The sequence below is a fragment of the Apteryx mantelli genome, chromosome 5 (assembly GCF_036417845.1).
Source record: "Apteryx mantelli isolate bAptMan1 chromosome 5, bAptMan1.hap1, whole genome shotgun sequence".
Classification (NCBI taxonomy): Eukaryota; Metazoa; Chordata; class Aves; order Apterygiformes; family Apterygidae; genus Apteryx; species Apteryx mantelli.
The window spans coordinates 58,361,888-58,650,245 of NC_089982.1; the positions used below are offsets into that span (position 1 = coordinate 58,361,888).

At 38.7% G+C, this 288,358-nt stretch overlaps 5 protein-coding genes and 1 long non-coding RNA gene across 6 annotated transcripts in view; 5 read left to right on the plus strand and 1 right to left on the minus strand.

The window, feature by feature from the left end:
• CNGA1 (cyclic nucleotide gated channel subunit alpha 1) overlaps window positions 1-4,073 on the plus strand; it is a 5,356-nt gene extending 1,283 nt beyond the window's left edge. The window contains 3 exon segments of the mRNA XM_067297157.1: window positions 947-1,054; window positions 1,705-1,811; window positions 2,656-4,073. Coding sequence (XP_067153258.1) covers window positions 947-1,054; window positions 1,705-1,811; window positions 2,656-4,073 — 1,633 coding nt within the window.
• Window positions 4,074-8,038: 3,965 nt separating this feature from the next.
• On the plus strand, window positions 8,039-61,452 carry NFXL1 (nuclear transcription factor, X-box binding like 1). Its single transcript, XM_067298090.1, has 22 exons — window positions 8,039-8,198; window positions 9,689-9,859; window positions 10,219-10,328; window positions 12,431-12,564; window positions 14,233-14,411; window positions 14,579-14,740; window positions 14,876-14,976; window positions 15,639-15,753; window positions 16,177-16,301; window positions 17,495-17,617; window positions 19,408-19,498; window positions 22,519-22,639; window positions 23,246-23,402; window positions 24,121-24,212; window positions 28,428-28,449; window positions 34,337-34,477; window positions 37,036-37,202; window positions 38,048-38,117; window positions 46,234-46,338; window positions 49,471-49,557; window positions 53,195-53,248; window positions 58,180-61,452. The coding sequence occupies exons 1-22, from the start codon at window positions 8,039-8,041 to the stop codon at window positions 58,351-58,353; spliced, it is 2,661 nt and encodes an 886-aa protein (XP_067154191.1). The 3' UTR covers window positions 58,354-61,452.
• Window positions 61,453-65,171: 3,719 nt separating this feature from the next.
• On the plus strand, window positions 65,172-214,408 carry CORIN (corin, serine peptidase). The gene is made up of 22 exons (XM_067297158.1): window positions 65,172-65,246; window positions 81,387-81,531; window positions 94,059-94,511; window positions 115,953-116,163; window positions 139,747-139,928; window positions 157,296-157,409; window positions 165,891-165,998; window positions 168,324-168,434; window positions 169,339-169,455; window positions 172,556-172,654; window positions 175,301-175,532; window positions 179,293-179,438; window positions 181,963-182,070; window positions 187,132-187,245; window positions 189,900-190,010; window positions 191,639-191,768; window positions 203,682-203,804; window positions 206,567-206,616; window positions 208,244-208,418; window positions 211,631-211,902; window positions 213,632-213,765; window positions 214,226-214,408. The coding sequence occupies exons 1-22, from the start codon at window positions 65,172-65,174 to the stop codon at window positions 214,406-214,408; spliced, it is 3,393 nt and encodes a 1,130-aa protein (XP_067153259.1).
• A 3,334-nt stretch (window positions 214,409-217,742) lies between these two features.
• Window positions 217,743-274,031, minus strand: ATP10D (ATPase phospholipid transporting 10D (putative)). The gene is made up of 23 exons (XM_067298091.1): window positions 273,991-274,031; window positions 262,838-263,146; window positions 261,863-262,057; window positions 256,125-256,329; window positions 253,143-253,228; window positions 251,893-251,999; window positions 251,010-251,141; window positions 249,866-249,993; window positions 249,467-249,719; window positions 244,588-244,823; window positions 241,842-242,030; window positions 238,680-239,295; window positions 237,081-237,181; window positions 236,031-236,157; window positions 232,503-232,687; window positions 230,532-230,841; window positions 229,805-229,881; window positions 229,151-229,276; window positions 228,445-228,645; window positions 225,794-225,874; window positions 225,444-225,548; window positions 223,883-224,070; window positions 217,743-222,533 (listed from the first exon to the last, which is right to left on the minus strand). The coding sequence occupies exons 2-23, from the start codon at window positions 263,104-263,106 to the stop codon at window positions 222,014-222,016; spliced, it is 4,437 nt and encodes a 1,478-aa protein (XP_067154192.1). The 5' UTR covers window positions 263,107-263,146; window positions 273,991-274,031; the 3' UTR covers window positions 217,743-222,013.
• A 354-nt stretch (window positions 274,032-274,385) lies between these two features.
• Window positions 274,386-277,178, plus strand: LOC106490179 (uncharacterized). Its single transcript, XR_001293560.2, has 3 exons — window positions 274,386-274,899; window positions 275,590-275,708; window positions 276,209-277,178. It is a non-coding gene; the product is annotated as an uncharacterized lncRNA (long non-coding RNA).
• A 10,152-nt stretch (window positions 277,179-287,330) lies between these two features.
• Window positions 287,331-288,358, plus strand: part of COMMD8 (COMM domain containing 8) — a 6,337-nt gene continuing 5,309 nt past the window's right edge. Inside the window, exons 1-2 of the mRNA XM_067298092.1 lie at window positions 287,331-287,406; window positions 288,330-288,358. The exon at window positions 288,330-288,358 is cut by the window's right edge and continues 127 nt beyond it. Of these exons, the coding sequence (XP_067154193.1) occupies window positions 287,362-287,406; window positions 288,330-288,358 (74 nt within the window). The 5' untranslated portion in view covers window positions 287,331-287,361. The remainder of the gene's footprint in view (window positions 287,407-288,329) is intronic.

Here is a 288,358-nt window from a genome sequence, read left to right on the forward strand (position 1 = left end):
AACCCATATGACAATAGAATGAGAATATGCATGCATGGAATTGATCTGAAAAAAATAATCAGAAAAAAATCTCCTATGGATTCTGAATAAGATCCTTGACAATTTTGAGACACATAATATAATAACCTAAAAATTCACTTTATCAGCACACTGTAAACTCTGCAGCCCTTACTCTTTCACCAGCTTTCTCAGTGGCTTCACATATATACTTAGAAATAGGGATAACAGGACAGAGCATACAAAAGTTCATAAAAGTGCAGAAGGAACAGTTTGCTGATTCTTTTTTCTCTTTTTTTGATAATGCTGTGCAGCAAAAGATGGGCCACTGTAGAGCAATCTCTTCTACAAATTATGGCACCTACAAGCCAGTAAACTCGTACTGTCATCTAAAAGCTCTTGCTCTACCTTTTGCATTTAGCTTGGTAATTTCATAACTTTTTGGCCCAGAAAGAGAAACTTAAAATAGTGCACTTAGGACTAGTGTTCTTTGATTGCATGTTCTTTGGTTTCCCTGTTGGTTCCTCTATGTAAACTATGCCAGTGTTTCTTCCTTTTTCAGTCTTAGACTTTTCCCAGTAAGGAAGGCATTGTGTGTCTCACATTAACATTGATATTCACATAATCATTCTGTTTTTGGAAAGATGATCAAATCAATTATCAGACAAGACCATTACTTTGGAAGGAAACAAATTATTTTAAAAGGGTTGAACTGCCAAGTTGATTTTCCTTAGCAAAATCTAGACTCTGAAGTTTAGGACCGTAGTCATATGTGACAATTAGTTTCATGCTCTCCATGTATTCAAGCAAGGAAGCGTAACTTGAAGAACGTGTTTCTTTTTTTTTTTTTTTAATAATAACAATTTCCGGAATGCTTTGTTCCCCCAAATTTGTTATGCATATTTTAAGTCTCTCATTAAATCTCTTTTTTTTCCTGCCTATCACTCAGGAAGAAGAAAGAAATTTTTGTTATTGATCCAGCAGGAAATGTGTATTACAACTGGTTGTTTTGCATCACAATGCCTGTCATGTACAACTGGACCATGATTATTGCTAGGTGATGTAAATAATAATGTACTCTCTTATTTCTCATAAAGTAATTATAGTGCTGTACTTCTTTGTCATATTAAAAGCTTCCTGATTATCAGACAGAGTAGATATAAATAAAACAGGTAAAATAAATAAAACAGAAATCACACGCATCTTTAAAATCCCTACCACTCTTGCCAGCTGGATTTCTGCATCTTCAGCAGATTCACTTCACAGAATCTGACATTTCATTATTTTTTTCCATTTCTATGAATCCAGTGAATAAAAAGCATAGCCATTAACAGAAGATTGGGAAAGTTTCATAAATAACATAAAACCTTGGTCTCATAAGAGAAATTATTAGGCAGCATTCCCAGCTAGCATAAGTATTAGTTCTCCATATAACTACACAAGGCATTGATTACTTGCAAATATTCTGTAGTCCAAATTGTAAACATTTGCTAGAAGCAGAAAGGTAAACAAGATATGCAGAAGCACTGTAAAATGGCTACATTTTTCAAAGTGTGGCTGATATTGCAGAGATCCTTTAACGAGTATATAAAATTTCTGACAAATTGTGAAGTCTCTAAATAGATAATTTACTTTATTCATCATTGATCTCATGCAACTATTTCATTTCCATTTCATGACAATTTACTTTTTTCTTTTCCTATTCAGAGCCTGTTTTGATGAACTTCAGCATGACTACTTAACAGTATGGTTCGTTGCTGATTATGTTTCTGATATCATCTATGTTGCTGACATGTTTGTACGGACAAGAACAGGTAAGTTTACCCAATGATTAATGATTCTTATTCATATATTTGTATCAGGCAGTTTAAAATATTCAGAAGAGTGCTACTTTTATCATTTGGGTACTCTTGATGGGGAACAAGAGTAAAAAAGACATCAAATTACATCTCCAAAAAACCTGTAAAAGATCTGTAGATCTGTGACCTGTAAAAACACAAAAAACTCTTGGACATCTTACTGAAGGCATACACAAAGCCCCTGGCATGAGGTAAGCTAGACACAAGCTGCTCTGCCTGGAACTGTGTACAAGGCAAATCAACCCACAATATCGGCAAATGAGGATCGGGGATTCTAAAAAGTTAGTGCCTGAAGCTGGACTCTGTATTTAAGGCACTTCAAATACTTGCATGATTTTCAGGACCACTGAGCAATCAAGACATCCAATCAGCTTCAGCTGCAACTGTTTCTTTTAAAATCTTATCTTACATCTGGAGCTATTGAGTAGCTACACTCAATATGGGACTGAAATTCCTGTGCTTACACTCTTTGCCCTCGTTTTAACCACCCTTCCTATAGCTTGCAATGTTTTTCTTTTTTCCCCCTAGATGTTCACCAGGTAGTAGAATGGTGGAGGGAAGACCATTAGAGCCAGAAATGTATAATTTTAAAAGCTGTACAGTTTAGCTGGAGCTGAACCATATGGCCTTAAGTAGAATATTTGGAAGTAAGCAGTTGCTTATAAAAAAATAAGAAAATTATGTAGTATCTGGAACTTCTAGCCAAAATATTGTTCAGGATAGATTTGGACTGATGCTAAACAGAATGCAGTGAAAGTTGAAGTCAAAACACTTTTCAATATTTAAAATTTGATTTTAGGTTACCTGGAGCAAGGTCTTCTGGTCAAAGAAGAAGAAAAACTTAGAGAGAAATACAAGACATCTTTTCAATTCAAATTAGATTTTTTGTCTATCATACCAACTGATCTCTTATACTTTAAGGTAGGACTGAGTTACCCAGAATTAAGAATAAACAGATTATTTAGAGTAGCTCGTATGTTTGAATTCTTCCAGCGAACAGAAACAAGGACAAACTACCCAAATATCTTCAGGATCTCTAACCTTGTCATGTACATTGTGATTATTATTCACTGGAATGCCTGTGTGTACTACTCAATCTCCAAAGCTATTGGATTTGGGGCTGACACATGGGTCTATCCCAACACATCCCATCCTGAATTTGCCCGTCTGATTAGAAAGTATGTCTATAGTCTCTACTGGTCAACACTGACCCTGACTACTATTGGTGAAACACCCCCTCCTGTAAGGGATTCCGAGTATTTCTTTGTAGTTGTTGACTTCTTGGTTGGAGTATTGATTTTTGCTACCATTGTTGGTAATGTGGGTTCTATGATCTCCAATATGAATGCTGCCAGAGCAGAGTTTCAAGCAAGGATTGATGCTATCAAGCAGTATATGCACTTTCGGAATGTAAGTAAAGACATGGAAAAAAGAGTTATAAAGTGGTTTGACTATTTGTGGACAAATAAGAAGGCAGTGGATGAAAGGGAAGTCTTGAGGTATCTGCCAGATAAACTAAGAGCAGAGATTGCAATCAACGTTCATCTGGAAACACTGAAAAAAGTTCGGATTTTTGCAGACTGTGAAGCTGGGCTGTTGGTTGAACTTGTCTTGAAACTCCGGCCACAAGTATATAGTCCTGGAGATTATATTTGCCGAAAGGGAGATATTGGACGAGAGATGTACATTATCAAAGAAGGCAAACTTGCAGTAGTTGCTGATGATGGAATTACGCAATTTGTGGTCTTAAGTGATGGTAGCTACTTTGGAGAGATTAGCATTCTTAATATCAAAGGTAGCAAAGCTGGCAACCGAAGAACAGCCAATATTAGAAGTATTGGTTACTCGGACTTGTTTTGTCTATCTAAAGATGATCTCATGGAGGCTTTAACAGAGTATCCAGATGCAAAGGCTATGCTGGAAGAGAAAGGAAAGCAAATCTTAATGAAAGATGGACTGCTGGACATTGAAGTTGCAAATTTAGGAAGTGATCCTAAAGATATAGAAGAAAAGATCAGTTACATGGAAAGAGCAATGGACAGATTACAAACAAGGTTTGCCAGGTTGTTGGCCGAGTATGATGCTGCACAACAGAAACTGAAAAAAAGACTTACACAAATTGAGAAAATATTGAAGCCAGTTACAGAGCATGAATTCTCAGACTTAGAAGAATTAGATCCATCCACAGACAAACCTGGAGTGTCAAAAGCAGAATAAAAAACTAGAGTTTGCCTATAAGACTTAGGGTCAATTCTTGCATGGGGCTGAATACTTTCATTTCCCATCTTTGTAGGACCTGACTATTAATTATGAAAAATTATTTGGTCAGATAATGTCACTAATTTCCTACAAGCAACACATATTTGGCAGGTTTAGGAAAGAATATGAAGAATCAAGAACGAGGATAGAACATAATGCCTTGCTCTGGCACAAACAAACAGTATTATCTGCTACACAAACAAACAGTATTATCTGCTAATGTGTTTAGTATTCTTTATGTAACACCACTGTACAGCAAATGTAGTTAAACTATATACTATCACATACTGGTAAGCACTGAAAGTTTTACTGAGTATTTTAAAATAATTTCTTCATGTCTACTTATGGAAAGAAGGAATATTTGGTAAACAATTGTATTAATTATTTGAAGTAAATATAGGCATGAATCATGATAATAAATTTGTGTATAAACAAACACATTAATATCTTGAATAATGCAAGATTAATTAATTATGGAACATTACATAAAACTAGCTGTATCTACAATGAAGATGTAAATACTGATGATTGTAAGATCTGGAAAATACTATGACTTCATTGGGTCCATCTTATCTGACCTCTTGAAACTTGAGTGAACAGTTTTATAACAGTGCTTTTTTCAGGATATTACATGCAAAGACTGGAATATGGAGGGGGAAAATCTGACCTTTTGTGAGCATCTGTATGAGAAATCTGGATGGTTTATAGTCTATCTGATCTTTCCACAATAATAATAAATACATAATACTGAAGACTATTCTGCTCCATGTAATCATATGGCGGCTGAACATGGACTATCATGTTTTTAAGATCTGGGCTTAAAAATTTGTCTTGTGTCCCCACTATAACCACTGAGCATACAGGCAGACAGCAAGGGGAGGAGACAATAGAAAGTAGCCAAACTCTTGTGATAGCCTCTTCTGTAGCTGCTATTCAGGAAAGACTACAGGGCCTAGATAAGGTATTTTATTCAATGATAGGATATTTCTTTCTGCCATTCTTAACTACTAATAAGGTGGTAAAATCTACTGCTTCATATGTCAGATAAATTTTCAACTGGTTTAAGGGGTATTTTCTTCTTGGATTTTCCCCTAAATTATGTTGTTTTTTTTTTCCATTGGCAAAGCTGTTTTTATTAACTGTGGTTCCAGACTTGGCTAAGCATTTTCACTAGATTCTGATCATAGCCACTTAATGTTGGAAAAGTTTGATGGCAAGGAGTAGAGAAAAGGACTGCAAGAGAATGCGTACTTCTGTAGTTAGGACACTTGAATACCCTGGGCAACTGGACTGTATGTCTGCATGAAAATTAGTGTCACTTGATAATATCTCTGTACTTCCATTCCTCTCCTTAATAAAATGAAGATATTATATATGGGATCTTTTACAGAAGTAGGTAAAATAGGTCTTTTGTAAAGTACATTCATTTCTGATTGTTTTGATTTTTGTATTGTTCATGAGTCTCCAGAATGGGAGAGATCTACAGATAACTCCCGATTTCACTGCAAGGATTAAATGTTATGAAGTAAATAATGCATAGAATATGTAATGAACAACACTGTTGATCTTGTGCTTTGAATGACAAACGGCATGATGTGCTGGTGACGGGAAAGTGTACACAATCATTTAATAAAACACTATCAGTGCTTACAAAAACAAGCATTATTCTGGCATTTACTGTATTTTGAATGCCAGGTTTTGCAATCAGCATTCTTACAATGCAGATTTTGAACATAATTTGCAATTTATATTGCAGCAACATCTACAGGCCTGCGTCATATTTTACTAGGCACTTAGAAAGCACTTTTCACCTTTGTTGAAGTGTTTAAGACTTTATTAGAGAAATGTGTGATATGGTGCTTAACAGAATTACTAATATTATACTAATGAGTTTTAACTAATAAAGGCGGAGAGCTACCGTTCGCACTTTTTTTCTGTTTTACTGATCCTTCAGTCTATGATATGAATTACAGTCACTAGCTGCAAGTACAGTCACTAGGGACTTTTTGGAGAATAAAAATTTTTCGATTTAAAACATTTCAAAATAAAACAGAAAAACATAATTGACGTCCAGTAGTTTAGTTAACATATTCAGGAGCTTTGTGATCTAAAATCTTGAATTATTTAACTTTTATAAGCATGTATTTGCTCAAAAAATACTAAGTGTAAAGTCTCCTCCTGACACAACAAGATCAAATACAGGTGTCATGAAAAAATGCCAAACAAATTAAAATTATTTCAAATTGCATTTATTTGTCAGAATATTTCTGGATTGTCACGTCCCACCTCCGAAAAGCGGTGGGGGGGAGTGACTCAGATTCGCAAATCCCCTTTGGTGTGGACTAAGGCGAGATAACACTCGAGGTCCTTACATAAGCATCAACTTTAATGGAACAAATATCCTGCAAACATTGGCCCTCTCACAGTTATATCTAAACCAAGGTAGGCTTTGCATTACTTAACAACTTTAAGAGAAGAAAGAAAGAAATAAAGAGATAGGAAGATCACCAGTCCTGACCCAGCGTTGGACCTGCCAACGGGGGCGTTCGGTCTAGATACGCCCTTATTTATTGCCCCAGTTCCTGGACTTCCAGAACCGTCTCTCGCCCCAGTTCCAGGAGTGGTTGAGACACCAGTCAGTCAAGAGAAGTGACACCAGGCCCCCTCCTCACGACCTTCTGGGGCTTTCTCCCGTTTCAGGGACCTTCTTTCAGGGCACTGTTCAGGCTCATAGCACAGCCATTTGGGTCTCGTCCCTTACATGGATGTATGGAGTTTCTTCATTATGGATTTTTGCAGTAAAATCTAGTGAATATTACTTCAGTGAAGTTGCTAAACATGCTTAATGGCTTTTTTTTTTAAATCTAACATATTCTCAAAGAGAGGAGCTGGAAGGAAAATGAGGTTAACAGTCTCACACTACATAAAAGGTTGCCAGAAAGGGAGCCGAAGCCAATTGTTTCTACAGCCAGACTGGCAGGCAAGAAGAAATTCACCTATTAAATAACAGAAATCCTTATTTGGATATTAGAAAAAAAAATTCTGACTATTAACAGTATAATCTACTGGAACAGGTTTCATATGGATACCATGGACCTTCTCAATGGATAATTTCAAGAAGGGCTATGCCAAGCACAGGCTACCTTAGCACACTTCAGCTTTCCAGGGCAGGTGAGAACAACTAGCTTTGGGAGCCATGCTCTCAGCAATGGCACCACACAAGTGTCTACAGATTTGGAAAGCAAGCAACACTCATGTTTGGTTCTCACAAAATACCCTATTATCTCCTCAGAGCACGGCAGTAAAGACAGTAATGGGAGGGCATCTTCTGGCAGGCCCGATTAGGGGTCTTGTTGGCCATCGTTTGGCCGTTGTTAAATTTAACAGTTCCGTGACCTGAAGGCAGCTAACGAACGAACCCAAAGGCCAGAGGAGCCACACAGGTTTCCCCAATTTCTGCTCCTTCGTTCCCCTCAGGAGGGAACTTGCATTACATCATAATTATTTACGCTTGCTCCTTCGAGAACCTCATCACCTGATCAAAATTAAAGATAATTCCTATGAAAAAAAGCTCCTATGAAATATTTCTTTGTCAACTGCCCTATATAGGGGCAGCGGGGCAAGGAAGATAAGCGCGCGCCCGCGCCCTCCCCTGCGCATGCGCCCCACCGCCACTCCGGTGCATTCTGGGCGCTGTAGTCTCCTGAGCGGCAACTTCCGCCCCGTCCCCGTACTTCTCGGCCTCCCTGCGCGCGGGGGCTGCTGGGAGTTGTAGTCCCGGGAACGAGGAGCCCACCGCTGGCGAGCGCTGCCGCCGTCCTCGTCCGCTTTGGCGGGCGCTGGCGGCCACTTCCGGACGGCGCCAGGCGGGGGTGTGGCGGGGCCCAGCCCGCGCCGCCGTCCTTGTCCCACCTGGCGGAGCGATGGAGGCGGCCTGGCGCCAGGCCGGCCGGGGCAGGGGCCGCGCCCGGCCGGGGGACGGGGTCGCCGCCCGCGGCGGGGCGGCCGCGCGGCCGCCAGCCCCCAGGGCCCGCGGCGGCGCCTGCGCTTCGGCCGCGGGGAGCAGCTGCGAGGGGGCGAGCGGTGAGTGCCGTGTCCCCCTGCCCCGGCGGGGGCGCGGAGCCCGGGCCCGCGCGGGGCAGCCGGTGCGGGTCTGGCTCCGGGGCCCCCGCCAGGGCCGGCTGCGGCCCTCCCCCCGTGGTGGGGGCGCTCGGGCGGCGCGGCGAGGCGAGGCGGCGCAGCCCCCGCTGCCCCGCTGGGCCTTCCCTTCCCTTCCCTGCCGCGGCGGGGCGACGCGGAGGCCGCGGCGGGGCCGGGGGAGCGCCGCGGGCGGGCGGTGCGGGCAGCCGGGAGCGCCCCGCGGCCCGACGGCGCGGGCAGCGCGCCTGCGGGCCGCCCCGCCCGTGTGCTTCCGCTGGTCCGGGGGGTTTCTGCCCTTCGCGAAACCTCAGGCAAAAATACGGTCTCTGTGTATGTCTGAGCCCCCCGGGTGGGGTGTACGTGTATGCTCCTCGGGGAGCGCAGTCGGCTCCCTCTGAGCGCCAGAATCAGTCCCGAGCAGCGGCCGGTGCGCGGTGCGGCTGTTCCTTCAGCACGCTCGGAAATGCTCCCGAGGGCCAGTGCTGCCCACTGGGAGCAAATGTTGGGAAAATCTGGCACGCGGACTAGAGTACCTGTTTGGGAAAGGCTTGTCTTTTCTAACGTGCAAAGGTTGTTGTGGATATAAGGCAAAACTTATGAGATACTTGGTAGGTAGAAAAGTGCCAAATTCTTAAGTGGCAGCATAGTTTCTTAAGGAAGAATTTAAAATTAAACTTGACCAAACCCTAGTACATATATATTGTGTGTAATAGTCTAATATGGAAAATTAGGAGTTAAATTAAGAGCTGTGATCTGTTGATGACTTTTACAGGTCTGTGATACGTTGTCTTAAAGGCACTGTGGTTTGTTAATGAACTCCTAAGATGTATCATTTTTCTAAGTGACACACTTCCTCTCTTTCATGTACAATAACTTAAGAAACTGTCTGTTAAAGAACCTTGCCACTTTCAATGTCATCAGGCATAGAGACAGCATGAACCCACTGTTGCAATGGAGACTTGTTGGGTGGAGGCAGATCAATAAAAGTCATAACTTAAAAAAAACAACAAAAAAACCCCCAAACCCAAACAGATGTTGATAGAGATTCCTGTAGGGTTCCAGCAGATTATCACAGTCACTGTTACCAAGAATTGCCTGTGAAACTTTTTCACAGCATGAGACAAAAAAATTTTCTTTCAGTATCCTTTCAGTAAAACAGCATTATAAATCAATATACTTTAGTATGTCTGGTTGGATTCTTCAAAAGTAACTGAGAGATAATACTTCCTGTTGTGAATTTTATGGATAGTGAACAATAAAGAAGAAAATGCAACTTATTTTCTTATGTGGTATTGGAAATGTAACAAAATACTGCACTTAAAAACTTCAGATCAGCAAGAAAGAAAAGGATTGTTGAAAGCATGCAGAACTGAATATGATGTTATGGTTAACTATCATAATATTAGTCATCATTAATCTGTTCTTTTAAACAGAATTATCTTCACAGAGAAAATTTGATGAAATTAAGAAGGCTAATCAGGCTGCAGCAAAAAAGCTAGTTGAAGACCAATTTAGTTCCTCATCTGAAGATGATGATGAAGATGCTGAAGGAAAACAGGGAAAAATTTTGGCCAAAACATTTACCATTTACACCAATCAAACTGGTAAAGTGTTTTCATATATTGGCTTTTATTGGTGTATAACAGTGTAAACCAGGTTGCATTACTGGCTACATATTAGAGTTTTTAATAATTGGAGGGAAAGAATCTTACTCTGTTGTTTGTATTCTCTTATACTAAAAATATTCATTCCCAACAGTGCATGCTAGCTGTATTTCTTGCCTTTTTCTGTAGAATCAATGTATAGATTTGAAACTGTCTTAAGTACTTTTAATAATGTCATTTTGTAATAATATATCACTGGCCTTCGTCCAGAAAAAAATATACTTTTATGCCAGTCTCAACATGTACAGAATAGCACATCAAACATTACTGATTGCTTTGAAAATATTTATACATTAAAGATGGAGATGCAAGCGAACTGGAACGTACAAGACAATACATGAATGAGGCTTTTCAGTCTGGGGCTATGACATGTCTGATCTGCATTGCCTCAGTTAAAAGGAACCAAGCTGTAAGTATTTTACAATAGTCTTTAAGATACTGTGCATATTAATAATTCTGAAGCAAATATAACTGGCTGGGTAACTTTTAATTAACTATATTAAAAGTGATTCTTGGAACTGGCAGCTTTAAAATGATAGAGTACTAAAAGCTACATTCAGCTGTTCTGGATTTCTCAAACACTTATTTCTATAGTAATAGTGCTTACATATACATAACTTGAAGTCAGAATATGCAGTTCTTAACTGTTGCATATTATGATCACAAACATGTTATTTTTAAGTTTTAGAGAGTAGTAGACAAAAAAAGTAGTGTAGGAAGTCCAGTGCTAGCGATGGTGTATTTATTAAGCATTGGAACTGTGTTGTAGTAATCACCAGAGGAGGAAATATTAGAAAATGAGAAAATATTATTAAACTTATAGTAGGGAAACTAAAATAAACTTCATCGTTACAGATGCTGCTAAGGGAAAAGAGGAGGTTGGGAGACACAGTTTTGTCTGAGCGTCTGAGAATGTAGCTACATTTTTCATGGGAGAGATTTCAGGACAAATCTTTCTCAGTGTTAATGCAGTAACTTCTCTTTCTCTTTGAGAGGCCCAGAGCTGTTTCTGTTATAGTTATTTGATCCATATAAAAGCAATGGGCTAAGGAGGCCCATGTCTACCACTGTGTGTTTAGCATTTAAAAAAAAAAAAAGTGCAGAAAAGCTTTAACTTCTTATGCTGGATAAATACTACATGTGTTCAATGAAGCTATGGTCATTAACTTTTTCAAGAAAACAAAATGCAGCATGTTTTGAGTTCTTAATATATTTCATCGATAATTTTCAGACCTTGAAAAATATGGTTTGATTTTTAAAGTTTTCTGTCTCTTGATACAGTTAATCTCATTTCTCAGCAGAAGTGAGATGATTTGGAAACTTTGAAGTTGTCTTTTATAACTCAGTGATTTGTTAGTTATCCTGAATGTTTCAGTCAAGTATATTTATTTACTTAATGTCTCCTGTTCAGCTTTAGTTTTGGGAAGCTAGATACCAAACTTCTAGAAACTTATGTCATTAATTTTACTCTGTAAGTAAACAGAAAAAATCTCCTTCTTGTTTTCATAGTATAATGTTATAATAATGTCATATGTGATATCATTTAAAAAAAAAAAAGTTCAACCTTAAATTTTCTGCTGCATTTCACTTATCAAATTGGTACTTTCTACATACTGATGTCTAAAAGGTTGTCAGCTTAGAATGACTGTAACAAAGTCATAAAACTGCATTTATGATATTTAAATTGCTTTTCAGCAACAGGTGATATCCTGAACAAAGTATTGTGATTTCACTCCAGAACTGGCAGAGCACTACACTGAGAACAAGAACATAAAGGTTTAGTGTTGGAAACAGAACACTGGCAAAGTTAATTATCTCTTAAACACATTTGCTTTTAGTTCTGTTCAGTTTTATACCTCTCTTGCTCTTTGAACAGTAGATTGTATGTTGAAAGACACACTTCTACTTAAATTTCTTACTAGCATTGTATGTAACTCTTAAGGGAACAATCTGATACAGCCTATGATTACCTGAAGGGGAGTTGTGAAGACAGCGAAGCCAAACTCTTCTCTGCAATAACACGTGGTGTAACAAGGGGCAGTGACACAAACTGAGGCTTGGGAGGTGCAGATTGGATACTAGGAGGGTACTGTGACACTGCAGCAGGTTGCCCAGAACACTTGTGGAGTCGCCAGCCTTCAGGTTTTCCAAACTTGGCCACAGCTTTGTCTAGCCGGCCTGAGCTAAGTTGGCAGTAGTCCCACTTCAGGCAGGAGGTTGGACTAGATGACCTCCAGAGATGTGTTCAAACCAACATTTCTATGGTAATATGAAGATTTTTAAGCTACAGTGAAAATTTTCAGCAGTAAGAAGAAAAGATTACCAAAGGATGAATCTGTCACAATAAAACTGTATTAATCTGACATAACAAGAAATACAGTTTATATTTGGAAACCCTTTTTTAAATGGAAAAATAGCAAGTTTGTATTTCTTTAGATAATACTGATTTTCATCAATGGAAAGAGGAAGAAACCTAATATAAAGCAATCGGTACTTATATCTGATTTTTAGGTCTGGAGCTGTTGTGGATGCTTTTGTATATTTCACCTGCCATGTATCCAGAAGTGGGCCAGGGACAGCCTTTTCCTTGTTTCTTCTCCTTTGACCGATGATGATTTTGGAAAGAAAGATTATCCATGGCCATGGTGAGCCCTTCATGGTACATTTACTAAGAGGCTTTTGTTGTGGAAAGCATGTGAACTGGAGTTATTTTGGAAAGGAACAGTACCTGTAAATGAAAAACTGTAAAAATAAATTTAGAAGACTTAATTTTCTATTGATTTTTTTAAATTAATTTGAAACTTTCACTAACATAATTCATTTAACAGTGGTATTAAAAAGCTGCTGATTTTGTTTTAACTTGTGAAAGTAGTAACTTATTTACTATGTGTTCCAACTTCTAATATTTAATTTTAAATAGTTTTAAGTATTTGCATGACAACTTTAAAATCGGCACCAATGTGTGCAGTAAAAGAAAATCAGTTCCAAAATAGTAAGGTTCAGAGATCTCTAGTCTCTGTATAAGGCAAGGGTGATGGCCAGTCTTAGTTTTGTGTGAGATTGTATGAAGAAAAGATAGTATTATGACTGCCAGAGCAATGAACCTTGCTTTTTTAGTAGGTTTGAATTTGAAAGTTCCAGAAAGGTCAAGGTTGTGCACGAGTCATTCTGTCCTATATCTGCGCACTGACTTTTACGTAGGAAAGTCTAGCGATATCTTTGAGACACCTAACCTTCTAGCAAACTTGTTTGAAAGTACCTCATGGTTTCAGAATCTCTGGCGTTACAGGATCTCAGGCATGCAGGTTTGCTTAGGAAATGTGATGAAAAATTGTTGACAGGCAGTGTCTCAAGTTTTGTACAAGTTGACAGTGCCTGTTCAACTACAAACTAGTTTTGTTTTTAAACAGAATGTTTAAATATATATAGAATTTCAAGGCAAATGACACTTTAACATTTGAGCACATGATGAAGTTTTCTTTTAATCACTTCATAGAAATGCCTTGTGGCCTATAATGTGTGTTATATGGTGAAATTGACATTTTATTTGACAGAAATGAGCGCATACGTCTTAAAGTCTCTGCGCCTCATTGAAGATGAGCTCCGTGCCTGGTTACACTGGGGTGACAGAGATGGGAGCTGCTTTGTTGCCTCCCTCATTCATGGCTTGCATCTGAAAATGCTGAGGGCCCATAGCACCAACAAGCTCCAGATCTTTGGTGCCTGTCTACCTTTAGAATAATGTATTGTTTTTATATCTGACAGTCTCAAGGCTTACAAAGAAATGTACATGTATTATAATTCACATTGGTGTTTAATGCATGAGAAATATAATAGCTAAGATGCTCAACTGGTATAATGAGACTTTCAGATAAATTTTTAATTATTATGTATAGTTTTAATAGCATCACTAAATCTTGTTTTATGTAGCTTAGAAATCTCTACTGGTAAAAAAAACTTCTTATCTTGTTTTTATTGATTCTGTTTGAGAAGGTTAACTCATTGTTCCATAAGCTCCTTTGGTATTATTTGATGTAAAAATTGTTACAGGTGCTTGCTAAATGCTAAATGTCTTTGTATATATTCTTAGAGAGGGAAGAAAGATTGCAGTGATAGGACAATTCCTTAGGCATTCTAATGAGTATCTGTTGTAAAACCTGATATATAGCAAGACCTATGTATATTATAAATGCATTGTTACTGGCTACTCTAGCTGTAAAAACAAAAAAAAGTTCATCAGTAGCCTGGTAATAGTCTTGGCAAACTGAAATGATGATAACTTTCACTTCTCCTGCCCCTTTCTTGTGTTTTAGTCCAAAATGTAGGTTTGAATACAAACGGTCTGAAACTCCTACTAGGTATTACTGTTACTGTGGAAAAGTGGAGGATCCAGCACTGGACCCATGGCTGGTACCTCACTCCTGTGGTCAAGTATGTGAGAGGGAATTCAAACCTTCTTGTGGGCATAAATGTTTGCTGCTTTGTCATCCAGGTAAATCTGTTGTATCTCTTGATTATATTACATGCATTTATGTGGTTGTGATAGTCTTTCTTAAAATCTGTTATCTGGATTTGGAATTCTCAGAATAAAACAAATATCAATTAAAGCTGCATTTTGTTAAATAGCCGACGATGAGATGTTCTTTTTCATGTACTTAGGACCTTGTCCACCTTGCCCGAAGATGGTCACAACAACGTGTTACTGTAAGAAAGCTAAGCCAGTGCCCCGAAGGTGCAGTGCCAAGGAATGGTCATGTCATCTGCCATGTGGACGAACATTGCCATGTGGACAGCACACCTGTGAGAATCCTTGTCACTCAGGTAGACCTGCCTTCTGAAATTTCAGAGGACTAGTTGTCTTGATTTGTTAAACACGCTTTGCTCTTTTCCAAGTTATATTAAAAAAACCAAAATTCTAACTCCTGTTCCTCAATGTCACTTCACAATTACCTTTAGGAAATTGTAAGCCTTGTCCACAAGTCAGTAAACAACAGTGCATCTGTGGAAGACAAACAGCAGAAAGACTTTGTGCAAGTCCTTGGTGGCAGTGTGATCAGGTAAGTTGCATGAGGGTGCACTTAGCTTATTTCTCATCTTAGAAAATTTGATTGTTTAGTGTGTTGGGGATCGAAAAACAGAAAACAATTTTATTTTTAAGCTTAAAAGTGCAAATAAAAATATAGGCAGTAATATTTGAGGAAGGATCTACTTGGGGGCCTAATTAATTTCTGACAATAGTTAACTTTTCACTGTTTTGAAATTGTGCTAGCTTAGGACAGTGAATTTGACCTTGTGTATTCTCTTTACTTTGTACTTCAGGTTGAAATTTCAGCTGTCATTTTCAAAAATAAGTATGAAACAACAGCTTTGTAGATAAGAGTTTCATGCTTATTTACTTCTAGCGATTGTTAACAGAATGAAAGCTTTCTGATTCATTCTTTGAAATGTATTTGTAGCTCATTCTTAGGACCAAAACTATAGACTGATGAACTGTAAAAATTCATAAAGTGGGGGGAGGAGTGGTGGGATTTTTTTTGTGTTGGCAGACTCTGCAAATGTACCATTTGTTTATAAAATTGTTCCAATTAACTTTTCATTGCTCAGAAAAAAGTTTAATCCCATCTAGACATCTTCCATCTCTAGCTTTTCCCTCTTGGTTTACTTTGTCTTGGTTTGTTATTTTATGTTGTGTTCACTTGGAGTTTTCTGAGTTTTTCAGGTGTGTGGGAGAACTTTGCCTTGTGGTAATCATACATGTGAACAAGTTTGTCATGCTGGTCCCTGTGGAGACTGTCCTCGTTCTGGAAAAAGGTCCTGTCCATGTGAAAAATCAAGTAAGTCTCCTCCCCCCCAACCCCATTGGAAAATGCCTGTTTGTGGCAAGGCTTATAAAAATAATGAAAAAAAAAATGCAGCATTGGGCTGTCAGTAGTTACAGTTAGTTCTGCAGTGCAGGGTGCATAAGAAATTCTTGCAAACAGTGAACTGTGAAAGCTCATAAACTCTTTCGCTTAATTCTTTTAAAGGCTTACTTAGAAACAGAGATTTAATTGGCTATGTGGATAATTGAATAAATCTAGAGAAGCTTTTCAAAAATGAGAGAGAATCAGGGTATTCAAAATCATGTTGTGTTAATGGAGCTTCTCTCTCTCTCTCTCTCTCTCTCTCTCTCTCTCTCTCTCTCTCTCTCTCTCTCTCTTCCCCCCCCCTTCCCCCCACCCACCAATTTTGCTTGTACTTCTTTCTCTTTTATCTAGAATTTACATTGCCTTGCACGGAAGATGTGCCTAACTGTGGTGATAGTTGTGACAAAGTTCTAGAATGTGGCATCCATAAATGTTCACAGCGCTGTCATCGAGGTCCCTGTGAAATATGCAGACAGGTTAGTCTTACTGTAGCATATTCACATTTTGTTATGATTTTGAAATGTTACGATTGGAACAGTATACTGCTGAGAAGATGAAGTCATATCTCACAAAGACTACAACCTTCTGTTCAGAAAAAGCAGTCTGTTTCCCTAAATCAAATTAATAGTTGTACAGATTTAAAAGGTGTCTTGGATAGCTCCATGGCAGTTGCCAGTTATTGAAGCAGGAATGAGTGGTGTGTGTGTGTGTGTGTGTGTTGTGTGGTGTTTTTTTTTTTGTTTGTATTTTTTTTTTAGCATTTTTTAAGACATATTTTAAACTTCTCCCAAGTCTTCTAGCTTCATTGCATTTGCTCTCTTATCATGCCATTTCTCCATTATTGAAATGGAAGATGCTGTAACATAACATTATTTGCTTGCTAGTAAGAATTTTTTTTTTTCTCTACCCTGAATGTATATGGAGCTTCTATGGTCTAGCCTGTAAAGCTGCTGCTCTGTCAGCTATCAACTGTCTTTTGGGGACCAGTCTTGGCTGCAAAGTCTATTGTGGAAGTAGTTAGCATGTGATAGGTGGAATGAAGGTCAGATAAACCTGTTCTCCTACTTCTTAAATAATATGGATACATGATGGATGAATCTACATTATCAATTTACTGTGCAAGAGGGATTCTTTTTTTGTATGAACTTATCTTGCATTTACACTTGGGATCTTGCAGTACCCACTTGAGTGTTTTCCTTGATGTGTTTTCTCACCTGGTGGGACCAAGGCTGGAATTATGCAGTGAGGTGTCATCTGGAGTGCACTGCTTGTAATGTCGACCCAAGTTTCTCCAGTAGTGACTGCTCTGTGCATACATGGTGCATGCCTAGGCTGGGCAGCCAGCATGAGCTTCATGACTCCTAAATGGGCATTGTGGATACAGTAAATCAAAACTTTGGGCTTCTCTTTCAACTGCATCAGATGTTCATGTAGATGTACCCCAAATGTCTCTCCATATACAATTTGGAGACAAAACACAGAAAGATAATCTGCTCAGAGCATGAAGCTGTGTATGTATTACCTGTTGTGCTGGAGCATTGTAATGTTCCCATCCGATAAAGTTTTCTTTCCAGCTGGTAGTAGAACAGTGTTTTTTCACTCCTGTTGCACACATGCATTTTTTTGTTTTTAAAATACCCTGCTTTTCTTTCCCTATCTTGCTGCCCAGGAAGTTGAAAAACAGTGTCGTTGTGGAAAGCACACTAAACGCATGCCGTGTCATAAGCCATACCTGTGTGAGACAAAGTGTACTAAAATTCGTGATTGCCAAAAGCACCAATGTAAGAGAAAGGTAAGTGTCTAGAGGTGATCTGTTTCAAATGTATTTTTTATATAATAAAAGGCTCTTTATATAAGGCTCTGAATATTGTTCTTCTCTATCAATCTGTAGTTCTCCTTCATATTATCATATAGAAGAAGTTTGTCTTCAATGTCCTTTTAATTAGTTTGCAATGTACCAGAATTTTTTGAACATGTAACTTACCAAGAGAAACTTGAAAAGCTTTTGAAAAGGCCTAAAAAACAGAAGAGGATTTTGATAACTTTACAGCTCCAGAAGGCAATTTTGCTTTCAGGTACTTGAGTAGTTACTGATGCTTTATTCATTCTGCAGTAGTTAAATCCATTTGTTCCCATACTTTGTAGGAAGAGCTGAACATCTTTCATAACTTTGTAATGTACATACTCTTGACTTGGGCAACACACAATCCACCGCATTCCCTGATATCCGTCACTGTGAACAGTGGTGGCCTGACAAATTAGGAATGTGAGTTTTGTTTGCCTTCTCCTTTGAAATGAAAGGGAAGGTTAATATCTCTCAACTGTCTTTTCAATTTTTTGATTCAAGAAGACAATATGTTCTATATTTTTAAGTTTCTTTTGATTTTATAAAGCTAAATGATGTTGCCTGTGATAAATTCAATGGGGAAATGGAGAAAGAACCCTAAAGTATGCAGGCTGCCCTTACTATGTTGATAGACTTAGATGTTAATAGTTGTTCCTTCAGAATATATATATTTTTTCCCCATTTGGAAATACTTTGAATGTCTGTTCAAAGGCCTTGATACTTGAAGCTTTGCAAGAAGTATTTTGTTGACTTGGTACTCTGTCTTCTTGGCCAGATGTTTTGAATGTGTTTTTCTGCATTTTTTTCATCTTCTAGCCTCTCTGCCATTCCTTCCTTCTTGCTCCCTTCCCCCACCCCCCCCCCCCAAAAAAAAGAAAAAAAAAAAAAAAAAAAGAAAGTGCTGGTGAATTTTGCAGGTCACTGAAGTTTCAGGCAGCTGCTTTCTAGGCAGGATAGCTCTTGACTCTCAGTGTGAATTTCATGTGTGACGGCCCACCTAAAGATTGTTGTAGTTTTGTCCTTTCATGAAGTGAAATGAGGTAACTGCTTAGTGAACAAAACAAGAATGTTAAAACTTAAATTATGGGAGCAAGGGTCCTTATATATGTAACTAATAGTTATTTTAATCTCATTAGGAAAAAATTTAAATATTTAGAAATAATGTACTTGTGGCAGAAGTCTAGTATATAAGCAAAAATAGGGTGCAGAATTGCTGTTAACCCTCAAAAATGTCTAGTAAATATAGAGGTGAAAGATATTGAATGTAACTATTGCTATAATAGCATTCAGGATCGCAGAGTGATTGCTGCTGCCGATTGTATTCAGAGTATGCAACTGACATATTGATAGATGCAGTAGAGCTTGTCTATAAAAATAAACTTAAACTGAGGAAAAAATGCCTCCGTAGATGCTACCCAAGATCCTCAAAATGAAATTAAACAAGCGTAGACAATCTTGGGCTTCAGATGTAGACCTTAATAGGTGATTTACTGCTAAACTGATAAACCAAGTAGATGAAAGTAGCTTTTTTGTTTTGTTTTGTTACCGTGAAAGAAAATGAGTCATGCAAACTTACTGTTTCTCTCAGTCTTCTTACTTTTGATTAGTGTGGCAGTAAAAATTCTTCTGGGCAAATAGGACAGGAAAAAAAGCCCTATTCCTATATACCAACTTATACCAGAAATGTCTACATTTTCAGTTATATAGATTATTATTATTTATTTATTTTTTAATAGTGCTGTTCTGGAAACTGTCCGCCTTGTGATCAAGTCTGTGGGCGGACTCTAGGCTGCAGAAATCATAAATGTCCTTCTGGCTGCCACAGAGGTAAGAGTAGATAGAAAGTTCCCAGTAGTGACAGAATATTGTTGGGGTGTGGATGAATGTTTTTATTTTTGCCAGGCTTGGTGCCTGTATGACCCTGCGGTGCTTAATGAAGTCTCTTCGTCTGGATGTGGGTTTTTGCAGGGGACAGGGTATTTGAAGGATTTCTAAAGTGCTGGTTAGAGCCTAAGGGCTTTTGTATTAAAAACCAGACATAGTAGAGTTTTTACCTGGTAATTTTCCTTGGCATCATTCCACTGAAAATGCTTCACCCCCTTTCAAACAGCTTAATTAAACTGTAGCTTGACTTCTCCCTAAATAATTCTGTTTGTTCAATATACATAATAAAAAATGTTCACATATGTTCAGAAATGACCGTGCTGGTTGAACTGAGATGGCTTTTAAAAATCTTAAAATACAATGTGTGATACTAGTGGGCTTATAAACTGAAAAATGTTGTTGGAACTTGAATATATGTTGGTATCTTACAGGTAACAATGAAAATAAAACTTGTTATCGACTATATAAAGGATAACAGGAAGAGTTTACTGCAGCAACCAGTGACCTTGGTTAAAAAAGAAAGAAGCTGAAAATGATCAAAATCACTTGGTAGCTTTTATCATGGCCAGTTGCTTTGGCATTCACTTGGTAGGGGATTAAGCTGGAATGATGGAAGAAGTTACTTTCTCAGGAATTTTCCCTCCAAAAGCTACCGCCCTGCTGAAATGGCAGCTGAATAGGCTGTGTAATTTACCTTAATATTCTGAACTATAAACTGCAACAGTTCAGGCAGTGATTCACAAGCTGTTAACAGGATCTTGCTGTTGAGGTAGAGGTATCTTAGCGGACAGGACAGGTGGACATGGTAGTTGTCACAGATAACCTTCCATTAAATCTCTCACCACAACTAGTGGTTCATTTTTCTGTTAATTATTTGTGCCCCTTTTCTTCATCATCCCTGCACAAATCCTAGGAATACATATATTTGTACTCTCAGAAGAAAACTGATAACATTGTTTTTCAGTGTTAGTTTGCAGTGTTTCATAATTAAATCATAGAATAGAATTCTTGTTTGAAAAAATTTTTTTAAATCTGTAAGGAGCTAATACTGCATAATAGGATAAACTTTTAAATTTAATAACTGGCTTTTATTTGATAGTGGTTACATCTTACAGCCTGGCTAAAAGTGACATTAGTAATTTCCAGTGACTAACAGCAATATAAAAATAATAAAGCAGTGCCTATAATAAAATAAACAAAAGTAGACTTTGAAAATGTAAGCATAAAATACATACATTTAAAAACATATGTATGTAACTTAACAAAACAGTACAGTTGTCAATATTTAACTTTTGCCAGAAGTTATATCTAATGAAGCTAATAACTGTAGTATCAGATAAATTTTGAAAAGAAGATGACTTCTGTGTGCATTGGCAAATTGTAATTAAATGAATTTTGTAATAGCTTATTGTTAAAATATTTGAAAATATTTCTCATGAAGACAAGATGACACTGATTTTGACCTCAGAGTATTTATATTGATGCATTCATCTCCTCTCGCCACTCCCCAAATTTTTGTGGCTACTTAAAGTTCCAATTAATTATTTTGTCTTCAGTGTATATAATACCAGGTCAGATTACTTTGCACTGAACAAACAGCCCTCTGTGACCACTAATTTTAAAGGAAATAGTATGCTTCCTAGAAAAGAACCTGCCAAATCAGATCCTTCAAAGGTCCTTCTGTTCTCAGAATTATTAGAGGTTGCTGATACTAAGTACTTGGCCTTTAGCAGTGGTCCCTGAGAAAAGGTGACCTAATCTAATCTGGTTTTGATAAGAATTTATGTATCTTTGTATCTTAAGTATTTCATCTTGCTTGCTGAAGTTTAGAATGTGTTGCCGGGGACAGAAATATCTTGTACTTCCTACTGTAGTACATCATAGCTGTTGATTTGAGAAGAGTATGCTCTCAACCTAACTTCAGGCTAATCTATGACCTCTGTCCTTCTGTCTTCTAAGAAGGTAGACAGTTATCTTCCTTAATATGACGTTTAAGTAAATTGTACGCATCTTTGTCACTCTGGGCAGCGTAACTTTAGACCTTCAGTTTATATTGTAAACATAGCTGTTAATCTCTCCTGCTTAATATATTACAATTTAATTTACTTTGCAATATAAAATTGTATACTTCCATCCTTTTTTCTTGTCACTGAGCAATCTGATTCTTGAAGTTTTGCCTCTTGGATCCTGTTAAGAAGTCAGAATTGTTTAAAAAGTCGTACTGTCAGTAAAGCTTTCAACGCATAGGTTTCTTTAAAGTTTCAGAATGCAATATGATTAGTAAGCCAAAATTCCAAGTCTAAATTTTCTTTTTTAAAGAATAGATGTACTTACTGTTCATTACTCAATAATAAAACTTAGCAGCTGGCTAAGAAGAAATAGCATGGGGAGCTATAAATTAAAATAGAGGTATTTTACTGTTCTTAATATATTTTTTAATATATCGGGTTACTAGCATGAATAACTTCAAAAATGAGGAGGATCCATTTGAAAAAAGACATGTTATTAGTTATACAGATAAGATAAACATTTCCCTAATATCACACAAATCTGCAAAATAGCGTTTTACCAGTTTTCTAACATGTCTTTTTTTTCTTTTGAAAATTGATGAAAGATTGTAACGTCTTCATACATATTCAAGATTGAAATACAATGATATTGAAGTGTTGTGTGATCCAAAAGAGTGGGTTTTAATGAAGCTGGCTTATCTTTTTTTAAATATGTAGGTGAAACAGTTTCTAGCTTGAATACCAGTTGCACAACTGTAACACAGTCAAGATTATTATTATTACTATTTTAGAATGGTGAAGCTAAACAGAAATTAATAAGTAACAGTTTGTTATTTAGACAAAACAGAATAGATCAATTATACCATATGTTTTGCGTATTCAGCATTATGTTAGTTACTGTTTTCACAGTCAGTAGCTTATTCAGATGATCACTTGTTAATATATTTATTTTAGGTAGTTGTTATCCATGTCCAGAGACTGTAGATGTGAAATGCAACTGTGGCAAAACTGTCATTAAAGTGCCCTGTGGCAGGGAGCGCACCACCAAGCCTCCCAAATGCAAACAACTGTGCAGGTCAGTATAGAAAATGGGTGGATTACTAGTTCTTTAGTGGAGTTTAGGTGTCCTTAAGGCAAGTAGTAAAATATAACTGTTTAAAAGACAAAAATGATTTCTCTAATATGATATAGGTATTACTTCCCTGAGTTTTCTCCATCCTTGACTATGGAGATGGAGTTAGCAATAATCCTTGCTGCTGTCAAGGGGGCAGTTCTGTCCCACGAACCACTTCTAATTCTGCAGTCCCTCTCTGTCCTTTAAGTCAGCTCTGGTACTTTTTTGAAGTACCTCCCTGAGGCAGTTTAGCTAGAAAACTAGTTTAGCAAAAGCTAAAGGGGGAATAGTTTCTCGTGGGGGTGTAGCAAGATTAATTAGCCCACAGTAGGGTTTGGAGTGAAACACCTGTTTGAGGTGCAAGTCCAGCTTTGATTTTAATTTCATTTAGAGCTAATACATAATTTTATGATAATATTAACCATTGCTAGAGGTGAAAACTAAACTTACTATTTTAAAAAAATAGCTTGTTCTTTTCAATTCTTTGTATTTTGAGCACAATTGTCCAGTGATTGTAACTTCGTATTTCATGCTGCCATATTGATTCATTCTTGGATTTTACTTCAGTCGACCACCTACCTGTCACCACCCTACTCAGGAGAAACACTACTGTCACTTTGGTCAGTGTCCTCCCTGTCGTCAGTCCTGCCAGAAAACATTAACATGTGGTCATTTGTGCCCTGTTTCTTGCCATGATGAAGCACTTGTGAAGCAAACTGGCTTGGTAAGGATATAGTGAGAAATGGTTTGTTGTTTGTGTTCTGAAGAGTGAGAAACGATTATTTAATGTTATGTTGGAAGCTTCTGGAATTCAGAATAAATAAATAGTCAAGCATAAATGTGTGTATACTAAACTGAGAAATGAAATGGTTTGGTTGATGCGTTGCAATCTAATCTGTTTTGTACAATGTATTCTATGAAACTTTCAGCAGTTGTAATTACTTAAGAAATGATGGTGTTGGCTAGGGTTTTATTAATGTTTAATTTCATGTTGTTTTTGAGCATAGAGAAAAGTAAAGAATAAGTTTTAACTCAGTATTATCTAAACTATCAGTTTGCACTAGTTAGAAGTGAGAAATTATTTGGGATGTTTAAACATGAAGCATGTATGCATGAATGCATTGAATTGTTTAGTAAATGATATATTAAAATATTTTTACCTCTATGAAAATACTTAGAATTATTTTGCTATTTTTTTTACTTGGCTTTTTTCTTAATTTAAACAATATGACTATAGGCCTTCATTTTCCTATTCTTTGCCATATCAGAAATGAAATTGTAATTCTGGAGTTCTTTGGTGATATTACAATTAGTAGAAGAAATTACTTACTGGAAAGTGGATTTCTTAAACTGAGATTTTTCTAGATGATATGGATATTTGTAGTTGAGCAGATGGTTCCGGCTGTGTGTTTTACTCAACTGGTGTTGTACTTTGCTCACAGTATCAGCCTGCAGGCCCTTGGGAACAGCAATCTGAGCCAGCTTTTATTCAAACTGCATTACCGTGCCCTCCCTGTGAGGTTCCTATATCAGTGTGAGTATTAGAGGAAAAAAACGAATTTTTTTGATGTGGAGATTCCCTATCATTTTAGGGATGTACATGGAAAATGCTATGTTCTCCAGATACAATGAGCATATGTGAACACCATTCTCAGAAAACTGGGAGCATTACTCTGTTTAGTAGACACTTTATTAATGTGTGGTCATTGTTTAAAAGGACAGATAGCTTAAGTAAAGAGTGGTTGTTTCTAAGACACATTGTGCACAGATACTTGCCTTAAAAGAATCAAGATTGCAAAGGCAGCCACTGTAATTTGATTGTCTTCAGTGACATGATTATATAATTTTTTTCCATATAGCTTCTGTCTTGTTTAATTTATGGAACTGTAATTCTTGCTTAATGAATTGCTGTTTTGTTTCTCAGTTTTCAGTGCATTTGCCTTGCATCTAACTTATTAATGCAGTAACTTATTAATGGATATCCCTCATCCTAACTGTCTGCTTCTCCTTCCTGTTCTAGACTTGTTCAGAAGGTTCTGCTCCTTGAGTAGAGCTGAATGAACTCTTAATGTGGCCATGCTGAGGATGTAGGGAAAAAATTGTGTGTGTTCTTCCCACCCCCAACCTTTCTTTTCTAATTTGGTAGTGTTTGTGTTTACATTGTGGAATTAGGACTCCAAATTCAAACCTCGTTCTGAAAAGAAATATTGCTTATTGTGGGTTTTTGTGTTGGAGTCACTTTACTGTTTTAAATTCTGCATGCTTCACAGGCATTAATGCCTTTTTGTTTTTATACTCCCTCATTAAAGAAGGATGTTTTATATCCTTATTTTATAAAATGAGAAATAGAGGAAGGTGATCAAAAATATTCAAGGCAAACTGCCTACTTAGATATGTTTAGAACTTGATTTCTCAGGGTTTGTACTATAGTGTATTGTACTCCTTATATGTACAAAACTATAGCTGAGTACTTCTGATATTTGGGCTCAAAGTTTAAAGCCAGACTCCAAAAAGGTGAAAAATGTGTAGTTAGCAGGTACCTATGAACAGTCTGTTTTCAATGTTTGAGTAGGTGTCTGTAGGAGCTGTCTCATCTAGGCATTCAGCAGAAGTTGTGTTAACATTCTGCATTATGCGGGACATGTCTCCTAGTTTCTCTAGAATTCGTACCTTGGAATTGCCTCCTTCAGTCTACAGACTCCTCCTCAAAGGAAGTCAGTCTGCTAAGCGAGGAAAGAAACCAAACTAGAAAAGCTGTATTTAATTTTCTGATTAGAGGTAGCATCATTACATTTTTGTAGTGCTTGGGGGCAATTTAAGGTTAACATTATAAAATACATTAATTCTGGAATGTCTGAACTTTTTATTATTATAACTTTTTTGATTTATTATTATAATCTTCTTTTTGTCATGAAAGTTATATGAGAGAAGCTTCCCAAGTTACAAAAAAACAAAAAAACCCCACACAAATGTGGGTATGTAGTAATGTATTGCTACAGAACAAAATTTCTGACACCTTAGATTGTTATAAGGACTTCTAGATTTGTTACTAGACTGCTATCATTTGAGCTAATGTGATATTGGACAGTAGTGGGAGGTGATCATATTTTGTGTGGATGGTGATTAGAATGGGGATTACATACAAACCTAACCATTGAGGTTTTGTAGTACTTTTTGATTACTGTGTTCAGGAACTGTTGTGGAACATAGCTCTCCCTGCCCCTAGCGATGTTCTGGAACCTTTCTTGAACATGAGAGGTCAGATGTTTTCAATGAAAGATATTTGTACCTTTTTCTATGAAGAATTAAAAGGGAATTTCTGGAAAATTATTGCTTCATTAATTTCATAAAATCATTCAGGCTGGAAGGTATCTTGGGAGCGAGGGGGGTGGTTTCTAGTCCAGTGTCCTGCTAAAAGCAGGTCAACACTGAAATCGGACCAATTTGCTCCAGGTTTGTCCAGCTGGGTCTTGAAAACCCCCAAATATGGGGATTTCACAGCTTCTCTGGACAACATTTTCCAATGCTTGATTATCCTTATAGTAATTTTTTTTCTTTATATCCAGTCAGAATCTTCCCTGTTTGAGTATGACTGTTGTCTTTTGTTTCCCTGCTGTGCACATCAATAAAGAGCTTGGCTCCATATTCTTGGTACCTTCCGCTTAGGTACTGGAAGGCTGCTGTTAGGTCCCCCTGAAGCCTTCTCTTCTGCAGGCTGAACAAGCCTAGTTCTCTCAGCCCGTCTTCACAGATGTGTGCTCTAACCCTCTAACCATCTTGGTGGCCACCCACTGGACTTGCTTGAGGTTATCCATATCCTTTTTGTGCTGGGGGGACCAAAACCGGATATGGTATTTCAGATGTGGTGTAATGAGTGCCAAGTAAAGGGAAATAATTGGTTCCCTTGATTTCCTGGCAGGGCTTTTGTTGATACAAACCAATATGCTGCTAGCCTTAATTGCTGCCAGGGTGTACTGCTGATGTTTAGCCTACTGTCCACCAGCACCCTAGGACCTTTTCAATAGAGCTGGTCCCCAGCCTGTACTGTTGCAGAACTCAGCATTTGTCTCTGAACTTCGTGAGGTGCCTGTCAGCCAGTCTCTCCAGCCCATTTAGGTCCCTCTGAATGGCAGCCCTGTCCTCGAGTGTATCAACTGCACCCTCCTTTGGTGGTCTGCAAAATTGATGTATTGTCCCTTCCAGGAGAAAAAATGTCTCCTTTAGGCAACTGGTCTCCAAGTAGGTTACAAACAATTAGCCACTACCCTTTGAGCCCAGTGATCCTGCCAGTTTTTCACCCATCTAGTAGTTCATCCATAGAGACCATTATAACTTGAATGCAAGGATGCTGTGGAGGACCATGTTGAAAGCCTTGCTACTGTGAGGGTAGATGACATGCAGTGCTTTCCCTCTTATCCACAGATTTAGTAGTTACATCACAGGCAATTGGGTTGTTTAAGCAGTATTTGCACACGGTAAATCCATGCTGGCTATTCTTAATCATCTTTTCAATTATATTTCAATTAATATGTTAATAACAGACTGTGTAAATACATCTTACCCATGTATGTATGCCCAAAGTTTTCTCTCTTTGGGTGTAGCTCAAATAGTAGCAGACTCCTACTGGTCTGATTAGATGTTCAACCTTAGTAAGGAATTAGCTTAGTAGTAGTTATAAAATATGCTATTATGGGTGTATTAAATTGTATTTTCCCTTCTAGTAGAACAGCATTGTACTACAATGGAGTGCAGAAGTCTTAGAAGCCAAATTAACTGTTTACTATTTTATACTCTAGATGGTCTTTTGATAATTGAATTGTGTAGAGCCCAGAACAGGCCCCCATGCTACATCTACTTTTTATTAGTAGGTAAAAGACTGGTTGCTCTTGCTAGTTTCCTGTTGTCCTAAAGACCATCTGTAGCTGTTGGTAGCTGCTTTGTGTTAGAGAAGCTATTGAGGAAGCTGATTTCTTTTTTTATGCTATAATCTTTGGGAGATGATTTACAGATATTTTAGCTTGAATATTAATGATGTTATTAGTATTCTCCCCTATAAGATTAAAATAGAAAAATCAAAAATTTGGGAAGATGAGAGATATGAAACTAGAGGTAGAAAGAAAAACATACTTGTCAAAATAAATTGAGGAAAAGACTGATTTTAATTCTTATGGATACCAGTGTTTGAATGAGTTGCTGTTCAATGCCTTCACAGTTCTGATCAGTGCACAGTTTTTTCTTCCCTACAAATGGCAGACCATTCTAAAAGAGAGGGAACTGTAAACATAAGAGTAGACTAATTACACAGTTCTCTGAAAAAAATGTAAAGCATGGAGTGATTATATTAGTAGAGCCAAAGGAGAATGTATTTGGAAGCAATTCAGGTAATTTTCTAAAATAAAAATTATTTATTCCTTTATACCACCTTGAGTAATCTGCACATGAGATTTTGATTCTGGGATTGCTGCCATAAAATACAGTAATCCAAACAGCTGTTGAAAAAGAGAGCACTGACCTGCATAGATAACTTTCTCTTAACTCATGAACTGTTGTGCTACATGCTACAAAAACAGACTAGATATGGACTTGCCTTTTTAGCTGCATGTGATGCCTGGACTAGCCTTGCTTATACTTTTTTTTTTTTTTTTTAATATAAATTGCTTTATCTTCTTGAAAGGCACTGTCACTACTTTAAGTCCCTTTCTTAAAGAAATAAATGTTTTTCTAACGCTGATTTTTTTCTCTTCAACAGGGAGTGTCTTGGACAGCATGAGGTGAGTCACAGAAATTGACTTCTTAAATGGAATATGAAGTATATCTTTGTAAGTCTGCAAAAAGATATTAGTGAAATATTATATGGCTTTTCTGCATTTTAAAACCAATGAAGTACCTTATCACAAGGGCTTATGTATCAGAGGGTATTTTAGTACCTTATTGAAGAATACATGAACACTTGACCTTTTAGACTTCTTAGACAAAAATTAAAACTCATGATTTATGAAGCTGTTTGTGTAGCTTTGCATAGTTGGTTAACTGGTGTTTAAATTGATGTTGTCTTTTTTCATTACTTACACACTTACTTTTCATTACTTACCATACTTCTGGTTTTTTTCCTGCTCTATAGCTGTTCTTCTCTCCCTATACACTTTATTCACTTTTCCTAACTGCTGTGTCTTTTTCTGTGTGTATGTGTGTGGGGGGGGGTTGTTTGTTTGTTTGTTTTTCCTAATAAGGAATAGGAACAGTGTGGTGTACAGGAAAATTCTTAGTGACTTGGATCTAGGCATACATGAGTAAAAATGGGCAATATAGTGGAAACTCTTCTTCAGTGCTACTTGTTAGCTTTTCTTTTGGCATGCAGCATTCTCCAACCTAAAAGAAAGCAATTACCTATTTTGGCTTGCTTTAGAAGAAATATAATTGATATCTGAAGGCTAAAAACTACTTCAAAGGGTGATTACTGCTTTCTAGAATTCTTCACAAGCTTAAAATGCAATTAGATTTGTTACAGTTGGTACCTTTTTTAATAATCTTTTAATTTGTGTTGTAATTTTTTTGATAAAGTGAGCATGTATTTTGGCATTGCAGGTATATAACAAAGTTTATACACCAGCAGTCTTTCATGCTGATATATGGTCCAAGTAGGCTGCGAATAAAGCTTCCATAGAGCTAGTTTGCATCTTGTCAATTGCTGAAGAAAAGTGTGCTGTGAAAAATGCATGAGAAAAGCATGTGTATTTGTTGCTGTTGTTGGAACAGTGAATTTGTTTTTTCTTTCCACAATAAAGTTTGTAGGTTCTGGAAACAATGTTTTATTTTGAGCCAACGACACCCCTTGTGATAGGGTGAGATTTGATAAGTCTTATCTCTGATGAATTTATGTATAAACAAACTACAAGCTTTGTTTCAGTGACCCAGTGTAACTTACTTTAGACAATGTAACTGGTTTTGGTACTGATCAGATCTACACTGAGGTGAGTTTTTTTTTTTGTCCCTTCCCCGTAATACAAGACAGTATGGATCTGCTTATTAGAGAAAATAGTTCTAATTATTACGTATTTATAATTGCTTACTATAGAATAATTAAAAAAAACCCTCAGTTGCATAGCAGTCTTAACAGCATCAGTCAATGGATTTGGGTCATGTTTTCTTTATAGGTTAGTATAGAAGCTAAGAAATAATCCCAGCAAATCTGATGTTAATGGCTTACATTTGTTTGTGCTGTTTGATATTCTGGACTGAACTCTTCTTCAGTGAGCCAGCAATGTGCAGTGCTCTCTTCCCGCTCACGTTTAGCAGTCTCTGGAGTGGAATTCAGTGTCCTAATCTTTGAGATCTTGATAGCAGTAGAGGGGAAAAAATGGTTGGTTTGGGGTGGGGGGGAGTGGGGGCAGGGGAGAGGAGAGGGGGTGTTTACAGTGTATTCAATGTCCATTATATGCATTTTCATGTTGTCCTGAGACCTCTGAAAAGACGGGGAAAAAAAACCCTCTGGGTTCAGTGTTCTGCTGCCACCTTGACTTGATGAGTAGTCTTATCTCAGAATAATTTTCTTGTGTTAGCAAGAGGAAAAACTTGCATATTTTAATGAACACTTGCCCTGCTGTACTAGTCTCCAGCCACTAAGGTGAGGTTGGCTGGAAAGTATGAGTTTTCACAGGTGAGCAAAGTAGCAGTTTTCTCAAGTTTCTGCTACAAAGAGGGACTCATTGCTCTACTGTGTATTTTGCATAATGTGTTAGATATAAAAGAAATAAGCTAGGAATGAAACAAGACTTAAAAAGGACAAAGTCCTTATCAAAATGCCTGCCGAAGATGAGTGGAAGAAAGACAGTGAAAGCAATCAGACTAGCAGTTGGATTCTGTTACCATCATAAGCGGACTTTGTGTCTTTACACTCTCACTTGGACTATAATTCTGATTTGTGTAGGTGTTATTTTTTAATACTGATGAGGTTTTGGGTTTTTTGTTTGTTTTTAATTTCAATTTGGCACTTTTTAAAAAGCATTTTAAGGGATTGATTTAGTTCTAGCTCTTAAATGTCTGCATATTCAGAACAAGCAGTCCATCACTTGAGACAGCAGACTATTTTTCTTTTCAAATAATTGTATAAAGTCTGAGTTCAGTGGAAGTATGATTCTGTATAATATTTAACTTAAAATGAGATTTCCTTTAGCTACAGTGTGCAACCTTCTCTTAAATACTTTACTACATAAAATTTTTGAATGTCTTTACATATATCTAAAGTCAATAACTTCATCCTTATATTTAGGATAAAAATATATTTTTGGATAGGGTATCCAAACTATTGTGATATTTAATTCTCTTGTAATTTTAATCTTCATTTCAGATTTTTATTCATATAGTTCATTTTAGTTCATTAAATATTGGAAGGGAGATGTTTTAGTTTTGTCTTTAGCTTTTGTTTTTGCAGTGAGTGTTTTGAGTATCTTGTAAAGTCAGTCTCATCATTCTTTTCAGGCAGATAGAACTTTTATTCTTGATCCATTTTTGTAGAAAAAACAGTGTTATTCTGTACCTCTTGTTTTCTGTATGCCAATGCTGTGTTCTTTTGCTGTAGTTTTTGTTGTGTTGTAAAGGCTATAGCAGTAGAAGTGTCATAGACAGAACTGAATGGCTTTGCTTGTCTGTCTTTTTTTGTGTGTCCTTTTTAGCTGTGGTTCAGTTTTTTTAGAATGAAGAACATTATTATGCCTGAGGTAAAACTATGTAAAACTTGATCAGATTAATCTCTATGACTATATAGTTTATGAATTTTTTTTATTTTTTTGAAATTGAAAATTTCCTTGCCATACTGTAATTGACTTTTTCATATTTGAACTGATTTATCTGTTATCCAACAGATAAATACATTTACCAAATACTAAATACATTTACTTAACTTCTGAAAGTTGTCTTATCCTTTTTTTCCTTGCCATTATCCTGTGGAATGCCTGTGGCCTGAAAATGATGCCTCCTTATTTTCTTTTTCCATTCAGCTTTCATAAATTACTTTTGGTTCTCATCTGCTTTCTTTGATCATCAGCTCATCAACCTGTGGAAGTGTGTGTGGATTTCTTTGATATTCATCTTTGTAGCAGTAGTAGCAACTTCTACTTAGTCATTGCAGAAATGCATTCCAACTATAGAAAGCAAAACTTCCTCTACCTTGTTCTTTTGATTTCTTGCTAATAGCCATGCAGAAGGACTGCTGTCAAGAAAAGGAAACAAAATTCAGAAAACAAAATAGATTTAAAATTCAAATTTTCACTACAATGGCAGCTGAGTTCAAAATAATCTCTTTTATTATATTGCACTTGGGATTTAGAGGCAAGCTGAAGCTATGCTGGGTACAGCTGGCAAAGCTGGGTTACTCTCAGCGTTGGCAATCTGCAAGCTGCCACTGATGCCTGCTGGCTTGCCTGCTTTGCTGCTTCTGGTATCATTCAGTATAAAATTTTATCTAATTTGGTATACACGAGGGATGCAGAAGGGATGCTCCTACTTCTGCCCATGCTCAGCTTTGTGCTTCTGCTAATGCTCTTTAATTGGAGCTAGTGGTTGTGTCTTTACCATAGGGGGATAGGGAGGTAGAAATCATTGCCCTAATCTGCTGTTGCTGCCTGAGCCACAGCAGAACCAATAGGGCTAAAAATCAGAGCAGAAATGGAGGAGCAAAGGAAAGGCAGAGAAGTGGACAGTGGCAGATTTCCATGTCTAATACACCTTTTCTTTCCTCCTTTTACCTTGCAGCAGCCTTTGGCTAGTTGTGTTGATGCTGAGCTGAAATTGTGACTCTAAGACTGGAGGAGGATAGGATGTGATGGATATTAGGAATGATAAAAGCTGTCTGTGTGTGCGCGCATGCACTTGGTATAGCACTTCCCTCCTTGGGACCCTCTTTTTTTATTAGGTTTGTCACTGGCTTTTGCTCATTTGGGTCAACGGAAGCATAAGTCTCTGGAGATGGAGTTGTGGGATGTTTGCAGGCAGGAGTGTGTACCAGGCATTCAGAGTTCTTACCTCAGCTGTATTAGTGCTTTAACCAGCATAACAAGCTTCAGTTTTGACATAGAGATGTGACAAGTTGGACACAATAATATTAGGATTTTCTCCGGTGTATTTTCTCCATGCTTGCTGTCCAGACTCCTCCTGTTTACAGAGTCTTTGTGGGTTGGGACGACGAGAAGGAATTAAGAAGTTTTTGTGAATGAATGGCATTTTACAATGAGTTGATGCAGAATGCAGCCCCTTGCTGGGTAGGTCTAGAAAATGTTTCTAAGGCAAGTGGATTCAAATCCTGCTTTGTATAGTTTTACTTTATGATTGAGGGAAACCAACATTTTCATAGTGCTAAAGGGAGAATTTTCCGCACTCTGACCTGTGTGGTTCTATCCTCTCTTCCCTGCTCTAGTTCCAGTGCTTACCTGGTTATATGGCCAGTCACCTTGCAAACGTAGCAAAAGAAAAAACTTTTTAATGAATTACTTTTCTACCATTTTCCTTCATTGAATTGACTTGCTCTTAAGACAGCTGTGTGCTAGAACTTGTTCAAAGTAGGTGGGTAGGAGTGTGCTGTAGGGAGTGTAGAGTTGGGGGGGAGAAGTGGAAGGGGTACAGTGTGAAGCTGCTCAGTCAGCTTAAGCTGTAGCATAACCTATTGTGGCTGGACTAAAGGTCTGATTTTATGTCACAGTAGCCTATCATATAGTAACTGTACAAGCAGTTTCTGTTGTTCTCTGCAAAGTGATTGTTATATTAAAAACAAAAAAAAACTCCCACACAAAACAGGCTTTTGGCAGCATCACAGAAACTAAATTTGTCATGTGAATATTATATGGTGATTAGAATATGAGAACAGTGAATTCCCACTGTACTTGGGATATGGAGGGTACTTGCACTCTTCAACTCTAGGAAAGTAACAGAGTTAACCAAGTTAGGAGCCTACACTCCATTTCAGTGCTAATGAAAATTATAAGTTCCTAAACTGATACTCTGAGTTATGCTATAAAGCTCTGTTAACTGGAGTGTTAACCTCAAACTAGACAGTAAAATAGCTCATAAGGAATTAAGATCCTAATCCTGTTACAGTGCTGTTTTTCTTCTCCTCCCCACTCCTGGGAGATATTTGATATAGTCAATGTTTGTTTTTCAGAATTTCTGGCTTGCAGGCTGTTTTTTGTTTGCAAGTTTCTAGCACTTCATTTTAGAATTGTAAGATGTTTTGTTTGTATGATGACCATAGCAACATTGTCTGTGCGAAAACAGACTGTAACCTGCTTCTGTAATAGCTGTAAAGCACCTTGGGAATCTTTAATGGAAGGCACAAGTGAAACTCAGAGAGAAGGACTAAATAGCACTAAAAGCTTTGAGAATGTAATAGTGTGTGTGTTTTTTGTTTTTTTAAGTGGGGGGGAGGGCTATGCTGTGAAAGTTAGACAGCTTGTTTAATTAATAAAGCAGATTTTCCTACCTGATATGTCGCAGTGTAAAACAAGTGTGTGGTCGTGATGGAATGGGAACCTGAAGTCTTAAAGTCAAATAGACTTTGAATGGATTTTTCTTCTTTAAATTGGCAAAGATACTTAGGAATCAAAATTTCTCTGTGATGATGCTGTACGTTATAGTTAAGGGTTTTTTTTTTTTTTTTTTAATGTTTAGGTTAGCCCATTACCATGTCACTCTGCAGGTCCCTACTCATGTAAAAGACTTTGTGGACGGCTGCTTGATTGTCAGAATCACACCTGTATGAAAGAATGCCATTATGTTACTAAAATCAACAGTAATGCAGATGGAAAGAAGGTAAGCTGATTTCCTTTTTGCTGTTTGTTTTTGTGTATATTAAAAATTGTCTCTTCACTTATGTGCAGTTTTAACTGGAGAGCAAAGAATTTGCGACTGGGAGACACAAGATCTAGTCCAGATTCCGCTGGGAGACTTACATGGGTTCTGTTCGCGTTGGCATTGTGACATTTAGCTAGTCTATACTTGTAGACTATAAAACTGGAACAACATTATGTGTTATTTATAAATGCTGTGCCCTTTTGTGTTACATTGATATACTATTTTGTTACTTTGTTTTCGTCAAAACCTTATTTAAGATTGTTGACAAGCCTCTCCTAGAGCCAGTTTTCATAACTATCCAGATTACATGGCTTCCTAAGTTCTTGACCAAAAATGTAGTCTTTTATTTAATCACACACATTCATCTATGTACAAATGCACCTGAAGTCTACTGGAGAAACTGTTTGCTGATGAGACCTGTATGTGGGTTGAGGAGGCTAGCAAATTTTTAAGGAGAAGCACTGGAAATGCTGCAGAACAGGTGAAGACTTTTTAAAGCACTAGGGCTGCAGGTTCATGTTTATCAATGTCTGTACTAGAAACTGTCATTTATTAGATTAAGAAACTGGTTAAGAAAAGATTAGATATTAGTTGCTGAAAGTAATAATTCTGAAAATGGAATAATGTGCAAAGCTGAAAGCTGTCCTAGTTTTGAGCGGTCAAGAGCGCACATTCTGTGGTTTGAGAAAATCATGATTTCAGAGGAAATAGCTTTAAGCTTTTAAAGAATGACTTTAAAACAAATTGTAATATGGGTCTGTCAGGGCATTTAGAAAGCTGAGCAAGCATTCAATCAGATACAGGACATAACTGTATTTATATTTAACTTAAACGGGATGATTTCCCTGTGAATCCAAATCCTAGAAGTGTTGTTGTCTAATAACTGTATATATTGCAGTTACTGTAACATTCTATTAATGACTGTGGCGCCTTTGTCTGAGAAGTAACAGTATAAACTGTTATTACGACTTGTGGAGCAGTAACATGCAGCAAGAGAGCAACATTACTGAATATTGAGGGTGACAGCTCTTCAAGCTTCTCCAGTTAGTACTGTAAGAGGATGTTGTCTTACACCTTCAGTTAAACCAATGAAAATGTCTATGGGTCAGGACACTGCATAGCTAAGTTTGAATGGAACTGTGCATTCTCAAAAAAGGGTGTCTATGTACTTGCAAAGTATGGGTAAATTTCACTTCTCTGTTTTCTCTGAATTTTTATAAATTCACGTTGTTTTTGACCCTTAGAACTTTTGTTCTGGTTTGTTGATAGAGACTAAACTGCAGGTGTAGTCTGAGACTGACTGATTAAGTTTCTTTTTATATGTTTGAACAATGATTTTTCTGTCTGGAATTAAGGTTTGTTCCACATGTTGTGCTAGAAAACTTAGAAAGGCCAGTTGTTTGCCTTTACTGACTGTTGCTTAAGTCTGATATTGCAGTTTTCAAAATGCTTTTGGTTGCTGGTATTTTCCTGAGATGTGACATTTGGGGGAGTTAAACTTTGTGAATGACCAGTGTACAAAGGTTCGTTTTAAAACTTCAGCAAAAATAGTTCAGCTGTATAAGCAAAAGTTAAGGGGCTCAGAAGAAAATTGGTGGGGGAAAGCTGTAGTTAAAACTTAAACCTTTATGCCCTTATTTTGAACAGCATACAGTAAAAGTTTGGCATGGAAGTAGTCCTCTTGGAGAAACATTGTGTAGCATCATTTTTGGTTGAATCCACTTTACTTTGTCTGACTTAAATGTAACTTCAGGCACACCACCACATTCCAGTTCTCAAAATACTGTGCTGTATAGGTCCAATTGTTAAGTCATATCAGTTTATCTGTGTATATCTAACTGCAGACTGGGATTCTCAATGAGTCATCAAGGAGAAAAATAGGAATAGAAATGGAGCTTAATATACCTTGCTGTAACAGAAGTTCTTGACCTGGACTGAGAATGACACTACAGCTCTTGTAGACTGTCATATATGAAGCTGAAACAGGGTGCATATTGTTAACTTAATGCTTTTTGGAAGATTATACAAACCAACATACACATATGGAAGTGAAACAGCTTACAGTTTGTTGGCTTGTTTTGAGGAGGAGAAAAAAAAAAAAAAAAAGGCAAGCAAACAAAAACTTCCACGCCCCAGTATTACAGGGCAATATGTCGTGATTGAAGTATTGCAAGAACATGTTGGATGGAAAGTGTTAGTTCTGAGTATGAAATTACTTTTTTTTCTGAAAGTGTTTTCTTTAGAGAATTAACAAGCTTAATGGCAATATTTCCAAAGCCTTAATATTAAGAGCTTGTTTTATGCCCAAAAGGGAAAATAGAAGTCTGTCTCTTTGACCTACAAACACTGGCATTGCTGCTTTTCTTCTCTTTCTTTGCTTGAGGAATATCTTAATGAATAGCAGGATTCCTGTGGAAAAAAATACCCCTAATCTATTCCTCTATATAAAAGCTTGCTAATATCATCTAGCAAACATGTTTGGCACTTTGTTTAGTAATTTGTTTTTATTTTGTTAGACAGGTCCAGAATGTTTGCAATGTGAAGAGGAGTGTACCAAGCCACGGCCATCTGGCTGTCCTCACCGATGTGTTTTGCCCTGTCACCCTGGGGATTGCCCATCATGCCTTCAGATGCTTAAAATAAAGTGTCACTGCAAACTGTCAATACTCTATATTGAATGCTTGTAAGTAGATGATGAGTTGGGTTCAGTTTTGACAAGTACTACTAACTGGAAACCATTTGAAATGTCTAGGGATGGGAGTTACCCTGATGGCAAGTTATAACATTTTTCTTTGAGGATTATAATTTATAATATAATATATGCCGTTTCTATTTAAAATTTGCCAGTGTTTTATTTGGTGGTATTGCTAAAACTATTAAAAGTACGTGGAGTCTCATGGGCAGAACTCTTTTTCGTAGAACTGTTTTTGTAATTCTTTTATAATATAGTAATATATGTAACTATGTAAATGTAACTATATAAATATATAGTAATCTGTATAATATAATTAATCTATATGTAATTCTTTTACAGTATATAAGGAAGAATTAGAATGAATGTAGTCAGTGTAAATTATAACTAAGACTTACAAAAGAAAGGACTTCTGAAATGAAATGTCCTTTAGTTTGTCTTTTTTTAATTAGAAAACATGTTTTTAATCACTTGTGCCCCTTTTTAATTGGCCACTTTAATTGTGTCTCTTAATTGTTTGGGAGGGGACAGGGAGGTGCTAGCTTTTACTAAATGTAAGACGAACTTGTGGATTTGAATTTTATTCTCTCTATGCATATTACTCTGAAAACACTCATCTGACACTTATACGCCCTTCTTTGTCTGTTCTCCTTAAAGTACTTCAAATCTTCTTAATTTATGTGCTCTTCTCTTATAGACACTTAGTACTGTTAGTTCCACATTATGTGGAGCATACTATTCTTTACGAGCATAAATACTTAAAATGCATCCCAACTGTACTGTCTTGTGTTGTTTTTAATTTAGTATTTATCACAAATACATGTTTTCTTTTACAGAAAACTAACTTGTGCTGATTTAAAAGAAAAGGATCTTCTTACTTCCTGCAAAAATCAGTGTCCAAAAGAGGTAAGCTGTATTAACAAAGAAATACTCAGTTTGATGGATGTCTGGAGCTTGTGGATAAAAGAGAAATAAGTGTATGTGTATCTTGACTTCAGCAAAGTTTTTGACACAGTTTCACAGGCCATTCACAAAAGCAAGCTGGAGAAGCTTAGTCTAGATGATCGTGCTAAATGATAAATGCAAAAGTTGTTAGTAAATTGTACTCAGAGGGCAGTTTTATGTTTGTGGTCAACTTGGAAGGATATATTAAAGGATCAGGGATCTGTTCCCAGGGCAGTACTAGTGAATGCTTTCATTAATGGCCTGAATGATTAAACATGGAGATGAGGCTGAAATGGGAGCATATGTCCTGTAAGCTGATTTAAAAACTGACTTTGAATATATATCCCCAAAATAATAAGATGCCATTTGGTTAGTACAAATACTGAGAATTTTAGTTGTGGTTGATTATTTTTGGCTAAGTGCAGGGCTAGTAATCACAGTCAGTGTAGTAATTCTGAAAAAAAGGGATTTTGGACTTTACAAGTTGCTTCAATAGTGAAATATATGCTAAATAGTGTTAAAATATAAGACAAACCAAATAATCTTCCTGCTTTATTCAGCATTGGTAGCCTTCAGCTAGACAGATGTTTAATTTTGGGTGGTGGGCCAATTGAGGAGGATCTAGAAACGTGACAAGAGTTAAGGAATGAGGAAAGTGGAAGAATTAAGATTGTTCAGCCTGAAGAGAAGAACAAGGATATATGACAACAGGATTTGGGTATACAAAAGTTTGCTGCAAAAAAAAGAGAAGAAGAATATCCTTATTGTATGATGCAAAAGCTGGGAAATGGTGGACTTAGGTATATCAGTGAGGAAGATTCATGTTAAATATTACTTCTGAGTAGTGAGACATGTGAAGTGGTGGGGAAGAATTGGGTGGCGATACTACAGAACTTGCATTGGTAAAGACCTTAACAGCTTAATCATGTATCAGGATTGATACAGATAATACTGCTCTAAGACCAAAGGATGGGCTAAATGACCTCTTCCTAGTCCCTTCCAGCCCTGTGATTTGTGCTGCTTGCCTGTTTCCAGAAATCCTTGTGTGGCTTTTTTGGGGGGTATGGCTTTTTTTTTTTTTTTTTTTTTTAATGTTTTGTCTTTTTTTCTTTAGCTGGTATTAGTTGTAGTGAGGGTGACAGCCCTTTTTTCACTCCATTCCTCACTGTAGGAAAAGAAAATTTGCCAAGTGGAAGAACAGGAATATTGTCAGGAGTATTTTGGAGAGTGTTTCCAAGGCTAAGCTCTTCTGAATTTTTGAGAAAATCTCCTTCCATGAAAAAAAAAAAAATGCTTGTACTAAGGAAAATATTTTATCCCATAATCACTTATTTCATTGTTTGCCTTGTTTTGTCTAGCTAAGTCTGTCACATGCAATGTCAAGCTGATGGTCATAAATAACTTAATCCAACTCATTCTTCACTGATTCCACTTGGTTCCTTTATGCTAGTTTATCTTTATACTCTATGTCCACTAGACAGACACTTCTATCTCCTTAACTAATCTCTTGTAGCTCTGAATTCTGCGCCTACCTAATAATTCTGGATCCAAAATTTTCTCCTGTTCCCTAATTTTCCACTGTCAGAACTGTCAAATTTGAATCCTTGTACTGAATAGAAACCTTTTTAGTTTTTGAGTAAGTACAAATGCAAAAATTTGTAGCACTTCTGCTCATTTCCCAACTATCTCTGCTGCTCTTTTTTTCAGACAAGATAATGTTAACAAATTCCTGACACCCCCCCACACCCCGCCAAGTCTGTGCTCTGTACTGTGTACCTACTTTTATCTTCTGCTTTTTTGCCCTTGTAGATGCCTTTCTGATATCTTTCTGTTCATCCTCCTTATTTGTGTTGCACAAGTAAATGATTGTGCCTGTCACAATTTTCTCATCTGGATGTCTAAAAGTTCTCTTCCTAGCAGGGGAAAGCTTTTGGATATTATTTCATTGTCCATTTACCTCTTAATTTTATCCTTTCATTTCCCTCTCTGTTACTTCATTTTCATTTGCTCCAAGACTTCCTCTTTATTTTCAAGAGTGCTCGTAATCTTCTAACATGAACTGCGTTTTTCTGTACTTCAGCTTCTCTTCTAAGATCTCTTCCATGTCTCATTTTTGACCTTGATTAAAGCATCTGTTGTAATTTTTCTGCATGTATTCCCAAGACTCAGTCTGTGACTTAAAATCCCTCTAGTAGTGGTCATGAATTCTGGTTTGCAGTTCAGAACTGCCCTTTTCCACAGATGTGAGCATTTTGTTTGTTGTTCTCTCCTCCCCGCCCCCATACAATAGGATGTGATGAAGGCTCAGGACCACAGAATCAACTTCAGTTGGATAAAGTTTTTGTTTTATTCTAAAATTCTTGTTCCTATAGATGCCTTGAAAAATAAGGTTTTCTGTAGCTCCTGCTATCTGAAGAATCTTTAATTGCAACTGGTGATGTAAAAATGCTTCCCCATCCCTCCCTGTGTTTCTAGCTCTATTTCTTCCTGAGTTTGAAACATAAAGGTACTAGTATTGTCCTGCTTCAGGGAGTCTGAATCTTTTTTTCACAATTCATTGTACTTTCACCTGATCCTGTTTTGATAACCTCTGAAGTACAATATGCTCTTTTTTATCTTTTTTTCTAAAAAATTCAGTATTTTAACTTTCCTTTTCTGTGAATATCAAATAATACTAGGAATACTATGTCAATTTTAAAATTATACAATGTTTATTTGTAACTTTGAGAAAATTGCCTAGCTGTATCATAACACAGATTATACAAATAGCCTCTGTTAAACGACTCACTGATATGTTAAACAGGATTTGAAGGAGCAATCTCAACAGACCCACTCCCCAGCATATATGGATCAGGCCAGTTGGGGGTCCTCATAACAAGGATTTACAAGCAACTTGGCCAAGATATAAGATGGATAGGACTACAAAACTTTTAAAGTTCATAAATCAAATATTTCTGCTCAAAAACAAATTGGGAGTTTTTTGTGTACAACTCTAACTGCCTCAAGTTAATTTCAATTTAGTGTTTTATGAGCATTTTCTTATTTAATGTCAGAAGCTGACCTTGGGTTACTAGAAGAGCTCAGGGAAGTTGCTGCTTGTTATAAATCAGTGTGGACTAACTCTACCAAAGTTTAGAATAATACAATTTAGGTTCTAAAGAATACGTTTTTTTACTGAGATCCTAGATTTGAGATGTCTGTTTTTTTTCTTTGTTAATGGAAATTGTAGTAGACAATACCATATTTGAATTACAAGTAGCATGCTACTTATGGAGATTATGAAAATCACTTAGTTCTATTGTCTGGTGCCTTAAAAAAATACTTGAAAGTCTTGCCAGCTTTCATGCTTTTGTTTTGGCTCTTTTAGTATAAAACAAAAAAAAGGACTTCTAGTATTATACAGTACAGCTTGCATTTCCTTTCCACTTTAGGGAGCAGCAAGTCTTTGATATTGCTGCAGCTGTTAGCTGGGATGCTTTAATTAAAAGTTCTTTCTCTTGTTTGGTAGCAATAACAAAATATCCTGTTGAAGGAAATTTAACTTCTTTTTATTTAATCGGTAGTGATTAAATTCTTATGATCATGTTTGCAGATGCTTTGGGACAAATCTTAAGTAGAAATTTCCATGGGCTATCAGTTTTCTTCATTTGTATATTCATGTCAATATCTGTGTATCTCTGTTTATCACTTACGTTCTTCTGTGTAATTAGTAATTTTTGGCAAAATAACAGTACTTTAAGAGTGCATACTGTCTAGAAGTGAAATATGTGACCATGCTGTGATAAATCTCTCTACTGTGCTGGCGTGTTAGAATAATGTCATAAGCTTTAAGAGTATGGGTATCAATTATTTTTGTATAAGAAATTTTATTTTCTGTAATAATTCTGTAAACATCTCTTGAAAATGTGCATGGTTTTTAGAAATTTAATTTTGAAAGGTGAATGAACTGTTTCGTTACATAAGATTTTCCTCAATGTCTGGCATAAGCAATGGAGGTTTTCAGAGCTCTGGAAGCAGAACCACGCTTTAAACTAACGAGTCTGCCACTTGAGTTGGAAATGATAAACTTACCTTTGGTGCTTAGCTTTTGGGATCGCTACCCAAGAGCGATGCTTTCCTTGCAGGTGTGTTAACAGAATGTGTCAAATACCTGGTGGAAGTCAGTAAGCCTTCATAAATGCTGACTATTTCCGTTGTCATCAGACGAAATGTTAAGGTTTAAATGAGTTGCCTAAGTCAGGGGGAAAAAAGCTCATAGCATTTCTTGTGTTCAGGGCTGTGGATGAAAGTGCTTTCTTTGGAAGCACTTGACATGTCAAGCGCAAAGCCTGTTTGTTTTGGCCCTTGGTACACTAGCTATTGACTATGAGAGATTTTTATATGATGCAAAAAATCCAACAGGACATACACTTTGTTTTAACACCTAGTAGCTCATCATGTATGCTTAAAAACAAGCAAGCAAAGCCATTCCCATTACAATATCCAGTAGAAGAAATGATGGGATTGCTCCTGGTCACTGAGCTCATGAGGGAGATGTTGTTTTTGCCGTTCAGTTAACTGATCTAGTTAACATCTAGAGTACTGTGTCCAGTTCTGGGCTCCCCAGTACAAGAGGGATGTGGCACTGCTGGAGCAAGTCCAGCGAAGGGCCACAAAGATGATTAGGGGACTGGAGCATCTCTCTTATGAGGAAAGGCTGAGAGCTGGGCCTGTTTAGCTTGGAGAAGAGAAGGCTGAGAGGAGATCTTATCAACGTGTACAAGTATCTGAAGGGAGGGTGTCAAGAAGATGGAGCCAGACTCTTTTCAGTGGTGCCCAGCGACAGGACGCGAGGCAACGGGCACAAACTGAAACACAGACGGTTCCATCTGAACATGAGGAAATACTTTTTCACTGTGAGGGTGACAGAGCACTGGAACAGGTTGCCCAGAGAGGTTGTGGCGTCTCCTTCTCTGGAGATATTCAAAACCCACCTGGACGCGATCCTGTGCAAGGTGCTCTAGGTGACCCTGCTTGAGCAGGGGGGTTGGACTAGATGATCTCCAGAGGTCCCTTCCAACCTCAACCATTCTGTGATTCTGTGATCTTCTTTATTTTATATGTTGTCTTTGCATTGGTGGGAGTAGAAAGAAACTGACACTGCCGCCTTCCTTCTTGTCCTGCATCCCCTGTGGATGTGAACAGTGTATGCTTACACAGAGAACAACATGTGTAAACATAGCTTTCAGTATTGGACTAAACACATTTGTGCCGTGCAAATTTTGCTCTAATGGTGTATAATGCAAGAATTTCTATTGCAGTAACACCTGGAAGTTCTGATAAGGGCTACTGTGTAGAATTTGCAGCTCTTTACATTTGTCAGCTGTTAAATCGATTTGTTGGGCTTTGACACTATTAATGGAAGTGGAAGTTGGAAGTGATAGTTCCCACCACGGATAGTTTTGGCCTGTGTGGGATGACTTGCAGGTGAGACTATAACATTGCTGCTAATTGTGCCTGATGCTTTTGAGTAGGGGAAGGGTGTCACTTGCCGGTCGCTAGTGAGCAGCCTCAGCTCTTACACCTGGGAATAAAAATTGTTACTGGTGAATCAGGTTGGCTTCATTCTGTGTTCCTGACTAGTAGTCTGAACTCGAGGCTCAAAGAAGTTTCTCTCCTCATCTCTTCAGAATAAAGTAAAATGCAAGATAGATTTACTTGATGATCAGTTGTGCCAGTCTAACCTGAATTCTTTCTTTGACAAGGTGACTGATTTCTTTCCCCTCTCCCCAGTTAAAAAAAAAATAGATTAGATCTGCTGCGTCAAGCTTCAGTAGAGCAGTTGAGGCAATGCCACACAGCAGTTAGCTAGTCCAAATAAAGAAGATTAATAGAAGGGCTGCGGAGGATTAAGGCAATAATTGGTTGTGTTTCTTAAGTATATACATCTCTCTAAATGAATAGTTAGACAAAAGAGGCATTAACAATAAGGAAATTTCCCAAGGATTGTATTGAGGACTGATCTTGCATTGTTTTCAGAAATGACCTTGGCACCAAAAAATAGGAATGCTCTTGGAATTTTTTGATGAAAACTTGTGGAGTGTTGTCAGTACCAGACAACTGAAGAAATGCATGTGCAGAAGCAGATAACCTTTAGGGTGTGGTATTAGATACAGAAAAAATGGTAAGACCATTCATATAAGACTAGTAATAAGTTCTTGAGAGACAGCAAAAATTCTTGTTGTCACAGCATGATTAGCTGGAGAGAAATGTAAATGAGAGCTGAAGATGTGTTGGGCAAGATATTCTATTAAGACTAAGGTATAATTAAGGCATTGTACAAAGTCCTGCTGAGATGTCATTTGGAATATTGTATGCAGTTCTGGCTACTGTGTTCAAGAAATATTGATTTAAGCTGGTTGAAATTCAATGAAGGGAATACTGTGGGAATAAAGAGTCTTTTATAAAAGAACAGTCAAGAAATATTTCAATATGAGGATAAGAACAAATGGGTTTAGACTGTCTAGAATAAATTTAGGAAATTAGAGAAAAGGTCTTGCTTCTTGAAGACATGAAGTCTTGGAACAGCCTCCCTAGTCCCAACAGCAGAAGAGGGGGGGAAAAAAGATTTGTTTTCAGTGTAAGGCTTGGTCCAGTCATATAGGGATCATATAAGGTAGCTGCCAGTAGCAAGAGGGGTCTGGACTTGAGGACTTAGTTTCCTTCCAGTCCTATGTGAAATATGCGGTGACAGCAAATAAAAGGAATTGAACCCCAAATCACAGAATGGATCACTAGCGGATACTTTAGTATGATAATAGTGTTTGACTTGACATGAAAGCATGTTTACTTGTTGCATGATTTTTAGATGGAAAGTTTTACATTCTGTTTTAGGTATGTGTTCCATGACTCTAGGCTTTAAGTTAAGCCATTTCATTTGTACTTCTAAAAATCAAAATTTACTAATCAGCAAGAAATGTATATACTAGAATTTTATAATTGTGTTATGACATACTCTCATTTTTGTGAATGAAGTGATGTAGCATGTACACATCTATGAAAAATGTATATCTTAATTATCTCTTACAGCATTTTCCAAGCTGTATTAATTCCTTGATGACACTTAACAGCTGAAATTTTGCTTTTTACTAAGAGCACCAATACCACTTTTTTTAAAATCGTTTTGGGGTTTAAAGCTACCTTTATAAATAAGTCAGATGTCTTATGCAAGATACCACCTTCAGTTATTAACAACATTAGGTTTTGTAATAGAAAATGGCATATCATTATTGTTAAGGTTTTATATGGGCATGTGTATGAGCAAGATATTTTTTTTTTCAGTCAAGTTCCTAACAAAGTGAAATGATTTGCTCTTGTGCCATTTCATATCTACTGTAACGCTGGGAGTACTGCTGTATTTCTAACAGTCACCATAGTTAAATTAATGTCTCAGTTTGTAACACAGTAGTCTTTCTCAAGTACCAGAAATGGGATTACTTACCAAATGCAGAGATTCCTGATTTTGTGAAATTATTTGGGACTTAAGAACATTGGCAACCTGTATTTGGCTTTTGCATAGTTCAGAACATTCTTACATGTAAAACTTTCTTTAGTGGTGTTTTTGCACTTCTGGTACTTCTGATTCTTCCCTCTTTCTGTTGGCTCTCTGGTCTATAAGTAGCTACAGTACAGTTAATCTCTGTTTTCAGTTTCTTCCTACCTTACGTACCTGTGTGTTGCCTTCCTCCCCCCCCCCCCCCCCAAAAAAAAAAAAGCTAGGGTAATTATTGTTGTATAAATAATTGCAATGATGACTCTGTTCTTACAGATAACATTTTGAAAACAAAATTGGTTTTAATCAAGCTGTGCAAATAAAATCTTTAAGGGGAAAATTGTTCTACAGGAAAAGAAATACTTTGAATAACAGGCAAACATTTGCAAAAAAAAAAAAATCACTATTTCGTAAGTGAAAAACTGATAAGTTGAATGGGTTTTTCTGTTTAACTATGTCTTTAATAAAGTCTGTTCATAGATTCTTTGTAACTAGCCAGTCTTTTTTAGATCTGAGATAATCTTTTTTGTTTTTTGTTGTTTGTAGTTGCCGTGTGGTCACCGATGTAAAGAGATTTGCCATTCAGGTGTCTGTCCTCTGAACTGCAACCAGAAGGTTAAACTCCGATGTCCCTGTAAGAGACTGAAAAAGGTAAGTTCTCGGTTACAGTTTTGAGAAAGATGCATCTTTGCTTTTTCCTAGGCTTGTATGACTGGATTGTCTCTGGTGCAGATTGGAATAGGTCCAGTTAGTTCGGTAGAGCTGTAGTAGTTCACATCAGCTGAAGATCTGGGCTGCAATATGAAAAGATTCACTAGAGAACATAAAATCCTATTAGTTCTAAAATATAAAGCTATTGCAAGTCAGGTAGCTAACATCTGCAAGCACACTTGTTTTTTTTTTTTTTTTTTTTTTTTTTGTGGCTCCATTGGAAGATTAATCAGATGATCTGGAGTGATTTAGTAAGAAAAAGTACTTTTTTTTCTGAAGAGTTCAGGAAAGTGTTCCAACTTATGTAATTAAACAAAATCTCAGATGTTATATCTGTGAATCCCTAACCAATGTGATCAGTTAGTTTTCTGCAAATCTAAAAGCAACTACAGGCATCAGCATTTTTAGCTTTTAACAAGGTGAACAGTCTGCATTTATGGATAACTACCTATATTTTAGGTTGCCTGTATTACTGTGGTACAAAACAGTATTGGCTTCTGCCATGGATAAATTATTCTATTCTGTGTCTAAATGTCCCTCTTGGATTCAGTCTTTCTTTTGCTCTTGTAGAATCCAGAAAACAATTGGTTAAACATATAATTGGACTTCGCTTTCCTGTCTTTAAAATATACCTGCAAGTCTTCTGCCAAACGTAATTGCGTATGGAAGGAGTAGCTATTAGGGACCTTCTATTTCTATAACAGCTCAGTTATGTCTAGTTGTTACTGTCTCTAACTTTCATCGCATTTTTGAAAAATATGGAAAATGTCATATCTCCTACTCTTTTGTATTCTAGTGCTGAATTGTATCTCACTGTACAGCTACTGATGTTTAGACCAGTTCAGATTTCATTGTCCCAAATGACGGGACATATTTTTCACTTCTGTGGATCTCCAGTTCGGGAGTGCTGCCAAGAAACAATGAAATACACTTTTTAGGATGTGTTTTGACCAGTCTAAAAGTGACAAGTAGTGGAACCTTCACAAGCCTGCTGCTCTGAAAGATCTGCTTACTTTAAATCTGAAGTTTGTTATAGCTTAAAAAATAGAGAAAACTTGGTTATGAGGAATAAGGCAAAGAGGTTGTCACGAGTGGTCATTAATTTTTGTGAAGCCAGCCCACTTATTTAAATAGTCAAGAAATGATCCATTTGACTCCCAGGGAAATAAGAGTTTAGGGTTTTCCTTATTTTTTTAGATGGAGAAGAAAGAACTGTACCTGAAATACTGGCCTACTGTCTGGAGGTCAAACCAAAATCCCTGCTCTTTCTCATACAGGAAACTATATTGTGGAGGGTAAACAATGGCAGAACCAGTAGACTGTGGATAACTGGACCTTGTTTCAGTTGCAGTCATGTGAAACTGTCTTGGTTCTACAATGTGAAAGATTTCTTACAGTGATTCCCTTGTATGACCCTGCCCTTGCCAGTGATCCTAGCGGGTACCTGTTGACTCCAAAGGTCCCTCCTCCGTATCTACTCAGAGCTGCATGGTCTCCAGCCAGCAGTGAATCTCTAAGCCTCCCATATGTGGGTCAAACATGCAAATAATGTGCCTGTATGTCTGGTTTGTAAAGTCTGCAGTCTTCCATGTGATTGTGAAGACAAGGAACAGAATTTAGCATCTAGTACTTACTACTGAATTCTCTATAGAAACACTCTTACCTTATATCTATGCATGGTACTGTTAAAGCTTGTAGTTTATAGGGCACCTAAGCTGCGCTGTAAACTTATCGCATCCTGATGCTGAAGAAATAATCCCGGTTTACCAGAGGAAACCTTACCAGTGTGTATCCTTCCTGCTGCTATCGCCTGAATTTCCTTTGGTAACTCCCTTTGCGATGAAGACAGACCTGTCACCCGCAGTCTCGTAAAGTTAACTGTGTGTATTGCTTTGGCTGGGCCAGTTTTAGCCATCTCAGTCTTCCACTTTGACTCACTTTTCTGTCCTCTGTGTTTTATATTAGAGTCGAGTAAGTGATTCTATAAATTCTGGAGTCCTATATCAGTCTTTCTTAAGCAATTTATTGTTACAGGAGGAGTCACTGAACCAGCCCAACTAATATCGAATATGTGATTTAATGGCTTTGAGTATAGAACAGGAAGAATTTTTTTATTCCCCTTCTAGCATTTAAATTAAATAACTTTTTCTAAATTAAACGTGGTAATAGTGTTGCATCATGACATTATGCATGTAAGATGTACAGGCAGATAAAATACTTGAATCTGTAAGTCTGACAATTTCTAATAGACTGTATTTTTAGCCATCTCTGCATTGGTCAAGTGTTGTTTTTAACATACTTGAATTGATTTGAAGGAAAGTTAAGCATTGCAAAAATAAATGTATTGTCCAAATGTACCTGTATTTAAAACTCATGTTTAGAAAAAGTATTATTTGTAGGTAGAATTTTTTTAATGTTTCATACAAATTTTGTGGATTTCTTTTTGTGTGCATTATGAAAAATCACAACTTCTGATTGTCCTGCATATCATTGGCAGTATAAAAGACAATGTAGTTTCATGTTGTGTTGCTATACCTACCCAACAAAATCCTTGATAGGCTAGTAGTATAGATAACATACCAGTTTTCTCTACTTACTACTTTTTCTATCTTCATAATATTGCAGGGGAAAGGGTGGGGAATTTTTTTCGTGACCAGATATTGCCCCATAGTCTCAGGCAGTACTGATGATTTGTAGGCTAGTGAAGAGAATGTGTGTGAAACTGCTGAGACTGAGTGCTAGTTCTTTATGCTAGAATCCACAAAATTATATTACTTTGTCTTAGGTAAACAAGTGAGAAAATGGAAGGAAAGGAAGGGGTTAAACTTGGCTATTTGGTTTATTCTTGCTTTCAGTGATCAGCTGATCAGAAAGAAGGAAAATGGAAAAGGACAAAATTTAATACAAAGTTAAAGATTCGAATAGTGTTTAATAATTAACTTTGTCTTCTCTGTAACCAATGTTTTAGCAAATATGAATTTTTCATAATTTTTGTAATGAAATGGACCTTATAATTTAAACTTTGTGTATAATGGAATGGGTTTTGAAAGACGTTAAATATATACTTAACAGGAATTACAGTGCAGCAAGATACGAGAAGGCCAAGTTTCACTGGAATGTGATGCATTATGCAAGGAAATGAAGCGGAAGGCATCTGAGGTAATTTATCTATTGCACTTATAACTTATTCTCCCTGCTTCAAGAAAAGGGGGGGAAAAAATGAACAAAATTATTTTTTCAAGACAATAGCAGCAAGAAATGCAACATGATCAAGTAAGTGTGTGTTGAATAGAACCTGCCTTTTCAGACTGTTAGGTTTGGCTTAATGTGGAAAAAATAAGGGTGGTGAGAATAACATTGTTTGCAGGCAGTGTTAATTAACTTAATGATATACTATGCTAATGTAATATTCTTATCTTCCTGATTTGTGCGTGCATGCCCATGTGTGTTAGAACTGGTTCTTTCCCCTTTGAGAACAAGCAATGATCAACGATGGTAAAATCTTGATGTTGTAGGATTAAGGCCAGCTACTTCACAGAGCATTGTTAGATCTGCTTTCTTGTGGAAATTATGCAGCCATCGTTGGACAACTTAATCATTCATGATAGTGTGATTCTACCATACTGTATTAGTTACCCTGAAGCAGAGGAATTGAGTTTTTAGCAATTGCAGCCTGTTTTAAATGTGACCTCTCCCCAGTTCTGTTGTTTTATGGAGTTCAGAAATTGCTGCAAAATGTCATGTAGTGAGACAGAATATCTATCTTGCTTTTGTAAGCTTTTTATAAAAACATAAACAGGACTGGTACATACATTGCTTGGCTTTTATTGGGTAAGTGTGAGATGTAATAGAGACACAGCTCAAAATCTCTTTGGATAAAACTGACTTCTGCTTGCTTCTGCTCAGAAGAAGAGAAGCAGAATCCTGCTCAGGATTGATATGCAGGTTTTCACAAGTATCACATAAACAAAATCCTACAATTTTGCTAGTTGGTCAGCTTGATGAGCCTCTTGGGATATGCCTCTAAAAATCCCAGCAGCAACGAACAGTTGCAGTATGAGTGTGGAGTTAAGTTTGTAGGATGTGGAGTGCATGAAAGAAGGTAGATCGATTTAAAAACCCGCATGAGCTGAGACCCAGGAGCACATTCCAGTGTGGGTGTACCTGGACTTGCTAATGGCTGAATTCTCCTAAGGTAGCAACAAGTGATCTTGCTGAAATTAGTTGTCTGTCTGAAAAATACTTGTATTCTAGCACAAGTTTTTTTAGAAGTATTTGAGAACTTCTAATTATTTCCTTAGGTTAAGATTTTACAGCTGTTTCATTCTAAGTTACTATATTACTTAGGTAGATACTACCTCCTGTTTCTTGCTCACACTGCTGTAATCTACAGCAAGCAAAGGTCTCGTGCAATGAGCAAATGACTGCAAGTCTCCACTACAAGCGATGCTACAGTCGTGTGGCATAACCTAGCTATGTGTACCATCCTCACAGAAGAATGTGGATTTGTTTGGTTGTTTTTTTTCTTTTTCTGAAGTTGTAAATTCTCACTAGGCAGTTTTGTGCAGCCTGTGTTGACTTGAAAATGATGTGCTAGAATTAGTAAATGACAAAATAAGTTTACTGCAATGTGTCAAGACTGAACAATGTGTCTGTTAAAAATCGCAGCCATTTACAAAGAGAATTTAGTTTGCCATTGCAAAATGACCATCAGTGTCCAAAAATGAAGTGTGTTAACTCTTATAAATAATGTATAGCAACTAGTGAGTGTGCATTTCTGAGTAATTCATTTCTTTACTGTATATTTTATTATTAAAGAAATAGTTCTAGAAATATTTTTCCACACTGTGATTATATTGGTTAATTTCCCTCCACCTGTAAATCTCATACAACTGTAACCACACCAGTGTAAAAAGCTTTTCTGTTGCTTTATTCCACATTTGTGATTTACTCTTTTTCTTTTGCAGCTGATGTTCTGCCATTAGATGGCAGTAAAATATCAGGAGGCTAGTTAGTTGTGCAGTTTTTTTGCATGATACTTTGCAACTACAGATGTGCATGGCTGACAAGATCTTTTGTATGCTGTTCTAAAGAGAGTCTCCGTCACTGCGTCTAGTTTTATAAAATTCTTAATTAAAATTTTTTTTGAGATACGTGATTTAACTTTAAAAGCCACCTGAAAACCTGCAAATATGATGATGTTTTATTGGCCTTGTCCTCAGTGCACACAGTTTCAGCTACGGTGTTAAAAAGCATGAGCTAGTGTGTGTCCTACTTGATCTTCAATAGCTCTTGGATTATAAATTGTTTGGAACAAGTTCCATCTGTGCAAACCATATTTAGTAAATTGTCATTGATAGTATGCAAGTCATGATAAACCTATATATATAAAAACATATCTATCTATACACACACCCACCAGTTATTGTTAGGATCTTTTTTAATTTCAAGTTATAAGTCAGATTTTTGCATTTTACTTTGCTAAGGTGGTAATTCAGAGGCTACAGTACTAAAGGTCCAAGAAATGTGTACAAGAAGAAGGCAGATCACAGTGATACTTCCAAAATATACTCTCCCTGTTACTTCTGTTATTGTAGGTCTCGTGATCTCTGACCATGGGAACTTCTGAACTAGAGCTGGTGTCAGTGTTTAATGGTCTTTGCGTTTTTCTCTCGTTAGCTTGCCTAATCCTTTTTTTTTTTTTTTTTTTTTTTTTTTTTTTGCCTGCATAAACCTTTGGCATTTATAACATCCTGTGTTACTGAATTTGTAAGTTTAGCCATATACTGGGTGGGAGAAAAATACTTCCCTCTGTGAACCTGCCTCCTGATAATTTCACTTTATGGGCCTAGTTTTTGTGTTATGAAAAATAATTGATTTATCCCTATTCAGCATCTTCTCACCTTTCAGGATTTTATGTGCCCCATTAATCATCTGCATTTCACGTGACACATCCTAGTTATGCTCTCTTTGTTAGATGGAAGCCACTCCATCCTGTTACCCTTTGCGTATGTTCAAGCTCCACATCTTTCTGATATTGCTGGACCAAAACCAAATGCAGGAACTTAGATTCAAGGGCACCCTATGTTTATATATTGGCATGTTTTCTGTTTCATTCTTTCCCTAATAATTCTTAGTATTTAATTTGGCTTCTTCAATGCTACAAAACACTTCTGTAGAAGTATGACTTAAGATTTTTATGACTTTTGCATGATGAAGTACTTCCAGTTACATTCACAGTTTGCGTTACCCCTTGGGCCATAAAGCAGTTTGGGTATGCATTATCCAAAATATATCATATTCAGTACAAATGTAGAAGTTACCTTTCACTTTAGTAGTCATGGAGTATTTAAAGCACTTGGAATGAAGTGTGTGTGTATGAATTACATACTTATACAGGTATTACCTGTATATGTAAATGGTGCTGAATTAAGGATTAAGATGCTGACAACTTAGAGTAACTATCTCTAGCATTTTTCCTGGCTGTTAGTGAATAAACACTTTTTTTTTTTTCCAGGTTTTGTATTTGTTGGTTATGCTTGTCAGATTAAAGTGAGTCAGAAGCCCAATTTATAACCTGGTAGCATCCACTATGTGCTCGATGTTTTCCAAACATAAGATGATACAGCTTTTTTCCCAGAATATTTTATGATCTAAATAAATTAAAAGCTCACCCGATAGAGGTTTTGCTCACTTTTGCTGAGAACCAGTCTATAAAAAGTAATTGTAATTCTATGAGCAAATAGATTTAGTTGTTCTTTACAACAGTTGCTCATCATTTTCTGTGTCTGGATAGATAAAAGAAGCTGAAGCCAAAGCTGCTATTGAAGAAGAGAAACGAAGACAACAGGTATCAACCTTTCTTTCTCCTCGCACACTGCATCACTTTATTCTTTTAGTAAAGCATTTATTTTACATGCAGCTAACGATACAGTTCGTAAAGTGATATTCACAATCCTCCCCGTCAGCTGATGTCTTACACTAAGAAGTCTGTGTACTGTGAATGACTTACAATGGTTAAGAGTCCAAATATTTTCCCAAACAATTTTCATAATTTTATGCAAAATGATAATTAAACTGATTCATGTTGCATTAATAGAACTGTGTATATTATAGTTTATTTTTAAAATACCAGGTACTCTGAATTTTTATTAAATGTTTTATAATATATAAAAAATAGAATTGCTCAATGGGCTCCATAGCCATTTAAATTTTGACTGAAGCTTTTTTCAACCATGAAAGAATGAGAAAGCATAAATGAGTCATTGCCCTTTGAGATCTCTGAAGGGGGAAGAATGTGTATTTACTGTAATTGCTATTGTTGTCATTAGTTGCTGCTGTTGTCTGTTGTTGGTGAATGTATGTTGACAGCATTGTAATCCAAGAGGTTTCCGTGCCAGCTGCCTGGTCTCTAATACTGATCTTATTTCAGAGAATGACTGTAAGCTTGGTTTGATGGTGAAGGCTTGGTCGGGTTTATCATCTAGAGGCTATAGTTCTAATGAACTCCTTCCAACTAGCTAATGCATCTATACCTGTGATAGAGCATTTGACACAAAATCACATTCCAAGTCCAGTAGGTGATTTATGATTCTCCTTTTACTCATTTATCAAAACAATTATGTATTAAACTTGCATCTTCATCTGGATTTCACATTCCATTCTTATCCTTATCGTAGAGCAGTGGCTTGCCCTGGCTCAAAGGGGAGCAAGGGAGGCGTATTCCCTGGACTGACTGCCCGGTGCTGCTCGCCCAGTCTCGTTAGAACGTTCTTGCATGGATAGTTCTTCTGTGGTCCGCGCTTGAGTTATGCCTGCTCTGATTAATTGCATAAAGGCTTTGCTAAAGCATCATGCACACTAATCAGTGCTCTAGCAAGGCCTACTTTTTTTTTTTTTTTTATGGAAGTATGTCCCTCATGCTGGACAAGCATGCAGTATGCTCCTGTTGTCCAGGGCATCAGGCATTGGTCTGTGATCATCTTGTCGTTTCTTGTTACATTCATGCCTCAGCTGTCTACAATATTGGTCTACGTATCCCTGCATATGACTCGGTTCATCTGACTCTTTTTTTTTTTCTCTAAACTGAGCTTAGAAATATTAGTTCCAGGATTTAGGTCAGGAAGTGTAGCTTGCATGCAAGTACTTGAAACTTTTTGTCTAGGCAGTGATAATCTACAACTGACAGTGCTGCAACCTGAATACAGAAGTGCACCAATGGACATTTAAAGATATAAAGAATAAGGATACAATTCTTAAACTATAAGTCCGAAGTTGTTGGTGTTTGTATTGCACTGATTTTTTTTTTTCGTGGAGGAAAACAAGAAGGCATTCAGTGACTAATGATTTCTGCCTCATAATCACTTAACTTATAGTCCTTCCAGAGAAGTCACTGTATTGAGACTTCTCAAATATTATAGCAGATTTGCTTGACCAGTGCAGTGTGCAATATTAGTTTTGTCTTCTTGAATTTTCAGCAGTGACTGTTTCTCTCTGCAGTCATGCTGCCATTGCTTTTTACTTGTATATTCACTGAAGTCTCACAGTGTCAGTCCAGCAGTCCACTGTGCAATATATAGCAACAACTTGGTGGTTGCTGAGGTTGGAAGGGATGGACCTTGCCTTCAGGGAGAGAAAACTTCACCAATACGTGATCAAGCCTATTAAGTTTGGTTTATAATGGTCAGTTGTATAGCACAATAGCAAAGATTATGCTATGACAACACTAATAAATAGGGTCTAAAATTCCACACTGTTCCTATCATCAGGTAGTGCAGATACTTTTATCTAAAATTGATTCCTTTCCAATTTGATTTCATAAATCTGCTGTCTGGTGATGCAAATGGAGCACCTCACTGTCATAGGCTGTTGGGTCCCTTTATACTCAATCAATGTATATTCTTACTCCCTTCTGACAAAAGTGTGCGTCTTGTACCATGTTCCTGATCTCATTAGCACATTCATGTATAAACTGATCATCTGATAGTCACAGCTTTTTGAGGCCTATTTTGATTAGTGCTTTAGTAAATCCTTTATACACACACTAGTCAATGCTGTGGCTAAGTCTACAGATTTATATTTTGGTATTTGCTATATTTCTTAGTAGCTTCTGTTAATATCATTTAGGGATAGAATATTCCTTGCTTCTTAGTTGAAGGGGAGAGGGCTGGGTTAGGCACCTAGTCATGCCTTTAGCAGCTAGACTTTCCTTCTGCTTCCAGTTCAGAGGCATGTTGTGAGGCCAGGGTTTCCACAGTTGCCAGAGGTGGAAAACTCAGTGCTATGATTATTTAAGTTTAGATCAAGCGCTCTCTGTCCCATTCCAGCCTATAAAACTTTTGGTGAACTTCTCTAGCTCAGTTGATAGCAAGGAGTGGTTCAGTACTGAAAGTTGGAGACTCAAACCTGAATTATAATTTAATGAAATACATGTTTTTTTTTCCCCTCCTTTTTTCTTAGAAAAATATCTTAACATCTCTTTAGAAGCCTTGAAAGTCAAGCACCCCCAAATTCTGTAAAACACAAGATCTGCAATTTCAGGATGCACCATGTATCTGTATAATCAGTTTTATTTGTATTCATTTAACTGTATATTTAGGGCTGCTTCTCCTTTCAGTGCGGGAGAAGTGTAGAGAATAACACAGAGGAGCAAAATTCAGCACCTGGGCAACAGTAAACTGGACATTATCTAACTTTCAAATTTGTTTGAAAAAATTGCATTTCATTTTACTTTTAATCTGTCTATAGACAGAAGTTAAGTTCTTACTCTATATAAAAAGTTAGAGCCTGTTTAGGTTGAAAAACAAGGTAGCTTACTGAAGACAAGGCAGAACCATTACTTTATTATTCAGAGGTCATTGAGGTTACACTATGACTGAGAGTTCTATAAAATCCATAGGTAGCTTTGTAAGGACAATGGTATCTTCAAATTATGTATACAATAATATGTATTCTTGTTCCTCGTTTTGTGTTTTGTTTTTATAATGTATTTATTTTTAGCCAGATTCTATAAGGAGCAGTAGGTAAGCAGTTCAGTACCCTTTATATAATTGCTGAAATCCTCTATCTTGATTCAGATTACTGCAATACCTGAGGCTTTCTGCTTTTAACCCTTGCAGATCACAAGGATATAATATGTGCAAAACTCCTGTGTCACATCTGTGTAAAACAAAATCCTACTATATTATGCCTAAAACCTTAAGAACTCTATACTGGCCTTCAGGTTTTGGATTTTGAAAAATTCTTCCATTAAAATATTTTGTTTTTCCTAAAGAAGGATTAGATAGTTGTAAGTAATCTTGTTTCAAATAGACTGTGGGACTTGGTCTTAATTTTTCTGCCATATCATCAGAGAAGTGCCAGCAATTCCTGCCTTTATTAGGATACAAAGGGATAGACATCAAAATGGGTCCTTTTCTCCTGCTAATAGTGGTATCTGGCACAAGAAGGGAAGTAAGATATGCTTTGTGAAACTCTTACAAATATTTTCTGTCAGTAGAGGAATACCAGACATCATACAGTCTTGAGTTCCAAAGAAAAATCGTATTTACTGGAGAGTACTTCTCTGTCCACTTCCCAAAGCAGACTCATTCTTGTTTCTTTAATGCACCTACCTTATTGTCCTAGTCCTACTCTTCCTGGCAGCACTACTGTAGTAATCATGTAGACTTATTTTCTTTTGTAGCCAGTCTTTGTGTCTCTGTTCACTGTCCACGTTTCCTCTGCTTCAGCTCAGTCTCATTCTTTTTGCCCAGCCATTCCCGGCTTGCCTCAACTCTACTTCTCTGATCTCCATTCTTTTTTTAGGAGTTTATCTAATATCTCTTTGTTCCCTAGCTCCTTGTCCCACGTTTTCTCTAGTAGTTGGTGATCTACCCCAAAATCCACATGATTGTCACAGCTTTTCTGTTTCTAACCTGAGTCTTGACTTTCCTTTAGAACACCTTTTCTGATCTTGTTCTTCCTAGCAGACAGCTGGCTCCAGGGGTCCTTGTTTTTCCTCTTTGGAGTCTGGCCCCAGTCTTGCCCTCCTTGTTCCAGCCTGCCTAATCCCGCTCTCCTACTCTCCAATCCAGGCACGACCCTGGAACTGCTATTATGGGTAGAAGCTTGACACTCCTTTTAATTTTCCCAGTCCCTTTGTGTTGTTTCTGGGCGTGAAGGCACATGCTTACAAGGTAATATGTACCTACTACAGTCAAATATAGGAGTCATAACACTTAGACAGGCAGAACAAAGATTCCATTTCTTAAGATTATAGCTGTTAACTTAAAATTTAGCTGAGCATGCAAAATGCAAAGAACTGGGGAGGGGAAAAGGATGGATTTGCTTAGGGTCAGCAAAGAGTGCATCTTTATTATGGGGATGTGTTTTCTTTTAGATTTCAGCCTATGCTCTTAGATATGTTATTGTAATAGTCTTAAAAATGCTCATGAGGACTTTTCTCTAATGGGAAAACGCATTATTTTAACCTATACCATGGAAATAGCAATCTCGTCTTGGCTTAAGATATTCAGTCTGAGATTAAAAATATCACATAACATTTCAGTTGGTTACATTTTTGGCAGTGTTTTATAAGAAACTGAATGATTGTTTAGTACTTGGAAGCCAAGTGCCATATAACCATGAGATGTGGTGCAGCCATCTCATCTTCAAGGGATGTGTAACTTTCATTAGCTGACATTTATTTTTATAAATGAACCTTGGGAATATTATTTGAATGTTTCATCGTTCTTAATCCTGACACGACATCAACTATTTCTCCTGTTTTTCTTTATCTAGGCTGAACTGGAAGCTTTTGAAAACAGGTTAAAAGGACGAAGAAAGAATAAGAAGAGAAAGGATGAAGTAGAAGTTGAACAATCATCGTGGCAAAAGTATAAGAACTTCATTATGCTGCCAGTGTTTGGAGTTGCTGTTGTCATGCTTGCATGGCTCATGGTCTACAATGACTGAAATGACTCTTAAATATTTAATATACCTCAGTGGGGTGTTAGGTAACTATTATTGCTATAATGTTAGTCTGTGTATAATAGAACTTAATATACATAGATTATGTACGTATACTATTTGCCAAAAAAGTACAGGGTTGGGAAGGAGTATTACCTTTTGTGCTACTACATTCACGGCACAAAACTGTGAATTCAGACACTGAAAGTAAAGAAATAGTAGGTTTTAGTCTACACTGAAGTGCTGATGTAACTTACCTGGCTGAGGTCTGTTAACATTTATTTTATTATATTGTTACTTTTTTGTGTCCATTCCACAAAATTAAGAGTAGTTTAGCATAAAATGCTTTACTGAATATTTGTTTCCAGTAAAATAAATTTAGTGTTTTGTTAAATATTAGTACTTTTATGCGAGTCTTCATGGTGTATCACACAAAACATAATAATTCCTGTGCTTCATGTCAGTTTTAATGATAACTAATGGGGAACTTCACATCAGTTAGATTTAAATAATCTGTGGCCTCGTATCAGAATTTTTAGAGAAGGGAAATGTGAGCTATCTTCCAAGTCTGCTGTAACACAAACAACGGGCCACCTTACAGACTGCTTTTTTTCCTCTTCCTCAATGTTAAACCAATGGAAAGCTTCGTTTAGTGGGCAGATGCAAGGACTGAACATGGGTGAAGTAGTTTCAGTGCACAGGGGTGTGTTCTCATCTCTGCTTTCTAGTGTTGGTTCCAGGGGGCAATATGAAACTAAACTTAGAGCATCTCGAGTATTTCCATAAATAAATGTCACATTTTAATATTTGCATAGATGTACAAAAAGGTAAAGTAATTGAATAATTTAACTATACAATTATGTAGTTCTGAAGTCATCTGGATGGTGCTTGCTAATCATGTCTGAACTATCTAATCTTTTAAATGTTTAGGTATTTTCTTATTGATACTAGAATACCTTGCTTTAGGGTGTCAGTACTGAAATGTCACAGGGTCCTGTTTGCTGGTAGAACTGAAAGATTTTCAGAGCTTCAAAACTATATGAGAAGCTATGTTGTCTCAGCTAAATAAAAAACTGAATTTTAAATCTCTACTAGAAATTTTATGCTGATAAATGAGCAACAAACGGGCCTACTTATAAGGTATTTTGAAAGATAAGGCACAAAGTTGGTGGTTTATGGAGTTTCATTAGTGGGTTTTTCCTTTCCTCTTTAGCAGCAAAGGGCATTAGATTGCCCCTGTAATATAGGCATATAATTTTACTGCAAATTCTGTAAAGGCAGCAGGACCATTTGCATGAATTAGTAGAGAAGACTGCAGTTGGTTTAAAAACTGGTTTATTCAACATTTAGCCCACTTGTAAAGGCACCTAATATTAGTCTGAGTCAATCTCTGGTTTTAATTAGCAGCAACAGAAAAAAATAGGAAAGCTATAATAGGCAACAGCTTTTAGATTGTGTAGAGATTTCCGAATTGGAAAAAAGTCTCCATTTCTTTGATCATCTAAGTTGGGTGAAAGAGAAGAGATGAGGAAAACTTGGTCACATTTGGCATGGATTGGTGCTGTTTAATAGTTTGTTTTTGTTTGTTTTTTTAATTGACTTTTTAAAAAAGGACTCTACTTGCATCATTATGTCAGGCCATTAGTATGTAAAGATACAGAATTAGTTGAAATTGCACCAGGCACTTACAGTTGCTTCTCTGTTGAATTATTTTATAGTATAAGGAATAAACCATTTTCCATGTTGTTACTTTAATATTTTTCTATAATATTGATGCCCAGAAGATAATTCTGTATCTAAGTGTTGTTTCTTTAAGTGAGGCAATGCTATTATGTGACTGCTATGCCGGTAGTTCTCCTGTCACTGAGAGGAAAAAAGGGAGAGTTTTGTTCAGCTAAAGTAAAATGTGATCCATTGTCCAAATATACAAAAAAATACCTTTGTAGCTGAAGTATTCAGATCAACATGAATGAGGCCATTGTGGAAACAGCTTTTATTTTACGTGAAAATAACTCATTTTTTTCTGTTTACTGTTAGCTGTTTCTTTGAAGAAGTACAAAGTAAAGTTTTTTCCTTGCCTCCATGGCAAAGAGAGAAGAAATAGCTATAAAAATGAACTGCACTTGAATTCTATGCTTGAAGTTAATCTTAGTGTTCTCTTGCTTTGAATATTTTGTTGTATTTATGTGAAATGTTGGAGAGGAAAAGATCTGCTTCTCGTTGATCATCTTTAACTGTATATTATAATAAGAAAGCATGCTGGTCTTTAAAATTAATTCAATTCATATAAACAGACATATTCCCCTTGCAAAAAGATTTGTATCTCTCCTGAGCCTCACATATGTGAGACAGCCCTATCTTTGAAATTTTATTCAAAATAGTTGTGTGTATCTTATCCAACTGTACAACAGCATCTGAGTCATTTGCATTCTGGTCTGTCTACTATAAGCTGTGCCTGCTGAACCAGATATTTGTTTCTTGGCATAAAAAAGTGTGTGGGTTCACCCAATCTGCAGTTTAATAGATGATTGGCTTCTATTTGTTTTTTTTACAGTTAATTTTTTTGTCTTTTGGTTGGAGCTCTGCGTGTTGTGAGCATGACGATATTTGGAAGTACAAGGTACAAATAAAGTCACCTGTTATTCAGCATACATGAAGTGTTGATAGTAAATCTAGAGGGGAAATACTGAACTGAAGGTAGTTTTTTCAGCAATTTAAATGTACTATACTGTTGCATAACATGATGAGCAAATATTGTGAATGTTAACAGTTTACAAAGAAAATGCATATTGACAAGCATACATTGGAACAAATGATGTAGTATGGCCTGATGCTGAAGGGAAACATAAAGACAAGACTTAATATTCAGAATATCTAGCTACATGTACAATGCAAAATTGTTCAGGTTTTTTCCTGATTCTGGGTACGTTCTAGTGAGTACTGTCATCTCTCCACTGAACTAAGGTGCTTACAAATTGTCAGTGTTTTGGATTGTGAGATCCTTGGGCAATTTTGTTCCCTGTAACAATAACAAGGGCATTGTGTATTATAGTTTAATGTAAAAATCAAGTCAGACAATAAATGCATCAAAAGCAACTTGAAAAATCTTTTTGTTTGTTCCAAATGTTAGTATACTTAATGCAACAAACTTTTCCTAAGTGGGAATGACTGCCATACTGAAATGGAAGTTGTAGTAGAACTAGTAACTCTTTGTTCCCCTCTTTGGCAGTGATAGTTCTCACTATTTAGGTTAATACTGAAATTATGTAATCATGTTCCTTTATTTTATTCGTCTGACAAAATTATGAGAATGGGATGGGGAAGTAGATTAAGATAAAATGAATGGGATGGACTTGGATGATTTTTTGCCTCACGTGGGGGTATATAGATGAATTATTAAAGATGTTCTTCCGGACATTAACTACTAGAGAGTGAAATATTACTATGCAGATAGCACCAAAATTTGTTCATAAAAGCTTCTATGCTTGATTTTGTCCTTAAAGCACTGAACTATGAGTGTTTATGATCTCTCAGTAGTTCTTGTTTCAGATCTAGAAGAGTATCTTTGCTGTACATCAGGCTTTCTGAGAGTGATGTATTTGTGTGTGCTGTGGGGTTAAAGAGCCAAGAGCATACTTGGTCTGAAGGATGTTCCTGTGCCAGGCAGCAGAAGCTTTATCTGCGTGGTAGCTGCTCCGTGGGGCATGGCCTTGGGTGGAGTATTGTTGTGTGGGAAGGTCGTGCACAGGTGAGGCCTCTCCTCACTTTTGTTAAGTTCAGATATACTTCTACTATTAATTCATCCTGTTGCCAGTTGTTGTTCATGGGCATTTAAGGTACTCCCTTTTTCTGCTTTATGAATGTTAATTTATATTCATATCTGCCCTTCTAGTTCAACCAAACCAATCAATTGCTCTAAAGAAGTATAAAATTAGAGGATTCTGTAGTGATTTATGTTTACCAGGAAGTGAAATGCACAGGAAAGATTAGAGGAAAACATGTTAAGTCACATTCGCTACAAGATAATGAGACATACACGCTTCTTTCCACTAATGATAACATGTTAATGAATTATTTGTACTCTGTGTTAAAGTGTTTTTATGCTATTCTACCAGAAAACAAGTTTCTGCTGGATTACTGTATCAGTATCACCATCCATGATGTAATGAAGTTAGTCTCAAGATAGCCTAAATGGTAGTTTTTCTGTCTAGAAATAAGCAATAGTCTGAGGGGAAAGTGGCTTAATTCAACTAAGTATTATTTAATATTTCTCAAACAGTGATTTTTTTCATAAAAATTGCCAAGAAAAACAGAACTGAGCTCAGTCTTTCTGTGTGCTGTACTTTGTAATCAGCATGTCTGAATCTTGTAGTTATGAAACCACAATTTGAATGACTACTGAACTTGAGGGAATTAGTATGAGATTAGGAGCTGAGATTGGTTTAAGGATTGGAATTCATGGTATTACTGCCAAAGAGCACACATCCTCAAACCAAGGCCAAGCTTGCTTTGGGATTTGAGCCATGTACTGCACCTCTTGGTTTTCAGTTTTCATTTGTTTTTATCATAATTTTTTGACAGGGCTAACTAATCTCTGTAAAATACTATAGTAACGGACTATGGTTTAACACCTTTTAATCACCATTACAGCCTGAAATAATTGTTGCCTTCCATTAAAAGATTTGGAGGCATTGTATACATGCTTCCAAGTCTTGCCCCATGTTTTTCCTTTATCAGTGCAATAAAAAAAAACAAAACAACCCCTCCTTCCAGAGGGAACTTTGGGTGAAAAGAACACAGAATTGGATTATTTTGAGCAGAAGTATTTATGTACAGTGGCACTCCAGAAGAACAGAATGCCCAATCCATGCCCCATGAAGCTTACACGCAAGCTACAAGTGACCTGACCTAAATCCAGAGGTATGGTAACAAAGGCATTTGGAGAAGAAGCTGTCAAAAAAAATAGGTTTGCCTTACAGGCTAATACATGCACATACATGCATTGTGTGTGTATGTAAACATAGATCCACATTTATATATTTTATATAAGAGGGGCAACATCTTGAATGAGAGCCAGAGTGGTGACCAGTGATTGAAGCCAGGTTCATGCGTAGAGGCTGTGCTCATAACAAAAGTTACCTAGACGCGAATACATTCTGGGGCATTTTCTGCCTTAAGTTTTTAATGATAGCATTTCAGTAGCACTAACAAATGCACAAGTACAAAGGCTTCCCTTTTTTCTGTGAAGCAGAAGCTCAGAACCGAGGCCTAGGAACAGGTAACAGCGACAGCAGCTGTGGCTGCCGGAAGGGTCCTGCACTGTTTCTGTTCTGGTAGTGCCTACTCCTGTGCGCCAACTGTGCTTTTCTCTTGGCGAGTTGATCATTTTTGGATTGTGCTTGTGATCTCAGTTACATAGGTGGGTCCTGGCTTCAGCTCCCTGGAGTTTGGCGTCTTCAGTGGCTCCATATACGTGGATCTAGTTGCACGTTTTGGAAGCCGTTCCCTGAGGGGGAGAGGGCATTTGTCCATCTGGCATTCGGAGCCTCAGGAGCCCCTTGCTGCCCCTTGGCCCTTGTTGCTTCTAAAGCTCCAGCCCTCCACCGTCGGCGCCGCGCTCCCTCGCGCGAGCGGGACACGTGGGGGCGTGCGCCGGCCTTCGAGCCGTGTTTCGGGAAAGGAGCTAGTGAACCGTCCCCGGCGCCGAGGGCCTTTACCCCGCTGGAGACCCCCTTCCCGGCCCCCCCTCCTGTGCCGCCGGCAGCGCCTGGCACGACTTTAGACGGGGGACGAGGGCATTGCCGGCCTGCCGCTACTCTGTGCGGGAGCACAAGTGCTAACGTTCAGGGTCTGCTGCCAGGCTCCCCCACCTCGCATCCTCGGCGCCGCCGCCGCCCTGCAGCGCGGCTCCCAGCGCGCCCCGGGGGCTGCGCGGCGGCGCGGCTCGGTCCCGGGGCGGTGAGGGCGGCTCCCGGCGTTTCGTCGAGGTCAGCGCGGCCGGGAGCCGTCCCCTACCTTTCAGCTTCGTTCTTGGACATAAGCAAGCCATTGTGCTAGGGAGAAAAGCGTTGCAATCCTGCAGGCAGGACCCTTTCCCTCTCGGGGGTGAAACTAAGACTGTTGCCTGATCGAAATGTAAAATAAAGAGCAGCCAGAGGCCGGGCGGGCTCCCCGTCGCCCGGAGGAGCTCTGTGCCTGGGCTGGGCTCGCCACCCCTTGCGCTGAGCTCCGCGCTGCAGCGCGCCGGGCCGGGAGCGCCGGCAGGTCTGGGCAGCAGCGTCGCCCCGGATCGCTTCAGCCGCCAGTGCATCCGGACGGCCGAGGGTGCTCCGGGGGGAGCCCCGACGAGCCGGCGGCAGGGTAAGGGCTGCGCGGGCGGGGGGGTGAGCTCCCCGGCTTCTACCTGCCGAATCCCCCGGCTCGCGCTTGCCTTGCACCGTGAAGCCCTTCGCGGCGTGACAGCGCGATAAAGCGCCATTTATCGGGGGGCAAAGGCTGTGCCCGAGCGCCTGCCTCACCCGCCCTCCCTGGGGGACGGCGGGGGGGGGAAGCTAGCAAGCGGTCTGTCTCTCAACTTATCCCCAAGGGATGGAGCCTTTGTGTGCAAAAGGGGTGGGGATGTGGCTCCTTTCTTGAGGAGGTTTATTATTATTGGGTGGAGGAGGTGTGGGGGAGTCCACCGAGCAGACAAAATGCGGAACCCCCCCGCCCCGTGCCTGACAACGGTGTATGTGCGGGAGGCGGCGGCCGCAGCTTGTCAGAGACAGCGGTGCAGAAGGGTGGGGGGCGGCGAAAGTGGAGAGGATTCAGCGGCAAGCCGGAGCATGCTCTCCATGCAACAGTTCCCTGCCCTGCCCGCGGAGGGGGAGCGCTACCGGCAGGTCCTCTCCGCCGGCCGGGTAAGGCGCGCCGCGCGGTGCTCCCTTCGCGCGTGGGGCCGCCTGGGGCCCCCCCGGGGCTGGGGGTCTGCGGGGGCCGCTGGCTCCGTCGCTCGGCGCCCCCGGGGGCAGCGACCTGGTGCCTCCTGGGGACAGACCCGGCCCTGCCGGGTGGCGGCGGGGGGCGGGAAGCGGAGTGTCGCCGCGGTCCGAGCGCGCTCGCACGCGGGAGGTGGGGAACTTCCCCGTGGGGACGGCCCGTGCGCAGCGCGCAGCCTGCGCTGCCCCGCGGGCCTGGCCCCCGCCCGCTGCATCCCAGCGCAGGTTGCTCGGGCAAGCGGGGAAGGCGCAAACTGCGCTCCGAGCCCAGCCGCCGCCCGCAGCGGCAGCAAACCTGTGGCGAGCAGGGAGGTTGTGCGGGAGCAGGGACGGCGCCGTGTCTCCCGGAGGCGGCGCCGGGGCGCACGGCCGGGGACAAGTGCCCGTCCGTGCCCAGCCTGTCACTGTACAGCCGTCGTGCAGCGTTGCGGTGCCTAAACCCTGGCTTGTGCGGCTGTGCGAGAGAAACGCGGGGAACAGCCGACTTCAGAAGCTCAAGATGTAGGTGAGTCGCGGTTAACAATCAGTCTTTGTTAGCGTTTTGTGAAGAGCTTAGCGGCGCCTTCCCCCCGGTCCTCTCACAAAGTCGGCGGGGAAAACAAAGGGGCCTGATGCGTCTGTAAGTCCCTCTGACTGCTGGAGCGAGCGGGGAGAAGTTGCGCCGGGTCCGAAGGCAACAGGCCGGCGCCATGCCCGCCCCGGGCAGGGTTTGCAGGGTAAAGTTTGGGTTTAACCTCCAGAAGGGCGCCCGCGCCAGCCCCACCGGCGGCCGGGCTGCCGGCAGCGCCAGGCTCGGGGAACCCGGCGCGGCAACTACCGCCCGGCGGCAGCGAGCGCTGGCGTCGCCCTCGCGGCGGGTGCACCCGGTGGTCGGGGCAGTGGTGGAGCGACTCTCGCCCCCGCGCCCCCGTCCCCCGGGGGCGGTCCGGCCGCGTGGTGCCGCTGGCCGCTGCCACCCACGGGAGAGGTCCTCCCTTGGAGGGTCACCGAGGGCGGCCCTGAAATTTGAGGCGAAAACGGGCAGTTAATCCCTGCTGGAGAAATGGAATACCCGGGTGGTTACAAGTGTCCGAAGGGGATAACCCGGGTATTCCCGATCCTCCAGCGCACTCCCTAGAGGGAGGAATGAGCAGGGAGCAGGATGTTTAGCCCATCTGTATGGGGAAGCTACGCGGAGAGTGCCTGTGCGTGACCGGCGCTTGTGCGGGTGGCTAACGCGCCACCGCGAAACCGGTCAGCCCTGGCTCGTCTGCCTGCCTTCCCTCCTGCCCTGCCCCGCCGGGGAGCTGGTGCCTCCCTGGGTGCCCGGCGGGCGGGTCGCGCTGCGAGCGAGGCGGGCGGCAGGTGAGGAGCGGCGGGGCCGGCGCGGGAGGGGGCGCGGGAGCCTCCCGCCGCGCCCCCGGGACACGGTCAGTTCCGAGACCCGCGGCGAGCGAGTGGGAGTGTTCGGGGAAAGGGATCGCCTCTGCCTAACCGATCAGTACCCTGAACTCACTCGGCGAGCGAGGTGCTACCCAATGGTGCTTAACTCTAGGCTTCAGCACGTGAAAAGAGAGTGGTAGAGCTTAATGCGCTGTAAAGTCATTCTGTATGCGACAAAAATGGTATAAAGCATTTTTTAAGTTTGTAAATACAGCAGTATATTTTGGTAGTATCTGTTCTTCATTTGATTCAAAATGCAGAATCCTTGGAGGTATTTCATGGCAGACGATTAATTAATTAACCTTTATTTTAAATTATTAGCAGTCTGGCTGAAGTGGTGAAATCCTGAAATGAAATCAAATATCTAGCACTTTTAATGCATTCATGGGGTCTCTTGGGAAGGTTTAGCTTTCAGCAGTTGAACCATGGAAATGGATTTTTCCATATGGCCACTTATACCCTTCCTGTGTTCTTACAAGATGAACCAGTCAGCAGTATTAAATTGTAATTCTTTAGTTTTGTTTTTGTAATATATTCTTTAGGTTCAGGTCTCTATGTTATAAGCCTCTTAGGTACTGTGATTCATGCAGCATAGACAATAATGTTGTATGAATGCATCATTGAGGTAATATAGACAACCACAAAAAGGTAATACAAGGAACTATAGAACCTTATACATCTCTGTAAAAGTTGGCGACATCGCCTGAATGTATTGAACTTCTAAGTTTTGTAGGAATTTGTGAACTCCTCTGGGGGACAGGAATCCCAAACAATGTCCAAAACTTTATATAGAAAAGAAATGTACCTTACTATTTTTCCCTCTTTTATTAGCCATTTACAGGGGAAGCCAAGCTTCTCTTCCTGCGAGCCCAGCCCTTCAACCTTTATATATGATCTTTATTCAGGTAACCTTTTTTAATGAAGTCAACAGAACTCGTTTTCTTGAGAAGGCTCTTGGGGTGATAAGAAAGCCAAGCAGCACAGTTCACTTCTACAGGTTAGAGGAATCTGCTTGTGCTCTGTTAGTATCTGATAGGACCATTAGGACAAAATGTTGTTTTTCCTTCATCTCTCGGAGCCTGGGACTATGAAGGACTGAAGAAAGCATTTGCTTCCTCTCCAAACATCTTTGTTGGCACTCCACTGTGTGCCTGTGGTAGACAGTGTGTGTAGTGAATCAAGAGTATAAGCTGGTTTGAAATGTGTCAGGATTGGAGGTGCTCTATAAATATAAAATGTGCAATGCACACTGGGCAATTTAGTATATCTGTATTATTGTTTAGATGATAATTATATATTAGATGATGTCTTCAGATATGAATGGAAGCCATGACTGTAAATAGTGCCAGTAATTACTTAAAAATGCAGGCTTACTTGACTATAGGAGGTTCATTTTTTTTGCTAAGATGATATACATGTCTCAGCACTCCGCTCCCTTGAGGAACATTACTGTCCTGCAGTTATACTGAATCCACATATTGCCAAACACAATTTCTTGTCATTACTTCCATGGCCAAGAGAGGAGTGCTTTCAGAGGCTGATGTGGATAAACACCCAGACAGAACTCTCCCTCACTAGAAAGGCAGTAGTGTTCCCAAAAGAGGGCGGAATTGGGCAAGGGAATGTCAGGAAGGTTAGATCCAGCAAAGAATTCAAACAGCTCCTGCTCTTGCCACTATGTAAAAGCTCTAATCAATAAATGCTGAATTCTAAACTTTGTGCAAAAGTGGGAAGACAGTGCTTCCACTGGTGTGTCCCAGTGGCTGTACGAGCTCTGTGAGGCTTTGCTGCACTGAGGCCAGCTTCAGCAGATTCAGGTCACCCAAATATAGTGATAAACACAAATGGCACTTCCTTAAGAAAGGTCTTCTGTTTTCAGGCTGAACAGACAGCACGTGCTGTGAAGCAATAGGCACTATCTCCTGGTGTTGTCAGGTTTTAAAAGATGGCAGCTCCACTGTGTGGGAAGAGTTGAATCCTGACAGCGTGTCAAGTATCCTTACGAGGTTAGAAGAACGCCAGCCAGGGTTTGGTAGGGGTGGGTGTCAGGCCACGTGCAGTAGGGCAGTTCCAGGCATGCGCATGCAGCTTAGGCACTTCCAAATGTAGCAGCCAGATGCCTCCTGATTTTAAATGCCTTCAAGACTAGGCAGCTAAGCACCAGGGCTTGAGGGGGGCAGTCTGATTATAGTTTGAAATATTGCTGCTTCTTCTCTGTCCAAGTTTTACCCTCATCAAAAACAATTCTCCAGCGCAGGGAAAAAGGGTGGATGATATCCTCATTTTATGGACAGGTTATCACAATAGTACAAAGAAAGCTTAAATCCTCCCTGAGGAGGCCTTCATACGCAGAAGCACCTCTGAAAGCAGTGCCAGACCAGCTCCACTACCCTTTTCTGTCTTAGTTACCCTCTGCGGTCATTGTTTGTCGTTTGAGGGAGCACAGTTTTGCCTGGGACTCTCCTGAGAAATCATCTGGGCAGCAGGAGACAAAAGTCCTCCTCTTCTTGTCAGGACGTGCAGCCAGGAGAAGGAATAACCGTGGCCTCACCTCCCGAAGGGCAGTGTGAGGGAAGATGGGGGGAAAAAGAGGGAAGGAGGAGCGCCTGGGTCTTGGCCTGAGCCAGGGGTAGCTGGCCGGGCTCCTCGGCACCGTGTCTCTGACAGACGCACGTCCCGGCCTCGGTGACCTCCGGCCGGGCCGGCCGCCCCCTGTCGCCCGGCCGCGAGGGGCGGAGGCGCAGCGGGCGGAGGCGCAGCCGCGTCGTCAAGCACAGGTCGCGGCGGCAGCGCCGCGCCGGGGACTTCCCCGCCGCAGCCGCCTTACCGGCCGCGCTGGGCCGCCGGGGTCAGCTTGCTCGTGGGTGATCCTCCCGTTTCTCAGCCCCGCCACCGAAGAATGTGATGCTGTTTGCATCCCTTCCCTCTGCCCCACGCCCCTCTATAAATAACTCTTGCTGGGCTGACCTGTCAGATTCCCCCGGCAGAGCGGATCCCCTGACCCGGGCCGCCTGCAGTGGAAAGTCTGAATGCAAAAAATACCGTAGTAAAAATAGAGCAGCTGGGTAGCCCCTCCAGCAGGTCCTAGCGCCGGGAACGGGTGACTTTGGGGACCGCGTGGGCCCCCCGCGCTAACGGCTCCCCTCGCGCTAACTCGCGCTAACGGCTCCCCTCACCTTAACGGCCCCAGCTTGTTTGGTTGCACCTTCAACTGCCGAGCGGGCCCGGTCCTGCTCCTCCCCAGCACTGCCGGGGCGTTGAGAGCTTCCTCGTGTGTCCGAATAGATGTGCGCTTTAATACTCTAAAGGTGTTTCGCCTCCCCCCCCCCCCCTTTTAAATTGTCAGATAGCAACATATTTCACTTCGGTTTTTCTGTTGTGGAACAGACAGTTCTCTTCCAAGTAATGTTTTTAATTTTAACTTGTCTTTCTGATCAACAAACATGAAAGAAACAGAGATAATGATTTAATACACTAGAAGTAAAAATAATGATGAGACAATGATCAAGCAAGAACTTGCTGTTTCAAAAAGAGAGAAGAATGTTGCTGCTTCTGAAGTCCTGAATTAGGTTTCAGCCCGTGTCTACCTTGGACAGAAGATTGTTCCCCTAAAAAGATAGGTTGTCCTCAGATGTGGTTTCAAACCACCATAATTTAAAGCAATACTTGTCATTATTTGTTTACACATATAAATAATATGCTGTTATTTATATTCTCTTCTGCAAAATCTGAACATCTGGCGGTTAAAGAAGCAATAGATATCAGAAAGTGTTATTTGATTGTTGCTATGGCCTCTACTTCTGGTACATCCACATCACAGTCTCTTGGCCTGGAGCGTCCACTAGAGCACACAAAGAGTGAGGGCATTCTCTTGGAAATAACAACGCTGGTAGTGTTGAGGAGCTTTCCATCCCAGCATGCTTGGACCTGCAGCTCCATATTCATGTAATATGTAGTTCTGTGTGCTCTGGACTTCCCTGGGCCTGTGATGTGGCATGGAGATTTCTTCCAGCACTCCTGCCTTCATGGTGAAATCTTTCTCTGCATTGCCCACATATAAGTGGTCACAGAATTTGGGACCTGGAGATAATAGATGCAGAATAGTATAACAGTTGCCAGGCTTTTTTCCAGTTTCCTACCACCTTTCCCCATCTTCAGGAAGAAGCACAGAGGAGGCTGAGCCCACAGTGATCTTAATAGCCTGGGTATTCTCAATGTCACACATTGTTGAGGACAGACATTGCTGAGGGACAGCTTACTGCTTGGAAGACACTAGTCTTGTTCATGTATGAATATTGTCTGAATGGATAATTTATCTTAAAAAAATATCAGAAACTGTGGAGTAGGTATCCTTTTCCTTGCTATTTGATTTGTAACAAAAGAATTAAGTGGTAGAATTAAGTAGAAGTGAGTAGTAAATGCCTTTGCTAAGCTTAAGTGTTTTCCTCCTGGGCCATTTTATAGGGTGGGAATTTACATAATTCATAGTGCAGGCAAGCAAGGCTAGAAGGGAAGTCTGAAATGAAGACTCCATCTGTTTAGAAATTATTAACATTTCTGCTTTCCCTTATAAAGTTAGAGTCTATGAAATACAGGCATACCTCGGAGATATTGTGGGTTCGGTTCCAGACCACCGCTGTAGAGTGAGTATCGCAATAAAGCGAGTCACACGAATTTTTTGGTTTCCCAGTGCATATAAAAGTTATGTTTACACTATCCTGTTGTCTATTAAGCGTGCAATAGCATTATGTCTGAAAAAACAATGTACAAAATGTGACACAGAGACACAAAGTGAGCACATGCTGTTCGAAAAATGGTGCTGATAGACTTGCTCGACGCAGGGCTGGAAGGGCTAAGAACCCAGATGGTTTTCATTTGCTTTTTCCTCATCATAGATAAGATTGTTGTGTGAGTTTAGATTCCTAAGGAAAATATGAATTGGAGGAAAACTGGCTTCTGTTCTAGGAATAACAATTAAATTGAATAGTTTTAAGTTTTCATCCAAGCCATAAATACAGTAAGATTTTTCTTCTCTGACAAATTGATTCACCAGATATTGTTATTGTTTACATCATTAGACATAAGTTTTTATCCTAGCAATCTTTACGGAATCCATAAAGATCTGATTCTGTATCAAAGTCATCATTAAGAACTTGCATCAACATAAGTGGCTTGTTGACTCACTTTGTTTTTACTTTTTTCCTATCAGCGCATTATTTCATAATTTAGACAATAATGAATAGGTTTACTCCCTAGCCACCTCTTCCAGTTATCTCTGTCAAGATAGCCTGGTAGTTTCAGTTCTCTTTCTTTATTCTCTCCCTTTGAAGCAAAATGTTCAAAGATGACGTGTTTCTGAACAATATGGCATCCTACTGAAAAATGAATTCATCACCTCTAAATTTTATAGGTAGTAGGTTAGTGACCTGTAAGTGACCTTGTTTAATTCCATTTTCACTTCTGAGAAGAGGACAAATAAGAATTCAGCTATCTTGGACAGGTGAAGCTTTGCTTTGACTCTAAACCATGGTCTTCCCTTTGATTAATATTGCTGCTGCTGTTATCCTTGGTCCAAGGGTTATTATCTTTTTATTCACCATTCAGAAAAAAGTCGGTAGTGCAAAGGCAACATTACACATTCAAATCCAAAATTTTAATTTTGTCTTAGCAAAAGTTTATAGTGTGAGAATAATATATACCTTTTAGAGAAAAAATGAGTAAAAAGTACATGAAACATAAGGAGACAAGTGTTTTTAAGAAGACTCCTCCATCTGTGTAGCTTGCATTCCAGTTTGGCATCCAGTTCATATCACTGAAAGCTTCTGACTTTAATATGTTAATTGTATATTGAACAATGGGCATGGTAGATATATGATATACTGATTACATTCAAGTTCAGAAAGCTATGCCTACTGCTCAGGGATTAATAGAAAAAGAGGTAGATCCAGTATTGAGATCTAGTTGTCTTGTTTGGGATAGGGTGTCTGGTCGGATTTCTACATAGGCAGTGATTGATTCCCTGAATGTGAGTCACACAGCACAGGCAGGATTTCTTTTTGTCGCTTTTAGTTTTCCAGGCTTGAAACCTGCTTTCAAGAGGAGGTATTCCTTTAACTCAACTTTCTTTTTTCCCCCAGAAATGTTTCTTTCAGCATCTTTTTGTTGGCACAAATCAGCCAGCTAAGGTTTTTTTTTTTTTTTTTGCTTTCTGGTGTTAATAGCTCTTGTACTTGCATCTGCTCATTGAATTCCAGTCAAAGCAGGAACCTGAAGAGAGTCCTGTCAGTTTCTCCCCTGCTGGTGGAATTGCGAATTTTGGCGACGTATAGCTAGAGACTTGCCATCACTGCTCTACTTGCTTAGGAAACCTCTGTGCAGTGAACCTCTGGGTAGCCAGGAAGGCATTAAAGTAGTCTCTGGGTGTGCTCAGAAAAACAACATGACACTATTTAAACTTTCAAATGAGTAATCTTTGCAAACCTTAGAAACTTAGAAAAAAATGAATAACCCCTCCAAGCATAAATTCTGTATTAATTGAAGAATAATTTCCCTCAAAACTTTCCCACTGCCTGCTGAGGTAGCCTGAATGGATGTTCAAGATCTGGTATTGAGAAATACCAGATAATGCCAACCACAATTTAGTTCTTACAATGAACGTCTTCATAGACACTTAGTTTTTGAAAAACCTTTGATATCTTCCATATGTTTATTAAATCTTGCTTAGCTCATAAGACATGGCATCATCACATATCTTTGCTACCAGCTGTCATTAATAATAAAGAGAGAGCTTAGAATTGTAACATTTGCCATCAGCTGAACTATTTCTTAATTTGAATGTTCATGAAAATTCAACAAAGTTCCATTGTTGCTTCCAACATGGGAAACATCCATTGTTGTAGTTGCAAGTTTACATTAGTGAAATTACAAATAAATAAATAAATAAATAAATATAAAATTGTAAATATGTACTATATGTAAATAAGCAGGTAAACAATTAACACTTTTCCCAAAGTAGAACTGTTATTCAGCAGTACTCCATTTGAAAAGTAAAATATCTAAAAATTTCCTTTGAAAAAGGAAAATACTCAAAGATATTACTGCTCAAGAGAGTAACAGTATCACTGCTACTCTCTGATAGTGATAAATATCCTTTTCCTTCTCCCTGAAGGGTCAGAACTGATGCTATATGATGGTTAAGTGACATGTCTTATTCTCAGCTTAAAAGAAGTGGAGAGCAGTTATTGATATCACACTAGATACTTGGAAACCAAGGAAGTCCTTTCGTTTCCACCTCCTCCACTTTCCCTGAGAAGTTAGGCATAGCTCACCTGTAATTGGTGAGGTCTCTTAATGTCAATATTTTGCATGGGAGTAACATTCTCATTTCTAAATCAAATCTTCTCAGGGAGACCAAATATTATCTTAATTATTTAGATTTATTTCAGCATCAAATGGTGCTTTTCTAAGTGCCTTTATAATCCACTGCTCTGCAGAAATAAAACACAGTAGTCTTTCCCAAAAATCTAGGTGAAATGTGACTAAACTCCTCAGAGCTACAGATCTTCTGGCCGTAGCATCAGCTTATTTCCACCTTCCTCAAAACCTTCAGAAAGGGAGACGGGAATGAATTATGAAGGAAATGGTGTACCAGGAGCTAGCGCTCTTTTAAACCAATGGTACACTGTAAGATATCATCTTGGACAGTGATTAGACCATTGGCAGCATGGCATTCATCTGTTATCCCAAACAAAAACTCAGATTTGGATCTCTGTGTCAGTGTCTACAATTGCTATTAGTACCTCATCTAGAAAATTTAAAGCAAGGATGGGTATGTCTAAGGGATCTGAAGTAACTGTGTTTGGACAGCACTGTAAGGCATACTCCAAAGGAATTGTAGTTGGTGGGTGCAGGGTCTCAAAAACACAGATATTGGAACACTATTATTGTGTTTGGATTTTTTTCAGCAAACTTACCCCTAGTTCTGTCTTGAACTAAAGCTGGAGCATCAGAATTGTGCTGTCAGAGAGAAGGCTTAGACATACTTGAATGTCACCTTGTCTCTTCTCAGCTTCTCCTGTATATATCCACAAGGTTCTTAGTCCCAAAGTTGTCTCTTCAGCACACAAAACTTCTGAAATTATTTGTCAAGAATTAAGACTCCCAAGCTTACGCTGCAGAAATCAAGGAAAGAATACCACAACATTTCCGTTTGTCTGAATCAGTGATTTTTAGTGTTCCCTAGTTTGGATTTTAATGAATGTTGTGTCTCATGTTGGATTAGTAATAGATTGAGAGGTCACCAGAACAGGAAAAGTGACAAGTGGGGTCTCTGTGGTAACCTGAAAGGCAAAAAATCCCCTTACTTTACACATTGTGTCTTCTATAAGAATCATCACTGGCATATGATTCTCTCTACTTACCTCAATTTAAGAAATAGGTTGGGAAGGTTAAAGGTGTTTCAGGTTTCTGCTTCCACCAAAAGAATCCAGGTGGACTTGGCACCTACCATCAACTAAAGATTTCTTTGGAAGGATGTACCTAGCTTTATATGACATCTCTCTTACTTGGATACTTTTTGCCTGTTCCTTGGTCTCTACCTTTGGATGACTAATAGTACACTTTCTACTCATGACAGTGACTGTTGAAGCATTGTCTTATACTTTTTAGAAGGAAAAATAATCAAAAAGTGCCTTGCTTATTCCCAGATTTTCCTCTGAACAGGACACAACCATTAAAAACTGTAGGACATTCTCAACTTCTGTTATTCGCTCCCAGGCATTTGAATATTGTGAGTTGGTCAAAAAGGGGTTTAAGAATGAGTATGATTAAATTTCTTTTTATATGCTGTCATCTGTTTAAACATTGACACTTCACATCTTCAGTTTTTGCTCTGTAATAATGAGAACTGCAAACCATCTTCCCTTTGGGGAAAAGCAAAGCTGAAATGACTGGCACATTCACGTGAATACAATATCTAGAGCTTTAAGAACAGCATCGCAAGATTCCTGATAAAATCACAAGAGCTGACAATATGGAGCACTGTTTCAACATTAGAACAGGAATACTATCAAGGATATGGAAAGAACTGCAGATAATTTTCATAATCTAACATGTTTTCTATACACAAATAATTGCTTGGCCCAATAGCAGATTCCTCAATGACATTATGAGGACCTCTACAAGGCTACCTGTTTTTTTGTCTCCTAACAACCTTCTTTCTATATTTCCTTGTGGTACTTCTTTCTTGTCTTCTTTCCAATATAATCATTTCATCGTACTTTGGTGTATGGCTTGCTCAAGGTATTTTTATGTTTATGATCCAATAGTTGTCTTCTGTTTTTCTTTGTATTCTGTGTTTCTTGACCCAGCAGGCATCAAGCATACTGACAGTAGACTGTTAGCCCTAATGATCCCTCTTTGTGGACAGAAGAACACCTGTTAGGTTTGTGATGATAACATTAGTAGATGTTTTTTGTCAAATGCTTAGAACATGATTCGTGTTGTTTTATAGACTAGTAGTTTAGATACTTTTTGTGTATAAAAGGAAGATGATGACATGTTACCATAGACTTTTCACTCATAAATCTTAATGTAATCTGTCATTTCTGTGACATAATCTCACAGGTATATTACTGAAATGCCATCTTCATGATCAATTTTTCCTCTGTCTTGCTGAAGACTAGTTCTGAATTTCGGCCCAATGAATTTTCAGTCTTTCTGTATTCAGAGGGGACTGTGTTTTTCTACCATCTTGCTTTTTTCTGCCCCTGTGATTTCAGAAAATTGAGTGTGAGTAGTGTACACTAAAGCAATCTGATCCAGCAGTCCTAGTTAAGAGTAGGATTTTTTAAAAATCTAAACTGAAATTAGCTCCTAGTTACTTCATGGTGTATTTCCTGTATTGCAGTAAATACTGAAAGAATGGCACTCACATGAGTAGCACTTAATACCATTTCACTAGGGACAGAATGTCTTAGCTGCCAGAAAAAATTATCTTATGTTTTTAAGTGTCCTGTATTCTAACACCTCATTTAATATAGAAACTGATTATATTAAAAGCAAATGACTTGTCACCTTGAAAACCAAACACTGAAATTTCCTGACTACATTGTATACATTATTTAATTGAAAGAAGACTCCCTTGAATCAAACGTTCTGTGATGATTTTGTTCTGTCAAAGGTGAAAGTTACAGTTTAATTAATGGTGGTGGTAGGAAGAGAACTTACATCCATATTCTTTAACTTCTGAGAATATGTTTTGGTGCAGTACTGTGCTAAATCTCTTCCATGCCAATCCCTCTTGTATTTAGGGTTGGTTTCTTTCAGTCTACCCTCAAGGATTCTGGTCTCAGTCTTCTTGCCCTTCCTTTAGAAAGGAAGATAAAGGTATATCTGGAGGGTGCCTCAGTCTTACAGACTTAGAGAATGAATCAGAGAAACTGTTGTCTACAGAGGGAGCTGAGGGAAACTAGTTTATTTTCTTAGCCACTAACCTGGGTCCCTAAAGTGGGCTGACTGAATAAGCATGTAGCACCTCTGCTTCCTTCTACAGGCCAATTTCTTTCTAAACATTCCACTATTTATGTCTGGTTTTGGATTCATAGTCCCTTTGGGGTGTTATTCTCTTCAACTCTTCCACTGCTGAGGTCAGGAGTTTCAAGTCTTTAGTGAGATTTGAAGTGCACCCTGCTTTCTTGTCACTTACTGATCTAAAAGAGGGCTACAAGGAAGGTACGAAGCTGCAGTGGATCCCTTGCTAAACCAGAAACCTTCTGAGATTTGCTAGGAAAGAACATTTTGGAGGACAGAGCATACCTGAGCTTTATGCAGATACCATTGGCATACTAGAACACTTGAAATTGGTGCATGTATTCCTTGTGTGTTAAAATGTTTGGTGGCAAGAGGAAAAGAAATGATACCAGGGAATACAAAAGAGTAGGTGTAATATATTTGCATTTATCTCCAGGACAACTCATTACATTATCATTGATGTTATAGGAACCATTAGCACTACGTCTAGTTATTTCATATTCACGACAGAAACTGATGGGAAAAACTCATATGAATATTCAAGTGGTGGAAAAGTGGCATTTATTAAGCTTATGCTTATTGAGTCACTGATGATGATTTTAAATAGAGTTAGTGTTTTTCATGAGGTCTTTTTCTGTAGAAGGGAAAAACAGAACATGCTGTTTAGTTGCCTATAAATATTTACTTTGCTATTATACAAAACTAGCAATTCATGGTGTTTAGAGAAGCATGTCTTTCACAATCCAGCATTCTTTTCTTGAGCAGTCACTGAAAGCAAATTTGGATACAACAGTCCCTGTTAAAATCTGTGGAAGTAAGTTGTCACTGCAAAGATTGGGGTTTATTCTTGTTTTCAGGAATTAATAAGAAAAATGTTTGAGGTCCTTCTTTAGCAGACATATTTGCCTAGAGTGGCTAGTATCCACAATGCCACTAGCCTTTAAAAATATTTCTAACAGAAACAGAGGAACATACAAGCAAGATATTTCAGAAGCTCACTATTTTCACTGGCACTCACACATTTAATGTTTCTCCCAGCTTAACTCAAACTGTCCAACTGTGGTGTTAACTTTGCTCTTACTTGTACAGCCATGCCCTGAGTGATTAAGATCAAATACAATCGATGTTGATACTGTTTCTGTTTTTCTCAGTTCTTTGAGAATACAATTTCATGGTTTACTGATGACAAGTTTTTTACTCTCAAGACAAACTCTTGTGTAGTTATGGGTCAGCATTTACATTATAGTACAGTGGGTAGAGTTGGGCACTTTTGACTGGCATTTGCAAGAACTTCGTTTTGCTTGGGAATCATTTCTTTAGGAGGGCAAATTGGGTCTTATGCTTTTTTCTTTTGAAGGGATTAAGAGTCAGCTTCTGAGTGCCTTAATCACTGGGCTATACAGTGATGGTCTTGCTCCCCATTATCTGGCCCAGCAGAACTGTGGATTTTTTTACAGAGTATAATCACTTTGAGGGATAACGTGCCTGATTCTGGAGGAGTCCATGTTTAGATGGTTGCGATACTCTAATGAGTAGAATATCATCATTTTTAACTGCTTCAGGCTGAAGAGGGAATTGAGGTCAACTGCTACTTTTCCTGTGGGAGCACTGTAACGGCTGCACTGATGGAGAGGGCAACTTTACACCATTTTCTCTTTCTTTAGCTGTGCTTTCAAAAATAGCTTTGGCAGCTGTTTTGGGAGAGCTGTGTTAATAACAGAGCTATGTTATTCCTGTGTTACCTAAGCTCAGAGCTCCCGAGGGGGACCAATATAGTAGGTGCAAACCAAGGATGTGAAATTCAGTGACCTGCCATAAAGAACTGCTGAGCAGTTCTGGGCATGACCAGAAGCAAAACTTCAGGTAGTCTTGAAGACTTTAATGTCAAAATGTACACAAGTGTGGACTTCAGGAAGTTACACAGTCAAACAGGGATTTCTAACTGTTGCTTGGATTTAGGAACCTAAAAGTCACCAAAATCCTTTTGTGTATCCATGCCTGGATATGTGAGGTGTTACTTGCAGGTAAGGGAAGTAATTTAGCTGAGATATCCCAAAATCTTGGATTGCAGCCTTTTCAACTTCTGAATAATATGTGCATTAAGAAAAACACTTCTGACAACCGATTAACACCCCAGTTTCTCTATATTTAGCTGCTTGTAGGAAATGGTGATGATGATCAGATTGCAGATCCTGCCAATTCACCCAGGCTGAACCCTGTCAGTAGACAGAGCTGCCAACCTTATTATTCTCACCCTGGGCTGACTATTTCAAATGTTCAGATAACTCTGTCATCTTTAAGTTGACCATCAGCTTACATCCTCCTTCCTACATGAGCCTAGGAATAGGACACTGTTGAGACTGAATCACTGTGATAGGAAGAAGGTGCAGTGGTTATCAAATGAGATACTGCTAACACCTCTTACCATACTGTTACCATATCAGTGTTCCATGTTGTCTGATCTATGCATTGAATGGTGAAAGTAACAGAAAAAGTCTAATGGGACACTGCACTGGATGGTTCTCAAGGAGGTCAGATAACACTCAATCTTTGGTGGTATCAGAAAAAAAATACATGAAACTGCACAAAGGCAATTCTGTCACTCCTAGTTTGTCTACAGTGTCTTGTAGCCAGCAGCATGAACAACAGATGAAAATTCTATTATTAACATGGAAAGTTTCCCTACATATAGCTTTGTGTCATGCTGGAACACGAGACATTGTAGAATGACAGAAAACACGCTGTAAATCCCACTTTTTCCTACAGTCTTCTCAGATAATGCAGGAAAGTGGGCACTAACATTAGGAGGGGTGTAAATATAGACTCTGTGGAACAACTCCTTAAGAAATAGTTAAAATTCCATTTGTGCCATTCAGTCTGATAACCTGTTCTTCACAGAAAGGCATTTATAACAGAGCCAATGAAGGGCATAACATTTGGAGACGGTCATTTGCAAGACTGATGTTGCAGACCTCTATCTCTTGAGTTCTTGCCCATTTGTTTGGGAAGAGGCTGACAGGGTAATGGACGCATTTACACTCCTGTGTCCTGTCACTGCCTGTAACCCCTAAAACAGGAGGCCAGCTTCAATATGATAGATCTTCCTGATGGAAAGACTAAATTATTATTTGTTATTATTCATTATATTCAACTGATGAGTCATCTTTTGGGGTGACACTGTCTGGAATTAATAATTCTATAGTCCTATTTCATCTTATTAAGGGTAAAATTGTAAATATTTTTAATGTCACTTCTGAATTAAAAATGTATTAATGTCAAAGCAACTGTTTCAATCTTGCTAGTAATGTCTGTCTAAAATTTTCGGTTTTCTTGTTCCTGTTTAACAAGTGTGATATTTTTCTAATACATGACATCATGGTCTTAATGGTGTTATGCTTTAAGAGGATTTTTATCCCTATTATATACATTGTAAATAGATATTTAGGCTTCAGTCTTTTGTACATGTTCAATTTTTTTTATTTTGTGCAGCTCAGCTGAATTCAGAAAATTGTTTTCCTCTATACCTCCATATTCCATTTATACTGCAGAACATATTATTAGCTAGTTCCACAGAATACTGTAATAAATTCTAGAATTGTAAAGTCCTTTGAAAATGAAACAAACATCATTGTGCATAATAAGTAGAATGGTTCTTATCACTTCTATTGTCACTTAAAACAAAGATGATAATAGTTTCTTGATTCCTTGATGAAAGAAACAGATGGAGTTCTTGAATAATTAATAACAATTATTTTGATTATAAAATAAGCTGTATTTAACTTGTATTACTTAAAATTTGCTATATATTTGACATTTTTCAAATAAAATGTCTAGCCTTTCTTCTAGCTCATCAGAAATGTTTAGAAGTTTTACTGAAGCTATGAGTTTGTAGATATTACAGGGTGAACTAAAATAATATACTATGGATTACTCTATCCTGTCTACCAAAAGCAAGTTTATATTTATCTTTTCATTAAGAATCTAAAAGCTGTTTACAGCACATATTTAAATGATACTTTTATTTTGTGTATTGGGCGGGACTGCACTTAAATACACTATAGGAGTTACTTAGTGACACCAGAATCATAAAACTGTGCTTTTGTTTTTCAGGTTTTAGGAACAAATGAGGATAATATGGGGGATGGTTGCTCTCAGAAGCTGGCCTCTGCCAAATTCCTTCGACTTTTGCTCCTAATATTGATTCCATGCATCTGTGCCCTTATCCTTTTATTGGTGATTCTGCTTACCTTTGTAGGTGAGTGCTAATGGAGTTAATTGATATGGTTTTAATTAAGGAGAATAAAACTGAAATATGACTGCAATCTCAAGTGCTAATGTAATTGTAGGCATAAAGATATCTCTTAGCACATCTATCTCAAACAGTAAACTAATAGTATGTTGCAGAGAAATAGATATCATATTTGGATTTATATGTTTAAAATGTATTCAAAGGTAACAAAAAGGAAACCTTTTCTGAATTTCTGAAAGTGGATTTTTGATGTGTGTACTACCTTGAAAATGTAGTATGTAGATAGTTTTCAGCAGTCATTTTGCAATATACCGTTACAATATACAAAAATATTTATGTTTGTTTATTTGATGTACAGGTTAGAGACACTTAAATGACTCTAAGTGGAACGGAGTATTTGTCCCTTAATGCCATACACTGATGTGCAGTGATGATTTTTCTTATCAGATGAACGTTAACTTATAGCCACAAATCTTTCTGAACAGCCTGCAAAATATCACTGTTTCACTAAAGCAAAATATGTATGTTTCTTATAAATATAAAGTATATATCAATGCAAACCTCCAAGTATGTTTTGCTGAAACTTTTTCCAGACATATTAGATTTCATAATGGCTTAATCTGTTAACTAACTCTGTGTCTGTTATAGAATGAAAAAGCTAATAATTTATTACCCACAAAATTTTAAAAAGCTTTCCCTTTGTTACCTTTACAGAGAAGCTGAAATATCTTGGCATTAAACTGTTGCAATTACAACATGAAAAAGACAGTAATGCTAGGCTAAAACATTACTTTATTGGGAAAAAATAGTAAAAAAATTAGTCTGTTTTGCTTTCGGTGATGAGAGATTGTGGGATTTTTGCTTCATTTTTTTTGTTAAGGAAAATATTTCCTTAAGTACTTCAGAAGCACAGCTATAACAAATATGGTAAAATGTATGTGTGTATAGAGAGATAAATATAAATCTATATTCCTGTTTAAAACCCCAGCTTCAATACATATCATGCAAACAGTTAGCAAGAGTGGCAGGAAACTGAACACGTGTCTAAATAGCACCCTCAGCTCTGTCAGAATCAAGACAACTTAAATCTGTTTTCTCAATTCAGCCTGTAGAGGATGATTTGCAACAAGATGTTTTATGCCTGTTCATTTCATTTAGCTTAAGTTAGGCAAGTCGAAAAATCAAAGTTAATGAATGTTATGATTGACAACTAAGTCTTGGGATATATCCTTAAACTAAGAACAGGCTGAAATGGATTAAGATCAAGCAATTAGGAAATATGATGCCATTCAATTTACTTTCCTTATGTTTAGCATTCCATTTGTATCCTTCATATCCTCTGCCCTAGATTGTCATTCTTTGGTGAGAAAGCAGATAAAAAAAGCAGGTGTATTTACGTCAGCTGTACTCAGTATCCTCCTCTGAGGCCTGTATTGACATAATACTATTAAGATTGTATAAAATCCCCCAGGGAAAGGGGACTTGTTCTGATTCTACTTCTGTAGCAAAAATCAGGAATATCTCCTCTTAAGTCATTGTAACTACTCTAGAGTGAAGAATCAGGCTTGGTGTTACTATCCAAGCCTAAAAATTGTCAAGGATCCCTTCAGCATCCTTTGAATTATGGTGATTATAATTTAGTATTCTTCTCTCTCAGTTAGCAACTTTAGTTTTATGTGCATTGATAGCCCAGAAACAAATATATCCAATGTCTGAAATTAAATGAACAAATTCTGTGGGCATCTTTGAAGTGCATGTAATGTAGGCTATTCTAAGTATTGAGAATCTATCTTATTCAGAATAGTAGTTCATATTCAATACAGATCAATAATAACTGAATGTTGTTACAGTCTAATATTGGCACAATGACTTACAATGTAAGAAATGAGTTGATGGTCCTGACTGACAAATGCCTATATGAATAAAATCATAATTTGTCATTGTTACCTGTTACTATTCTCGGATCATTATAATTTAATAAATTATTAACTTCTATTTCATAAACCATAGAAACACTAGCATGTGTATAATAAATTTTATATAAGTAATATATATTATCCATTTCAATAATTTATTATTAAATTTTTATTATAACAAATGTTGTAAAGGTATTATTAAATTTCCTGTTCATTCATGTAACATATTGATCTAGATTCAAGGCAATGAATTCTACATCTAATATAATTATTCTATGTATAAGAAATTCTGTTCTTGTCTTTTGATCAAATGGAGGAGGTAAGTTCCATGACTGTGATGCTAGTATCTTTTACTGGTGCTTAAAACACAAGTAGAGAGCTCCTGTATCTTTCTTAGAACTTCATGAACTTTTCAGATTTGACTCTAGGTAACTAATTCAAAAGAAGATTATATTTTGTTATATTTTATATTTTGCAGGAAAGCATTTTGCTTACTGTGGTAAATTTGTAGGTAATTATTCTTTTCCTTCTGTATTTTTTTTCATTGAATGAGGCATATAAGCATAAAAAGTGTGCACACACCTTAAAACTTTTACATTCACTTTCCTTTTATCTGAGATGTTGCTTGCACATCATTATCTCTATGTTGAACAAACTGGGAAGTTGGTATGAATGGAAGCAGAGAGGTAGAGCTCTACATTTGTACAGTAGTAATTTGGAGTAGCCTACTTGAGATATGCCATGGGTGCATGTTTTGAGAATGTCATTAATCAGCCTTTCAAAAATTATTTACTATCAAGGTGCAAAGCTATTGAAAAAGTTATTTTGTTAGAACTGTGTGCAAAGAAGAAAGGACAAAGCAAACGATGAATAGAGGTACACATTACTACTTTGACAAAAAACTTCTATGGTCCATACAAGAAAATATCAGGCTGAGCTGCTCAGCTTTGATGTCTCTTCCATGCTTACGCTCTTTGGCTCTGCATATTCTTCTGTCCCTCACTTATCACGAGTGTAGCATGCTTGCCAGCCTGTAGAAGAAAACTTCATGATGAATATTTTTGTACTTATTAAAGTAGAGGCAGTAGTTAAGCTGTTAAGAAGGAAGTCTAACTTTTAGAACATGCCTGTAGTACTTCTCTTGATTTTCTGTGTTATATCAGAGGACAGGAGGGCTTAGGAATGGTCTCTGCTTATGACTGCTGACATGAAGACCTAACTCAATGATGGAAGTTTGAAAAGAGCAGAAAAGGCTAGATTATACATGGCTAGAATTACTGATATCTTGCAATTCTGTCTGACATCCATAGGCATTGAGAGCCATCTCACAAGACTACATTATAATTTTTTGCTGTGCATTATAGTTAAATTAATTTTCATTACTTTCAAGAAAGCAAGCAATACCTGATTCTGTGGTTTGACTAGCTCAGTCTCTCTTTAAAATGGAAAGCCTGAAGATCACCTTAAATCTGTATTAGAATCTGTAGTCCATGTCCCATTTTGCTTACACTGAAAAAAATCCTTAAGTAAGGCATCCTATGTAAATTTTACTAAGGTGCAAATTTCCAAAGTTTATAAGAATGAAAAATCTCTGGCATTTTCATTCTTTTCTTTTGAGAGAGGAAGTATTCTAAACCATCTGAAATACTAAATTTTTAAACAGTCATTCACAGCTGGTGAGCATAATGCCAAATTTCAAATTTTTGTGATTGTACCATAATTGCTTAGCAATGCAGTTATCTTGCTGGGAAAACAAAAATGCTTTATACTTACAGGTCCATAAAAGAAAATCAGTATTACACTTACTTCATAGTGATAAATAGGTTCTGTGGTAGTTGTTCCATTTCTCTTATAAATTGATACTAATGTGGTCTTTTGCCACCTCCTGTTAATAGCCATCCACAACTAATACTTTGTCTATTTTTTTCTGTAGAATTCAGAGCAAGTCTTATGATACACATAAAGAATGGTTTCACGTACTTCAGACATTTACAGTCCAGATGTAATTTTGGGACATATGATCACACTGCAGGACCACATCAAACAAGTTTGCCTTTCAGGCAAGCAGCATACTCTCTTATCTATGCACAATGTTAGGCATTCATGCATTTTGCAAAATAATATTATAAAAATCTATTAGTCCATCAACACTGGTGGGAATGAGAATTACAATGAAAGTGTTCAAGATATGCTGTTCACTCTGGATATGCAAATAATTGAGGTTTTGTTTCTCTCACCATCCTCACACTAGCAGCATACAATGTTTTATTTATATTTTGGCCCCAACATGTATTTTGAGATTAATTTTGGCTATCAGTTAGAATTACTACAAGCATTATGCGTGAATGGTAGTATTTAGCATTTTCATCTTATTCTTCTTAAAAGCAAAACTTGTTTTAATAGCTGATTTTTATTATCCATGTACAAGTATGAACCAGCCTGGTCAGCTCTCAAATCATTCGGTTGTTTGGAAAAGCCATAGCAAGATTCGGTCCATCTGAGAGATACTGTCTCTTGCATATCACTGGCTGAACAATGATCATTACTATTATATTATCTGCAAGGTCTGTATTATCCTTTTCTTTCCTCTCATAAGGACACAGAAGGAGCTGGGTCTCCTTCACAGAATAGACATAAAGAAAAGTATATTGTAATAAGACTGCCAGGGTTAGCTTTGTGGCTGTTGGATCCTGCACATTCATCAGGTAACATGCATATATCAAAACTCCTGTATCAACTGGGAACCCAACTATACTGGCCTGGAATGAATCTTTTGCTGCACAGATGAAATTAAATCTTCAGGGGGAGTTATAGGACATGCTCTAGAGACAAAGCATCTTGATTGCTGAATCATTTGGAGACCATAGTAGTTCTCCAAGTGATGTCAAGCCTCAAGGCATATGTTCTCATATGCCTTCACAATCTAAACCGACTGGCAGCACAGAGACACAAAATTGTTACTATGAAAGCAACATGAAATATTAACAATTCCATTGTCAGTATCAAGGGTAATATTTGCTGTAAGAGAGATGTCTAAATGTAGAAATAACACTAATGTTTACATAAGCCATTTTGTCCTGGAAGTTTTTCTGATGGAAGATGGTGTATATCACATAAATGATCTGCCAGTTTTGAATTTGTTCTTGTTAGCACAACTAAATTAGGGAGAATATCCAAAGAAATGTACGCCAGAGCAGCCTCCACTTGACCAGTCTATAAGAACTAATTTACTTTAGCAAGCCACCTTAACTGACTCTCCTGGAAGCTTGGAGAAAAAGTTGATGCTGTGAATACAGCTCCAGGTCAGAATGTCCCCTGCGAGACATAGCTGAGATCAGTGGAGAATTGCTCTTGTGATCTAGAGAATAACAATGAAAGTCTGGCAGTCCATCCAGCACAGACGGACAGACAGTCATAGAGTCTGAAGCATGGATTCTGGTATGGTATAATTGGTTCCCAAAGAGTCAATCATGCTTTATTTTATTAGCCAGTGCAAAGCAATTGTTTAATACAGTCAGAGTTCAGGATTGATTTCGGAATTGAAATAGAAGCATTATGTGTATGTTACATTTACTTTCTTAGATTAAGAAAAGCTTTATTAATAAAAATTTGTAGCTATATGACCCATCTTGCTCAAGGAACTAGAAGACAGGCATCAGAAATGAATTTTGAATAGATCACAATGTTATGACTGGAACTGTCAGGCAACAACAGCTGTTAAGGCAGCAAACAGCTACTGTCTTCCCCTCCAGTCCTTTAATTTGAATCTGACATTTTGCTGGGACTTCACTGCCTGACAGTCAAAAGCTGGTGAAAGGGAGAGAGTCTCTCCTTTCTTCATAGGACCTTAGTAGCCTGGCTTCATTCTGCAGCTTTCTTAAAAGACAGCTTCCACAGTCAACTTCCAGTTCCTTTTTACCTGGCAACATATCCCTTTTTTACCCTAAGATGAAGAAGAAAAAAAAAATCTAACAACTAACCTCTTTCTTGGCTCTTTGGGCAGCTGGTAAGCTGTTTAAGGTAATGTCTTTGCTTCCCAGGAGGAGTAGAATAAAGTCTGTTACTGCAGCTCAGCTGATGGGCAATGATTTGATGTGCCATGGTAACTCCATATTATTAGTGATGTGCTCATTCCTCCAGAGCTTACAGAGCCATAGGGACTGACCCTGCAGAAGAAACCTCAGTGGGTACATTCCAGCTAGCTACATTTATGAACCAAAATTTCATTCTCTGTGTAACTGTCTCATACATTATACATGCTTTGGTAAGCCTCTCTGCTCTATTTGATTAGCTTTTTAAACAAACCTGGTCTTTTTGAGATTTCCTGCTGTGAACCACTAGAAATTACCCACAGTATACACAGCCAAATTCTCAATTTAATAGCCTGAGCAATGTGACTGCTTCTTAGATCTCATAACTATCTCAGATCTTTAAATAAAATATTAATTCTCCAACAGTGAAGTGGAAAGTGATCAGCAAGACTGTTGGCAAAGCACTGCTTTGAACTGAATGAGCTTGGTGCCAGTTTCTCATTTTTGTAGTGAACATAATGAATGCCAGCATGCTGTATATTTCTATCATCTGGACATGTCCAGCTGTAGCTATACACACAAATCCAAAACAGATACATCTATTTCTTAACTAATTAACTGTCATCTGGCCTATGATTTACTGCCTACAGCTCTGTATGAACTCACATCTGAAGAATAGTTTGATATGATGTATATGTATGCACATAAAATGTATATTCTGCATTTTATATGGTATGTGTTATTTGGCTGTTAGCAGACATTGATAGAAAGTAAATCAGTTCTTATTACAGAATAGATTAATCAAGTATTGTTTTAAAGCTTCACACTGTTTTCTTAGGAGTCTTGAAATTGAAATAGTTCCTTCAGGGGTTTTGATGCTGTTAAAAAATCTTCAGTAAACTAAACTTAAAATTGAAGTTATGCCATAGTATTTTAGGGGAGAAAGGACTGGATCCAAAGAAAATACGAACCTAACTCAGAGAGTGCAATCAAGTGCTTGAATTTCCTATTCTGTGCCTGGAAGGATAAGAGAACAAGGTGATTCAGGAAGGTGATCCAAAAACCTCACATACTAAGTGGAAGTAGAGCTGTCACCTGGAGTTAGCCAATAGGGAGTGCCAAGCAGAAGTGCATGCTTGCCTACCTCCCTCAAGAGCATATGGACTAGAGTCCAGGCAAGTGCATGCAATCCATTGGGACACAGAGTCTAGAGACCTTTCCTGATGTTATCTAGAAGTATTCTTTAAAAGAACACAGTAAAACTCATTCTTTTAAAGCCACTCTAATGCTGATAGTGCTCAACTTAATACATGACAGTCAGTTGCTGGAACACTCATCTAGGAGGTGGAAAAACTGGATTCTTTAAACTTCTCCAGTCTTAAGCAGCTAATTGGAAACCTGCAAGATTAAAGTAAAACTTAAACCTAAAGATTTGAAAGTATGGAAATACAAAAGTTACATGTACCCAGGCACCATAAGCCTCCCTCCCAGTAATACCAACTTTCTGCTCCCCGTCCTTGCTCTCTGTAAAGCTTATTATTTTGGGGGCAAGAACTGTTAAAAAGAAATTTAATAATACTCACTGTCAGCTAAAGTACAATTGGGAAGGTAATTTTCTAAAAAGTAGTTCATTATGTGATACATCTGTCAGGAGAAGAAGGGGAATTGTTATCACTAGGAAATGATGAAAACAGAACAAAAATGTTATTGCTGGAAAGGTGGGTTGAACATGCAAACAAGCATTTGAATAACTCCATGGAAGAAGCAAATGGTTTATGAGTAATGATACACATAGTTATTATTATAATTTTAGATAAACAACAAAATAAGGCGGGGGGGATAGAATCAAATTGGTAACTCTGCTGTATTTATTGGTCCACTGTATTAAACCAAAGGTTTTTGTTTTTTTTTTTAAACTTTTTAAAAAGTCTTCACCTGACTTGTATTGCTTAATATTCTGCTGAGTGATATATAAATAGCTAATAATTTTTACTTTAATTTAAATCATTTTTCATAGCTTTTTGGGGCTGACATTTTCTAGGCTTTTTCTATTTTTGTGGTGAGTGGAGGAGAAGAGAAGAGCCTAGAGAGGAGGAGAGAGAAAATGTGAACAAAATCCCCTCAGCTATTCTTGAGTTTCCAAAGGAGGAAAAGAAGTTCACTTTAATTTTTTAAAAGCCACAGAAAAAGTTACTGAAGTTTGAAATTTGAAACAAAGTAGGTTTCTCAATCATAGAGGTTCAAATTTTGATTTGGAAAAAAAAGCATCCAAGTAAAGCTACATATGAGTGAGCACAATTTCTGAGCATGCTTCCTAAGGTTTTAGGAAATCATATTACTACTGTCCCTGTTTGTGAAATCAGAGCCCATTCATTTTTCCTGTTTTATCTGATTAGAGGACTCAAGCAAAGAGAAACTGTTGCTGGAATAACTTACAGATGGGAGACTTTTAGTTGCTTCTGTAAAATGCACAGAGTAAACTCCTCTAAATCCCAATGAATTATGAACAGTCACTGGTGGAAAAACAGAAACCTTCATATACATAAATATAAAGTTCCCTTGGGTTCCTCTAAAGAAAGTTAGATTCAAAGGCTTACTCACTCTGAGGGATGCTGGAACCAAAATAACCCAGCCTAGATAGATGAAGCTATGGTAAATCTCAAATGGTAGCTGTTTCAGTAAAATCCATTATATTTCAGGGACCTTACAAGTTTTTCTTCTTAATTGCTCTTCAGTGTTCATCAAACAAAGTGCTAAGAATCCCTCTTCTCAATTTTTCTAGTTCCTTTTTTCTTCTTACTTATAAAGCTTCCCAATCCAAAGTCACTTCAGACTGTAAGTTTAGATCTTCTGGTATTGTTGGTTATTTGTAGCCTTGATTAATAAAGATTCCCTCCTGTCTAATCCTTCCGTTGCAGCCCAGGTGATCTGATTTAACCTGGCCACAACACAGGTGAAGGGGTGAGAGGTGGGATTCTGTGACAGCAGGGGGAAGGGGCTGATGATACTGGAGTGGTTATGGGTTGTGTGTGGCACCTGGGCTTACCAGAGCAGAGTGCTTGGTCGGGGAGAGGGGACCTGGAGTGGTAAAGAGTGAACAATACCTGGCTGAAATGTAATCATGTGATTAGCTATTTTGGTAAATGCAGTGACCAAACTGAAAATGAAGGCCAGGAGGTGTGGCAGTGGGGGTTGCATGGACTCAGGAGTCACCTGCACCAATGTGAATAAACAATCAGAGTGGAAAGGAGTCCGGGTGACTTTCCTCGAGTTCAGAAGGTTTGTAGAGAACAAACTGAGGTGAATTCTTGCTAATGCACTTCAAATGTGGCCATCTTTTTGGCTTGAGGGCCTGCAGCTAGCAGCAAGGGTGAGAGAGAAAAGGAGCTGAGAGGAAAAGCAGAAAACTTTCTTTTTTCCATATAGAGCTCAGCTTGGGGAAGCCAAGCTATTTTAGGTTTTTCTTTGGATATTGGTTAAGGAAAAGCTGTTTTATTTGTGACCCCTCCTTAAACAGAAGAATGTTTTTCACTTCTTTATTTTTACTTTATTGTCTTTAAGCAATTAACATGAGAGGAATGCTTAAAAGTCACTGTTAGGAGTAGCATCCTGTCATGTTCTAGCAGTGTTGCACAGCTTTTAGCATCCCTTTCCTTATGTATATGTGAGCAGCATTTTAAATGAGGGAAGTTCATAGCAAAAAAATGCTGTGATTTGTGTTAACAAGACAGCCGTTGTTGAAGTTAGAATACCTGAATAGCAAAATTGGCTCTACAGATAATCTTATTCTCAATGAATGTTTGCTCCCGGGTACATTGAACTTGGTTAAAAGATAGCAAGGAAAGCTATTCAAACTACAGATTGTTGCCAGGGTATTTTAGAACAGCTGAACAGCCGGGGAGATTTTTATGTTTTTAAGGGCTCTTTTTAATTATTTGTAATTAAATCTACCTGAACTGGATATACTACAATCGTTAAACTGTTTTATGTCACAATACAGAGCAGTGCTTCTCTTCTAGCATTACATACTACTCTGATATATTTGGAAAAGAAAATCTGAGTATTTGTCATTTTTATGGCACATAATTTTTATGTTCTGTATATATTTGAGATGCCTACTTTGTTATTTAGATTAGCCAAATACTTCTGTAATAGCCACATGTAAAAATTTCCTGATACTTATGGGATGTATATCCTTAGTGTTATGCAGCTGTTTTGATTTATGAACTAGAAATATTTTGCAACTGCTCAACATACAACTAAGTAAAGTCTGTGTTGGTCTATGGTATATATAGTCTGGAGAAAGGAAGACTATCTCTTGGTGGAGGAGGATCGGGTTAGGTACCACTTAAGCAAACTGGACATACACAAGTCCATAGGCCCTGATGGGATACATCCATGAGTGCTAAGGGATCTGGCTGATGTCATTGCAAGGCCACTCTCAATCATCTTTGAAAGGTCGTGGAGAACAGGAGAGGTGCCTGAGGACAGGAAGAAAGCAAATATCACTCCAGCCTTCAAAAAGGGCAAGGAGATGGACCCAGGGAACTACAGGCCAATCAGCCTCACCTGCATCCCTGGAAGGGTGATGGAGCAGCTCATCCTGGAGGCCATCTCCAAGCATGTGGAGGACAAGGTGGTGATCAGGAGGAGTCAGCATGGCTTCACCAAGGGGAAATCATGCTTAACCAATCTGATAGCCTTCTCTGATGGAATGACTGGCTGGGTAGATGAGGGGAGAGCAGTGGATGTTGTCTACCTTGACTTCAGCAAGGCTTTCGACACTGTCTCCCATAACATCCTCATAGACAAGCTCAGGAAGTGTGGGCTGGATGAGTGGACAGTGAGGTGGATTGAGAAGTGGCTGAATGGCAGAGCTCAGAGAGTTGTGATCAGCGGCGCAGAGTCTAGTTGGAGGCCTGTAGCTAGCGGTGTCCCCCAGGGGTCAGTACTGGGTCCAGTCTTGTTCAACTTCTTCATCAGTGACCTGGATGAAGGGACAGAGTGCACCCTCAGCAAGTTTGCTGCTGATGATACAAAACTGGGAGGAGTGGCTGATACGCCAGAGGGCTGTGCTGCCATTCAGAGAGACCTGGACAGGCTGGAGAGGTGGGCGGAGAGGAACCTCATGAAGTTCAACAAAGGGAAGTGCAGGGTCCTGCACCTGGGGAGGAATAACCCCATGCACCAGTACAGGTTGGGGGTTGACCTGCTGGAAAGCAGCTCTGCCGAGAAGGACCTGGGAGTGCTGGTGGACACCAAGTTAAGCATGAGGCAGCAATGTGCCCTTGTGGCCAAGAAGGCCAATGGTATCGTGGGCTGCATCAGGAAGAGTGTTGCCAGCAGGTCGAGGGAGGTGATTCTCCCCCTCTACTCAGCCCTGGTGAGGCCACATCTGGAGTACTGTGTCCAGTTCTGGGCTCTCCAGTACAAGAGGGATGTGGCACTACTGGAGCAAGTCCAGCGAAGGGCTACAAAGATGATTAGGGGACTGGAACATCTCTCATGAGGAAAGGCTGAGAGAGCTTGGCCTGTTTAGCCTGGAGAAGAGAAGGCTGAGAGGAGATCTTATTAACATGTACAAGTATCTGAAGGGAGGGTGTCAAGAGGATGGGACCAGACTCTCTTCAGTGGTGCCGAGCGACAGGACGCGAGGCAACGGGCACAAACTGAAACACAGACACTTCCATCTGAACATGAGGAAAAACTTCTTCCCTGTGAGGGTGACAGAGCACTGGAACAGGTTGTCCAGAGAGGTTGTGGAGTCTCCTTCTCTGGAGATATTCAAAATGCGCCTGGATGCAATCCTGTGCAATGTGCTCTAGGTGACCCTGCTTGAGCAGGGGGGTTGGACTAGATGATCTCCAGAGGTCCCTTCCAACCTCAGCGATTCTGTGATTCTGTGATAATAAACCAACAAAAAATTAAGTACAGCAATTATCTAATATACTGGGTATAGCTATATATTTAAAATCCAGTATTAGAGAAGGATGGCAGAGAATATAAGAATATATATTTAGCAGTGGTAGTTAAATTACATAATCCTATATAGACAAAACAATACCTTTCTCCATTTTAGATGTTAGTGAATGTAAAATATACTAGAAATATATTGGCTCCTATGAAGCTGCAAATTAGCTTTCTAAAGATGATGGTACTATTTGATGTGAATCTTCACAAGCGAAGATGTGTTAAAAAGATTAACAATAATTTTCTTTTATTACAATGGTAGAACAAATACATGTTGGAGTTCCCCCTTAATTATGTGCCATAGTTTTGAATCTGTAAGACTTCAGCAATCTACTATAAAGATTAAAATATTTTTAGTTCATGGAAGTATTTATTTGTGTTGGACAATGGCTTTTTAGTATATGTATTCATTTATCCTACGGCAGTCACACTTTTTGTTTCGTTGTGCTTCTGTTATTTTGTTGCTATAAGAAATTCTTTAATCTTATTTAATTGTAAATTTGAAATAAAAATTACTTTTTTTTTTGTCTATGCCATTATACTTAGTATTAACCTTCCAAAGCAAATAGTTTTTTCAGGGTGATGGTAATTTTGGTGCTTTTTTCCTCTCTTCCAGGGGTGCTAGAAAAAACATGCTTTCATTCAAATGGAAGTGAGGTCTTCACAGTTAACGGTGACATTGAAACATCTGATGTTCCTTTTCCAAACATGGCTGAAAATAGTTCCAAGGTTGATCCCACAGAGGATCTCGGCACACACACCCTCTCCTGGACCACTACGCCTTTATCTCACATTGACCTAATAAACAAGAACTCAAATATATTTAGAGATACTTTGCAGGAGAATTCATTTAATCCTGTAACTCAAGGCTCACTGCTCAATCCTGATCCTCCAGATGATGCTGTTTTGGCAGAGGTCCCTGAAGACAGCACCCAGCTGTTTGCCACTGGAAAGGAGGAGACATTGTGGTCCACGGACATATCCTTTAACATCACAGAGAGGATGGCCACTCTGCCTGTATTAAGTCCTACCCGTCCATCTGTGTCACAAAAAATGGATCAGAAAAAAAGTAAGTTTATATTTTATTTGGCTCCATAATTGTGACTTACTGTTGGCCTGCCTCCCAAACAAATGATTTCTGAGAAATAAGAGTCCCTTTTAGATAATTTATTTTATCACACATATTCCATGTTGTAAGCAGTCAGTTTATTATCAGAACATCTGATCAACCCGGTTGAGGAAGATGTAGTAATTTCTTTCAAGGATGAAAGCTTACAATACATTCTTCAATTGGTGATAATCATGCATGCTTACCAAGGCTGAAAATGTGAAAATGAGTTATTGCAGGCTGTATTCAGTTTATATATTGGATTTTCTACATTTTGTTAAAGTTATATATGTGGTAAGTACCTTCCTGAAATGGGGACATAATTACAGTTTCAACTTTTTATATATTAGTGGACAAATTCTTCTCTAATGTGAAGCTGTTTCTCTATGCAGCAATAAAGTCGACATTTATGTCACTGTTTGACAGTGACATTTGTGAGGACTGTAATAAAAACATCAAAAAAGAATAACAACAAAACTGATAAAATATCTGTGATCATTTTTTTGTCTGACTGTAACAGCAGGTGCATTTCATTAGTGCCATGGTCATTTTATGGATATATGATGTCAGTAAAAGGTTCCTTGATGTTGTTTTGGTAACAACTGAAACACTAGGGTACTATATTAAAATAAGTTTGTTTCTCTAACTGCATATCATTCCTTTGCTAATGGTCCCATCAGAGCACAAAACAATACTTTTACCAAGTCATTGAGAGGTCTGACATAAATGAAAGGGGACAACCCATGATCTGAAAGTGGCACACTCTATTAAATATATATTTGAAATCTCTATGAGAATGATGGGATAGTGGCTGACAGTAGTGATCCCTTCTGAAAGGCCACTGAATAGATGTTCTTTTCAGGAGAATGTCTACGTATCATTGCTCTGCTGGATTCTGTGCTTTGTTAAGCTGTAAGACCTGATATTACTCATCTGAACTATCTAATGAATGTACTATTCAGGTCAGAATGATCAAACTGAAGTTGCATCAGAAATAGTTTGTTTTGCTGTTTTTTTCTGAAACATTCTGCCTTCAGGGGTTTGTTGGTCCTCTCTCCCTTCCCCCTACCTTATCATCAAACAGGCAGATAAAAGTTGGGAAATGGAGAAACTTCTCTGTATGCCATTTTCTTGTTCTTCCAAAGTGAGGTAAAAGTAGGGGAAACCTTTGAGTAAGACTTTTTTTTTTTTTTTAATCTGGTACATGGAAGAGATTCTTTTCGAGGATCATTTCAGTGCAAAAATTATTTTCTCACTCACAAATTAGCCTTGAAAAATGATAACTTAATATGAATCGATGATCTGTCAATTTTTTCTTTCAGTCTGCTAGACTGTGGTTATTCCACAGGTCATCTGAAGGGTTCAGTTTTTCTGTAAGTCAGTGTAAGAACAATGTTTATCAAACAGAACCTATCTCTTGTTTTCTTCCCCCTAAACTGAAAACGTGTATAAACGCATATTTGTATCTTATGGTGATTCATTTATTTACCTTTTTTGGTAACTTGATTAATTATCACTGCACTGAGGAATAAAAAACTATGCATAGAAGCAAAGTGGGCTATATTACAGATACTTCCAACCTATATCATTTTTGATAATTATGATAGCAAAAGACACTCCAAAGTTAGCAGCCTGCTAATAAACATAGAGCAAAATTGTAAGGCAATATACCGCCTGTTTTTCTCAACTAGAACTTCCTTAAAATGTGTTGTGGGCTTCTAATTAACTGTTCCTCTTCTGGAAGATGGTGTCTTTGCATTGCAGTCTTAGTAACTGGGTAGATACCATATAGATATTAAGACTAAGATACTGTGTTAAGACGTAAGACTGTGTGTGTTTGTATGTGTTTGTATTCAACTGCCTAATTGTCATATCTAAGATATATGGAATTCCAGGAAATACAGATGAAATTTGGCACATACGGTACTGATTTTTATTTATTTATTTATTTATTTATTTATTAAGTATCCTTGAGGTGGAAGTAGGTTCTTTGATAGAAACTCTAGTGAAGAATAGATGGGGGGGGGGGGACAGAAAGGCATGATAGAATAAGGAAGAGACAGAAAGGCAAACAGAGTGTTAGGTGTTACCATGAAGGGTGCAGAAAGAAAACAGAAAATCTTGTTATGCCAGTCTATAAGTTCAGAAAGACAGTAGTAGAATTAGAAAAGTCAAACAGCAGGCAACCAGAACCAGTGGAGATAGGAATGGCTTAGGTTTGAGGAGATACTAAACAGACAATAACTCTTCCTCCTGGAAAACAGATGGCTGAGGAGTGAGAGGTTATGGCAGATGTCTATAGAATCTTGAGTGGCCTGGAGAAGTTGAACAGGGAACAGTTGCTCACTGTTCTTCATGATATCAAGTGGGTGCCTATTGTTTTTAGGTTATCAGACCTAAAAACAAACAAAAGGAGGCACATTTTCACAGAATATCAATCTATGTCATGGAGCTCATTGCCATAGGATGATGAGAAAACCAAAAAGTATAAAAGTGCCTGGAGAACTTCATGACAGGTTGGTCTGTTGGGAGCTTTAAACGTACAATCTCTGACTCATAAAGTCTCTAGACTTTAAATTGCACGAAGTTGTTATTTATACTTATAGGTGGTTGTTCCTTACTTGTCCTAAACTGTTATCTTTTCTTAATCATATGATGCTGACCCCTGACAAAGGCTAGCTTCTGAGCTAAGTGTATCCTGTGTTACCTCTCTGTCAGAAAGAAAGTGAAGGAATACATTTTTCCTGTTGAGGTTATTTGAGTTTGTGTGAGTTCAGATTTAAATATGTTGTTTTAAAGGCATGGCTCATGGTCTTAAGCCATTAGGATGGCTCATAGGAGAGTTTCCTGATAGCAAAAACATCAGGAAGGGAGCCTTAAGTGAACCAATAGGGTCAGTAGACCGTATGCATGGAATTTAAAGGTTTATGTCATATTATTCTGTTCATCTGTCAATCAGTGCATAATAGAAAAAGAATGATATACAAAATAGTAATATATCTTAACAAAGGATGTTTTCTGAAGATACCTATCAGTAAAATTTTATCAGTACTTTTTTCTCTTTGAGACAAAAATAGTCTGCAATTATGCAGCAAAGTGAGAGACTGATCAGGAGGTCTCAAGTGGACTGGATTGAGAGGAATGTTTTTGTTTCAAATGGGGAGACAAGAAGGAGAGAGAGATTGACAGTCTTCCTAGAAAAACATACTGTAGACCAGTGGAACATGCACTAGGAACAGAGATACTAATATCTAATTTTATTTCTTCTCTTCACTGATATGCATGTATATATATTTAATATCTCCTCTTTCTGTCCTCTTTCAAATCTCTTACTTGGCTGTCTGTTAGGAGAGAAGTGTAACAACTCTGCCATTTCACAAAAAAGTTTTAGTGGAAAACTGTTACGGTGTTCTAATCTTGATATGAACAGTAATGTGACAAAGTGCTCCAAGTTTTGCTCCTCTATCATACTTTTCTGCGCTTCGTGTCATGCCTCAGCACGCGTAAACACTGCGAGCAACAGAGAAAACGAGACCTGTTTTCAGCAGAGCCCCAGAAACCGTGATGGTGACCGTGCCAAGGCCTGCAGCTTTCGATGGCCGCTGAGCAGGGGCGGCACCAGCCGCCTCTCCCGGCTGCTCCGCAGCCGCCTCGGCCGCCCGGGCAGCGCCCGTCCCGGGCCCGCCCCGCCCTGCAGCCGCTGGAGGCCGGGGCCGGGGCCGGGGCCGCTCGCGGGGAAGGAGACCGGGACGGGGGAGGGCGGCCGGGAACGTGGGCAAAGGCATCCTCTGCTTTGGGAGCGCGTAAAGTGGCAGTCGCGGAGAGGGAGAGGGGTTTGCTTCAGGGTGTCGGTGGAAGGTGGCATCGTCTGGTGGCAGACGGGGGGGCCTAGGGCGGCATTTCATCCGAGGAGCAGGCGGGCTGCACAGCCTGAGGGCGTGCTGGGGAGTCAAGGGGGAGCTGTGGGCCTCTAGACATTTTACCAGGAGAAGAACTGAGTTAAAGAGCAGGCTGGATAGGAATGAGGGACATGTTTCTCTAGCTCTGGCTTATTCTGATGTACTTGACGAAGTGCTGGGAAGGGTGCGAGTCCCAGATGAACATGGATTTGGTTCAGGTTCAGCTCCTCCCTGCATTTGCACAAGTGTGCAGGAGGATGAAAAAAAACCCTCACAAACTCCAAATGGTTGCTTGGAAGAAAAGTGCCTTTGCAAAAGTGAGACACGGAATCAGAGGACTTGGTAAGCAGAATTTCAGGAGGCATAGCATTTATATTTGATTGTTTCCCTTTTTTCACTCTCTTGCTAAATAAAAAAAATTCTTATTATGAAAAGGACCCTTGGGACTTCATGCACGTCTTTGCAACTGAGCAATTTCATTAATTTGCAGCCCCTGCTCAGCCTCAAGGCTGTCCTAACCCCCCTTATTATCATTTAACTATGTCTAATTTATACATTAAATAAACGTTTTTCTCCCTCCCCAGTAGTCCTTTCTTTGTATTTGGTGTTCTGCCACTACTAGAATATATAGAGAACTAGGTTGACCCAGGTTTCTGTGTGGTAGAAAAGAGCAGTGTGAGGACCACTCTGGGGACAGTTGGAAGGGGTAGGTCCCATGTGGAACAGAATCAAGAAATTCTTTGTCTCCTTCTCCCTGCCTTGTACTGCTCATACTAAAGTTATTTTTTCTACAGAAGCTACGGTATCTAGTAGCTGCATCCTAAGTCAGACCACAGGTTTGTATCTACCTAATTCCTAGTATCTCAAGCAGTGATCTAATAAATCACTTTGTCTTCTAGCTAAGTTTATATTTACTTACGCATACAAGTTGGTACAGTCCCAGTTGTATTAAGGGTAATAAGAGCAGTAGGCCCATGGTAGATATTTAGAGGTATTTTTGTTTTCAACAAAATAAGTTCAAAATATTGTTGAAACGTTATTTTCTCTTGATGCAAAGATGATTTTTGTTTTTCAAACCTTGAAATCCTTTGCAGAGTGAAAAAACTCCTGTGCAGCCTTAGTGAGTATTCTTGTTTTACAGGTACATGGGCACAGAGAGCTAGACTGATTAGTCCCGGGTCACCCAGTAGGTCAGTAGCGTTCAAGGGCACAGAGAGCATTTTGTACATGTGAAAAAAGTTTAGCCTAACTTGTTTAGCTGTGAGATAATTTTGTCCTAATTTTATGGGGAAACTTGCGGTTGCTCTTTATGTAACTAACATAGGCAAGTAAACAAAGATCTATAAAAAGCAGAGTTGAGGGAAGCTATCTGCATTCATGAGTGGAATTACATGAAAGAAATAAACAGACTTCTCATTTTGGGAAGAGCAATTGAAGTATGAGGATTTAACAATCTCAGTTTGCACAGGCAACTTGTAGGCCTCATGTTTATAAGATTTAAATGCAACCTGAACTGGTATGCAGCTATAGGAAACATCATCATAATTATGTTAAACTCATGGACACCTGTATATCCTTTTATGCATTAAAAAAAAGGTGTTTTTTGACCTGGGATGCCTGTGAATGTTTATCAATATTCTTCTTAGTTTGCACAACAAGCAAATACTTACTATAACTGGAACTCTAAGGAATAACTTCTTTGATGTACATAGCTAAGCTTGTCAGTGAACCGAAGTGTTCAGACTCTAGTGGTAGAAGCACAGTTAGCCTATCACTGCATATTTTAAAAATATGACCCTCAAAAGTAAAATCCAGTGATATAGACAGTGTCAGTAGCAGCCCCTCGGAATAAAGGAAGGGCCTGAGAAGTCATATATCATGCTCTGCAACAAGTACTTTGCCAAGTGTGCTGTCAAATTCAGATCTAGGCTGCAATATTTCTGGCTAATGCAAATGATCTTTCGTAGACAATGGCTAGGTACTCCCTCGTGAAACACTCACATGCCTCTGAAAAGCATAACTGGTTATTTTCCATAGGGAAAATAGTTACTTCTGTTCTTCTAGTATACTGTATAGTATGCTTCTATAGTTACTTTCCATAGGGAAAATTTTCACTTACTGAAAACACATTTGTAAAGTCAGTAGTTTGTTGGACTGGCCAGTCCTTAACTAGTCAAGGCTTTATAGATCAACACCAGGATCTTAAGCTCCACCTGGAAGCTTGCAAGCAGGAAACTGCAGTTTGTAAAGCACAGGTTTCACGTGCTTGCAGTGCGCTGTTTACTAAGTGTGCTGCTGTATTGTGCTCTTAGTTTCTGAACAGATTTTAGAGGGAGGCTTAGGTAGGATTTGCTATATTAGTGTTGTCCAAAAGTGAGGTGGGCATAAATTATCACTGTGAGATCTACTTGGAAAAGATGGTCATAATTTCTTACAGAACGGATCAGAAGAGTAATTTGGCTATTCTAGAAAGGTGATTAACCAGAGACAACTGGGACAGCTCAGGCACAGTCCTGTAGACTGTCCTATTCATAGCCTGTTGAGTACCTCAGCTATTGTGCATCTTTTACAAAGCACTGTTTTTTTGTTTTGAACGTAACAATATTAGCACATAATTAAGTGGTGTCAATCAAGCCAGCATTCATTTTTACATATTGAAAACACATTTGTAAAGTCACGCACGTCTTTCAAAACAATAGGAAAATGCAGTCCAACCTAATGTGCCATGGAATATACTCTGTAATGATAGATCTAATCCTAAGATTAATTTCATTTTGTGCTTTTTGTTTTTAATGGTAGGTTCTTAGAAATATGTCTCCAGTTTCTCTAAAGAATTCTGTAATTAGGAAATGGCTAATCAAAATACCATCTGGATCTGGAATACAGGCCAGCTCACATCTAATGGGTGTGGGGAGGTGTTCAGCCTGAACTACCTGCTTACAGCTGTGCCTGCCCAAGAGTCTATAGAAGCAAGCATGTGCCTCAGCCAAGAAGGGGAGTGGCTGGAAATACCTTGGTGAAAGACGTGGGGCTCCAAAAATGAGTTTGATTGGGGAAGAACCTGGTCTTCTACAGTTGTCTTTGGCCAGGACAATAACTGAACTGGGATTTATGACAGCATTAAGCTCTGAAGAAAATGTTTCTGGTTCAGACTGAAGTGGTGTTCCACAGCTTCCTCCATTTGGTAGCCTGTTGCAGATCACCTTTAAAAAAATTTTAGGATAAAACTTCAGCTCTGATCTAAAATATGAGTTGTGTGTTGCTAATGGCTAAACCCCTCTGTCTGACTTGGGAGGCAGTGATTTTTTTTCTCTCTATACTGCAGGGGGTCAGTACCCTTAACACCTCTCCCTTTGGTACCTGCGGAGCACAGGGGGGAGTTGACAATCCCTTGTTACTTTCAAATTTTGTAATTTATTAGCTGATCTAAATTAAATGCAGAGCAGTTGTTTTCAACTAGTCTTGGACTAGTTGATGTGGGCCCACTGCTGAATGGGGCAGGGACCCTAGTGACAAGGGATACAGAAAAGGCAGAGGTACTGAATGCCTTCTTCGCCTCAGTCTTTACTGTAAGACTGGCCCACTGGAATCCCAGGTGCTGGAGACCAGGGGGAAAGTCTGGAGAAAGGAAGACTATCTCTTGGTGGAGGAGGATCGGGTTAGGTACCGCTTAAGCAAACTGGACATACACAAGTCCATAGGCCCTGATGGGATACATCCATGAGTGCTAAGGGATCTGGCTGATGTCATTGCAAGGCCACTCTCAATCATCTTTGAAAGGTCGTGGAGAACAGGAGAGGTGCCTGAGGACAGGAAGAAAGCAAATATCACTCCAGCCTTCAAAAAGGGCAAGGAGATGGACCCAGGGAACTACAGGCCAATCAGCCTCACCTGCATCCCTGGAAGGGTGATGGAGCAGCTCATCCTGGAGGCCATCTCCAAGCATGTGGAGGACAAGGTGGTGATCAGGAGGAGTCAGCATGGCTTCACCAAGGGGAAATCATGCTTAACCAATCTGATAGCCTTCTCTGATGGAATGACTGGCTGGGTAGATGAGGGGAGAGCAGTGGATGTTGTTTAACTTGATGCTGTCTCTCATAACATCCTCACAGGCAAGCTGATGAAGTGTGGGCTAGATGAGCAGACAGTGAGGTGGATTGAGAACTGGCTGAATGGTAGAGCTCAGAGAGCTGTGATCAGCAGCACAAAGTCTAGTTGGAAACAGGTAGCTAGCAGTTTATCCAAGGGGTCAATACTGGGTCCAGTCCTATTCAAATTATTCAGCAGTGACCTGGGTGATGGGACAGAGTGCACCCTCAGCAAGTTTGCTGATGATGCAAAACTGGAAGGAGCGGCCGATACACCAGAGAACTGTGCTGCCATTCAGAGAGACCTGGACAGGCTGGAGAGGTGGGCAGAGAGGAACCTCATGAAGTTCAATAAAGGGAATTCTCCTTCACTTCCTGAGTGCTAAATAGATACTTTCAGGTATGAGCTTTTTATTTCCATGGTACAACTATATAACTTGTTGGTTACAAAGGAAATGAGAAGTGTCATGGAAGTGATGATTCTATCACTGATGAAGCTGTTCATATGCTGTACTGGCATTTTTAACGTATCAACATCATTCAGGTCCTATACACTGCTTTTATTATCAGTTTTGTCTTAACCACAAGTGATTGTTGGTGGTTAAACTCTATCTAGTTGTCTCAACTTGTTGCTGATGAAAGGGGTAGATTCATAATGGGATTATGACTATGCTGCTAGCTGGGTGTTTAATTTTGGTTTTGGCAGTTTTAGAATGACAAAAGTTCCTTTAGGTCAAGTCAGAGTGGATGTTACAATATTTACGGAAAACTATTTTTCTTTGAGTCATCTTAAGTGTTTTGAAAATCTAATTTCAAAGAGAAATATTTAATTTCAGTTGGTCATTCAAAATGTAGGTTACTTAGAAGCAAACCAAGAAAAGATGGGCTGAACAAGCTCATTGACCTTGACTTCAATTTTAATTTTCATAGGCAATCAGCAACATAAAGTCTACTTTATCAGTCTTGGCTGTGGCATTTTGGCATTTTAAATAGAGGCCCACTCAACACAATTATTTAACAACCTAAACTTATTTACAAGTAGGCAGATAGAGTCTTCTTTTAGCAGTTTACAAAGAAGTTATCTCATTTTGAGCAAAGGATCTCACAAACCTTTAATGACATCTTTTACTGTCCCAGCCCTGGAATGTGTATGTGCTTTCTGAATATAAATAGGATGACCCATCTTATGTCCTTTTGCTGCACTTCTGCGTCATACACATTAAAGCTTTACTACACTTCAGCACAGATGTGGGAGATTCATGTTACCCACCAGTGACACAAACTCTTCAAAAGCAACTTAGGTAGCACTTTTTAGCATCTTTAGATAAATTCTGGGTAACCTCTAGTTATAAATATTAATACCATTCAACATGGGGGAGGGGGTCTCATAACATAAACTCCTTTTATTCTTCAAGTAGATATTTCTGCTAACAGGAGACTATATATAACTAATCAGTGGAAAGACCTTGTTTCAAAGTATTGAAAGAGTATTCCTTTTTTTGTGACTTCTAATGTGTTTTAAAGCAAAAACAGTTTGCTAAAATTGATGTGAATTTGCAAAATCTTTTGATTGGACCAAATCTGCATGTTTTTAGGAGGTAAATGACCTAACAGTTTTGCAGTGCTGTAAATGGGATAATTCAGCCATATAACTACACCAGACCATGCAATGTATGCAATGTGGGAATACGATTGTGGATATTTGGTTTTCAATGATCTAGTGAATAAAGAGCCAAAATGAGCAGGTCATGAAACATGATTAAAGTTCTGAGTAATCTTGTACCTTCGGAATATTTTCTCCCTCCATAGTCATTTGTGTTGACTTGCTCATTACACAGTGACCAATATAATCACCATAACAATGTAGCTAAGAAGGGAAGAATATGTCCCTTTTATTTGACTGGGATAGAGCAAAACCCTATAATTTTAGCATTTCTATAATGGAGAGTGAATATGAGTGGGAGATAGCAAGAAACTAAGCACTCTGACTTCTTTTGGCAAATAACCTGCATGGTAGTAGTTGGCATGAGGTTAGAGAAAGATAGTTATGGAATAACCTACTCCTCAGGAAGTCTCAGTCTCTAAAAGTTAGAAGTTGATTTAAATCCTGAAACAATAGGTTTTTATGCTACTTTTTTTAGAAAATGAGTATATAATAAAGGAATGCTTTAGTGGTGTAAGTGACCTCCTTTCTAGTTGTAAGACAATGAAAAATGTCGCCTAGTGTACATCATTGAAAAGGCCTCTGGGCTATTTGGTAAATAGCTGAGTGAGTTTATAAAAGTAAACCATCACAGTGATATAATCCCAAAGTATGTTGTTTTAGCAGAAAAAAGCAACTGCTGTAATTGCTTTAGGGGTGTTATGCAATTGCAATATGGCATGAGAAATGACAACTGGGAGAAGAGGAGGTGTGTGTGATAACCCATAAAGATGTGACCACTACTATGAAAATGCTTAACCTCTGCTTTAAGAAAGCATTGCTTAGCTGCATTTGTGTTGCTTTGTCCAGTTGTTTACACACGTAGCTTGCTATACATCAGGATGGGAAACACTGAATGTTTTGATTGCAGAGGAGTTATTCATAAAATCTCTAAAGCCTGAAACTTAAGAAAAAATACTTTTAAACTATTAGATTCTTATAAGCTTCTTATTGACCGCAACTACTTTTGCATGGAATAACTCCTAAAATTACTCCTAACTAATCCAAAAATACTCTGCTTATTTAATACAGTAGTAAAAATGAATTTTAAGTGATTACTTTCTGAGTAGAAGTTTTGGGCTAATCAAAGGCAGTTGACGTGTTTTGTGTACACAGTGTTCCTTTTTAGGCATTAGTTTGACTGGAAGTTTGAAATATTGTTGTGGTTTTGTGCTAGTGTACCTCAAAAGATACAAAAGGAATATGTGCATTTGAAGACAATCCTGGCAAGGGCTAGAGATGAGTAAACTGTGTTCAGCAATTCTTCATTTATTGTGTTGCTTTAATTTCTTTCATGCCACTTTCTTTGTCCCACAGAATTTGGAATCCCCCTCATCTACAGACATCTCTTTAACAAGCTTTTTATTTTTCTAACTTCATGATGACAGTGTGCCTTGGCTTACATAAAATCCTAAGGAGCCACAGAGGTCAAGAGTGTAAAACATGTAAAAAGGAAAGGCAACTATTCAGAACAACACTTGAGCAAACGCTAAATTCATCCCTACTCAGAAAGCACTTAAGCACATGCTTAAAAGATGTTCTCAGCAGAGATGCTGTCTGACCTCAAGATTGAAATTCCAAATACGAGAAAGTCAGTGCTTTTCAAAAAGTAGTTGGCACCGACCTCCCTTATTGATTTGAACGGGGTCTACTCGTGCTCAGTAGTCCTGAAAGAATTGGCCATTTATCCTCAGCCTACTTTTCTCTCCCCACGTGCAGTGTGTACGTATGTAATACTAAAGATTTTTAAGTAGTTTCTTATCTGGAACTTGAGCACAGTGCTAAACTTAGGAATTCCCTTAATTACCCATGGTCTGCCAAAGAGATTCTCTGCAACCTTTTCCAAACCTGTGACCTCTGATTTGAGGCATCCAGTTTGTGCTTTCATGGATTGATGCACCTCTAATTAGATGTAGCTTTAATTTAAACCTTTGTGCACTGTGGATGTTCAGTGCCTATGAAAGTGGAATGTCTCATTTTTGGACATCCAGTAGATGAGATTAAATCTTTCAATATGGCAGTCTCAAATATTCAGTTTAGTGCTTCAAATTATATTGGAGAATAAAATTATGAACACTCTTTATATTGGTAATGTTTCCATTAACATATATGATTTTGAACTGGTTATAATTGCAAATGTTATCCTGTCATTTAAGGAAATTTAATTTTTGAAAGATGACTTTGTGCCTTGGTTACAATAACTATTTAGTATGCTATTTGGATAAAAATGCACCAGCAATATATGTATTCTAAGTGTTTCAGCATTCTATGAGGGACAAAATGGAACTGAGTAGTAACTGACAATAAAAGTATAATAGTTCTTTAGGCCTAAGGTAATAATGCAAAAAATTACTTATTACTATCAATTTTTAAATAGATGCAAGTGATCTGTATCTGAATAGCTTACACACTGGTAAGCATTGTTAAAAATCTCATATAAGCAATTTTTAAAAATCTTATTTAAACCATAAGCTTTTAAGTGCAGAAAGGTTGCATGAAATCCAAGTAAAATAAAATAACAAAGAAAAAAAAAGCAAAGTGGGATGTTTTGAAAGATAAATTGTATAGGCACTGATTATAAGTACTGATTTTTATGACGAGGGGAGGGGAGAAAGTGTATAAACAAAGACATGCAAACTGTATCTGAAAATAGATGTACTGACAATAAAAGAAGACTGTTGAAATTGCAGAATGAAGTTGACATTATAATACAGAAGGTAAAGGGAAGGTAAAGATGGAAAATGAAAGGAAACATAATTACATAGGAGGTCAAGTTATATAAAGAATAATTTCCACTGTGTCCAGAACAAGAGAGATTCTGGGAAGGAGACAGCAGGGGTCTCCAACAGATGGCAAGAATCATTCAAACACAGAAAAGCTTGACATTGTTGAAGAAATGAAACGCATTCTTTGTCTCACTCTTTACAATGGCAAATGTAGGACAGATGTCTGAAAGGCAAGCTTTTTTGGTAGTCTTGAAGGGGGAAATGCTAGGGGAAACCAGGGTCTCACCAGAAAAAGAAATAAAAAAAAATTGATCTTTAACTGGATGATTTAAAAACAAAAACAAGTGAACTAGTTCCAACCTGAAAGTATGAATAAAATTGTGACTTATGTTGACCGATGTATTTTGAGCAGTTATGGCCAGATATCTGTGAAGTTTCTTTACCAGTTTCAAACTGCTGTACAAAATACGTCTATGCAAGCCCTTGTCCTGGCAGAAACAGCTGTAGAATAGCCAACAGAGTACTTTTTGGACAAAGTGAGAGCTTTATACTGAAGGAAACGGTACAAAATTGTACAGAGATGTTGATCAGACTTGAAAAGAATCAAAAATTTAAGATTTTTTTCCATTTTTTAAGCACTTTTCTTCCGCAGCTTAATCTTGATTTTATGTCCATCTTATGTCTTCTTCCAATTTATGCTCCTATATACTATGTAGCCTAACACAGAGACTCATCAGAATTTTATTCTGTTGCAGGGACTCTCCAAAGGAGTTAATTTTGTTACTGTCTTTCACATGTTCCTCTCTCTTCCTTGCTTCTGTCTAGCTTTCCTTACAGAAAGATGGCCTAAAATTTCCCTTTCTTTGGGCTTCCTATCCCAACTTCACTGGACTTTTCCATGTGAGTCTGAGTCCAGTGCAGCATACGTCTCCATCTCTAGTTAGTCTGCTTCGTTGGCGTGGGGTTTATTTTCCTCAGCACGGGCACCTTGATGCGGTGAGAAACACGTAAAAATTATCCAAAGTTTACATGCCTAAGTGGGATTGAGTTAGCTAAAGTGAAAGTTTAAAAAGAGTACAGCAATGCACGAGGCAAAACTAAATCTGCTCTATAGAAGTGTTTCAGTATTTTTAATTACTCTTTCATGTACTTGAATTTGGAAAGAAAGACAATATTTTTATTGGACCAACTGAGAAAGCTGGGAAAAACAGACAAGTTTTAGTGAGCATGATTCTCTCATTAAATCACATAAGGGGAAGCAAAACCCAAGGGAAATAAAGTTAGAGCAACTATGTCTGAGTTTTACTGTAATTATGAATTCATGTGAGACAAAACAGTAGTCAGTACTTGTTAAGCAGTGAAAGCTGTTGGCAGGAGGATGGTGTGATATGGTTTAGCCATTGGTAGGACTGTCAGGAGAAGATACTCATAAACCATTTGAATTTATCTGCTGAATTTTCCTTTGTCAGAGATGCTAATCATACTTTATTCTGTCAGTCATTCTAATTAAAGGTATCTTTTTCTTTCAGACCTTACTTTTCTTGTAGTTCTAGAGCTTATAGCTGCAACAGTATTACTACTTTGACTTTGTTTATCATATAATTAGCTTCTTAAATTTCTTAAGATCTGTTCTTTTCAATTTAACTGTACTTTCCAAGGGATTGAAAGGAATAACTTCCTCCTTTCACCCCTCAATCCCACCAGTGCTGGTTTTAATTGTAAAACTGTTGGCATTTTTCCTCCAAGAGGTTTGTGTATAATTTGTTTTTTTCTATAGTGTAATATGACTGTGTGGTAGTCTATAAGGATTAGTTGATGTTTTCTGAAATGGTATAATGTGTCCTGGAAGAGAAAAAATACCCAGCTTTTCTAGTAGTGTGGAAAAAGTGCAAGGAATTGTCTGAAAATGTATTTAAAATGTAGCAGTAACCTGACATACATACTCAGCAGCCAGCAGGCTCTCTTGTGAGGAAACTGAGGCTGCAGTGAATTGTGGAAATTGTGTTTTCAATTCAAAGTTTATATAAAAAATTGCAGTTACTATGCTTTTGTTGTAAAATTGTTGATTTTAACTACTGATATTTGAACCGGGGGAAAACAGTTTGTAGATCTCCCTGCTGACTAATTCCAAAGGATAGATTCTAATTGCAGACATATATTGAAATGTTTCATAAGAAAATCAAATAGTGGGAAGTTTTTCCTGAGTTATGGAGAAAACATCTGAAATGCAATTTTGGTCCAAAGTAGACTGTACATGAAAAATTCATAGCTGGAGGAAGGCCAGAAAGTCTTCTATTTTAATTGAAATGAAAAATGTACCAAGATGTCACAGTAAATTAAAAGAGGTATTAAAATATGTGAAGATATTAATGAGTTCTGGAGAGAAGTTTTGCTGAAAAGACCAGATTCTAGGTGGAATGCCATGCTCCTTTGATCTTCAGCAAAAGTCCATGAGAATCCGGATATGCAGTAGAAACAGGGCATAGGGGGGAAGAAAGGCATTGTATAGCTTCATATATTTCAAATATGAGATTTTGAAATCAAACAGAGTCACAAGATCCTTTTAAGGTTATGAGCACATGCAAACTTTGGATTAGAAAAAAAATTGATTTTCTGAAGATAATTCCCATATCAAGAAGTCTGTGAATTGCTGCTATAGGCAAGTTAGACAAGCTTCCAAGTTAGAATGGATGAATTTAGTTTGATTTTGCTCTTTTTATTGGTATTCTAAGAAATTTTAAACATGCTTTCAGATTAAAAGTGAGATTTGATTCAATGTTGTTAGAGCTGTCTCTACGAAAGAGCCAGGTGAATGTTGCCATTTCTTTCTGGGTTTTACCAGAGGTTCCTTCCTGAGGCTTTAACAGTGAATCTATGAACTGCAACTGCGCAACTTAGTGCTTAGAATATACAAGTTCAGTAGCAAAGTGGGTGGTGATTACTGCTGCAAATTGAACATTGTTTTGTTCTCCATAAATGTCTGAATGATGTTGTTTAAAAGTTGCTCTGATTAAAAAAGATTATGTTCTAATTGAAATCTCAACAAACTTGACCTGGGATATGAAAATGAGGCTGAGTGCTTTCATCTTCAAGCACTCTCATGTACCTTATTATGCTTTGCGTATCTGAGACAGAGGTTTTTTTGCAGATCTGCAACGATAATCCTAGTAAGAATATACTCCAGCCAGGATAAAGACCAGTTCACACTGTTCATCCCAGTAGCTTTAACTGAAGACATCATTTAACTGCATAACATTTATAACTGCTAATGCAAGAAGGAAAGATCCCAGCTCTGTTTGTAGGCTGCAAGTTAGAAGCAGCATGCATTCAGAATGCAGAGTCGCATCAAACTGATGTATCCATTTTTAGAGCTGAAATGTTCTTTCGTGTGTCATTGACAAGAATTGATTCTGCTGGTGCAATTTGTTTTTTCATAACTGTTTCAAAGCATTTTACAGAGCTTGGCAGTGGTGACATTCTGCAAAAGCACTGCTTTAGCTCCTATGGGCAGGCTCTGTTCTTATCCACTAGCTCCTGCCACTACACTGTCCCTTCTCTTGTTCTAGAACAAATGTTTTGCTGCCAAACAACTATTCAGCTCAGTGATCTGAACCAAGTGAAATAGTTATTTCTTTCCCTCTTTCTCCCCCCCCCCCAAAAAAAAAAAAAAAGGTAGTTTTTCATTTGGGCCAACTCCCAGAGCTGATTGATTGCATGGTCAGAAGCAAGGACTACTGGTGGGTGAGGAATTATGACCTTATTACAGACAAAGTCGAGTGTTTTAAAACTAAAACTATTGATCTACCTTAAGCTGCAGTTCCAGTTTTATTTCTTGGGGGCTGCCATAAGCATTGCCTTTTTGGAAAGAATGTAGGTGGTTATTTTCAGTCAGCTCAGTTCTCTAGTCCACTTCACTTACGTAGCTTTGCAGATACAGTCTGTGATTGGCTGCAATCTGGGAACAATCCAAAGAGAAAAGCGGAAAAAGTGTGGTTTAAATTACTTTCAGCAGAGCTGAATACAAAACCATAGACTTGCATTGCAATTGCTGGAATAGGAGGAAGCCCTTTTCTACCAGTTCAGTCCATATGTCATTAGCCAGTGATAAACAGAAAACTCTTCCTTTAGCTGAATGACAGAAATGACCTATATAATTAGGAATCATGCTGTTCTGATCAACAGCATTTTCACATGTTGTTATTCCCATTCACTGCTCTTTTTTCCTAGGTAATCCTTTTTTCCTCTGGTCTGTTTTCTACTTGTTTTGTAACATGTTTGGTATTAGTATGTTATCCCATCAGTCAGATTCATTCATGTGTTTTATTAGCATTCTGGCATTGAAGTGAAGAATAGTTTATAAAATGCAGTTAGCCTGTACATGTGAAGCAGCATTTAGTAATTTGGTGGAATGGTTGTGCATTTTGATGTTTACTGAACTCTTTTCTTATTTCTGTGGCTATTGGTCAGTGGAAGATATTTTAACTTAAATTTTCCCTTTATTTGGAAAAAAACATTGGAATATTTTTACTAATTTTTTTACATTATCTGTTTAAACTTTTTATTGAAATACACACTCCTTATTAAATAAGTGGTCCATTTTGTCTGTATTTTAGATGGCTTTCCTCTTACTTGACACTAACTACTTTTAGTGTCCTTTACAGTAAAATGTTCCTTGCTCTTTAGAATGTTGTGTCTGTTTTACTGTTTGTCTACATATGGAGCAATTCTGGCACTGAACACACTTGTCTGTCTAAAAGATATGTTCTGTCTGTCACAAGCTATTGGGCTTGATGCAAGAATTAATGGAGGGGCTTAATAGCTTGTTTTATGCAAGTGATCAGAATAGAGAATCTCTGTGTTCTGTTCTGGTCTCAATTTAAGTGAAACAACCTGACTATGAAACAATGTGTTATTCAAAGTATGACTGTCTCCTAGCTTATGCGGTTGTGTGGAACCTGAAAGAAAAACAGAAAATTCAGTAAGGTCCCCTCAGGCCTTGATTGTGAAGATAAAATTATATGTCTGTGTGCTGCTGGATTAGAGGTCTGCGGGCTAGCTCAGAGAGGGCTGATGCATCTGTGCTGTGCAGCTTCATGCCGTGCAAGTGAGCCAGTGGAGTGCTCTTCCTGAGCTATTTAGTCTTGTGCAGAACTAAACTTGTGATAACACAAGGCAGCTTTTCTTGATTTACCAGAGAAGGTTTCTGAGACTGCAGCACTGCTGTTACTACTGCACTTCACAGAATGGTTGAGGTTGGAAGGGGCCTTTGGAGATCATCAAGTCCAGCCCCCCTGCTCACATTGCCCAGGACCCTATCCAGATGGCTTTTGAGTATCTCCAAGGATGGAGACTCCGCAACCTCTCTGGGCAGCCTGTTCCAGTGCTCGGTCACCCTCACAGAAAAGAAGTTTTTTCTCATATTCAGACAGAGCTTCCTGTGTTTAGGTTGTGCCCATTGCCTCTTGTCCTGTCACTAGGTACCACTGAAAAGACTGACTCTGTCTTTACATCCTCCTGTCAGATATTTATACACATTGATAAGATCCCAAGGATCCTTCTCTTCTTCAGGCTAAACAGTCCCAGCTCTCTCAGCCTTTCCTCATATGAGGGGTGCTCCAATCCCTTAATCATTTTAGTAGCCATTTGCTGGACTTGCTGCAGTAGCTCCACATCTCTGTTGTACCAGGAAGCCCAGAACTGGACCCAGCACTCCAGATGGGGCCTCACCAGGGCTGAGAAAAGGGCAGGATCACCTCCCTCAACCTACTGGCAACACTCTTCCTAATGAAGCCCAGGATACCATTGGTGTTCTTTGCCACAAGGGCACATTGCTGGCTCATGGTCAACTTGTTGTCCACCAGGACCCCCAGGTCCTTCTCTGGAAAGCTGCTTTCTTGCAGTTAGAATCCAGGATGTATGTGACATCATGATACATTGGTTGCCGTTACCCTGCAATTATTCTTTTTGACTCGGGGGTGTGGAGGGTACGAGACACTCACCTGCTGCATCGTAATTTACTTGCTGGTTAAATGACATAACAAACAGAAGGTGTGGATTGAGCCCCCGTATTAGAAGGATGGGGTTCTAACCCGAGCATCTGCTTTCCAGGAGAGTATTCCAGGATACAGACATGTCTGGTATAAATATTGAAACAAAGCCCTTGCATAAGAATGCAAGGTTTATGGAACTGAAGAACTGAAGATGGTTCATGATTCTGTAACCAGGGCAGGTCCTGGGTTTGGTCCCTTCTTCCATCACTCTTTATATTTAAACGTTCTTGTATAAGTGCTATAAAATTCCATCTTGGCCATGAAAGTTGAATTCAGTGCTGTGTTATGCAGTCACTGAGTATTCCTAAGAGGTCTAACGGCTCCAAGGAACTGTGATGCATCTCTACCAAGAGTGTGTGAATTTCAAAAGACCCAAAGCAGCAGATGCATGTGAGCTTGGGCAAAATGGCACTGCCCCTGGGCACATGCTATGGCAGGGACTGTTTTAACACAGTGGCTCAGGAGATAGATGGTGATTTTATGAATTGTTTTGTTGAAATTTCACTTTCTTAAGGCTTGTGCCCCTCTCTCCCCCACTGAGCATCATGTGATTTATTTACATATCTTTAGTATGCATTTTTTGTATGTGTGTGGGGGGAGATACCCAAGATTTTGAGTGGGCATGTCATCCTCTTATTACAGCAGTTTCTGAAAATGTTTTCTGAGCATCACTAACAATGCAGGCAAGAGATCACTGTTGTGAGGTTAGCAATTTAAAGACTCTGCTGCAAAAAGCTTTCAGTATTTTTAATCTTTAAATCAGAACTTTTTTGTTTTACTGTTAAGCTTTCCCAAGCCTTGCAGTGCAAATAAATGGCAAAGAATTTTTTAAACTACAAAATATAATGCGAAAAACAGATGGAGATTTTACTTTAAATAGCAGGCCAAGATACTGTACAAAAGTCACAAAGCAAATAGTCATTAAAGAGATGATCGATCTCTGGCATCTCTTAAAATAGAACGGCATGAGCCTTTCTTTTTTTTCTTCTTTTTTCCCCCCTCTCTAGATCTGGGGAAGCTACTTCTGAATCACCAGCTTTCACTGGCTGACAGCCTAACAGGCAGATTTTGTGATCATCAAGTATTTTTCAAAAACACCTGTATAACTTCAGAGCACAAATTGTACTGAAAGTCGCTGATGTGTGGTACTAACTCATATAGACACTTTTAAAAACTGCACTCTGCACTTTTTTGAGAATTCTCTTAATTTGGAAAGTCAACCACTTTTGTTAACCTCCCAGCATTTACCTTTAATTGTGAATCAGCACGAGAGATGTGACCCTGAGAATCTAACCCTGAATTATATGAAAAATGTGATTCCTGGATGAATAGTTCTATCACTCGCTGCACTGTGGGAGTGAGAAGAGATTGTAGCAGAAGATGGGTGTGCACTGGTGCTAAGATTTGTTGTTGGTAGTATTGAGGGTGGGGCCTTGTTAGTTGTGGATGCTTGAGGGGGAGACTTGCTCTTCTCTTAGGGAGGCAAAATCTGAATCCTAGTTTTTGTTGAGATTTCTGGAGAGAGAGAAGACAAACAGGGGAACTTTATGAGTACACTTATCAGACACTGAAAAAATAGGGATTGGATTTTACCAAGTCTAGATAAAATAAGAAACCTAACTTTTTGTGTTGATCCCTTCAAAGACATTGTAACTTGACAAAATTGTAGTGAAGTTTTTCTTCACTATGCTTTGCTTTCCTAACTCTTATGTGAGGATGTAGGAACTAGGATTAGATCTATGTATATGGACTACGTAGATACCAGATTTCAAACTTTTTCCCACTAGTGCATTTAGACAATGAAGACTGTGTGTGACAGTAAGGTGAAGAGGAGATTTGCTGAGCCCTTAGAGCTACATCCTGTGCGCTTTACATCCCCAGCTCTTACTGAGGCAGGAGGTCAAGTGTAAGTGTCCCACACAATGCTTGGAAGGAGCCGGTTCCAAAATGCCTGATGGTGGACTAGGATCAACCCTGTTTGACACCAGCTTGGGTGTGGTCATTTAGCATGAGCTTGATGCTTTTACATCATGATTAGTGGCAGAATCTGGTATTCAGAACGGGCTTAGATCCCTGTCTATTGTACAATATAGACAAGCTCTGAATGTAATACCAAAGCCTGTCTAGATGGCCTAGGAAGGCCATCATCAAAGTAGGGAGCTCTCATAAGTATTAGATTTTAATAGTTTTTCTTGCTGAAAATTCTGAATTTTGTGTGGTTTGTGAAACTCACTCTTGGAACTTCATGTAATACGTTAACCTGCTGATCATTTATAGCTGAGGGAGCCTACTGTATATGACAGGATGTGAGCAGAGAAGGATCACTGGTAGTTAGAGAGTGGGACAATAACAGTTTAGTACAGTAGTGTTCAACCTATAGAAAAAGATAATTCTATATTGGTTAGGTAGAGAAGAAAGACTGTAGAAGGAGGACCATAATGTTGGGAAAAACAGAGAAGTTGCTGAGTTTTGGCAGGAAGAGCAGCTACAAAGCAGCATGGTAGTAAAAATTGGTGGAAACCTCAAAAACATTGCAATCCCAAATAGCCTTAGTTTTCTGTGCTGCTTCTGTACTTGATTTCAGCCAAAGTTGGCTCTATCCAGGCTGTTCTTATGGTGTGCTCATCCAGCTTGTGTCAGAAGGCAATTTGGCAACCAGTCTAGTTCTGTAGACTGAGAGGATCAGAGAATTGTGAAAATCTGTAAGAGGTTGGTTGCTTATCCAAACTAAATTGCCAAGCTTATCCAGATTCCTTCTGTTCTTAGATACTCATTTTTGGACAGTATTGTGCTAGCATTGTGGAGTGTTATCTTATCTGTGAGGTACAGGCATTGCTTATATATTATATATACCAACTAGTAAATTCTATATATCCTTAGTATCACCATTTAATAGTTGGTTCATTTGTTCTAAATTTAATTGTTTTGATTTCACAGGTGCCTGCATAAATATCACCAACAGCCTGTGCCAAATGCTGCCATATAACTACACCACTCTAACTTCAGTTCTTTCCATTGTCAAAAGCATTGAAATGGAAAAGTTCCTGAAGTTCTTCAGTTATCTCAACCGTCTCAGCTGCTATCAACACATCATGCTGTTTGGCTGTAGTCTTGCTTTTCCTGAATGCATCAGTGACGGTGATGACAGGTATTTGGGAACAAAAATCAGTCAGTGACTAGAGCCAATTGTGGTAAAATACTGTCTATCTAATCAGAAAAGGGCAGATCTGAACTAAGCCTATGACCTTGTTGCAAAACTCCTGTCTGTCAAAGCTATTCACAACATTTTTGCCAAAATAAACCAACTGCAATAGAGTTCTCTTAGAAAAAGTATTGCCAATACATAGACTAAAACTGTGGTATTAGAGCAGTCAGGTTTATTTTCATAACAAAGGCTGTCCAGAATTCTTGTATCTTATCTGTCCAATCTGGATGTGGCAAAATGGAATGCTATGTAACAATATAAATGCATTGGATATTTATATCATTGGCATAAAGTGTGGTGGATGTTAGTTAAATTAAAATTTAACACAGTCAGGAAAAGCAGATTTGAAAGTATTTGAAATGACTGAATGTTGCATTAAGTCTTTTTCTTACAGAAAAGTTAATCCTTTATATATATTTTATGGTATTTGATTAGTAGGATGTATTCAGAGAGATGGACATAAATTGTTTGGGAAGCTTGAGTATAGGCATGTCTTCATTCTGCATTTACATGCAGAAAGATACACATTCGTATCTTATGCATGTACTTTTTTCTTTGAGCTTCATTTGAAAAAGGATCAGTGTGTTTAACAGTGCTAAAAACAAAATATGACACAAAGTTTTTTGTTTTTTTAATATGTACACAATCTCTATGATGCTTCTGAAGGGGGAAGGAGAGAGGGGAGAGTTCCTTCTCCTTATTTCATTACCTGCAAAATTCAGTGGAAGAGAATACGGCAATTGAACAAGTGATTCAGTTAACATAACAAGAACCAAAAAGCTGAAAGCTGTGCAGTTGAGAATGCATAGGATACCTATGAAAGTGCAGTTTTATGAGATGAGGTAAGCTGATCTAAAACATAGTTGCCACTCAAGGCTCTAGTCCCGCTGCAGGTAATATATGCCTACCACTTCAGCTGGGACAGAATGATCTCTAGATGAATCAATTAAGCTCAGTGAACAGACAGAAAATTAACCCAGCAAAAAAGCATACAGATGCTTGTATAGCTAGGATTAGGGCTGAAGTAAGGCAGCATGGGAAACAGTGGAGTGAGACTGCCTGTTAGACTGAGTAACCTGTTTAATCCAATTACACCTGTGTGCCCAACTTTACTTAGACTACCAAAAACTATTTTCAGTTAAGCCTATTTAACTCACTGCATAATTAATGATTTTTTTTCAAGATTCAGTATTGCAATTGTTCCAGTTAAAGAATCTGATACCATACAGCCCTAAATTACTTACTGTCTCAAGAAATCATACAGCAAAATCAGAAAAGTTGTTTCACGTAGTAAAATGATATATTTAAAGGTTTGACAACAGGGGAACAGGGCATTTCTCTGTCAGTTCATTTATTCTGCTCTGTTTGGAATTTGACTTTCATAATCCTCTTGAAAGTGAAATGGGCATGTAAAAGATGCAAAGTTCATAACTCAGAGTAGTAAAAGAATAACTTTTTAAAACTTTCTATTTCCATTTCTGTGCTGAAGACATCTTTCTTGCAGAGTTGAGGTAAAGGAGCAATATCTGATCTGGTTACATTCTGACAGCTGTCTTGGTAATTAAAAAAAAGTTAAACTAAAGTTCGGAACATACAGGTTTTTGCTCTGGTTTTGGATAGCAACCAAAATACCATGGGATTCAAGGGACAAGGATTTTCTTTGTGGGTTTTGGGGGTTTTTTTTGGTGTTTTTTCCCCACAACTACTTTCTCCTATTAATTTTCAATGTCAAAGCTGGGACTGGATTTGCATGTCATGATTTACGTTCTGGAGGTCACTATGCCTCCTTCAGTATTTATTTTAAAATCTTTGTGGAAACTGTTCTGGCCTCTGCAGATTGATCAAGAAGAAAGTCCAATGTGAGATTGTAAATGATACAGGCTTCCATTAGAATCTGATTTCACTTTATGTAATCACGTTTCCTCAGTGTATCATGGGTGACAGTGAAAACGTAGACTGAGTGACAAGTGCAAGAAAAACCATAAGTATGGATTGTTGAAGTGCTGGTTAGTTAAATTTGTTTTTTTCTGTAGGCACTTGAGTGATTTTTTCTGATTATTGTCTCTCTTGTAGAACCTGGTTATTGCAGACAAATAGATATCTTTCATGGCCAACAATAACGCTTTTTAAGAAGCCTCATATCTTCATTTGAGATATGACTTCCCATATTTCTGCCCATTGATCTCAGTTTTTTAAAGCATGACTACATTAAATACCATTGATTTTTATTCATTATGTATTTGAATGGTTTGTTTATATAAAACAGAATCTCAAGATTTGTTTTTTTGCTTACTTTATATATATACATATATATGTATGTATGTTTGTATGTTTATTTATATACTTTTTTTAACACTTCATGGAACTATAATTGAAGCCAAGATCACAACAAAGATTCAGTCTTCTCCTAGTGTTTCAAAAACATTAGAGATTAAAACTCTTAAAAACAGCTATTTAAAGAAATCCTTATTACAAGGACTGTGAAAAATACAAATAACTGAAATACCAATATCTTACTCCCGAACACATGGCTGTCAATCTGGTAGCAAACACTTACTATCAAATACATCCTAAGAAGTCTTTAGAGCTTTTAGGAGGAAATCTTCTGAACTTAATAGATATTTGCAGATTGATCCTAAAATTAGAAATTGCTGGGTTGATATTTTTTCTTAAAATTTATTTCTAACTTTTTTGATTAAAACAGTGAAGAGAGAAGCAAATCTTAGAATGACCAGTAGTATGCCAGCTACTATGCAATTGCTTGATTCCAGCTGTGTTTATCTTTAGCTAATTGTAATAAAATAAATTAAAGTAAATTTCTTTTTGGTAGCCAGTCACCACCAGGAATTTTGGTGCCTTCTCACTGTGAGTCAGAGGAGTCAACAAGATAAGTTCTTTAATGGCTCATTTATTGAAAATAATTGAAATTTCCTGTCTTGGGGAATCCCAGGGTTGGATTTACAGAGGAGGGGTAAAAATACTGGAGTCTCCCCATTAACAATGACTGTTGTAATGAATGCTCTGTTATGTTTAACTGATAATGTTTCATACACCTTCCCACCTATCCATCTCAGAAGTATAACTGGTGTGCTAAGGTTTATTCCATTTTCTAGATGGTCGCCAGGTCTTTTGAAGATGACTTAAGTTTGGTTGTGTTTAAAAAGCGGGATGGTTGATCATGGTCTTTGCTGTGAAGCTGCAGATATGTTGGGCCCAGAGTATTCTATGCCTTATCTTGATAGGTGTAGATAGTTCGAGCATTTGAACTTGACTATTAATGATTTATAGGAAGTTACAAAGATATGTAACTCTCTTTTCAGCCCTTCTACTGTCAATATTTGGTGTTAATATTCCATTTTATTTAGAAATAAAGGACAATGACTTTGCTGCTTTTACACAATGAAGCTAGAAGAGTTCAAAGTCTTGCATAAGATGCATCTGAAACATGGTTATTCAAGATGATTCAAGTCTGTTTGTTTTGACTGTATCAGCTGCCTCTGGTTTAATAACACAGGTTAATAACATTTGGTTTAATAACATCTGGTTTAATAACATTTTACATTTAGTAAAGTGGCTACCAGTCACTACCAGTCACTCAGGTTATTTTCTGAGTTTGTAATCTGGCTTTTCACATACTGTGGGAGTTGCTTCTTCCTTTTAATATCCTTTGCTTTTGATGGTGCTTCTTTAGACCAAGTTAACATGACTCAAAAAGGATATTCTAGCTGGGGTTTTGGCAAGGTTTGTGTACCAAGGAGATCCGTCTGTTCTATATTCAGCCACACAAGAATGTGTTGACGTATCTTCCTTGAAACAGAAGACTATAAACTTCAACTTATCTATCATGAATATAGCAGAGGTGATGTTCAGTGCATGAAGTGCTCTGTATCTAGAAAGTTTGAAATCATATGTGGTTTGTTTTAAATGTTGCTCTGTCTTGACTTCGAGCCCTTGAGAACCTGATGGACTGATTATGTGCAAGAAAACACACCGTTATAGCAAAGCTGTAAAATCTGTCTTTGCATATATAACCAAGTCATAATCCAAATCTCAGTTTTTAAATCCTTTTGTGGTTCATGTAAGCCCGGTTGTGATTTGAACCACACAACCTCAGAGGTCCAGCTAATGGAAAACATGTATGGTCAAATCCTGTCAGATAATGAAGGCAAAAGTTAGAGAGGAAGAGAGTACAATAAAGTTGTGAACTTTTACCAGCACAAATAACGTGTTCTGTCTGCCACTGTTATTCATTTCTGTGTCTGTCATTGTTGATTTAAAGCATTCTACAAAGGAAATTGATATAATTGTTTCCATTTGGCAGAAAAACTGAGGGACACACAGGATGTGTGTTGCTTGAGAAAGCCCAGACCAATAGAACATCTGAATACTGCTTCTTTCACTGTGCCCTTTTTACTGGTTGATATGCCTTCCAATAGCTATAATTTCACTAACAGTTATAATAATAGTTTTAACATGATCTAATTTTAGAAGTAAACTGGTCACAATAGAGATGCTACTGGCAGATAGTCAACATGCCATGTATTAAGAGAAATAACACCAGGAACAACTGGCAAAGTGTTGCCTACGCAACATAAATACTCAGTTTCAACTCCAGTCCACCCAGAAATTGATAGTGGACTAACTCAAACTGCCTTACAGCAACAAGAAAATGGAATGGTTGGCAGGTGTAGTGTGCAACTTAGAGATTCAAAGTAGCAACAATGTCTGTTTAAGATATCTGTCAAATAGCACTTAACAGTTCCTATGTATTTTTGGAAATATTTATGTACAATAACAAATGTCATATACATGTCATGATTGAAACCGTGTTTCAGTGAAAGTGCTGAACATACCTGAATTCTTTGTCCAAATAAAAGGACAATGAATCAGCTTTTGAATTAGAGATAATTCAAATGAAAATTAAATAAGCAATAAATGGATATGTATGAACAAAGAAAATCTACAATATGCAGCTTCAGAAAGTGACAGAGGACTTGCATAGAGAAATGAATTGAAGAAAAGAAATCGTGAGACCTCATCTCCCATTCTAATTAAAGATTATTGATCAAGAAAGAACATTTTATTTCTTTTGTCCAGTCACCAGAACATGTTTTTCATGAGGTGAAGTGAGACATTGAGTTAAGAATCAGCTGATATACATGTGACTTCAAAGAAAGGGATACTGACATATGTCTGAGAGATTGACATTGACCATATTCCCAAGAAACAAATGAAGAAACTTGAAAATGAAGAAATGACATGTCACAGTTGTTATAACATAGCTAAAATTAGTATTGCATATTTATAATAGCTTCCTTCTCAGTGCAGTCTGCATTACTCATAATTTCGTGCTTAATGAATAATTTCATCAGTATTGTGTAACTGTTACTTATCAGGGAGAAAAAATATGCTAATGAGAAGATTACACATTGAATTGTCCCTCACAACTCTAATTTTGAAGTCAGCATGTACTCCTCATCATCTTAGGATCCACTAAGGACTACTACTTGGTCCCAAGCTGAGACAGTATAGAGGTGAGAAATATAAAGCCCATATCTGCAAACAGTGTAAACTGAAAGTATAGGTGAAGATGTGGAATTGGTTGAACTGCCTATATATAAAGTTATTAACATGTTTTCTTAGAAGATTCCTTTTCCAAATGTGTATAATTTTAGAGGGGAGGGGGAAGACCTTTTTACATTTTTTTTTATGCCTAATATCTGTCCTGGGCAAAACCAGGAAGAACAGCTGGTTTGCTTATGAAAAAACATTCTTATCACTGCCAAGAGTTTCTAACATCTCCATCTATTTGAGCAATGGAACTTGACATTTGGCAGGAAGTTTGCTCGAGTAAGTGGTATTCTGTTTATCATGGCTCTTGGGGGTAGGAAGATAAGGGAGGTAGAATAGAAGATGTGCTTACTTTAGGGGAAGTTCTGCACTTTATTAATAAGGGTTCTGTACCTATGGCTACACTTACAGAAGTTAACCTGCCAAATTTTGGCTTGTTCACAAATCTGAAAAATCATAGTTCATGTGCTGAGTTGACAAGGGAGTGATAACCAAAGTATGCAAACTTTTCTATCTAGGTCATGGCTCAGCTTGTGTGGGTGGGCCTGAGAGGAGGTGACATTAAAGTCAGGTACAGGTCCTCACTTAAGAGGGGCTGAAATTGAGTCTCTGATCTCAAGCTGTTTTACACTAATGCACCAGTAGATGGCAGATGCAGTGTAGGCGAAGGAAAAACTGGAGACAAAATAAGGGAAGGCAGGACAGAGAAATTAGATGCACATGAGAAGTTTTTCTCCCATTCAGAGAACTCCATTTTCCCCACGCACAAATAGAGTCTGTTTATAACTACCGATCTTTACAGTTTCTAGAGAAGAATTCAATGTACAGAAGGAAGGGATTACTTAAGAAATTACTTTAAAAGATAAAAGCTAGGTTAAAAAGACTTAGAAATATGCAGAAAATGCAATATACAGTATACAATGGCATCCTGTATTAGCTGAAATCATATCTGGTCCGGTGGGTGTGAAGCTAGCTTTTGCCATAGCAGTCAGCATCAAAAGTTGAGTGCATTATTTCACCCGCTCCACTAATCTAGAGCACTGACCATGAATACTTTCCAAATCACAAAAGGATTTTCTTTCAAAGTGTATGTTGGGAGGAGTCGCAGATAGACCAAAGTTGAAAGGTTATCAAGCAGAGAAATATTTTTAAGAACAATCTGGGCATGAGAATGTCCCTTTGAAAACATATTTTATCACACTGCCCAGAGGAGTCAAGGGAAGGAGGCAGAAAAGGAAATCAGGAGGACTGGTTATTTTATGAATGCATAATTTACTGGTTGATTGCCTCCAACCTAATGTTGGCCTAATGTTTTGCTGTGTATTGTCCATTATTAGCTGTGGTTTCTGCTCTCTAGGCTGGTATGTTAACTAGGGATCACAGGTCATCCTTACTGTCTCCTACACATGCAGTATATTACTCATAAATAAATAATGATCCTTCAAAGTAATTAAAGTCATTATTTACATCAGATAAGAAAATGAACATGGCCTTTTGTTAATGTTTATTTGACAATTTAATATATGTGCTAGAAAAACACTTTTTTTTTTTTCAAAATAAGATTTATTTCATTTAGTAAATTGGAGTAATTGTAGCACATAAGCTTTCAGTAATCCCTTTGTTTTCCACAAAGACTAGGGGAGAATTAATGTTATCAGAGTTGTGCATCCAGATTTGAAACCAGAAAGATGTAGATGGGAGAATCTTACTGTAACAAAGCTTCACTAGTAGATATGAGTAAACTATCTTGTGCAGGAGTTAATAAACAAAGAATGTTTCAGATTGAACAGTGGTCAAAGGATTTTCCAAGGATTTCCATGCTTTTCAGCTCATGTTCAGCTCTTGCCTTTTTTAATGCTCAGCTTATCAACAAATTATGTTTAAACCATCTTCAGTTAAAAAGTAATGAGAGTGAGTGAGTTAGAAAAATACTAACCTTCCATAAGTTTCCCTCTCCTGTGAGAAGTTCCTGTCACCCTGCTGCAGGGGTGAGCACTACTTGCAGACCAAGCGGAACAGGCAAATTAGAATTGTAGGATCATGCAGGTGGGAAGGGACCTCTGGAGCTCATCTAGTCTGACCCCCTGCTCAGATCAGGGCCAACTTCAAAGATAGATCAGGTTGCGCACAGCCACATCTGACTGAGTTTTGAGTATCTCCAAGGATGAAGGTTCCATAACCTCTCTGGAAGATGTTCCAGACTGCTGTTTTATGGTACACTTTAAGCTGGAATAATTTGGTAGTGGTGCTCAAAGAATCAGTCTTATTCTGCTCCCCTGCTTGTTTTTGTCTAGCTAATCACTATTCCTTCCTTGTCCTGGCAAAAATATTTGTTCAGCACCATGTTAAATTGGATCGTGAAACTGATCTGAATTAAAGTGGGAATAACTGATCTGATTCATTCTGTAACAGCATAAAATGTCATGCTGGCACAAAAAGGGAGGGAAGTCATGTGAGGCGGAGTTCAGAAGTCAGGCTGGGGATGGATAGGACAACTTTCTGTGGCAACGTCAGCTCATGCTAGCCTTGAAGTGTTTGTAAAACAACTTTAATGTGAGGAGGCAACATGATAGTGGATTAGCAACAAATTTCCACTCGGGAACCTAGAGACTAAATGAGCAGTAGGTATGCCTGTGATTCTTGAGGACTCCTGACAAGATGCAGCTCAAAAACTTCTAGCTTAGGGTGATTCCTGAGGTCTTCCTTTCAGTAGTGCTCAGAAATGCACACGGAAGCGTGCATTCTGGAAAACTACCTGGAATGAAAGGTACCTATCACAGCGATCTATGGTAATGGCAGGCTGTCCTTTAGGCACAGTATTGTTTTGGGTGCTTTTATTATCTTGGGCATTCAAACATATGGAGCAGCTGTGTGCAGTATATGAGTCGTGCAAAGTAGAGCTGCTTGTATAGGTGGTGTATTAAGGGTGATGCCTTGGATGTATATATCCAGATCAGCTGTAGGGGAAGACTGTTTCTAAGGTTTGTTGGATCTGCTTCCCAAACACAATTTATCCATAGTAGCCACTTCCTGGACACCAAGAGGCCTATACAATTACAAGAGAGTCATGCCCTGTATACTTTGCATATGGAATGCACAGTTTTGTTATATGGGAAATCCTGTAGTTTGGCAACCATACAACTGGCTGATGGGTTTTGGGAACACTGTCAAGTCTGGGTCTTAGCCCCAGAGGCCTAAGCTTTAAAATGGTACGTAAGTCCTCAGTTCCCTTGTGTAGCTTCTGCAGCCCACTTAATCTCCATTTTACTCACCATTATTCCAGAATTTCTGTAGCAATACTGCAGTTGAAACAGCTTTGTAAGATTCAGGGGACTTTGGTTTCACTGTGACAGCTTATCTTTGTCAAGTGTGAGTTTTGTTTGCCAACATCAAAAGAACTTGTAACGTGGATTCTCAGGCACATTAGGAGCTTCTTTTTTTGCAAGAGATATTTCTATAGAGTGAACTAAATCAATAATGTGTTCAGCAATTGTGTGATAATTCTAAGGCAGAGAATTTTCAGAAATTTTACTTATTTAGGAGAGGTTTTGGCAGATGGTACAAGGTTGCAAAAATAGCTCATAGCTGTGCCAATATTCTTAATAATCTTTGTTTAAACTGATTCCTGGCTGAACTATAGCTCTAATGGATTAGTTTGCTGCATCTTTGTAGCTAGCTCTTTGTTATGTATCATATACTTAGATATCACACTCAGTGATACGTTCTAGGTCTTTTGCAAGTGTAACTCTTTAGCTGTCTTTTTCCTTTTGCTGTCAGATATGACAATTGTTAAGGAATGGTTCATTTCTTGTCTTAATTGGACCTATAATTTTTAGAAGAAAAAATATAAGACATCTATATGGACCCATAGAACTGATTCCAGTCCTTTTTTTTTTTCCATCCTACTTGGTGCTGAAACTTTCATGTTCTCATAATATATAAACAGATTGCTTCCTTTTCCATGCTGCAGGCAGTCCTTTCAATATCTCCATCTTTTCTTCCATTCTGATTTTATAAAACAGGCTTTTTTCAATCTTCTGAAAAGGATAATTCTCTTGTGCCTCATTTGCCTTTGCCACCCCCATGATAGCAGCTCAAATATTCTTGAGTGTATGGGTGAGAATTAGCTTTATGTACTGGCTGTTAAGTCCTTATATTCAGTCTCTGCAGGGCAGAAGAATTAGCATCTAGCAGCAATTCAGCCAATTAATAGTAGGCCTTAACTTCGTGTGAACAGCTGGAGCCATTCTTCACCCCCCCCCCCCCCTTGGCGGAAGTGAGCTGCTGCTGCCTTTGCCATGATTGCCTTTGAGTCCTTTTTGACCCTTTAAGATGTTAGGTATCTCTCAAACTGTGGGTCCTGTGGAGTCCTTCTGAGGTTAATTATGCATCTTTGTACTTATACACAGAAAGTTACTTCAGGGAAACAGTATATGCATTTTAGCTAGAAACAAGGCAGGAATTCAGAAACACATATGCATCCAGCTCTGCATTCAGTACTACAAAATGTTCCATGGATGACAAGTTCAGACTCCTTTTCTAACTGTTATTACATAGATTCAGTAATTTATAATTTTTTCTAGTGAAATAGTGAAAAAAATCTAAAATGATCTTAATTTCTTGATTTTATTACTATGTAAAGAAGCAAATTTAAGATTTAAATCCATTTCTAAAGACAGAAGAAAACCCAGTCTTTCCAGATAACTGGCAAGATAAAGATAAAAAATGAACAATGAAAGAAAAAATACATGGTTCTGCTACAGCTCATTTTCTTGATGATGTGAAACTGAAGCCTCAAACAACCCATTTATTAAGTCCACAAATCAAAAAGTAGTTATGTGACTTTTATTAGTTTCCCCCATATAGCTGTATTCAGTCTCTCAGGCTCTTAAAATGCTACTCTGCATGTTGGAGTACTATGATTGTGACAGAGAAAGATTTCATGAGAACTATCACTGTAAATAACTAATGCTGGGTGCGGGTGTTTGTTCTTCTGTGGACACTTCCTTCTGTGACGTTTATATTTTGTGGAAGTCTTTATTGTTAGAAAATCCCGAAAAGTATTAATGACAATTAGAACTAACAATGGCTGGCGTGTCAGCTTGTAACTTCAACTTGTTTGATTTCGGGTCTGTATAAACGCAAAGGATAATCTCATTTTTCTTTTTCCCATAATTTTAGCATGTTTCATGGGTTGTTCAGTTTGTCCCCTCCCCACCAGCAGTTTCTCACATTTGTATCACCAGTCCCTTTATTCTGCATCAGACTTTGGATCCATAATCATTTTTAGCTCATATGCCTATAAATGATACAGTGGATTGCCCCATGGTGTTCTATAACAAGGCTGTAATTTGATTAATATTTCCTCTGGTAGCAGTGCCAGCTTAAGCTTCTCCTTAAACTTATTTGTCTGAAAAAATAATCCAGCAAAATACAGTTGTTTTCAACCTGACTAAGTACCTGCATATGGCTTGCTGTGTGGCCACACAAGTGGTTGTCTTGGTTAATTGTATATTTTGTTTTATGCTTTTGTAGACTTTAGCAGTTTCTAGCTCTACCACTCCTGACAGCTTATTCCTGCTTTGCCTTTTCCCCTTTGGTGGAGTCAATTCACTTGTTTTTTGGGGTTGCACACTAAGGCAGATGAGAAAACTGATTACTTTTTTTTTTTAAATTACATTACTTTTCAGCTGTATCTGTTATTTGACCTGGCTTCTTATACAGCCTGCAAACAGATGTTACAGCAAAACTGAAAGCAGCACAGAAGCAAACACAGACATTTGGGAGCAAGAGCTGTATATGCTGGTGCTGCCTTCAGAAATGACATATGAATAACTATGCCTTACGTGGTTGCTGGGTTTGAAAGCCAAACCCCTTATCTACCTGAACAATTGTTCATTAGAAAAGCTGTTAAATTCTGCAGCAAGAGGAAAATAATTGTCTAAAGGATCTTTCCTCTCCTTACTACTTGTAATATACTTCTTTGATGTTTTTTAATGCTCAAAACAACCACCTAAGTGACTTATGAAGTCAGTTGATGAGCCCTGTGAATGGTAATGTGATTGCAATGAAGAAGAGTGAGTTTTATAGAAGCAATAATTTCTGAAAAGAATCCACCTAAAAATGTAAAATGGTTTTGATTTAAGTGAGTGATAAGGACTATATACATATACGATTATAATTAGGCAATTTGCATTCCAATTTAAGTGAACTTTAGGTGTTTGAAACAAAGAACAAGTCAGATCATCTGCTTTCAGGCACTGTGTAGCCTCTTTGGAAGCTTAAATTCAGTTAACATAGTTTCAGAGTGCACTGCATTCAATGTCTCAGTTTCAATGAATATTTGATATAAAAGTGTTTTGAAGCTTCTCTAAAGAGGCTTCTCTTCAACTTCTGAAGATACCATATGCAAAAATAAAAACAGTATTTCTTCTATTTACCCTGTTTTAATAAACTATAAGGATCATTTTTATTTCTTTTGGTGCCATATAATTCCCACTGATAGGCATTTATATGCAGCTGGAATAAATGAAGTGTGAATCTCTAAGTGTGGAGAAACCAACTACAGAGTTAAAAATTTTGCATGTCTCTTCTTTCATCAGACTCCTTCTTCAGCAAGAATTTTTTTTTTACATGAATAATCTGAAGAGCAGAATTGCACCCTAATACACTATAAACTCCTTCTGTCCCTGCCTTTGGCGCCAAATAAATTGTGATAAGATTGTCTTAGACCTGCCAGTTTATTTTTAAAATGATTGGTCTCTAAGTAGCAGTAAATAGAGACTAATCAAGATGGAGATTTTTAATCATCTTTTCATCTTTCAGTAGATTAAGCAAATATATCCATACTAAACTTGATCATTATCCAGAAATATTTAATTTATGAGCACACATGACTGAATTTTGAAATTGGGCCAAATATTGCAGTAATTGGTAGATAATCCTATATTTTTTGGTTTGTGAAAGCTTCTCTAGAGGCTATAAATTCTGTTTAGCTTATTTAATCACTATGCAGTTGTCTTTTAGAAACCTAGTAATTTCTAAATTATAACTGTACTGTGTACATATGCAAACATTCACACTGCACTGAAATGTTGAGATTGAGAATTGCATAAACTAAACAAGTGAAGTGAACTTTTTATATTTGTGATTTACATGTAGAAGTAAATCATTTTATATGCAAATGAATCTACTGAAAAAAATTAATGAGTTCCTAAAAATGTTTAGAAGCTTTTTAACTGTTATGTGCAAATACAACTTTACACAGTTATATTTTAATATATCTTTTAAACTATTATGTGTAAAATTTCCACTGCAATGAGTGATTAAAAGGTTGAAAGACCTTTGAAAACCTAATCCGTATATTGAACTTTGCTGTATTTACAGTTGCTGAAATTAACATATTCATACTACTATTTACCTGCCTTTGTGTCTTTGTCTTCTCCAACAGCCAGAAGAAATGTTTGGCAGAACTATCAGTCTATAGCTGAAGGTGTGATGCTTTGAATTTAGTGATTTGGATGTGGATTAAGGAGGACAGAGATCAAATCTAAGTATTTCACACTTGTATAAAGCTTCATCTGAGAGTCCTCAAGGACTGTTTTTTTTCCTTTTAAATGTCAGTCTCGTTTGTACAAATCATAAGAGCAATATAAGTTTGGTTAGCTGGCATTAACTCAAAAAGATCTCAGTCACAGACTTGTTAAAGTCAAGAAATGACCCTGCTATTACCTCTTTCCTCCCACCCCCCCCAAATAAAAGAAAAAAAGTCAACAGAATCCTCTGCCTTCAATTTACAGTTTGAGGTCATCAGGTGTGCTCCATTGGATCAGTGGGAACTTTTACAGTTAATAAGGAAATATCATCACAGCTTATGCTTCATATACTTTTTCACTGCAAGGTAATTTTGTAGTATTATCTGTTTTCCTAAAAGCTGAATGAAAAGTTAACTCTAAACATATCAGTCTAAATAAATTGAATGGCTAACCTCTGCAAACAGAAAAAATCTGTACTCCATTTTAGTCATGTGTCATCTTATTTCTTACAGGTATTTTGGAACTCAAGCACCTTGCCTCATAAATGCTTTTTCTTCTGGCATTTTCTGTGTTGAGATTCAGTTAAACCAACAGGAGTGCTCATGTGGATACCTCTGCCCAGATGTGATTATGCTTGTAAAGCTTTTTAGAAGTAGTAGATTAGTTAAAAAGAAAAGCTAAAAAAATCCAAAACCCTAAACAAAAGTGTCTGGAAACAGTCACTTGCCTTGTCAAAATCCCTGCCTTTGGGGAGTTTCTCAGGCCTCAATCAGGAGACAAACAGTGATGGCTGCTGCAGTGCTCTTGCTGTGCCCTTTCTTTCTCTCCATATCAAGATGGGTTCTGTAAAAAAAATAGAGTGTTTTAGAACATCTTTATCTGAAGAGACAGTCCAGGTCAGATAGCAAACCTTTAATTTGCCAAGAGCGTGCAAAACTAGTAAGTGGCAGCTTTTCCTGTCATCAGGAGAGACCATTTGTTCTTGGTTTTGCACACAGCCAGATATGTGCCTTATGCTGCTGAAACTTTCTCCCTTTCAGCACATCAGAGCCTGGTGGTGAAAAGTTCTATTTTAGAATGTAAGTGCTTATTTCCAGGCAACAAGGAAGCTGCCAACTAGGGAGCTGCAAGAGACAAGTTTAGAGATAAAGGTCCTTGTCTTATATCTGAGATAGCTTCAATACTGCAGCATTTAAACGGCATTTAACATTGTGTAAAAGTCCTTGGCATTGCTGGAGACTATATCTCTAAAGATGTCTATTCTGAAGCTGCAGTTACAACTGGAGTGGGTCAGTAAGAACGCTGGCAGCACATCCTTCTTGTTAGTTACTAAACAGAGAAAAACAACCATACTGACTTCAGAAAACATAAGTCATCTCAATAGGTCAAGGTGAAAGTTTGAGATTTGTGCTATTTTATTTAAAAATAGAATGCTTAGACTCATGCATGTGAATATTTTGCCCTTCATCAATTTCTCCTTGTTGTCAGGCAGCTCTAACAGCTTTTTATTCCCTGATTGCAGGCTTCACTGCCATAATATCACACAGTTGCTAATGGTATTGTGTTTTGCTCTATTACTGTAAAATGAAACACTGAAGTAAGTAAGGGAACTGTTGCGTACTCTGGACTTTGTGTTCAGGCCACTTATTCATGCCTGAACATGGAGTTCTAGACACAACTTTAGGATGGGGAGGTAGAACCAGGAGTCAGATACATAGAGAAAGATATGATCTAAGTGGTATGCTAAGAAAAAGATCTTTTCTGTGGCATTCTGAAGGGGTATGAATGAAGCAAAAATGCATTTGCTAAAGCCCAAGAAAAAGGTGTTCCAGTAATTTAGTTATAAACTGCAAAAAGTTGTGTTGAAAATTTTATCTAAAATCTATCCTGTAGCTGTACAGGAGAAAACATATGTTAGAGACATGTGATACCTAAATGTAGCCTGGATGTGAAGACATAGAATGAAGTGCAGGTTGAAGGTGGTCTCCAAGATGCAGACCTGAGTGACATTTATTATGTCAGGGCTTTGTCTAGTTGCTTCTTCAAAATCTCCAACCCTTCTGGACAACCTGTTCCACTGCCTGACTGACCTCACGGCTGAAAAGTTTTTCCTTATATCCTGTCTGAGCATCTCTTGTTACAGCTTATGCCAGTTGTCTGTCACCCTCCTACCATGCACCACTGTGAAGAGCCTGACTCTGTCTTCTTGATAACCTCCCAGTAGGTACTGGGGCACTGCTATTAGATCGCCTGAAGCCATCTCTTTTTCCAGGCTGAACAAGCCCAGTTCCCTCAGCCTGTCCTTCAGGCCATGACCAGCTTGGTGGCCCTCTGCTGAACTCACTTCAGTTTATCAATGTCTTTCCTGTATTGGAGCAGCCAAAACTGGACACAGTATCCCGATGCAGTCTAACAATCCTTTCCCTTGATATACTGACTGTTTGCCTGGTAATACAGGCCAGGATACTGTTGGACGTCTTTGCTCCAGGGCACATTGCTGGCTCATGTCTAGCTTGCTGTCTACCAAAACCTCCAGGTCCTTTTCAGCAGAGCTGCTTCCCAGCCAGTCAGTACCTAGTCTGTATTGTTACAAGGTGTGTTATTGCTTCCCAGATGCAGGACGTCGTATTTGTTCTTGTTGAATTTCATAAAATTCCTGTCAGCCCATTCTTCCAGCATGTCTAGGTGCCTCTGAATGGCAGCCTACTGTCAAGTATGTTGATTACCCCTCCCCTCTGAATTTTGTGTCATCTGCAACTTGGCAAGAGTGTACTTTGTCACCTCCTCCAGGTCACTGTTGAAGGTCCCAGTACCACATATCTAGTCATTTTATGACATAAGGCAATCAGGCTGATCAGCCATAATTTACCTTTGGTAAATGCATGCTGACGTGTTCCTAATCACCACCACCTTCCTGTGCCCAGAGATGCATTTGAGGAGGACTCACTCCATGATTTTTCTAGGGAACAAAGTGAGACTGAGCAGTGGTGGTTACCTAGGCTGACCTTTTGGCCTTTTTTGAAGATGGGTGCAACCTTGGCCTTTTTCTATTCATCAGTAATCTGTCCTTATTTCCATGACCTTTTAAAGATGATAGAGATTGGCCTTACAAAAACATTGATCAGTTCTTTCAGCCACTTTGGATGCAGCTTGTTGGGTCCCATGGACTTGTACGGGTGAAGTTCTCTCAAGCATTTCTGAAGGTATCAACTGTTTCCATAGAGAAGCATACCTAGCAGTTACACGTATTCCTAGATCTCTGTACATGTTGTTCCTTCCATTGAGAGTTGGTTGACATTTTCCACTTTAAGCAGTTCTGTCTCCTGTCCAAATACGATGCCAAATAACCGTTCAGGTCAGTGCAGAGTTTGTTTAGATAAAGCTCACTTCAATTATGTTGTTTCCTCTATGGAATCTTGCTGGAATTTGATGACTGTAATAAGAAAATCATCTGTGGTAATGGTCCTGGCAGCTGATGATTATGATGGAAGAATATAATTTTTAGATGCAAGTAACTCTCTGATTATCTTTTATTTACAGTGCTGTTAATAATAGCAGCAGATGACTCTGAATTTATAGATAGTGAAGACAATGGACATTCATAACTGTATTTCTAAATTGGATAAAAAAATTAATAAAACAAGACATGCCTTCCCAGTCTTGGTGCTCACTGTTTAAAAAAAAAGATTGTTTAGAATAAAATGTCATATTATAAAGCCGGAAGTATCATTAAGAATATAATGAATACACATTAAGTTAACATGCTACTCATATTTTAAACATCACATTGTTTTAGAAATACATCATTCTTGTCCCCTAAGCATGGAAATGAATGACAAACATTGATTTCAAGCTAACTAAAAAATTGCAATATATATCATATTTTGCAATAAAGCAAAGCCAGTGATACATAATAATGCTTTCAAACAAAAACTATTTTACTTGCAAGTCAGATCCGGAGGTACATTTTTCATTATGTTATTAGGAATGTGTGCCTTGATCTTAATTAGGCCTGAGAAAACTTGAACTGTTTTAAACATGAATGACATCTATTCTAGTTAGAATATGTATGCAACTTCTGTTTTTTTGTCATAATTCATAAATCTGGTTTAATTTATAAACTGTGAATGTACATTAGCTTCCCAATCTTTTGCTGATAATTTTTTAAGAAAATTTTATGCAAAGAGCACTAAAGTAAATTCCATGAAGGAATCCACACGTAGACAAAATATAATGATAGCACATTAGATTTGTATATGAGAGATCAATTTTGCCATTTTTAGGTCTTTCTGTTACCGCATCCAAAAGGTTGATGTAGTCTCCTGACAAAGACCACTTAGATGTTTTGTTTTTCCTGCTGCATATCTAGGCCTCTTTTCTTCCTAACTTCTTGATGGGTGTGACAGACTTTGTAGCTCTAGAGGTTGTGTAAGGCTATCATGCTGGCAAGTTGGAGTTTAGGTATTTATTCAGTGTGAACAGGTCAGTGTTATTAGATGGCACCATGTAGCCCCATCAGTACTACTGCTATTACTACTCTCTAGCAGTGGATCTTTTTGACTTAACATTTGTGTGGTTGAGAAAAGTGTTGCCTAGGCAAGCAATGGGTCTCATTTGGGCTCTGGTATTTGTTTATGCCACGGCACTCTCAGATACAATTGCATCTGCTTACTGAGAGGTTTTACTCCATTATGCTCCAGTGATAGTTTATGTTAGTCCAGTTGACAGCTCTGTCAAGTAACAGAGAGAAGCGTTCCCACAGATGGTGCTGATCCTCACCGGGAAAGATGTTGAACAGTTCTTCTTTACAGCTAAGACTAGTGTTGATTGTGCAAGAGCTTTTCCTCTGCTCCACCAAAATGGTTTTCAGACAGAAGGTTAGCATAAGCTGGCAGTAAGGCAGAGCACTGTGCATGTGGACTTTCAGTTATTCCTTTCTGTGCACATTATGCTGTCGTAGTCTACCCTGAATTACAGCTCCCACATATCACCTAACCTGGCTAAGGGCTCTTTGAAATTCCTTGCTGTCTTTTCAGATCCTGACTAACTAACTAGGCTAATGTTGTGTCACCTGTAATCTTGTGACCTTACTGTTCTTTTATCCTTTTCCAGATCTATAGTAAACATATTCATAGATTTTCTTGCTTTTCACAGAATCACAGAATCGCTGAGGTTGGAAGGGACCTCTGGAGATCATCTAGTCCAACCCCCCTGCTCAAGCAGGGTCACCTAGAGCATATTGCACAGGATTGCATCCAGGCGGGTTTTGAATATCTCCAGAGAAGGAGACTCCACCACCTCTCTGGGCAACCTGTTCCAGTGCTCTGTCACCCTCACAGTGAAAAAGTATTTCCTCATGTTCAGATGGAATTGTCTGTGTTTCAGTTTGTGCCCGTTGCCTCGCGTCTTGTCACTGGGCACCACTGAAAAGAGTCTGGCTCCATCCTCTTGACATCCTCCCTTCAGATACTTGTACACATTGATAAGATCTCCTCTCAGCCTTCTCTTCTCCAAGCTAAACAGGCCCAGTTCTCTCAGTCTTTCCTCATAAGAGAGATGCTCCAGTCCCCTAATCATCTTTGTAGCCCTTCGCTGGACTTGCTCCAGTAGTGCCACATCCCTCTTGTACTGGGGAGCCCAGAACTGGACACAGTACTCTAGATGTGGCCTCACCAGGGCTGAGTAGAGGGGGAGGATCACCTCCCTCGACCTGCTGGCAACACTCTTCCTGATGCAGCCCACGATACCATTGGCCTTCTTGGCCACAAGGGCACATTGCTGCCTCATGCTTAACTTGGTGTCCACCAGCACTCCCAGGTCCTTCTCGGCAGAGCTGCTTTCCAGCAGGTCAACCCCCAACCTGTACTGGTGCATGGGGTTATTCCTCCCCAGGTGCAGGACCCTGCACTTCCCTTTGTTGAACTTCATGAGGTTCCTCTCTGCCCACCTCTCCAGCCTGTCCAAGTCTCTCTGAACGGCAGCACAGCCCTCTGGTGTATCAGCCACTCCTCCCAGTTTGGTATTGTTGGCAAACTTGCTGAGGGTGCACTCTGTCCCTTCATCCAGGTCATTGATGAAGAAGTTGAACAAGACTGGAGCCGGTACTGACCCCTGGGGGACACCGCTAGCTTCAGGCCTCCAACTAGACTCTGCGCCACTGATCACAACTCTCTGAGCTCTGCCATTCAGCCACTTCTCAATCCACCTCACTGTCCACTCATCCAGCCCACACTTCCTGAGCTTGTCTATGAGGATGTTATGGGAGACAGTGTCGAAAGCCTTGCTGAAGTCAAGGTAGACAACATCCACTGCTCTCCCCTCATCTACCCAGCCAGTCATTCCATCAGAGAAGGCTATCAGATTGGTTAAGCATGATTTCCCCTTGGTGAAGCCATGCTGACTACTCCTGATCACCACCTTGTCCTCCACATGCTTGGAGATGGCCTCCAGGATGAGCTGCTCCATCACCTTTCCAGGGATGCAGATGAGGCTGACTGGCCTGTAGTTCTCTGGGTCCTCCTTCTTGTCCTTTTTGAAGACTGGGGTGACATTGGCTTTCTTCCAGTCTTCAGGCACCTCTCCTGTTCTCCGTGACCTTTCAAAGATGATGGAGAGTGGCTTAGCAATGACATCCGCCAGCTCCCTCAGCACTCGTGGGTGCATCCCATCGGGGCCCATGGATTTGTGGGTATCAAGTCTGCTTAAATGATCTCTAACCTGATCCTCTTCCACCAAGGGAAAGTCTTCCTTTCTCCAGACTTTCTCTCTTGTCTCCAGAGTCTGGGATTCCTGAGGGTTGGCCTGAGCAGTAAAGACTGAAGCAAAGGTGGCATTCAGTAACTCTGCCTTCTCTGCATCCTTCGTCACCAGGGCACCCACCCCATTCAGCAAAGGGCCCACATTTTCCCTAGTCTTCCTCTTGCTACTGATGTATTTGAAGAAGCCCTTCTTGTTGTCCTTGACATCTCTAGCCAGATTTAATTCCAAACGGGCCTTAGCCTTCCTCGTCACATCCCTGCATACTCATACATACATACATCCCCATACATACATACAGTGTTCCTCTATTCCTCCCAAGTGGCCTGTCCCCCTTTCCACTTTCTGTATACTTCCTTCTTCTGGTTGAGTTTTGCCAGGAGCTCCTTGCTCATCCATGCAGGTCTCCTACCTCCTTTGCTTGACTCCCTACTCATAGGGATGCACCGCTCTTGAGCCTGGAGGAGGTGATGTTTGAATATTAACCAGCTCTCCTGAACGCCCCTTCCTTCTAGGGCCCTAACCCATGGGATTCCTCCAAGTAGGTCCCTGAAGAGGCCAAAGTTTGCTCTCCTGAAGTCCAGGGTTGCGATCCTACTTGGTGCCCTGCTGCCTCCTCACAGGATCCTGAACTCCACGATCTCATGGTCACTGCAGCCAAGGCAGCCCCCGACCTTCACATCTTCCACCAGTCCTCCTTTGTTTGTTAGTACGAGATCCAGCAGCACACCTCTCCTTGTTGGCTCCTCCACCACCTGTGTCGAGAAGTTATCACCAATGCTCTGCAGGAACCTCCAGGACTGTTTGTGCCTAGCTGTGTTGTTTTTCCAGCAGATATCAGGGTGGTTGAAGTCCCCCATGAGAACCAGGGCCTGGGATCGTGAGGCTACTTCCAGCTGTCTGTAGAAGGCCTCATTGACTTCCTCTTCCTGATCAGGTGGCCTGTAGTAAACACCCACAACAGTGTCACCCATGCTAGCCTGCCCTTTAATCCTTACCCATAAGCTCTCGACTCGCTCTTCATCCACCCCTAGGCACAGCTCCGTACATTCCAGTTGCTCTCTCACATAAAGAGCATCTCCACCACCTCGCTTTCCTGGCCTGTCTTTCCTAAAAAGCACGTAGCCATCCATGACAGCACTCCAGTCATGCGAGCTATCCCACCATGTCTCCGTAATGGCAATGAGATCATGGCCCTGCGACCGCACAGATATCTCTAGTTCTTCCTGTTTGTTCCCCAAGCTGCGTGCATTGGTGTACAGGCATTTCAGAGAGGTGATCAAGCATTCAGGTTTCCCAGGAGAGGTAAAAGAGTGTCCTCCATAGCCACATCCCATGCGCACTTCCCTGGCTGCATTCACCTGCTGGAGGCATCCCGACTTGAGCAGTCTTTTGCCAGCTACCCTGGCACTATAACTCTCCCCTTCCCCCATCTTTCCTAGTTTAAAGTCCTCCTTACCAGGTTGGCCAACCTGTTGGCAAAGACCCGCGTGCCCTGCCTCGTGAGGTGGATCCCATCTCTCCCCAGCAGTTGTCGATCTTCAAACAGGGTCCCATGGTCGTAGAAACCAAAACCCTGTTGCCAACGCCAGCGGCACAGCCAGTCGTTAACCTGGAAAGTCCGTCTCCTCCTCCTCTCATCCATCCCCCTCACTGGCAGGATTGAGGAGAAGATGACCTGGGCTCCCAGACCCTTGACCACCATCCCCAGAGCTCTGAAATCCTTCTTGATGGTCTCCAGTTTGCCCTTGGTGTCATTGGCGCCCACATGGAAGAGCAGCAGTGGGTAATAGTCCGAAGCATGGACGAGCCTTGGCAGTCTTTCCATGACATCTCGCACGCGAGCCCCTGGCAGGCCACAAACCTCTCTAGACAAGAGGTCAGGTCGGCAGATAGATGCCTCCGTCCCCTGCAGCAGGGAGTCCCCCACAACAATCACCCGCCGCTTTTTCCGGGCGTTCCGGCAGGGCACAGGGTCTGTTGTCCCAGGTACTTCCCTGGCAGCCATGCCCATCTCCTCCTCATCCTGGAGGGCACTAAACCTGTTCTTCAGCTTCAGGTCTTCAGGAGGAGTAGGAGCCTTTCTCCTCCCACGAGCAGTGACCAGTTTCCAGCCTCCTTCTGTGATGTTATGATGTACCGTTTCACACGGCACAGAGCCCTTTGGCAACTCCACTGCTGCAGGGGGTTGGGACTCCTGGAGCTGTACAGTCTCCGAGAATACCCTGTCTATCTCTTGCTCTGCTTCTCGGATGCTGCGCAGCCTACTGACCTCCTCCCGTAACTCCCTTACCTGACGACACAACTCGTCAACAGCAGCACACCTCCTGCAGGAGAGCTGGCTGCCAGCCCAGGCCTCCCGGAGAGGCCCCAAGCACTCCTGCAACCTGAGACCTGTAGAGCTGCATCTACTGTCAGAGGGTCTGTCTGGGTCCAAGCCTCTGACACAGCAACTCCAACAGCCACTGGGGAACGCGCTGTGCGGCGTGTCACGACCATACTTGAGGAAACCTACACCACAGGGAACAGAAACGAAGGTCCCTTCGTGCACCCTTCTGTGCAAACTGCTGCCTCTGTTCGCTGCGCTTTTCTGCTTGACTTGATTGTGTAGAACTGGAGACAGTTCATAGTTACCTATTTTCATTCCTCCTGCATACATGCAGAGGAAGACTAAAGAAAAAATATATATGGAGGTATATATCTCAGAATAAGAAATGGACAAGTATGCTTCCTTTAAACTTGTGATACTTTAAAAATTACTATTTTATCTTGCTTTTTTTTTTTGTACAGTTCAAGTCATGTTCTGGTATTTATTGCATTTGGTCTATTTCCTGGCACTGAGTATGTTTTGAAATCAGTGTAACAGCTCATAAATGCTAAAAATGGGGTGATGCGGTGCTGTGGTTTACTACAGCTTACCTTTGGTGGTTGTTGGTTCCCTTCATGAGCAGATTCAGCTCACTTAAGTTGTCAGAAAACTTACCCAATCAAAAACATGCAAAGGTTTCTTCCAGGTTAGTGATTTTTTCATCACCTCATGAAAGCATCTGGCAAAAGTCAGAGGGAGTAGGACTGCACAATTGTGGGGAAGAGGGAGAGGATAAGGGAGCAAGCTTTCTCCTGTCTTGTGTCACTTCACCGTTACATTGGTTCACAGAATCACAGAATGGTTGAGGTTGGAAGGGACCTCTGGAGATCATCTAAGACCAACCCCCCTGCTCAGGCAGGGTCACCTAGAGCATGTTGTCCAGAATTGTGTCCAGGCAGGTTTTGTATATCTCTAGAGAAGGAGACTCCACAACCTTCTCTGGGCAGCCTGTTCCAGTGCTCTGTCTCCCTCACAGTGAAGAGGTTTTTCCTCATATTCAGATGGAAGTTGTTCAGCTGTTGATGAAATCTCAGCATCAACTTGCATGGAGTTGAAATTACAAACTGCTCTGAGCCTGATTTGGGCTTAAATTTGGCCTGAAAGCCAGACCTAATATCACCTTAAATGAATAATGAAGACTGGCTCGATCATCTTTTCTGGTGCAGCTTTGTAGAACATAGAATTCTTCAAAAATGTTTTATTTTCTTTTATTATTTTTTTTCTCTTTTTAAAAGTTTTCACAATCCATTAGAGTAATAATTCTTGGTATCTTTGTTCTCTGTCTCTTTTCTCCAGCCGAGGCCTCCTGCCCTGCAGGACATTTTGTGAAGCAGCAAAAGAAGGGTGTGAACCAGTCTTGGGGATGGTAAATGCTTCTTGGCCGGAATTCCTCAAGTGCTCTCAATTCCAAAACAAAACTGAAAATGACACCACCACAAGGGTATGCTTCTCACCACACCAAGAGACAGGAAAGCAAAGTATGTTTCCATTCTTAACTGTTACACTATGTTCATGAGTTACTATTTAATAATGCATTTATTTTGTTCTGTAGGATAAACTCTGAGATGAAATTTATGAGCTATAGTTCTGTTATTGAGTAACTTCAGATTACCATGATAAAGATAAAGCCTGATTGTCATGTTTTGCGATGTTTTAATTGTTTAGGTTGAATTTTTCTAAGACTTATATTGATTTGAGGCTGTCTTTTGTTTTGCATCAGAAAATCTTATCTATTTCAGAGAAGGAAGCTAGGGATAGGAATATGCCCTTTAAAATAAAGTTCTGCCGACCTTTTCTTTGCTAAAGTCTAGTGATCACAAGATTACTGTTTTGGAGCAGGAGCTTGATACACAGGCCAAATTTCAAATGCATCTCTTTCGTCCTTGCTGTAAAAATGAACCCAAAGCTGATCGAGTTGTAAACTTGTCAAAAATCATGGTTTGCATACACCCACTAGTGGCTCCTTAGAGTTCTGTGAGGGAAAGTCTCCAGAAGCCTCTTTAAATATAAAGTATTTCCATCTCCTCAGAGTCACTGCTGTGTTCTGTGGATCCAAATCTAGGTGAGATCAGATCTGAAAGCAGCAAGCCTGACTCTTTTCTTCTCAGTGACCTCATTGCTGGAGTTCTCTTGCTGCCATTTGTGTTTATCTACTGCTGGCCCAGCCAGAGGATGATGCTTTACTACTGATATGCATCATCCTTTGAGCCTAAGTGTCAGAGGGCTTGTACAGTCAGTCTGTAGATTCTAACTGTGTTAATCACTTTTGGATGACAATAAACAAGAAGAGATGATATACTGAAAATTATTGTTCAGTTTTTGTTTAAAAAAACTAACAAGTTATACATACAAAGTTACCTTAAAATATCAATGAGGTTGTAAAGTGTATCTTCACATGTTAGATAATGCCACAATTAAAAATGTTTGTATAGCCTTGGTTATCTCCTTGCATGTTCTGAATATGCATAATGATACAGCCTTTAATTACGTGATCAAGTCCTTTTTTCAGTGGGATTCCCTCCGTCTGTTAGGGCATGTGTTGAGGAATCATGAAGTGAAGGAGGCTGTTGTTCATACCTACCCTTACCTTTGGGAAAATCTGTAATGACTGTGGCAGGGAAATACACAATGAAGGACTATGTCTTGTTGAAGACAGTTGAATGCCTTCCAGGAAAATCGAACGCTATCCACAAGTCTCCTGCAGAGTTCTTAAGGGATTCTGAGCAAGTTGCTGTAATGAAAGCCACTGGGAGCTATGTTTTTTGACTATATAAAATAAATACCTGCTACATGTGCTGAAAAATTAGGTCTCATGGGCCTCTCCAAATGGGAACTGTAAGTAAGTAGATATAAAAATGCATAATTTTTTCTCGCCTCAGTTTCCCATGTGTAAAATGGGAATAAAACCATCCTTTTACCTCACAGGGATGTTGTAAAGATAAATGCATTGATGCCTTTGATATCATAGTAATGAACACCCTAGAAACTAGGAATATAGTCATGGCAGGCAAAGTAACAAATGACGTAGGAGTTTATACGGTCAATGCATAAATATGGTAAGGGATTGTATACTGAGCAATGAGGGTAGAAGAAAGGAGGGACTAGCATATCATTAATTGAGAATGTTCATACTTGGCACAGAATGAAGTACAGTTCTGAAGAAAGAACAGGATATTAGACACCTAGGGTTCATTCATGTATGGTACACATACTGAACAGAAGGTAAGATATAAATATACCTATTAACTTTTGGCAAATGATAGTTGGATGAAGTGTTCAAAAGCCCCACTAAATCTTGATGGCTGATTTAGTAGATCAAACCAGAAGAGATTGCTGGCTTCTGAAACTTGCAAGTTCCAGAATCTCTTCTGGCTAAAGTGATAGATTTAATATTATGTAATTCTAGAGAAGAGTCTGTTAGAATAGTGCCTGATTGATTATTCTCCCATAATCTGTACAGCAGGATTTATATCTATCTGATAGTAAATTGCATGAATTACAGAAAAGTACATAGTGGAAGCTTACTGTTTCTCACCAAAAGAAAATATCTTGAGCTGGTTTTGAGGTTAATTACTTCTACCTGACAGACTGCAGAGACCTATGCCACTTATTGGCAGTTCTGACATTTTGTTGTTTAAAACAAATGACATCTTAAATTAATTTGTTTACATAAGATATTGTTCATGATACTGAATATGAATAGTTTACATGTGGAGGAAATTATAGACTATAGGGAATATTTTGATTTTTTTTGTTTAAAAGAATGTTTCTAATGCTATCCCTTTTTGACTGAAAAAGATAAGACTTAAGGTTCCCCAGGTTGTTTCTCCTGCAGAAAGAAGTTAATGCTGGCGTTGGATATTTGTTTTTGCAATTGGTATATTGAAAAGAATTTATTTCTCTGAACACAGCAGAATCAAACAGCAGCAGTTGGTTCACTGTTCCAATCCCTTTCTACCTTTCTACGTAGTGCTCAGCCTAAAGCACTCTTCAAGCTTTTCTCGGGGCTAAATTCCTGACAGCTCCAAGGGTATGTCCTTGGCAGTATATGCTGCTTATGTCTCAACTTTGCAGTTTCTCTTGGGGACTAATACCTCCAGGCTGCATGCAGTGAAACCCTCCCTGCCCGCATATGACTTGCATATACTTTGTTTTGTGTGAGGATGCATTTCTCCTGTGAGGGTTTAGCTGTTCCTTATATTTGTTAATAATATGGTCTGGCTGCTATACCTGCTTGTTTCAGCAAAGTATAATGCAGTCCAAAACAAAATTTCCCCTTGATGTTTGTCATCAGGTTGTGACTAAACACTGTGTATCTTCCACATTTTCTTAACTGAAAATTATCATTCCTCCAAAAAAACTTTGAACCATACATGATTTTCCAGGCTCTGTTGAAGAATGTATGCTTGACTGATTTTCTAGTTAGAATCCAGAGCATTTATCTCAGGGACAATTATCAGCTTTCTTGATATATGTTTATTATATGGTTAGAATTGGAATTATCTAGTGGTATGTGCTTGTTTTGTGTCACTGCTGATATTTATCTCTTTGCCTGATTTTTCTACCACTGGCAGTCTAAATCACTAAAGCACTTTACCACTATGGAGAAACTAATATGGCAGACATGTCTGATGTGGCCAGAGACATACTGTAAAGCTGAGCTGCGTGCCCCTATACTAAAACCATCCTAGAGTAAGAAATGAGTCACAGAGATAAAGGTGCAAGTCTGTAGGCAGCGTTGCATCAGTCAGGTTGATGCCCTTTCACACAAGTTGCCTAATTATGCTAGAAGGAGTAAAGCTCATGTGCGGGAAAGCCCAGATACCTCTAACACAGCCAAATTTGCCAAAAGAAGGAAGGGAGATGGAGCAAATGAGTCTTTCCTCTCAGTTCTTCTCTACCATCAGTTGGGAGGGAAAGGTACTCAGTTTATCCCTTTTAATATGGCGACTTTCTAACTTAGTGGAGGAGTCATCAACATTTATACCTGCATTATTGAGACACAAATAATACAACACCTGAATGCTGAAAAGCAATAATTTCAAGATTCCCTGTAACTTGCTTCAGAACAAGTAGACATCAGAGCTTTTAAAGATAAAAAATCACTAATTTAAGAAACCATCTTTTTAAGTAATGCTGATATTTAGTTATGAGCATGGCAAAGGAGGGGACGGCTTTGAAATATGTTAGAAACTGCTGATACTGCTGTTCAGTAAGAAGTGGAAGGAAAAATGCCACTGAAAATGAAATAACATAACACTGTCTCACATATTACTAAGCTCATAAAAATTACTTATATTCTGGCAAGTCCCCTTCTGAATCTTTATTCTTTCATCTCTCAGTGTTTTGCAGTGGATAACCAATAGCTGAGAAAATCAGCTACTATGAACATAAAAGCTTTAGGAATCCAGTTGTTGAGATTTGAGAATAAATATTCGAACTGGTTTCACAGATGAGCTGTGAGCATGTAAGGGAGTAAGGGACAAGTGCCATCATTGATTCATTGATTCATTCCACATTAATTCAATAATGTGTTCTTGTGGAAAAAAAAAATCTCAGAAGCATTCCTGGGGGCTGCTATGCATCTCCCCACTCACAGAAATATTTCAGCTTTGTTTTTCTTTCTTTTAATTGTTCCTGTGGTTCTTTGTTATTTTATTTGCTTTGACCAGCCATCAGCTGATGCTGTTAAATGTTGGAGAAAAAAACAGTAGCTTGAATGTGAATTAAAGCAACACAATGAGCTGACTTACATTGATGTGGAGTTCTCAGGAAGGCGCTGCAATCATTTTTTAATAAAACTGGACTGTAAAACACTTTCAAAAATAGCAGTGAATATTGATGCTTCTGCACTTTTTACAATGAAATCTATGTAAGAGACAGTCCAGAACTGGCAGGCAGTGTTCACTTTTGCATTATACTGAAGCGGCTGTGAAATTAAAAGTAACACATAGAACTTTTTTATTCTGCAATACAGAAAAATTTGGTGAACTTTTTACCCACTGGTTATTGCAGCAGTTTTTCAATTGGATATAGTCTTTTAATTAAAATTTTCTGGTTAGAAAAATTACAATTATTGCTGAATGAGAGAACCAGTACTGATGCCCTGGATAATCTCCCTTCTTGGCAAAAACATAGAAATTAATTGTCGTACATGTTGACTTATTCCTTGCAATGTTCAGAGCAGTGAAAGGGCTAAATGCATGAATAATTGGAGTGAACCCTTTAATCTGTTTGAAGATGACACTGCAGGAGCTCTTAGCCCATTTTAATCTGTATAAGACGCATTTAATTGGAGCACCACATTAACAAGTCTAACAAAGGTCACTTTTTTTTTTGCACGCCACTTTAAGGTACTGTAAAAACAAATAGCTAATAGATGCATTAATGCCACAACTATAAACTTCAGCAGTAGAATTTGTTTCTCTGCTATGATAACAACATTCCCTTTACCCAGGTTTAGCTTCGAGTTTTGCAGTAACTCAGCTGAATAGTTCAAATTATTTTCTAGTGGCTCTCATTGCATATTACCTTGTCCTGTGTAAGCTGCCATAATGCAAATAATACAGAAAAGACTCAAGAGAATGAATACAGTGCATACAAGAAAACGACTATTTTTCCTAACCAAACATATGGTGAACTAATGCAGAGCCTTTATTTGTTCCTAGTATCAAACACCTATAAAAATTGTTCTGACGCTTCTTCCCATGATGCCAGGTTTATCTTCCAGGACCTTCCACACTGGTATGAATTTAGAGAATGAACGGCTTTGAACAGAAACTCAGAGGCAGTATCTGTTTATAGAGAGGTATCTCTTTTTCTGTAGACATTGAGAGGCTAGTTATATACATCCAATACAGAATTTAATTAAGAAAAATCTTTTAAAATCAGGAAAATATTAGCTTTTTTTTGTGCCCTTGCATTCATTTAATACAGTGAAAAGAAGACAGAGGTGATCTGTGTATATGAAATACTGACACTGATTGGTTGCAAAAACAGCGGTAGTAAAATAATTTTTGGAGGGAGACAAGATATCTTTCAGGATTGTGGTGTGTCATGTGAGGAAACATTCACAGTCAAAGAAACTGTTCCCCTCAAGCACTCATTCATTAGTTCTGTTGACTCAGTAAACATTATATTTAATTATGTCCTTTGATTTCTTTTTTACTCCCTCTCTGCCTCCCTCAGCATTTATCTCTGCCTGCCTTCCTACTCTTTGCCTGTTTATTTTCCAACTTGGAGTCTCCCATGCGGCCTTTTTAGGTCACTTCACTTGAGTGGAAGAGAGAGGACTTTGTGTTCTTCTCCCACAGGGTTTTGCATCCTAAGGAAACAGAAATGGACAGTTTCTTGTGAGGCAGAAGTTGCCAGCTTCTGTAATTTTGTGATCATGATCCTAGCACCAAATCTTTCTACAGCTGACAGCTACAAGATGCATATACTATACCCCAGGGTACATAGGATATAGGGAGGAGGTGATGAAAATCTGAAGGCAAGAGAATACAGGGATTCCTCTGGGTCCCACTGTGCTATTGTGAATATAAGAATGACTGTATTAAATCAGACCAAAAGTCCATCTAGCTTGCAATGCTGTCTTCAAAAGCTGCCAAAATCAGATGCCTAGAGAAGAATAGAAACACAGGACAAAAATATTTGGTAATATTTTTTCAAATTTCTCCCCCAGTTTCCATAACTTTGAGATTCAAGAAATCCTGTGCACTTTGTGACCCGCTATAGATTTTTCTTCTATTAATTTGTTCATTTGTTTCATGAATCTGTGTACATTTTAGCATCTGTAGTATCGTGTTGCAACATTTCATAGCTTGTCTATGCATTCTTTGAAGAATACCGCCTTTGGCTTATTTTAAAGGCAATTTTATTTGGTAGCTCGTAGTTCTTGCATAGGAATAGACAATGAATATTGTTTCCTCTTCATTTTGGAAAAAAAACGATCAGCACTTTTCATGATCATTTTCACAGATATGCAGTGCTTTATCAATTGCTATACCTTGAAATGCAACCAGAAGTCAATCTTGAGAGTTGTAAAGTAATATGTTTTTTTCAGTCTGTGCTATCTGTAGCTTTTCAGGGATCTGAAGGCATAATCCTCTATAGATAGCATTCCAGGAATCCATCTGGGAAGTACAGCACATAAATGATCTTGTCACTTCAGAGACATTTTTGATAGTACACCAGGTGCAGGTAAAATAAAACACTTTTTGCCACCAGTGGTGTTTGCTCAGGGATTTTGGAAGTTTTCCAGACTGTAAATCTTCCAGTCAAAGGCCTGAAACAAGCACCAGCAAATTGTTTTCCTCTCAGCCAGAATTGCTTCCCTTTTCTTTGGCTTCATCTAATATTCTATCTTCCTTAGGAGTTCAGATGCATGTATTTTTCCACAGTGATGTTAATAAATGTGTGAATTATTGACACAGGTACAAATAACTAACGTTTCCCAACACATTCCATTCTAGTAACACCTTCACAACTTTTTATGATTTTGGCAAATTTGAGTGGAGTTATTCATAATTTTTTAGTTTGGACATTTATTTCAGGCTTTCCTTCTTATTATTATGCTTTGTTTCAAACATATAGCTCCAGCATTTCTGAGTATGCATCTGTGCAGCTGTTTGCCTATGTTCAATACAGTCTTATAAAAGGTTGCATTTCTAAATCCCCTAGGTTTTAGGTCAGATATTGAAATTCAGCAAAAGTGTTTGTTTTTGTATATAAGACAAGGCTTTTATCATTTCCATTAAAATCTGATCTGTGGAGATGTGATCAAATTGTTAGCCTGCACAAGCTTGGTAGAAAGCAGAAGTTACACTCACTGGAGGTGTTCACAGTGCATGTGCTCTCCTTGCATTAATCACTGCTCTGGTTGGACCAACATATCCAGTCATCTTCTAAAGACTTTGTGGTCTAAAGACTGCAAAAGGTGGGATGAATTTTTCTTATAATTCCTTCTGATTGCTGCTGGGCGCTAAAACTGAGAGAAAGAAAAGAGTATTTTCATTATTCCTATTGTTTGCATATAGCATACAGACAAATAAGAAAGTGTTCACTTTAGGTAACAGAAGAAACGGAGATGTGAGTTGGGACTGGAATCAGAACAGATGGGAGCAGAGTAGAGTAGGGATGTATTAGGAGGGGAGAGAGTTAGAATGATCTATAAGTGCTTGAGCACTCTTTTGTCCACGGTCCAAAAATAAGCATGGGACTCTTGACTCTTTATTTCTCTTCTGTCTAGAAAAAGCAGTCAGATAAATGTCTTTCCTGCCTTCTGCCTTTGTTCTCCCAATCCATATTGGCCTATTCACATAGAGGGTAAAAGTCTGTTCCTGTTGCTCTTAGTACAAATGAAGACTTGTGCTGATTGCACAGATCAATAAACATCAGGAAAGTTCCTCTAATAGTTCTTTTTGATCTATTTATGTGTTTTCTTTTGTTAACAAGCAGGAAATTATGTAAAAGCACAAGTTAGAAGTTGCTGGTTGCAGAAACTGGGAAGTGTGCAGTGTATAAGGCAGGAAATTGGAAGAAGATGATTGGCTTATAATTAAGAAAATACAATGCTATCATATAGAATGAGATTCTTTCCCTAGCACTGTTGCAGATACCCTGTGTAATGTTGACCAAGGCACTGGAATCAAAATGTTCACAACTGTTCTTTGCACATCGCTGATTAACTGTTAATTTGTGTACCTGGGGTTTGATTTGCAACTGGAACATGTTCTTGCAGGTACAACTAAAGGAAATAGGAGCTATACATTGAACATATAAACTAACATCAAAATCTTTCAGAAAAAATCACATTTTTTTGTGTCTCTCACACAAACTGTGTCTCAGTTTGTGCAGTGAAAATTATTATTCATTATTTCTTATAACTTTGACTTAAAATTTCTCAGTGCGTCAGTTTTTTCCTCTGTAAAAATCAAATGTGAATGCTATCTAATCTTATGTTGTTATTAAGCCCATCATATATTGCAGTTCATAGTACCCTTCCAAAAAGAGGTGAGGCTATAACTCCACGGGCTGAAGTTAGCAAACATATCCAACCATGCAGCAGGTAGTGAGGAGAACCCCCTGAGAAGCACATTTTTAAGAGTGTGCAAAAGGACGGTTCTGGTGGTTTTGCTCTACCTTGTCTCTGATAAAAGTTCAGGTTTAAATGGCATGAACTACTCCAAAATCTTTGTTTTAAGTCTCATATGTGTTTTGGTCACCTTGCTGCAGAACTAGGAGCCCTCTTGAAAAGAAATTGCATATGTATCTTTGCATGCAATATCCATAACCCCATTACACAATTGGAAAATAATGTTTTTATTGGAAAATCAAGATCAGGTGCTGCCCAAGTAGAGAGTGCACCTGGGAATGTTACAGAAAAGATTTTGAAATTATTCATGTAACTTTTTATTACAAGCATATGTTTCATACAAGACTGTCAGTTGACTAAGTCTAAGATTGCCCTGTTTCTTGGGGATAATAAAATGATATTTCAGGCTTAGAAAAGCATGTAAATATGTTGAAAAGAATAATCTGCTGCTGTCAAAAGTAAAGAGTAAAAATGGAGGCGCTGAGAGTGTGTGTGTTTGTGTATGTGACTATTGCCTTACTGTAATAGGAAGGGCAGTTATGCTAGGACCAAAAATAAAATTGGAAATCTGGATAATTAATTGCACTTGCAGTCAGTGTAAGCTGGAGCTATTTGTCATTTTTGAAAAACACGCTCCATATATTTAAGCATGTCCGGTGCTCAGTGGTACATCGCAGCATCCACTGTGCACGTAGCGGTTTAAAAAACTGTGGAGAATGAATATCACATTGCTATACAGAAAGGCTGACCGTGACTGGAAATGATATTTTTTTGTAGGAATGCTAAAGGCTCCTTCTTTAGTCTCAAGAGCAGGTTTTACAGGTGTAATAGTCTTTTTAAGACTGCTTGTTGAGGTCTTTTAAAAAGTGTCATTCTTTGCTGGCAATGTTAAATGGCTTTGTTCTATCTCAAAAATTTTATTGTTTCCATTGAGATTGATCTTTCAGTTTTTCCTCTTGACCATCTTACATTCAGTAATGTTCTTCTGAGAGCTATCCTGACATTTTCCTAAATGGGAATATGTTTCACTCCCTCTGGGAAACCTTGAATATCAATTCATCAGTGTGAAAATAAGTTCTTAAGACTTCCTGCAGCATTAACTTTATAGTACTTTGTAGTACTGAGGCTAATGACTTTTCTCCTCAAAGAACCCAAGAAAACAGAGAAGTTTTTTCTCTTTTTTGTAGGTAAGGAGCTGAGGCACAGTGTAGCTAAATTGTCCAAGGTAATGCAAAAAGTTTGTGACAGAACTGGGAAGAGAGCCTTTATCTCTGGAAACCATAAAACACTGGTTGTTTCCTTACAAACATCTTGGCTGATATAGGTCATCTTATATGGTGTTGTTTCACAGTGGTTTATAACTCAACTAATCTTTAATAAATAAGATCATGTATGGATTTTTTTGGAGGAGCTAACTTTTCTCATTGATGAAAAATCAAGTCAAGCTAGTAGTACTAAAAAAAGACATGGCATGAAATTCAATTTTACTACAGGAAGTAATGAGTTTTTTAAAGAAATTTTCTGTCTAATCTTGAATGACAAAACAATGGAAGATGTTTTATAAACCAGAAAATATAAAAGAAAGGACTTTAGGAAAAAGCATTTACTGATATTTTAACAGTCAAAATTACAAGGATTTCTTTATGCCATTTTCTGATGCTCTAGAAATCTATTTCTATAAAAGCTTTATATATGGACATAAATACTATAGAAAGGATTTGAATTTTTTATGAGTCACCTTGTTTTGTACATGTAGTACTAGAGATTTCTGAAGTAGTAAAATGGTGTTTGATTGCCATGTGGATTTCACATATTAATTAACTAGTGTTAAATATTTTATCCTGAGAAATTGCTATTTCTTATTATAGCTTTGTGACTCATAGAGCATGTAAAGAACAAACTTATTTAGGGCAGTGTCCTAACTTTAAGTCAGCAGTGGTGTCACATAGCTATATGCATATACTGAAGTTTGGAACATTGTGTTAACTCATATTTTATAAATAAAACAAGATAGTTTGGGAAGTTCATATTTTTGTGCTATCTGCATGATATAGATAATGTTACTTTTGATACTGAATTCAGTCTCCAGTTAGGGTTTTAAAAGGGATATAGGCCTAATTTAGGAGATTTTATTTCTCCTACAGTCAATTTAGAGACACTTTATATTTTCAAAGGACTGAATCACATTCTAGAAGCATCTATATGTGTCTGTGGATTCTGGAAATGGCTTAGAGTAACTAGGCTTCCGAAACAGTTCCCTTAGGTGGCTAAAGTTTGACGGGAGGAACTGAAGACCCAGGGTTCAGGTGCATATCTCAGTACAAAACTATTGTCAGAGATTTGGAGGGAGAGATTCTACATGTTAAAGTTACTGCAGCTGAGTCACAATTTTCATAAAGTGCCTCAGATCCTTGCATTTGAGTTGACTGGAACTTTGAAGACCTTCAGTACATAATAATAACTAACTAATGATATAGATGATGTTACTTTTGATACTGAATTCAGTCTCCAGTTAGAGTTTTAAAAGGGATATAGGCCTAACTAAACTAACTAAACTAACTAAATTTTTGTAGTTAAAATACTATGTTGAAAGAGGACAAAGAGAAGAAATTGAAACTACCATTTAGCCACCAAAATGATTTGGGCTGGTTTTGGTCCTGTTACTCTCCTGTTGACACTCAGTATTGCAATGTGATGACGAGTTTTTATCAAAACTTATTGTCAAAAATGGTCACTTTTTGATGTAGCAAACTTCTTTTACTAGAATGTATTTTTATTAACATTTTAATCAAAATCAGTGATTTTTTTAAAAAACTGTATCAGAATTCTTTTCCCCCTCCACAAGAACCTTTCTGTCTCTCCTTTGTGTTCCTCTTTATCCAGTTTAGGAAAAGGTAAGAAAAAATGGAAGGCCTGGAAAAAGCAAAAATAAATCTAATTTTTCTTAAATTTTTCCTCAAAACTGAAAACCTCCAGAAACTTTTGATTAGAACTTAAATTCTATAATTATTGCTTTATAATTTCACAAAAATTTCATTTTGTTTTCACTACCTCTTGTCAAATCTTTGTTACATGGAGAGACTCTATACATGAATTAAACTCTTTGTTCAGCATATAACAGAGCTGGTAGATTTTGATTTTTTTTGTTAGAATGCTTCTTGAATGTTTTCTTTCTTGTTAACTCAACTTAGTTTTGTAAGTGTGGAGACCTTTTCTGTTGTCATTCAGTCTGCGCTACCTGAACTTGAGATTCACAACCAGAAGAATGTAAGTAAAAGGTGAATGAGAGCAAATAGGTATAACTCAGGCCTGTAAAAATGTTGTATTGTCTAGCAAAGAAACATACCATGAACAGCAGAATAATGGAAACAAGAACTGGGTACTCATTTACTATTTGCCATAGAACAGGAGTAACTGTTGGACTGGTAAGGAGTTGTTTTCTGGAGTGATAATGGAGCAGCTGAGAAAAGTCACCTGAAGCATTCTGTGGGCCTCAGAAAATGTGAGACTGTACAGAGAACACTGGGCTTTGTTTGTTTTTTCCTTAGCTTTTTTTAGCCTGGAGCCAAGAAGGCAGGACGTAAAAGTCCATTTAAAAAGAAAACTGGATATTTCAATTGAGGCACTGGATTTTGGCTTACTGATGAAACTGTTGAGCAAATGAGATCTAGGGTTAGAGAAAGAATATGGAAATGCTCATGAAAGGGATCAAAGCATGCAATGTCCACCAGGAAAGAATGAGCACAGAGGTGTTTTCAGTGTAAAGGAATCCAGAAGGCTAGACAGACAAGTTGACAACATGCTGAACAGCACTTGATACTTGTCTAACAGCACCCTGGAAAAAGCAAAAGGCAGAAAGGAAGACACCCATCCAAAAAAAAAAAAAGTCACCACCAATTTGGTGATGTCTGCAAGACACCAAAAAAACCCCCAAATGCCCAAGTGGCAACTAAGAATAAGGTTGAAAGGGTGAAAAGGAAGTCTGTGTTGCAACTTCTGCAGATCCAAAGGCTTGCTGTGTATTCTGCCAGCTGTTTACGTGATAGACAGAGTGACCATGTGAACCTCTGAATGGGGCTAAAAGTGGGGCTGATGCCAAACTCTTTGTAGAGGGTTGGTTAAAACAGAGATGCTCGGATGTAACAAGAGTTCCTAGCTGTGCTGCTGCTGTGAAACAATTTTAGCAGCTTACATAGGATGAAAGGTAACTTTGTGATCTATTCATAATCCATGAGACATCATCGTGAGCAGGACACTACTTAGTTCATCCAGGTGACTAAAGGATGTATTGTTGTGACTTCAGTCCTAAATATGAGGATAAGGACTTCTATGTGAAAGTAGCAGAACTGAACTAGGGATGACTCTAAAAGAAGACTCTAGTCTACCAATGTGCTTCAGTACCTTTGCCTTTCTAATGGGAAGCTCATAGAAGTTCAACAAAGCACTGAAAAGGCTTGGATGCTACAGACAGTAAAGCAATATGCTGGGTCCAGTCTGATCACAAGGAACAAGGTTACTTCCTTGGAAGCAGGGAAGGAAAGGGACATATTAGCTGTATTTGCAGGTGGGATTTTATTTAAAATGAGCTAGCAGTATTTCCATCAGATTTAAGGTGTGTTATCATCAGACAGATAATACTTTACAACTGTGAAAATCATAGTATACTGATAACAGAATGTGATCTTGCACCCTTCTGTAATTGTAACTCATCCCTCCTAGAGGTCAAAACACTGTTCACTTTTTATGAAGGAAACAAGCCAATTTTTAACATTCTAATTTCTAGGAGTTAGGTTTTTTGGAGGATGCTCAGGAAAGAATAGTTTTGAAGAAACTGAAGGCTCACTTTGCAAATGGGGGCATATCTAACACACTACACAGAGACAATGAGCATGATACTTCTGCAGTAAAAGATGTCTTCCATGTATACTGTGAAGTGATGGAAAGATAGTGTTGGTAGTTTGGGTAACTGAGAGATTAATGGAAAACGGAGGAAAAGGAATACCTATCTGGCAATATTGAATAATTTTTATAATATACTGAGCTGGAGATATCAAACAGCTGTTGGAACTTGAGATTAATCTTTGGCTGCCAGGCAGTATCAGATCAGCAGAAATAAGGCACTAAAAGAAGTCATGCTGAGCAAGCAGGCTGCTCTAACCCAAGAGACTAGGACCTGAGGTCATTGTCAGGGAGCAGCAGGAGTGGGACTGCTCCCTGAGGGCAGGCGAGCCAGGAGCTAGGGGCCAGGTAGCCCTTTCACCAAGGGAGCGGAGACCCACAGGGCCCAAACACAGCAGGCAGAGCTGGGTGCCTGTAACAGGGTCCATCTACAGCCTGGACACAGCAAAGTGATGAACCAGGTCCATGGTCCATTCAGGGAATTCAGGCAGGAGCAAAAGGAGACAGGACTGGAGATAAGGCTACAATGTGGGTCCAAAGACCATCCAGGAATAGGTACCGTCCAGAGACCATCCAGGCAGCATCAGTGCTAAAGGATGCTGGTCTCTCCGCAGCAGTCAAAACTCCAGATAGGAGTTTGCTGCTTTTGACTACAACTCCTGGAAATGTGGGGAAGTGGGAGTGAGTTATACTAGCTATACTATGTTTGATTTTAGAAAAGGAGTTATTTGAGTTAAATCTCAGGAAAAATATCCTGCCAGGGAGATGATGTGAAAAGCTGAGAATGTGATCCCAAAGAAAGTATGAAAAGCTCCATCATTTGTGACAAAACTGATCTGGACAAAGCATTAGAAGTATAGTACAAGAAACAAAAATCTCCTCTTATCCATGCCATATATTCACAGAAAAGAGAGTTTGAAGAACTCATTTATTTGTTTTCATTTTAAAGAAAGGAAAGAAATCAAATATAACTGAAAAAGAAAAAAAGCATTTGCAGACCTCTATAACATTATACTTACCTGAAAATATAGTTAGGTTACACCATGTGATTTGAAAGGGTGGATAAGAGGTTTTTCTAAGAATCTAAAAGTGTCTTCTCCTAGGCAATGTTTGAAAATGCTTGCCATTTGAAATTGCCTGTTTTACCAACACAAAAACATTTGCTTTTCAGAACCACTTCCATGAACCTCAGAGGAGAATCAGACTGACTAGGAATGCTTTAGTGGTAACAAATGAGTAAGGAAACTCTGTCAGAGCAGGGATATAATCTAATTTTCTTTTTCTGAGTTGGACTTAGATTTTCAGCAAGAGACTTCTATAAGCCACTTTGAATTGTGTATCTAATTCCTTATTTGTCATTGGGCAAATCACTTCAGCCACCTATCCTTTGGCTTTTCATGTGTCTAAAAAAAAAGGACATAACACTTGCTATCCTCCACTGTAAAGCACTTCAAGATTTTAAATAAAAGTCATATGTATGAAATTTTAAGAAAGTTTCCATTAAGTTTTATTTTATGATACACGTATTAAAAGATACATCAGTGAATAATGAATTCTAGAATTTATGTGAAACAGTATGGTTTAACAACCAAATAAAGAAGATTTTAAATGATGTAACAGTATGGAGAGTCGGTATTTATTAGTTTATTTTTCTCATCCCTTTTTACCTTTCATCTTTTATATCCTGAAATCATATCTGCATGCTTCATGAAACATATCCAGATTTCATCAGCATCACTTTACTTTCCATTTTGTTTGACTTTTATATATATGTTCTTCTGAACGCATGTAAAATGTAATTACTTGTATGCTCTGATTTGCTTCACAATAGACTTCTGTTGGGAAAGATTACAAAGAACTTTTCTTCTTTCTATAAGTGAAATGTTGGTTCCAGAAAGAGGAGTTTAAATTGGACATCAGTGGTATATGAGGTTTAGGACTGATCTTTCACTTAAGCTCAGTTTTCGTTTGCCCAAGAACATGTTTAATAAACACACTATTGTGCATGATAGTTTACTTTTAGGAATAACGGTTTTATATGGCAGTTATATTAGGAGTCCTACTGAGTACAGCTGTAATGCACATTATTGCTGGCTAAACATGAGTGTTCACTGTGAAAATTAAATAAAGTGTTGACATAAACATCTTCATAGTCATTGATTTATTAATGACTTAATTTCAAATTTATGTAGTGTATTATCTTTGTGCTATCATTTACTGCAGTGCTGAACTGAGGCCATAGAAGCTCATATTACTAAAAATCGTATCACTGGACATTTGGTTATGTTTCCTTAATTTGATTTTGAAGTGTTTTCTCTATGAATGCACTTCTTGTTAGACATTTTATGAGGAATACAAAATTACCATGAAAATACTCAATATGCATTTTACAGGCTTTTGAGATGTGGGATTATAAATATACTTTCCAGACTTTGCTCAAGCATCACATTCAAAAAGAGAAGGGAGAAGAAATAGGAACTGCGCTTTAGGCAAATTTAGAGAGTTTGAAATGGAAAGTATAGAGCTTTGTTGTGATAAGGTATGAGATGGTTTTACTGGAGGAAGACATTCTGTAACTGCTGCTGCTGAAACTGCTGATTTGTCATATCTGTGATTTGCATTATGGTAAAGATTGAAGGCTACAGTCAGAGATCTTTATTGTTCTTGGCAAAGTTAAGTGCAAAGCTGAATTACAAGGGAATTTCTGTGGAGAGAATTTTGACCTTTCATGAGATTTCATTGTTTGAATTTACTGTTGTCACTCATGATTATATTTAATAATTTTTACTTTGGAAAATTGTCAGTTTTTTTTCTTCACTTCTGAAACCTATTTCTCATTTGAAATATGTACGGTTAAAATCAAGGAGGTTTTTTTGGCTGATCTTTTACTGAAGGTGAAACTCTGTATATTCAGCCTTGCTGATTATCATTATTGTTAATTGTAGCTTAAAAAAAAAACAACAGATCTCGTACTGAATATTTGTTTTTTATCTGACACCTTTGCTTTGCAAGCCCATGTAATTTTCACTTGACATCTTTGCTCTGGGTCCCTATATAATAGGTCCTATTGCTATATGCTATATCCCTATATGCTTTATAGGGGTTTTCTCAGCCAAAGGTTTTTAAAACAAAGGCTTGGAATTTTGGCCTCTATTTCATGGGCTAAGATGTAAACAAGTTAATAGTGATCTGTATTTCTCTATTTTAAAGTGTCTTGAAGGACTTGAGTTATAGAAGATTTTGAGTCCTCTCCCTCTGAACCTCATATCCCTGCAAGGCATCTCCAGTGGGACATCCAAAGCCCTAGTTTGTTTTTTTTTCCCTCTAAGTTTCTCAATTCTCCCCTATATAGAATAGCAATAATGAAGCTTTTCTAATGTTCAGGGAGTTAGAAGAATGTTTGGGGAATAGTTCCCTTGTAGAAGATGTCTGTATTATGACTGTGTTCAATCTCAATTTATAATCTTGTGGCTGAACACGTAGGTTGTGAAGATTCGTCTATTGTAACTTTAGTTGCATATTTAATCCCAAGTATCTCTTTAATGGAAAGAAAAAGCATATTTAATCCCATCCTAAGGTTAGTGCTTAAGAGCTACCCTGTAAAGGTGCTTCCTCTTTACTCTAGTGGTATATTGAATCTCACTGACAAACTCAATCTAGATACTTAATTTTTAAACAAGCAAAGCTAGGTAAAAATGCCAGCCTGACCATGCTTGAATTTGATTAATATTGGCTTTGTTGCTTTAATGTATCAATTGAGACTCATTGTTCAAAGTATCTTTCATTTCCTTTTATTTATTTTCAGCCTGAATAGCTTGACATATGTTTTTTTTTTTCTCTTCTTTGCCAGCACTGTGTGGAGGAGAGGAGAGTTTCTTGTGTGCTAGTGGGATCTGCATCCCAGGAAAACTGCAGTGTAATGGCTACAATGACTGTGATGACTGGAGTGATGAGGTCCATTGCAGTAAGTTTCTTAAACCCTGGGGTGCTCTATTGAAGCACATACTGCATCCAGTCAGGGAAGCCTAAAATCTAAAGAAGGTTATTGGAACAGCATAAGAGCTTACATGGTATTTGCATATATGAGCATTTGAACTCTGAGTTGCCAGTGAATATGTTTAGCTTTGCTCGGTCTGACCACAGAATGTTCTTTAGATCTTTGAAAGTTTATGCCTGGAAGCAGATTTCATTAGTAATTGAACTGCTAAGATTTCTACAAGGAGCGATGTGGAGATTAGAAGTATTTTGGGGCAGTTTTTTTTTTTTTAATGGATCAGTAATATGCAGAAAATAGCACTTCTGCTAGGAAACAATCAGCTGAAAACTGTTCAGTGCATCTTTCTTCTAGTCCTTGGCATTGATGCTACAGTACATTCAAAACCATCTGCTTAAAAAGTTTTGACTTCAACCTGCATGAGGTCTGTTTAAATAAATATCAGAATACGATGCTGTAGAAAAGAAAAATAGGTATGAATGCTTAATGTCTTAATTTCTTATTTTGTTCTCCACTATAGTGTATATCTTTAGAGCTCCAATGTGTTTTTCTGTGCTAACAAGAGCATCCTAGGACTACTACTGCCTTTAGGAAAACTGAACAAATGTACAGTGGGAAAACAATGAAAAGGGAAAAAATTGAAAGATAAAAGAAAAATGAGGAACGTGGGGGACTATATATATAGGGACTATAGCATGATGCCACAGTGTAGTGCTGTGCATTCAGACTTCAGAAAATATCAGTCCTTGGGTTGAATTCCAATCTGTGCAGTTGAGACTCACCTCAGAAAATTTCTTTCTCATTAATGATTTAAGAGCCCACATCTCCTGGGCATTCCAAGACTCATGAAGCCATTTTTGAGAAAGTTGCTGATAGATTTTATCTGGGATTCTCTAAGGAATAAATGGTGGATGCAATTTCCTCCTTGTTTCAATATGAATGAGATTACAGTGTGCTTTTTCCTTAATAGCCTACAATTTATTTAATGGAGATTTATATAATTTCCAATAGGTAACAAGTTTTGCATATTTTTATCTTTGAGTTTCTCCTGTCAGGGTTAAATGCAGTTTTAATGTAGCCTAAAAGTTTCAGAAATGCCTGTGAGACTTTGGTGCTCAAGTTACATTAGAAAAGGGCAAAGAAGAACTTAGTAATATAAGGAAAAAAATTACGTGTCTTGAAGCAACAAGCATTATAAATTTATTGAGTTAAGATTACCTTCAAAAGAAAACTTGTGTGTTAGAAGACACAAGGTTTACAAGCAAAGGATATCTTTTATTAGATCACCTGCTAAGAATCGAGGGGGAGGAAGACAAATTTTTGTCAAATAAGCCCTTCTTTAATTATAGAACACAAACAACAAACCTGAAGGAGGACTTGTCTGCCTGAAAGCTTGTCTGATAAAGATGCTGTCTCTCCTGCAGTCCTTGCCCCTCCATATTCTTCGGTCACCACAGTTACAGGAACATTTTTACCAAACCTATTAAGGTATGAAAATATACCATTAAGATACTCAGGACAACCTTACTGTTAACTTGTAGTAGTTATTTTTATTGCCAAGTAATAACCCTAAAATTATGATGTATGCATGGCAGTGTTTTATTCGTGGTTTAAGTTAAACACACTTTTAAAGGTGCGTTAGTATGGGATATTTGGGTTGGTTTTCATTATCTTCCCCCTTCAGAGTGCTACAAAAAGACATTTGGGCATCTTGACAATTCATGTCTGCTTTTCTGACAAAGACCACCACAATGAGTGAGGGCAGTTTTTTTTTTTAATCTCATTGGAATGACAGGATTTATTCTTCTATTGAGAAAAAAGCAAAAAATATTCAACTTTGTTTAAAAAAATGAATGACAGAAGTAACTTTTAACCCTAAAATATTTTCTTCAAAGCCAGCCAATATATAGAAATTTTAAGTTTATGAGTAGTTTGTAGAGCCTGCCTTTTTCCTGTAGGGTTCATCAATGATAACCAAAGTTTTTAATTTTATAATGAACTCGTAATATTTAACATAAGATCGGAACAGCATCCAAGCAAGTAGATTTCTCAGGGCTGACAATAATTACTGCTGCCGATTGTTTTTTTTCTTTTTTGGAAAATGGATTTTTCTCAGCTGTAAACTGTATTGGGGTTACAGTAGTTCATTTAGCTTGATTTGATATATGTTAATAAAATTAACTCCTCAGTGTATCTAGGCAGTAGCACTTAGAGCTTCAGAAGGCTAAAAGATGGCATATTTTTTTCATCTAAATAAGTAGTTAAAGCATTTCATAGAATTTGGAAACAGGAGTCTTTAAAGTGTAACTAATTGCATCTTTGAAGGGTATTTGATTGATTTAGATTCAAAAGACTAAAGCTTGCCAGTGTAATTGGAGGCACTAAAAAGAGATGTATATTTTTATAAAAACAAGATCTTGGAAAACTGTTTCTGTAAGTATGCTTTACAATTCAAATTAAAGTATTCTTGCTTGCTTGCTTGCATTTGGATTTAAAGTTTTTTTATTTGTGACCTAAGCCTGATTACTTTGTCATTTCCTGATATGGGAATGGGGAAAGAGAAATTGCGCGTAAATAATTCCAGTTAGATTTTGGACTTTCTGTATTATTAACTGGTATAAATGATTTAACTTTGGGCTTTGTTTGAAAATCAAATTATTCAAATTAGTCATTATTTCTGTAGGAAATTAGTGTGACAAAACTTAATGGGAGACCTCACAGAGTTGTAAGGCAATGTTTGTACGAAACAGAACTGATTTCAGTCGCTTGTACTTGTTTTCTCACAGATTTCATTCTCTCACCCTCACATACTTAAAAACACCAATATGTGTGTGCACAAGTGGTCTGGCCAGGATCTCTTGTGTGTAACAGGGAGGACGAAGAACACTAGGTTTTGAGTCCTTTTAATGTCTTGGATTCTTCTTCACTGGCAGTGATGAGTTACTTTTTCGACAAGCATTTTACACTCTTTGGAAGCGTGCATTTTTTGGAAAATATTCCTGAGACTCATGGGGCTTTTTTGCTTTCTCTGTGTGTCTCCAGTGATGTTCTTGATCTTCTTCTTACCTTAAGTCAGGTTGTTCTTCATCTTCTTGCTGCTGAATCATTTACATGAAGTCACACGTACAGTGCTCTATGGCAATTTACATATAGCATTCCTTTAACTCTTCTTCTACTGTTTCTTTTGACACTTTTACACATTCATTTCCTTTAAAATTTCATTCATACTAATCTTAATATTTCTGTTACCAATCTCTACATTTTCTCCCACACTTTTGTTAAAGAAAAGATGGCTGCAGTAATAGTAGAACAGCTTGCTTGTCTGGTGCTTTGGAGCCAATTCCAGTAGCCTAATGGGTGCATTGAACTGTGGTTGCAATGCCCTAATCAGCTTGTGCTATGGCAGGATGAGGTAACAAGAGATGAAGCCCATTAACCTCCATGCCTTTGGTCTCAAGGGTACTGCTCATTCAGGTTTGACTCATAACTGGCAGATAAAAAAATGTTAATGTAACCAGATGCATTCCTCTGGAATGTTCAGGTTCCTGTTGCAGTTCCAAGCAGCCTCCCGAGCTGCAATCCCAAAATGTAGAACTTCTTACACTTGTTTTAAATGCCACCAATTTGAAGAGATGTCTCTAGTTTTTAGTTACAAAGTTATATGCATTATGGAGGGACTCATCTGTCCCTGCGCAGATGTCTCCATCTGAGCTAAGTGTCTAAACTGGCTGTATGGAGAATCATTTGTGAGAAGTAGACACTTCTGATGCATGATTCATCTGATTTTAAATAGACATTTAAAATGGGCTAAATACTCTAGAAATGAAATGACTAGCTGAGAAGCATATGTAGATGTCTGAGGTGAGGTGAATTTTACTCTTCTGTGTCCTTAGTTTTAATGTTGAAAAGTATGTATAGCAACAAACTTAGAAATCTCTGGGTTTCATCTTTTTCATATCATTAATTCTTCCTAGAATCTCCATTTAAATATTCTGCATCAATAAATTGATCACATGATGCTATTGCTTTTCTGTTCCTGGCTCCTGACATGCATTTTTCCCTTCTTCCCTCTGATGGGCCATAAGAAGTATGTGGCTAATAGCTAGGGCTTAGCAAAATCCATCCCTCTTTCTTTTTAAAAGTATAATTTTATTTCTTATGTCTTACAAGTGACATTTTTCTACACAGCTGCAACCCAAAACTGATATTTAGGATTTCATCATGTTCCTTATTTCATTTGCTGTGTGACCTTGTGCAACAGAATGCACTAGCTGAGGAATCAGAATTCAGGTCAGCTAGCTATCACGTAGGAACTTGGACAGGAAAGAGGCTGTGACACTGCTCTACAAATATATAAGTTATTAGTGCCATAACTTGGAACTGTCGGAAGGAGTCTTGAGGAGTGAATCTTACACATAGCGTATCAAATGCAGCAGCCTCTCTTACATCCCTCCAAGTGTACTCACACACACACTGCTGTACTATGTACACTTGCTTCTTCCTCATGTGACTTTTCTTAATCTTACTTTTCTTTGGCCAAGGATGAACAAGATCAAGAAGACCATTCTAATAATAAAATTCGAAAGAAATTCTGTACCACAGTCTAGACTGACTTAAGATCTTATTTAGTCCTAGAGGTAATTAATGGCAGAACCTGTTGCACCATGAGTCAGCATTGCTTCTCATTTCTTTTAAACAAATCCAATAAAATAGTTATTTTAAAATGTAGGACTCCTAAAACCATCTCTGAGTGTTGGGCTGAGGTAGTTCATGGTCAGAAGAATACATGATGCAAGCGTGAAGTGGTAAAAATAGGGTATGCCTGAACAGAGGTCAAAGGGTTGCTGAATAGAGAAGATTGTTCAGGTTTTAAAATAGATTTAGGTTTAATGGAGTTTGGAGTAGGAATTTGTATTTAATTTTATAAAAAAATGTTCCATCTTTAATGAAATTTAAGTTGTGCCTATTACAAATGATGGCTGCAAAGTGCCCATTTTATTGTAATGAAAATAAGTAGTTCCTATATGTTATTACTGACATCTTGATGAAAATGTTAAGACCTTTGGATTTTCTTATTCACTGCTTCCAAGTGAATTATATATCTTTGCAATGAAGTCTGTATTCGTTTTATTTACTCTGTCTGTGTGGGCCTGAGAGCTGCCATACTCTAAATGTCACTGCTGCAGCTACAGAGGTATGAATGAAAGTATAAATTGGGGCATGGATGGAAATTAAACAGTGAACTTATCCAGAGGAAGCACTGTAGGAAGAGACAGCTTTTTTCATTTCCATGAAGAGCAATGGAAGCAGTGAAACTGCCAGAGTTACAAACTGATTAGGGAGGCTAAAGGGTTGCCAGAGTACTTCATGCTGTTGCAGATTCAAAACAAATAATGTTTAGAGTTTTACTCTCAGCTGGCTATTGTTCTGCTTACGTGAAACTAGAACTTACATATTTTCATTTAGTTTTGGGTTCTTGGTATTTACTGTTTTTATGCCTCCTGCTTTTTTTAAGCTAATGAATTATTGACTACAAAACTCATGACAGCGATACTATATTATTTCATGTCCTGAAGCCCTGTTCTTGGCATTGTGCTATGAATTCTGCTTGGACTTTCTAAGATGATGTGAAACTGGTAGAAAGCATAAATATTTTTGTGGGAGAAGGGCAAGAAATAATTAATATGCATATTCTAAAGTTGACATTTGTAAAGCCATGACAGACTTCTGAAACTGGCTCTTAAGATCGCTTACTACCTTTTCTACTAACAGGTGTATCAGATTCATATGACTATTAAGGAAATGTAACAGTAAATTCAACAAGCATCAGAGCTGTGAAATCAAATCAATATCAATTTAGGTGTTGTGACCTAAAATTAGGTATCAGTCCTCAGTAGGGTGATTCAGACATCTGAAGTTAGGGAGATAGGTTCCCTGTATAGTCTTTAGAGAGCATTAAATAAGCCAGAAACACAAACCAAAAATCCCCATCAATGTAGGGAGCGTCTTAGATCTAGTGAGGAAGGGATGCTGAGGACAGGGATGTGTCCTGTCCTCAGCATCCCTGTATAGTCTCTGTATAGTCCCTAGAGAGCATTAAGCAACCCAGAAACACAATCCAAAAATCCCTATCACTCGGTAGGGAGGTTCTTAGATCTAGTGAGGAAGGGATGCTGAGGACAGGGATGTTTCTGAGCTCTTGCACTTATCTGAAACATAAGTACCTGTCTCAGAGCTACTTATTAAGCACCACCTGGAAGCAGAATGCTAAGTCCTTTTTTAAGGTTAAGATTTCTTGAAGGTAGAATTTCATTCTGTTTGAATATGGTGGTTTCTTGCCTTTGCATCTTTGACTTTCATTGACCTGGAGGGACAGAGACCCTATGGCACACCTCCTGTGAGAGTACTGTACCTGGCAGTGTATAATGTATTTAGAAGAACGCCCTTCATTTGAAGCTGTGCAGTCACAAATGCAGGAATTGCAGACCTAGAGGAGAGAGAAACAAGTGGTAGCCTGAATCTATTGTGTAGTGGTTGAACCTCTCAGCTGGGGAAGAGAGACCTAGGTTCCAGTCCCTGCTCTGTGGGCAGTTTCTGTTTCTGTATTTTGTCCAAGAAAGGGCTCAGGTAAAATGCCCGTGTGTTCCAGGAAGAAAGGGCACAAAGAACTTCCCTGATTGCAGTGGCATATCTTCAACAGGAAGGAGGGATTGTCCCCCCAGCACTTCTCTAGGCCCGGCATTCTGCCTGGAAAGGCCAGATGTGAAGGAAAAGTCTTCCAGAAGAGGACAGTGAAACTAGGTCTCCCACTTCCCAACTTTGTGTTTGTATTCAGAAGTTATTACTAATGGGACCAGACACCAGACAACCCTACTTTCTCTCCTCTCCCTTTTCCTAACTACAATGTGGATTCCATGGTTTTTATTAGAAGCTGTACTATTCATGCATTTTGAGTATTCTCAGGGAATATTTATCAGGGCTTTACTGCAGATGTTAGCCATGGAAAGAAAGGTTAAACTCACTTAGAGATGTCAGTGGTAAGTATTCCTTGAAGAGAAGGCATCAGGCCATACTCTGAGCCTAAACCTGTGTAAAACATAATTCATCCTTTGTAACTGTTGTAAGATCAAAGGCAGGCTCAAAAGCAGGGTCTGCAGATCTTCATTTTGCAGTTAGCAGCTTCAGTTCCGTCTAATAACAATGTCAGGTACTCAAGGCTGTCCCAGTAATATAGCCTCTAAAACCCACAACTTTCTTTGATAACATTTTGTGTATAAATATTTAAATATTTTGGTCTGCGTTTGTAACAAGGGCACTTTCTCCTTAGCCAGTGTTAGGAAGTTAACTGTTTACTGTACTTTTTACAAGTGTGGAAAAAAGGTTTCTATAATGAAAGACAGCTGGAAAAACCTTCTTATCAAGGTCAGAGAAATTAATGTTACTGAAATGGGGTACTCTGACTTACCAATCATTGACACACAGCCTGACACAGCTGTGTCAGGATGTGGTTGATAACATGTGAGAAAAAAGGGAGGAATCTTTTACATTATTATGAAAAGCTGTCCCTAAAAAATAAGCTCTCTGCTTATTCATCTGTCACTATGTGTTCAAAGCATACGATGATGATGTATAAGAAGTCATGAGAATGCATGTATTCATAAGGTTGATGATCTCCAATTCCAAAACAGTTGTGCAGTGTTTTTGCCTTGAACATATGATCATGGTGAGATTTTGGGTGCACAGTATGTTTTAGAAACAACACTGCTCCTGATTTATCCTCACCCTGGAGTATGTTCAGGTTCTTATTTTTCTAATCATTGACTCCAAGCAGCAAATATATTAATGGAAAAGGCATTCTACTGTTCTACCATGGATGAGACTTGGGACAAAATTGTTTATGTCTTGAAATCTTCTCATGATCATCTTTGTCAGCAAGATTGAGATATCATTCTGTTTTCTCCCAGCTCATCTGGTTGCCAGCTTATTTACCAGGGTATAATCTGTAACCAGAATTAAGTATTTCAGTTTCTTAGTGTCTTTCATTATTCATTTTGTTCCACAGCTTGAATACATTTTGCGTACTCTCTGTTTAGTGTCCCAAAAAATTTCTCCCAGATGACTTCCTTGCATTTATTAGTGTGTGGCAAATGAAAGGAGAGCAAAGAGGAATCAAATACAGTTTTTATGATGCAGGGAATTCTTTCTTCTCCTGCTGTTGATCATACAGATGAAAAGCAATTGGCAGAAACAAGATAAAAATGTCCAAAAATGTTTTTGATTTTTCTTGTTCTTCCATATTAGATTCCAAAAAAAGTGATACACATTGAGTATTATTGTAAATTGAAGGATATCTTTAGCTAATCTTTTTTTAGTTAATATATTAAAGTGTTGATATTTTATAAGAAAATAGTCCAATGTTATGTTGACATGTGGCAAAATTTTGTTTTGTAGACTGCAGTGATGATGTATTTCGTTGTAACACAGGAAAATGCCTCAATTATACCTTTGTTTGTGATGGATATGATGACTGTGGAGACCTTAGTGATGAACAAAACTGTGGTAAATGGAAGTTTTATACTTTTCTAAAGTCTTTAAGATTGTAGTATTGCCTAGGCTGGAAATAATTTTTCTTAAACTGCTTAAAACAATAATATACCTCGGTGGTGTTCTTTTTGGGCAAAGTAAAAACATTTCACACATTTTTATAAACAATTTGAAAAGGTTTAGAAAGTAGAGTTTGGGGTTAATTCAAATTTTGGAGGTAATGGTGTTTTGTAGAAATATTCTGATTTGTTATTTGTTTAAGACTTAGTCAAGATGTTATGGTTGCTTTCTTGCTCACTTGGATGAATTTAACTGAAACTAAAGCAAACCGGAAGAGTCCACAGACTGGAGATGTCAACAGTTTTACAGCTGAGCTGTTTTTACGTAAACATCATCGGGAATTTGCATATTTTGATCATGAAAATCTGCTGCTCCTTAGAATGCTGTTTTTGATTGACTTTGTACTTTCTGCCTTGTTATAATTGTCTTTCTACCTGTAATTGTTCTCGTTTTTCTCAAAAAAATGGAGTTTTGCCATAAAAAACAATAATCTTTACATATAAATATTTGAAAAATTTAAAAGGATAGAAAACCTTATTTTTCTAACTTTTGCTCCTAGGCCTGCTCCTGAGAAGAATTAAGTACTAACTTCATAATACTTCTTTAAAAGTTAAAATATTATTTTTCACTTTCTTCTTTTTCTTTTCTAAAGAAAAAGTACACAGAATTTCAAAACAAAAAATCGAGGTATAATTTTTTTTCTGAGATTTCTATTATGTTTCTTCTCCCAATTAAAAACACTCAAGGTTTTTTTTACCACTTTTCATTGGTGATGATTGGAGTTTTTCTTGTAAACCTTCTCCGATGAAAGATTTTTCTAAACATCAGTCTGAATCCTACCACACCTATCTTGAGATCATTTTTCTCTATAAAAATTTCAGATCCAACTTCTTCTGTTTGTACAGGCTACAAATGGCTTCATAGCAGGTCTGGCAGACTGGACTGCATGTGTGCTCTCTATCTGTTTCAGTGTGAAGTCGGCCAGGATGGCTTACCTGGCTGAAGAAGATGCATAAGCTAACCTATTTTATTGGCCCTGAGTCAGATGGAGTGAATAAATCACAAACTGGAACAGCAATGTTGGACCATGGTCCAAATCCTTTCTACTACTAACTTATCTGTGTTTACACTGCATTTTGAACTTGTATAATATATGGGCAGATTGTAATACTTACACTGAAATACTTTGTGTGTATAGCCAGGCCATAGCATTTCCAAGGTCAAGGCCTTAGTCCTCAGACATTACCATAAAGGCACTTTGTGAACAGTTCGTTAAGTAGGTGTCCATGGTAAACTGAGGACAATTGTGGTGCCATACCTAAACAAATATACTAATGCAGTCCAAGCAGCACAAACTGTATTCATCAAGCTTCCAGGGAGCTTGGAGTGGAGGCAGATACTTCTGTTTAAAATATTCCTTGTGAACTTTTTCTTCATGAGCTATGCTAGATTTTTACCACTAAATCTTAACTGCCTGAAACGTCTGTGTGACCAACACCTCACCTTCCATACTTAGTAAATTAGTATCTTTGATAATCAGTTTGGAGAGAAATAGAAACATGTCAAACATTTTCAACTCTCCCTCCTCCCCTCCCTGCCAAACCTCTAAGAAAAGTACACCAAAGCTAAAATGCAAATATGGTTTGGTAATGATTACTGTCTTAAGCTTGACATGCTCTAAGAGCTTTTACAACTATGTGTATTTCCTTTACTCAGCCTTCTCAACAGAATCCTTTCCTTTATTTGAGGAAACATCCTGACAAAAAGACTAAGATAAAGATTAGACTAGTTTCTTCTTAGATCTAATGAAAAATTCTGTCAATATGCAAAAACCTCAGTTTCTGACTACGTGTAGCAAATATGGCAGTTGAAAAACAATTTCTTTACTTCTTAGTAAAAGGTAATTGTAAGGAATAATTTTCTCTGATGGTAACTGAAAAAGTTGGCTTATTGAAAATCTTCCCATGAGATGGGAAGCCAGAAGATCTTTTAATCTACTTAATAAATCTTAGAATCTTGTTTATTTGCAGATGGAAATAGCTGTTCACCTGAGTGATTAAATAGACATAACACTATCTAAACAGGCAATAGTATTCACAATCACCATCTGCAAAAGAATTTGCAGATGCAGAAAAAAAATCTTACTGGAATTTACGAAGACACAGGAGTTAGCAAAAATGATCAGCTTATAGGCATAGAATAATTGAGCAAACATAGAAATTATGCAATTGCTAATACATCGTTCGGGTTTTTTTGGCCATATTTTTACATTGTATTCAGATTGTAATCCAGTGATGCATCATCAGTGTGGAGATGGAAGATGTATAACAGCTGATTGGGTATGTGATGGTGACCATGACTGTACAGACAAGTCAGATGAAATCAATTGCTGTAAGTTTCCTTAAATCTCTAGATAAGTTTTCTGTTTCTTTCATTGAAAAACAAACCCCAAATGTTATATAATAAGTATACTTGGAAAGACAAAACCATATGCTTATTTGATTTCAGAAGGTTGTAACTGGCAAATGTCCTTTCTGGTAGACAGTTGCAGCAAATATCATTAAAGATTTGTTGTGACTGCAAAAAAGTACCAGTGTTGCTTTATGTTTTAGCATTTTGTTAAATGTTAGAATAATGAATGAATGTATGTACCTCTTTAAATTGTATGACATTCTGACTTTGTGACAGCCTTCTTAGTGTCTGTATTTGACTTATCACACCTTGTCATGGTTTGAACTTCTGTCTTCTCAGCAATGATGATGATGACGACGACGACAAAGACATACACAAAAACTATACTGGAAGAATGCTGAGGTTGCAAAATAAAATATTGGGGAATTAGCAAATGTTTTTAAATGATTAAGGTTATTTTAACCCGTTTGCTTATGCACCTTTGGTTCTAGTATCTTGCCTTTTGGTGCTTGACCTTGCAACCACTATCCTGCAGTTTTCCCCAAAATCTAAGAACCTAATCCAAATAAGGGGATATAAATAAGTGAGTTAAGAAAAGGTGACAGAATCTTTATATGAGTAAAAGTTATGGGTTTTTTTCTTTGGAAACAGCTGAACCTTGAATTCAACCTGTTGCTAGCACCTGGCATATAAAGTTTAGGTCCCTAAAAATCAGCACAGTTGTAGGCTATTGAAAACACAGTTATTACAATGAGAAATGTCTAGTGACCTCAGTGATAAGCAGTGTTATTGAAGCCTCCTAACATAACTTCAATGTGATGTCCAAAAATAACTGAGACCTTCATTAACGTAAGTTAACCAGAATGTTGTCTGTCTTCTCCAGCATGTCATAGTCAGGGTCTGGTGGAGTGCAAAAATGGGCAGTGCATTCCCAGTGCATTCCAGTGTGACGGAGATAATGACTGTAAAGATGGAAGTGATGAAGAAAACTGCAGTGAAAGTAAGGATATACCTCATTGTACTCTTCTTATTGAACCTATCAGTGCCTGCTTTATTCTGAAGTGCCTTTAGCTAAAACTATCTGACAAATGGACCTACTTTGCCTTTCAGATAACACTTACTAAGGTGGTGTAATCTCTGCTTTCACAAAGGAGTTTGTAAGCAGAATTTTATTAGTTGCTTTCACAAAAAACCTGTTTTCATAGCTGGGGCATTTGAAGGTATTTTTCATATGTGGATTCTCTTGCCTCTCATAAGGTATAGATTCACATTGCAGCCTTTCCTTCAGTGGGGGAATTATTAATATCTTTCTCATCTGACTCTTATTTTCAAGAAACTTTTAAGAATTCAGTTCATTTAGAAAACTTGAGTGTTCCATCAGACGTAGTCATAATAGGACAACATATTCAGAGGTCATTAGAATAGGACCGATAAGTTAGCGTAAGATAAGTACACAGTGTGATTATATAAAGCTGATTTGCTTAGGAAACCAGGCTAGAAAAAATCCTTTCATATGTGTTTCTTCTCAGTTCCTTCTGTCCTTGTTAAGTTCTCTGGATCTTCATATGACAATTTAAATATCTCTATTCCAAAAGATAACTGAGAATATAAAACACAGAAATTACCATAATTCTTCTCTGCAACGCATGATGAATTTGCAAAATACTCTTGCAGGAAATTTCTTCCAATTCTGACTCTGGCAATATAAAAATCTAGGACCAAGTTCTGACTGTGTAATCTCACAAAATGCTCAGTTTTTATTCTTCATCTTTCCTGGTGCCCATCCTCAGTTTTATTCTATGTATTTCATCACCTCTGTTTCTCTTGCTGATAACTGTTAATGTGAAAGAGATGAGACAAGAGAATGGGATAAACTGGAAAGTACAAAACTGCTTAGAGCCTTCTAGAAGCAACCATTTCAAATTTTCAAATTCACCCAACTTTAGCCTCTTAAAATTATTTGTCCCTAGTAAAAGAGAATTTCACTGAAAACCTTGATGTATGATCTGGGCTAAAAGTCAGTGGTGTATTTGTTTCTCACTGCTTTTTGCCTCTGTGGCAGTTGAAGAAATGTTTAAAAATCCTTTCTTTGGTAAAATGAAGAGATACATATTCAAGGATACTAAATACAGAAAAGCAAGAAGGGGTCATAATTATGTAGTCAATGTTCTGCCTATATCCTAAAAGATTTTTCTTCTTAGCATTAAATTGCAATGTTTTTAAATAAGAAAGTTTTCCTTGCTTTCTGTTATTTATTCCTAAATATTAAAAAAAATCTGCCTAATATTTTGCAACATTCTGTAGTGCAGAAACCTTCCTTTAATAGAACCATAGCTTGTTCTGCCTCAATTTGATTGAGAATATGTAGGCAGAGTTTGGCTTTACTTTGGGTAATTGTAGATGATTTCAGCAACTAGAGAAAATGTAATAGGACATGCACTAAATGCAAAGACTTTTCTTCCCCACAAGTTATGGAATTTAGATATGCCTAGCAAAGGCAGTGAAGTTGGTGCTGAAGTGATCTGGAATATTGGTTTTGCTACAAACACAGTAAATATGTGAAATCAGCATAGAAATGTGAGCTTGAGATGTAATCACTTGTTACTTGTCCATATAAGAATACAAAGCCCTTGTGTACAAGGATATACATATAAGGATTACAAATGACCATTAGCTTCATCTGTGCCTGAATGAGAAAAATAGTTTCTTTCCCTATATACCTTAAGGAAATGTAATTATGGCATCTATTGACATTACTGCTGTCATTTATTTTGTGAAAATAGAAATCTAATATAGATGTACTGACAGCTGGGTCTGTAATCCCTCCAAAAGACAGAGTAGTGTGTGTTTATAGAAATTCAGCATTGACTGTGCTGGGATTAGAAGACTCTACTGTAGCACAGAGAGTTTTTTGAAGAGTTGAGACTCTCCCATTGAGGGAAAAGAAGGAGATGGAGCAAACTTTTAAAATGCAAAGATTTGTAACAGTTTTAGAAGTCAAAAAGGTTTTTTCTGCCTTTCAAGTTCCATTTTACAATTAGATGTTTCTGTAAAATATGACAGTCAATTGTGACAGCAAAAGAAAGTATCTCCATTGCTTCAGGGTATACCACATAGGAAGCAAAGTTGACTCACAGAGATATGGATAGATATGCCTACCTCATTAAGCTGTATAAACTAGATTGTCAGTCTTTGGGAGAAGGTACTGGTTTCTTCAGGGTCTCTATGTGCCCAGTTCAAGGATGTCATGACCAACTGATTAATGCTTGTGGGCAGTAGTACAATACAAACACTGAGCAAAAGTTGCAATAAACTATTTTAAATGGGATGAGGTGATAAAATCCAAGCTATTCAGTCTTTGTGTTCAGGAATATTCAATCAAATTATTGATTTTGCAAAAATCATATGAAGGAGAGATGTTGTGTATCTGTGCCTTAGCAGAGATTTTAAAGGTTTTGAGAGGAGCTGGTATGGCTATGAGACAGAGAGAAGGTCAGGGGGTTGTCAGAGAAATTGATTATCCAGATAACGTGTTCAGAAGCTTTTGGATGAAGGGCTGTTTTCTGTTATTTTAACATCCATCTTTAGAATCATAGGATTTTTGTCTGTTTGTTTTTTAACTAGCCAAAGAAGGGCAATAAAGCTTCAGTTCTGACGACCTTTCTTCAGGATAGTTTTTATTGTCCACCAAAACAATCATAAAATGAAAAGCAGATCAACTGAACTGGAAAATAATTTCCAGAGGGTATTCTCTTTTAGCTAGGACCTATTGTTCCATTTGAAATCTGATGAACATGACCTTTAATTCTCTGCCACAAGCGGGATCATGGTGAAAGGCTTTCAGAAATCCACACCTCTCATTCAGAAACTGCGTTATAATTTCTCTCATTAAGTGTAGGGGTAAAGAAAAGTGAAAAGCATCTGGAGATTGCTACACACTTTTCTTCCTTCAAACTTTAAAGTGTTGCAAAGTACTTATTGCATTATGTAAAGGAAATACTTAATTGTGATGAGTCTCCCTGTATTTTCTCACCACTACACTCCAGTTATTTTTAATGACCTGGTAAATCATTAGAATAGTAAATTTCTCTTTTCTGCAGGTCTAACCCTCTGTCAGGAGGGAGACCAGAGATGTACTTCCTGTCCTGATCCCTGTGGATCTTCTCTCTGTGAGATGAGAGACAGCCAGACAAACTGCAGTAAGTAGGTCACATGCTTCATACTGTCACTGTTTTGGGGTATTTTAGAGTGTAATAAAGATGCAGGGCAGGACTTAGTAAGTAATACTTTTATTTACTATCTAATGCCCACATGTATAATGATTAAGTGTTGAAAATTGCCTAAGTGCAAACAAAAGTTTTATCATAACTCTTGATTGTAGACATAATGTACTAAGAGATACTCATAAAATTTGAAATGGAGATTCCCCCCCCCCCCGTGAATTTTTGATACATTATTATTGGGTGTTTACAGTTGCTCTTCTTCTTAACATTAAATGTAATTCAGTGTATACACAAAGGAAACAACATAGTGCAAGTGCAAGCTACTCATTTATTTTCAAAATATAAGAAAGAGTGATACTGTTTAGTAGTCTGGAGAAGGCCCTTTTGCTTGGGAAGAATTTTGATATTCAAACTGGCAAAACTAGTTGTTCTTCTGACTGATTCATACTGTAGGAGATCAGGGCCTTCCTCACAGCATATCTTCCTTTGTGTGTCCTGTGCTGTACCACACCATGCAAGCTTCCTGTACCCACCACTTGCTTGCTTCTGAGTGGCTCTCTTTCTCACCTGTGCAATGCAGCACTGTGAACAGATGCTCAAGTGAAATCTGTTGGGCTAGGTTTTGAAACTGGAGTAGAACTGAAGTCAGAATGATTGATTAATTAAAACTTAGCAATGTATTAATAGAATCTCATCAGTTCAGGTCACCTTAGCACATGGGCTACACAGCAAGCTTGCCTCACTTACATATGAATGTGTAGATATATCCTATAATGGTTTTGTGGGTCTGAGCAATTATCTCTCCAAGGTACTATCTGGTACTACATGGTAGCCTGTTTGGATAATGTTAACAAGATGCTTTATTACGTTATGTAGAACCATGGAATAATTTCAGTTGGAAGAGACATCTGGAGGTCATCTAGCCCAAACTCCTGCTCAAAGCAGTGCCAACTAGATCAGGTTGCCCTGGACCTTGTACAGTTCAGTTTTGAATATAGTCAAAGATAGGCAACCTGTTCCAGTGTTAGACTACCCTTATGGTAAAACTTTTTTTCCTTATATCATGCCAAATGGAATTTGCTGTATTCCAACTTGTCTGTTGCCTCTCATCCTACCTCGGTGCCCTTCTGAGAAGAGTCTGGCTCCATCCACTTTACACCCTACCATAAGATAGTTGTTAAGAGCAGTAAGATCTTCCCTTAGCCTTCTCTTCTTATGGCTGAATGAACCCTCATGTCACAGCCTCTGCTTGTGTATGATATGCCTCAGTCCCCCAACCAGCTGGGTGGTCCTCTGCTGGCCTCACTTCAGTCTGTCAGTATCCTTCATGCATTGGGAAGTCAAAAAACTGGACACAGTACTCCGGATGTGCTCTCACTAGTGCTGAATAAAAAGGAATGTCAGCCAGTCATCCTGTCACAGACAGCAGTCAGGTTAGTCAAGGATGATTTTCCCATGGTAAATCCATGCTGGCTTTTCCCAATCAACTTTCTGTTCTTTCATGTGCAGACATGGCTTCCAGGAGGATTTGTTTCCTAATCTTCCTGGGGACCACGGTTAGCCTGACTGGCCTGCAGTTCTCTGGATCCTCCTTCTTGTCCATCTTAAAAATATATGGGATGTTTGCCTTTTCTCAGTCATCAGGAACCACCCCTGATTGCCATAACCTTTTGAAGATGAAAAAGAGCAGCTTTACGATGACATATATGTTTCCTCATCACAGTATGGGCAATAATCTGTAATTCTCAACAGGAATAACACATAATCTGAATTAGATATCTAGACCATCTCTCTTTCTCCCTTTCTGGTCCAGTGCATATTTAATTGTTTTTACACAATGGAACAGCAAGAGAATTTGGGAGACATTTTCTTGCATAACATCTGGAAGTACTATTGTCTTCATGTTATTTTTGCTGTTCATAGTTTGACCAGAGTTATTTCATCTTCAGTCAGAAATGAAAATTCCCGTGGCAAATTTCAATTTTGACAAAGCAGCATTTTCTGACCCAAATAACTCCTTTGTTGGAAAATTACTGGCTAAGCCTAGGCTTTCATAACATTGAATATGATGGATGCTCTCCATATGTAATGATCTGTGATTGGTTTAGGCTGGCACTGTAATGCAGTTACAACATTTTTAGAATAACAGAACAAATATCCTATTCACTGCTGTTGAAACTGTAACTGAGAGAACTCAAAAGAGTTGCTGCAGGTAAATTATACATCTTCATATCTAGTATAATCTCTGATTTTACTCTATGTGGAACTAATTCCTATATAGTATGTAGAGCAAGTTAATAATAAAAATATTAAGACATTAAGAAGCTTGGTTTAAAAACAATAAATTTGTTTTTAAAGAATGGTTTATTGTACTCTGTTAAAGTTAAGATGTTACCCAGGAAGATATTAGTAAGGGAATAGTCTCTGAATGAGTTATTAAGTCAAAACCTCCTTTCTTTACTGATATGAGTAGGGTACATATGGAGTCTTGAGCACTGCAACTTATATTTCTCATGACCTACTTCCTGACTGGTTAATTTGTTAAATATTTATGCAATTCTTCAGGATTTCATCTAATCTTACACCATTTATGGATTGTTCTTTTTTATTTTTTCCTGAAAGGTCACTGTGAACCAATTACTCTGGAACTCTGTATGAACTTGCCTTACAACTATACTAATTATCCAAACTATCTGGGCCACAGGACTCAGAAGGAAGCCTCCATCAGCTGGGAATCTTCTCTTTTCCCAGCCTTGGTTCAGACCAACTGCTATAAGTACCTTATGTTTTTCGCCTGTACAATTTTAGTACCAAAATGTGACCCCTATACAAATCAGCGGATCCCACCTTGCAGGTACAATACTTTTCCTAATTTAATTCATGACTAACATTGTCCATCATATTAGTCTTTCCCAAATTTCTGCTTCCATTGAAAATGTCAGAATTTTTGCTTTGGAATTCCATAGCAACAGGTATAGAATCATATTTTGTAAGATCATTAAATGTAGTTTATTACATGCATTTCATTAGTTTCTGAAATTTTCAAAACAAGTAAAAGAATGGCAGTTCAGTTAATTTTCAAAATGTCTATATTGGGTAAGTGTATGAAGTATTTTCCATTTCTGTGTGTTTGATTAGAACTGCACCGCTATAAAAGGTATTTAAATGTAGAAAAATTAGTTTAATTTGAAACATAAGCATTTGTAGTAGTTCTTTGCCTTTGTGTCACTTGATCTATACAAAGCCTTCTCCAAATACTATTAACAAAAACTGATTTTAATCCATGCTTACCTTTCTAAAGTAGAGAAGTGCCATAGAAAAATATAGTCCAGTTTTGCCACATCATTCTTTATTATATACTAACTTATGCTTTACACTTGTCAGATTAACTTTTCATCTGTCCTCATTGGTTAACATTGCTGTTGTCTACTGTATTGAAAGAAGACTGTATTGGAAATTGCAATACATGTGCTGAGACATCCCACCATGTAACATTGTTGACAAATAGAAAATATTTGTCTAGTGATAGACTTAGTGCAAATTAAGAGTGAGACACAGGGAGATTTACTAAGATACTGCTTAATTCTCACACAGAAACCTAACAAGAAAGTTAGAATATTGTATATGGGATAGATGCAAAGGACAGGATTTAAAGCTCTACTTTTATAACTGTCTTATCTGAATCCAGATCAACTTAATCACAATTTGAAGCTCCTGAGAGCAGAATATTGCATTCTGAGCACACATCACACACTCTGAGCACATTCTGAGAATCTGCTGCTGCCTTTTCAAAACAATTGTCTTGTTCAAGGATAGCAGTGATTAATGGAGCTAAACAGGACACATATATTGCTTTACTTGTCTTTTCCAGTAAATATGAAACTGAGTTTGGCTAATGCAGTTTTCCAGTGATAAGCTTTCCAAGTCAAATTATACTTTCCAACCATGAATTGCAAATTCAGATTGTAATTCTGCATCTGTTATAAAATATATTTATCAGAGACATATTAGATTTTTTGATACTGGTCACACTGATCTGTTCTTTCCATTCTAGGTGGTACTGCCCAATGATTTTAATTCTACTCCCTCTGTATAAAGATATTTGTGTATATACATGTGCATATATATATATATATATAATGTATATATACTCCCTCTGTCTCTTTGTAAAGGTTCTCATCATCTTTTTGCTACTAGTTTGATCATCATGATTTATTTTTTAAATATAAAAGTCTTCCATGAGGTTTGTTAAAGTAAGGAGCACAGATTAACAGATTTTTTGAAAGATCAGATATGGCTGTTATTCAGGCCATTCGGTCATCTAGCAAGTGCACTTTCAGATTCTGAATAGTATTCTTCACCTGTGATAAGACATTGGTAAAATTAGTCCAGGTGTGGTGAAACGATCCTTGAAGCTAAGTATGTACTGGGTTCCTGTTGACTTTAAATGGAGTTTTGTAGCAGAAGCATATGTGGAATAAACACAGAAATTCCTGTTTTCCTATAATTACACATGATATTAACTATGGATTGATTCTGTGAGATGCTGAGCAGATTCCAGAGATGCTGGGTTTCGCTTCATCCCAGTAAGACTATCAGATGTTTTACACTTTCCTCTGCAGTATATATGATAAATAAAACACCTAACAGTCACAATGTATTGCAGTACTCAGGTCTTCATTCCAGCTGCTCAGCGCAACAGTGAATCATCTGGTGCAGAAAAACATCGAGCCTCCTTCTTGTAATCTCCTGAAACAAAATTAAAATTAAAGATAATAATATATTGCTCTCTCAAATGAGGATAAAACAGATCCTTTAGCTGATCTGTATGTGAGGTTTTGGTCACTCCATTTCCTGAAGCTTATTGCAGGAAAAAAATGGTCCATTGATCAAAATATTAAAGGAAAATGATGAGTGGAATAAAATGTCTTCCATGAAAGGAGAGTTTCTTCCTAGAAGAAAGATCTGGAAAAGTTGATTAGATAAAAGGCAATTTAAAAGTGTTGTGAAGGAAACTGAAAAACATATAAATGGATAGGATCCTCCTATTTAATATTTTTCAACATATAAGAACAAAGTGGGCATTTCTTTGAAACAGTGAGTCCAAGTTATAGGTTTAGAAAGTATGGTCTACAGGGAATGACTGAATGAGTTGCTGAGTCTAGAGACAGGAGAAGACTATAGAGAGGCATTATAGCTTTTGAATAGGTAAAGGCAAGCTTCAGACAGAAAAGTAATGAATTGTTCACTGTGTTCACCAATGTTGAACCAAGAAGTAATGGATTTAAAGTATATATAGGCCAGATATTAAGAAAATGGTAGGTATCAAGGTATTAGAATGATTGGTAAGGAAGTATATGAAAGCTTGCTCACTGAAGAGTTTTTAAGAACAGTTTAGGAAATATCTGCCAAGAACGATGTATGTTTCTGCCTGGGGGAAAGATGGAAAGGATGCTGAGGTACTTAATGCCATGTTGTCTAGTTAATATCCCACAAAAATGAAGAGCGGTGTTTATAACTAATACCATAACTATTGAACTCACTGAAAAGAGACAGTCGAAACAAACAGGGATTCAAAATTCCACAGCTACAAGACTGTGGTATTTAAAGGCACATCAGCCCGCAATTCTAGTCATAAGTAGTTGCTAATTGTTTAAAATGATGCTTCCCCAGTATGTTGGGGTAATTTCCTATTACGCGTGTTCTCTCTGTGCATTTGAAACATTTGACACAGGGTATTCTGAGAGACAGGATATTAATCCAGATGGTTTGAATCTAGATGGACTGAATCTAGATTGACTGAATTGATTTGGCATGGCAAGTCTTGTGTTCCTATGGTAAAAAAATGAATATGCAACAGAAGGATTATTTTTTTGCCTTTTTCTAGGTGTGATAAAGATTTCCATTGCTGTAACTGACCACACCTTCAAAACTAGATTGATCTGTGCTTTGATTTTCTCCAAAATTATAATTTTATTGAATTCACCAGAAAGTGCTTTGCTCTTTTGTTTCTTGGTTTAAGATGTGTTGTCTTTCTGGAACCACAGTTCCAGACCAGGATTGGGTCAGCCCTGCATATTCTTACTGTATCCCCTGTGAGTGTCTGAAAATGCACTCAAAATATTCAGAGCCTATGTGTTCTTATGTCCATTAAAATTTGATAGAGGCAAAACTTTCTTTTGCACTGCACTGCCCTTCAAATGCTGTCTATTGTGTTATAGTACAATGGTTTCTGAGGTAGCATTATCAGAAGAGGTAGCATTTCATTGGTATAAAATGTATTTGGCTTTTTTTCCTAAAGGACAAAAGGCAATGCTTCTTAGAAAAGGTTTGCTGCCATTTTTTACAGAGGAGAGGGAGTTTGTAAGGAGTGATACTTGTTTATTACAATATAATTCAGATAATACTTTACATACAGTAATTTAAAGACATGTATCAACAGCAGCAATATATCTTTTTATATATATATATATATTTTTTTTCTTATAAAGAAATCTGATTAACATATTTTTCCTTGCTCTTCTTTAACTTTGGCTAGGATTATTGAGTTCCAGTAACTGGGACTTCCTAAAGCTTCCTCAGTAGTTTTATGCAACTCCACTTTGTATCCTCAGGACATTATGTGAACAGTCCAAGGAACGCTGTGAGTCTGTACTTGGCATTGTAGGTCTGCAGTGGCCAGAAGATACTGACTGCACTCAATTTCCAGATGAGAACTCAGACAACCAAACTTGTCTAACACCAGATGAAGATGTAGAAGGTAACTCTTCTAAAAACATTTAACAGGAAATTAAAGATTAATTAGGTTCCCTGAGGTCACTGATTTGTTTTTTTTTTCTGTTTTCATTCTTCCCCTTCAAATTATAGTATGTCATGTAGGGTGAGTTTAAATACTGATGTGGTCAACTAGTTGTGGAAAAGATTCCAAATCAGATTTCAGAGAATTTCCTCTTGCATTCAGCTGTCAACAATTTTCAGATAAGAGGAAGTTTTTGTAAAAAATCCTATTCTAAAGAAGGATCAGTTATCCTCAGTGTGGGAAAATAAGTATTTGAGATTTGTGGCTAACAGCAGCCTACTGCCTGCCTATGTTTATACTTCATTTCTTTACCTACCTAGATGATATAATAATGCTTTCCTAATCAGGAGGCAGACTTCTGACAACATTAAAAAAGTTGAGCCCCACGACAGCTCTGAGAAAAATACTGTAGTTGTTAGTGTCTTTACCAGCTATTATTTACTCTCGGTTTTTGTTTGGGGAAGGTTTTTTAGAGCATTGTGCCAAACCAGCTTCAGTAGCAACCGACAAATTTCAGTTTCGTGAGTTCAGCCATAATACTACTCATTGTGGGTGTGAACACAGGAGAGAAGAATGGACTTGCCTTAAATGATTCTGCATAGTCTTTGTATATATAAAAAGAGCTGCTGTGCAGCTTCTCCTTCTGCCAGAGGTGAGCAGATGTGAGGTCTGTGCAGATTCTGACATGCCATTCCTTTTTCTTGTCAAAATGTCAGTAAAATAGCTGGGAAAATAGTGAGATGATGCATGCTAGAGTGCCCACAAAATGCTGATCATGTTTGGTTCTTACTCTCCTCCTACTCACCTACACAGTGATGGAAGTCTTTCCACAGTCTTTTGAACCTGAAGCAGGTGAAAGTTAATTGATTTATAGTTCTTTTAGTGACAATGTATTACTCAAAAATACAGAGAAGCATTCTGAAAAGCCAGTGAAGTGTATACAGCAGTAAGCACTCTCTTCAAGCAAAGTCCATGTGCACATATATGATTGTGAGAGTTTTATAAAACATGTAATATCATAATGAAATCCTCTGTAGTGGGACACTGAGAGACAAGGAGATAGTTTCCCTCTACAGCAATGGGATGATGGAAAGGAGTTTTCCATTATTAGAAAGCAGTATGCAAGAAATGGAAAATCAGACTTTTGGCACAACATAGCAAGTTATAGAAAAATAATGTGATTTAGTTTTCTCATTTATAAATGGCTTTTAACCTTCCTTGCTGTGTTGTTATATCATTTGTTTTTGAAATGTAACATATCATGGTTATATTTTAAATTTTACTGTACTGGACTACAGTATTCTGTTTCTAGAGTTAAATTCTGTTCACTTATTAAAATTAGAATTTCAGAAATTCTCACATTAATTAAAGGGAATCTGACTGCTAGGCTGATTGGTTGCCTATTGGTTATCATATCACTGAACAATGTTAGTTAGAAACAGTATTCCCTGAGAAATTTAAAATACTATATAAACATTTCTGAAAAAACACTTGTAACAAAAGAAATTAAGCTTCTGAGAACCTTTAAAATGTTCATGATTGCAAAATATAGGTGATCTGCCCACTTAAGCTATAATTGACAGAGAAACTACAATGTGCCTGAACTGCTTAACTTCCTTTCCAATCAGTGCTGAATCCAAGAGTACTGCTGTGCCAAGACAGCATGCATCATAAACTTAATTATTTTCATAACAACTTAACTTTAAATGTTGGCAGTATAGTTCACCATGCTTTTCTCATTAGAATGTTATTTGCTCAGGCTTCCAATTTTATTGATGACATTTTTGTTAAAACAGTTTATCAAATCCTAAAATATACCCAAGGAACTGCATGGTATTAAATATCTGAGGGATTCTGCTGGAAGAAAAAAAAGGCAACACATATATACAACATGGAGGTTGTATATCCAAGTCACTGAGCTGTACAGTGTGAAGAAATGGATGGGATTTTCAAAAGCACATAAATTAATTGTCACATAAAACCTTCTCAAAATGGTACTTTGTAAGATGCAGCAGAAGTGATGTAATGGTTAATTTGTACATTTGAAGGTGGTTTTATTAATTTAAACAGTCAGAAATTTGCTAAAATCAGAACCTTTTATCCTGGGGATCTCTTATAATCTGTTCAGCACATCAGATGATCTGTTTCTGCTTCATGTAACACCGCACTGGTGAGCAAAGTAGCTGGAAAATCTGTGCCCACAATGTAAATATTGTATGCCTGGAATTTCATAAAACTTTGAAACTTGAGAGAGGGCAGCATGTGAGGGAGAGCTCTGGAAAATAGTGCTTCACCCCGTTCACAGTGCAAGTGTTAAGAATAGTCTTGTCTACTACACAGTTTCAGTTTACTGTCTCACGAGGTTTCTATTCCTGTCATCTACCCTTTCAAAACAGTCTCTGTGATAGATAAGTAAATAGCCACACGATGATTAAGCTTTCAATTTATGGAATTTTGTTTTTCCCTTGTTCCTTGTCACTGACAGAGTGCTCACCTAGTCACTTCAAGTGCCGATCTGGGAGGTGTGTCCTGGCATCCAGAAGATGTGATGGTCAAGCTGACTGTGAGGATGACAGTGATGAGGAAAGCTGTGGTAAATAAATTCAATGAGCTAGATTTTGTGACTAGAGAATTGAAGCATCAGAAAAGCAGTTTTGTTTTTCTTCAGTTGGTTCAACTGTGGTGTTGAACTAACTCAAAGGATTCAAAGGATAAGCCCCTTTTCCTGTAAGAAAAATGTTTTTGAAAGTGTTTTTTTAAGATTCGTGTCAGTAAAAATACTTTAACCAGCATTCTTCTTGATTAACATCAATATAAGTTATGATATTTAATATATTAGATTCTGTTAACTATATTCCAGGTGTTTGAATATTCATTTAGTATTTGAGGTGAAAAAAACTACAGATTTGATTCTTTTTGTCCATTGATATTGATAGAGATTTCTTTTGAGCCAAAACTTAACTTCCTGGCAGTTTAAATCTTGAATTTGTAAATGCAGTTTTAAGTGTATATACAGCAACATTCTCTTTTTGATGGATTGACACAAAATCTGTGTTAGTGAAGCGGATTCTGTGCTGCAAGTGTCAAGAATTACATGTTTTCTTCCCAGCGGTCAACCTCTAACCATAGGTGCAAGGATGCACCTGAAGTGGTAACCACAAACTTTATTCTCCAATACATTACAGAGATTATTTAAGGTAGAGAAACTCTTGACTCTTAACTTCAGGAGATGTATTGGGTTGGAGAATAACCAATAAATCTTGTGATCATATATACCCTTGTATATACTGGCAGGAGAATTTTGAGAAGGAGAAGGGAGTTTATAATATTTCCTTATTTGGCTGTAGTGTAGCCTTTGTGGAATTCTGCATGTTGTCCTGGTGTCCTGGTAGGGCAAAAAGAGCAATGATAAATCACTAAGGATTTAGACAAGAGGTGGATATGAGTAAAGGACTGAAAAACACTCCAGCAGTGTAGGACTAAGGGACACACCCTGTTTTGCTTAACAGAGAGAAGGTTAAGAAGTGATGGAAGCACAGTTTCTGTGGGCAGCAAAACTGGGCAATAAAAGATTCTCTGCTCAGCTGCACAAAAACAAAATCTGATTCAACACCTGAAAGCTGAAGCTAGGTTAAATTCAAGCTTGTCAGCTCTATAAAATGTTTTTTTTTAACAGCAGGTTTTTTAATGATCAGAATAGCCAAGGGCTATTGTATAGGTATTGTAGAGGTACAGGGATGATGTATACATCATGAAGGACTGATGTATTCTCAGCCTTTGGGAATTTTCAAATCAAGATTATATTCTCTTTACTCTTCCTGCCTCATTCCCTCTCCCCCTTATAAAAAAAAAAAGAAAAGAAAAAAAGATATGCTCATTGAAACAGGAGTTAATTCTAGGTCATTCTCTTTTATAGATTATAAAGCAAAGGCAGAGTTGATGATCACAGTGACTCTTTCAGAGTTTATAATCGCTTTACCTCTGAATCAATTGTCTCGATTTTCCTCCCCATCAAATATTTTTTGTTGCCACTTAATTCCTGACAACAGTAATTGCTATGTGTCTTTTAGGATAAATTTATACTCCTGGACATTAACATATGAAATATTGTTCTGATACATAAAATTAATTTCTTGAGTAGATCTCTCTCTCTCTCTATGGTCTAGACAGAATGTCACTAGCAATCAACAGAATTCTTATCAGCTTCTATAAATATGGAAGGCTCTATCTGCTAGGAAATTACAGCTGTCAGTGACATTACATTGACCATGGGTAATGCTGTTATGGAAGAACAGCCAGTCCTTGTAAAGCTGCAGAAGTAACTGTCTCTGACTCATTCATATTTCATGTGTGCAGGACAAAATCAAACCTATTGATCCTTCCTTGTGTAAATGGCTAGCTTACATTATATTAGATTTATTCTTTGAAATTGTTTTCATGATGTTAAATAACAGTCAGTATTTGAATTTAAAAAAAATTGTATACGAAGTGACTTAAATGGCATGAATAGTTCTATTAGGATGACAAAACTTATTTCTGTTAGAATACAGCCTTTGAATGCTCAAGGTACTCTGGCCAAAAATGTAAGCTAGAACAGTCCAAAGGGACTAAACTATATTCTGCCCATGCAAAGCGGAGCTGTGCGTGGCAGCCACTGTCTCCTCCCTTAGGAATCCCTTCCCCTACTTCCACATGATCTCTGTGAGGGAAACCTCATCCATGCAATTGCAGTGAAGTCCAGTGCCATTTAGACCAGAATTTGGGGAGAAAGTTTGTCCCAGACTTTTGAATGTGAGACTTTGGAGTGCACTTCAGCAAAGTGCGAAGAAATTAATTTCTGAAAATTACTATCGTGAGAGAAGTGAAGAGAGTTTGTGGTATTAAATATGCTTGCTTGTAATTGATCACATAAATTTATCGGCTGCTGAACTACAATGCTGCTGGCAGAGAGCAGAAGAAGATCACAGAAGAATATTAAAGGAATTGAGAACATAACATTATAAAGCAGTATTGTCCTTCTCTGCTTTCTGCAATCTGAGATGTGACTGTGGTATTTTAGCTGATATAATAATGTGGTGGTCTTACTGCTAAGGACTTAATAATAATTTCCTGAGGAATGTATTTGTGAATAACAAATGGTAACTTAGTTCGTATTTTGAAGAAGAATGAAGGTAAGATCATACATGAATCGCTGTCTCTTGTCAAAACGTATGTTTGAGACGGGCAGTAATGTAGGGATAAGTTTTCTGAACTTTATTTTCACTTTTGTTTCATTCTCATTGAATTAAAAATGTATGTTATAAAAATATTTGGGGAGGAATAGAAACACCCCCAAATGATACATGGCCTTCTACCAACAAAACAGTATATTTGAACATGGAAATCTATGTAGTGAATTTTTCCTAGGGAGTTGTGGCTGTGTCTTTGTTGCAGTCAAGCTTTGGAGAGTCATGGAATACCTCACAATAAAATGCTATGAAGTGTAATGAAGGGAAAAAGCAAACATATTTAATTAATTGTAAACACTTTAGCTAACAAATTGCAATGGTTCATAAATTAGATTTTTAAAATCTGTTTTATTTTGTTTTTATATCAAGTTCCTAACATGACTGACATTCTCTTTCTTCTTTATTAGATCAAGGTTTTGTTTTGGTTTCTGTTAATTTTTTGTTAATGGTTATCACAATTGTTTTCAAGAAGGAATGGTGGAGAATGGTGTTAAGTGAGAAAATTCTTTGATTTGCTGTGGAGGTTTACACCAAACCCCAAAGAAATTCTGTTTTCTGCCCAAAAAAGCCTAACTCTTATGCTAGAGAGAGGTCCACTGTTGTTAAAATATTTCCAGAAATGCTAACCACCATGCTCCCAGGAAGCAGAAACTGAGGTCTAGAATTGGATAAATAGCTTAAACCTCTTCTTGTACAGGGAGATGTAAATTGCACATCCCTGCTGCAGCCTGGACTTTTCTGTCTTTCTAAGAAATTTACTAAAGATAAGCAGACAGGAATATCACAAAATCATCTTGTAAGCTTTTGGCACCTCTCCCCTAAACATTAGTCTTACTTTGGAAATAAATCTGTATGTAACATGAGATAAACCTAATACCAATGATGGTAACATGGCCTTAATGAGTTCCTCCTTGCAATTGTCTTTTTATTAAAAATGATCTCTGTTGTAGTAGTAAGTGGCCAAAAATGAGAATAAATCAGTAATGCCTCATTCCTGGCCGTCACAGTGTTGCTCATTGTCCCCCAACACTTCCTACCTTCTCAGGAAGGCTCTTTATTACTCTGTGTGCTTAACATTTTTTTACATGGTTTGTTGAATCTAAACAAAATCAAGCACTTTGCACATCCAGGTATGATTAAAACCCAACTAGATTTTTCCCGTAGTCACATGAGCTAGTAATGATTCTCTGGTTCATGTTTGTAAAATATTCACTTCTGAAATAATACTTCTTAGAAACAACGTATCATTTTAATAATTTACCACAGATATGCTGCTTTAGTTCCAGATCTGGGAAAACTACTTCAAATGCAGTATGTGAGCATATACCCAAGCTATTTTTGTGTGTTTGCATGAGGGCTGTCACCTGAATTTGAGCTTGGATTAAAATGAAAACTAGCATTGTTGGCTTTTGAACAGGCCAGACAAGGCAATCAAAACTACATCTGTTTTGGTCAGTAGAACATGAGAACTCTCTATGTTGTCATTTGTTATTATGGCTTCCAGTAAAACCAGAACGTCAGATGCACAGGACGGTATGTCAGAGTAATTCATTCTTAAACGGATATCACAGTGAGGTGCTTTGTTAATTGTAAAAAGCAAATAGTGCAGATAAAACAAGAGAAAATCTTTTTTATCAGATGTACCTCAGGCCATTCTTAATTTTCTGTAGTTGGCTAACAGGATTTTTACAATCAAAGCACTTTGACACAGTTTTTAAAGGATTCCTCTTGAAGGCATTAGGAAATCAGTGCTGCTGATTAGCAGGCCTTTGAAGAGACAATAATGCAGTGTGTTCTGTGCATAATAATCAATCCTCTTGAAGATTCTTACAGCCATTGGGTCTTTGTAATCTTTTAAATCTTGTTTGGTCTCAGATTACTGGGACTAAGAAAACTTTGTTCATGGTCAATACTTGGAGCATCTCCCCACCTTTCACTTCGATCTGCATCAGATTCTGTATCAGCTCTGTCAAGAAATAAAAATCTTTTTCTTTACGTTATTTCATGGAGATTCCATGCTCTCATAGGATTTAATTTTGAAAGAACAAAGCTCTGTATGGTATGCTTTTAAAGGAAACTCCACAGACTTCAGGATTAGAAATGTTTATTACTAGTAAATGCATTTCAAGAGTATTTGTGTATGGGTAAGTATTTGAGCTAATGCCTAAATCAGTCTGCATAGCATAATATAGGTCATTTTTAAAAAAGCAATGAAGTATTACAAAGTATTATTGTTTTATACCCATTTGAACGAGTTTGCACTGTAACAGTCTTAATTCTGTTTCCCAGTTAGTTCTTGATAACTCTTAAAATTTATGTTGCAACTGAAAATACTTTGAATGTTTTAGCATTATTAAGGAAGAAAAAAACTGTTGACATTTGATATTGCATGCAAGTATTTCAGAACTGTGCTTCTCTATCTCCAGGTTGTAGAGAAAGAGGTCTTTGGGAGTGTCCTTTGAAGAAGCTGTGCATCAAGCACACTATGATCTGTGATGGTTTCCCAGACTGCCCTGACAAGATGGATGAAAAGAACTGCTGTAAGTGCTTATGCAGATTGTTGGTCCCTACTGTAATGTGTAAAGGGTTGAACACATTTGGGGGATTCTGGGGCCCAGAATAAATTGAGATAAAAGGTTCTCTCCAGACAGAAAAGCTCAGTCATTCCCTCAGTTTCCTTTTCAGTCCTTCTGTGGCACCATTTTGTCCCTCTCCTCATGTTGTGTCCTCTGTTTTTCACATCCTTGAATCCTCACTGTCTCTTTGGTCACTCCATCTCTCTCTCCCTTTCTCTCTCTCTGTGCTCCTCCTCACATCTTCATATGTCTTTTCTTTCTACTACTTATAGCTCCTTGACTTCTTTTTCCAACTTTTCTCAGCTTCTTTCCATATGGGTATAGCTGCTCACTGGTCATTTTTCTTCATTTCCACTTGACTTTCCTTCTATCCTGTTCTTCAGTAACTTTCATATGTCTCCCTGTTTTCTTTGATACATCTGCTTGACATTTCTTAGATACTGTCTTTCCATGTGGCCTCTCTGGCTTCTCCTACATTCCAAACTGTGATAAGTATCAGAGATATGAAACTTAGTACAATACAGTGACAATATGGGTATATGAGTTGGGCCAAACTGCTGACATTGGGTAGTAGACCCCTTTTCCCCATAGGCAAGGTGGAGGACCTGTGAATGGCAGCTGCTTTGCAGGTTCCCATCCTGCATGTGAAGCCAGGAGTGGGTGCTGTGAGAATTTTGCTTCAGTTTCATGATTGTATTAGTGGTACTCTGAATTCTCTTCTTTTGAGAAAACCTGGTGCATGGGTGTGTGTCCAAGACTAGGAACTGGAAAAGACATATTGGCCGAGATTCAGCCTGCATGAGAAAGAAGAGATGCTTGATAAAGCTGATTGAAAGTTGAAATTTTAGTTCTCTGGGCAATCCTAATATTTCAGCATTTTTGCTGGGGTTGTAGGAAATACATTTTGCAAATTTAAAAAAGTTGCTCCTGTCTCTCTGGAGTTCTGCTAGCAGAGACAGGACAGTAGGCACATTTTCTGTGCTGTATGGAGCATATGAATGTATTTGCCAAAATGGTTGACAGCCTGGATATATCACTGGATCTAATGTTGTTTCTCTTCGGGAGGAGGCAGCTCACAGAACCTTCCTTAAGGTTCTTTCCTGTTCACTGTGAAGTTTATACCATTTGTCTTCCAAGAGATCTGTGTGCTGTCATCTAAAAAAAAAAAGAAGAAGGTATTAAAGGCATCTACAAATTCCAGCCAGGATACGTACAACCACTCCTCTTTTACAGAAAGCACATCACCACTATTCAATTTTTTCTGACTTTCGATTGAAAGTTTATTTAAATTCTGTAGGTCTGGACCTATACCTAAAAAGAGAGAAGCATTGTAGACCAAAGCAGTAAGCTGTGTCATCTCAGAAAAGCTGTGAGACTTAAGCTGCACAGCATATATGTCTCCCGTGACTTAAATAGAGCATCACAGTCTTTAATATGCTGTTCTCACAAGCTAGAACACAGAGAAGGTAAGTGATTTGCTCATGATCACACAGTAAGGTCACGGCAGAGAAAAGATTCTCCAAGGTCTTAGGTTAGCCTAGTCTCTAATCGTCAGACTGTATTTCTTCTCTGCTGTTGTGTCAGGGTGTGAATAGTCCAAAATGGCAGCAATGTTTGCTCAGTTGAGTGCTTCCAGCTTTTGGAATATACTTCCTCTGGAGGGCAGAGTTAGAGAGCTTTTTCTAATTTTGCATGCTTTCTTCCACAGCCAAAATGATCACTTATGTCACAGTAGGCAGCACTGCCTTCTAATTCTGTATAATTTTCACTGTGGAGTCCATTCTTTCCACTAGCTTTGCAAATAAATGCTTAGCTTGTTTGGCAATACAGACACTATACAACCGCCAAATATAGGCACAGCTGAATGCAACTTTCCTCAAGCACTCTCTTCCCCAACCCGCAGAATTTCCTAATGATGATTTACAGAAGCTGGAAGAGAAGTGTGTTAATGAGGAAGGTGCTGTAATGCAATACACCTGCCTTTTGGTTTTTTTTTTTATGGTTGGGGGCAAACTTAAAATCTCTTGCAAATGGAAGTTCTTATAGTTCCTTACAAACTAGCAACATACTGTGACCTGGAGCAAGTCTTTCTGTACATCAGTTCCTCATCTCTAAAGTAGAGGTAAAAAAAAATGCCATGATTTTAAATAGCAAAGGAGGATCCAAAAGAGAAATACAGAACTTGCTGTGGATGAAATAAAATGCATATGTGTTACAGGAAAAGATAATTTATTTTGAAGAACACAAAAAAATAAACAGAGTAGTCTCCTAAAAAGCAAGGAACACAACATTTTAGTTTAAAACTTATGTGAGAGACTTAGGTTTCATATGACAAGACCACAAATGATATTAAATAAATAAGATAGACTGGAGCATACACCACAGATCTTGCCATGTCCAGAAGCCCTTCCTTCCTTTTGGCTTTCTGGTGCCCTCTGTGGCAGCAACCACCTTCTACCTCAGTGGTGTCCATCAAGAATTTTGTTGCAAGTCTATCTGACTGCTCCATAAATTTGACCTGCACCTACCTTCTCCCTCCTTCACCTTTTTTCAGTCTCAGTGTACATTTCATGTTCATCGTTTCTTTCTCAGAGTGAAACATGTTTTTGTCCTTGCAGCCTTTTGTGAGGAGGATGAGCTGGAATGTGCCAACCACAAATGTGTGCCGCGTGAGCTCTGGTGTGATGGACAAGTAGACTGCAGTGACAGCTCAGATGAATGGGACTGTGGTAAGTTTCCCCCTTGATACGCTCTGCCTCGAAGTGATGTTTGGGTGATGACAAAACTGATGGTAATAATCAATGGTGATTTGACTGCAGTGGTGGAGAGTTGCTCCTTTTGTTTCCAAAAGGAGGATGGGCTGAGGTTGGGAAAGCAGGAAAGAAATTGGGCAAAAGAGAAAGGAAAGGGTCAGTGGTAAGTATCACAGTGCAAAGATGTAAGAAACGTGACAGGGAAATTCTAGGTGATGTGTAAAATCTGGAAACTGTTGTGGACAGCAGGGAGAGTAGGAAGATGCTCAGGTATAGAATTTAACTAGGCAAAACTTCTAAGCCCCAGTTCTGTACTCGTGAAATTCAGTGTGAAATTTCCACTGGCTGCAGTGGTGCAGGTTCAGAGCTTATGCAAGGAAGATAGTCCTAGTAGCTCCACATTGCACTGGGTATGGACCTGCTGAATGACGGAATCTGCTAATGCTGTCCGTACTCAGAGTGGGCCTCATGCTTCTGTGTGTTATTAAAGTAGAACTCTCCAAGCAGTATTCTTTAAATAAAGATGAAGATGGATTTCATAAAAATAGTACTGAAAAGAAGCAGGTTGGAAAGTGGTAGTATAGCCTGCTCTGATATTTTACTGAGTTAAAATTTATTTCTGTACGTGAAAGTATTTTATATTACTAAGTTTTGAGATGCTTGTAAGTTACTTTAAATGTAGGAAAAAAAGATGTTTCATGGCTCATAGAAGCAAATATTTTGTATTCATTTTGAAGTGGATTGCATAAACATTTAATATTGTATAAACATTAATAACAATATTTACTAAAAACTATGCAACAGAGATGAAATGTTCTAGAAATGCATATTTGAAAAGGAGTAATCAAAGATGAATACATACTTTTATGGGGAGGGAATCAAAAGCACCTTTAGCATGTAGGAAAAATGCTTAATGACTGTTTATGTTAAGATTACTACTATCCAAGCAGAAGTGAGAAGAACAGTTTAAATAAAAACATTATGTATTTTAGGAAAAATTGCCCACAAAGGCGCCCTCTTGTCAGGGAGCCTAGAGATGCAAGAGGGATGCACATTGCTATTGGCTCATTTGGGGTCATTTTGAGAAACTTTTTATGTATTATAAAAGCAGTTTATGCTCTTTTATACACAGATTAAGAGAAAAGTAATGTTTCATGTTCATCATGTTCTTTCTTGTAAGCAGTAGTTGATTATTCTTTTGCTAATCACACCCAGATATTGTTCTGACAGGAACAATACATATTATTGAGAATCAAATGATGTTATCACTCATGTCGAGCAGCATTCATCCCACAAAGTACCTTAGTGATTTCATTTGGACTGTTTGAGGGGCAGGATACCACTTAACAAGATTAAGGCTATCAGAAACATGTGTGAACTGTCCTCAAGATGTCTTTATTGTTTGCTGTCTGAAACAAGATTTTCATAGCCATAGTTGCCTCTATTTTAAATTATGTATCTGTTGAGCATGGAAAATGAGCAAAAATGTCAGCATCTTCCATAAGTGGAAGACACTTTTGAATGAAGTTATATGTTTTCAGAGTGCCATATATAAAACCAACCATGTGAAATAATAGTCAAGTTATTTTTCTTTTTATTTGCAGTTACCCTGTCTAAAAACATGAATTCCTTGACGTTCCTGACAATTCACAGGTCAGCTGCTGATTACCATGTTTGTGCTGATGAGTGGCAAGAAAATTTGAGCCAACTGGCCTGCAATCAGATGGGTTTAGGGTAAGGTCAGTAGTTTGTAGCATTGGTGAATTTCTTAGGATAATTGGCATGATGGAGTTTGATGAGTTTGCGAATGATCATTGATCACCACGACCCCTGCAATGTTAGTATGGACTGAGGATGGAAAGAGTTCATAGAGAAAAGGGGAACGAAATTGTTTGAACAGTGGCAGGAGCAAAAGCTAATAAAATCTAGGCACTGTTTACCATTTTACAAACATTAATTGCCCAGTTGTTATTAAAGAGTGTGTTGAAAAGATAATAATCTCTTGCTTAGCCTCAATATATGAACTTGCAGTTATTTCTGAGGTTCAGAATCACTTGGAAATGTGATACTCTATGTATTCCTAAACAATTAAAGTGGAATTGTTTTATGAAACACAAGAGAATTTCTGTATGTTCATTTGGGTTCTGCAATAAATATTGTGAGCTAGGCAACCAGATATATTTAATTTAGGTATCTCTGAACAACAAATTGATGATGATAAATTTTTCTGTGTGGACCTCAGAAAAAGAACAGCTTCTATGCCTCTTACTGCATGCATACTAAAATAATAGTTACTTTATGGAATACTTGATGCAAAGTATAATTGTTGGCTATCAAAACAAGTTCATTTGCTTTGATATCCAAAGCTGTCTTCTACTAAGGATAGACAAGCCTGAGGGTATAGAAGGATATTTTTTGCCAGTGTCTGGTCCCCGGACTGGAGTCTATCTGCCTTTTACCACTACCTATACTCATGTGCAATCTTGTTGTTTGTACCTTTCCCAAAAAACACATGAGGATAAAGAGCTTGGGTTACAGTGTCTGCTCTTAACCTACTCTGTATCATCTTGCATTACAAGGATGCTTGACATCAGTTCTAACACATGCCCATGAATACGCAGACCACTTGTATTGAATGGACAGTCCGCCATTCTAACACAGCAGTTCTATACTACTCTAGCTAGTTTAATATATTTAAATAATATTGACGTTATCTTTATGCTTTAACTTTTATATAACTTTCTAATAGGCTTAAACTCCTTTGGTATCTTCAAAAATAGTTATTGCTTTTACTACTTCTTTGTTGTCTAAGAATAAACTGATGGTCTCAGTATCTAATCATGCTTTTTTTTCTTAATATTCTAATCCAATAGCCTTAGCATCAAATTTTCTTATCTTCCTGTAACACTTGCTCTTAGGAAAATGTAATAGATATTCAATTGTCACAAGACCTCTGATTCCTTCCTTTTCTCAGAGGTGTGTCTAGACTGAAGTTAGCATGAGCAGAAACTTGCTTCTTCCTGCTCCTTCAGCAAGGCTTGCTTACAGAAGTAATGATCAACCCTATCACTTTTAAGACAATATATGAGACAAAAATATTTCTTAAATTTCACAAATCCATTTTCTAACAGGGGAATAGTGACAATTTTTCTGTAAATCCTTTTTTGTAGTAACAGGTGATTGTGTGAAGAGCTGTGGAAAGTTTCAATTTAAATCTGAATTTTATGACCAGTTTGTCTGTAATACACAGTTTTAATTCTTCCTTCCAGTACTTCAGAAAACCAAAGCAGTATTTTTATTTCCCGTTCTTAATGCCTGATTTTGTCAGCCACTTGAAGCTTGATTTTCTTAGCTATTCTCCCAGTGTGTAGGAAGTGGCGCTGCAGAACATGCAGTAAATTAGCTGTGAAGATGATCTATAAAAAACCCCAAAGATTATAATGCATGCATCAGAACTAATTTCAGAAAGGAGTAATTTGAGTTAATATAAATTATTTAACTCTTCTTTTAATATTGCTTAGGGATTCAGTGAAAATGTCACAGAGGGTAACATTTTCTATGTGGAAGGGTAGACGATTAAATAATGCAATGGGGCTTCATACCACTGTGAAATCGGACTTAAAGCCATAGACATCATCTGTTTTCATTATCTCCAGCATTATTTATTAGACTTATAATAACAAGAAAATCTGAACATAATTTTGATAACTTTGGCATATTCTGTAAGTTATATCCAGTCAGCATTGAGGGTACATGGGAATTAGACTGTATACTGTATAAAGCTCAAATAATGATGAAAAAAATCATTTTTCCTTAAAATTTTTCGTGTTTTGTTTTAAAGATAGCATAGTTTGAGCTGTGCTTTTCTTCAGATGTTCCTACTTGGAAATATTTCATTTTAGTCCTTCAGAAAATTAAAGCTGTGAACATAGAAATTCTGTCCATATTATGCCACATTCCAAAAACCACCAGCTGGGTAGCTGTGCAAATTTATTTAATAATGGCTTATGCTGACACTTTATTTTGGTTTAATAGTTCTCCTGTTTATTCTTAGAGCAAAATAGTGCACATGAGATTCAAAGCTGAGATTTAATATCTTAGGTTGGGAATTACAGTGAATGTATAGCATTTTTACTTGCTGTATAGCTCTGCAACATATAACTGATATCTGTGACTGCTGTTTTCCCAAATGACAAATCTCAATTACTATATAATGTTGTGATGTTTGAAATATGAAACAACGCATTTCTAACAGCTTGTGGATATTTTTAATTGTTCAGACTAAATTAATCTGAAAAAGATAAAGAGAATTTAATGACAGTGGTTAAAGTTAGGTTAGTTTAGCTAATAGAAGTAACACATTTTATCTAATATCAAATTGTTTCTCTGTTTGGGAAGTATAAGCACTGTGTCTGAAGCAGCACTAAAGGTAATTCTATTCTGCCTATTGTGCTAAACTCAGGTTATGTTCCTGGTTGTTGGCCAATTCTAATTCCACGGGTGTTGTGCTTTTCCACAGCACAACGCAGTTACGTGATGCAACATCACAGAAAACTGTGCAAGTTCCAAGCATTGTGTGCAAGGCTTCGGACTAGTGAGGGCTGTTGCTCAGGCTCTGCAGTGTGTGTACTTAGCAGTTCATAGGTTTTCCTCTAGCACAGAAAGAATGTTATCCATGAGCTGAACTTTTGTTTATAACGCCAAGAGCCTAACTGGAACTGTTTTTATAGTTCAAGTGTTACATTTCATAAAGTTTGCAGCCAGCAGGGACTATTGGATCATCTGATACGACTGCCCATTCATCTCAGCATGGATAATTTTGTTCAGAGGCCTCCTACTGAGCCCAGAATTTAAATACTGTAAAGCATGTCTCTGGCAATTAGGTTTCCTGGTACCACAGGTAGAGAACAGAGGGAAAAATTACCGTCAGTGCTCACATCAGTCATTAGATATATCACTGGTTTGCTGCAGAGACTGTGTTGCTGAATATGGACGTATTATACATGTTCAGAATATTGTATTATGTTCAGAAGACTGTAGATTTGTCTTGGTGTTTAGCTGAAGAAAACCATTTTCACATACTCTGAAGTCCACATTTTTGTTGATGAAACTGATAAAAACCATGGTCTGCTCAGACCTGAAATTTGGCAAAAACAGAAGCTAGTGGAGTTGTTTGATTACTCTATGGAAATTCAGGGAATAGTTTTTCTTTCTTTCCTGCACTAGAATGAGATGACAAATGTCGTAATGATAACTTCAGCAGATTGTACGCAGCTGAGTAAGGAGGAATTTCATCGGAACTGCTTGGTCTGATCTAGCAGTATAAGCGTAAAAGCATAGCTGTTTCCCAAGTGAGCTTTTGTAAAAAACAATCCCCCCCCCAAAAACAAACAAACAAACAAACAAAAACCCTACAGTATAAGCTGTTACTTGCTGTTGCTGCTGCTCCCTCTCCTGGAGGCCGGGCCACTGGTAATCCACTGCAATAGGTAATTCCTTTTCCTCCTTTCCCCTGCCGTAGCATGCACTGTGTGTGGGTTTGTGCAAGGGAAAGGATAATCTCTTGCTCCTGCCTGGCTTCATCTTTCCTAATGCTTTCTCACTCTATCCCTTTGGTACAATATTCTTTAATAGTATTTGCTGAACTGAGCAATTCAAGCTGCTGGACCAGTATTCTTTTTTCTAACATGAATTATTATGCTGTCTAACTACTTTCTGACTATTCTTGCATCAGAAATAATGAAAGTTGAGTATAGTGTCTTACTTGTTTAGAAACATCACAGAGAACAAAAATGCAATGCTTGTGCCCTATCCACATTAGAACTTTGAACTTCTGAATTTACCCCACTTTATTTTCTCCAAGGATAAACATGACAGTTAGTAAATCAAATTCCTTGCCGTGAATGAAGTATTTCAATTCATTAATTCAACTGGGAATTCTAAATCCACTCAAAAGAATGTAAAATATGTCTGACCTACCTTGAATACATCCATATTGTCCATGGCAGCAGTGTATTCTATTAAATCTTTGAAAGTACTAGAATAAAAAAACACAGAATTCTCCAGATTACATTTTTTTTATTAAGAGGAGCAGCAAATAATTCTATTAAATGAGATTTACCAAAAATAACAGTGCAAGTTGTGGTTGACGTGGGAGACTTTAGTTTAATAGTTTTGAGAAACCATAGAACAGTATTAAACCCCAGTTATACGTAGAATACATAGATTTTAAGCAGTATATTACAGATTTATTAGATTATATTTGATAGTTTATGCCTCATCTTTCATGCACGCATGTAGTTTTAAATTTCATATAAAATTATTTGGAGAAGGCTTTTTTTGAAGAAATTTTAACCTAATAATTCCTTGCAAATTGTGACAATTGCTTCAAATAGTCATTAATCATATTTTCATTTACCTCATACAGCACTGTTTTAGCTCTATGATTGGGTACTTTTTTATTTAAGTAAAAAAGTAATTGTTATTATTGTTTGACTAAAATAAAAAGACATATGAATACTGCCAACCAAACAAAGGTTGTTATTCTAACAATTGGTCACAAACACTTTTTTCAAACTATGTTATGTTATAACTTGTATAAATGACATTATAGAATCCAAATTTTTTTTTCCCAGTGACTTCCAAATCAAATTTGCTCAGTTTAAAATTAAACAGATGTTAGTTCTTACTGTCAGACCTGGAAATTCATTCTGTTAACTGCAGGTTGAACTGTTTTTTGTGACTAATGCATTATTACCAGTAGAACTATGTGAACATTTTTCAATGAACGATAAAATTGCTGTAAAGTGCAATATTGAAAGAAAATTATAGTAAATTTTATTTTTAAATTCAATGAATAGTTTTGGCAGCAAAAAAAGGTTGAAAAGTCAAGGTATTTTGTTTCAACATCTTAAAATGAAACACTTAACATTTTGTTTCAAAGCAGTATTTTTGTGTCAAACGTGACCTACATCTTTTTAAAATAGCTTAAATGAAAGACTTTAAATCTAATTTTAAGTTGAATTAAGACTTCCAGCTAACAAAATCTGAATTATATTTCAAATTTTAAATTTAGATTGGCCCAAAATGTTTTTTGCTCAGTTTAGCTACAAAATTATACATTAGCAATTCTATAACTTTCAGTGACTCTAATGGCAGAGAAAAAGCTAGCATATGAATCTTTTTCAACATAATTACATGTTAAGTCATTTCTGATAGGGTAGAATAGTCTTTCAGTTAGGGCATAAGAATGTAGGCATTCTGAAATCTGAAAATATCATAATGATTATGTACATTCCATCCAAAATTTTAACAATTATTTAGTCATACATGTTTTAGTTTTCTACAAATGCTCTGACTTTTTAAATTTCCATTTTCTATGTCTCTGCTTCTTTTCACATTAAATTTCGAGATACATTTCTTCTGATTTCAGTGCTGTTAAAATTAAGGTTTTGATCTATTTCTTCGTATTCCATGGTGCAGCCATGGCTTTATAGAGCTCTGTTCAAGAGTAAGAAATATCTTAAATTCACCTGTAAGTACAGACAGGAAGCACATGCTATTCCAATTCTGAAATAGACCTAGTTTGTTATATATTAGTGTCCATGCATATGTTATTCATTGCCTTCTGGTACACCACAAGGCTGCTTCTTTCAAGCCTGCCCTGCTCTCACATGAGTCTTAAAACAATGTAATTATAGAAGTTGAATCTAGGAATGTTACTGTTACTTTGAAGAGAGAAAGAATCTGGTTTTGGGATTATTGAAATGTCCCTTTCAACTGACATTTTTGCTTTGGTTAACTGTTTAGTGAGAGAAGGACTTCTGGAAGGAATTTTTTCAATAGCATCCTAATCCTATCTCATTGTTAAAAATAAGGCAGACGACCTAGTAGAAACTTGAGGAAAAGATATACCTGTCTTTTACTACACAGCTTAAGTTGTAGCTCAAGTGTTACCATTAAGCTAGTTATTTGAATCAGTTCATAGAGCTCAATGGCATGGTCAAATGTAGAACATTGCTGTCTGCAGTTGCATCTGTTATAAACTTAGCTAATTATGGTACATTTGACATGGCTTTTAAGAAGTCCATAGACTGAGATTACAGGCACCCTAAAGTGTATTAATTAGACTGTTGTTTGAGTGGCTGGGAGCTCAGAAGTTTTAGCACAGTTGTTTTGGACATAAAGCTTTATTTCAGATATTTAATACCCACATGAGACAATCCATTAAATTTCTGTGATCTATACAGTAATAGATTCTTAGAACCCCATGGGTGTTAAAATGACCTTATAATGCATTTCAGTACTCAAATCATTCCATGGAAATATTACCATGAGTTATTATGCAGTCAAGTGGATTCTGGCAGGATATGTAAGTTATTTTGAAACTCTGCTGGAGGATCTGGTCCAAAGTTCACCACCCAAAAAGCCTGTATGACTGTTACCACGATATGAATGTCTTGTGTTTGCAGGTATCACTGACAAAGTTGTTTAAATGATGTAGATATTTCAGTCACTATATTATAATGTTAGAAGATGTTCTAACATGTGAAAAACTTGTTCTAATAACTGTCAGCATTTTTTAAGATTAAGCTCTTTGGCATAAGTACTTCTATTACAGTGTATTTGTTCTGTGCACCAGAATCATAAAAATGCTGATTGTAACAGACATCTGGAGATCATCTAGTGCAACTCCCAAGTGAAGCAGGAATATAACCAGTGTGAGATCAGCTCAGCAACTGCTTTGTCTAGCCAAGTCTTGAAAACCGTGAGGGACTGAGATTCCACAGTCACTCTGTTCCAGGGCTGCGCTACCCTCCTGGTGAAAAAGTGTTTCCTATCATCTGCTGTGAATCTCCCAAGCTGCAATTGTAGGCAATTTCACCTTGTTTTACTGTGTGCCGCCACTGAGAAAGTTTGATTCCATCACCATTGTAACTCCTCTTTAAGTAGCTGGAAGTTGCTTTTGGATTGCTCCTTAGCTTCCTTTTCTCAGGACTAAACCAGTCCAGCTCCCTCAAACCTCTCCTTGTACATAAGTGCTCCAGGCCCCTAGACACTTTGGTGGCCTTTTGCAGGACCCTATACACTTTCTAAATATCCCTCTTGAACTGAGGGTCCCCAGAACTGCACACTGTATTCCAGGTAAATATGGTTTCAACCAAAAAATACGGTTTCAATTTTGGTAATTTTTGCAGTGGAGGTAATAATTAATCTAAAATCAACAACAAGTTTCTGAATAAAGCTGCTCTGTAATATGCAAACCAAAGGAAAGAAACAAAAAGAAAACTTTGCAAGAAGTAGAAGAGCCTTGTGAAAATGTGTGATAAAAAGCTTCTTTATTTGGCTGCCTAAAATCTTGAAAGATATTACATATGACCACACACATGACTTTTGTGCAAATTAACTTAATTTAGGCCAAGTCTGGAAGGCCACTGACATGAAACTTTGGAAAGAGAGCTGATTTCAACCTCAGATTGAGATCTTCAAGTAATTAGCAGCTATAGCCTTATTTTATTCAAAATGCTTTATTAGTAACTTAAAATGCATTATTGAGGTCTGTCAGAAATTCAGTAAAAGAAAATATTTGTATGAAGAGAATACATACCAGGAATTGAATGGCACTGTCAGTTGAAAGATCCTTCTTCCCTTTTCTTCAGGCTGTGCCTGCAAAAAAAATTCTGTGCTACAGCTCCAAGAGGGGCAGCGTACAGCTTGCTGCCGGTTGTGTGACTGAAGGACAGAATGAGCCTGGGTAAAATGACTGATGCTGCTTTTCCTCCCTCCTGATCTGAGTGCTTTGCAGTCTCTATTGTAATGTATAGGCATGGCATAGCAGCTTCTCCCTGGATGCCAATAGGCTGTATATTCACCCAAAACACCAGACTGGCCTGAATCCTCACTCCTCAAACATTTTTAGCTCATGCCCCCCAACTCCCTGGAAGTTCTCAGTATGTTCTGGTCTCTGCCCAGAATGCCCAGATGAATGCCCATCATTTTCTTCATGTTTCTTCAGCTTTTCTTCAGCTACAACTGAGGCTTTTAGGCTTAACTGTCTTTTAGGATGGGGGCCTGGTTTTAGAAGTGCATATCTGTTTAATGGTGAATATAGTATCCTGAACTGTAGTCTAAAATTAAAAATTTCAAAAAAAATGTAGTATTTGGGATAATATAGGTTTATAGCCAGATACAACATGTCGTTTGTAACTTTTTCTGTTATCTGTTTTGTAGATCAGATACTTGGTTAAAAACACATAAAATATCACTGTGCACAAATGTGAATGTTGAACATAACTATTCCCAGAAGATTATAATGCAGATTGTCATCTTAAGAGAAAATCAAATTTGTGTATATTTGGTGGGAGAAAGAATGCGAAAATGCTGGAAACTAGAAAAGGGGACAGCTATATGTGTTTACCATAAGGAGGCACTGATGGAGAAAGCTGTTTGCTTCAAAAAGAGCTTTTTTTTTAAATGAGGAAAAAACACAAACTTTAAAAATGCTTGTTAATATCTGCCTACACTTTTGGGGTAGTAGATCATGGAGTGATAGTTGTTTAATATGCCCAGAGGAGGCTCCAAGAAATAAGTCATGTAGCAGACAGGATCAAGGGGTAAGACCTCAGAGTCTAGTTAATTCTGCCAGTCCTGTTGAAAACATTTCCATATGGTTGCACTGACAACAACTTTACCATAAAACATCATGCTTAGACCTTCATTAATTTGTGCAATCAGCTGGCTAAAGGATACTGCACTTTAGTAAGTATTTAAAAAGAAGTACAGATAATACTGCAAAACAGACTTTAGAGACAAACTAATAACCTGGCTGGCATTGCTGTGTACTGTCATGAGAGGTTTGGTCTGAAAGGTGATTTTTCAGGGCCCTTCATACTTTTTGTGAACTTCTCTCATTCTCTTTTCCACAAGCTAGGATTTAGAATTTGGCATGACTGGCGTTCGGGAGAGCAGTCCTTGGAAATCCTTCTCACAGCTGACAGGGAGTGTGAGATATTCTGTTGTTCCTTTGATGGTTAATCGTGGATGTTTCTGTACTGGAAAGATGTATGACTTGTAGAGCTAGTTCAAAAATACACTCTTTTTTCCATCTAGCAATTCCGATGTACCAAAACAGCAATTTTTTTCACTGTTTTGAGTCTACCAGGCAAAAACTATACTGAAGAAGTGGATGTAGGAAAACACTCTTAGTGAAACCATGCTAACTTACTTTGAGATTTCTGTTAATTTGCTGTGGAATGCCAGGTTTGACATTATCACCTGTGATTGGTTTTGTTTAACAAAGTAGACAGCTTGGACTCAGAGATGTTTTCAAATATTATTATTAAGACTGAGACTGCTATTTACTGTTAAATTTTTATGAATTTCCAAAGATAGGAATTTAAGAAAAAAAACCCTTTTCTTCTACCTGTTATACAGATGAAGATCTGTTTATTATATTTTTGGAGGCAGGGAACTGTAGAAACAATATTTCAAGCAACCCTCGCTAAAAATAAAAGTCTGCTGTAAGTTCTCAGCATAAGACTTTACTTTTGCTAGAACACCTTTCCAGTGGACTTTAATAATCAAAACAATCAAAAGTAATCAAAATTTACTTTATTAATCAAATTTAATAATCAAAATACAGTAGACTTGAATAATCAAAATACTGATCAAAATAATCAAAAAATAGACTTTAATAAAAAAATCTCTGTATTTCACCACAATTTAGAGCACTACAAAAAGTGCTCATCTGAATACAATAGTCCTGAATAGGTAACATGAGGACTTAGACTTAGTGTCAGACTAAATTGCTTTAATAAAGGAATCATTTAGCTGTATTGCTGTGCTGATGCCATGCAGTCAGTGGTATGGTTACCCAATGTGCAATGGTACAGCTGCATGGGGATTCATCTGCCAGAGGAACCTAGGAGTCCTACTGTATAGATGCATGTAGGGCAGTACAAATGGGGGGCTGCACCAGAAGCTTCACTCAGTTCCTTCCACTTGGTATCAAACTAAGTACACTGGATGCCATAAACTGCACACTTAAGTTATATTATTATTATTAACTTGTCTTTATAATAGACATAAGGAGCCTTAAAGTATTAGCTTGTATAAAGAAGTCCTTAGTTGTGTGCCTTAAGGACTGTACATACCTGTAAATGAAAGGGTTTTAAAAGTCATAGAGAATTCTTAGATTACCTGGGAATTGCATATTCCTGTAGAGCTGATCAACAAGATGAAAAATTTAGTTCTTAAAACAACAGATATTATTATTATTATTATTATTATAGATATTTACAATAACATAACTCTCCCATCACTTTGTCCCACCCAGCTCCTCTAGATTTGCCATGCAAATAATTTGCCCCACTAATATCTTCCCCTATAAATAGTTATTTCCTTTTTTCCTTTCTTACCCCCATTCTCAAAATATGTATTGATTTTTAGCAGTCATCATCTCTGTTTCAGTAAGGGGTAAATGTTAGACTCTCTTGTCTCTGCTGTGTAGATTCTGATGGAACTTCATGTACAGTATTGTGTTACCGTCATGTGAACCTTGCCTTCCAGATACTGCAATAAGATTGTGGCTAGAAATGGGGTAGATCAGAGTTTTTCTGCATCATTTCTGACCTGTTCTGTATGCCCATGGAGCTGTTGGCAGTTGTTTAAAATCAGCCTAAAATACATATTAGAGAAAATTTTCTGTAAGAGACAATAATAATATTCTGGGTTAGGCTAGTCTGACACTTCCTTTTGCATTTGATCTTTTTGTTTTCCCACAGTCAGTTAAATATGCTTGTGTTAAACATAAAAGTTGAAAAGAAGATACATTTTTGCTTTAATACATGCTTTTTAAATATAATCCTGTTGTTCCTCTGAAGTAGGAATTAATCTAGGAGAATAATTAATACTGTCATGATGAAAATTTGATGAATCTTCAAGACCCAATCAAGTGACTGAGGGTTTGATTCTTTTTACCAGTTTTCTCACAATGAAGAACTATGGAGAAAGATGGAATATTTTAATAGCCACAGCTAAAATAAGAGGAAAATTGAATTTATACATTTGTGAACACCAATATGCTGTTGAGTCCCACATTTAATTTAAGAGATTATTGATTTCATGATGTTTTTAAATTTGTCATGAGTGGTTGACTTGATCGTCTTGAATAGCAACAAGCTATCAACTAATTATTACTTCCAATAGTAATTTGGTAAGAAAACAATCTAAACAGACAAATAATGGGCAAATGAAAGCAAATGTGAAAAGAAAGGTGTAGAGAAAAAATCTTAAATTAAGACATTTTCACTAGTCAAATATAGCATTAATGAAACAAGTAAAGGTATGCGTGCGGTATAGAAAATACCAACAGAAGATTCTTGCAGTTTCCAATCCTACTACTTGTTCTTCCTTACAGTTGTCAGAAAATACTACTTGAGTGACCTGTGATGTTAGCTATGATGTTAGCTGGCCGGGCTTCTTGAGGTGATTTCATGCCCCAAACTATAATTCTACCACGGCTGGTTTTGAAATACCTTTCAACTGTGTATCTTTGGAGTAAACAGGAGGTATTAAAGCCTCTTCCCCTTCATAACTGTAACATAGGGACATACTGGAATATCTAAAAATATCTTTTATTTGTTTCAGAGGACCATCTAAAACAAAAATTGTACAAGAAAATGAGGAAATGCAGCATCACAAATGGCTGAATCTGCACTCAAATTGGAAGAATAAAAATGCATCCACTTTACATGCACTTCTAGTGAATGGGTAAGGAACAGTTAAATGAGGTCTTATTTCACTTCTGTGGATAGTCATGTACCAGTGAAGGATGACAGACTCTTTTGGTAAGCTCTTTTTTCCCCAAGGTATCTGCATATAAATCCCAGTATATACTCATGTGACTTTTTAAGATGCAGTCTATGATGATTTTAATATTTATTAGAACTGTAGTCTCTTTTGGGTCAGCCTTGTGAATCCTCAGGCCCCCATTCTGCAAGTCTAACAGCATTTCAGTGAGCCAGGCTTCAGTCATGGTTGAGACAATCAAAGTGTGACTATCAGACTAAAGAGCCAATGAACTCATTCAAGCATTGAGAACAAAACGGTGGGAGAGCCATCTGTGACTGCATCTGTGACTCTGTTCTTCAAAAAGTAGGTCTGTTGTTTCCTCTTTCAAATGCCTAGAAAGAGATTTCAGAACAGGCTTCCAAAACATCCTTCCTCCAGAGAAAATACTTCTATTTCACAAGAAAAAAATGACTTGGCTAAGTGCAGATGGCAGAGGTACAATACATGTGTGAAGAAGCAGATCTGAGGAATACACCTACTTTTTTTTTTGTAGTGATCCATTATGATCTGTAGGGATCCTTTTCTGCAGTGGCTGATTTATTCAGCAGAAGAAAACTGAATGAGATTGTGTCTGCAAGTGTCTGCATATGTTTTCCTACATATCAGTTTTGTAGTAGTTCTGTTTTACATCAGTGTTTTACCCACTGATTTAAGTTTATTTGTATCTATTCATCTAGGAAAAGGACCATTATAGGGTGGTTCCTGATACTTAAAAATTTTATTGTTCTCTTTCTTTTCCTTTCTCTAGAATAATACAATAATAAACATCCTAGGCTGTTACCAGATGCAAAGGAAGGTTCATGATCATATTCTGTTAGGCTATTAAAGTGCAAAGCAGGAATTTCAAGGTGCTTTGCCACATTTGAAAGTGGTCATCTGGGATCTACCTGGGAGGGGATAGGTTGGAGCCTCTGAGTTACTTATCAGAAGATCTAGTCTCACCCCCAGTGCAAATTAAAGCAGAGAAGACATCAGTAATGAGGATAATTGATAGAGCCATTACAGAGATGAAAGTAACATGTAGGAACAGATGTTGCAGTCTCCCAGAATCTGAAAAATGGGTAACAACAAGGTCAGAAGCTAAGGTCTTGCATGAAGATTGAGGCCATTTTCTTTTGACTGTGTCAGGCTGCCTGGAGCTCCCTGGCTGTGGGCAAGCTGCAGAGCAGGTGCACCCACAGTCTGATCTCCCAGGCATCCAACTGAAGGGCATGCTGGGGCACATCAAGGCTTCCTCTCTTCTCTCATACTTGGCTTCCCTTCCAGTACAAAGCAAATTTTGCAGGGAATAATATGCATTTGGTCCCTTCCCAGCATGAAGCTAGGACAAGCCCAAGAGCTGGGAAGTGCTCCTGAGCTCCGCAGTCCAGGTATATTCATCTGGATCAACTTCAGTATGTAAAATGTCTGCGCCAGAAACTTTGGCAAAAACTAGTATTTTCATAGAAGTTTGTTGAGCAGGTATGTCAACGCAGGCATTGTGCACAGAATAGCTTATAGTCTTTTGGGAGACTGGCTATTTGATCACAAGTCAAAGAAACTTCCAGGGAGGGGAGTAATCTATTCTCATGAGTGTGCCTGGTCTCAGTTATATTCTGTATTTTTTTATGCAGTATAAATGCTCCTCAGAGTTGTGCACAGTCAAATATCTTTTTTGAAACTGGCCATGCATCTCCCAGAACAGAATTTTATGGTCAGTGTTTTCAGGCTGAAGAGGAACAGAGAGCAGGCTGATTTGTACAGTATATGAATGGGCTATCGGGAATGTAAGGGGCAGGGGCCTGGCCAAAACACAGATCCAGGTCTGGGTTCTTGCCCTAATCTGGTGAGCTTGTTGACACACTGATGTTGTGCCCACATTAGTATGTACTTAACTGAGTGCAGTACTTAAACTGAGTGCAGCCTCTTTTTAAGTAGTTGCAACTTTAAAAATACTGCCTACCTACTGAAATTACAGCCTTCAAAGAATTACCTGGGGAATAGCTAATCCATGCATACAGTCTAACTCAGCTCTGCGTCTGCCTCAGAAAAGCACATACATGCTAGGAATAAAAAAGTGGTGGAAATGGTGGTGGTGGAAATAAAAAGGCAATCAGATAGTTGAGCCACAGTGGTCTCTGTTTCAACAAGGATACCCCTTCCTTTAACAAAGAATTCATTCTTTCCTTTCCCACTTGAAAATTTTCAACAGAAATGATTACTTTCTGTTGTCTTAATACCTTTGCAAACTTCCTGGGTTTTTATCAAAATACCCCAACTTTTAGGGCAAACATTTTCATTGAAGATGTTCCAAAAAAATTCTATTCTTCAGCTGTAAGGAAGAGGAAAACAGCAGGCTCTGGGCTTTCAGGTGCCATAAATTAAGAATTGACAGAACGCACCTCTCAGTTGACCTCAGAGCTGGATCAGTGCCCAGAGAAAGAGGTAGTCTGCAAAATATGTAGCACCCAGTCATGAAGTGCATTAAAAAGCTGAACTAATATTTTGAATTGACTCCATGCAGGCACTGGGAGATGTTGATGTTTCTGGTATAAGAAAGTCTTTGTGTTTCTTTGTACAGTTTGGGGGTATTTTAACAGCTGATTCATAACAGCGGCTATAGTATCTGTGCTGATATGCAAATTACCAAAAATTACATCAACTAATTGAGATTTCCATGATGTTATTGTTTCAATGTTTAGGCAGATGTGTCGAAGCAGCAGCAAAGTGTCTCTTCTTTGTACTAAAGAAGGTAAGAGAGACCTATATTTCTGGCAAAACAGACAAAGCAAATTGTATTTAGGCTCTTAAGACATGTTTTTCAAGATATGTTAAAATACACTTTAAAAAATGAAGATGCTTAATGTGGATGCATTTTGAAATTTCACTAGACCTCTGCAACCTCCAGTTTTGCATTGCTTTTTTTCTACTGTATTGAGTTCCATCAGCTTTTCCTGTCTTTCTCAGTAGATTGTCAATTGCAGTAGCCTAGTCCTGCTCTCACTCCCACAAAATGAATTTTGTCAGCAGTCAGGTTTCAGAAATTAATTTTGTGGGAACTTCCTTGTTGCCAAAAATATCCTTTACCACCAGAGTGGTTAGCAGGCTATTTACCTGCAAGTTTAAGCTGTGATCTGTTTGCAGCTGTGAATCTCAAGGGAACAGAGGAACCTAAAGGAGAAAGCTATAGATAAATTTGTGGGCACAGCAGATTGTGTAAATTTAAGTGGTTTGAAAGTACAGAAATTCTTCATCTTGAATTAAATCATTTTCTACAAACAAGGATAGCATTGCTGAAAAACACTTAAAAATATAAATTAGCTCGACACTGGGAATAATAATCACAAAGTGAGACCTAAATTTGGAAAACTAATCAAAATATTTACTACTTTTACCAGAAAAAAAACACCTCATAGGAGCCTGTTAAAGGTGTGCTCCTAACATATGTTGCTTTCAGTACATTTAAAACTGTTTGCCCTCTGAAGTTACCTAAGGGAACACAGTAAGAATTAGAAATTACAAATCACCATTGCTCCAATTTATTTCTTCCCACTAAACTCCCACATATACAATAGCAGGAATCCTCCCTTGGGAGGCTGATTGCAGAAACTGATGGTGTTCATTCATTCTCTAAAACAGACTGAGTATAAATAATAGGATAATATTTATCGTCAGACTGAGGATAAATAATAAGTCTGTCACTTTACAAATCCAGAATATAAAGTAAACCAAAGGTGAAGGGCTAACTATATTTAAAATAGTAATTCTCTGGCAGATAGGACTCTCATACAATTCCCAAGGGGAGTGACATATAAAGTAGAATGGGTAGAGTTCTAGAATATCTTCAAATATTTTCCCTTGGTAATTTCCATGAATAAAGCAAGCTTTGTGTCTTGCAGATAAGTAAACAGTGTTATGTTTGGCTGAGACCTGGACTTAAGCAAAGGCTTTTTATTGCTGAGCTAATTTTGCAGAAGCAGTTCTTATGGATAGTACAAAGTAGCCCAAACATGTTGGCAGCTGACAGAAGCACAATGAAACAAAACCAAGAAGCCTTCCCAAGGGCTGCTGTGGAGCTCTGCTGTTCAGAGAAAGAAGGCCAACTTCCCTCATGTTAGCTTGGTTTGTATTTTAATTTGTCTAGGCTGAGCCATCAAAATTAATCTCAGGAGAGCAAATCCTTTGATGTAAAGGAAGGACTAAAATGGTTCAGTGTGTTGGATATTAATGTGTGATCATTGATGATTTTGTTTATTGTATTGTTCAGTGTAATTTAATGACTGTTAGTATTGTTCTGTGTCCAGGCTTCTTCCAGAACATCCTGTACACTCTGTGTTCATGGTAGCAAGTAAATCCCTGCTGTGTCTGTTCCTCACTAGATTGTGGCCGTCGCCCAGCCGCTCGCATGAACAAGAGGATCCTTGGTGGTAGGACCAGTCGCCCGGGCCGATGGCCATGGCAATGCTCTCTGCAGAGTGAGCCAAGTGGACACATTTGTGGCTGTGTTTTGATTGCAAAGAGATGGGTCTTGACAGTAGCGCATTGCTTTGAAGGGTGAGAAGGGCTAAGACAGTTTTACTGTTTGTGTGCAAATTGGATATAACTTGCACATGAAAATTACCAAGTCCTCCCTCCTCCACCAAACACATTGGTGGTAGGTGATGACCTTCGCAGAATGGCAAATCACAGAGGCCTGTTTTTGGAGACTAAAAGGAAAAGCGAACGGTATAAAACAACATCAGCTGAGGTTCTGACATGCTTTATTATTCATTGCTGGTGCCTAGTGCTAATGAAAGGTAAAAGAGGCAGACTTGACTTTCAGCAGAAAATTCAGGGGAAAAAAAAGCAAAACACTAATCCTCTCTAATCCTGTAACTCTCATACAAATGCCACAGATTAAAGAGAACATTCTGGGAGTCAGCATAGAAATGGCCCTGGACAAAATGCTGTGGTCATTACTGAAAATAAAAAATGCGTATTTGCTCACAGTGTAACTGACATACTGAAGTTCACTGTCTTTTCTAATTACACACTTGCCGGTTCTTTATTATGATTGTCAATCATTTAAAAAGTCATTATTAATCACTACTCAGTGCCTCATGGTATCTGAGGTCCTGTGGTAGATGGACTGTCTGGAGTGCAGGGGAAGTTTGCGTATCTTAAGAATTGTCTTAATCATTGTTGGCTTTTCAGTGCTAACCACCATTTCTTTTTAATGAAACACAAATTTTGGAATGAAGCTTATTATCTTATTTGTTTTGTCTTGCACCAGAGTTTTTCAATTGGGTTTCTAAAGATAATCAAAGTGTGTTTTTCCTGATGTAGTTGGCAAGTACTTTTTTGCTAGGTGGTTGTCACCAGTGATAGCATGAGTATCTTAGTGCAAGGCTATTTATGGAAATGCTAGAGAAAGTAATATTGGAGAGACCTCAGTTCTGACTATCAAAATCAGTATCAGAAACTCTTGATCATATCAAGCCCTAAGGATGTTGAAGAGGAACTGATTCCACTGAGACAGGATAAAAAACAAAACAAAACAGAAACTTCAAAGACAAACCTAGATAACTTTCCTTCTAAACTAACAGAGTACTAACCCTGAATAAAAATGCAAACAAGAACATTTTATTTATCAGATTTTGGGTCCTGCACAAGGACCCCCCCCAAAAGGACCTCTTCTGTCTAATGTGCTTTTAAGTACAGCTAAATAGTTTCTGGAATATTTATTTACCTTTGGAAGAACTTTTTCTAGTGATCTAAATTAAAGAGTGGGATTTAGAGGTGATCCTTCATAAATATTGGACTGCTACTGAATTTGATGTGGAAGAGATTTCTCTAATTAGTGAAAAATAAAGTGGCTGTCAGATGTATAAAGTAAAAATTCTCCCATTCTATCAAATGCAGAAAGACTGCTACTACATTTTGGAGCTGTTCATTTACCCCTGATATAGGGCTACATAATATCAAAGTAAGCTTAGAGTATTATATTGTAAGAGATCTCTTTCACATTTGTATCCTAAATGCCTTACAGAAGAAAGAGACAAAAAGTTTTTTAAATATTAAGGTATCTTGGTTTAATATTCATTGAGGAGTTATATGAACTTCTCTTCTGCCTCTCTGATGAGACTGAGGCTATGTTCCCCCAGGCCTGACATCTTTACACTCTTTAATAGTATCGTTTCATACATAAACAGCAAGCTCATTCATTGTCTGATGTTGATATCATATGTATTACAGAGTGGGTTACTATAATGGTGCATTATACACTGCCATTTAAAACTACTGAGTTTTCGCGATACAAAATATTTCAAAATCTATCAAACCAAGCTGGATAACCCAACAGTTATAAATATTTTCTAAGTGCTCTGGTGCATTTGACAAAAGTATTTTGTGAAGTTTGGGATCCAAAACATGAGGACCATGCATCAGTAATGCAGCAGAAAATATTAATGCAAATGGCCATGAATACTTGTAGAGGTTATAAATAAAAAAAGCTACATTAAGTATGGTGTCCATGGCTAATTTCATTAGCATAGTCCCCCATGTTTTGTCCAGAGTTGTTTGAAATGCATTACATAAAAGCATCCAAGACATTAAGTTGTTTTTCCTCACTGTACAATAATACAGTCCAACTGTGACTTCTCATTGCTCAGAGCAATGCTTTTTTATAATGTTCACAAACATGATAGGATATGAATATTCTTAGCACTTAATGATGAAGCATTATGGAAAAAATGTTCACAAACTGATCACAAACTAAGCATGATAGTAAAAAGATTATAGAATTTTCATGTAACTTTTAAATCAAAATAGCCTTTATTTAGCAACCAAAACTCATTACAAATTATAGAAACCACAATTCTGTTGACTACTTTGCAAAAAAGCTGAATTTTTGCCTGCTTTGATTTATACTGCTTTGATTAAGCTTCAGTCTCTGCAAAGGTGCTTAGTCGCACTAACTGTCTTCCATTAATTGTGAAAATGCTGAGGGTTTTCTTGAGGGTTTTTAGAATCACAGACTAATTCGGAACCTGTGACTTCTTACCACCAGTTATGATCAAGAGATGACACACTCTGAGCCTTTCAAGAAGTCCATGTTTTTCTCACATGTCTCAACTGATGCTAATTCAGTCTTCCCACTTGAACCATAGTCGTCATTTTTTGTATTCATGGTATTTACCAAAAAAAAAAAGAGGCTTAAACAATTGTGTGTAAGAGTCAAAGTAACCTTTGATCTTAGGCATAAAGAGTGTGCTTGCCACAGACTGGATGCCTGGTAAATAAGAAGGGACTTTTTCCAGGGCTATCATAAAAGATTTAATTTTCATAATTAAATTGCTTCTTTGAGACTTACTTGGGACTTCAGCTTGAGTTACTGCTGTCAGCAGCATGTTACTGAACAACAGTGTAATCCCCTGAGAACTTTGTACATGCCCAGCAGCGAGCAAGTGAGCACCTACTACTTGGGCAGGATCCACAGGATGATTTTGAGAACCTTTGGCATTTAATACAACAAGCAGGTGGTTACATTATCTTTTGAGAATCTGAGCTTGAATTCATTTGGTAGCTAGCAGGAAGGAAATGGAAAGCACTATCTTTTGTTGCTCAGATCCTAGATGTGATGCCTAAAGTATTTGTTTTTCTTGTAGTATTTGTATGTGCAATGTTTTGTGAAATGCAATGTGCAAAAAGTCAGACAAAAATTCTCAGTTATGTATTTTCATTTACTGTCTTGATTGAAATTTCCCATTTTTCCTTTTTTTACAAAGGAGAGAAAATGCAGCTGTTTGGAAAGTAGTGTTTGGTATAAGCAATCTGGATCATCCATCAGGCTTCATGCAGACCCGACTAGTGAAGACCATTATCCTGCATCCACGCTACAACAGAGCAGTAGTGGACTATGATATCAGCATTGTAGAACTAAATGAAGATATCAATGAGACGAGTTATGTACGACCTGTCTGTTTACCCAGCAAGGACCAGTTGGTTCAGCCAGATACCTACTGCTACATCACAGGCTGGGGACACATGGGCAACAAAAGTAAGATGAATAGTTTGGGGATTCTTGGAAATTCTACTGACTTAACCAAATAGGTGATCCCATCACAAAGCTTTATCCACTTACATTATTTCTGGATCTTATTAAATACTAAGGAACTGTAATTACTCATGAAGGTATCTAGCTATGTCCAGAGCCTTGCTTTTTTAAATCAGTAGCCTAATTTAGGCTCCTAAGTTCACATTTAGGTAAGTGGTTTGATTTTTCAAAAATGTTGAGGATCTAGGAACACATACCAGGAAAGTCACCTGAAATGGTTATCATTTTGCTCATTTAGGCTGTGTTCAGCGCTATATTGAGAAGGTATCAAATCACCAATGGGGTATAGCTAACAGTCTTAGTTCAGCGAAAGCAGAAGGCAGTGGCTGAAGGCACTGAAAGTATTGGCATACAGGCTGAATGAACTGATTTTCTTAAACCAAGGCTCTGTGTCACACTGGGCTTGTGACATGGTTTATTCCATCCAGGCATAATCACAAGTGTTGTTTTTGTTTCGCTGAACAGAAACATTATTGTGTTTTTTTTGTTCTGTAGCCACTGTAATCCTTGGGTCCCATGACAGTAACTTTTATGCAAATCTTTGCTTTGACAGAATGAGCCTGCATACATCATATGCAAAATATCCTGGCTCTGTTGCATTCAGTCCAATGTGCTTCCCCCTTCTCTGTTATAGTAATTACTAGAGAAAGATGTAATTCTGAACACTGGAGAAAGAAATTGTCCTTTCAGTATTGCTTCAGGTGGCATTTCACCTCTAGTGGCCAGGTCATACTTGTGGCAATAATGAACAAATTGTTCCATTTATAACTGAAAATTCATGTTCTGTATTCCTGAGCACAGACTTAAATTGCATCTGTGAGGGACAGGCTGTTTACTAGCAGCTCTACCCATCTAAAACTAGCTTTTATGTAATGGCAGAACAAATAACACAGGATGCTTTTGTACCATGGGTCAGTGGAAAAAGCTCTTTGCTCTCTAATGTGGTTGTGGCAATGTTTTCAAATCTTTTTATGTTATAAAGCAGCAAAAAATCATCACGGCTACATAAGGTTTAGTACTACATGCTCTAGGTTTAACAGTTTCCCTTTGAATTTGAGCTAGGTCAGCTGTTTACAGTAGGAAGAAGCCCTTTACGGGCTCCTGAATGCTCTAAAATAATTTCAATACTTTTGAATTACGATTTCCTGATACACTCCCTAGGTTAAATTTACCCATACTGTAACTCAAAACAGCTGTGATTATACCAAGTGTGAACATGGGAGATATCTGGAAAACTGGGAGATTCTGCCATTGAACGATGGCTCAAACCTTTCCTCCACCTCCCTTGCATTACTGTTTTCTGTCCAATACTGCCCCCATCTTAAAAGTAATAATGTAGCATATAAAGGTGCTCTCCCTCCTCAATCTGTCAGTGCCAATGTGCAATAAAGTGGAAGTGTGACACAATGCCCCGTGTGCTTGGTCCTTTTCCAGAATGCAAATATACACCTCTGGCTCGGGAGCGCGAGAATCCTGAATCCCACGATGCAGCAGTGCAAAAAATCATCTGCTTTCACTTGAGTTTTGTGCTAAATGGGAGTACTTCTCTCCTTACCTTTAATATATAAGTAATATTTAAAATCTATCTTAATGGAAATATTTATCCTATCTCAAAGCGACATTATAACTATTTGTCCATGTGTGTAGTTTAATGTTTAATTCTGTTTTTCAGTGCCTTTTAAGCTTCAAGAAGGAGAAGTTCGCATCATTTCCTTAGAACAATGCCAGTCATACTTTGACATGAAAACCATCACCAGCAGGATGTTATGTGCTGGCTATGAGTCTGGCACTGTGGACTCTTGCATGGTAGGATACTCTAAGAAGAAACTCACAGCCACAATTGCTTTTAGAAATCTAAAGTAGAATAGCACTTACTAGGTATAGCATACTTCATCTACTGTAGAAATGCTCTCACGGTCTGTTTACATATTTTAACCCAACATCTGTTATTATTGGTGTAATTAACTTCAGTTTATGATTATGAAATGCTGTTTGAAGATTCTAAGGTTCAAATGTATTAGTTAATTATTAGACTAGCATTTTTTTCATTAGTGTGAGCCTGCACAGCTACTTTTTTTGTACAAATGTAACAGGGAATAAATACTGGTAATGCTTTATACTGCTACATAGGTTGGCTGAGCTGCCAGTTTTTACAGCTGAGTTACTTATGAAAAGCAAATCTTTCTAGAAATTGAGACATAGCTTTAACTATATGACTGTTGGCTATGTGCAGCCCCTATAGACTGTTTTTCCTTTCACGTTGCAGGGTGACAGTGGAGGACCACTTGTGTGTGAGCAACCTGCAGGGCGCTGGACATTGTTTGGTTTAACATCTTGGGGCTCTGTCTGCTTTTCCAAGGTTTTGGGACCTGGAGTTTACAGCAATGTGTCACATTTTATTGAGTGGATTGAAAGACAAATATACATCCACACCTTTCTGCTAAACTAGCTCCAGATGGTAAGAATTGTGCTGACAGACAAAAGGAAAAAGGACTCAGCATTTCAATCCTGAAGATTTTACAGTCCAGAAACTCTAGGAAAAGGACTTTTAAACTGTTTGTTATCTATTCTTGCTGCGGAGCTATGGAATATGCAGCGTATGTTAATGGTAAACCCTCCTGCTGGTGAATATACTTTGGGGTAGAACTAATAATCCTTTTTGACTTTTCTTTTAGCTGTGTTGTATTGCTATTCCAAACACAACAAAAGGTTTAAAAGAAAAGACTCAGACACTTTCTTTCAGTTATTCAAACTAAGCAGTAGCACAGACTAGTAAAACTATAAAATAACCTATTTTAATACTATTAAATTAGTAGCACATGCAGTTTCACTCGATAGTTGTCATGAGGAACGAACTCAGTGCATTCAGGGGCACTGACAGGCTGTTTCGTCACACGGGCGGTACCAGGCATGGCTGCACACACGCTGGAGGGTGCTGCAGAGATGGCTGAGCTTGTGCACCCATGTGGCATAGGGCACCCAGGAATACAGGCCCAGGTCGCGTGAGGTGCCAGCCATGTGCCCCGGTGTGCCTGAGCTAATGTAGTCTTTTTTTTTTCAGGGAGGCTAGTTAGCCTGGGCATAACCCTGTACTGCCCTGACTCCACTGCTTGTGTTCCCAGAGCCAGCCTGGTATCACTGCAGGGTGCTGTGTGGCAGGGCAGCATTAGGCCCATGGGCCCATAACCTGAGGCACCTGAGTTCATCATTCAGTTGTTCAGTCTTTTGACTGTTTCGACCAGTCAAGTTTCTGGGACTTCTGCGTCTCAGTGTGCCTGAAAATGCCCATGTCTTGACAGCAGTACACAGATTGGCACATTTATGAAACCTATGCCCTGTTGGCTTTTTTTTTTTTTAACCTTTTTTTGCATATTGGGTTCAACCTATGAAATGTGCATTGACAATCTCTAAACCTCTAAAAACACATCAGCATTGGCAATGCCACTGCAACTTTTTTTTTTTTTCCCCCAACAGTGAGTTAGTTTGAGCATCTGGTGAGCTATGGAAAATGTAGATTTAAAGTACAAAAGATGCAGAGGGAGCACTTGAACTCATGTCTCAGAGAAGTACTTAAATACTGGGAAATGGAATATTTTTGGCTAGGTCTTTTCTAGTATCTTGCACTGAAAGTTTCATTTTGCTTGGCAAGATTAAACAATCATCAGAGAGGAAAATGGGAAAAAAATAAATCTGAATGACAGAAAACTTGGAGCTACTAGTTTCTTCTCAAATTAATATTATAAGATGTTAAATAAAATACAATAGCTTCATCAGTAAAGACTTAGACCTCTGTTCAAATGCTTGCTAGCCTGATGGACAAGGCAGAGTGCTTTCTGCAGTGGATAAAAGGCTAAACCTTGACTCCAAGAGAGTCTACAGCTGAAAAAAATCACAGTAGAGCTTGGCATCTCTTTAAGGTACCAGAGGGAAGGTGTTTATCAACTGCTGTAGATGACTTTCGGCACACCTCCCTGTTTTTTGGAAACCTGTGTCAGGAAGCTGAGGATTATAACATGAATTTCACTAGAGAGTACAGCATCTATAACTTGGGTGTTTTCAGTGCTGTGCCTAGTATCCTGTGAATCCAGCCTGAGGCATATAATAAAATTACCCTCTCTGCTACCTCTGGCATGCCCCCATGACAACATGGCAGGGCCCTGTCAATACCCTGACTGCCATATGTGGAAACATGCATTAAGACAGCCAACTAATGGACATTTCAGGTACTATTAATCACACTACAACTAATTTACATTGTTCTGACTTTTAGACTTTAGTGAAAGGTTTACCTCTTAAGTAAGTAAGTTCCATATCTTTTCCTTTAATGCACCTGATGTTAGACATACTAGACAGTGCTCTACAGAGCATTATTAATAAATAGTCAATATTTATGTTATGGGTTCTGAAACTCTATTTATGTGACTATTGTATCACTGATTCATATTCACAATGCTTTGCTAGATTTTTTTTTTTATTAAGGAATTTGTTTTGTCTGTAACATACAAATGTTCTTCTTCTCCCAGCTACAACTGAGAATGCAGCTGTGACCGTGTTTTTCCACTGAGGGTTATTGATGCCTTTGCCTTAATGTATGGCAACTGCAGCTTTTGGTTCCCCTCTTTAGCTTTGCTCTGGGGCCAGGTTCTCTGCAGCTGTGACATGGCAGAGTTCAAAGTGTGGGAGCTGGTGGCCGAGAGTTACCTGAGAACGTGGCCTGGGGGCTGCCACAGCCAGCCTGCCCCACGGCCCGACGCAGCTGGTGACAGGCAGGATTTCAGCAAGGTCCGTTTCCGGGAGGCCGAGACAAGAAGGTGGTGGTGTGAAATGAACAGCCCAGCCTGACATCTCTCCACCAAGCGAAGCGGTTAGAGGCTTCAAAAACTAAAAAGCACTGGAGGACATCATATAATCATTTCATGTAGATATAAGCACTACCAAATGATCATATGTAAAGTAATTCTACATTTTAATAAATTGGGTTTGGCCTGCCACCAGTTTCCAAACAGTCTCTCCCAAGAAACAAGGGAGAGTCCTGCTTAAAACTATCATCCAGCCCCTGTCTAAGACCAGTTTAAAGAAATTACAGTGAGCCCCATCCCAAATGGCTTTAGGAGGGAGCAGTAGGATTTTTCCTTTCCCACAATTTTGTCTGCCACAACATTCCATTTAAAGAGGAAATCTGTAGTTTTATAAATGTATTTTTATACTGCCTTTTTTCTATATGTGCACATAAAATAGGCAAACATACTCCTCCTTCCAGTGTATCAGGCTTCTCCCTGTGTGCTGCCATAATGGTTATGATCAAAATTACAGTTTCTCTTACAAGTGTGCCATAGCTGTAGCTCCAAGTGGAGTTACAGTCAAGCAGATGTGTTTCTTTTTAGCTGTACTAATAAAAATTTACAATCATTTTCCAAGTAACTCCTCTGTTGAAAATGTGTTTTTATTCTTTTTAGAGTTGATGACAATGTGGAGGTGTGAAGAGATTAAGGACAAAGTTATAACAACAACTTTAGCAGTCATGCTTAAAAATAGCCTTAAAATGGTATCAGCATACCCTTCTCTAGCTGTTTAAAGTACACTGATAGCCCTGTTAGCACTACAGCTTTTGTGGTGGTTCTGGCACTACCACCACTGTATATATATGTATAACTGTATATATATATATGTATAACTATAATGTGTATTCCACGTGTATGCCTCCAACTCAGAATATTACCACTGCCAGCAATTATTCTGGATTGAGTTATTTCTGGGGTAAATCTGAAAAACAAAAGTGAAAATCAAACTCCTCTGAACGTATTTTATTATAAGACTTTCCTCAGAAATGTAACTAGTTTTGAAATAACTATCTCCTGGTAACTGGTATGCAGCATTTCAACAACACATGCATATACGGAAATCTGCACCAGCATGCAAAAACTGTTAAAATAGTTAAAATTTGCCTTTTAACTGCAGTCACCTGTATGTTATTCAGGACCATGAGGGAGGGAGTAGAATAACCAGAATAAAACAGGAACAGATAATACAAAACATACTGAAATTTAGCTGTGAGAACATTCCTAAAGCAGTCACCTTCAAACATAGTTCGTTAACTTGTGTTGAGAGCAAAGGTCAGCGTCACCGACGCGGGCAGGCCGGTGTGAGCAGTGCCGGCTCTGCTACCTGTTCCATGGCCTTGTGCTGCAGCCAGCAGGACTGAGAGCAGAAGCACAGCCTGCATTAGCCATTCGGCTCAATCAAACCGTGCTCCAGGTACGGACCAGAGATTGCTCTACTGGGAAAACACTCATTACATAAAGGTGATGGCTGACTGCCACCTGCAATTGTTTAGTGCTGGTGCTGCTGTTTAAAAGTCTTTTTTTCTGTAAATCAAATACTGCACATCAAAACATGAGTTAAAGCTGCTGTAAGTGTAGTTACATATTTTGGGGGGGGAATCTGATGGCTTTTTTTCCTGTTAAACTGACAACCAAAATTTTAAATGATGCCTTTATGGCATCTGGAAGACACCTATGAGATGAGCTTGTTTTCAAAATGGAAAAGTCAGGTCACGTCATGCCTGAGTGCAGATGGACTGCAGAACCAGCAGGGGACTGTGACTTCTCTAATGCTAAAAAATAAACATTCAGCTGTTGGGAAGCGAAGAGCAAGCTAATCACTTGTACCCTTCATCTGGAACCACTTCAGGAAAGGCCAATTAACATTTTGAAGCTTTTGTTAGAGACTCACTACCCTCATTTCCACTTCAGTAAAAAATGGCAGCAGATCACAGGAGATGATAGCCACTGGATTTTTTTCTGTTGTTTCTCCCCCCCAAACCACGACAGATCAGGCTTTGTACAATGGATATTTTTAATCATGTAGACTGCTTGTCAAAGTCTTTTAAAAACATATAATACCTAGGCTATAATGAACAATTTTAAGCAATGCTCACTATTAATGAACCAAAACTCCCAAGGAAAAAAAACAAAAAAGCAAGTGTGTGTAATTTTCTACTTCAACTGGTACAGAAGTACTTAAAATTAGTGATACCATCAGTACAGATGCAGTTTTAGAAGTACCTAAATTTCAAGGCAACCCACAGGACTTACTTAGCATTTTTTAGAGCCAGCTACAGATTTACCAGAGACATAGGTAAGATGGCTTTAGGGCATGAAGCCAGCCTAAGGTCTAACAGATGAGTGCCACTGATGTATCTTGGTGTAGTTATTTTGATGCCATGGCTTGTAGTTGCAGAGGAGTTCAAAGATCTTTCTTTCAAAACTTACAGCTCATGTATGATACATCTGTGAACTCCTGAGATTAAATGATTTTCCTCCACACAATCAGCTGTCAAATCTGCTGATAGGTACTGCAGGTACTGCACCTGCAGCAAAGGTGACAAAAGGGACTCCGAGCCTGACCTCCAAGGAGCGCAGCTCACAGTCCAGTGCTGTAGCCCAAACTGCCTTTTGCACTGACAGAACAGGGAGGCGGCGGAGACCAGCACGCCCTCAAACGGCTGCAGCCAGACTCCGGAGCTCAGCCGTGAGAGCCCGCCCGGGAGTGCTCACCCTACCTCAGCCCCTTACTGACTCCTCAGAAGCACCCAGCCACACAACCACTCCAGCACCAGCGCACACTTGACAACTATTTGGGGTGCCAAAATCTAAGGCTTTGCTTCTCAAAACATCCAACTCAGCTGAAACACAGCTGCCCAACCTGCCTGCTGCCATTAGGCCTCTTTGCAGGAAATAGGGAGAGGGCGGAGGGGGAGCCAGTCTAGTGACTAGCTCACCTCCCTTGTGCCAGGAGAGACACCTGTGACCCTCAGGAGGCCATGACGTCATCGCTAGCCACTTCTTCATTTTTCCCTACCTCCCAGACGGTGCAACAGCAGCAGCAATCCTAGCTCTGTGCACACTCCATATTTCCAAGGAACATGCTCTTTCCTAGATTGTCTCAGCTACAGCTAGACTAGAAACAAGAGGGCTACAGTCCAAAGTGATGAAAAGAAGGAATGAAAGGATGGAAACAGTCTTCACTTGTATCAGTGGTTACTGCAGAGAGAAGACAACAATCTGTTCTCTGTGGCCACAAGTGAGGACAGGCAATAGATTTAAGGTGCAGAAGAAACACAGAGGTGAGACAAAAAAATCCCCAAACTTTATCTTTGAAGGCAGGAGAGCACTGGCCTGGCTTGCTTCTTTGGAGCTCTTTACAACAGGAAAACATTTGCTAGGAATGACAGAGGTAGAGCTGAGCCTGCCTTGGGGCTGTGGAGCAGAGTAGATGACTTCATTGTGTCCCAGCTGGTCTATTTTCCTATGAAAAGCCCTTGTACCAGCTGATCTCCCTGCTAAGCTTGCTGACTGTTTTGCATCTTCTTCTTTGCCACCTCACAGTTTTCATGTTTTGCAGAGAAAACTGAGATGCTTCACTGTAGTCCACTCCTGGCAAAGCGCCTCCCCCAGCAGTTATGCTCCTCTCTTCTCCCCCCTCAGACCTTTCAAAATCTGGACCTTTGAATGATTTTCCCCAATTGCAAAAAACACGAAGATAACTAGCAAATACGCTACAGACAAACATCTAAAAATCACAACCACAAACCAATTTAGGCTCAGCACAATCTCCTAGCGCTTGAATGTCTGCTTTCACTTCAAAGGTTCCAATTAAACACATTTTAGAACTTACCAAAAGTATTTTGTCATATGTTGAACCAAATAAATACAAATATTTGCAAAAATGGCTATCTATCACTGGCTCCACTTACTTACTTACACTTTTTCTTCTACTGGCTAAACAGAAAGGATATTTTTTCTCCTAACTAACACTAACGATGGAGTCAGCCCTAATCACATTCTACCTTTTGAAAACAGAATGATTCTAAACTTTTGGTAACATGTGGTGACCTGCATCTGAATGAACTTAGCATGCCCTCAATATCTGCCCTGCGTAGCAGCAGCTGTCTCAGACCTCACAGAGTTTGTTTAAATTCTTTCAGAGATCTTAAAAGCTGTGGAATATGTAATGTTGATCATCATTGACAAGGAAAACTCATGGTTCAATTAAAAAGCAGAGACCTTGCCCCAAACATGGTGTCTAAAAATAAACACACAAATCTTGGCAATTTGAAAACAGAAAGTTTTAGAAAGAAACATAACAGAAAATGGGCTCAGTACTATTAATTCCTTAGCAGCTACAGTTTGAGGGGAATTGTTTATTTCAACAGGTGCTAGTGGATACAAACGATTTCTTAAATTCCTCCATAAATTGGCCATGTAACTTTCTGGGGGTGGAAGTAAAAAGGAGGCTATATTCTAGACAGTCTAGACTCCACAAACAACCACCTGCATCTCAACCAGCTTTTCTGTGGTGTGCAGAGCAGTGGGAAGCTGGCAGAGGCAGAACATCTCCAAGATATTTATGCAACAGTACTCAAATCTAGGACCTACCTTCTTTTGAACAGCCTTTGCAGACACCAATACTATTTATTATAAAAGAAAGTCTGGAGGAATTTAAAAGCACCTGGGAAAGAAGAGAAATGTCATCAACTTGAGGCTGCTATTTGTAAGAGAAGACCTGAAGGAAGGCTGGAGTTACCTACTACCAAAAACAGAGGATCTTCCAGCAGAGGCATGAGAGCTTAGAGGAAGGAGTTTTACAAAATCTTGCAACAGGCCAACTAATAACACTACATCCCAGCCTTTCCGCTTACTTTATACTTCAGCAAACCATGAATCCTGGGAAACGCGAGGATTTTAGGATAGCAGTGCAAGGCAGCAGGGTGGCTTATGAGAGGGTAGGTCTTATCTGAACTGAATCCTGCAAATCCATCATTCATACAGGGTCCATAACACCAAGAGGCGTTATGCAACATTGCATACTGGAGATAAGCAGTACACAAAGTCAACTGTGTGAAAAGTAAAAAAACCCCAGCCATCTAGATCTTGAACATCTTGATAAATTACTGAAAAACTTTATAAATACAAAAGCTTTTAAGCAAATGCATGCGTCATCTACCTTGTCTGAACAAAACAAAACTACAAGGTAGCACACACCGGCCATGCTGTTAACATTCTGACTTTGTAAAATATGTTAAAGCATCTTGTTCACACAAAGAGGAATTCAAACCTGCTTTGTGAGCTAGAGAAACAGCACTGTTGCCCTCTTCAGACACACACACCGGAACTTTGGCACATGAGTTACCTCCATATGTGTCTGCATTAGTTTCTTTTGATGAATTCAGAAATACAGTTTTTTCAGAGTTCAGGCTGTTTGTATTCCCAGACTCATCCTGAACGCCTGATAAGAAAGAGGCTTTCTCTGCTAAACCATCTCTTGAACAGGGCTGAAAAGGTGTTTTAGATGTTGGCAAAACACTGGCAATGCTTTCTTCCCCCGATGCAGCGCCCTTGGCTGAGCTGGAAGACCCAGAAGTAGCCTGGAACTCCGTCCCACAGTTTACAATGCAGTCATCTTTCCATCTCTTAATTGCTTCCCTCTGCTCCTCAGAGGTCAGTCTGTCAAGGTGCTTGGCTCTCAACACCGGAGACGGAAACAATGTTCCTTGGAGAACTCTCAGCAAATATCTACAAAATAAACAGGGTTTCAAATAAGCTGTCTGGAAGCAGATTCAAAACTGTTTCCAGTAACACTAAAGGAAACCAAATACCATTCACATAAGCCTGAGGCTGCAGCAGTCTCTGGAACACAGGTTTTGCAGGTGCCATTTGGTGAACGTAAACTATCAGGCCAGAAATTACACCAGAACATGTTTTTAAGCTGGCATTTCCAAAGACAGATGCTGATCTCAAGTGCTTCCAACTTTTGTGCTAGACCTGGTACCTCTGCAGACAGGTAACTAACTGCAGCAATGTGCACTTGCAATTTCAGTGGAGGGCCAGAGTCCCGGCAACACTGAAAATGGAGCTTTCTGTGCATAGTGTCAGGCCCCAGAAAATAAGGCATAAAAACCAAGGTCAGTTTAGAGTTTCCCTGGGCCATATTGATCTTCAGTGCAGCTACAATGAGTTAAGAGCTATTGGGGAAAAAAATCAGACCTAGAAAAATTCCTGCTTCAAACCGACAAGTTATCACTGCTGTTTGACACTGATAATAATAGTGTTAAAACCTTGAAAGCCAGGAAGAATAGTCATAGCATCTTTCTAAAATTCCTAACTTTTCTGGGAGCCAGAGTATTCAACAGAAACAAGGAAGAACACAGAGGCAAAGGCCAAGGAAACAACAGCCTCACATGCAGCAAGAGGAATATGGCAATACAAGTGTTGTTCCAGAATGAAACTCCAGGATTAATCCGTATTAGAACTGACCTCACTGGTGGCTGAGGTTGGGCAAAGCTTTTAATCACAGATTTTTTCACTGTTTTATCACAGTGATATAAACGCAAAGCATTTTGACTTATCAGTGAGGTTGAGTTACTTTTACTCTCCCTGTACCAACACCCCAGGAGACTTATAGCCGCTCTGGCTAATTAAAGCTTTTCTCTTTTGTATTTCAGCGATTTGATAGACCTATGCCCGTTTTCATCATGGGACCACTGCTGTCACCTGTGGGTTTTTTCCTTGATTATTTCTGCTGTAATCCTTTGCAAGATGCTGAAAAGTCTCCACTTAGAGGGGAATGTGAGACTGAAGGGTACTCCATGCCTTCTGGCCTAAGGGAGTGACACTGGGATTTTAACTGGAGTTTTCAAGGAGCTGTTCCTCAGAAAGACAGATGTATTTATTGAAATTTACTTTGAGAGCTTGTCACCATATAGCTGTCCTCAAATGGCTTTTTCCTGTGGAGACAGGAAATTGCTTTTACACTGGGGGAGGTGGGAGAGAGACTTCTTATCAGAGAAATTTATAGCATCACTGACTCAAAGAAAATGAATTCATTAATAACAGCAATCTGCAATTATAAAACAGAAACACACCTAGGTAGCAGAGCAACACAAGTAGTCAGAAGGCAAACTAGGTAAAACACTGGGTCTGCCATGTGCTTTTCCATGATCCAATAGGGATTTGATGATGGATTGTATGTTTTGCAGGTCGCCCCAAAAGCCAGAGCGAAGACAAAGTAAAACAGGATGCTGCCAACTATAACTATCGTATGCATCCAAGTCTGCAATTTAGAAAAGGAAACAAATTAGACTTAAGCTGTAAAACCAGAAAGACCCATACATCTGCATGCATATATACATGTATGCACAAACACAAACACGCACACAGACTCTCTCCCTCTTCCTCTGAGGACAGCTTCCTAATGTAACAGATTTGTTCAGAAAGACAGTATTCTTTATATAAAACATTCCCAGGAAGAATAGAACCTTCTTCCTACAGTTTATAGGTAACCCAGCCATGTAATTTTAATTTTTTGGTTCTACTAAATGCATAGCTCTTGATTTCTTTGTGAAAGACTTTATAGTGCCATATAGTGCCTCAGAAGACAACATTATTCACAGGCAACATAGAAAGCCTTCTCAAACAAGCTGAAATAAGATCTTCACGTGACACCACCTTATATAACTTGCTTGAGATGCTGATTAATTGTCCTTCATTTGAGTTTTCTGTAATGCTTTGCCTTAATTTTTTTTAAGTTGGCTATATTAGTTACTATAGAAACAACACTGTCATTGGTTTGACAGCTTGCCCACAATCAAAAACGCCAAACACAGCCCATTTATGTAACATTCTGCTATTCAGAGCATGGATACATTCATGCTACCCATATTTTCCTGAATAAAGACATTCTGTAAGTGCTGCCATGCTCCCACAAGAAGAATAAAAAGACTGGATCACAACTTGTAATTTCATCCATTATGAAACAATTCCAAAAAATCTTTCAAAAGCAAGAGAAAAAGCAAAAGCCATTAACCTGTGTCCTTCTACTTAAAATATTATTGTATTTTCTCTAAAATTATGCCAAATAGGCCAAATATTACCCTTGTAAAGACATTACACTTATCCAAGCTAATGCAGATAATATCAACAAATGCTTTAGCTTATGCAGGCTTAATTAAAAACTGGAATTACAGTTCCATAGCATAATGGTTCTGTTCTGGCAGACCTTTGAATTGCTCATCGTGGCTAGAGAGCAGATCTTCAGCTCCAAGCATTCAAAACCAAGAGTTCACACTGTTGTCTATGGGAGGCAAGCCTTGGGAACTAATGAAAGCTTAGTAGATCACTGGTTGGTTTTGCCCTTTGCTAAACTAAACTGACAGCCCCAAAACAACTGAACTCTACTAAGGCAGGATCCTTCCATTATTTACAAATAATTCTGAAGCCAAATTTTCTCAACTTTAGCCGTAAAAGTAAATCTACTGACTCCAATGACAGCTGCCATAAGGGAGCTCACAAGGTCACACAAACAAAATAGCTAGATTTTGGCCCTTTTATATATATTCTGTTTTGTATATGAAGTTCTTTCCTCTGTTTAATTTTAGTGAGAGTTGTATGCTAAGAATAAACTCTTTAAACAAATGAAGTACTCACCACAGTCTTACTCTCGATGAGCAGGTGAAACAATATTATAAAGACTGCTGCTGTGTTTATAGGGTTTCCAAAGGAAAAAATGTCTATGTCTGAGCCATAATAAGTCTGTAAAGGAAGACAGCAGTCAGTGTAATATATTCTTTACATATCATCCTAACATGCAAAGCAACATGCATAATTTCAGTATTGGACATATTTGCATGCACAAAGTTCGGCCCAATTGCAACAATGCTCCTAGTTGTATACATTTATATATTACAAGTGCAAGCAAAAACTGCATTTTATTCTCTAATTTGCTTGGGTTTTTAATGTGTCAAAATGTATAAATGTATTTCCTATCCAGCACTTACAAAGTAAGGGACAAAAAAGCAAACGAGACTTTGGTAAAAAGCATCCAGCAAGGTTATCCAGAAAGTTGAAGGCAAGTAGGCCTGTAAGATAAAAAGATAATGGCACTGAAACAAGTTGAACAAATTACTGCATCTTTAGTTAGAATTCATTTTGTTTTGGGGAAAAATTATCTGCAGTAGTAATTCCAGTTAGTTTCCCAATCCAAAGGCACCTTCTGTGCTATGAAAATAAGAATAAAGAGCTTGTTCCAGCTAACTGTCAGTATTTAAATCAGGAACCAGATATATGAAACCTGATCTTATAGCTGTCTCTGCTAGAACAGACCAACCAGAGCACAGCTAAGTACCAAGGAAGGAACAAGGCTGGGGGACAATGAATTACCCTAACATCACTGAATGGCAAAGTCTCACTTTCTTCTTCCATCTCCACCCCCTTCTTCTGTTCTTGTATATGTGCTTCTGCCTCTTAATTTGTGCCGGCTGACTCCTCTGTGCAGTTCAAGCACTTCTGTGAGCTACCTTAACTCACTGGAACGTGAGAAAACAATCTGCTGGGATAACACCTTGCCGTTTTAGTGAGCTCTTGGAAGGATGTGATGACAGAGCTGGCATAAGAAAGGGACTGTAACTACCTGTGTGAGAATAGGGGAGGCGATGACAAGGAGCGAGGAAAAGAAAAGGAATGAGCCTTCCCCATTCAGTGGCAGCAAACTGCTATGACAGCTCAGCCACTTGCAAAACCATAGCTGCACGGGCCTTGGCTCAGATATATCCCACCTAACTTCAGGCACTAAACGGAGACACATAGGTGGGTAGTCTAGCTGCACTGGACTCCCCCTACAATTAGTGGAGAGAGATGGGCTCCTCCAAAAAGCCAGTGAGACCCTCCAAGTATTGAACTGCTCTCTGGAGATGGCATGGAAAACTAACTAGTCTTCTCATTCGCCTGTACCAGGGAAGCGCCTCAAATTATTGAGGATGAATCCAAGTCACTGTCTATTTTCATAGCTTGTACAGAGCTGTGCACTTGTGATATGATAGTGCAATATTTATGCTTCTACATCTTTTAAAGCATTTCTCTTCCTTTTACACTGCACTTAATTCAAAGCAGTTATTTCACTGTGCTTCTAAGCAAGAAAGGAAATGATATACTGCTTAATGACTCCAACCACAGAGCAAGACAATGCTGAACTGGACAAAAAAGAAAAACCTCTGATAAAACTAAAAAAAATAAAAAAAAAGGGAGGGGGAGAGAGAGGCAGACAAAAACTATTGTGTAATACAGTAATTCTGATCATGTTGTCTCAAAAACTTCCTCTCAGCTCAGCTAACCAATCTGTGAAAAAAATTACTTATCTTGAAGACCAAAATAAAGGGCCAAATCCTGAGGCCTTTATAACATTTACATAGTCAAAACTCACTCTTTTGAGTTTTGTCTGCTTTGACAAAGCACAGTCCTGCTCCAGTCACTCTAGAGAGGCTCAGATACCAAAGAAGTATCTGGTTTAGTAAAGACATTACAAACCAAATGCTTTAAGTTATTTAAGGGTATGTAAAAAGAAATGCAGAAGCCAACAAACAAACCAACCAACTTGTGTCCTCACTGTATATCCTTCTTTCCCTTCTAAACCAGAGCAAGACTTCTGCTGGGTTATACGGATGAGATTGCACCACTAGTACACAACATGCTGGAGCTCATTAATTTAGTGATATTTGTTACTGAAAGGCTAAAGTCTTAAGGAAAATGTGAGTTTCAGATGAATCATATGCTGACGCTTCTCCTCACTTGGCTACTGGTACCCATTCTGCCCCAGGCTCAGTATGTCACTGCTTTAAACTGTTATAATAAAATTATTATTTTTTTAATTAAAAGTGTTAAAAAAAATGATAAAATTACACTTGAATTCATGCTAAGCAAAGCAGAAACCAGGTAAAAGCTTATTGATTTACATAATTTTGAGTTAGAAACTTTCTTTTCCCAAAATTCCTGTGTTTTTCTGTATTAAAAGTTTTGAGTGAATTTACTTACAAAGCAGAGAGGAAGTACAGTGTCTACAGATGGGAGAAAAGAGCAAGCAGTGAATTCCAGAACACACCTATAAGGGGAAAGGAACCCTGAATGACAGGACTTTCTTGAAGATTATTTGAAAGCTGCAGGAATCTGCTCAAGGTTCTTATCTGTTCCTTATCACTGGGGTAGCTGACCTCCCACATGACAGTGAAAAAACAGTATCTGAAGCCCATATCTTTAATAGTAAGCACAGATGCTCAAAAAGAATGCATTTTGAGGAAGCATGTTGACAGTCAATGAATGAACTGAACATATTGGTAACAATATTTATCTAGTACATTGCTTCACCTGACGTCCTTAATTTCTCTTTCTATCTAAATGCTTCATAAGACTGGGTGTATCACTGAGAAAGAGCCTGCAAAAAAATCTGGAAAAAACAGCTTCTAATTGTGCAAATATTGCACAGGCCTGGATGTTTTTGCAATAAAGAAAGTGGTTTTAAACTTCTTGTTTGACTGATGAGGAAAAAGGTAGGGAGGAAGGTAGGGAGGAAGGGAGGGAGGGAGGGAGAAAGGAAGGAAGGAAGGTTGGTTCAATGCTGACCATTTTAATCTGCTTCAGGCCAAATTCTTTAACCTACCACAGATTTCTGGCTTGTCATGTACAGCTGTGGGAGCTGCATGAGTATCTCTGCAGACACATCTTTGTCCAAGACACCATAGATGATGGGTGGCACCGACGTAAAGAGGAGATTGAAAAAAATCAAGATCCAATAGTCAGTCATTGATGTGCCCGAAAATCCACAGAAGAACTGGTACCAGAACAGGAGATTCACATAGGCCTGAAAAGTCAAAGACGACATGATAAAATGTAACCCATAGTCAAGGTTTTTGAAAGTTGAGAAAGGAAAAGAAAAGATAGATCTTAGGTCTGGTTACAGTAATCTGTAGAAAATTAAGTATAATTGCTGTACAGTCTGTGCCAATCCCACACTTTAAAATTAAACTTGACTAGCAGTCATGTTTAGATTTCAAAAAATGTTGCTGGATACATGTCTTGTTTAAACAGTCACTCTGCCACCACATTATTAACGCCTGTTACCTACTTTTTAAGCAAAACAGACAATGGCTATCTGAACACATGTGGAGTGGTAAACTCAACCCAGGGAATAGGAGTGGACTGTGGTCTCTGCAGATGCAAATGGAAAACTAAGTTGTCTGATGTATGCTCTTTGTTTCTTTTTGAACCCATAACAGAAACTAAAAAAGAATATGAAGCCAAACCAAAACCTTCAACATTCTCCAATCAGCAAACTGTGATTTCCCTGGGATGGCACAGCTACATACCATGTTCTTGTAGAAGAAGTATAGAACCATGTTGGTAAGTCTGGTATAGCACCAGTGACCGTGGACAAGCAGCAGCTTTCTTAGGTGTCTAAACTGAGAAACTGCAAAATCACTCGCCATCACAGCCTGCAGCACACATGAAGGAAAGGATATGTTGTATCCAAACAATTAAAGATGAGCTTCAAACACAGGCAAGTGGGCAACTTAGGTACTACTGGAAATCCTTATTTTCTGATTTGTTGTGCACAGCACTTACACTCTTACCCTCATTCAGATCTGAGCCCCTCTGTACAATATTTTACACTGATGCAACTCAGTCCAACACAACATATGCAGGAACAAGGCTGCCTACCTTTATGTTTAACCCACCAATCCACAAAAGTCACTGATGCTTGGGCTGCTTGTTTCCTGCCAGCAGGCAAGTAACTGGGAGTTCGGTGACAGGCAACAAGCTCTTTTATTTGGCGTCTGAACCCCTGCAGCATTCAACTTCTGAGAGCTCCTGGAAGAGCGCTGAGGCCTGGGCATGAGCTCAGGATGCAAACTCCCCCGTATGCAGTAATGGACTGTGGAGCCACTGGGCCTCCAGGGTAAACTCTGAACAGATTTAAAACAGAGTCTGATGTCATTTGCAGCTGTCTTTGTATACACTACCTGCATGCCTTCTTGGCCTGAGATCCCCACACCAGTGTCAGCCATCTGGATCATACTGACATCATTGGCACCATCACCTTTAGAGAAAAGAGAAGAAGAAAAAAATCAAAACGAATCTTTCTTATTTGGAATGCAAACTGGAGGCAGCTTTGTTGGCTGTCATATTGTCATGTAAGCGGCAGGAAAAGACAAATATACTAGAACACCACAGAGATTAAGGAAAATTATTTTTGTGGCCAACAGTGCAGACTATGGAAAACTCTAAGGAGAGCAGGAGTAGTATGTGGAAGGTCTGACTGAATAGAGGAATAATCTCCACACTGATATTAGCTGTTCCTTCTCTCAGAATCTAGTCAGTATGCTGGAAAAGAAAATACGGATGTTTTACATCACAGTCAGTCATCTCTCCTCTACCTCAGTATTTTAGGGGGTTTGTGATGGAGAATGACAATGGGAAAATCCCCTCACTTGCCCATCCAAACATGTCATACAGCACTGTGCATGAGTACTCCTGTTCTTGTTGTGTTAGAAGATCACCATGAGTCAATTTATGGCCCAAACTTGCTAGCTCAGAAGAGTAACATCATCTTATGCCAGAGACAACTACGACTCAAAGGATTACCTTCCTGTGTAAGTAAATTTTATTACAGACATTAATAAAAATATAGCAGAGGAGAAACTGGCTTCTATGTCTTTCCAGAGAAAAGAAGGTAACCAGGGGACTCACCTACAGCTAATGTCATTGCCTTTAGCTTATTTCGCACCAGTCTGACCAGAACACTCTTCTGCAGTGGTGTGGCTCGGCAGCAGACTACAGCCCGACATTTTTCTGTGAGTTCCAGGAAAGTATTCTGTAGACTGTCATGAAGGACATGCTCTAAAGTCTTTCCATCAATAACCAGGCCTGCACTGAGCCCTGGAGCTTGGGTGGATGGACTTGCAGAGAAATTTCGAAGTTTCTGACTGTCTTTTTTTTTGGCAGAATTAGTTTTCTGGATGCCTTCTAAAATTCCATTCATCACCAAGGCACAGGCATCCTAATTAAAGACAAGAGAAAGGCAACTTACTAAAATGTTGTTTGTATTCTGGCTCCCTTTCCAATTTATAAACTACATATGGAGAAAAGGTCAAATGCTGGCCTTGTATAGCAGTTCACTTGCTTCAGCAGGACTAAGATTTGGGGCTGAATGACCCTTTAAAATCAGAAAGGGTGCAGTTGCTAAATGGGCCCATTACCAATGGGTGATGTTTCTAAAATGGGCCCATGATTTAACCTTGCTTAAGTATATTCGCTTGGGTATTGTACGAAGCGGAGGGAAAACACTGAGGCACACCAGTTTACAGACTATCAGAAAAACAATCCTTAAGGTTTCTACAACATAAATATAGCTTTGGTACAAGCCTTTTGCTCTCTACATTTGTTTTGTGTGGCATGCAAAGCCAAAGGAGCATTTCAAATCAGTGTATAGGTGAGCTGCAAAAGATTCTAACTGGCCTTGCGCAATTTTTTACCTTGTCAGAATCAATAAAAGACGCTCAAAAGATTTTTCCTAACAATATACATACTATGTGTGATACATTAAAAAAATTACACATTTTTAAGTCTTTGGTTATTTTACTTTGAAATTGCAACAGTAACAGATCCTGTCTACTTTTGATTTCACAGCCCAGTTCTAGGGAGAAAAAGCACTTTTGTAAAAGGGCCTCAGTTCTCACTGTTAACAAAGACACCCTTTGTCCAAGTTATTGAGGCAAAGTGGAAGGCAAAAAGTATTAACAAAAATCAAATACTTTCCCCAAACACAATTGGACTAAAAATACTTTCTTCTTCAATTTATTTTCCCAACAGTTATCGCTGGCCACACAATCTTCTAGGGTGGACACAACTTAAATTGCTTGTAAAGAAGGAAAACATTCTTAGAAAAATCTTCTGGTCCTTTACAGAAGAAGTCTCAAATTTCATGTCTCTGCTCTGAGCAATTTTTAATTTTGCTCTTGAGAAAACCAAAACTGATAAATTAAAATTTGAAAAGCAGCTAGTTATAAACATCAACAAAAGGGCAAAACTAGCAAGTAGGATTAAACTTGCCACCCAAAACATCAGCAGCTTACCAGTCTTTACCACCTGACTCAACTATTGGGTGGGAGAGGAAAGCTTTTTCTCTATTAAAATTGTTGGTAGATTAATTGTCTCAAAAACTGTGTGCAATGCATTTTAATGAGACAATTCCTTGTATATTTATGCAAGTCAAGCAGGACTGAGGGAAGATATGACACAAAGCAGGACAAAATTTTAACTCAATACAATTTCCATGACAGTAATTCTTATATTGCTAATATGCTGTAACTCGCAGCCTTCTGAAATCTCTAATAACATATGAAATATGTCAACTCTCTAATCTATCATGAAGAGAAATTAAGCAGTCTACCCAGTTAAAATAGTCGATGATCATTTAGGGACTGTATGCAAAGAAACAGATGTTACACACATACAAAATATTTCACCCACAGGGAGGCAAACTGTCAGTTTTCTAGCATTTTGGTATTCTAAGAAATCATGACACCTTTTGTCAGATGGGAAAACAGAGGATATTTTATTTTTCCATATAGTCCTGTAGTATAGCCTGAGTGTATTTCTCAGCAAAAAAAAAAAACAAAAAACAAAAAACCTCGAGGAAAAGTGTAATTTTTGACTCACTCTACTTTGTGATTTGAGAGTGAAGATTTTGTCATCTGGCTCCAGCAGTCTACAAGCATAGGCAATGTTGACAGCTGTCTCTCCCTTGTCACCTGTCAGCATCCATATTTTTATTCCTGCTTTCCGTAATGCCTGTATGGTCTCTGGAACACCCTCTTGCAGGCGATCTTCAATGCCAGTGGCACCTTAATTTAGACAGGCAAAAGGGTTAGTGCCACCGTATTTCCAAAACCAACAGGCTACAAGAATGACAGGACAGGACAGTCTTTTGTGTGTATCAGCACCCCAGAACAGACACCCTACTGTGAGACACTTGGGCAGAGGAATGCCTCCATTCCTTAACCTTTCTGTCCCAAAGCCCAGCACATGCCTGATCACTGACACATAACTGTCCTTAAAGCTTACAGCCCCAGCGGCCTCCAACTCTTTACAAGACCCTTTTAAGCCAACCTTTTTCCATCCCAGTTGTCTCATCCCACAGTGTCTAGAATCCCAACCCTGCTCAGTATCTCCCAGTCACCCCAATGTATTGCAGACCCCCAGACTTTTCATGACAGGTATACTCCATTATTCCCATCCCCTCCAACTTCAGTCTATTCCAAACCTTCTTTTCATGTATCACCCTGATCTTTCCTATCTTAAGCCCTGCTTCTCTTCCTTATTCTCAGCCCTACTCCTAGCTGAATTCTCCACACCTCTTGTCCCAAGTGCCCACCTCTTCCACAGCAAAATCCCATCTTTTTGCATATATTTTCACATATTGTTGCAAAGTTCTCCCATTCATCAAGAAGTTTCTCAGTCCCTCATAGCTGCAGTATACCTTGTCCTCGGTCCCTCCAATACATCGCACTAAACTAAGAAAGCGTTATGCCCTTCCTCCTGCTAGCACTGCAGAACTATTTCCCCACAGGGAGGAAGCACCCACTCTAACCCCCTCTCCACCATCATCACCACTGCCTACTTCGGACAGACGAAGTTGCCCCTCCCTTGGTTCTCTTGGTTCTCCTTCCAGGGCCCCTATGCTGGCAGGGATTTCAGAAGCCTGGAGAACAGCTACTCTTGTCAAAATATTCCCCCAGACAAGGATCAGAGTACAGGAAATGGACGTGTGTATAAGGAAAAAAACAAACAAACAAAAAAAACAAACTAAAATCCCCCAAAAGAGGCAAATCTGAGAAGGATAAAAAAAATGGAGAAAATGCTATCTTTGATCAGCTTACCACTCTTACATGCATTATATACCATATTATATTATATTACCACTCAATACGCAAGACAGTATTATGTTGTATCTTAGCAGATTACAGAAAGAATTTCAATAAAATAGACAGGGACTTTAATACAGTCACATCCTCTCTTCTGGTCTGCACAACAGGTAGAACTGTGTCCCTAAAACCAACTTATAAAATCTTCTATTCTGCTGACAGTGAGGTTAACATGACATCAGCATAAAGCAGAACCATCTCTGAAAAGCAGAAATGCCAGTGATTTAGTATGGCAGAAGACATTTTTATGGATTGTTCACAACACAAATGGTACTAAATCATAACCAGGGGTTTGGCTTGTGGGATGCTCGGGCTAAGAGAGTTTCTCAGAAACTTCAGCCAATTGCATCTAGTTCATTCTAAGAGACAAATAATTAAAAAATTCACAATAAAGTTTTCCCTGTTAGTGTGTTTCTAGTGACCAATTCTAGTGAGCAATTTCCCTATAAAGGGCTGACTGTGATATGGTGATGGATAAGGGCCACAAGGTCAGGCTAACTTCAGATGCTACAGTACGGATTCCTGCAGTAAGTAGCTGCCACCTCGGCACAGAGCTCATGGCCACCGGTCACCTGGAAGAAGATAACCTCCAGGTCCTTGCTCTGCATTCTGCTCACACTTTGATGTAAGCCAAAAGTCAAAGTCAAAAAAAAAAAAAAAAAGAAAGAGAGACAGGGAGGAAGATGCAGAAATGTATTTGAGGCAAACTTCTCTGACAGACATGTAATACCAGACAACAAGGGAAGGGAGAAACAAGTTGTTGTTTGGACTTGGGCACTCTATACACTTAACACTCCCCTTTCTGAGGTATTTGATTACTTCTTAATCCAACAGAAGCTAGTTTCAGTACGTATACTGCAAAAAAACAGATCTGTGCTCAGCTGATGAGCACTGTGGGCTAGGATTATTCTTTCCAGAAATAGTTTTCCATTCAGTTGAAGGTCTGGGGCTTCATATATATCCACATGGATTTCATACCTGCCTACGCAATGGACTACAAAACCACCGCTAGCCTCTCCATGATCCTGGCAATACTGAGATGATTTGAATTTTTGCTTGTCATTCTTTGAGGACAAAGTCTCTTCATTTCTCAGTCCTAAGAGCACAGTCAGAGAATTACAGCTGCAGCTACACTGGATAATAGTTATTAAAAAAGCAAAGGAAAGCTTAGAGAAGCAGAATGAGAAGTGCTGTAAGTACTTCTGCTCTGCAGATCACAGTATACACATGCCCCAGGCAGTGGTAACTAAGCTAGCACAGGTATTGAAGCAAGCACCTTGGCAGTATGAAGCCATTTACCTTTTTTATTCTTACCCCCATCTAAAGCTAGGGCCAACCATTATTGCCCACTGTCCCACCAAAGACGAGATGTGCAAAAATGCCTCTGGCTGCAGGACGGCAGGCCTCCAAAGCAACTAGATCTCCCTCTGCTGACTTTCCAGTGCATAAGTGTGCCTGTACTATGCATCATCCCTTAAAACTACACCAGCTAGTACTGCCCTGGCTTCTCTCCAGAGACTGAAGCCAGCAATCCCAGAGTTCCTTTCAGTATCAAGGATTATGCTATTTGTCATGAGCAGGGGCAGCACAAAAGTAGCTTTCCAGACAAATGGATCTGTCTCTCTTTGGCTTCTAGTAGCAGCTGTCTTTACCACCACAGTCAAAGCTTTGTACTTTGTTGTCCAAATGTCATTTGCTGGGCAGTTCTCTAGAGCTATTATCCCAGACTGCCAACAGTTTACCTCTTACACATCTATACCAAACACTTGTCATTTTGTTTTGACTTCCCAATTTCTGCACAGCTGAATGACCATCAGAGGGATGGTTCCTGCAGAAGCATATCTAACTTCTTATCTCCATGCAAGTACAGGCAGACATGGCACCAGCATACCTGCCACGCCAGTAATGTAACAGTGACTGAAAACATGTCCAGAAGTGGGATCCCTGCAAATCTTTTTTCAGGCAGGCTTGTGATTTGTTACTATCATTTAACAGGATTATGATGACACTCAAACACTCTAGTGAGCACAAAAATCAGTAAAACTTTGTCCTTTACAAACAACAGAACATGAACTGCCTTCAGTGGGTTTTGCAACTAATAGCAACTTACCAGCAAGGTTTAAGAAAATTCAGGAGTGGCAGTAAATTCTAGATCTGCAGAAAACTGTTTTATGCAAATCAGGTTAGCACAGCTCTTTCTGGGTAAATTCAGAGTATAACTGTTATAAGGGGTCTCCTGTGAGTTAAAGCATTTTCTACCTACCAAGCAAAGTTAGTTTGGTCTCAAGCCTGATGGCAGATTCAAGCAGCAGCTCCTCCCTATTGTCAATACTGGTTTCTGCTAAAAAATGAAGATTTAACCACTCTGCATATTCTGCATTACTCATCACCTATAGAGAGAAAAAAACACATAGGGTGTATCAATACTATGTTTCCAAAGGTGCCCCAAAACTGTCCTCAGAGACAGTTCTGCTGCCCACATACTGAACCTGGAAGCACAGCCCCCCACAATGCAGTCCATGTGTGCCCCAGCACGTCCATAGACGTAGCATAGTGTTAATAAATTGTCAGAAGGCCTTGACAGGCTCCACAGCACAAGCTGCTCACCAGCAGCCTGCAGGTGCCTGGAGGCTGCCTGATACATTTCTGTTTAGATGGAAGGCAGGCAGGCTAGGGAGCATATTGTACTACCTACTGCTCTTTAATGGCAGCAATAGACACAGCCATGGAACCAAAGCCTCAGCTTTGAGCACTGTACAGCTACCCAGCCTGTGCCTTCACTCTGCAGGACGCTTTGTAAAAAGCTATCTTGCCTGTTTGAATTCATATTGAATTTTACTTCCAAGTAGCTTTGAAGTCAAAACAGAATTTCAAAACATCACTTAGTTTTGCATCCAGACCTCATAACACAGACCTCATAACTGTTTGTGAAACCCCATAAAACAGGCCTGACTTCATTTGTTGTATATATTCGGAAAAAAGCCGCAAACAGGGCAGGTTTCACATGAGACCTACTCTACCCAGCTCCAAGCCAACAGGACTCATACAAAAGAATCAGGCTATTTGTCAACCTGGTTGTAGAATAAAGCTATTAAGCTGCTTGGCATCCTACACTGACAACTATGTCTGCCTAACTAAATTTAAGAATTGATTTGGGTCAACTTACAAACACCTCCTGAAAGCACAAAGATAAACAAAATGTGGCAATGAGAGCATTTGTTTCGAAGTGGTGATGTTTGTTCCATAGGTGATATCACTCATGTTGCTCAGGAACTGTAAACATCCTCAAAAATACGTATAAAGAAATAAATACCTTTTTAGCAATACATAAAGTGCGTAGTCCCCTTCTAGCATAGTCATCCAAATGCCTCTGAGTTTTCTCTTTAATTTTCTTTTGTTCCATTTCTGAACCTACTGTTACACAAATGCAAAGAAAGGAAACTAAATTCTAGGACTAAACATATTGAAAGTTTTTGAAGGTCTAAATATGGTTTAAAAAGCAAAATATTAAACAGATTTTATTTTAATTCTGAACTTATCTTCATGTTTGCAGAATATACTGCAGCTGTGCCTTTGGTTAGCATGCAGTGTACCAGTCTGTACAGGCAGTGATGGGAAATCAGTCCGGCACTGACAGATTTCAGATGATAACAGCATCTCAAAATGTTTTTTCTAAAATGAAATGCTTTTCTAAAATGAACTGGGCCACAGCCACCAAGCAGGTTTTTTGTCACTGGTCTAGTGTGAGGGAGCCCAAAGGACAGTCACAGAGAAGCCTTTTTTAAAAACAACACTTAAAGGGTAGAATATCCCAAAAGGCATTCAACTCACCTAACTTCAGACTTGTAGAAGTTAGGTTCCAAGTTTACCTTGAGAGTCAAAAAGGGTAGAGGCACCTTCAGAAAGGAAATTATCCCTCGAGTAAAACAAAATGCACTTTGGAGGTACGTTTTTCACCCTGTTGGCCTACAGAGGCTTTTTGTCTAGGCTTTAGATGGCTAATATAAGGTGAGATAAAATCCAGCCCTGGATTTGGAAACATCCCTCTTCCTCCCTGAGATCAGCCACAGAACATGGAAACCAAACTCCCTTTGGTTTCTACAGCAGACAGTGAGCCTTTAAAAATAATTCCATTCTATTACTGTCCAAACCATTAAAAAAAAAAAAAAATCAGAATATCTCTGGAACTTAAATATCATTTCTTTCTAACATACACAGATAATACTTGCTTTTTATTACCTTCAATTAAAAGACGATGAGTGTTAGCTACAGTCCATGAATAAATTATAGCTAGTGCTTGAGCAAGGTCGGGCATCTCTCCTGTGGCAGATTCCAAAAACATTTAGCCCTGAACAACAAGGCCCAGTAGGAGGCACCATACAACCTTACAGGTACTGGCTATTATTTTTATACCCAGAAAGACAGAAATACTCAGTACTCCAGAAGCAACTCACAAAGCATTGACAGGTGACAGTGTCTGCTATTACCACATCTCTCCAAAAGCTCAGAAACACTAACATAAGTAACAGCTAGGAAGCATCTCATTCTAATAAAGTCTATCAAACACCTCTCATTGTGTAGCAAAAATGGGGTTCTCATTCAGCCAACTATTTGAGCAGATGACCTTACTTTATCACTGGAAATACTTCAGTTGGCTATAAACAGTTTCTTTAGACACCACTAAAGTCTTTGAATGACAGCAACTTTTCTGTTCTCAGTTTCCATAACAACACACAACAGAGCCATATCTAAGTGACAAGCAATAATATCTTTCTGCATTCCCTATATGGAGCTATTAACAGATAGAGTTCTGCTTGGTTACTTGTCTCCTCTTACAAATCACACAGGCTCTTCTGTTCAACTAGACTGGAGAATGACAAAGGTGAGCCAAGAGTAAAGTTCTATAAAATACCTTCTGATGCAGTTCCCAACAAATCCATCATGACTGAGTCTGCACCTTTTGTGTATACCATCACTTTGTTGGAGACCGGATGCCGAATCACCACTGACATCCTTTTTCGCACTGAATCAAAAGGCAGGATATGCAAAAGCTGAAATGTTAAAGATCCCAGACCTGCCAAGTCCACAGTTATTTGATCTGGAGTCCTAGACCGTAAAATACATTTATAAGCCCTGGCAGCATGAACCAGGGCAGCTTCATCTGGACTCTCAGCTTCATAACATAGTTTAGGTAAGGGAGACTGTTTAAGAGAGAAACCAACACTGTGGTGTTCACAGCCAGCAGCTACATTCTCCATATCTAATTCTTGAGGTAGTGGGGGGCCTTCTGGGCTGTCACTATGGGGAGGCTCAGCAGCCCTTTGAGAAGTTCCATCTGAAGTAGGTGAAGCCTGTTTCATTCTGAAAATAGATAGTTTGCTCACAAAACTATGCAGGCTTTCAGATGATGACTCTTTTACACTTGGAAGTGGAGAGGAACTTAGTCTCCGGACTGACAGCCTCTGGAACATCTGCCTTATTTCCTCAAGGGATTTAATAGGCATTCTACCCAGTGAAGACAGTCTCATCTGGAACAGAACAGATAAAGAAAGTAAACAAGTTAAAATCTTCACATTTTATTTCATGAAAGAAAGACAGCTTACAAATCATGTATACTTCTTAATGAATGTAGTATTTTGAAATCTGCCACGATTTTGATTACTTATATTAAAAATGGCCACTTTAAATAAACCTATTACCATATGAGTGCACCAAATAGCTTTTGTCAGAGCTATATTTATTCAAACCACATGGACTGTAAAAATATTTCAGATCTGAAAAATGCATGTATTCCAAGTTTGATTCACGATTCCATGTAATACTGCTCTTTAGAACTATTTCAGTAATGAAAGTTAGCATGAGAGTATAGCTTTTAAAAGTTGTGGCAAATGGAACTAAACATTTTAATTCTTGCTTTGAATCAGCAAGATACTTGTAAAGAATAAATCAAGTCTGCAGCCTTCACAGTAACTAGCTACAAGCAACATTAAAAATACAGTACCTTATCAATACTTTTTTAATGTCTGAATTTAAACCAGAAGACAGTTCTTCTCCCATCAATGTTACAAAATAATTAGCTTACTGTTATTCAAAACAGTTAGGCAGCAAATAGCTTATGAACAGTGAATAAGGCATGCATGGCTGACATTCATTTCTCATCACTGGTGAAGGGTTACGGATGAGTTATCTCCAGGAAGCACATTCTCCTTTGTCATTGAAAAGCATCAAGAAAGGACAGACTCTTGTGGAAGAATGGTTAAGTGAAAAGGGGCATGATCTCTTAGAAGTGAGCAATCCTGTCTTCACCATGGAGGGAGGATCCCACGGCTATGTGAACTGTCCTTGAACATTCCTAGACCATTACAAAAGGGGAAGGCAAGTAGTGGTAAACAAGTCAAGGAGGGGGCCGACAAGCCCCTCCACGTGAACAGCAACTTTGCACCAATCATGTATTCGCTTTAGGCACGTGAACAGAGACTGTAAACCAATCATACAGCTATTGCTAGCACATGCTCTATCGCCTGTCTATATATACTCTGTGTAAGCTCTAATAAAGGGAGAACGACCATACTCATATTGAGACTCATCGTTACTCCGGGCCCGTCCCCCCACTCCGACATCTGGTAGCAGAGGATGGTTTACTTCCGTGACTACCGACATCTGGTAGCAGAGGATGGTTTACTTCCGTGACTACCGACAGACTCTGGCTTCAGTTCTACCCCAACTGTATGCAACTTGTAGTGTCTCTCTATTCAGCATCATGGAGATGGAGAGCAGGAACATGCATCCTTGTATCTCTTCTCCCTAAGGAAACACTGAAACCTCCTCTTCCCAAACCCTGAACTCAGAACCTTTATGCCATATCCCTCCTCCCAATCCACCTACTAGTGACTTGGAGATCTTCTTCCTTGTTAACGAGTCATTCAGAAATATCATCCCCAAAAAAGAAAATAAAATCTTGCCTTCTTTTCTACATCATCGTTAAGGAATGGCTAGGTAGTAGCTACAGAACACCACTGCCCCATCCACACATTCACAAGTAAGCTGCATACTATGTTGATTTGTCTGGGAATGCCTGGAAGCATACTAAAATACCAGGTCCATTTATACATAGGTGGTACCTAATACTCCACAGGGTACCTTTTGGGAATGTCTCCAGCCATGATTGTAGGTTCACTGCCTAGATGGACAGCAAAATCTAGTTCTGCACATCTTACTGAAAAAAATTATTTGAAAGATACAATCAGCAAATGGAAATCATGGAGTGGGGGTGTATGTGGAATAAATCAAGGTTGAATTTAGGAGTTATCCTGCAACACAGTCAGAACCAGTAAGAGACAGTGTTATGAAAATCCTACCCTGGAAAACAACTTGAGTTAAAAAAAGAAAGTAACATCTTTAGACAAAAGTTAGATGTATGTTCTGAAAACAACAAGTAGTCTCAGGAAGAACTTAAGATCTCAAGATCTCAAGGTCTCAAGATCATTAAACCAGGACAGACTAGCAAATCCACTGTACAGTTAAGGTGAGGCTTGTTATTCTATACTGAGAAGCATTTTTTCTTCAATTATTACACATGTGAAACCTGATCTTCCATACTTTTGCAGGAACTCTTTTTGAAGAGTCAGAGAACAGGAAAGAGTTTTCTCAATTCCAATATTCTGGGAGTCTTCCGAGATGATTCTTATCTTTCAGCCAACAACAATCTATTTGTAAAGGTAACCTGAGTGTTAGAGTGCTCTGAAAGCTATGCACATATCTGGCAAAAGATAACTGGAATATAGTAAAAATTGTAATTGCAATTAAATCTCAAAATATGTCTTGTAAATTTACAAATGATCTATATATAGAAGCAAAAATATTCAAGTCAAGTTTTCCTGCATTAGAAAAACCTTGCCAGCATTAGAACTCATTGCACTCAGTAAATTTACAGTATTTCCTTTCTAACACAAAAAACAACAGAGAAAAGGATCATTTTGTAAATGCCAGTTATTTGTTTTTTTTCATAATCAAATTACAGGCAGCACATTCAATTACAAATATGCCCAAATAGTCAAAAATAAGACCATCTTACCTTCTGACGTGGCTGATTGGGGGCTGAAACTACAACAGTATTACAGATGGCCAGAGCAAGGAAGAAGTCGGTGATGTACACCATCTCCAAACATGACTCACTGTTGGCTTCTTCTGATTGTGGATAGGAATGAGAAGAAATTTGACTGAATTTTTCCAGTAGTTGCATATCTGGTACAACATCTGTTTCCTATTGATCAAATTAACAAAACTGCCCATTAGGATATAAGCCCTGAAAGTCTCAAATGGGACTTCTTGCACAAATAATTTCAGTGTAACAAATTCTTTCTAGGTATATTTTAAAAGTGCTATATAAAGCTCATATATTAGGGGAAAATGATCATTCCCCAGACATTACTGACAATTGATTCATGAGATCAGTGTTAAAAGGTTTCAAATTAACCTCAGTCTCTTGAGGTAGAATCAACTACAGATGAATGAAGTACAGAAGATCATACAATTTCTTTCCTCAATAAAGGGCCATTCCTGTCAGATGCTGAGTTGGTAATACTAAAAATGGAGGAGCATGCTGGCCTTCTCAGTGCCTTGTACTAGCCCACTGCAAATAGCAAATTTTGTGCCAAGACAGGTGAATAGCAGAGTCTTAGCTGTAGACACTTCAACAGAGATTAAACAAGACTAACGCTATTTCGATACCTTCAGGTACAAAAGCAGCACTTTTACCCCTGGTAACCCCTAATAAGTGCAACCGGAATATTGGTCATTTAGATATTGCCTATTAAAAACAAAACAGAATGCCAAAAACCTCTTAAAGCAAAAGAACAAACTGTTATTAAGATGAAGATAGTCATTTGCGCTTGAGTGATCATGGAATCACACCAGCAAGAACCAAAGCGCACACCTTCGTGATCCAAACGAAGGGCTTCCTTTTTGCTAGTCACACCTGTATTACCAAATACAAACACTGACCTTTTCACACACCTTTTTGCACTCCTCTGCAAGAAAGTGCGCACAGTGGAATCTCTCTTCTTCAACCATCTAAAAAGTACCTTATTGGCAAACATACCTGCTTTCTCTCTCTGCCTATTCTTCTGGCAGTGTCTCTTTGCCAACCCATTAGATGGCAGGGCCCGAGTGTCTCAAAATCAGAAGCAGCTTCCTCTTCACATTGCTGTGCAAGGACACAGTGCCATGGTTCCCACTGAGAGACTGTTTCTCTGCATCTCTGAGCCTATTGCCTGGATTCCCCAAGTTATTTTGGGGGGCAAAAATCACAGAATAATTGAACGGTTGAGGTTGGAAGGGACCTCTGGAGATCATCTAGTCCAACCCCCCTGCTCAAGCAGGGTCACCTAGAGCACACTGCCCAGGATTATGTCCAGATGTTTTTTGAGTATCTCCAAGGATGGAGACTCCATAACCTCTCTGGGTAACCTGTTCTAGTACTCTGGTACTCTCACAGTAAAGAAGTTTTTCCTTATATTCAGACAGAACTTTGTGTTTTAGTTTGTGCCCATTGCCTCTTGTCCTATTGCTGGGCACCACTGAAAAGAATATGGCCCCATTCTCTTTACATCCTCCCTTCAGATATTTATACACAGATCCCCCCTCAGTCTTCTCCAGGCTGAAGAGTCCCAGCTCTCTCAGCCTTTCCTCATAAGAGAGATGCACCAGTCCCCTAATCAGCTTTGTAGCCCTCTGCCGGACTCGCTTCAGTAGCTCCCTCTCTTGTATTGGGGAGAACTGGACCCAGCACTCCAGATGCAGCTTCACCAGGGCTGAGTAGAGGGGGAGGATCATCTCCCTCAACCTGCTGGCAATGCTCTGCCTAATGCACCCCAGGATACTATTGGCCTTCTTGGCCGCAAGGGCACATCGCTGCCTCATGGTCAACTTGTCCACCAGGACTCCCAGCTCTTTACCTGCAGAACTGTTTTCCAGCAGGTCAACCCCCAACCTGTACTGGTGCATGGGGTTGTTCCTCCCTAGGTGCAGGACCCTGCACTTCCCTTTGTTGACCTTCATGAGGTTCCTCTCCGCCCACCTCTCCAGCCTGTCCAGGTCTCTCTGAATGGCAGCACAGCCTTCTGGGGTATCAGCCACTCCTCCCAGTTTGGTATCGTCGGCAAACTTGCTGAGGGTGCACTCTGTCCCTTCATCCAGGTCATTGATGAAGAAGTTGAACAGGGCTGGACCCAGTACTGACCCCTGGGGGACACTGTTAGCTACAGGCCCCCTACTAGACTTTGTGCCACTGATCACAACCCTCTGAGCTCTGCCATTCAGCCACTTCTCAATCCACCTCACTGTCCACTCATCTAGCCCGCACTTCCTGAGCCTGCCTATGAGGATGTTATGGGAGACAGTCTAAGTCCTACTTAGATACCTAATATAACCTAAAATCTCTAAAAAAAATTTCACTTGAGACTGGGTCTAAAAGATTTGTTCAGGGGGGAAAAGGAGAAACAGTATTACCTTAACTGGTCTTTGTTTCCCATCTGCTTTTACGTAAACAACTTTGAACAGGTATTAACAACTTATGCTTCTGTAACAGTTCTGGCATGTCTTTAGAAACAACAAACCCCCAATTTTTTGCCATTGATCAAAAAGTTAAAATGTTATGCTGCAAATAGGCTGTAGCCAAGCAACCACTGGAGGATCCCATTTTGATGGAAGAGAGAAAGGATTTCTTACACGACAAGCATTCAGTTCAAATAGCGTAAAAAGAGATTCCTTCATGAGTTACTTCAGAAATTTAGCATCAAAACCCAACAAATTCTACTTACAATGCGGCTGCTGAAAGCAGCATGTTGTGAGTGGGGAACATCACTGGCACCATCTTCCCCTCCTAATGCAGGGTAACCACCAGACAATTGATTCAAAGATTTTTTGCTGAAAGGTTCATTCACTGCTCTGCTCTTCTGCCCCCTCCATTTTGACATAAGGCTCAAAGAGCCACACCGACCATCAGGTAAATCCTCATCTTCTGAATCCATCTCTTGATAAGATTCCAACCTCTTCGCTACAGAAAGAGTAACAAAATTATTGTTTCATGAACAAAAAGAATTTTTTCTAAAACATTGTCTGGAGGCTTAGGAAACAAAACTTAGTAAGGAATTTAGTACATAGTTAGGAGTAATCTACACTTCATTAAAAATCAAAACATAGTAAGCCATCACATTGTTATCATTCTGTTTCGGACACTGTACTTAAGAGAAACACACTCCACTGGAAGAATCTAGAGGAGAGAGCAAGAATAATCAGACATCTAGAAAACATGACCCACAAGGAAGTAGTTGAGCATGTTAGAGTTACTTAGCTTCAAGAAGAGAGCATTGATGGGAGCCAAATAATAACTTTGAAGTATGTAAGGGCAACTGCAAAGAGAAAAGAAATAATCTCTCTTCTATACACACTGTGGCTAATAGAAGATGCAATGGTCCTAAATTGTGGCAAGACAGGCTCAGGTTAGGTAACAGGGAAACTTTCTGTCAGAGAAGACATGAAACACTGGAACAGAATGCCTGAGAAAGCTGTGGATCAGCCACCATAGGAGGTCCCGAAGACACATAAAGAAAAAGATCACAAAGAATGACAGCAACAACTCTGCCTTAGGGTGGAGGAATGGGACTAAATCACCTCCTGATGTCTTTTCTAAGTCTAATTATTTTATGATTTAGCAGGACTGCATGACAGTGGTTTGATAGGTAGGGCTTCCAGTAGGAATTCAGTGAAACTGTTTCTTACCATTTATATACTGGACATTCCCCCCCCACACACACACATGCACACACACATACAATTTTGTGAATGCTGAACTGAAAAGCTTGCTTCAATAATAAAACTTTGTAATGACACATCTAACAACTTTGCTCCATAGATTTAAATGCAGCTATGTGCCCCACAAATTTAGCTAGAAAAATCAGTGGTGCAAAAGATTCCTCTATAGCAAATGGAAACTAGCCAGTGCTGTTATCTGCCTGTTGAGAAGATACCCAAGTGTGTGCACCTGGGTTCTGGGACCGGGTCTGACCAAGTGCAAGAGTTTGCAGGCCCAATCCAGACAGCACTGGATCACTGTACACTATCCAGCTTTCAAGTTTTCACCTGTTATAGTAAAAATAGCATGCAATAAGCATACACTAGCAATTCAATGTCTGCAACTACAGAAAATAGGAAAAAATAGTTCTGAGAGCTGTGAATTGCCCATTTATTTCAGTTAAATGTGAATACAAACAATGATAACCTAAAAAGCAATAATAACATACAGACATCTCCTGTGACAGGGTGTCTTTGTTATTTAAAGTGGCAGCTACTATATAGGAAAGAGGTAAAAAGCAGGATATTATTCTGGTTTATGGGAATGGGAAATCAATACACAATTCAAAAGTCCCTGGCTCTGGTGCTCAAAAATGAGATGGATATTAGAATTATTGTGTACAACCTGAGTACAACAGCATAAAGCTGTAGAGTAAAATTACATCAGACAGACTTTTTCATCTGGTAGCTGAACTGGGGAAAAAATGTACCAAAAAGTTCTTTTCTTCTAACTGAAAAACAGTTGTTTTTTTCCTTGTTGGACAATTTCTTTTGTAAGGTTTGGGCATTTGGTCCATTCTGGAACCAAGCATCTTCTTAAAAACAACATGTAGGAAATGCGGAAACCAAAGAGGTTTGTGACAGTCAGGAAACAGATTTAGAAGAAGGACCCTCCCATCTCTCAGATTAGTGATTGCAGATTTAGACTATCTATACGCCTGGATCAACACACCCTGCTGTAGCTGTTCACTTTTGTTTACAGAAAAAAAATAAAATAAAATAAAGCCAGGACATAGGGGACTGTAGAAGGAAGAATGGAAAGCTGGGGGCTCAGTGCAAAACCAGGGATCACTCCACACAAAGTCAAAATGCAGCTGGCAGGGACTCGCAGCTCCCACACTTTAAACAGAACTTGAATTCTCTAGTATTTTTGACTGTCCTCAAATGGAAAATTTTGATTAATAAATGAATAAATTATTTACTGACAACATTTTGCTCAACTTTAGCCAAATAAAACCCTCATTTTATTAACCTCTACCAGACACGTAAGAATTGTGTAACACAGATATATGAACTAAGTGACTGAGTGGATGATCTATCTCAAGGATATTTTGAAGTCTACTAATCCACAAATGGGCTAAGACTGTATCTGTTTCAGGACAGTTTGGATGACTTCCTTTTCCTCCTAGCCAAAGCGCACGAGCACAGTTATGTCCAGGAAACAAGCCACCAGATTTGGTATCCTGTTAAATTTTTCTTATTCCTGTTGTCTTTTCTTTCTGGAGCATAAATGAAAACCTCCTTTCCCCAATCTGTCATTCTGATGAGTCCAAGGAAAGTAGGGAGACCACAGCTTATACCTTTCTTGTCAGGTCACCTCTCTGATGTCAATATGAATTAAAAAAAAAAAAAAGATTTCTCTCAAAAAAATTAGGTGGATATGTAACAAACTGTGGCTCTCAACTACTACCAAATATAATATACCGCATGTGACATTGATACTTTTACAGGAAAGAAAGCAGCAGCAGTGACTGAACATGTGTTTGTACCGACAGGTTTGGACAACTCATGCCCATTCCACCCGTGCTGCCAGCCTGTTCAGAAGCCATATAGCTGCCTGCATGCTGTGTCTGCAGTAACATACGCGCTGCCTCTTTTATCAGCACACTGCTCTGCAGACCTGCCTTTTGCCAAGTTTGCAGAGGCAGCACATGTTATGTTAGACAGAACACTGCATGCAGACACCTATATAGGGGACAATATGGTATCACAATCACTGGTGTTACATGCTTCCCTTACATGCATCCCTTCACGCTGGGCAATACAGATACAGGTACAGAAATACATGTATAGACTAAGTGACTTGCAGTGGCGCTCTTACTATGCGTAGTGGAAACCTTGCAAACAGCACCTCTCTGCAACTGAAGAAATGTAAAACAGAACTAACACATAGGCCCTCTAACATTTTTCAGACTGATTTTCAGGTTCACATCTCTTCTATATTTGTTAGTAAGAAGCACATGCATAGTCTCTAGGTAGAAGCTAGGGCACAAAATGAAATAGTTATAAACACAGTGAAGGCACTGATATTTTTGGAAGTCAACTCTAACTGAACTCCTTGGGGAAACATGTGGTAGACATACTATTCCTGGAACAATGAGGCCTGGATCTGCCACAGCTAATACATTCTCACTACTCTTCGGTTTATCTCTTCTGAAACGCTTCTCATGCCTTTAGAAAATACTCTGAAAATGTATTATACTTTTTAAGTTGTTCATTCATCAGTTCAAAACTTGAAGGTATTTCTTCTGACTTTGCTCATCATCCTTTCCAGTATATCATGCAAAGCCAAAGAAGCACCAGGACACCCACAATATACAATTTTCAAAAGACGTACAGAAATTAATGTGAAAATGGTTTTCTAACCATGTGTTCCTGTGACACAACACAAGAAAGGCTGAACTGATTCCTTGCTGTGGCCAGCAGGGTGTGCCTTTTGCTCACACAAAGCAAGCAGTACCATTTTGCAGCAAAACCAGCATAACCACAAGCAGTTTTTTAATGCGCTGCTGTGATTCATGCGTCTACCTGTCAGCATCTCCTCTTTGATCCCATACAGAATACTTGCATTGCCTACCAACAAAATATCAAATGTCTGCAGTCACTAGTACTTGCATAGCATAATGATAATAAAAACTTTGTGTTTTTATCTAGTTAATAAATTAGCTAATTGAATCAAAGATTTTGCAACACTATATATTTCCTCCTGTGTCTGGAGTTGTACCCTCTCCGGGCTCTCAGAAAGCTACAGATAGGCTCCCATGAGATGTATACAGAAGGTTATTCTGATATGAGGCAATTCAATGAGGCAGCATGGATAATTCCAGTAACATTGCTTTCTGACTTTTCGGCTAACAACAGGCGCATAAGATGTAGGCAAGAATACAACACTCTTTATGTTTCATAAAGGTACTTACCTTTTGAGCCTAACCACATACTCCTGTGCATATATGTTTGGTTTTTACCTTAACATTACTGTTAAAGCCCTGACTTCAGGGTGGATTTTATCAGGGTTACTGCATCCTCAGAGGCAGCAGTATGTTGAATTGGAGCCTTAAGGTATACTTCATAAAAGTGATACAGGACACATTTAAGCATCTTCTATAGTAGTGAATAGGGTGTTTGAACCCTAAAACACTGGGCAAGCACTGGTACTCTAGTTAAAAAAAAAAAAAAAAAAAAAAAAGAGATGACTGACTAGATGGGCAATTTTCCAATGGTCTGGCTTTGAAAACTACAAGGAGAGAAGCAAAATGTAGTAAACATGACTTCCTCCAGAGAGAACAAGGAGTATTTTGTTGGTGATATGCAATACTTCAGGACTTGACTATCAGCCCAGTAGCACCTCACATACAGAGTTCAAGTCTCTTAGCACACAGCATATGAAGGGATACAAATAATGGGGAAAAATGCATGGCTATCAGTGGGACCAGTCTGAATTCACACCTTCCAGGAGTGTGTATTGCCCCTCAGACCTCACAAAGTCCACCTGACACCTATGAACTTTCAGCTTCTCTGAGAACAGAGAAAGGACACATCATGCACACTGGTTGTTTCATGTCTTACCATTTTCCTCATGGCAATATTCCTGTCCTGCAATGCTGCACCTTCGAAAAACCATCTTATTTTCAGTGAGAGTTCCAGTCTTGTCAGAGAAGATATACTGAATCTGGCCAAGGTCTTCAGCAATATTCAGTGCTCGACACTGAATAGTAGAGTCTGTCTTCTCATGGTAAAAATCAATGTCATTCTGGATTAAATAAATTTGTCCCAATTTGACAATTTCAATTGAAACATACAGAGAAACTGGGATCAAGACCTACCAAAATAAAACATGAGAATTAAATGAAACCAAGTTCCTTGACCAGTTACAAACTTGAAGCAACTCCCGTGAAGCTGAAGGGTTACTCCAAGGATATAAATAAGAACATAATACAGCCCATGTTCAAAACAGACCAAAGTTACCTGTAATAAAATGATCATTGTCCAAAACATATTGAACCCTGCTAATGTTGGAGAAATCGATTTCCCATCTGGCTCAGGGATGTTAAAAAAGGGTATTTCCGAATACCTACTTAACCAAATTCCATGGCCTTGAAAACAAGAACAAGATAAAGTGAATCACTTTTATGTAGACTGCATCATGGTTCAGGGTCATGGTGTTAGCTGTTCTACTCTGCAGTTACCTCTAAGCCTTTAAATAATTATTTTATCTCTTGAGCTTTTCTTCCAGAGGAAGCGCTTTTAAATTAATTAACTGTTCAATGTACTCATGAATAAACGTTTTATTGTATTCATATCAATAGCACATCTATACAGCACATATCAAAACTAAAAGAATACTAGTTATACTTGCTAAACACTATGAAATAAATTATTTTCAAAAACTCTGGCAATGAACTGTCTTATCTTTGCTTGTCCAGGTTTCACGTAACCTGTAATAGGCACATCATCAAGTCCTAACCATCCTAACCAGTTTATGGCTCTGTGAAATAAATACTGGCATAGAAGAGATTCTGTGTAAATCACAAGATTAGTTTATGGTAGGAAGCTTAAAACTCAACAGTAAAAGCAGTTTCAGTTAACACGTATTGTGATTCCAGTGCATAAGACATGTTTATTAAGTGTAATCTGAAGAAGTTTTTTTAAACATCTTTTAAACAGCTTTTTGATTTGTCATAAAATTTAGCCTGTTCAGATTTCAGTACTCAAGCTCACTTTCTAATCAACCCCTAAAATATCAAATCCTTACAACTCTACTCAAACTGGGCCTCTCCCCACAACACTGCACACGTATCTCATTTTACCTGAAAAACCCTAAGAAAAATTATGAGTTCTGCAAAGCAATTAGTGAGGGAAGAGGGAAATGAATTGCAGAAACGGGCTCCAGACCTAAGAACCTTCACCAAAAATATACCCCTTGACTATACTGCAGATTGAACATGACAACATGAATTCAAACCTGGCAGCATCCCCAGCTGCTAGGGAATTACACACGGGTAAAGGCAGTTTCTGTGATGAGCAGTTAAAATGAATCAGCCCCAAAATAAAACAGTAAGAATTGTAGGATGAAAGAGGAAATAGCAGGAGTTTACAGATTCTTGCTTACCTATTGCCCCAGTTAAACACATTAAAATTAGAAGCAGAACACACCAAAGGATGTTAGTGTTCACTTTTCTTTCCAATTTACTGCGCTTGTAATGCGGGCCACTGTTATTCAGCAAGGCTTTGGTTTCATGACCTGTAACCACAACACAGGTTGAAATTCTCTGCTAGCACATATCAGAACCAAAATATACTGCTAAAGCTTTGGGAAACTGGATGTTTCTGTTAACTAGTATTTGAACAGAGATTCCAAACATAAGCAAAGTAATTAACTGCTCCTACAATATATGAAGTAATTCTGTCCCAAAGAAAATGAGATAAATCAAAATCTTGTCTGTACATTATCTCATACTGTTAATAAGATTCCTTCCTGTAGCAACAATCATATTCTTGATATTTTCTATATTATTTCCAATATTATTTTCTACAACATTCTGCACCTGCATTATAATTATCTGACTGAATATATAACATTGATTAGCCTTAAAATATCTGCCCTCTGATATAGAGTATCAAATAACAGCATTAACTTCAATTCTGGACCAGAAAAAACTCCTAAGAAAGCCACAGATTTCCATGTCCCTTTCAAAATTTGGATTTGCCACTGCAGCTAACAACAGCTGAGGAAAAGGACCTGTTCACACAGAATAGAACTGGCCTCTCATGAATAATCAGATGTATCAGCCCTTTACATTTTTAAAATAGAAACAAACTTAATTCAGACATGCATTCTTAACACTTTGAGCTACAGCTGCCTTATGCTGGATTCAAGCTTGCCATCTCAAGGAAAAGAAAAGATACTTCCCTTTGTATGATACTGTTTTTTAGGGCAGGTAACTTAATCTTGTTTGCAAGGAAATCTGTGAAAGACACGGCAGTTCACTAACCTGCATATACCACAATGCCTACAACAGCTTCTGTGTTTCTTACTGTGCATCCTCGAAGCAGTAAGTTCTCCTTGCTGAGGCCCACCTGTTCCTTGTTTGAATGCTCACTGAAAAGACAGCACATTACCCTGGTTTACTTTCCAAGTCCATAGGACTCCACCAATTACCAGTCAAACTTTGGAAAAGCATCAGACAGTTTTTTTTCCCCAGAGAGGCTGCTAGTTGCTGGCTACCATTCTGACACTTCTGGCTGGACTTTTCAAAAGAATGGGGCACTTGGCATGCTGACTACCTTTGAAAACCTAGTCATAAAGGCACTATAGTAAATCTTCCATATGTTTAAAAGCCTGGTGTTTGCTAGCTGGCATATCAGAAGCAGGCAACACAGCTGAAATGAGCTCAGGACAAACACTGAGTCTCAAAGCAGATGACTTTTATTTGGATTGCCAACATCAGACAAATGCAAACACAATTTAGAATCCCATTTTAAAACTACTGTGCGCATGGTTACCCCTCATGGCATACTTTCAGTGCAGGCGAGCCCACTGTTACTCAAGGTTTTTCTTAGAGATCAAGATTTATGTGGGTGGGTTTTTTTTTTTATATTTCTAACATATCATTGCCCATTATGAAGACAGTAGACAATACACCCCTCAAAAATTGAAAATTAGCCACTCCATGAAATAATATTTTGTTTTCCTACTGTCTATAGGAAAATCATAGACTCCTGAGAATAAGAGAGAGATGAGAAACTTAGATCAAATGGAGTTTGGTCAAGTCACTGAGGGTTTCACAGAACAAGTCAAAGCAGGGGTGGAAGCCAGTCCTGCCCATTTCCAATACTGAGCAATGCAATTTGTCCAACCAGGCAGTAGTCCAGACTGAATATTAAGGACATAATTACTGTGCAGATGTCACATGTCATTAACAGCAGATTTAAAATAGCCATTTCAAATAAGGAATACACAATTGCAAAGTAGCTTGAACTAAGATGTTGAAAATAGTCAATTAAAAAAAAAAAAAAGAAAAGTACTAGCGAGCTTCCCCGGTTTACAATCTGCTATTTAGAAAGCCCTTTCTGAAGCTCTATCTGCTTGGCTACACTCAGAAACACAGTGATGCAAACTGACAAAAAAAAAAAAAATAGATGTTGCAATTATTTTTTAAAGTGAACATTACAAGCTTTCTGAAAATTAGTATGAACACCAGAGCAAATGACATTAGTTTAAAGAGCCACCAAACCTACTTACATAAAGCCTTGGAAACGACTGAGGTCATTGTTAGGACTTTCACATTCTATTCTACTGGAAAAATTTTCTGGATCAATTTCAGAGACCTAAAGCCATAGAAAAAAACAGACAACTCAGACCAAATATGAAGGAACTTAGAAACCTCATAAATTCACAGGTGCAGATATCACTAACAATTTAGTTTCAAACTTGCGAGTTGCTGATCTTAGCAAACCTAGGGTAAATCAGACTTACAGGGCATGCAAGGACTTTCCAGTAAATATCAAACCTTGGCAACTACCAGCTGAGTTGCTGATATCTTGAGAACACTGGAGAGGAGAAAATGGTGGGAAGTGATGAAGAAGGAAGAAACATGCAGTAAGAACATCTGAAAAGCAGAGATTTCCTATAGTTTTTTTTTTTTTATGGTGAGGAAAAAATAGACACTGACTTCTCTGTAAGTAGAACTGCTTCCAAACTGTGTTGTTTGTGATTCCATGACCAAGTTGCTACCTGTACTAACACAAAGAAAGTTTTTCAGGCAGAGCTTTTTAATGATGATTGAGCCTTACCAATACTGAAGAAATGGCTGTTATGAAGGACTATAAGTACATGCTGAGAATGAAGAGCAGGGGAGCTCTTCAGTAAAGGGAAATGCCAAGTGACACAAACATTCTTATTAATAAAGAATGAAACCTGACAAAAAATAAGGAAAATGCTAAAGGCCTTTGGTTTTGGAATCACTGCATACCTGCAATTGTAGTTGAAATTAATGGGATATGAGTATAGTCAGAATATGTGGAAATCTAGTCTTTGGTTAACAGAACTGTTTCCAAATTGAGTGCCTTCCACTAACTCTTTGGAACGTCAGTTGTTCTGCTCTTTAAAAAAAAAAAGAACGGCCAATTTAAAATTTCAAACTCCAAGCCCAAGTCTATAACTCTCAGTCTTAACTAAAAACACCTTCTATGTAATTACAGGTCACCTAGAAGACTATATTCCCATAATTGAGTGACTCTTCTCATGAGGAGAATAACAACTGTGGGCTAAAACACAACCCCACAAATAGAATTTGAAACTCAGAAAGCATAAAATTTTATTATTAGCACACACCTAGTTGGCTTGATAAAAAAAAATTTTGCTATATTTTGTTGCATTGATTTGTTCCACTGTACTAAGTCATGAACAGTCCTAGACAGATATCTTCAGTCTCTCTGTAAATGTAATTAACTAACTGTAAAAGACCTTTTTCTCCACTAATCTTTCTCTTGTTTATTTGTACAGGAAATACAAAATTTCTGTAAAATGTACCACAGTGCACTGATTAATGCTTCTTATGCATTTTGCATTGTGCAATGATTATGCAAAAAAGAGAACAAAGAAAATACGGATTACCCCAAAAAGGAAGCAAAACAACCAAAGCAGTTGATTCTTCTCTTCTGCATTCTGGAAACTGTCTCTAGACATATATTTCTGGTGAAACCATATTATTTTTGATGCACAACTAAACCACCTAACTTGGTGAAACAATCCTTAAGAGCAGTTAAGCAGCTGGTAGGAGCTTCTTGCAATACAAGAAACAGCAACCACAAAACCTCTGGGTGCAACCCATGGGAGACATAGGAATTATGTCTACTCTATGTCAATAAAAACCAGAGGTGACTAAAACTACATCCAAAAGGAGGTACAATCTTTGATGGTGAAGAAATCATCACTTTTTTAGACAGTATGACTCTTCCTACCATTTTGGTGCAAGTTTTCTGGAAACAGAGGAAGCAGTCTCCTTCTTGAGTGAAGCCGAAATCAAACCTTGGAAGCAGGAATTGGTATGAGATCACAGCCATCTCAGTATGATGGCCTACAGAGTCGTTTGAATTTTGGCTTGTCTAATGATACATATCTACACAGAGATCAAACAGGCCTTTCAATCACAAAACAATAAGACAGAAAGGAGGAAAAAAAAAAGAACGTATGCCTCTGTAAGGGGATTAGAAACATCATTCTTCATAGACATCACACCATGGCTTTGGTTTTATACACTCATAAGCATCAGAGGAGTCTTCACAGGAAGGTACTCCTCCTCACCTCCTCATCACTGCTGACAATGCAGAGTTCTTGTGATTTTATCTCCAGAGGACTAAACAGTCTGTCCTTACAGAGTCCTCTCTGCTGTTGCGCTCAGTGTGGTCTGTTTCAGCATCAGAACACAGTACCAGATGCACTGAAGACTGAAGAAATGTCAGGGTTTTTTTCTTTTGATACCATCTTCTTTGTGCCTGTCTCCAATATTTTGTCTACTAGACTAAATACTAAATAAGGTTGGTTTGTCTGGTATTAAAACAATGGCAGTCATGTCTTCAGGACCCAAAATGGCTTTTATGAATTGCTTATAAAGCTCTAACCGTGTGACTTCCATGTTGGAAAAGCAAAGATCCACTGAGTTTCCACCACCACTTGGTGTGCGGAAAACTGCTAAGACCCAGTGATGGTCAGTCTTCAAAGGGAAGATGACCCCGTTAACACTGTTCACTGTAGGCTTGCTGCAGAAAATCAGAAAGGTTCCAAAGGTTTTAGAAATCCTTAAAGGAATAGAATTAGTAACTAGTACTAAATCTATTCTAAAAGTACACTTGCAATAAGAAAAAGCAATGAAAGAGGGACTATCAGGGGCAGATAAGGAACACAGCTCTATTCTAAAAAATTCCAATTTCACTCCATGAAATGATAAGTACCATAAGTGACTTCCTGATATATAACTGAGTATTTTTACTGGCTTGTGTCACTTGAAATAGGGCTCTCTTCTTCCAGGATAAGTAAGCTCACAGAGATTTGCTCCAAAATAACTCCAGACACAAACTATAACTATGTTATCCAGTCAGTTTACTTTCAGCTGGGGATTGCTGAGCTACCAAGAACTAGGTAATCTAGAAAGCCAGGGGTTTTTTTTAGTTGACCATCTGGCATGCTGACTTTCTTAACCCAATAGAAATGCACAATTATCACCTGCTCTGAATATCCTCTCACCACCTGCCTCTGCTTTAGGTTGGTTTCTCCATCAAGGCCTGCTGTTTCAATATAACAGATTCCATCCAGGTCAGTAGAATATAACAGCACCATGTCAGCAGGAATGATTTCATCACATGAAAGCCGGATGAAGTCCCCAACGTTGACATTTTTCCAGCGCTCATCTATGTATTTCTGCTCTTTTCTAAAATACATATAAAATAGTAATTTTAAAAAAACAAACTGGAAGCTCAGAGAAACAGCTGTACTAGATGATGACTATAATAGTTAATCCGTGCTTTCAACTCATAAAAAAAACTCAGGGCGAGTATAATTACAAATATTCAACTCCTAGATCCCAGGCCTGTCTTCTTGGGAATTGCATTCCAGTCACCCTCACAGAATTACTTTAGCTCCATTTAAAATTCAGGCCACTTGCTTCCTGTATTTTTATTACTCCCAGAAAGAAAGCAGTGTTTTAAAAATTTCTCTTTGGGTGACGTTTTCTTGCAACTATGCAAACAAAAACATCAAATCTTTTTCCCTTCTGATAAGGCCTTTAAAAGCCAAACATCTGGTCTCCCAATATGATGAACACCTACCAGGAAGCAAAGAATATTCAACCACTTCACCAATACTCTCAACAAACACTTGTATTTACAGGCTTTTAAAATATCCCTTCCATTATTTTTTGAACATAAGGTAACAAGACCCTATAACATGCAGAGAAGTCATTAAGAACTTAGGCTCTTAAGCATTCAGAGTTGAAATTAGTTATTATTGTTATGAAATATCCAGATGTGACATGTAAGTTTGAGCTTTCTTCAACTTTCCATTTATATCTGCTGTCCTGTCCCCAGCTGTCACAAAAAAATCCTCCTTTTATGTAATCACAGCAGTTTATTGCAAACACAATTAGATTTAGAGTGGTAAATAGGATGCAAGGTAACAAGCAACAAGGAGCGCTTCATGAGCTTGCTAGAGGCACACAGCAGTAGGTACTGCAATATGGGTGTTAGGACACACACAGTTGCTGTTGCAAACACTGTATGTGTCTGGCTGCAGTACATTTTTGGTACCAACTACAGACTAACCCTAGAGCTATGTTTAAAAACAGGAGCATGTATTTTCCACAGTCCTGGTTCTCAGTCATCCAGACTGGGGTGTAGTCTGGGCTGTGCTAGGGGCTGTCTTCCACCTCGTGCTTCCTGTCCAGGGTCTCATCTTGGCATGGCTCAGAAGCACACTCGCACCGGGGAGCTCGCACGCACCTGCGTTCCACAGTACAGACACAGGCTAACAAACTTAGCAATATGGTAGTTTTATGTAGACTGGCACTGGCACACCGGCTTTAATCAAAGTGCTAGCTATGTAAAATGCTCCTGATAAACACTTAAATAGAAATAGATACTTCCAATAACAAAGAAAACAACAGAAAAATATTTCCTATGCTATGCCTTGCACCCGTACCTTTCAGACCTGCATTATCTGACAGTACCCTCTTAGAAAACACTTCTCTACAAAAAGAAGGCACAAAGACCACACAATTAACAAGTGTTTTGATGCCAACTTCTCTAGTGAAGATAAAGTGAAGGTGGTTAAACTGCTTTCAACGTGCAAGCAAAGCAGAACCAAGAAGCAATAAAAGCTAATACAAAATTAAGCCAACATAAACCACTTACCTGCTTTCTCCTCGGGATGCTCATCACTGGTTTTCTAAGCAGACAGAAAATTGGCACAGTGGAAAGCATGTAAAATTTAATTAAGGCAACAGTCACATCTATCAGAAGACAGATGTATTCAAAAACATTCCAAGAATTTACATTTAATACCAATACATTTCCCTAAAATAAGGGAAAATAAGAGCTGAAAGATTTTTACAACAAATTAACCCCCCAAAAGCCTTAAAAGACCTAAAAATGGAGATAAAGAGGAAAAAGGAAGGAAGATTTCTAGAAGCAGGATGCGATTCACCAGCCATTCACCAGCCAGAGGTATGGCTTAAGCTTTGACCAAACTGAGCTCAGTCTTACTTTCCCTCTGCTATTGCTTCTATCTACCTACAAAGGTGCTCACACAGTAAAGCAATTCAGGGAACTGAGACAGCTGAAAATTAATAATCTGTTTTGTTTAGAAATACCCTTCAGGTATTGGAAGCTACATCAGCATGAAGTTATGTGCAGTTCAGTTTACCCCACTAAGAAGGAAAGCGAGTCCAAAGAGAGCGTAACCCCCACGGGAACAGAATGCTCTGCTCACTCCCTAACAGCCCCCTTCACCTCGCTCTCCCCGTGCGATGGAAAGGATTTCAGAGTCAGACCCAGCTGGGAACTGGGACAGATCTACTTTCATGTCCACCTTGTATCTAGAACAGTTAGGGAAGGAATGGAAATGGAAAGGTAAGCAAGACAAAATAAGCTCCTAAAAAGAAAGGAGCAACACTAGAGATGTAGTAATACAGATCTGGACCTAACAAGATGAAGGAAAGAGGGGAAAAAAAAAAAAAAAGAGAGAAAAGAGAAGACACATCACTATATTAAATTATATCCGCCTTTCAAACATATACAATGATTTGCATACAAATGCATTTGTAAAGGATGGTAATTGTAACACATCTACATGCAATGCCTTGAAGGAAACAGAAATATATTTGAGAGGACAGTGCAAGAGGGAAGAAGGGGAGAAGGTGGTACTGGCCAGAAAGTCATCCTCCTCCCTGCTGCTGCAGCCGCAGCCGGGTCCCACACACATTCCTCATCCAGTTCGGTGCCAAGTTTAACAGTCTTTAGTAATAGCACGATAGGAGAACAAATGGACGTTTTCTGTCATAATCACCCCATCACAGCTTTAATGAAATGAGACAAACGACTTGATTTTAAGAGATGCTTAAACAAACAGAAGTGTGTCATACTTCGTGATTCAGGGCTATTTAAATAAACTCCTACTGCTTTAAATGATAACTTCTTAAAAAGACAGGAGGATTTGCATAACTAAGAATTCAAAGTCATAGCAACAATTGCATACTTAAGTACACATTAACACATTTTTACTGTTTTTTGATATGTTTTCTTATCCCACAAGGGAAAGATGAGACAGAAAAAAAATATACTTAAGCAACTCTAACTTATTTTCTCACATTTTCTAGACAGAAATAAGCTTGTCTGGAAAGAGCAGCCTCAGCCTCTGTGTATTTAAGGCCAAGATCAATAATTCCGATATCAGAAGGATAAATTCCAGTCTTGGATATAAAGCCCCCAGAAGTAGCAGGTTGAAAACTCTGAAATATGGAAGTCAAAGATATTTGTTATAAAGAAAAAGAAATGAGGAAAAAAACCAGATTTGGTAAAAAGCACAGAAAATTAGCATGTAGTCGCTTGGATAGATTTGTCAAGGCACTGAAACTAGTATGTTTTGTCATGGACAACAGAGCACAGGGAAACTGGTATTTATTACGAACATTAACTTTTTATAACAGCAAGGCTCACAAGAGTTCAAGAAGTGAGGACCACCAGTCTGCCTCAAAATGTTGAATGCAAACCATCTCCAGCTATCAATGGGTGGCCCACCAATTTTTGAGCATGACAACTACTGCTTAGTTATGCTGAGATAACAAGAAGATCCAGTATAACGGGCACTTGTCTCAGTAGTAATGTAGATACCAGTATCTAATGTGTAAGTAAAATTATGCAAAGACAACATGCACAAGCTATTTAACATGTCAAGATGAAAAAATACAGTAAGAAAATAACTAGAAATTGTATTCAACAATACCCAGTTCTTCAGCAGGTTTAGAATTGATATGAATATGTTTGATTAAACACATGCACTGGAAGAGTCATTCAAATTTCTAAGGGATTCTCATTAAACCAATTAAGAAATTCTGAATCCTAATGTGGGATTAACTACATTTAAGATAAATCAGCTCACACACAATGAATAATCATTTCTCTACCAGTAAGCTTTAATTCTCCTAAACCATGCCTCCAAATTTATTTTTAAATCCAAATTATACAATATAAAATAATTCATAATGAAGAACTTAAGAAGAAAAACAAGTTATAAAAACTACATTTTTATAGGCACAAGAAGACATTTTTACAGATGACTGATAGGGGCACTGTTTATTTCACAACATTATTGGGGAAGGGACCAAGACAGAAAAGAAAATCAGAAACCATTTCTGTTTCATTGACATTAATATAAGATTACACAAACAGTCACTAACACAAAGAGTAATCAGGAATACAGATACTGTATACTCCAGCTTTCTGGCACCAAATTTTTTCAGGGTACATGACACAATTCATAGCAGAAATAATCCAGTTTCTCTCTTAAGCCCTCTTTGCAGATATGAAAAAGAAACCACTTCTCTTTCCTAATAGCTCAATTATTTTCTTGTTTCAAGCTTAAATTTTTATAGGTTGAATAAAACATTTCTGGGAAAGCTGCTGTAAATATTAGGCATTTGTGTTTGCAAAAAAAAAAGCTATTTGTTTTCTCTTTGATTATATAAAACGATAGTCCAGATTATTTCTACAGTTATGAACTAGCTCTTAAAATACCAACAGAACATGACAAAGGCCAGAAACTGGAGATTACATCTTCCAAGTAACATCACAATATACTTAATAGTTATGCAGTACTAGATTGTAATCTTGCTGCCTGTGCTGATTATGGTCAGTGTGTTGCCCTCACTAGGAAAGGCACGTCTTTAACAAATTCGGCAAGGTCTGAGCAGTAACATACAGTATGCATGAAGTCCTAGACTACATTTCAAGCTCCTCTCTTTTCATTAAAGTGCCTAGCTGCCAATCTGTTCTCTCCTACAGGTGCTATTATCTGTAGTGGCTATTACAGTAAATGATAAGGGTTTTTTTTCAAATACACTTGTTTCCCTGCACGACCACAAAGCATGCAAGACACGAAAAGGCTTCACTATAGAGTGACTTCCATTTATCCTTTATAGCTGCGTTTTACAGACTTTGAGCGAGTCTCACAACACCTTTTTAGACAGGCATAGAAGAAAAAAAGGGATGTGGGAAGTGCCAATACACACAAAAAGCAATTTTTTGCCAGTTAATTTAGAATATGATCAGTTTGCTTTCCTGCTTTTTTATTCTTCATGCATAATAACTGCCTTATCCGCAAACCTGCAGTCCAGTACTGTGAAACAGACACTAACATCTGTACCAAACTAGGTGATGCATGCAAATGAAAATAACCTTACTCTGTTTGGTGAATTTTTATTTCATGATGAGTACATCCCGATAGCATTAATGAACTTCACTAATATAAAATGATAAATTAGTAACCTTTGGATTTCTGCAACACCTACAGTGATTTTTAACTAAAAACATGCCTCTCAAAACAAATAATCTGTCTGAACGAAAAACTGAACTAGTCAAACTATCCTGGTTAATACAGTACAAACTCATGCATCAACACTCTTGCTTCAACTAAAGAATAAATTATTTCTGTGAAGTTTACACTAATGCGATATCCATTTAGCTAAACCGGTGATCAAGACTCAACTAGGCAAGTCCCTGAGCAACCTGATCTAATTAGACCTACTTTGAGCAGGGTTGGACTAGATGACCTCCAGAGGCTCCTTCCAACCAAAATTATTCTGTGATTCAACGACTATTCAGAAAGTAAACCAGAAGATTTTCCAACAGCTTTTCCATGTATGCTCATAATCACTTTAATAACAGTAAGTGAAAAAGATTGTTGTCCCTTACCTGCTATACACTTTGGTTAGTAAGTTGTTTATCTGTTTATCCATTTTGTATTTTGAGTAATCCTCCAGACCATCCTTCACAGCAATAATTGTGAGAACCACTACTAGAGGTAGCATTGTAATTTCTTTCTGGAAGGCTTCCACCATAGGAACCCAGTTTAGAACAACTAAAAATAGGAAATATAAATTGGCAACTCTGAAACAAAGAACAAACATAGGAGTTAGCTGTGCTAGCAGAGAATCACCCTCACTCCCCCACTCAATGCTATATAGAGACTTAAGTTGGCAGTAATTCATCTCTTCCCCACCCCCTTTACAATTTAAGAACAAAGTATCTAAAGTTTTGATTTCAGTCTCTAGTCAAAATATATTTGGCTGGATGGTTGCTGAATATGCATGATCAGAAGATGCAGAAACAGATTTTCCTCCGTTTCTAGCCCTCCCATCAGGTCTACATATGTCTCCCAGTGAGGCTTTGGTGAACTTGAACTCTCTCGAATTTCCAGGACTTTTAACCTGAATTTTATTATCTCCTGGGGGAGATAACTTATTTTCAAGAGGGAGCCATCCTGCTACCTTCCCGTATAACTTTTCAAATCAGCAGTCCTCCAAGCAGAAGGAGGATAAAAAAATTGGCCACAGAGTAAGAAGTGACAGACAGGGAGGAATACATTCGGAGGAAAGGAGCTGAAAATCCTACTGCAGATTGCTCTGTGGCAGTCCTTTAAGAAGAAGGAATTCTTCAATAGCCCAGAGAGTTGAATGGAGGGCAACGACACAAGCTATGAAGAAAAGAATTAGCCCAAGACTGATACTCAAAAGACTGGCCAAATCACGAATCTTTTCAGAAGTGATAGGCAGGTCAGGAAAGAAGAATAATTAAAAAAAAAAAAACTCATCTATATATTAACACACATTTAAATAAAAGGATTCCAATTCAGAAGAATTCCACATTCAAAATACAACAGCTCATTACCTGTGAAATTGTTCAAATAAATTCCGTGGTATAAAATTCAATACAGTATACTTAGTAGTCCGTATTCTGTTGTTCATGTACAGCTTTGATACCTTTTCATACTCTTCCTTAAAATGTCCCAAACAAGGTATCACTATCCTATGTTTGCCAATGGTTTTTGATGATTGATAGCACTTGTTACTTGAATTGCTGCTGTTGCTACCTTCTCTGCCTTCTGCAGATATCAGTCGCTGCCAACGGTATCGGGCCCAGCGGATAGGATCTGCCATTGTGCCCGAAAGGTTTTGTAACTCAAGGAGTGTCCTCTATCTAGAAACATGTTAAAATAAGGCAAGTTATGCAATATTCTGTAAAAGCTTTTTAACTAAAAAGTCAAAGTTACAGTTTTGAAGAAGCCTAGGAAAAAAGTCATTTATGTATTTTGATTTAAAAAAGGACAGTTAATAGCTTATGTGACATTAGGCACTTCTGCTTCAGTGGTCTAGTGGTCTTTACATAAGTTGAATTTATCTGAATTGATTACTATGTTTAAAATGCACAGTATTTTTGTCAGTGTTTTATAAAAGAAAACAAATCTGACTCCAATATTCTCTGCTATTGATTACAGACTTGGGTTAATTTTTTCCAATAGAGAGCTTTCATTTTGCTATTTTACAATACCAGAGGCACATAACAATATAGTTTAAATTTGTACTGATTTCTGAAGTTGTATGTACTAAAGCATGCATTGTAGCAGCACTTGAAGGTTGAGAAATCCAAATAAAAATGTTATGCAGGGTTATATAATGACTGCTAAAGTAAATGATACTGGGCAATCTTACTTAGAAAATTAGGTCTGGATAAAGATGTCTTATCTACTGCAAGAGAATACACTTTTATACACACTTTTGTACTAACCATGAGGTGAGGCATTCTTCAATCTTTTTAAAATACCTATTTAGGCAATAAACTACTCAATTCTTTTTACAGTTCTCAACAGTCAGTATGCTATATCACAGTAATGCCTTACACAGATTTAAGACTCTTGTAGGTTCTCTAAAATCTACAGCAAAACTGCCAATCCAATCCAACAGTTAAGAATTGCTCTGGGACTGCAGTATTGCTTCTTGTACCTGTCATAAGATTTGTTCATACAAATGAATTTTGAAAAAACCCTATACTAAAAGAATACCTGCCACAATTAGTCTCTCTAGTTTTATGTTTCTATTAAGCTCTCAATTCTGGCAGATGTTTCTGTGTGTATGGGTGTGCAGCGAATTTCCATCTATCCTTAGGTGTCTCAGAGACACGACCCTTGTATCTTAAGAATGATACATTACAGACAATGACAGTTTTGTACTTTATTTGTATTATTTCTCTTCTGCTAAAGCCTGAACTGTCTTACAGCAATCTAACTTTCCCAAAGCAACAATAAAGACAAGTTGCATTCCCCAAAACACTGAAACATCACACAAGATTCAGACACCATCTATCCTAACTCACCTGAGTTTTGGTTTCTTTCCGACCACATTAGCTCTATTTCTACATCAACCATACAATAACACCTCACGAAAACAGCCTGCCCTCCGTTTTCTTGTGCTGTAGTATGGTGAAACAAGCTTCTAACTCTGCAGAGAGCATCATTCTGCAAGGAGTCCTTATCTCAGTCCTTGCTGATGATGGATGGCCTTTACTAAACCTGTGAGTCAGCAGCACAGCAAGAGGCATCTGAGTACAGCATCACGATGAAGGCAAGGCATTGCTGGGGAACAGCACTAAGTAGCTATCATGGTCAAAAAAACCTCTTCCTACTGAATCAGAAAAGTCATGAGAATTCTTGTCAGCTGAGGGAGGAGAGAGAAATTCCACAGCAATGTTTCTCCTCTATTCACCTTAGATAAGTTCTAGGAATCTATCCAGGAATTTTCATTTTCCTAAAGGAAGTTAAAGTTCATAGGTACAGGCGATACTCAATTTATCAGAACGCTCACTATAGTCAAGAAAGTACTTTTAGGCACATGAGCCATTCTTTAATAGAAGCTCAAAACTATATGAAAATTTTTATAATTAATAGTTGATACACTTTTTGCAAGTACTTCTTCCAAGGAGAGCTCATCTTATATTTATTTAAAACCATAGGTTGTCTGAGCTCAAAATCATTTCATCAGTGCAGCTGCTTCTGGCTGGGAATTACTTTCCTTCCATCTGGTATCTTACTAACTGCATATACTATAGCAAAAGATCAGCACAGTAAAATTTGCACATTTGGTAGACTCTATATATAGTAAGCAAGCTCAATGCCAAGTTACACTACTATTCTATGTCCCATTTTCAGATTTGCATATTCTGCCAAATATTTGGTCTTACACTCCCCTCTCTCCATTCTAACAAAGTCAACCTAAAGTTATGAGACAGTCTTTTAATAGCCTTTGAATATAGCAGATTTACAAGAATTCATTCAGGAGTATTCATTCAATCACTCTTCCAACATCTCCTTAATTCGCAAACAGCTAATGAGAGATCTGAATGGACAATTAATACTAAGATGCTTGATAGTTATGAAAATGTTTTGCAAATATGATTTTTAAAGTACCTTTTTCTTAACTGACTTGCTTCATGATCAATTGTTTTTCAAAATGTTTTATTTTTAATACAAGGGGAAAAAAAGCCATTTGCTTTCCCATTCATAATCTTTTCATTCACTTCATTCTCTTTTCTAGTTAAATCTTTCAGATGTAGAAGGAAGGGAAAATTTGGAGAGGTTAGTAACACAACAAACATTTAAGAAATCAAATGACTTTACAACAAATACTGAGAAAAAAAATAGTCCTATTCCCTTCCTGTGAAAGGGACAAAATTCTCCCAAATCTGTAATTACTCCTAGGTTAAAATGTAAAGAGAATATCTGTATGTAAAGTCTTTGATTATAATAAATCATTATGTGTAACCAATAATTATTTCAAGTCCAGTAATAACTTCCAAGTTATATACTTCCAAGATTAGATTTGGAGCTGTGGTTTTGTTAGAGACAATTGTGTTTGCTTTCATAAGCCCATCAAACATAAGCATCTGATACAGGTGATTTATGAGACCAGAGAAAGGAGCAAAAGTAAAGAAATTCACTCTCAAAGTAAACTGCCAGGGCTAATGAGAATTCAAAGGGTTTATATGGCAGATCCTATTTACTCAATGAAAAATATACAGGCAAAATGCTCTATGCAACTAAAGCACCTTTAAAAGTTTAAGAATAATGCTACCAGTAACATGGAAATAAAGATGGGAAGAGAGTTGAGAATGGAGAAAAATGAAAGAGAGGACCTGACAAATTTCAAAACCTCATAAACTCAGGTAGTCAACTCTTTCTGGCTTTCATAATTTACTAGCTTTTGTAGCATGTCATACTTACACACATACATGGTGATCTTTGTTTAAGAGAAAAAAAAAAAAGGATATTTTAAAGTGATAGCATGTTAAGACAGAATTTCTTACCACTGGATCAGGAGCCAAAGGTTTAAGCCGCACATGCAATGTTGCTGAAGAGCAGACACCCCTCACTACACACGCATCCTGACTCCTGACACAGCTCCAAAACTGCTGCCCCACCCTTCCTCATCCTCCTTCGGAGAGGCAGAGCTTAAAGAGGATTCCTTCTGAACAAGGAACCTCAGACTCAGTGGCACGCAGTACATATTTTGGCCAATATCTCCAGCATTTTATTGTAACAACTTTTAAGGAAACTCCTACGGTGATTATTACCAGGCCCCACTGGAAACACTATGAGAGGAAATAAGTAACCCTCTATGGTCAAAAAGGAGAACAGGATAATAAATCTAGCGGAAAAAAAAAAAGAATCTGGATCTGGTACTCTTTCACAATACACTCTCACTCACCCGGGATTTGACCGAACTGCTTCTACAAAATGATTTTTTTTTAATTATTTGCATCTCCATTTTAAAGTACGACTTACAAGGTTTCAAACTTCAGAAATCTCTTTTGCATTTCTTCCCTCTTTTGATTGTTTTTCTTCTTCTTCTTCCTCATTGAAGTGGGAACACAAAGTAAAGAGTGCCTTCTCCTTGGTTAGTTAGAAGGAGGTGAAAAGGAGATTCCTCAACTTCATGTTAGATATTAAGAAGGATGAAGTTGCTGAAGATCAAACAAAAGCAAAGTTTTAAACAGTTTTTCTAAGAAATCCCTTCTCTTAAAACATTATTTGTACCTCTTAACTTGTGATGTCATTTTTCATTGTACATTGTTGAGCTCTCCAGCCTAACTGGAATTCGAAGCAGTAATGTAAAAAGGCAGATGTTTCTTTAAGCACTGGCAAAACATCCACAAAAAGACAGTGAATTACTTTTAAAGATATGTGAGAGAGAGAGCTTAACTCTGAAGCAGCATTAAAAAAATGGAGTAAGTGTAGGTTTAAAAAAAATCCATAGAAAAATTTTCATGTTCTTGAAAACAAGAAGCCTAAATGATCAGATTCTAAGTTGGAGGAAATGCCACAGAAGCTAGGTTCTGCTCTCATTTTCACACTCTGTAGTCAGAGAGCACTACCCAACATTGCTAAATAACTATACTTATTTAGAATTATTCCTTGTATGTCTTACATGCCAAAAAGGCAAGCTTTGTAGCAAGTGCACTAATGTCACATGATTGTGATGAAGTATGGAAGGGAACTGTTTGACATTGGACATATTTGCTTTCTCTCTACCTCAGTTCCCTCATGTACTTATTACTTCTTCATATAAAGCACTCTGAGATATCCTAATGGAAAACTGGAAAGACTAGATATGGTTAGCATGCAATAGCTGTTTGTAAAATCCTTGTAAAAGCAAGGCACATCAGTGTCATTTTTACCACTGAACAGATCAACACTATACAGTATCCATGTCTGACCATCCTATATCACTATAAAAAGAATTCTTTAACAGCTCTCCCCTGGTGGGACCGCTGTGAAATCCTGTTTTTTTTTTTGTTTTTTTTTTAAATGTTGCATATCCTGAAAGCGGCTCACTAAAAACACTCTCTTGTATGTACATCTCATGGCAAAAATTTGCTTCTCTTTTCCCACCAGTTGCCTTCCTCTGCCTCATGTAAACTTTTTCAACTTCCAGTTCTGTGAAGTTTCAGCTTCACATCTGCTTGCAGGCCATCGCTCCCAGCTTTCCTGCAGGGAGACTGAGCTGAGACCAAGAATTCCCGAGTTCCAATTATATTATTGCGCAGCCTCTGGCAAATCACTGACCTCACCTGTACCAGATTCTTTCCTAGAGACTGCCTAGATAATTTAGTCAATATCTGTAGTGCTTTGGAACTGTACCTTACTATTACGTTGCTGTTGTTTGCTTGCATGTCATATGAAGTGCCCTACCATTTACCTTGGCTTCTCTTGACCACTTCCTCGCTTCTCCTGACAACATCATTCTTCTGCTGTGATCTCCAAAAAATTAGCCCTCATTCTTCTTTCAGAAAATTCTTTGGTATACACACTCAGTAAATGACATTCCAACAAGAATGTTCCCCAGACCTTTTGCCCATGCATGTATATGGTGCTTGTTTCTATCCTGTGCCTACTCAGGCACAGGCTTTGGGCATCATGTACAGGATGACATTTGGGTCCTCTGGGTCTGTTTCCAGTTATCAATTCTTGGCAAACAGAAATGCAATCAATAAAATTGCATTATCTTACCTGAAAAATGTCTACAGAACCTTAAAGAGAAGAGACTCAGACAATGTACCTCCCCAGCAGCACTTTTCTTAACTCTCTACCTGGGAATACTTCAGGATGTTCTGTCGGTCTGAGGTTCTGGGGTGACCAAAGAGGACAAAAAATGCTAACCCAGAAGGAGCTGACACACCACAGAAAGCTACGGACAAGTGGATCAGCATTTATTCACACAAAGTCCCACTTAAACCTCTTATTTAGCCAGTGTTACCACACAGGCTCACTAGCACTTGTGTCACTACCTTACAACTTCAGTATACTGTCAAAACTATACAGGCTAAATGTTAAAAATGCCTTCTAATCAACTTTGAAAATTCAGAAGCTGTTAGATAAGTTTAAAGGACCCATGGCCTAAAGATTAATTTACACTCTGAAAAGCAAACAGTTCTCTTCTCCTAAGGTTTGCTACTTTATCTGTAGCACACAATTTCACAGGGTTGTAACAAGTCTTTGCAGGCTAACCTGAAATCTGCACAGAGCCACCTTAACATGCCAAACAGATCTGGGTAAGAGGCTTGTGCTGCCAATTTATGGGGCAAACAGCCAACAACCTGCAGGGATCAAAATTTCAGTTCTAAGAGGAATATGTGGTTGCTTCCAAGTCAGACATTTACATGTCCATAGAGGGGATGCTAAGTACTCTTAGCAGATGTGAGCATGAAAAGTGCAAGGCTATGGCTATGGCAATATCTTGCCACACAATCCTACCTACAAAGTCAGATTTAGCATGGGGGACACTGAAAGCCTGCAAGCCTTGAAATGTCTTACCTTGGCAAGTGACTTTTCTTGGTTGTGAGGAAGTTAACTAGTCATCAGAAGCTCCTCACAACCAAAAAACAATCAGCAGGGAAAAAACCCAGGAAGTGCCAGGGCCCTGACACAAGGTCAGTGATAAGGTAATTTAATGGTAAACAGTACATGCAGTAGCGCCAGCTAGTGTGCTGCAGTGTGGGAGCAGCACATAAAAGTATAAACAATCCCCTCCATATGGGTGAAGCTATTTAGAATGCTAATCATATTCAGTACCTACAGAAACAGCTGAATCATATACTACCCAATTTTAGGTTTAAAAGTCAGAGCTGAATCATGTATTTCAGTTACAGGCAAACAGTTTCAAAATAAAATTGAATGACTACTGGAAAGCTACGGTTTGTGTGAAAACCTTTTTTACCCTCTTGTCCATCCTGCTTCATCAGAAGTTCTCTCCTATAAACCCCGTTCTCATCACATGTGCCAGGTCAGCCTCTCAAAAATGGAAAACAAAATCTTTCAGAAAAAGGTTTTGGAAAGAAAATTACACTCTTTTACAACTGCCTTTTCTCACAAACGTATCTTAAGCTGATTGTCATGAAGCATTTAATCACTGCAGATATTTCCATACATGTAAAAAACGCACTGTTCATTTCATAGTAAGACTAAGGTGCGGGCTATGTTAGAAAAGTTATGCTGGTGTTCATATGACACAAAGGGATGTGACTTTTGCATTCCGTGTAGGCACTGTGCAGTGAATACAATTATACCAGTTGCTTACTTTGCTTCCCATGCTACACTAAGCAATTTTGGAGGAAATGGATCCATATTGGCAGTACTGCTGTTTTGTAAGTATGCTGATTTCTTTAAGAGGCCAAAACTCTGTCGTGCAGACAAGACCAAAGTTACTCATCCAAATATATGCAGGAATGTCTGTTATAGCAAGAAACTGTACCTGAGTTCACAAAATCCTAAATTAGGTCTCTGACCAGTAACTTGCCCTATTCTTCTCATTTTCTAAGACACCTACATTAACCGCTCTTCAGGAGCTCTAATCATTTCTCAAGGCATCCAGGGAGGCTTTCAGCTCCAAAACTTGAGGGGTTTTAAAAGAGTTTGGGGAAGAGGGCTCATACATATGGTTACAAAGAGCGCAACTCCAAATCTGAAAAATCCTCTGCAGCTCACTTTCAATGAATACTAGATTTGACAGTATTTATTAAGACCTTCTCATTTTAAATAGATTTTTCAGTCAACAGTGGAAGTCAGAGATGTCAATGATACAGTTGTGGGCTTAATGTGAGCTAGTTAAATCTAGATATTAACAGTAGTGAAGACACAAGAGTACAGATTTCCATGAAGGACTCCAAGCACTTAAGCAGATTTACTGGCTCATATCAGGGCCTGTAGCAGTGCAGCTTCCCTGCTTTCTGGCCAACCACATTAAACCTACCTCAAGCATACTGCAATCACACGTAGCAAAAGCATATCTTAAACATGAGTGGCTTACATACAGCCTTCCTATTTTTAAAAAGCTGAAATAACATCTCCAAGAGCTGTGATGTGCCCACGTATTTCAAAGGAATGGTAATGCTACAGCTGACAGAACCTAAACTGTCAGTGCTAACTATTTCACTGCTCTTCAGTTTCAGGGCATGTCTGCTGTGTTGATTTAGTGTATTTGTGTTATACGTTCAGCAACAACTGCTGTGCATAAGGGCAGTTCCTACTTTCTACCAGTAAAGCATCTTCATTGTATACTGTCCAGCTGCAAATGACAGTGCTGTTCAAAAAAAAACTTGCTGTGCATCAGGTTTGGCTATTTGCAGTTTGCTGCTTCCTTAGCATTTTAAGATTGAGGTTTGCAATGGTAAGACCCTTCAGAAAGGCAGTTCTGAGGGTCCGAATCAAACTAAGGAGCTCTCTGGTTCTTCAGTTTGTCTCATGAAACCCTTTGTGTTAGTTCCATTTATTTTGATATCACTGCTTCCATACTTGCCTTCCTTATCTCTCCTCTCACTATCTTTTTACTTTTCCTCCTCCAGTACTGTTTGTTATATATAGGTCTAAAATTAGCCTCAGATCATGCAGACTTTACTCAATATTACATGACACTGATTTCAACTGTTAGATGTCCAAGACAGGAGTTGTATATTGTCTCTATACTTGGAACACACAAATATACTTTTATTTCATTAATGTGACAGCAGAAGTTAAGCCAGTTTTACATACATATTAAGCAGCATATCAATATATATTGATGGTTCCTGGGTTTATATGGGCTAGATGGGGCTTTTTACAGTCAAAACAGAAACCACAACTAGGAGCAATAGAGGTGGTCATCAGCCAGAACACTGTTCAACAGAATTCAAGGCAGTAGTGAACATAATTTTCCACCACTGACTCTTCTATTACATCAGGAATACAATCAGACATTTGTCATTGAACAATAAAACTTGTCTACTGCTTGAGAATATTTTTGTCAGGAATAACCTGTGAATCCACTTTAACTATTACAAAGCTACTGCAACACTAAAACATGCCCCTTGAGAGGATAATTTCCTACAGCAACTCACAGCTCAACTACAGATGTGTAGCTTTAAACGTCTTGTTATTAAAAATGAAGCCAAAAGATAGAGGAACCTAAAACAGAATGCAGGGGGTTAAGAATGCTCAAATTGCGATGCTAACAACTTCAACAACATTTAAGACACTAAGGTGTAAGACACTGAAGGTGCAGCTCCATGAGCAACTGAACCAATCTAATAGCTGATGCTAAAAGGAGTAGGTCCTGCTCTCAATTTTGTTCCCTCCTTTGCAATGGTTCTGGTACTTCCCGAACTTGCGCTAAAGCTGATCCAATTCCCTGATCCAGAAGACCTTTTGCTAACCCAACAACAACAATATTATTAGGTGTATACCTGATCCGGTTTACAGTTGTAAAAGTACTCCAGTTGGGAGAGGGAGATGGGACAGGAATGTCAGATTAGAGTGTGCTTTTTGAGTACGGCACTCAGTCCTGATTTTGGCCTAACTTTCATTAGGAAAATAAATCAGCTGTGGATATAGCCTCTGAAATCCAGACCATCCGCAGTAGTAGCAGTTAACAAAAGAATGTGATCCTTGTCTGTGTCCCCTAGCTTTTGCTCCTGTAAATAGTATCTATCCACAGGCTGATTGTAAAGATTCAGCCTAAAACAATGGCTTGGCACCAGTTTTGGGGGGCACGCAAAGTTTTTAAGAGATTTAAATTCCAGTCTCTCTTTCATAGACTTCCACCCTGATGTTGGGGAATTCACTTTGTGCCTCTCTGCTGCAATCCATCATCTATGAAAATAGGGATAACAACACTGTTACCTCATAGTGATGATGTGAAGACAAATATCTTATTAAATAAGAGGTTTCTCAATACTGTGGTCATTGTTGAGATGCAAGTACCTTTTAAGTATTATTTTACTATGAAAACAGTAGTAACATTAATATGAAAAGAGCAGCTGCTCTTCTGACAGAACAGTCATTTCCCTTTAGGAACTCTGATTTTCCTTTCACACCCTTGTAAACACCTTTTCATTTCTAAGCCTAGTAACTGTTATTGTGGCCAAATCCTGTAGCACTGTGTGCACATATGCACCCTCCTGTACTTTCCTGAAGCTTCAGGGATTTCAGTGTGACTTTATACAGACCTAGGTCTACTTCCTCACCAAAAACCCATGCTTCCTGTAAACTACATAAAAGCTTACACCCTTTCCCTCAGTCACTGTCATGAGCTATTAAAATGTCCCACACAAAGGCTTTTGTTTCTGGAGTCAAGGTTTTAATTACCTTTTTTCTGGTGTGCTTCCAGTGAAGCTCAGCAGATGAGACTAACACAAACAGGGATGACCCCAGGCCCAGGGCACGTTTAAAAACGAAGCGGCGCAAACCACCATCTCCCATTGTCCACCACGGTTCACATAACACTCAGAATTTGAGGACGGGGAGCTGCGAGGGGAGCCCGAGGGACGGCGGATCGGCGCTGGGGCCCTCGCCCGGACCTGACCTCGCGCTTCCAAAACGTCCGCCGCGGCCAGGCGGCTGAAAGGGCCGCGAAACCCCTGCGCTTTGCAAACCGTACCCAAAGCCAGTCCTGACAGGAAAACTGGGAGGTCACACACGATGCACTGTGGGATTTTGTGGGGGTTTCGCTGTTGCTCTGAATAAGCAGCCTGCTCCGCGGCCCGTCCAGGCTGAAGGGCAACACCTTCCTGCTAAAGCTCCCCGGGGAGGCTCGGGGGTGCCTCGCCAGGGGCCTCCAAGGACGGTGCCTCCCTCCGGAGCTCGCCTCGCCCGCTCGCCGTTGTGCCCCGGCCGCGCTGGCGGCGCAGCAGCGCCCTGGCCCCGGCCGCCCCCCGACCGCGCCCTGCCGCCGCGGGGCGCTGCCGACCCCGCTCGGGAGGCGGCACCGGCCCCGCCGCTCTGCTCGTGGCTCACTTTACCCCCGCAGCCGCGAGCGACGCCGGCGAGACGCGGCGGCTCTCTCACAGGCTCCGGCGAGCGGGCGCGCATCCCCGCTACGAGCACAACCGCCCAGCGCCCCCGCTGCCGCCCGCCCGCGCCCCCGGCGCCGGCACCGCGGCTCCCCGCACGCCGCCAGAGGACACCCGCCCCCGGCCCGGCCCGGCCCGCCCTGCGCAGCGAGGCGGAAGCGCGGGCTTACCCGTCGCACCGCGCACATCCCGGCCTCACGGCCGCGGCCCCGCTCGCTCCGCCGCCGCGACCGCGCCGCCTCCCCGCCCCGCCCCGCCGGTGCTGCCCGGCCCCCGCGGCCTCCCGCGGCGGGCGAGCCCCCCTGCGCCGCGCCCCCGCCGGCGCCCCGGCCCGGCCCCGCGCCGTGCCCCGCGCTTCCCTCCCCTCCGCCCCCTCCTCTTGCCCGCCCGGCCCGCTCCGCGGCGGGACCTGGAGGGCGCAGGCCGAGCCGGCCGGGCGCGGAGCGTCGCGGGCCGCCCTGGGCCGCGGCCCTGCCAGTGCCCGGCCCGGGGGCAACGCCACGCTCAGCGGCCCGGGCACGGCCGCGGCCACGGGGGCTGCCGCCCTGCCCTCGCTGGGCTTGGGCCGGCCGGCGCCGCTGAGGAGGTTTAGCTAACTGCCGTGCAGGCAAGGCCTCCGACGGCTGCTTTGCAAGCGCCCCTGCTCTGAGCGAGGCCAGGTGTTGCCAGGCGAGCCCTTTCCCCCAGCCACAGCTAAGGGCTGCGTACAGTGACAGAGCAGAGCCCCTGTGTTGCAAGTTCTCCGGCATCAGCATTTCTGCATCCGTCTTTCTCCTACCCCCCTCAGCACAGCCCGTGCTCAGAAGCAGAGTTTTCAAAGTGAAAAATAAAGAGAGCCGCTTCTGCAACCTCTTACAGCTGCATCGTTGTCGACCCAGAGGCCAGTCATCATTTAAAGGCTTTTCTTCTTGACCCCTTGGCAGACGGGAGCCATGGCAGGAAAGCTGCTCTGAGAGAGCCTGAAGCCTTTGAGGGCTTGCTGGGAAATGATGCTCTTGATCTTTTGCCAGGACTGTCTGGCACTAAAGGCAGCTCGGCCTGTCTAAACATCAAGGTTTCCAACCACTAGGCTAATCAAGGTAAGCAAACATGGTCTCATATTTTCTAAGAAGTAAGCCTCTGGCTATCGAGAAACTGCCCTGATTGTCTTAAACAAATCACTGGCTTATCACTGGCATCAGGAATCTCAGTGAGTCAATTCTCATCAATAACTTTTGAAACCCAGCCCTACCTTTTTGCTCCTATTGCCTGTGGGACTACTCTTGAATGCTGCCCCATTACAAGGCCTTTTACACCAAAGTGACAAGATTCTTGCTTTAAGACCATCTTCTGCTGAAAAAGGAAGAAGAAACAAAGTTAGTTGCAAACCCTTTTGTCCATATTGAAATGGACAGGGGTTTCCATTGCTTCTCCGATATCAACATTGAATTCCTAACAGAGATGGAGGAGGGCTTTGCTGAGCAGTGGTTGCTGGTTGTGTTCTCCCTGCCACGTGTATGGGGTGGTTTTCCTGTATTCTTCAGTGTTTGAGCACATTCTGCCTCCCTGACCACATGCTGACAACACTTTGGTTATGTTTCAATGAATGGCACCTGGCAGTCTGCTCTTTGAACTGCCCATATGGCTAGCAGGAATTTCAAACCATGCTGGCATGTAAAAGGGCATAAAAATAAATCTAGATGAAGGAAGTTCATAACTGTGGCCTTGAAATTATGCAGGTTTATTTTTCTGGTCAGGAAAGATAAGGTGCTCTTTTGTTTCCTCGGCAGGATCTTCCTTTGCTGGCTCAGGTGCCTGCTCAGGTGCTGGCCACCTTTGCTGGCTCAGGTGCTGTAGGAAAGAGGACACATCTCTGGGGAAGACAGAGTGAGCTGTCACAAGACACAAGGTAGTGTTATTGGTTACCATGTTAATTTATTGGAACTTTCAGGTTATCACAGGTGTTTGAGAAAGAAGGGAACATCACAAAACTTTTAACAAAGTAGCCACCCCTCCTGTAATCACAGGAGTTGTAAATAACTCATATGCAGAGTCCCACATTTCCCCACTCATATTTTTTCATGCACGTCACCCCATGTTGTAAGCTTATGAGTGCAAAAGGAATCCTTGTATTTCCCTGTTTGCCTAGCAATAATTATTGCCTCAACTAGGCCTGCACTGCTGTGCGGTGCAAAAATACCTGACCATACCATGAGTGAGCTAGCTTGGCTCCCAGAAGGAGCACAGCTGCCTTAGTGCAGCACTCTGCATAGTTTGATTAGATTTGCCAAAGCAGGGTATATGAACTGTTCTGAGAGGTAGGTCTGGTTGGCTGCTGAGAGGCTTTACTGGTGTTCCACGTACCTGACCTAGCCATTACATGTACATGCTTTCACTTTTATTCTGCAGATGTTGCACAGTGGTACAAATGGTATTGGTCCCAAAGCATGTAAAGCCACCATCCGGCATCCCTAAACCATAACTGAACTGTCTTCTCCCAAGTATCATATGGAAGAATATCTGCAAAGAAGACAGATGGGGACACCAGAGCTCGCTGTCTTCAGAAATCTCACTGATAACTCTTCTATGTGGATGGAATAACATTTATTGTCATCCACATAGATGAATCTCTTATTTCCAGTGCAGTCTGCAGGTGTCTTTTGCACTGATTCCTGAACTGCTACATGAAGAAGGCAAACTATGGGCACATAACAGCCATTCATATCTCCAGCACAGTTGGAGAGTTCATTGGTCTTCTGTGTTTTTCAGATGCTCTATATGTTCATGGTTGCAATAACTGCAGGCACAAGCACGAAGACCTCACCCAGCTGTGCTCATGTTGGCACTGGCTGGGACACAAAAGAGAGGAACAGACATCATGGGAACTGTGTCAACTAAATGTGTTGACAGATTGAAAACACTTCCCCATGAAGACCTGAAAGGAAGAAGGGAGTTTGTCACAGTATGCCGTCAAACAGTTCCTAGACCAGCTCAAGTTAATGAAATGCTAAGAACCTGGGTATGATTCTCCAGACGTTCTAGTGCCAAATCCATGTAAATAGTAGTGCCAGTGGGGATTTGGCTTTATAGACATAGATGATTGTCATTACTGCAGTGCAGATGCTCATGGACTGGCTTAGCAAGTACAAGGTGCATAAATATCAGGACAGTGGATGTATCTGAGAGATCTGGTCTGTATTTAGAGTATAAATAGTGACATACAATGATATACACTCTGCTTTAAATATCTTTGAAGTCGCAGTGGCATGCTCATCAGAAATGGCAGGCGGAAAGGGACTTTATTATCATCCAGTGATTTGATCAACTTTTTTCTCCTTAGCTCTACAGTAAAACCAAATAATTAAGCCTTAGTGGAGACTACACTGTAAAACTTACGTTTTAAATTGTATTGAATTATTTCTTCTATAAATGTTTTACAAGATCATTGGCTAAGTACTGAATGTATTTAGAGTCCTAATTAATGTTCTATGTGAAACTCTGTGTTTTGCCAGTGCAAGTTAAAGCTGCCCATTGTGCATACGCACTGAGGTAGTGTCTTACTACTAGATCCTGAGATGCGTTTCCCCCCAGGACCTCAGTCTGACTCAGTTCACAGGATGATGGATGCACAGTAAATGAGGCAGCTGTTCCATATTGGTATTTATCTGTCCTAGTCTGTGTGTGGCTATAACCTTTATTTACTGTACTCCATTTAAATCTGTAGGGGTTTATTGATTTCCTCATGGGGAAATTGCATTCATCACTAGAGTGGTGAGCATTTTACAAATATTCCTGAATTTTCCTCACAGCTCTCTGGGGGACCAGAAGGTATTATTACTTCCATTTAGAAATAAAAAATTGAAGCAAGGAAGAATAAACACCATAATGTGAAATAGTGTTTGCTAGTGATTCAGAAACTACATGCACAGTTTGAAAGATCCGACATTTGTTTTCATGAGTATCATTTTTACAGTGCTAGATATATTCTGTGCATAGTATGTACAATTTGCAAATGTTGAGTGAGGTAGGGCAGATACGTAAATATTATTGTGGGAACTTTCCTGAAATGCATCGCATGGATTATTGAGTCTAGACCCTTGTTATTGCCCTCATGCCATGTAATCTTATTCATAAAATGATTGAGCTTTATCTTGAAAGTAATTAGGTGTTTTACTCGTATTATGCTATTAGAAAACTGTTCCAGAATATGGTTGCTGTGAGGGTTAAGAATTGTCTTCTAGCTTCCAAACAAAACCTCATACCCATTTCCTCTTACGCCGGCAGTGACCACTGGTTTAATGGTTTAAATAATTCTTTTCCTTCCTGGAGTTTATCCCTCCAGCTTTGTTTTGCTAAAGTAAACAAGATAAGAACAAATTATGCCAAAATGAGTGAAGGCTAAGTGAATTCTGAATAAGGTATCAACCCAAAGGTGAAATGCATTTTAACAAATCCATTTGGGCCTTAGTTAATGTTAGATTAATTGGCGTGACTTAGTTTGTACAGACAAGTTTTAAACGGGCTGCAGTTTTCACTTGTGTTGTCCTCACACTTTGTTTGTGGTTTATTCTATTATGTTTAGCAAGTTGCAGAATGCCAGGAATCAGGAAGCTTGAGTTATGTCCCTGTTCTGGAGGTCAGCGTGATGTAGCAGTTACTGGTGTAGCACTTACTGAGATAGCACTTACTGTGGTTTGGCCATCATGCATGTTAGGAACTTCCATCCTGAAAAGTCACTAAGATGATGAGATTTTTTTTTTCCTTTTAGGGGTTTGGGTTCTGTTGCCAGTTCTGTAGGAAGTAACTATAGGCTGGAATTTAGCAGGGAATCTGAAAGTCTTTCCTTTTTAAGGGGCTTTGAAGTACCAGGACAGGCAGAAAGGCATTTTAAATGAGATCTCATCATCTCCCTGCAGCTCCTAATGCAACAGGAATCAAAAGAGAACATATGTCACTACATACCCCTTATCTTGGAGTTCGTGCTTTCTACAATACAGAAGCTGAGTTAGTAATCTATCAGGATAATCCAACTTCTAACAATCCAGATTCACTACTCTGCTGAATTAACATGGGCCCATTGAATAAGGAGGCCCAACGGTGGTATAGAGGAACACACCATCTAATGTTGCTACTTTTGGGCAGAGGGGAAAGTGTGTAGGGCTGGAAAGTAGTACTAACTGAGTGCAGTTAAACACAGGTGGCTTTGGTGCACTTGGATAAATTGCTTTATCCCTTCTTTTTATATTTACTGAGGTGTGGCAATTTCCCATGGCTAATCTTCAGCCTTATCTTATCTACAGCTGTAAGCTCGTTATTAGCTTGTTTATACTGCTACGGTTTTATTGTGCATTGGAACACCTTTGATACGCAAACTGAGAGTGCTTATGTGCCTTCCTTTTCATTTTATACATAAGCTGTGTACTCCTGTAAGTTATTTGACTTGCTGATTTTATCTGGGCCATAGAATAACCTTAATTCTCCATCTTTTTTTCTTTTCTATCAAATCACTCTGCAGGCTAATAAAAAGAACTGAGTCAGTCATATCAAATAAGCTATTCAGTAAATGCTGCTTTTCTCTCTTCTGCTTGTGGAAAGTTCTTGTGCAGGTTATAATTTTTCTGAAGCTTTATTTCTCTTCACCTTTTTTACAGTTTTTGTAACTGTAATCTTTCTAATATTTCTTCTGAACAGATGACTCAGACTTGCTAAACAAAATTTGTGTTTCCCTGACTATTTTTACATAGTTACTTATGTCACAGCTCTTATATCTATTTCCTGGATGAATAAAAATAACTTTTAATTCAGCAGATGGATATGCAGATGCCACTGGGGCTTTGATTCTCTCAGGTATTTTCCCCACAGTAAAATCCAAGGCTGTTTTTTCAGAAGATGGCTAATCTAATTTTAGGAAGCCTAGTATCAGATCAAAAGTGTCATTGCCACAGGACACCACACTGATATAAACTCGTTCTAGTGGTTCACATGTACTGAAACATTTTTGAAGGGGAAACTTTGTCCCAGCAGACTTTATATCTGATCATCTCCCCTTCAGTACATCTCCCCTTCAGATCATCTCACAGTCAGTACAAGGCCAATGTAAAGCACAAGCATAGGTTTAGCTAACTTGGCAAAAATACTACCACATGCTCATGCCTAATCCATAATACTTGGGTAGCCCAGTAAATCACAGATCTGAGATTAATTAATGAAAAGCCATGGCTTTACTAAAGACAAGAGAGGTTTGTGCTTTCACAGATATCAGTAGGTCATGTTCAGCTTGGAAGGAAGCTTACTTTTCACTACTAGTATATGTGGCAATATTAGAACAGCTTCTCTTTGCTAGGATTTTATGTCATATAGTGCATTGTAGTTAACATATGGAAAAAACATCCTGTGTTCTAGTGAACAATTTATATTTTCTGCTTATTTTTCTCCTACAGGTAGAGGAACTAGTTAAGGAAAATTAGTACAATTAAGATAATTTAATTTTTCTCTTTTGAGTCACTCAGGATTTCTCCTGAAATATTCTCCAAACTGTGAAAGGAGAACTTCCTACTACATTAGTGTGTGGCTCGTTACAGTAGCTTGTGGAAGGGAGAGTAGACCATATTGTCACTGTCCAGCAGGAGAAATTGCCTGGTGAGCTCTTTCTTCAAACTACTCTGTCAAAGAATACAATGGAGCTCAAGTGATTTCCAACTTCTGAATTCACTTCACAGTAACTTTAAAACCCAGCAAATCTAATCTCATTTGTTTCACTGAAAATCAAGAACATGTCTTCTGATACAATAGCATTAAACCAGTATAAATCTGGTGTGAGTAAAATACTAGCTGAAGCAAATGACACCTACATAATGAGATTTATTTCTTCACTACAGAGACCCTATTTATAAATACATGCTTTTTCATACTTTATGAAAGTCTTGTCCTTGTGCATGAGCCAGAGGTATTTTGCACTTTTTAGCTGGTTGGTCATGCTTTTAGGTAAATCAAGAACATATTTTTGTAACTAAAAAGAGAGATGATACATAGGCAAGCTGAGATACAATGGTTTTATTGGCATGGCTCTCTTCATCGTAAATGATTAAGCCATGGGAAAATTACATCTGCCATTGAAAAAAGAATTCAGTGCGTCTCTCTTGTTTTTGTATCTCTGTTAATTTGCGACAGTAGAGGCTAACAGCTAGGCTTTTTACTCTCATGCTGAAGAAAAAGGGGAATTGCAGCAATATAATTCAAAGCACAACTTGTCACAGGACTCTGGATCATGCAGATCATAATGAAAACTGCAGCACGGGTGCTCTAGTTAGCACAGTTTGAAAAGTTGGTAACTATAAGGAAGTTGTCTCTTAACAAATTTTAATGACTGTTTGCCAAAAGCTACTTCTCTAATTATTACTATTTAGCTAGACTTGTGAGAGGATGTCAATGCACTTTCAAATTATTTTTTTCTGGCTTCCTTTTCCTCTGAAATGTATTGCTTTGTATTATTCATGAGCCTTACATGTGCCCTGCTCGATGTCATATTGCCATGTGTTTCCTAAAAAAAGAATTTCTACCATTCTGGACACGTACCTGGCTTGCTGCCAAGTCATACTTTTCCCAAAACACAGAAGAACTGCTGGTTCTTGTCAGATATCAATTAAAGTTAATAAATATGATGATGTAAAGCCACAAACTTAATGGATTCCTACAACACCTGTAGGAGCAGTCAGATATTACTATCTTAATTTTGCAGGTGGCGAAACTCAGATGTACGAAGATGAAGTGGGTTGTCTGTGGCTAGGAAATAATATAGTGGCAGAGCTGAAATTTTTCCTTTATCTTAGTTCTATGCTAAGTATGTTAGTCACACAGACTGTCTTAGATTAAAATAAAAAGGGAACAGATGTTGAATATCCCTAAAGAAAATGGTTATATGTGTAAAGTGTACTAACTGATTCTACTTTCCTGAGGTTGAGTACAGGCGTGGGTACCCAGGACTTTTGTTTGATAGGAGTCTAGGAATTTCTTCAGTGAAATTTATCCAATTGTTATTTCCCATGGAAGAAGAAAGAGCAAAAGTAGGAGTCAGATGTGGAAATGTGGCCCCTCAGATACTATTCGAATATCCCAAAGTGTTCTCCAGCCAGCATTGTGTGCTGCCAAACTGGACACAGACTGACAAGCCTGAGGAAGCCTTAAATCTGTAGGTCATTTGTTTTGGGAGCAAGCTGGCTGTATTTACACTGGAAAGGATTTACTGGTAAAAGAGCACTGTGATGCTGTACTGGCAAAAACACTCTTAGCGTGGATGTAGCTGTATCTACAAACTGTGCTTTTACTTAGCCTGATAAAATTACCTTCTATTTCATTAACTTAAAATATTATGTGATAAAAATAGAACTGTAGCTATTGTAGTAGCTCTCAAATCTGAAGTATATAATAAATATAGTCCATGAATTCCTTGTGTGGATGAGGTGAGATGTACCTAGTGCTGTGTTTATTATTTTAGGAATACTTTCTCTCTGCTGCTATTATGAAATGTTGGTGCAACTTGTTATGCAGCATATTCCAGTGTCTACTAACTGCTGTTTACTAATAGTGCTAAGAGTCATCATAATCTACCTCCAGGGCATTTTCTTTTATCTTATGTCCAAAGAAACCATTTGCACCAACACATTATTAACATTCATTATTAACATTCAAACCTTAGGGTTAGGCTTGGAGAAGGAGAGGAAGATTTGGCTTATGGATTTACTGCTTCTGTCCTAAAAGTGATTATTAATTTTCTGTTGTTGTTGTCATTGTCACTTTGCATTCCAACCATCACAATCACTAGACCTGCACCATGGCGAGCAAAATCCCAGTCCTGACACTACCTGTTACTCAGTTCACCTAGAGCTCTTATATAGGAAAAGAGGGATGTAGAGTGATAAAAATGGAAACAATAGATTTTTCCTTGTAAGATGGTGACCAGTGGGGCTTGTGAGCATCCAAACCCAGTTACTCACTCTGGTTTGTCTTGAGTTGTGAGCTTGCAGTGCTGTCAAAGTGCTAAATCATGAGTTGGGGGTAGTCAGGCAGATAGCAAGCAATACAAGGACAGCCCATCTGCTCCAGCAGAGAGTCCTTATTGTATATGTATATGAAGGCACAAAATTAAGTGGTGATGCATATTCCCCATTAGCAAGATCTCACCAGCAGTGGTCAGGTGTGCCGAGGCTCTGGAGAGAGAATACTCCAGTGCACCCAGCAGAGGCAGCTCTTTTAAGTTCAGGTGTTGCCAAGTCCAAAGCACTCGTGGGGTCTTTGCTCTGGTCACATTTTACAATATTTTTCGGTTCTTTGATGCTGGTAGTGCCACCACTTACCTCAGGGGTTGCTTTTCCTATTTCAGCTCTACCATTCCTTTTTAAAAAAATGTTTCCAAGGACATTTTTCTCAGCTTTCTTTATGTCCTTCAGTTTTGCCTAAGGAGACTTGCATCACACAATGGCAGCTGCTCTTAAGCTGCTTCTTTTAAGGCATGGTGTGGTTTAGTTAGTGCTTTATGTCATCTGCTATGTTAGTTACAGGTTTATGGCTCAAGCCACCTGCAGACTCCCTGGCCTAGAGTAGATTGCTTTTCTGGTCTAAGCTATTCCTCTTCCTCTGTCCTACAGAACACTGTGTGTTAAACCAGCTACTGGCCCTTCCACTACCTCAGCGGGACAGGTGTCAAGATGAACCCAGTACAGATATTTAAAAATCTCATGATGTTAACTCTCTTGATTTAGAAAAATATCTGCAAGACTTTTCCCATCTGGTACTTTGAAGTACACTCAGAGAGTCTCCTCTCTGAAAATCTTGCAATGCAGCAGAGCTGTTTTGAATGATCTGTTTAGTATGTTCTTCTCTGTAAAAGGTGACATAGAGTTCAGTATATAAATTCTGTGTCTCTAAGGTGATGTTGAACAACAAAAGTGTCCCTCACAGCTACTGCTAGCTCTTAAGTGCAATCTGTTGAAAGGACTGAAGAACTGCTACAGAAAACAAGAGGATTTTGAAATTCCAGAGTGAGAACTGAAAACAACAACAATTAAGAAAGCCCCTCTTGTTACATCACTCTACTGGAAAAAGTTAGACAATATGGAGATAAGTATAGAGATAAGAATATGGGCTGTGTCCTTGAATAATACAGAGCCCTTGTACCCAGGAGATGGGTTGTATAAACATACGTTTGACAGAAGGAGGTATACCTACCTCCTTCCTGATAGGATGCAGTTTTGAAGAGGTATGTGTGACTAATGAATCCTCAAGAGCCAAAGCCTTTGGAAACCATACCATGAAAATTTTAATGAAGAATAAAAATTGGGATTTTGTCAAATAAAGGAGATTTAGGGAAAAAATGAAATGTTGGCATGAATAGCCAAGAAGACCAAGAAATGTTACAAGTAAAATTATTTAAGAAACTGATTTCTTATTCAGGAGAGAAAATTCTGATGTGACTATCATCTCAGGAGTGTAAGTCATCCCCAGAGTATATTTAAATAAGACTGAATGCTAAATATAATGAGCCTGCAGACATTTCAGCTGTTGAAAAAGATAACACTGTAGATGATAGACTGTAAAGAGGAAATAGCTAATAAAGAATGTTCTGTGCGTCAGTGTCCTGTTGTTTATTCAGCTTCACTTACTGTGAACTTGACTCGTTGGTCTGATTGTAAGAATTGAAGAAAGGTACATTATTTTCAGTCATCTTTGGCTGTAGCACCTCACTAGTATAACAGAGCATGTTTATATATAAGCTTCTACAAAAGCTTTCTAGACTCCTGGTTTAAGAATCCAAGTGGTTCACTGATTGCTATGCATGTTTTAAGCCACACTTTCAGGACCAATTTCAGCCGATCTAAGTGTGGACTGCCAGAAGGGGCAGTTTTGTCTTCTCCCTCAGTCCTAGACACAAGTTCCTGCTAATTCTCTTCTGTCAGAAGTGGTGCTCTGATCCAATCTGGCTGAAATCTAACCTAGGAAAAAAATAAATCAATACAAAAATAACTATGATTTTTCAGCCATGTCAGCCACAGGCACACTAATGCTGACACGAGGGAGGGGTAATGGAAGTAGAGCTGGAAACAGGTGAGGGGAACAGTGGGACCTTTTTCATAGCAACCTACATTTAGCTCAGCTTGACCTGAACTGCAACCTCATGCTTCCTCTGCATTTAAAAAGTCTTACTGGCACCTTTGTGTTGGTAAAATAGCTATCTATCTATTTCTGTTGACATGCCAGTTTAAGAGTTCCTTATGGGATACAGTTATACTGATGTTCAGGTGCTCCCCCCAACTGGACTTTTATGCTACTATAATATTAAGAGCCTTTGATTATTAAATTATTTCTCAGCTTTTTAATTATTGCCATTCCTCCAAAACAAGGACTACAAAAGGGTTCATTTTAAAATAGGTTAAATTACTGTATTTTAGCTTGTGGGTTATCTGTGAAAGCAAGCAAAACCCTCTGAGTCAGCATCGATGTGCATAATACAAGAAGTTACTTCCACAGTTCTCTCTCCTAAAGCTACTCTTCTTATCGTTATGGGATCTCGTCTACCTACTTTCCTTTCTACAGCAGTTTCTCTGTCTCTGATTTTATGTTTTTTTGATGACTTATATGCAGTGGGGTGGGTTATTGCTGCTGTGGTACAGAAGCATGAAAACTTTGATCCAAATAATAGAAGTACAAACAAACTCTGAACTGCCAAAGGCCAGTTTTGTGTGCTGCACTACTTTGTAATTGTAGGTGGGCTCAGAAATACGGCATTAGCTAACCCAGTTCTGATTTTTCTTGCCAAGTTCTACTTTGCTCCTTATATTTCAGTTGACTGAATCTAAAATTTTACTCTAAAGCTATACATTTATGAAAAGTGAGACTCTTTATTCTTCAGACCTGAAAGAAATAAGCTGCTGTAAAAGGTCTTTACTGAGAATTTGTCAGACAGAATGCATCTGTGTCCTCTTTTGCCGTGTTCCTCCCTTTCATGTGCTACGTCTTTGCTCCATCACATTTGTCACTTGTCTGATCCCTTTCAGCCTAATGGGGCATTTGCAACCACTCTCCTTATTCACTCTATCTTCCTTCTCTAAGTCTGGATTTCTTTCTTATTTTTCTTGTCTTGTCTCTGGGTCTGTTTTATTTAGGGCGGAAGCTCCCCCTGCTGTTCCATTTTGCAGCAGTACAGTCATAACAGAAACGATAGGTTTCCTAATAAAACAAGCTGCAAATTCCAGGGAAATGAAGGAAATTATTATTGAAAATGATTTAAAATACAATTTACTTTTCTTTGCAATTTCAGCTTTTCCGGAGTTTTAACAGCAGCATCAATACATTTTTCAGAGTAAATTTAGGTACATTTTTTCCAGAAGCCTTTATTAAAAATCTAACCTATTAGCAGTAGCAAGCCCAGACAAAAACTGGGTGCATCTGAAAGTTTGCAGAACCTATTAACACTGTCAGCAAAACATGAAATTGGTTCTTCCTCATCTGTTTCTTCTCCAAAACTCCCCCCCACAACACTGTTCCTACAGGGTCAGTGTTTGCAGAAGACATGCTGCAAATGGACTTAACCAGCCTGGGGTTTTCCACCGACCTGATATCCACCAGTGCAGATTCGTACCTGCTTTCATGTTCTTAGGGCCCAGCATTATGCTTACATATGCAGGATTTTACACCTGTGAATTGGCCTAGTGATTTCCGTGAAACAAGGCCTGCCTGCAGGCATGCCAGTTTCTGTGCGCTTCGGGGTTTTGCTGGGACTTCAATGCACACCATTTCTCTTGCGCTCTGCTGAGGGGGTTGTTGCTTCTTCATGCTGACATTCAGATCAACTTCAGGAATGGAAAGGGCATTGCTAAAGTTAAAAACTGTTCCATATAGCTCCTCTGGGGAAGGTTTTGCTTTGTGGAAGCGGAGACAAGACATGAGCTGCTCCTGGCAAACCTTGTGCCAGCAGCACGCACTTCCGTCATTAGCATTTCTCCTAACTTCTCCAATCGCATTTACTATCAGAAAAGATGTGGAACCTCTTGTCGCCTGCCATGAGCCTTGAAAACACACTCCCCTGCAATCAAAGGAGAAGTCAGGGCGCTCAGGGTTAACAAGCAGAGCCGCAAAACCAGGTGGAACATGAGAACAACTCCGGTGTCATTGAACACGGAGGTCTGTGAGCCGCGGGCGGTCCCGGCTGTGCCTGCAGCGCGGCCGCAGGCGGCGCGGCCGGCGGCGGGCTGGGAGCCGCACTGGCCCCCTCCCCGGCCTGGCCCGCTCCCCTCCGCCAGGCACAGGCGGTGGCAGGCGCCCAGCGGCCGCCCCGCGCCGCCCCAGGCCTCGCCGCCCCTTCAGGTCGGGCTCAGCCGGGGCGCAGCGGCTGCTGACCAGGCGCTTTCCCACACACAGGGGAGCGGCCCCCCCCTGCCGCCGGGGCCGGGACTCGAACCTGCGAGCTCGGGCTCTTTGCCCGTGCGCATGCGCGCCGCCACGGGACGGGCGGGAGAGGAGAGGAGCGGGGAGGTCACGTGTGCGGCGGGGAGGGCAGCGGCCGGGATATGCTGCGGCTGCTGGAGAAGCTGCCGCCGGGCCAGGCCCTGGAGGTGGGGCCGCTACGCAAACGCGGGGCGGGGGGGGGTCCGGTAGCCCCCCTCCGGGGCGGGGGGCAGCGCTGGCACCGGGGAGGCAGCGGGGCTGAAGCGAGCGGCGTGCCCTCTTCCTCGGGCCCTGTGTAGGTTGGCGCCTGCGCGATCCTCCCCCTCTGCTGCCTGTGGGCCTTTCCCGAGCGAAACCAAAACCGCGGGCTCAGGGTGCGCTCAGAGCGCGCCTGGCTCATGGTCTGGGTGCTTGGTTTGCTCTTTTTCCCTGGCTTAGGTTAGTGGAAGCGCTCGCGAGCTCTCTGCAGCGCGGCGCTTCGGTCAGAGCTCAGCGCTTTGCCGAGGGAAAGCGGTTGCTTGCGCGGAGCTGCCGGGTGCGGTCGGAGAGGCGCTGATTACTGGGGCTTTGCAGCCCGTGAGACGGTCAGCCCCCTCTGGTGCTCAGAGGAGAGTTATTACAGCGGGACGAGAGATCGGACACGCAGAAGACTCTTGGTGCTGCAGACCCAGAGGAAGGCCGGAGCTGGCCCGCAGGCGCGCAGACCCGGAGCTCAGCCGTGCGGCTTGCGCTCTTCACCCTCGAAGTCCAGCTGCCTCTGAGAGTATTGAGTTGCTTTGTGCTGTGGCAGCGTGCTGCTGGAAAGCACGTTATATAGCGCACAGAAACAAAAATAAGCCCAAGCTGAATCTGAATCACATTGTGATTTCTGTGGCCAAAGTGTGGGAATTGATTTGGAGGAAGGCTGGTATTTAGGGACTGCCTCTTTACCTTATGAATTTTCCGAGTTATGTTTTGGCTGCCCTCTGAGAGAGCACTGAGACAGTACTCAGCAGAGTGATAACTGAATTGCCTGTTGAATCCCACATGTGGTATAGGTTAACTACAGTATCAATATGGTTTTCATTAGGTTTCACTTTGTTTCTTTCAGTTCCTTCATAAAATAGTTGATGGCATATG

Bases quoted from the DNA above. Each gene is read 5' to 3' on its own strand.
- NFXL1 (XM_067298090.1), top strand. From the start codon at position 8,039: ATGGAGGCGGCCTGGCGCCAGGCCGGCCGGGGCAGGGGCCGCGCCCGG. The intron at 14,412-14,578 runs GTAAATCTGTTG...TCATGTACTTAG, and splicing joins TTTGCTGCTTTGTCATCCAG to GACCTTGTCCACCTTGCCCG. The intron at 49,558-53,194 runs GTAATTTATCTA...GTGTCTGGATAG, and splicing joins TGAAGCGGAAGGCATCTGAG to ATAAAAGAAGCTGAAGCCAA.
- ATP10D (XM_067298091.1), bottom strand. From the start codon at position 263,106: ATGGCAGATCCTATCCGCTGGGCCCGATACCGTTGGCAGCGACTGATA. The intron at 256,330-261,862 runs GTAAGGGACAAC...TATGTATTTTAG, and splicing joins CTAACCAAAGTGTATAGCAG to AAAAGAGCAGAAATACATAG. The intron at 253,229-256,124 runs GTGATAATTGTG...CTATGGCTTTAG, and splicing joins TGAGAGGATATTCAGAGCAG to GTCTCTGAAATTGATCCAGA.
- CORIN (XM_067297158.1), top strand. From the start codon at position 65,172: ATGCTCTCCATGCAACAGTTCCCTGCCCTGCCCGCGGAGGGGGAGCGC. The intron at 175,533-179,292 runs GTACAATACTTT...TTGTATCCTCAG, and splicing joins CAGCGGATCCCACCTTGCAG to GACATTATGTGAACAGTCCA. The intron at 182,071-187,131 runs GTAAATAAATTC...CTCTATCTCCAG, and splicing joins CAGTGATGAGGAAAGCTGTG to GTTGTAGAGAAAGAGGTCTT.